General features: G+C 37.2%; 3 protein-coding genes across 5 annotated transcripts in view; 1 reads left to right on the forward strand and 2 right to left on the reverse strand.

Moving 5' to 3' along the window:
• Nucleotides 1-380: 380 nt before the first annotated feature.
• On the reverse strand, nt 381-99364 carry LOC150087311 (casein kinase II subunit beta-like). 2 transcript variants are annotated; one of them, XM_090371979.1, is made up of 7 exons: nt 99274-99364; nt 72902-72978; nt 45223-45325; nt 39220-39335; nt 34636-34711; nt 24469-24658; nt 381-582 (listed from the first exon to the last, which is right to left on the reverse strand). In XM_090371979.1, exons 2-7 carry the CDS (start codon nt 72971-72973, stop codon nt 498-500), a joined length of 642 nt encoding a protein of 213 aa, XP_090228105.1. In that variant the 5' UTR covers nt 72974-72978; nt 99274-99364; the 3' UTR covers nt 381-497. The 2 variants fall into 2 exon arrangements, with proteins under 2 accessions (XP_090228105.1, XP_090228106.1); XM_090371980.1 differs by lacking the exon at nt 24469-24658 and having other exon boundaries at nt 409-582.
• A 277-nt stretch (nt 99365-99641) lies between these two features.
• Nucleotides 99642-152736, forward strand: LOC150087312 (DNA polymerase epsilon subunit 3-like). Of its 2 annotated transcripts, none has more exons than XM_090371981.1 (5): nt 99642-99842; nt 109592-109704; nt 138650-138735; nt 144536-144654; nt 151488-152736. In XM_090371981.1, the coding sequence occupies exons 2-5, from the start codon at nt 109639-109641 to the stop codon at nt 151661-151663; spliced, it is 447 nt and encodes a 148-aa protein (XP_090228107.1). In that variant the 5' UTR covers nt 99642-99842; nt 109592-109638; the 3' UTR covers nt 151664-152736. The 2 variants fall into 2 exon arrangements, with proteins under 2 accessions (XP_090228107.1, XP_090228108.1); XM_090371982.1 differs by lacking the exon at nt 99642-99842 and adding an exon at nt 100278-100357.
• Nucleotides 152737-206457: 53721 nt separating this feature from the next.
• The window catches only part of LOC150087313 (E3 ubiquitin-protein ligase LRSAM1-like), a 533929-nt gene continuing 452028 nt past the window's right edge, over nt 206458-288358 (reverse strand). Inside the window, exons 16-20 of the mRNA XM_090372443.1 lie at nt 288319-288358; nt 270810-270941; nt 244054-244160; nt 221831-222011; nt 206458-206683 (exon numbers count right to left, since the gene is read on the reverse strand). The exon at nt 288319-288358 is cut by the window's right edge and continues 59 nt beyond it. Coding sequence (XP_090228569.1) covers nt 206561-206683; nt 221831-222011; nt 244054-244160; nt 270810-270941; nt 288319-288358 — 583 coding nt within the window. The 3' untranslated portion in view covers nt 206458-206560. The remainder of the gene's footprint in view (nt 206684-221830; nt 222012-244053; nt 244161-270809; nt 270942-288318) is intronic.

Genomic DNA, 288358 nt, shown 5'->3' on the forward strand with positions numbered 1-288358 from the left:
ATCATTGAGGTGAGTGCTGTTTTTATTAAGCCATGACTAAGTGCATACTTTCTGATATCTTTTACTTAAACAAATAAAACACATGGATAGTTTTTAGTTTCCAATATTGTATTTTTGCTACATTCATAACCTCAGTTTAATCCAAGTTCAACTTTGAAACATTTTCAATGTGTCTGCAGAAATATCTTTAATAAATTCTAAGAGAATTATAAAAATTTGTAGTACAAAAATAACAAATAACCAAAAATAATCAAAATTTATGTATCCATATTTTATTTTTACATATGTAGTACATTGCTGTATGTAACTGTGAGCTCTACAGTATATATACACAGGTATGTATTATAAAAAAAAAAAAATTCAAAGTGCCACTGCAATGAAAATTTCAGTGTCAGCAACTGACACTGCAATGAAATTCCGAGGGTTGAGCCTGGTGGCAAAAATGGCAGTGAAGTCATATATACACATAAGATGAGTATATTTATTCAAGTCCATTATTAAACTTTTGATGATATTTTTAAATTATGTCCAGCCTTTTGCTGCAACTGGTAGGCTTTTGGATGAATTTGGAATCCATATAATCTGAAAAATGAAAATAAGAAAAATTTTCATCAGAAAGACTTAAATTTGCATAATAGCATGGATATACAAAAACTCTTAGCAGCTGCTTGAATCTGGGTTTTAAATGCGAGTAAAACAGTTTAGCCAATTTAGCATTAACTGCTATTTAATACAAATAATACATCAAAATAATTACCTTTATTAACCTTATGCTGCTAGTATGACATCTGACAGATGCCAGATCTGTACATTTTTCTGTTGTTTTTTTAAGTTTGTAAATGAAATCAAATACTACCATGTGTCTTTGCCTACCAATATTCTCTAAGTAATGATATAGTAATTTCTGCTTTCATTTCAATATACTAAGAATTATGAGACATTAATTTTTTGTTTGGCATTTAACAGATGCCAGCGACAGGTGTCGTATCTTGTCATAGAGCTATGGTTTCGACAGCTAAACACAAACAACTGTTAAAAGCACTGCCATTCACGTTGCTTCTATGTTTCAACCCAGAGAATGAGTGACATTGAAAATTCTAAAAAATATGATAAAAACTTTCTTTATTATTATTATTATTAGACTCAGTTTATTTTCATTTGATATTTTAACCGAATTTCATAAATCATAAGTAATTATATTAAGCAAATAATAATAAACAGTAATTATAATAATAAATTCAGGGTGCAGTAGCAGAAGGTCAACAATGTATAATGTTAAGAAACCTCTGCTAGGAGGTTTAATGTTAAGAAACCTCTGCTGAAACATACATAACTAAACACAATGAAGTGGATACTGAGTTTAAACTGAATAGAATTCAATTTAAACTCAGGCATGCAGAAAAAGGTGTACTTAGGGTATTAAATTAATTATGATTCTAATTATATGATACATATATCAAACAAAGGCATCCTCAAAATATCAATATTAGTATTAGTGGCAGATGATGAAGGAAAGCAAGCTTATACAGCATCAGCCAAAGAATCCTTTGATTTAAGCTATCCATCTCCTCCAACAGTTTGTCTAAGTTCTTCCTTAAATTTATTCAAGCTATCCATTTCCACAACATCAGATGGAAGTTTCTTCTAGCAATCAACCATTGTTGGCAAAAGGCAAACTTCTGCACATCCATTCTGCAACCATCCTTCATCAATTTAAATTTATGCCCTGTCATCTGCATTGTCTGAGCAAGAGGAAGAATCCCATCAGCACTGAACTTGCTCAATCCATTCAAAGCCTTAAACACCTCAATCAGATCACCTCGCAGGTGCCTAGTCTCCATACACTGGAATCTGCAGAACTGAAGCCTTTCCTGGTAAAAGCATCCCTTGTCTATAAACTATTAATTATTAATTTATAATAAAACAAATGTGATTTTATAACACCTGTATCACACAGTACATATTTAACTCCAGGGGCTCACATCTGGTGAGTATGGGCTTGGCACATCCAGGGCCCTGAGCTGGATATCATCATTCTTCTCTTTCTTGGTGATTCTCTTTTAATTCTTATTCTCTCTCTCTCTCAGGGTAATTAATTTTTTTTTTTGGCTGATGCAGCATAAGCCTCAGGCTTCCTTGCACCATATGCTAGTAATAATAATAATAATAATAATAATAATAATAATAATAATAAAATAATAATAATAACATAATTCTACTGCCACTGTTCTGAATCAATATACAAACACTATATATGCTTAGTATACTTGTGTGTAATTCTATTGGAGTATAATTAAACAGTGGTGTTTTTATTAAGTCGATAAACTAAACTTATAACATTACAAACATGACTTTTGTAATATAACTGTATAATATTACATAATGTAAGTTAAAACAGCAAAATACATAGCCATAACTTGGGAATAGTCTACTATTACAGGAATTTACTGACTTACGTAAGGGTTGCATTTCGCAGAACGCTATGCATTGGAATTTCCCCCATAATTGTGCAGCACTCGCAACTGTGCTTGCTGAATTGATTGAATCCAAAAAGAAATGTTCGACGAACATGTAAATCGAATTATTTATTGTATTTATTCAATTTTTATCTCATGTGCAGGAAAAATTACAAAAGCGTGAATTTAAAAATATTTCAAAATTATAAAATTACAAAAAAGGAGAGGAGACAGGCATAATGTCAGTAAGTTTTATCTCTCGAGCATCATTGCCAGAATTGATGTCTTCAGCTGATAAGTACACCGCTGTGGGCTTAAGGGCTGTGGAGATTTAGAAAGGGTCGGCCGCTCAACCTTACGAAAGAACATATTAATGGATGACCGGTGGCTTTTTTCTTTTCATCATAGATTTCTTAATAAAGAAATCTATGATGAAAAGAAAAAAAGCATAACACCTGATGTTGAGAAAAGGGTGTTAGAAAGAATAGAACAAAATCCAGGAATTTTGACAAGGAGGGTTGCTCTGCAAGAGTGTGTACTGAGTCATAGCAGTGTGTGGCGAATTTTACATAGCCAATTACTGTACCCCTACCATATCTAGTGTGGACAAGGTCTCAGTAATACAGACTACCCTCCCAGAGTGCTCCCATAGTCAGTAGCAGATCTTAACAGAAAATGTGCATTATCTCCAAAACGGTTCATTTGTGGCCCGATGTTCACTGGGACTTTTTTGCTTATTTTAGTTTGTACATTTCACCTTTAAATTACTGACCATCATTTTTGAAACACCCCATATAATTATGCTTTCTTTATAGTTTACTATGCAGAGTAATAATATGTCACTATGTAAACTCTTAAAAGAAAGAATAGAAATAACTGAATTAAAAAGTATAGCAATCCTTAATGTTTCATTCTTTCATGTTGAAAGATGACTAAAAAATGGAGTGGACTTATATGCCAGAGTTCTGGCAAGGATGAAGGTGCAACAGTTATGTCTCTTTTTATAGAGGATTCCTTTATTTTCACTGAAAATCCCAGTAGTTGCCTTGTAAGGAGAAATAAGAGTCGCCAATCCTCTCTTAGATTTTAGACTACATTCCATCAATGTTCATTTCAAAATCCTTATTAGCAGACCCTTAAACATGTCCAAAATCTCCATTAGTGTCACTCAGTGATAGGTGAGATTTTTGAAACATAATAAGCCCGATGTAGCCAAGTGGTCATGAGCAAGAGTGCCGTAGCACGCTCCCTTTGAGTGGACTAGGGTTTCAAGCCTGTGACTGCTAAATACGATTAATGTTTGTATTTATGATTTTTTTGTGAACTCCACTGACCTGGTAGTCATGCCGAAGTATAAACAAGGGTTTAGGCCTCACGTAGTTGAATGCTCAAGAGTGAGAGTGCAGTAGTACAGGCTCTTTGAGTGGACTGGGGTTCAAGCTTGTGGCTGTTAGATAAGATTAACGTTTGTATTGATGATTTATTGTAAACTCTACTGAACTGGTGATTGTGCTGAAGTATAAACAAGAACAAAATTCTCTTCTTCTTTGCTGCTTTCACCTCACTTTTTTTTTTTTTATGATCATTGAAACCCTCTCATCATCAAACTCACAATTCTCCACAGTTCTTCTACTGGCTAGATGTCTTCCGGGATTAATATTGTCTTATTAGTGCAAAAAAGCCATAAGTTTTTACTTTGCTAAACAAAAATATATAAAAATAAACAATGAAAATAAATATATAAAAAACAAAAACAAAAATAAACAACCTATGTGTTTCCATCCTTACACAGCTGGTCTTTGAATTTCCCCAAGCTGTTAGCCTAAATTACTCACAGAGGTAATTTATTCCAGTAATTAACAACTTGCTGGTTAAAAGAAAACTTACAACAATCCAGTCTAAATCATTTTCCTGCAATTTGAATTTAATGCCTTAGTTCTGGAATTATTTATAACAGTGAAAATTTTACCATTATACATTTTACTATCCTCTTTCAGAGCTCTGTAGTCCACATAAACATATGAATGCCCTATTGCTGACTTCACCAAGTGGGTTGCTTTTCTTTGGACCCTTTCAAGCTTAATGTGTTTTTTTTTTTTTTATGTAGTCTTCATTCTTAGACAAGGTAGAACACATGGATTACCACGTCTAGGTATGGTGACTGCATATTCCATCATATAATTGCCTAATGAACTCCCTGTATCTAAAAACAAATATTCAATAAATCATTGATATTGAACCCTACAGGCCTTCCTTATCATCTGAGAGAACTGCTAATGGCAGTTCTCTCAGATGATAAGGAAGGCTTGTAGATGTCTTCCAGGATTAATAGAGAACTTCATGTCTGATCATATTGTAACTCGCAAATTTCTTTCTTCTCCTTTGTTTTTAATTCAAGCCTACTAAGTATATATGTTATTTTGCTGTTGTTGTTGTTCACCAATGCTAGGAATTTGGTAAATAAATTTGATGAATTTGAGGTATTGCTCAAAAAATCAAAGGCAGATATTGTTGGGATATCAGAGAATATCAGGAATTTGGGGAGTCCAATGTGTACAAAAAAGATAGAAGGATAGGAAGGGAGGAGGGGTTATGCTATTAGTTAAGAAACACATAAAATCCAAGGAAGTGAAGCCAGTCGACATCGCTGGACAGTGCAGTGTCAAGTCAGTTTGGTGTGACATAAGCATTGGGAGATCAAAATTGAGAGTAGGAGTGTGCTATAGGCCTAATGACTCTGATTAGTATAATAAGAAACTGTACAGGGAAATAGAGTGGACCAGTAAATCAGAGAGTCTTATAATGGGGGATTTTAATTTCCCAGATATTGACTGGAATATGTGGGTTGGTCACTCACACACTACTAAGGCTTTTGTGGATTTATTGGATGATGTTTTCTACATTAGCATGTTCGGGAGGCAACTAGAGGGAGTAATACTCTTGATTTGATTATTAGTAGTGATTCTTCATGCATTAAGAATCTGCTGATAAAGGAACCACTAGGTGGCAGTGATCACAGTGTGCTGAAGTGGGATTTACTCAAAGAGGTAAATACCATCAAGGGTAAAGGGAAGGGTTTTTGCTTTCATAAAGGTGATTACGGTGGTCTGAGACAGTATTTAAATTCTATACGGTGGAACCAACTAATGATGTTACCAACAACAAATTCAAAATGGGAAGCATTCAAAGAATTAATCTTGGAAGCTACTAGGCTTTTCGTACCAACAAAGAAATATTGTTCAAGATTTAGGCCTAAATGGATGTCAGATGAACTAATTAGACATGTGACAGAGAAGAAAAATGCATGGGATTATAAATTAACATGTGACACAGAAACCTATGATAGATATAAGCTGGTCTGTAATCAAGTTACACAGGAGGTTAGGCAGGCGAAGGCAGATTATGACAAATCTTTGGCAAAGGATGCAAAGAAAAACAGCAAAGAGTTCTTTCTTATGTAAACTCTAGAAGGAAGGGGATGAATGAATCAGATTGGTCCACTTGATATCGATGGTTCAACTGTTGATGATCCTGCTCAGGTAGCTAACAAACTAAATGAATATTTTGCATCGACATTCACACATGAGGCGATATTCAGAGAGGGGAATGCCAGAGGTGAGTTAAACTCTTGCAATGAGCTGGATGATTTTGTAATAACTGAGAGTAAAGTGGAGGAGAAATTTTTGAAGAAAAAATAAGAAAGGCACCCGGGGTGGACAGAATCTATCCAGTTATATTAAAGGAGGCAGCAAAGGAAGTAAGCAAACCCTTAGCCATAATTATGAGAGCTTCCTTGGACTCAGGGGAGGTACCCACTGACTGGAGATATGCAAATGTGACCCCAATTCACAAAGGAGGATCAAAGGCTGACACAAGTAATTATAGACCTGTGAGTTTAACTTCTGTTCCAGGAAAATTAATGGAGCCACTGGTTAAAGAAGCACTGCAGGATAATCTAGACAAGACTTCAATTATAGCTCAAACACAGCATGGTTTTGTTAAAGGGAAGTCATGCCTGACCAATTTGATTGGTTACTATGATGCAGTCACAAAAGAACTGGATGCAGGGAATAACTTTGATATTATATATTTGGATCTTAGAAAGGCTTTTGATACTGTTGCACATGGAAGACTGCTGCACAAATTGGAGCAGTATGGCATTGGAGGCAAATTGCTACTATGGATAAAGGGATGGTTGAGGGGAGAAGACAGAGTGGTAATTAATGGACACTGCTCATCATGGACTAATGTTATTAGTGGAGCCCCTCAGGGTTCAGTGTTGGGTCCATTATTGTTTTCTGTATTTATAAATGATATTGATGATGGTATATCAAGCTTAATGTTCAAGTTTGCAAACGATACAAAGGTTGGCAGGGTTGTTAGGGACACTACTGATGCTCTGCTGCTGCAACAGGATCTGGAAAGGTTGAGCAGATGGGCTGAGAGGTGACAAATGAAGTTTAACATTGACAAATGTAAAGTACTACATATAGGAAACAGCAACCCCAGAGCAACGTATCAACTCTGTGGTACTACACTGACAGTGGTAGAGAATGAAAAGGACCTGGGAGTAATTGTGCAGGAGCAGATATGAAGTTCTCTGAGCAGTGCAGAGGGGTTGCAAGAGTAGTTCATGGTGTCTTGACAATGATATACAGGAATTTTTCTAGCAGGGATAAGGAGGTGATTATTCCCTTGTATAAGGCAATGGTCAGGCCACACCTTGAGTACTGTATACAGGTCTGGAGGCCTCATTTCAAAAAGGATGTAGAGCTGCTGGAACAAGCACAGAGAAGGGCAAACAAGATTAGTGAATGGAACAAAGGGTTGCTCTTACAAAGAAAGGCTTAAGTTTTGCAAATTTCAGTGTCTGGAGACTAGGCTCTGGCGAGGTGATCTGATAGAGGTGTATAAAGGCTTGAATGGTTTGATCATGCTCAATGCTGATGGGATTCTTCCTCTTGCTCAGAATAATCACCCGAGAGGACATAAATTCAAATCGAGGAAAGACAGATGTAGGATAGATGTGCGGAAGTTTGCCTTTAGCCAGCAGGTAGTTGATTGGTGGAACAGACTTTCATCTCTCGTTGTGGAAGTTGATAGCCTAAATAAATTTAAGGCTGAGCTGGACAGGTATTTCGAACGAACAGAGGGGTGAAATGGAATTGTTTTTTTTTTTTTTTTTTGTCTGATGCTGCATAAGCTTGCTTTCTTGCATCATATGCCTCTACTAATGCTAATGTGTCAGAATTGCATTTTGTTGTATTAAAATGTAGCTGCTACTTTTCTGACCATCATTGAAGCCTATCCAGGTCATTCTGATGGAGTGCTGCTTTGTGCTGATCATTAACCATGCTCTCAGTTTTCACATCTACTGAACAAATTTTGACATCACATCCTCTATCCCTTCACTGATGATCTTTATGAAAATTAGAACGTGCAGTAGCCCCAGAATTGATCTTTGGTGGACCCCCACTTGTACCAGTGAATCAATCTGAAGAATAACCATTAATCGCAGGCTGCTGTCTTACAACCATCTTACAGTTTAATCCATGATCCCAACATATTCCAGCTTAAAGAGTAACTTTCATGAGAGATTGGATAAAATACTTTGCTAAAATTGAAACAATGCTGAAATTATTTACTGCATCCAGCTTGTCAGTAGCCACATCAAAATAACTGAACCGGTTAGTCAAACATGATTTTCCCTTAACAAGCCATGTTGCGCATTCTTCAATTCCATTTCTATCTAAATATCCCTGTATTGTACTCTTTATCACTGACCCCATGATTTTCCCTACCACTGAAGTCATAACGAGTAGTTATCCCCCTTCAATCTCAGACCTGCTTTTATGTATTGGTGATACAGTGGCATTTCTCCAATGTAGAACAATCTCTTCCTCGTTCAATGATGTGCTCATAATTAATTTGAATGGTTCAGTGCATTCTCTCAGCACCTCCTGCAAAATTACTAGGTATCATCTGCAGGATCCTTACTTGCCTCTAGGCATGAAAGTTTTTGGAATAAACAATCATCTGTAAATTCAATATTGCTAATTTTACTGCTCAGCCTCGCTCATTATGAATGGTCTGTAAAGGTCGGTGCAAATTACCTTCACTTTACCAGCAACATCAGCCGGATTAAGTAAAACTTTTCCATACTCATTAAGCAAGCATCTGATGCAATTAATTTTACTCTTCTTTGTATTGGCGCCTCCGTAGCCAGGTGGGAAGGAGCAGCATGCGTAGTACATGATTAGACCGGGGTTCGAGCCCGTCACGACCAAATACGGAGGATGCAGAAAGGTCAGGGAATGACCACTGCATATCCTGGAGCAATATGGCCTTAGTTGCTAATGCTCCTAAAAACCAAATAACAAACGAACAATCTTTTTTGTATTCATATAAATGAAAAATTCCTTGTTCCTGGTATTTGCTCTCTTAGTGATTTCTGATACTCAGCATTCACCAACCCACTCTTTTCTGTGGTACTATTAATTTGTAGCCCTCAGAGGGATTAGTATTTTTCATCGCTCTGGATCTGTCCTTTGCTATCATTTTCTGCTGTATTAATCATCTCAGGATACTATATATTCTTAAACAGTATATATACATTCATTGCTTCTGTAATTATTCTTTTAAAGATAATCCGTAATTCTAATGTATCAACCCTCCTTCTGCTATTTGCCCAGTTCATAATGGTCATGTAACATCTTAAACTGTCAGTCCCCTTTCCTGAAATTAAATCATACATCTTTACCATTAATAACTGTGACCTCTTCCTTCAGCTTCAAATTAACACTGTGTGATCACTTCCTGCTAATGGTTCCTATACTGTGAGCTCTATGATGTCAAAAGGTTTTTGGGTAATGATCAGGTCAAAAATACTCTTAACCATAATATTTTCTCTAACACGCTGATGCAAATAATAATCTAGTTTATAAATAGAATAAATAGCAAAGAACAAATTGTACTCACCTCAAATAATCCACTTAGTTGTATGGTGTTTAAGGCAAAGTTATGGAAATTCAATTAAGTTGCATAGAAATGGAATTTAAAATAAATAGATTTATTATTAGTTCTTCATTGTTTCAACAATTTATATAGGACAACCAGGGGATGAAGTGGTGCACTTTTCCCTTTGGTCAAATTTTAATTACAGGTTTTTAATAATCTCTACTCAATTTATTTTTAAATTCCTTTTCTATGCAACTTAATTGAATTTCCATAACTTTGCCTTAAACACCATACAACTAAGTGGACCATTTGATGTGAGTACCGTCAGTTAAGCTTTGCTATTATTCTCTTTAAGTCAAATTTCAAAATAATGGTACATTAAGAAGCTCTATTAATTAACTAAGTAATCTAGTTTATTTAAAAATTTTGTCCCCAAAGTGAGTTTCCCCCCACTTGCTCCAATTAATACAAGTACAGTAAACCCCCGCTATTCGCGGGGGTTATGTTCCTCAGAAGTGTCGCCTAAATAAGTTTAAGGCTCAGCTGGACAGGTATTTCGAACGAACAGAGGGGTGAAGTGGTTATTTTTTATTTATTTATTTTACTTTATTTTTATTTTTTTTTTTTGGCTGATGCTGCATAAGCTTGCTTTCTTGCATCAAATGCCTCTACTAATGCTAATGCTAAGAATACTGAAAACGCGAATACTGAGTTATGGCTCCCATAGTAATAAAGGGGTTCCGTTCCAAAATATGAAATATATAAGAAAAACTAGTCTAAAATTTTGTCTACGTAAGTATTATATGTACCTTCATAATATGACTATGTACATAAACAGTACATAGTGAAATGCAAGCATATGGCATCGAAATGAAAATAAGAAACAATTTAATATTAAATTTAATATTTATTAGAAATTTCAAACCAGCGCCTTTGCTAGCAAAAAACCTTATCCCGCCAGTGCTATCACCAGTTTCGCTGAAGTGTTGATAAAGGAGTTTTGCCTTTTCACGAATGATGAGGGAACTTAACGGAATTTTAACATTAGCATTAGCATTAGTAGAGGCATTTGATGCAAGAAAGCAAGCTTATGCAGCATCAGCCAAAAAAAAAAAAAAAAAACCCACTTCCACTTCACCCCTCTGTTCGTTCAAAATACCTGTCCAGCTGAGCCTTAAACTTATTTAGGCTATCAACCTCCACCACAAGGGATGGCAGTCTGTTCCACCAACCAACCACCCGCTGGCTAAAGGCAAATTTCCGCACGTCTATCCTACATCTGTCTTTCCTCAATTTGAATTTATGCCCTCTCAGGTGATTTTTCTGAGCTAGAGGAAGAATCCCATCAGCATTGAGCATGCTTAAACCATTCAAGGCTTTATACACCTCTATCAGATCACCTCGCTGGTGCCTAGTCTCCAGACACTGTAATTTGCAAAACTTAAGCCTTTCTTCGTAAGAGCACCCCTTTGTTCCATTCACTAATCTTGTTGCCCTTCTCTGTACTCGTTCCAGCAGCTCTACATCCTTCTTGAAATGAGGCCTCCAGACCTGTACACAGTACTCTAGGTGTGGCCTGACCATTGCCTTATACAATGGAATAATCACCTCCTTATTTTATTTTGAGTTCAGTCTTCTATCCACAGATTTAAAGCTCTTTCCATTTTTTTCTAATTTAACATCACGAGTTACAGAGCAAATTTTTGAAGCAATTAGTGCATTTTCACAGACACTACGGCGGATTTTTTCTTCCGATTTTTTGATTGATTGTACCGTTGACTCATTGATTTTATAATGTTTTGCCACTGAAGAGACACTTTCACCATTAGAAATTTTGTCTAATAACTCAATTTTATTCGCTAATGTCATCACCTTCTTTGTGATTTTCACATTTCCCTTGTTATTCGTAGCCATATTTTTGTACGTGTAAAAAAGAACTTGTCTACAATAAAGGCACTTTCTTCTGTTAACACACTCGAAAAAGTCTGTTTTACACTGCAAAACGGTAGATTTATCACTTTTGTAAGCATATCAATTTATAAGCATATAAATTAAAAGCAAACGACCAAACCTTCCATGACAAGCGCATAACACATACTGAACAAGGATTAGTGAGAAACATCCACGATTGCGATTTTGTCACCCCTCCCCCCCCACCCACTGAACGCTGTTTTGACCGGGAAAGATAATTTTAGCCACGCCCATGTTTTTTTATTGCGGAAAATATTCACGGCGCTTTAAAATTTACATTTTTTTTAGGTTTCATTTTATATTAAATCAGCGATTGCGAATATGTGAAACCGCGAATACGGATACTGCGAATAGCGGGGGTTTACTGTAAATTGAAATCATCCATAATAACACACTAGCAAGGCTTTTATGGATTTACCGGATGATTGTTTTTTACATCAGCATGTTCGGGAGGCAACTAGAGGGGGCAATACTCTTGATCTGATTATCAGTAGTGATTCTTCTGCAGATTGCATTAAGAATTTGCAGATAAAGGAACCACTAGGTGGAAGTGATCACAGTGTGCTAAAGTGGGATTTACTCAAAGAGGTAACTACCATCAGGGGTAAAGGGAAGAGTTTTTGATTTTGTAAAGGCAACTATGGTGGTCTGAGAGAGTATTTAAATTCCATACGGTGGGACCAACTGATGATGTTACCAACAGCAAATTCAATATGGGAAGCATTCAAAGAATTTATCTTGGAAGCTACTAGGCTTTACATACCAACTAAGAAATATTGTTCAAGGTTTAGGCCAAAATGGATGTCAGATGAACTAATTAGACATATGGCAGAGAAGAAAAATGCATGGGATACATATAAATTAAGTGACATGGAAGCCTATGATAGATTTAAGCTGGTCTGTAACCAAGTCACAAAGAAGATTAGGCAGACAAACGCAGATTATGAGAAATCTTTGGCAAAGGACGCAAAGAAAAACAACGAGTTCTTTACCTATGTAAACTCTAGAAGGAAAGGGATGAATCAGATTGGTCCACTGGATACTGATGGTTCAACAGTTGAGGATCCTGCTCAGGTGGCTAACAAACTAAATGAGTATTTTGCATCTACATTCACACATGAGGAGTTATTCAGGAAGGGGAATGCCAGAGGTGACGTAAACTCTGGCAGTGAGCTAGATGATGAAGAGGTTGAAGAAATGTATACCGAAATCAAGAGTCTTCTAGATGAGCAGAAAACCGACTACACTATTATTATGGGGGACTTCAATGCTAAGGTTGGAAAAGGGCAAAACAGCACAGAAAGAGGAACTATAGGAAATTTTGGAATTGGTGAAAGAAATAAAAGAGGTGAAAGACTTGTGGAATTTGCAGCATCTCAAGGACTGTCAGTAATGAACACTTTTTTCAAGAAAAGGGTGAACAAAAAGTGGACATGGAAGAGTCCAAATGGATTAACAACTAATGAAATCTACTTCATCCTCAGTAACAGAAGATATATTGTGAATGATGTTACCGTCCTGAATAAGGTAAATGTTGGAAGTGATCACAGAATGGTAAGATGTACACTTGATATAGATGTAGGAAAGGAAAGGAAAAAACTGACTCGAGTAAATAATACAAAGGTCTTTGAAATAACAGAGGAGGAGAAAAAGTAGTATGTACTGGAACTTAAGAACAAGTTTGAGCTTCTGCAGACTGCTCAGGACCAAGATATCGACGAGGAATATTACAACTTTCGGAAAGTGATAAAGCCCAAGAAACCTATAGGGAAACAGAAATCCAAAGAAGAAAAAATTAGTCAAGAAACACTTGTCATGATGAACCAAAGACGACAAATGAAGAGCAAGAAAAACACTGACAGGGAGAAAATTGAGTATACTGAGTTATGCAAAGCCATTAGAAAGAGACTCAGAGAGGACATAAGAAGATTTAACACAAGAAAAGTAGAACAAGCATTAAGGGAAAACAAAGGATTTAAATCAGCAGCCATGAGCAGTAATACAGAAAGACAAATGATACTGAAACTGAAGAATAGCAATGGTGTACTTATAAACAGCAGAGAAGGCATAATTCAAATAGCAGAAGACTACTATAGAGAATTATACAAGGAGCGAAGGAATGATACCAGCAGTGGGGAACATGGATTGCAAAGTAGCAACACACACGACATACCCGATAGAACATGCATTGAAGAAAATGAAGAATCGGAAAGCGCCGGGGGAAGATGAAGTTACTGTAGAGTTGTTAAAATTGGGAGGAAGAGACATAACACAAAAACTGGCAAGGCTCTTCACAAAGTGCATTAGAAAAGGTGTGATGCCTAAGCAGTGGAATAATGCAATCATAGTTTTGCTGCATAAGAAAGGAGATAAATCAGAAATTGGAAATTATAGACCAATTAGCTTGTTATCCCATATCTACAAGTTGTTCACAAGGGTCATTACTAACAGATTAGAAAGAATACTTGATGAGAATCAACCGAAAGAGCAAGCTGGCTTTAGGACAGGATTCTCAACTATGGATCACCTTCACGTAATATCACAGCTAATGGAGAAAGCAAATGAATATAAAACACCATTATGCCTGGCATTTGTGGATTATGAAAAGGCATTTGACTCCATACAGCATAAGGCAATGTTTTGGGCACTGGAAAGACAAGGCATTGATACTCCATATATTATGATTTTGGAGAAAATATATGAGAGTGCTACATCCTTTACTAGACTAGACAAAGACAGTAGCAAATTTAAAATCGAGAAAGGAGTTCGCCAAGGAGACACAATATCTCCGAAGCTGTTTACGCCCTTGAGGAAGCTTTCAGAAGGTTAGACTGGTCGCAAAAAGGAGTCAATGTGAACGGAGAGTACCTAAACCATTTACGATTTGCAGATGACATTGTGGTCATAAGCCATAATCCCAAAGAATTAGAGGAAAATCTTAATCAGTTATGCACAGTTAGTAAGGATTTTGGACTAAAGATGAATATGGCTAAAACAAAAGTAATGATGAACAAGTATGCCACGGAAAGGGAAATAATGATTGAAGGAGCAGTAATTGAAAAGGTGGAGTCATACACTTATCTGGGACAAGTTATTAGCTGTAATAATGATAAATGGCTGGAAGTCAAGAGAAGAATAAATTTATTTATTCTTCTCTTGACTTCCATTTATTTATTATAAAGTTATTATAATATAATATTGCTGAAGAGCAATATCCCAGTTTGTCTGAAACGTAAAATAATGAATCAATGTATACTCCCCACCATGACTTATGGAAGTGAAACTTGGGCACTCACCAAAAGAATGGAAGAGAAGCTCAGAACTACACAGCGAAGAATGGAACGAATTATATTGGGAATCAGACTGTTAGATAAGAAGAGAAACACATGGATTAGGCAGCAAACTCAAATAAAGGACATTCTTATCAAAACTAAAGAACTAAAATGGTCTTGGGCAGGACACATAGCTCGAAGACATGATGACAGATGGACTAAGAAAATAACAGAATGGTACCCAAGAGGAGCTAGAAGAAAAACCTGGAAGATAAAGGCGGAGATGGATAGATGAAATTCATGAGTTTTTGGGTAGTAAATGGATGGCCAGTGCTCAAAACAGAAGGAACTGGAAAGTTGCTGGAGAGGCCTTCATCCTGCAGTGGATTGAAAATGGCTGATGATGATGAGTGAGCTAGATGATTTTGTAATAACTGAGAGGAAAGTGGAGGAGAAATTGTTGAAGATAAACATAAAAAAGGCACCTGGGGCGGATGGGATCTATCCAGTTATATTAAAGGAAGCAGCAAAGGAAGTAAGCAAACCCTTAGTCATAATTATGAGAGCTTCTTTGGACTCAGGGAAGGTACCCATGGACTGGAGATGTGCACATGTGACCCCAATTCATAAAGGAGGATCAAAGGGCGACAAAAGTAATTAATTATAGACGTGTTAGTTTAACTTCTGTTCCAGAAAAATTAATGGAGGCACTGGTTAAAGAAGCACTGCAGGATCATCTAGACAAGACTTCAGTTATAGCTCAGACACAGCATGGTTTTGTTAAGGGAAAGTCTTGCCTGACCAATTTGATTGGACACTATGATGTGGTCACAAAAGAACTGGATGAAGGGAATAACTTTGATATCATATATTTGGATCTTAAAGGCATTTGATACTGTTGCACAAGGAAGACTGCTGAACTTGGAGCAGTGTGGCATTGGAGGCAAATTGCTGCTATAGATAAAGGGATGGTTGAGTGTGAGATGACAGAGAGTGATAATCAATGGTTGTTTTTTTTTTTTTTTTTTTTTTTTATGAGCATTAGCAACTAAGGCCATATTGTTCCGGAGATATGCGGTGGTTATTCCCTGACCTTTCCGCATCCTCCGTATTTGGTGGTCATGGGCTCGAACCCCGGTCTAATCAAGAAGCGTGTGCTATGCACTGCCGCTTCCTGCCCACCTTGCTAAGGAAGTACCGGTAATCAATGGACACTGCTCATCGTGGACTAATGTTTTTAGTGGAGTCCCTAATAACAGGAGCTAGAAAAGTTGAGCAGATGGGCTGAGAGGTGGCAAATGAAGTTTAACATTGAAAAATGTAAAGTACTACATATGGGAAGCAGCAACCCCAGAGTAACATATCAACTCTGTGGCACTACGCTGACAGTGGTAGAGAACTAAAAGGACCTGGGAGTAATTGTGCAGGCAGATATGAAGTTTTCTGTGTAGTGCAGACGAAGAAAAGCTTAAGTTTTGCAAATTAGAGTGTCTGGAGACTAGGCACTTGCAATGTGATCTGATTGAGGTGTATAAAGCCTTGAATGGTTTGAGCATGCTCAATGCTGATGGGATTCTTCCTCTTGCTCAGAATAATTCCCTGAGAGGGCATAAATTCAAATTGCGGAATGACAGATAAGATAGATGTGCGGAAGTTTGCCTTTAGCAAGCGGGTAGTTGGTTGGTGGAACAGACTTCCATTCTTTATTGTGGAAGTTGATAGCCTAAATAAATTTAAGGTTGAGCTGTACAGGTATTTGGAAAGAACAGAGGGGTGAAATGGGAGCTTTTTTTTTTTTTTTTTTGGCTAATTCTGCATAATCTTGCTTTCTTGCATCATATGCTTCTACTAATGCTAATGCTAATAATCATCCACATTTGGCTTGTGCAGGCAAAGTTTTTATGGCTCCGGCTAATTGAGAAGTTTTCTTAAATTTTTCCTGTTTTATTGATTAAATTAGCATATTAATTTATTTTCTAGAAGTAGCTTTATATTCCTAGTTACGATACTTAGTAACTAGGAATATATTCCTAGTTACGACTCTCTTTAAAAGCTGTGAATTACAGGCTCCGAAAAAGCGATAAGTGTTTGCCTTTTTATTTACATAATTGTTATTTTATATTGTACTTTATACGTAGTCTTATAGTTATAGTTATGCTGGTTATTTTTATGTAATTTAGATAAAGAGATTTTGTGGATTACTACTTAATATTCGTAAAACCGTTATTTCGTTCGAATCTTGAATCCATTGTTTTTGTATATAGTGATAGGGAATTCAAATTTTTAAATGAGGTAACTAGGTAGCTCTAACGTATAATTATATAGCGTAATACGCTTCACTGTTTCTATTAGATAGCGTAGTATTGACATTTAGTTAATTTAATTTATCGATCTTATTAATTTAAAATATCATGCCCCAAACTAGAGCAGCAAAGCAACGGGCACAAAGTGGCAGGTGTGCTGTGACTCGGGGTAGAACTGAGGAGGGCAATTCTCCAATGCATCGCAGCCTAAAAAAATGTGCAACATGTGAAATGTTTGCCGAACTCTCTGGAATGGAACATGGTATTGCCATGGGGGATGTCTTTGTGTGTGCGCGATGTAAGGAGTGTAAGGAAATCAGGTGACAACTCAGCGTTGTTATGGGCCTATATGAGAGCTTGAAGGACAAGGTGCATGCCCTCAAAGGATCTAAATTGAGGGGCCCATCAAGCTCTCAGCTGCCCACATCAATGTCAGAGCTTGCACTTGGTCATCACGCAACACAGCAGCAACCCCCAAGGCAGAATGCGCTGGTCTCACAGGAACTAGTAGTTGTTGGTGACTCTATTGTCAGGGAAACAAGGAACATGCTTTGTAAAAAGGATAGGTGGAACAGGACCAGGGTATGTCTGCCAGGGGCAAAGGTTGATGACGTTGTAGAGCGGATATCATCTTTTAAGGGCACAAAAGGTGATATAGTTGTACACGTTGGCACTAATGATATTAAGAGTAGGAGACCGGCAGAATTACTTAACAAGTACAGGTCACTGTTGAAATAAAGCCGGGAATTAGGGTTGAATTTGAAAGTGTCTGCAATTCTGCCCAGACACGATAGGAGGGAGTATATGATGAGAGCCTTGTCGATCAATTCGGCCCTGGAAAGATTGTGCAAGGCTCAAGGGGTAGAATTTTTTTCAGCCTGGACTGTACTTGTTAACAGGAGAGACTGCTTCTACAGGGATGGGATACACTTAAATAGAAAGGGTGCAAGAATATTTGCTGATGCTATCGAGGCAGTGTTAGGTGGGTCGGAAAACTGCTAGCTTGGGGGGAGACAAAGACTAATAGATTAACAGTAGCCACTGGCAGAGGTGAAAGAGATTCTTGCACTGCTTCTATTGGAATGAGCCACAGCCTGGAAAATAAGATGCAGGATATTTCAGAGACTGCTGTCACTGCAGTACAAGTAAACACATGGGTTGTCTTAGGGTAGCTAAGAATAGAAATAGGTGCATGTATACTTGCGTGTACACCAATGCTAGGAGTTTAGTAAATAAATATGATGAATTTGAGGTATTGCTCAAAACATCAAAGGCAAATATTGTTGGGATATCAGAGACATGGTGTCACACAGATATAAGGAATGCAGAACTGGAATTTGGGAAGTACAACGTCTACAGAAAGGATAGACAGGATAGGAAGGGAGGAGGGGTTATGCTATTAGTTAAGAAACACATAAAATCTAAGGAAGTGAAACCAGTCAACATTGCTGGGCAGTGCAGTGTCGAGTCAGTTTGGTGTGACAAAAGCATTGGGAGATCAAAATTGAGAGTAGGAGTGTGCTATAGGCCTATGATGAGTATAATAAGAAACTGTACAGGGAAATAGAGTGGGCCAGTAAATCAGAGAGTCTTATAATGGGGGATTTTAATTTCTCAGATATTGACTGGAATTTGGGGACTGGTCACTCACACATTAGCAAGGCTTTTGTGGATTTATTGGATGATTGTTTTCTACATCAGCATGTTCGGGAGGCAACTAGAGGGAGTAATACTCTTGATTTGATTATCAGTAGTGATTCTTCATGCATTAAGAATCTGCAGATAAATGAACCACTAGATGGAAGTGATCATAGTGTGCTGAAGTGGGATTTACTCAAAGAGTAAATCCCACTTCCCTTTACCCCTAACTACCATTAGGGGTAAAGGGAAGAGTTATTGCTTTCGTAAAGGCGACTACAATGGACTGAGACAGTATTTAAATTCTTTACAGTGCGACCAACTGATGATGTTACCAACAGCAAATTCAAAATGGGATGCATTCAAAGAACTTATCTTGGAAGCTACTAGGCTTTACATACCAACTAAGAAATATTGTTGAAGGTTTAGGCCTAAATGGATGTCAGATGAATTAATGAGACACATGGCAGAGAAGAAAAATGAATGGGATACATAAATTAATGGGACACATGGACGCCTATGATAGATACAAGTTGATCTGTAACCATGTTACAAATGAGGTTAGGCAGGCGCAGGCAGATTACGAGAAATCTTTGGCAAGGGATGCAAAGAAAAACAGCAAAGAGTTCTTTACTTATGTAAACTCTGGAAGGAAGGGGATGAATGAATCAGATTGGTCCACTTGATATCGATGTTTCAACTGTTGATGATCCTGCTCATGTAGCTAACAAACTAAATGAATATTTTGCATCGACATTCACACATGAGGAGATATTCAGGGAGGGGAATGCCAGAGGTGAGTTCAACTCTTGCAATGAGCTGGATGATTTTGTAATAACTGAGAGTAAAGTGGAGGAGAAATTTTTGAAGATAAAAATAAGAAAGGCACCTGGGGTGGACGGGATCTATCCAGTTATATTAAAGGAGGCAGCAAAGGAAGTAAGCAAACCCTTAGCCATAATTATGAGAGCTTCCTTGGAGTCAGGGGAGGTACCCACAGACTGGAGATGAGCAAATGTGACCGCAATTCATAAAGGAGGATCAAAGGCTGACATAAGTATAATTATAGACCTGTGAGTTTAACTTCTGTTCCAAGAAAATTAATAGAGGTACTGGTTAAAGAAGCATTGCAGGATCATCTAGACAAGACTTCAGTTATAGCTCTGACACAGCATGGTTTTGTTAAGGGGAAGTCTTGCCTGACTAATTTGATTGGATACTATGATGCAGTCACAAAAGAACTGGATGCAGGGAATATCTTTGATATTATGTACTTGGATCTTAGAAAGGCTTTTGATACTGTTGCACATGAAAAACTGCTGCACAAATTGGAACAATGTGCCATTGCAGGCAAACTGCTGCTATGGATAAAGGGATGGGTGAGTGGGAGAGACAGAGTGGTAATCAATGGACACTGCTCTTCGTGGACTTATGTTATTAGTGGAGTCCCCCAGGGTTCAGTGTTGGGTCCATTGTTGTTTTCTGTATTTATTAATGATATTGATGATGGTATATCAGGCTTAATGTCTAGGTTTGCAGACGGTACAAAGGTTGGTAAGGTTACTAATGACAGTACGCTGCTGCAACAGGATCTAGAAAAGTTGAGCAGATGGGTTGAGAGGTGGCAACTGAAGTTTAACATTGACAAATGTAAAGTACTGAATATGGGAAGCAGTAACCCAGAGTAACATATCAACTGTGTGGTACTACACTCACAGTGGTAGATAATGATAAGGACCTGATGGTAATTGTGTAGGCAGATATGAAGTTTTCTGAGCAGTGCCGATGGTCTGCAAGAGTAGCTCATGGTGTCTTGTCAATGATATACAGTAATTTTTCTAGCAGGGATATGGAGGTGATTATCCCCTTGTATAAGGCAATGGTCAGACCACACCTTGAGCACTGTATACAGGTCTGGAGGCCTCATTTTTGGAAGGATGAAGAGCTGCTGGAGCTAGTGAAAGAAGGGCAACAAGATTAGTGAATGAAACAAAGGGTTGCTCTTACGAAGAAAAGGCTTAAGTTTTGCAAATTACAGTGTCTGGAGACTAGGCACCTGCGAGGTGTTTACTATTAAAAATATGCTGATACAGTAAATCCTTGGTTTTACAGACTATTAGGGGGAAGGACAGAGGTATCCATTATTGCTGAATGTCTGCAATATCAAATGTTATTTTTCAAAACCATCTGTAGTCCACAAAATTAAAAATTTAGAGTTACTCTGTATATACGGTAGAACCTTGATTATCCAGGGTGGATTATCTTGTCTCTACGACTCACGGAACTCTTAGTTGGATAATAAATGAAATACATGTAATCTGTTACAAGTGTTGCTTGTTTACATTTGGTAATGGTCCTTTACCTCCTATACAATTAATTTTAACACTCTTCTCTGTTTTTTTTTCTTCTTCTTTTTTTTAATTGCATCCATGTGCATTCATCACCTTTAAATGGAAAAAAGTTGTTCTTTAGAAGAAAAATTCCACTTCATCAATAAATGTGAAAAAGGTGCTAAGTGCAGACTTTAATATGTTGTCACTTTAGCTCCTCTACTCAGGGTTAGACTGGCTGGTTTGTCAAGGTGATGAGCACAGCCCGGATGCCTTGGCCATCCTGTTCCTATCCTACTTGACTACCTGGAACAGCAAGGAGACAATGCTTTTGCTGACATGATTGTGCTTTTAAATTTACATAATACCAGCTGCAGGAAGGCAAGTCAAAAGTAAACTTCACTGCTTTCCATTAAAAAAAAAAATTGACACTGACTCCATGGAGCCGAAGGTGGATCTGTGAATAATGTCACGTGAAATGAAAAAATACAATTTAAGCTTAATAAAATCAGTTTTATTTTATTTGGTATTTTCATTCACAATCAACAATAAAGATTTGTGGAAACTAAAGTAGGATACATAGTTGAAACAATTCAAACTATTAACACTGCGATTGAAGACCAAGTCGATACATGATTGATCACACATAGTAGATATTGTAGGATCTGATGCGAGTTTAAGATTGAATGTTCATTCCATGAAGTCGAGGAATGCAGCATTTTCAGGTTGCTTAACGTCAATGTTGAAATCACCTTTAACAAGTTGTTCAACTCTCGAAAACTAAAAACCCGATTTGAAATCTAGTTATATATCCTTGTAGAGCTCTCAAAGGGCAACAATTTTGTTGCTCAATTGTATGCCACTTGTTGTGTCACTGCACTTGTTGCATACAATTGAGTTTTTTTGGGCGCATGAGTTGTACTTGATGTGTCACTGCATGCAACAAGTACAATGCATGCCAAAATCTACAGCCCAGCGTAGATTCACAGAAATGTGAATCTAGATGACTCTCTCTCTCTCTTGCATTCCGCCGCTGACTTTGGTGCTTGCTTTTCAACATTAGATTTGATTTTGTCGAAATCTTTGAACACATTTAGTTGATGTAACTTTCAGCATCGTCACAACTTAACTAAATGAAACACAACCACACTGCTCGACAAATGCGAAGTAACTGAACAAAGTAGTTACTTTAACGAGTTGTTCAACTCTCGAAAACTAAAAACACGATTTGAAATCTAGTTATATATCCTTGTAGAGCTCTCAAAGGGCAACAATTTTGTTGCTTACTGTTCTTGTCTAACACTTAGAGTTTTCAAGATATTGAAAAAACAAACTTTAAAATGCTAGAATTTTTCAACTCTTTCAACTTTGCATTGCTATTACTTGGAGACCATAAGAACTACATCAAAACTATTTATAGATGTAAAAAACTAAGTTTCCTAATGAACAATTTTGTTGCTTACTGTTTATGTCTATCTATTATAGTTTAGAAGTTATTGAGAGTGAAAGTAACCAAGGCACAACAGCAAATGACCAAAATGTGAACTTTTTAGTTGTTCCGAAAAAAATTATATTAAATATTAAAATTTCTAATTTTTTATTGTGCATTCGTCGACGGCATTATATACTCGAAAAAATAAGTATAAATTGTTTATACTACTGTCTATTAGTTTCGGAGATATAACAGTGGTTAGATGTTTCACTTTTCGTGACAGCCTGAATGCCAGAGGGTACCCCCAGCATAGACGTTATTCATGTATATCTTCACATTAAATTTTTTGTTAAATCTTCTCATGTTTAGTATACGTTTATAAATATGAATACTATTTTTAGTACAGCCACTCTCCGGCTTATGTAATATTCAACTTAGGGAAATTCTACTTTACGTAAGTTTTTGCCAGCTGGTGCAAACTTAAAAAAATCGTGGAAACGTATTTTGCATCCAATAGGAATAAATGGAGGTATCGTGAAAATATCATAAAGCGAACCCAATAAAACATTGTTTTTTTTTGGTAATTTGTTCCAAGACATCAGAAGTTAAAATTTTCGCTATATAACTAAGCTATTTATCTCTCTAAAAGGTTTTTTAAAATGATAAATTGCAATATACTTTCATCATTATCATATGTTCCATTATAATAATCAATTTTGAACGCCTTTGTGATATTTTTCTAAAACACATTTCTGGAGGTCACAACCATAAAACAATAAAAACAATTTGCACTTTCTAGTTTATTGGGCTTTTCTGTTAGAACAATCTATTATAAACGGTTAGTAAACTCGATCTTATTTCATTTGCGATAATACCGATAATTGGAATTCTGTGGGTTTTTACTTTACAGTATTATGGTGAAATGAGTTCCCCTTCACTGAAATCTTCAATCATATAAAAAATATAAATAATTTTCAGAATCTTCTCTTCATTCCTATTTACTTATTACAATGGTGAAGGGAAAGGGACCAACGGGAAGTGCAAGTGCTGGAAGTGCTAGGAAACAAAACAAATTGATTTAGAAATGAAGATGATTAATTAAGAAGTACGAAGCAGGACAAAGTTTGTCATCTCTTGCACGGAATTAGGTCTTTCTGCTTCAACAGTGAATACTATTTAAGGGACAGTGCGCATATAAAAGAACATGTTAAAGGATCAATGCATTTAAGATCAACAAGTATTTATGAAGATATTAAGGATAAGTATGGCGAACCCCAAGCAATGTTCGTGGCAAGCAACGGGTGGTTGTTTTTATAGGTTCAAGCATCGCGCTGGTTTCCAAAACATTAAAGTATGTTGTGAAGTTGCCAGTGTCAATTGTGCAGCTGCAGAGAAATTTCGTGATGTATTGGAAAAAACTTCTTCTAAATCTTCATAGCCCTCAATTTCTGCAGCAGCATGCTTATCAGCTGGAGAGTTAATTCTGGCAACGACGCTCAAATGGTAAAACTTGCTGACATTATGCCTGTCTCCTCTCTATTTTTGTAATTTTGTACACTTTCGCAATTTTTCCTGCACAAGATAAAAAAATTTAATAAATAATTCTATTTACATGTTCATCAAACATTTATTTTTTGCTTCAATCAAACTCAGCGCGCATAGTTGCAAGTGCTGCATAAGCATTTAGGGAAATTCCGACTCACGTAGAGTTTTACGAAATGCAACCCTTATGTAAGTCAGGGAGTGGTTGTATTTATGAAAATAAATTTACACTTTTCTCACATTTATCAGTTTTTTTTTTCATTTTGTGGATTATCAGATGTCTTGATTACCAGGCAAATTTTTTCCATTCTACCCAGATAATTGGGAGTCTACTGTATTAGAAACACTGAATTAAAGTTAAACAATAAAAAACATACTTTTATTCACTTCGACTTTATATGTAGTAAATAATTAGCAGAAGATAATTTGCCACGACCATAAAGTGGTGCTCTGGTGCCAAGTAAAATTTATTTTTCATCTGTTAAATCAAAGTCTAAAATCGAGGATTTACTGTACTGAAAATGAAAAGTATTATTAATATAATATAGAGAACACCAAAATATTTACCTAGGTATGAAATGAGTATGTGGCCTTCTAGGTCTTGCTTCTGGGTGTATCATAAACAGCATGTGGGGAAATCCTGTACCAAAATAAGCACCATCTGTAGTCTGAAAGCGAGCGTACTGTGGATGGTAAACATCTGTACATTTAGGGCAATATAATTTCACTAGGCCTTGTCCTGGGACATCAGATAACCCTGTTCAGGGAGAGGGGAAAGAGACAGAGATTCAGTTTGTAAATAAATATATCTTAGCACATATGCCTATATTTCACAATTCACATTTTGATTATTTCCAGAAAATGTTTTGTAGACTACACGTTACCTACAGTGAGTCAGCACTTTATCATTTGATGAACCTAGCCCTGCTTTTCACATTGGTTCTAAACCTTGCTGCCCAGAAATGCACAGTTGGCTTTTTTTTTCCTTTTTTTTTTGGTAATCTCACATAGGAACAGTTACTTGAACTTGTAGTACTTTAGTACTGTCTATGGATTGAGAATACACAGGTATCTGATGACATTGGACTCGAATTCTTGTAGATTGTAAATTGAAGGAGACACGTAACAGAACATATAGAAGGGATAAATGAAGTAAAAGAAAATTTAGTTCAATGAATTTAGAGATGAACTATAAATGGATGTTGTGGCTAAGTAATGGATGTATTCAAAAGTGATTAGGAAAAAAAAGGCAGAATTACAGATGCAAATTCAGTAGAACAATGCCTACTGAATTTGCATGGAAATAGCAAAGAAAAAGGCATGCAGCAGAAATCGAATGAAACTGATGTGATTTTTAAAATTGAAGTGAATTTGCGAGAGAGACATTATTAACTAACCTGACTGCTCTCTTCTGGAAAAAGTATCATTTTAAGGGGACATAATTTGAGGGGACCATCCAAGATGTTGAAAACAATATTCCATGGTAAATTAGATTTGTAATTTTTACACAGTTAGCAGCTGTCTGGAAGAAAGTAATGTCAACAGTGACAGAGAAAGGCCAGTTCAATACCATAATATTGAAAGGATATATTTCAAATGCAGTAGTTGAAATTATAAACTTTGCATGTTTTAGTGTCTTCAATTTTTAATCATGTGGATCACTCTATTCCCAGTCTGGCAGAGTACTTGAAATTTAAGGCTTGGCTTTTTGTTCAACTTACAGACAAATAGCATTAGCCATGGCTTTGCTTAAGTTGTTAATATCTTTTTAAATTGTACAGCATCACTTGAAAAAGTGGATCTGCAATACATTTAAAAATCTGAAATGCAGCAAGGGTAACTGTTTTAAAGCTTACTGGCTTCTCATTATCTGGTGGGTGATCGTTATTAGTAAGCTTATTCCAAATTATGAATAGCCAGGTAGGTATGGAAGTAAAACTTCCATTTAAATACTATTATATGCACTGTTAATTCCTAGAACTTTTTTATGAAAACCCCAAACATGAAAGGTATCAAAACCTATAGTACTTAGTACCGTGCATGGGTTGAAAGAGAAGTAGGGGGGGGGGGATGCCAGAAACTTTGCTCTAGAGACTAAACATGGGTTTCACCACTTCAAGCCTCCAATAAGCAAAGTGGTGGTATTGCACCGGTTGATGAGAGTCATCTACCACCTTGTACTGGCTGCATTTGAACGCAGCAGTAGAACTGTAGAACTGGCTGCATTTGCTGTATGCCGTACAATACTGCAGGACTGTTAAAGGTGGGTGTTGTTCTGGGTGATACTATAAAATTTAAGAGATAATTATCAACTTAGGCAGAATTGTGCATAATGATAATTGTCTCCAAGTTGAACACAGATCCAAGCCTTAATACTGTGTACTCAGCCTTGATCTCCAGCGAGAACAAAATAATTCCACGATTGAAAATCAAATGCAGTAAAGCACCCAAATTTTAAAGAGGCCTAGGTTTTAATTGATGCAGGGGAAGTAATACAGCCACTCCCTGACTTATGCAAGGTTGCGTTCCGCAGAACTCTATGTATCTCATGCGCAGGAAATATAACAAAAGTGTACAAAATTACAAAAATTTCGAAATTATAAAATTACAAAAAGAGAAAGGAGGCAGGCATAACACATCAGCAAGTTTTACCTTTTGAGCATCGTTGCCAGAATTAACTCTCCAGGTGATAAGCATGCCACTGCAGAAGTTGAGGGCTGTGGAGATTTAGAAGGGGTTTTTTCCAACACATCACAAAATTTCTCTGCAGTTGCAGGTACTGGTGACTTCACCACAAAAACTTTGATGTTTTGAAAACCAGCATGATGCTTGAACCTATTAAACCACTCATTGCTGGCCATGAACTTGGCTTGGGATTCACCATACTTATCCTTAATATCAACATAAATACTTCTGTTTTCGCTTGAATGGCCATTGGACGCAGGACACTTGCTTCTGAATCTGATTTTTCATCCATATTATTAATAGCTTTTCTGTCTTCGATATAGCACCTGAACGTTGTTTTGTGATCAGTGTTGATCTTAAATTCTTTGATCCTTTAACATGTTCTTTTATACGTGCACTCTCCCTTAAAATAGTATTCACTGTTGAAGCAGCGAGACCTAATTCCATGCAATAGATGACAAACTTTGTCCTGCTTTGTACTTCTTAATTAATCATCTTCATTTCTAAATCGATTTTGTTTTGTTTCCTAGCACTGCCAGCACTTGTACATTCTGTTGGTCCCTTTCCCTTCCCCATTGTAATAAGTAAATAGGAATGTAAAGAAGATTCTGAAAATTAATTTGTTTTTTTATATGATTGAAGGTTTCAGTGAAAGGGGAACTCATTTCACCATAATACTGTAAAGTAAAAACCCACAGAATTCCAGTTATCGGTATTATATCACAAATGCAATAAGATTGAGTTTACTACCCATTTATAATAGATTGTGCTAACAGAAAAGCCCAATAAACTGGAAAGTGCAAATTGGTTTTATTGTTTTTTCGTCATTGTTGTTGTTATGCAAATTTCACGGCACAAGGGCAACTATGGCCAATATGTGTCTGTCAGAGTCACTATGTTCATTTTAATGATTTATGGATATATCAAAGTGTATTTATTATTCCAAGATGTTTAATATATATAAAGTGCTTACTTAGGTTTTCTTTGTCACCAAGTATATGAAAGAGGGTTAGAGGAGCTTGCAAGTTTGCTAATGATTGGAAGGATGTGGTTTGAATGGCTGAATAGGATGGACAATCAATCAGGATGTGCCTTACTGTAAGTTGTATCTGACAGACAGAGCAGAGTGGGGGATCTTCTCTTAGAAGTAAATGTTTGTGAGTGAGGAAGGTATACCCAATGTGCAGTCTTGTCAATATAACTTCCTCCTGTCTATTTGTTTGTTTGTTTGTTTGTTATTTGGTTTTTAGGAGCATTAGCAACTAAGGCCATATTGCTCCGGGGATATGCGGTGGTCATTCCCTGATCTTTCCGCATCCTCTGTATTTGGTGGTCACGGGCTCGAACCCCGGTCTAATCAAGAAGCGTGTGTTATGCACTGCTGCTCCTGCCCACCTGGCTACGGAGGCACCATGTCTATTTGTACGTGAGCTAGAATGCCAAGAACATAGATCTTTTTTTATTCTGCAGAGTTTATTGCATGGTTGGTCCCTCCAAAGTTGTTTCCAAATGGAAGTATATTTGGTACTAAATACATCCCTATAATCTGTAAATGGTACAAACTGAAAGTTATCTTGTATATTAAGATCTGGATTTTTTGCAGCTTGGTCTGCATGATTATTTTCTGGGATTCCAACATGGCTGGGAATCCAACAGATAGACATTTGTTTTCTTGCTTTATGCAAAACTCTGAGTTGTTTTTTTAAGATGCTAAATCAAGGAATTTGAGGAATATTTGCTATTCTGTAGAGCTGCTACTGCACTAAGGAAGTCAGTATAGATTAGAGCAGGTAGAAGTTGGTGCTTGGTAATATCATCCAGTGCTAGTTTAATAGCATATAATTCTGCTGTGAAAATACTGCAAACATGAGGCAAGCAGACAGATATAGTATATTCCGGTAAAACTACTGCGGCACCTACTGAGTTGTTCGATCCATGTAAATCTGATTGTTTCTATTTTCAAAAGTGTGCAGTGCAGTGCGTGGAGCTTCTGTATGACAATTGGAGAGATCTCTTTTTTATTCCTGTTTGTAAAATGTGATATGGACAAAGGCACAGTCGGCATTCAAGGAGGTTCTGAGTTTATATCTACTGCAGAAATGTGCTGAAAATGTATTTCCCAAATGCGAGCTAAGTGTCTGAGATGCAGACCTACTGGTTTATTTTCATTTGGCTTGCAATTATAATTACTCGTCCATAGTGGATCATGAATAATGGACCAATTTGGATGTGATGGCTGTATATTTTTGCCGCATACATGCACAGTAGATAATTGAGTCAAAGGTGCAGCGGGGGTTCCAATGCATATGCATACAGGCTGTAAATTGGTGAAGTTCTAAATGCTCCTGGAGCTATATGGAGAGCATTACGGTGAACGATATCTAGGCGATGTAACATGCTCCTTCTTGCTGAAGCATATACAGGAGATCCATAATCCAAACGAGATCTAATCAAAGTTTTATATAATTGTAGTAATGTGTACCTGTCGACTCCCCAGGATATTGAAGATACTGTGCACAAGATGTTAAGTTTTGAGAGGCAACTAGTTCAAAGTCTTAGTATATGTTCATGAAAGTTTAGTTTTCTATCTAATGTTAAGCCTAAGAAGGAGAAATTTTGAACAACAGGTAGAGCAATTTTATTTAAGTATAAGTCCGGTTCATGATGAAGACCACACATTTTACAGAAGTGTATAAGCTGATTTTTTCTCAGATATTCTATATCCACTATTTTTAGTCCATGCTTCTATTTTGTTTATGGATAATTGGAGCTTTCGTTCAATCGTGTTCATGGTTTGTGATTGAAATGAAATGGAAAGATCATCTGTGTACGTATATATTTCCAGTGAAGGAAGTATAACCTTTGTGATATTGTTCACCTGCAGTGCAAACAGGGTTGCACTTAATACTGAGCCCTGGGGAACCCCTTCCTGTTGTATATATATTGTAGATAAACAGCCTTTATATCGTACCTGAAATCTTCTGTCAGTAAGGAATTTTTCTATAAATTGTGTAAGTTGTCCTCTGTATTCTAACTGAAATAGACCTCGTAGGATTCTGAATCTCCATGTTGTGTCAAAAGCTTTTTCAAGATCTAGATTTACCATCACCATATGCTGCTTTCTTATAAATGAGTTTCTATTATTTGTTTCAACTTTGACATATGGATCAAGTGTTGATCTATTTTTCCTAAATCCAAATTGGTGGGGTGATAAAACATTCTCTTTTTCCAGCAACCATGTAAGTCTATTGTGCACCATTCATTCAAGGATTTTCCCTAAGCAGCTGGCTGGTCAGTGAAATAGGGCGATAATTATATGTATAGGAAGGATCTTTTCTGGGTTTGGGAAATGCAAGGAAAACTGCATGCCGCCACATGGATGGATACAGGTTGTTCCGAAAAATTCTATTATATAGAGCTAGTAGGATATCCAGACAATCAGAGTTTAGGTGTTGTATCATAAATGCCATCAGGACCTGGTGCGCTATTAGGCAATTTTGTAATGGTTTTAAGTAATTCCTCTTTTAGGAATGGTAGATTATAGGAATAAGATGTCTTGGTAGAGAAATTCAGCTTGCTCTTTATATTTTTGAAAGTCAGTGCTGTAGCTTGTAACAGCTGATGTAGAAGCAAAAGATTCAGCCAGAATTTCTGATATCTCGTCTGTTGTAGAAACGTCCTGCCCTTTCCAATGGAAGATTGGAGATTGTATGCTTGGATATCTTCCACTTAAAATCCGAATTTTTTTCCACACCAAACTGGGACTCAAGTTCCTAGTAAGTGTGGAAGCAAACATGATCCAAGAATTTTTCTTTTCCTTTTTCTGAATTCTCCTCGCTTCGGCTTTGGCTTTTTTATATGCAATCAAATTGAGGGTAGTTGGATATTTTCGGAATCTATTCCATGCAGATTTTGTTTTGTTTTTGCCATCACACATTCTGCATTCCAATAAGAGTTGTACCGTGCCTGCCTTGCCCTACTTATTTGAGGTATTGTAGCTTTTGAAGCTTCTAGCAGTTGATCATTGATATATATGACAGCATCATCTATTGGCAAGGTTTCTATTAATTGCTTATCCAGCTTGACTAAAAAATGAATAGCAAATGCTTAGAAAACGGTACTCACCTTGTATAAATCGGCAATAAAATTTTTTGATAGATGGTGGTTAAATTTAGGTTGAAAGAAGCATTAAATAGAACTAAGGCGGGGAATGGGATGAAAATATTTTAAACAGATTTTAAAATGAGCGCAAGGAAGTAGAAATGCAGATCTCCAATCCTTGGTTGTCATAAAGAGGTTAAAAGACGTAAATGAAAAATGAAAAAAAGAGAGAAGACACCGGTGGTGCCAATATAGTAGTTACGATGGACTTTCGTGAGTAAACCGTCATCAGTTGGCAAATGGAAGAGAAGTGAGCGCGTGTTGTATTTTAAAGTTTATCTAAACTCCCATGATGCTCTTTTTGACACGTGGGAACTTTAACCGCGAGAGGTTCCAAGCCGGTGAAAGGTTGAAGGGAAGTTTAGCGTTAATAATGTTGAGATCAGAATGGTGTCGGTACCATTCGATGGTGAGGGCTTCATATTGAAGAATACTGTAGCTCGATCTAAGTTTAATAATAGTGATGGCAGAGTCAACAAGGAGGGTGTGGTTGTGGGTTTGAGCATGGGTTGTTAACTCAGTGCAGGATTGACTTGTCTTGAAACTGTTGAAGTGGTAGTATGCGCGGGTATTGGAAGTTGTGGAGGAACCGAATTTGGTGGTTGTGCTGCCGATGTAACAGGTGTCGCAGTTCGGTTGGCATTTTATGAGATATATTAAGTTATTGAGATCATTGATGGGATTGAATGGTACTGACACCATTCTGATCTCAACATTATTAACGCTAAACTTCCCTTCAACCTTTCACCGGCTTGGAACCTCTCGCGGCTAAAGTTCCCACGTGTCAAAAAGAGCATCATGGGAGTTTAGATAAACTTTAAAATACAACATGCGCTCACTTCTCTTCCATTTGCCAACTGATGACGGTTTACTCACGAAAGTCCATCGTAACGACTATATTGGCACCACCGGTCTTCTCTCTTTTTTTCATTTTTCATTTACGTCTTTTAACCTCTTTATGACAACCAAGGATTGGAGATCTGCATTTCTACTTACTTGCGCTCATTTTAAAATCTGTTTAAAATATTTTCATCCCATTCCCCGCCTTAGTTCTATTTAATGCTTCTTTCAACCTAAATTTAACCACCATCTACCAAAAAATTTTATTGCAGATTTATACAAGGTGAGTACCGTTTTCTAAGCATTTGCTATTCATTTTTTAGTCAGATTTATCACGGTATTATAAGGATACTATAATTTCACTATTATCCAGCTTGATTAATTGCATATATTTACTCCAATTAGCTTTTTTAAAATTCCATACTGTTCTAGTTTCTTTTGTAAGAGTTGATTGTGTCTGTATGGAACATACTATTGGAAAATGATCACTGTTGTAAGGATCATCTAATACGAACCATTCTATACTGGAATAAAGATCTCAGTATAGAATGGTTGATGGAGAACATATTGTTAAGTCTATTGCAGAAGTGATACTTGTAGCAAAACTAATATAAGTGCAAAATCTGGTATTCAGTAAATTCAGTTGTTGATCATCTAGGAAAGTTTCGATTAAGTTACCTCTACTGTCCATGTGAGATTCCCACAGATGATGATGAGCATTCATATCTCCCATAAGGCAATAGGGAGGTTGAAGCTGCATAGTAAGATCGTTTAATTCCGATCTGGAGAGAGGAATATTTGGTGGAAGATAAAGGGATGAGATTGTGATAGAAATTCTGATGGCTATTCTCACTGCCACTGCTTCTAAGTTGGTTTTTAATGTTGTTTGCTTGGTTGGTATATTAGTATTCACCAAAATTGCCACTCCTCCTTTGGCAGCTCTGTTATCATTTCTGTCTCCCAGGAAAAGTGTATAGTTTTGAAATGTGGGTGAAGATTGAGGTGTTAGATGGGTCTCCTGAAGGCAAATGCAGACCGATTTTTACTGCTGAAGTCTTACTAGTGTGCAACGGTTTACTAGATGCTGTTTGCTTTGTTTTTGAAGATGTTACTTCAATATCTGGGAAGTTAAAATCCCCCATTATAAGACATTCTGATTTACTAGCCCACTCTATTTCTCTGTACAATTGTTCATTGTACTTATTCGAGTCATTAGACCTATAACACACTTCTACTCTTATTTTTACTTTCACAGTGCTTATGTCACACCAAACTGACTCAACAGTGCACTGTCCATCTATATCAACTGGATGTATGTTCAGAAAAGAGATATTAAAAGCATTTAAAACAAAGTGTATTATTAAATATACCCAAATTACTTCCTGTTTGTGAATATACGAGTTTAATAGTGATTGTAAGGTGTGAATATATGAGTTTGTGAATATATGAGTTTAGTAGTGACTGTAATGTGTAGTGTGCCACAAAATTTTGGAGTCTTTATAAAGTGTGCTCTGCAAAATTTTAGCATCATTAAAAGTGCTGCAGAAATGAAAAGGTTGAGAAACATTGTTCTATAAAATTGTCCAACTGTCATTCTTGTAGTTTAGTGCATTAGAATTATTTTAGCATTAATACGGAAAATGATATAAGGAAGAGAACTTTTTCTGCATCAGTCAAAAATAAATAAATAAATAAAATAAAATAAAAAAAAATTCTAAAGACTAGACAGTCATGTAGCTGACGTTGCTCATGAATAATCTTCTTAAAATCAGTTACCAGGTTCAATAGGTTCAATAAATTTGAAATGGCAACATTGTAGAACTGAAGTGATACTAAGCAATAATGAAGTTACCCATGTATGTGGCACTTGTTTTGAGGTTACCTACATGGTGCACTTTGAATAAGTAACACTTCTAAAAAAGAACTACAGTAAACCCTTGATTTTATGGACTAATGGGAGGGTGGGGGCGTCTGTTATAGCTGAATGACTGCTAAATCAAAAAATTCTTTTTTAAAGACCACTTGTACTACTCCACATAAGTAACAATTTAAACAGTTACTCTGCATAGTATGCATCGCAAACACTGAAATAAAGTAAAACAATAGAAAAACAAGCCTATCATCATTTGTTGTAACACTTCCATCAACATAATACACTAGCAAAAACTCCTTAAGCTTAATATTTGACAGAGTATTTTTCATACCATATTCCTCACAGACATTGAGAAACAGACATACCAGAGTCTAACTTCTCTGACTGCTTTAGTGTAATCTATAATAGGTCAGATTTGCCCTATAATTTGCCCAAAAATAATTTTGTGTACAATAAAATCTTGTTTTTTTTTTTTCTTATTTTTCATGTGTCTCTAACCAAGAAAGGTTACAGATGCTTGAAGTAGAAAAACCTCATCAGAATGAATGTGATCTTGAAAATTGCATATTACTAAAGATAAGCAACAATAGGTGATATTCCTTTCTATAAGAAACAAGGTAACTGAATGTGATCTTGAAAATTGCATATTACTAAATATAAGCAACAATAGGTGATATTCCTTTCTGTAAGAAACAAGGTAACTGTTTTGTGAGCTTAAAAATTAACCAGGTAATCCAACTGAAAATGGAGAATAACCTGGAGATTGATATTATGAAGTGGAGGTGAATAATCAAGGTATATTAGTTAAAACACTGCAAGATTTTCAATTCAAGTTTGGTATACTGCACTGCCACCAGTGATTATAAACTAATGAACAATGTTCAGTATATACAAAAAGAAAAGACAGTGAAAGAGTAGATCAAAACTAAATCAAACTGAGTTATTCCAGAATTAATTATGAAGTTAGAGTAATCTAACATCAAAAGTGATCAAGGAGAGGAAACTGACCAACAAATTAAAAATGGAAGATAACAGATAATAAAACAAGAAAGTTTGTAAAAGGCTTTTGTGCAAAATAAAGTAGAGTTGCTCAATAATTCACTTAACAGTTCACTGTTATCATTAAAAATATTTTCAAACATATTTCACAATTATAATAGAAAACCATAAATTACCTAATGGTAACAGTGGTTGACTTTCACAGTAGACACGGGGACAATATCCAAAGTCCCCAGCTTGGTATTTTTCAAACTGAAAATAAAGAATAAGATAAATATTGTTTCCATAAATCATATAAGTTCAAGAAAATACACAAGTTCACAGCAATAAAGTCAAAAAGTATATACTGTATATATACACACTGATGAGGCAAAACATTATGACCAGCGAGTTGTTATGCAAATTGAAGCAACTGCAGGTGAACTACGGCATGTGAGTGGGTCAGGACATGGTATAAAAAACACCTGATATTGAGCTCCGTTAATCAGTATTACTCTTGTTCTTCAGATGGGAAAGGCAGCGGATTTAAGTGAGTTTGACAATGGCCAAATTGTAATGCCCAGATGACTAGGTCACAGCATATTCAAAATGGCATGGCTGGTGGGATGTTCACGGTCAGCCTTGGTTAGTACCTACCGAAAGTGGTCCGAGGAGGGGGAACCCACGAACTGCTGGCGAGGTGTTGGACAACTACGGCTCATCGATGCTTGAGGTAAGCGAAGGCTCTCCCAGATGGTATGTGACAACAGAAAGGTGACTGTGGTGCAACTTGCTGGTAACTGGATGCTGGTGATGGGAGTAATGTGTCACAACACACAGTACATCGAACCCTGCTGAAAATGGGGCTGCATAGCCGCAGGCCACTCCAATTTCCCATGGTCACCTGGTCTGATGAATTATGTGTCCTGTTGCACCATATGGATGGCTGGATACGTGTGCATCGTTTACCTGGGGAAGTGATGGTGCCTAGATGCACCGTGGGTGGGACAAAAAAAGCTGGTGGTGGCAATATGCTTTAGGCGACGTTTTGCTGGGATACCCTGGGTCCAGTCATCCATGTGCCAGGCACTCTGATGTCTACCACCTACCTAAACATCATTGCTGATGAGGTACAACCTTTCATAGCAACGGTCTTCCCCTCTGGCGGTGCTGGCTTTCAGCAGGATAATGAGCTCTGGCACACCACCCGGATTGTTCGAGACTAGTTCGCAGAACATGAGGAAGACTTCCAGGTATTGACCTGGCTTCCAAATTCCTCAGACATCAATTCCATCAAGCATATATGGTTTGTGTTGGAACAGCAACTGCGATGTCTCAATGGACCTTAGAGGAATTAAAGGATCTGCTGGTTACGTGATGGTACCAGATACCACAAGACGGATTTAGAAACCTTGTAGCGTCCAAGCCTCGCACTGGGTACGAGCTGTTTTGGCTGCATGTGGAGGACCAACATCATATTAGGTAGGTGGTCATAATGGTTTGGCTCGGCGGTGTATATATGCTAGGTTGAATTTAATAAGTCAGTTAAGTTTCAGGATAATAGATACACTATTATCCCTTCCCTATCTTCAATTCACTCTCGAGCCTTATACCACTTGCTTGCACAAATTCTATTTACATACTCCACTAAATTCTACTTTTTTTCCACATATTATACCAAATTTCTACTTACAAATTCTACCAAATTATATTCACGAAACTTCTATTTGCATTTTCTACACGAATTTTATTCTGTGTTAATTTATTGTATTTTTTTTTTTTTTTAATTTTTATTTCTACTTTAATTCACCTTAATTTATTTTATACACTGGTGTTCAAAGAAAGTGCATCACCCCTTAAAATTGTAATTGTCATCCGAATAACGTAAGTATATAGCAACATTTCTTACAGATTGCATCAGATAAGACTGACACTCGTAGGTGATGGCGAAATATTGCATCAGCTGTTACTTTTAACTATATAAGCACGCTCTGCAAGAGTTACAGTCATTCCTTGCTTGTGTCAGGATGGCCAGTTATGTGCAGTTGACGTCATGAAAAAAAGAATGCTATTGTTGCTTTACATGAGGAAGGATGTTCGTCCTATCATAATGCTTATAAAGTGTCTTTTAACCAGTTGACAGTGAGATTTCTTTCCAAACACAAGAATACTGGTTCTGCTGATAGGAAAAAAGGAACTGGAGGCAAACGAGTCTGTATGCAAAAACAGGACCGCTTTTTGAAGCACTTATGCCTTAAAAACTGTAAAGCTTTCGAATGAGCTGAAAAGAGAATGGGAAGAACATACAGGAGTGGTAGCAAGTGTAGTAACAGTCAGAAGATGCCTCTTCAAAAATGGACCTGTAGCCCATCATCCTAAGAAGAAGCCCCTCCTCACACAAAAAATGAAAAAGGCCCAATTAATTTGGTGTAAGAAGCATGCCAAATGGATACCTGAGCAGTGGAAGTCTGTCATTTTCTTGAATGAGAAGAAATTCAACCTGCATGGCTGTGATGGGAGACAAACGATTCGCCATAGACGTGGTGAAGAATACCATCCACAGTGAAATTCCCTACCAGCCAAATGATATGGGGTGCATTTCGTATCACGGAGTAGGTCACCTGCAGTTTATAAAAGGTTCCATAAATGCCAATGGATACCTGGCTATATTGGAAGGCAAATTGCTGCCAACCATTAGAGACCACTTCAACCTGCCAACTAATTGCATATTTCAGGACAACTTTGCTTCTTGTCATCGAGCAAAAAGTGTAAGTAGGCACTTCTGTAGTTACTGTAGCTTCATTTCTGCAATGTGTTTACATTTGTTACAGGTGAAAAAATGGTTGGGAGAATGGTCCATTACTACTCTTAACTGGCCAGGAAACAGCCTGGACCTGAATCCTAGAGAGAACTGTTGGCATCGTGTGGAATCTGCAGTTGCCAGAAAGAAACCAAAGACCCTTCGTGAACTTCAGGAAGCCATAATTTGTGTTTGGAACCACAAACTATCAGTTGATCACCTTCAGAAATTGATCTTGTCAATGCCCTGATGGTGTGCTGCTGTTGTCAGCGCCAGAGGTAGTTGAACTAAATATTAGTTTGCACCTGGTGAACTTTTCATTTTGTTTTCCATTTACAATGATAAAACTGAAGCAAATTGAGGACTTCTGATAAAATTTCAGCCATAATTGTTGTGTTTATCACTACTGTTGCATAAAGTTTGCAAATGCTCATTTTGGAATATTTTGGGAGCACTTGTCAAATATTACTAGGGTTGTTAATGACAGTATGCTACAACAACAGGATCTAGAAAAGTTGGGCAGATGGGCTGAGAAGTGGCAACTTAAGTTTAACATTGACAAATGCAAAGTACTGCACATGGGTAGAAGTAACTCCAGAGAAATGTACCAGCTGTGTGGTACTACACTCAGAGTGGTAGAGAATGAAAAAGACTTGGGGTAATTGTGCAGTCAGATATGAAGTTTTCTGAACAGTGTAGACAAGCTGACAGAGTAGGTCATGGGGTCTTGTCAATGATATGCAGGAATTTTGCAAGTAGGGATAAGGAGGAATTATGGTCTTGTTTTTTTATACTCCATCATGACCAACAGGTCAGTGGAGTTTACAATAAATCAATCAATACAAATGTTAATCATATTTAGCAGTCACAGGCTGAAACCCCAGTCCATTCAAAGAGCGTGTGCTACTGCACTCGTGCTCCTGATCACTCGGTGATGTTATCCCTTTGTATAAGGCAATGGTGGGTCCACGCTTTGAGTACTGTGTACAGGTCTGTATGCAGTATTCATTTTAGGAAGGATGTTGAGTTGCTAGAACGAGTGCAGAGAAGGACAACAAGATTGGTGAGGGGAATGAAGTGATCCTCTTACCAATAAAGGCTTAAGTTCTGCAAATTGCAGCGTTTGGAGACTAGGCACCTGCGAAGTGATCTGAATGAAGTGTATACAGCCTTGAATGGGTTGAGCAGGCTCAATGCTGATGGGATTCTTCTTGCTCAGAATTACGAACATGAGGAGTCATATTCAAATTGAGGAAAGACAGTTGTAGAATAGATATGCAGAAATTTGCCTTTAGCTAGCATGTATTTGATTGTTGGGAAAAACTTGCATCTGTCGTGAAAGTTGATAGCTTAAATAAATCCAAGGAAAAACTGGACAAACTTTTAGAGTAAATGGATATGCGAAATGGGATTTTTTTTTTTTTGGCTGATGTTATATATGCTTGCTTTCTTGCACCATATGCCTTTACTAATGCACATTTCATATAAACAGAAATGAAATCTGCGAATCTCTGTTCACATGAAACTTTCAATTGAAAAGTGAATTTCTGTAATACTGTTGCAAAAGCCTAGAAATGTACAATTTTTTTTAGTCTCAATGGCTTCAAAATAAGATTACAAGAAAAGGTTACTTAAACAAAGAATTAAAAAAAAAAAATAATACTGCTTAAGCTGTACTTATAAAATGGAGGTCAAACTTTATAATTTTAATAGGTTTTGTGCTTGATAATATGCTACTACTGTCTAATAGGTATTTATACAACAGAGAATACAGAATATATTAATGAAAAAATGGGAACTGTGCTTTCTGTAAACTTAATGATTTTTAATTATTAAGTTTACAGAAATTTAATAATTTTATTTAATAACTGTATGTAATAATTACTCAGTAGTTTCAGCATATACAAAATTGGTTCCTAAACTTTTTGATCACAACACATACAAAGAAATCATTAGCACACAAAAAAAAAGGAAAACTTACCATCTGTTCAATACCTCTGGTAGTCAGAATATACCTTGCATGGATGAGACCATATAACATTTCAGCTGACTGTTCAATAAGATTGTTTTGAGTTGGATCCTCACATAGGTCATCATCTATTTAAAATTACATTTAAATATGAGAAAAATATTATTAAAAAATATTACTTCTCTACTGATAATATGAGAGTTGAAAGGAAGTAAAAATGCCAGTACTAGAGAGTTAGTGAGACACTTCACTATGTCAAGATAATAATTTTTTTTTTAAATTTGTAATTTAGGTAACATTAAATTAAATTACATTAAAAGCTCAATACATTTCAAAATAAATGCTGTCCACTAATTCCATGGTGACCACTAATTCCATCCACCACTAATACAGAGTAATTTTTAAAATCACATTAATGGCACTTACATTCTGGAAACCTGGGGACAAAGTTTGGATTATGTACTGAAAAATGGAAACAATGTTCAAATGTGCCAATGATTGTTGTCGGTTGTTAGCTAGTCCTGGATTGTTGATTTTAAAAGAAAACAGTACTAGGTAATTTAATTATGTTAGAATTTCTTCACTACAAGCTACGAGCTTTCTGAAATGAAGTTCTGCTTAAAGTTCACACACTGCAATTGAATAATGCCAAAATTTTAATAAATTTAACAGAGCATAACAAACTATGGTTTATTATAAAATAATTAAAACATTAAGTGTATTAGCCATATTTTTTTATTTCAGACATAAGATTTTGGGTCTAATGTACAGAGTAAAAATATTATTCCTCAGGTCTATCCATGAAATTTTTATTATCAGAGACAGATAATTACCAGAGACAAACTATATTCATCCAGAACAAATGTGGAATTAGTAGTAATAGTGGAAAATGATGCAAGAATGCAAGCTTATATAGCATTAGTCAAAAAAACCCAAAAAAACACTACACACGTCTCCCATCCATACCATCCAAGAATTTGTCTAGTTCTTCTTTAAATTTATGCAAACCAAATGGAAGCAGGCTTCCATTTATGCAACAAATGGAAGCCTGTTCCAACAATCAAACATCTGTTGGCTGAAGGCAAACTCCCACACAGCTATCCTGCAACCATTCTTCCACAACTTACATTTGTGCCTCCTCATGTGTGTTGTACCAGCAAGAGGAAAAATGACATTTAATCAGCTTACTCAATCCATTCCAAGCCATAAATGCCTCAATCATATTACCCCATAGGTACCTAGTCTACAGAAGGTTCAATTTGCAGAACTGAAGCCTTGCTAGATAAGAGCACCCTTCTTGTTCCCTTCACTAATCTGGTTGCCACTCTCTGCACCTGGTCCAGCAGATCTAAATCCTTCATAAGGTGAGACCTCGAGATCTATATACAATACTTAAGATGTGGCCTAACTGTGGCCTTGTAAAAAGGGATAATTACCTCCTTATTCCTGCTAGCAAAGCTTCTATATATCATTGAAAAAACCCCATGAGCTGTTCTGGCAGCATGTTGGCACTGTTCAGAGAATTTCATATTTGACTGCACAATTACCTCTAAGTCTATTTCATTTCCCACTACCCTGAGTGTAGTACCACAAGTTGAAAATTTACTCTGGGATCACTGTTACCCATATTCAGTACCTTGCATTTGTCAATGTATATTTCACTGTATATTTGTCAATGTATATTTCATTGTATATTTGTCAATGTATACTTCAACTGTCATTTCTTAGCCCATTGTCCCAACTTTCCTAGAACCCTGATTACTGTCGTTAACCACCCTGCCAACCTTTGTATCATCTGCAAACTTTCACATTAAGCCTGATTTATATTCATCAATATCATTAATAAATATTGAAAACAAGATATATCTTGTTTTCAATATTTATTAATGTTGAAATTTCAATAATTATTAATTAATTTATTAAAACCTGATGTATCTTCATCAATATCATTAATAAATATTGAAAACAAGAATGGGCACAGCACTGAAAACATTAGTCCATGAATAGCAGTGCCCATTGATAAACACTCTCTGTCATCTTCCACTTAACCACCCATTTATCCATAGCAGTATCATGCCATATTTCTCCAGTTTATACAGCAGTCTTTTATGTGCAACAGCATCAAAAGCCTTTCTGAAATACAAGTATATGATATCAAAATTATTTTTTGCCTCCAGTTGCTTGTCACTGCATCATACTAACCTATCAGATTGGTTAGACAAGATCGCCTCTTACAAATCTGCTGTACTGCACTATAATTGCATTCCTGTCCAGATGATCCTGCATTTCTTTTTTAACCAGTGACTCCATTATTTTCCCTGGAATAGATATAGATGTTAAGTGAACAAGTCTGTAATTACCAATCTTTTTACCAGGTCTTTTTCATTACCAATGTAATGAAAAAGACCTGGTAGTAATTGTGCAGTCAGATATGAATTTTTCTGAGCAATGCAGACAGGCTGCCAGAGCAGGTCATGGGGTTTTTCTCAATGATATACAGGAATTTTGCTAGCAGGGAAAAGGAGGTGATTGTCCCTCTGTATAAGGCAATGGTCAGGCCACACCTTTAGTACTGTGTACAGGTCTGGAGGCCTCATTTTAGGAAGAATATAGATTTTCTTGAGCGTGTACAGAGAAGGGCAACAAGATAGGTGAGGGGAATGAAGATGTGCTCTTACCAAGAGAGGTTTAAGTTTTGCAAATTGCAGCGGCTGGACACTAGGCACCCCGCGAGGTGATCTGATTGAGGTGTATAAGGCCTTGAATAGGTTGAGCACACTGAATTCTGATGGGATTCTTCCACTTGTTCAGATTACGAACCTAAGGGGGCATAAATTCAAATTGAGGAAAGACAGATGTAGAATAGATGTGCAGAAATTTGCCTTTAGCCAGCGGATGGTTAAATGAAGGAACAAACTTCCATCTGTCATTGTGGAAGTTTAAGTTAAATAAATTTAAGGAGGAACTGGACAAACATTTAGAGGGAACTGTTTTGTAAATTTTTTTTTTTTTTTTTTTGCATCACATGTCATTACTACTACTCATGTCACCTTTCGTTGCTTTCTTGAGTCACATGCCATTACTACTACTCATGTCACCTTTTGTTGCCTGTTTATGAATTGAAGATATATCCACACATCTCCGGACCTTCCTTGAATCCAAGGATGCTCTCATAATTATGGCTAAAGGCTTGCTTACCTCTTTTGCCACCTTTCTTAATATGACTGGATAGATCCCATCCACCACAAGTGCCTTTGTTAAGTTCAGCTCCAACAATTCCTCTTCCACTTTCCTTCAAGTTATCACAGTCAATTAGCTCTTCAATGGAGTTTGATAAACTTCTGGTATCCCCTTCCCTAAAAAAATTCCTCATGTGTGAAGGTAGATGCAAAATACTTATTCAATTTGTCAGCAACCTGGGCAGGGACCTCAACAGTTAACTCATTGACATCAAGTGGCCCAAAGTGATTCAAACCCTTCGTTCTACTATTAATAGAAGCATAGAAGTCTTTGTTGCTTTTCTTTGCATTCTTTGCCAGACTGCTCATAATCTACACCTAAGCTTGCCTAACCTCCTTTGCAACTTGATTACAGACTAATTTATATCTACCATAGGCTTCTGAATCACCTAATAATTTATATGCGACCCATGCACTTTTCTTCTCTGCAACTTGTCTCAGTAGTTCATCTGACATTCATTTAGGTCTGACCCTTGAATAGTATTTCTTCAATGGTATGAAAAGCTAACAGCTTCTATGATTACTTCTCCAAATGCTTCCTATTTAGATTTTGCTGTTGGTAACATTATCAATTGGTCCCACTGCATAGAATTTAAAAACGGTCTGTCAGTCACCCTTAAGAAAGCAAAAGCTTTTCACTTTACCATTGACAGTAGTTATGTCTTTAATTAAATTCCACATTAGTACACTGTGATCACTGCCACCCAGTGGGTCTTTTACCTGCAGATTCTGAATGCATGTAGAATCACTGGTGATAACCAGGGAAAGAGTATTGCTTCCTCTTGTTACTTTTCTAACATACTGCTGTAGAAAACTGTCTTCCAAAAAATCTACAAAATTCTTGCTAGTGTGCAAGAATTTTGTAGATTTCTTCCAACCACAAATTCCAGTCAACTGGAAAGTTAAAATTCCCCATTAAAAGACATTGATTTAAAAAGGGATAATTACCTTTATCCCTTTTTTGGGTATACCAAACAGCTATTTCTCTAAATAGCTGTTTGGTATACTCATCACAGTCATTAGGCCTATAAAAAGGTAAAGTGCAGCCATTATCAACCCACTGCAGGATGGAAGCCTCCTCAACAATTCATGCTGAGGGAAATGGACCATAATCTGCCACGCTGGTCCAGTGGGGGTTGGCAGATCGACTGTATTCAGCAGTCAGGGGCTTGAATCCCAGTCTACTCAAAAAGCGTGTGCTACTGCACTCCCGCTCCTGACCACTCGGCTATGGAGGCCTTTAACACACTGCTACTATAAATTTTGTTTTTCCAGTGCTTATATCACACCGAACTGAATTAACATTGCACTAGTCACCCACGTTGACTAGAAGCATGAATGCCTTTGAATTAATATGCTTCTTAACTAGGAGAATAACCCCCCCCATCCTATCTGTCTTTCCTATTTATTTGTATATCTATTCCCATTCCTACAGAAATTCGCCGATAACTGGAATGCTGGTGACGAGAGTAATGTGTCACAACACACATTACATCGAACCCTGCTGAAAATGGGGCTGCCTAGCCGCAGGCCACTCCGAGTGCCCATTCTAACCACAGTTCACCTGCGACAGCACCTAAAATGGATAAACGAGCATCGAAACTGGACCTTGAGTGATTGGAAGAAGGTCGTCTGGTCCGATGAATCAAATTCTCCAAATTCCCTAGACATCAATACCATCAAGCATCTGTGGTTTGTGTTGGAACAGAAACTCTGATCTGCAGCATCTCAACCACGGACCTTACAGGAGTGAAAGGATCTGTTGGTTACGTGTTGGTACCAGACACCACAAGACACATTTAGAAATCTTGTAGCGTCCCTGTCTCGCCGGGTTCAAGCTGTTTTGGTGCATGTGGAGGACCAACGTCATATTAGATAGTTGGTCATAATGTTTTGGATCAATGGTGTACAATATATCCTTCAAAGCAGCAATGCAAGGTGTTAAATGCCTCTTAACATTTTTTTTTCGCAATTGCAATAATATAGTTGTATAAAACAAAGACATATTCCTTTTATGTTGATAAAGAAGTATTCTTCTTTCCATATGTTTTGGAATTTGTAAGACTGTTGTTTCTTAACTAGATGGTGCCATTAACTTAAATAGATTTTTGCTCTACAAACAATTTGAAATATATATATTTCTAAAATAGTATTAAAGAGCATCTTTATCAATCTGTCTGTAAACAGATATTTACAAATCCCTACTAAATAAATACTAAAAGCAGACTTGCTTGGAAGTATCAACATGCATGCAACAGATTGGCTCTCAACAATTAAGTCTTCAGTTCTTATGTTTCTTTTTGGTTATTTCAGTTATATGCTTGTGACTGATACATTAATATGTATTAGTCACATACATATGCACAAGAGACATTCAAAATTTCATTAGCAAGCACTGTGTTGGTAACTGTCTACACTATGAAATAGAACAAGAAGAAAAGAAAAATATGTCTAGGGTAAGTAATACTAATTAATGGGAATTTATACTACTAATAAGATTACACAAATCTAAATTTTTATTTTATGCTGTGTCAAGCTACATGATTTCATTTGATAATTGATTCTTGGTTAAACTATGAAATTAGTTTAACCAAGAAAATTATTTTTAAATACTGGAAAAAAACAGAAAAATCCACACTACAGCAATCTTTGAATCTTAAGGCTACTGAGTCACAAAACTAGCAGCTTTGAGTCTTGTAAAAAATTTTTTATTTATCTGTTTGAAGTTTTTAAACTTTAAACAATACATAAATAATTAAAAATAATATATAATTACCTGCTTCCATATCCAAAATTAAATCCAAAGCTTGTCTAAAGTGAGGAATGAGTTCACAAAGACCTGTGAGATTAAATTTATCCTGAATATAATCTTCATCAATCTGAAATCAAACTTAGAATGAGGAAACATTTTTATTTACATATAACATCAAATAAAGAAAATATCATTTATTAAATGTCAGTAATGCACAAGGTCCAATCACAAAATTATACAACTGAATTTGTTTAAAAAAATACATTATATACATAAATTAATTGAATACATCACCCCCTGAGTCAGCAACTAAACTCTTGAATGAATCTATCCTCTTGAATGGATACAGTGATCTCAGTGTCCCTGCCATTTTCAGAAGCACATCTGAAACTTTTCCTTTGGATAAGAGTTTAGTTGCTGACTCAGTTTTCTATAATATTTCAGTGGACCTCACCCTCCCTATTTAGGGAGAGTGAGGTATCACTTCATCTTTCTGAATGATCCTTCACCCTCCTATGAAGTGATCCCTCATCCTCACTCTCTGAATAGGTAGAGTGAGGTATCACTGAAGCTATTGGAATTTTCTGGGTCAAACTTCTGAATCAAGAGGGTGACAGAGTAATGGCCTGTTCATTCAGCCCTCTCAATTTGCAAGTTTTTGATCCAGAGGAATATTTCAGCAATATCTGTTATGTAGTCCTTACAGTCCATCTTTATTTATGAGTTTTTGACTCACAGGAACAGTTTCACGGCCACCATCGCTATTCATCTTGCCTGTAGTTCTACCATAAACTTGGAAAACCCCCTTAAGGAATAAAGATAAAGAGTACTTCCAAAAGTGGCAGGGATGCTGAATCACTATTTTCATTCAGGATGAGGATGATCTATTTCATTAATTTATATGTAGGATATTATTTTTTAGATAAATTCAACCCTGATGTTTCTGATCAGACAATTTAATTGCTTTAAATTTAATAATTAATGAAACAATAATTCTATAAAATTTATGATTCCATATAGTACAGGAATCAAAAATTCATTTATATTTTTACACAAGTCCTGTTGTATGAAGAATGGTTATTTTTCCTCATGTTCATGCTATTGCTACAATGAGTTATCTAATGTTAGTTATGTTTTTGAATCATTTGAATCCAAAGGAAACTTTAGGTAATTACTTGGTGAATAATATATAAAATATGTTACAATACGTAGATACATATATATATATACATACTTAACTTATATATTATTACTTTTTATGATTAATTTTGGTACTACTTAGGAGCATCAGATTTGTAATGACCCAACCAACCCGTAGTTATATATAAATCTAGTATGGATTAGGTATGGATAGCCTAATATACCATAGATACGTATAAATATAAAAACAACAAAATTAATGTAAAATTTAAAGAAGATTAGAGACATTTAGAGAAAATTGGAGAAATTGGAGAATAATGGAAAAAATTGTTGAAAATTAAAGAATACTGGAGAAATTGGAGAAAATTAGTGAAAATTAATATTCTCCCTCATGGTCATACATCTGCTACTGCCTAAGGGGCTTTGAGCAGACATATAGCCATACTAGAAGAATGTATTATACATACCCGTTTCTGTAATCTCTATACCAGTTTTGCTAGGTTAACTTTAGGTAATTACTTGGTGAATAATTTGGAATAAAAAGAGTAATTTTTTGAATATACGTACAGTCAGTCCTCGTATATCACGTGTTTACACTACATGAATTCGATCATACACGATTTATAAATAGGAGAACAATATTGTATATAACACTAACTGAATTCGCTTATGCACGATTCGCCTTTCTGTTTACAAGAAATGGCAGTTGAACACAGAATCACCCCAACTGAACGATACACGATAGGAATGAAGAGAAGATTCTGAAAATGTATTTATGTTTTTTATATCAGTGAAGAGGAAACACATAATAACGTAAAAACCGACAAAATTACAGCTAACAGTATTATCACAAATGCAATTAGATCGAGTTTACTACCCGTTTATAACAGATTCCGCTAACAAAAACGCAACTGGAAATAGTTTTTATTGTTTTATGGTAGTAACCTCCAGAAATGTGCTTTAGTAAAATGTGAGTTAGTGAGGTGTTATGGTGCTCTGCCTTTATGGTGTTGTTTATTCAGGTGCTACACGTGCGCAGTTTTGTTTATGTGTATCAAACATGCCTCCTCATTTTGTAATTGTGCTTTATTCCCTAAAAATGAGTAAAATACTTAAAAGATGTGAAAAGGAAGCATCCTGGTGAAGACTACAGATTCAGAGAGAAAAAGAAAAGCAATATCGACAGACAGAGGAGGACTAGGTCAAAAATTCTTACCCGGGAAAATTAGTAGCGGCCTCATACTAGGGCCTCATTTATGGCCAAAATCACACTGGCCTTCATCACATTCTGGCCTCCGGCACACCGGGGTTTTCCCCGATAAGGTTTATAGCCAGTCCGCCTCTGTCGATAGAGAAAAAAATATGAAATTTTGAAACATTTTGAGCGAAATGAAAGACCATGTGATATTGTACGTGCTACAGGCCTAAATGAGGCAACTCCAAGAATTAGAAAGAATGCAGAGAAAATAAAAACAACTTTCAGAGCAGGAACAACTCAAAGAGTAACAAAATCCATTAGATCAAGACACAAAGAATTGGAAGAGCTGGAAAGGCTGTCATCTATTTGGATAGTAGTAGTGGCATGTGATGCAAGAAAGCATGTGTATGAGCTTATGCAGCATCAGCCAAAAAAAAAAAAAAATCACACCATTTCCTCCAAATGCCTGTCCAGTTCCTCCTTAAATTTATTCAACCTATCAACTTCCACAACGACAGATGGAAGTTTGTTCCAGCAATTAACCACCCACTGGCTAAAGGCAAATTTCCGCACATCTATTCTACATCTGTCTTTTCTTAATTTGAATTTATGCCCCCTTAGGTTCGTAATCTGAACAAGTGGAAGGATCCCATCAGAATTCAGCATGCTCAACCCATTCAAGGCCATAGAAGATCAAACAAAGAACAAATTTGCTTACGATAGAAGCAAAAGCATTATCAATATTTTATTACGTAATAGTCGTAATAAAATACATAACTATTTTATTATGATTATTTATTGTGTTTTGGTTGCAAATATGTGTTCAATCTTAGGTGATCAGCACCTAACCCTATTTTTCCCATTGGGCCTGTTATTTATATTGCACGATTTTGCATTGCACGAGGGTTTCCAGGAACACAACTATCGTGTTATATGAGGACTGACTGTACTTAATTTTTAAATAAACAGGGTGGTTCAAGTATATGTCAGCAAACTATGACAGGAGATTCAAAGCCCTACAGTTATGTATCAGATTAAAACATCATTGTACCTCACCTCCACATCCTGGGTGGTCAGACTGAAAATGTTCAATTTTCCCACCTTCTTTAGGTTTTATGTGTATAGTACTATGTATTGTGCAGATGTACCAGGTTTTATCCGTGGCGCGACCTTGCCTATGGCAAGGTCCTGCCAGGGATAAAATCTAATGCTCTGCACTCCTGAGAGTGGACTGGATGTTAAATTATAATTTAAAGCTTGGGACAATTGTATATTTTGCTTGTTTTATTGCAGGAAGCAGATACAATATGATTTTAATTTTTATATTTATGTTTAATGGATTAAATTAAACTAAAAATGAGAAATAATAGAAATAAATGGAAATAAATTAACATGATAGATATTAAAATTAATCATGTTATCCGTAGGGCGTGGGGACCGACAACGCTTTTCTAAGGCATGACGGCCCTGTATGTGCCCTTGGGGATAACTATTTACAAATATATACAGCCTCCTTCATTGTGAATCTGTAAATCTTAACCCTGTAGTCTCTTCCGTGTTTGTAAATAAATCTCGTTTTTGCATTGATGCTGTAATAATTAATTCTAAATGTTAGCTTTTGTGGAATGCAATATACCTGCATAGTGATGATGACCAGTGTATTTACATTCATGGTGTTAATAACTCTGCTAGTGGGAATTTGATTTTGGACATCCAGGTACCATGTCAACAGTTGACGAGCCTCACCTATGTGCAATTAACCTGGGGTTCAAATAGGGGTCGATTTTCAGCTCTAATCAGAGCATTTATTTTCCATTGAAAAGATTTTTTCTATGATTCTATTAGGATTAATATTAGTTGGTTGCTGTTTGAGTTTCGCTTGTGCGGCTGCATTTATATGGTGTCTGATGTAGTTTTCAGGTATTTTGTTACTGATGAGGGTATTTTACAGATTTTTTAGAGCTTCCTTCATGTTTTCTTCGTATGATTCTGTTGGTTTGGTTTCTCATCACGTTTCCATGTATATTCTTGGCTAAATTAGTTTCCCAGTTTGTTAGTTTAATAGCTGGGAAGCTAAACTAGTCTCTTTTATCATAGTTGCTGATGTATACTAAGTCATTTGCTATTGTGATTTGACTATCTATGTAGGTTGCTTTCTGCGTTGGTTCTTTCTATAGTCAGTTCTTCGGGATAAATTTTCTTAGCCGTGAAATCTGCATAGTTGATGACAAGTACATTGTCAATGTACCTGTAGCACGTGATGTCTTCTTTAATCTTATTTTCATAAAAGTGCAAATAGAGGTTGGCTATGGAGCAAGAACTACCTACTTGCACCCATAGCCATGCCTCTTATTTGCACATAGATTATATTACCCATCTGTATGTAGTTATTTTTCACACTAAGGTTGATAAGGTCTAGCCAGTACTGTTTTTTACATCCTAATTTATTTTGATATTCTTTGTAATATTCAGATAGTAATTTTATCAAATTGTTATGTGATATGCTGGTGAACAAGTTTTTGAAGTCATATGTGTACAATTTGTTAATATGGTTGTTTCTAATATATTCAATGTACTGCCTGTTATTGGAGATGAATTCTGTGTTTGTGAGAATGCTAGCTGTTAAATTTAATTTGGTTTCCATTATTTTGTTAGATGTTTTGTTGTAGCTGTTACTGCATGTGGTGATGAACCTTTTCTTTGTTGGGTCTTTGTGGAACTTGGGATTCAGTAAACGTATGGATATTGGGTGTTATCTATTTTTAATTTAATTTTCTTGTGTAATGCTATTAGTTTTCTAGTAATTGTGTTAGGGGTGGAGTTGATGAACTTATGTCAACTGTGGTCCAATTCCTGTTTTAGGGTGTCTATATAGAATCTCTTACAAATGACGCTGAAGTTGTTATTAGCTTTGTCTGTATTGGTGATAACGAACTTATTTTGTAGGTTTTTGATTTTTTGTTTAATACTTTTTAAACTTTTAATTTTGTGATCATATTGGTGTATCACGATGTCTCTGAATCTAGTTAAGATAAGCTTTGTGGTAATATTAATCCATCTTTGAAACGTTTCCACTGGGGTGTTGTGTTTGTATGCTGTTTTGTAAGCGAATTGCAACAGATCCGTATTAATGGAGTTGTGCATGCTTTTTAAGCAAATTTTGGAGTTGGGTGATGAGCAAAGGAACAAATTTTGTTCCTTTGCTCATCACTTCTTGTAGGGTATTGTCTTCAATAATTTTAAGGTTGCTGGCAAGTATGTGGATCTATATAATTTTTGTATTTTTCTTCATGACAGAAACAGGGTTCATATTGGCTACTGTGTTTTTATAGTTATAGATAGTCATCCCTATGGGTCTGTCATATCTATATCTGATTTATATACTGATACTATTTATTGGAAAGTATGTTTTAGTTTTATGCATGATATTTCTGAGATTAATGTAGTCGTAGACCAAATTTAGAAATTTTATTATGCAATACTCTTTGGTTGTATTTTCAGGGTAAAAAAAAATGAGGGAAATGGACCATAATCTGCTACGCTGGTCCAGTGCGGGTTGGCAGATCGACCGCATTCAGCAGTCAGGGGCTTGAATCCCGGTCTACTCAAAGAGCGTGTACTGTGTTTTTATAGTTATAGATAGTCATCCCTATGGGTCTGTCATATCTATATCTGATTTATATACTGATACTATTTATTGGAAAGTATGTTTTAGTTTTATGCATGATATTTCTGAGATTAATGTAGTCGTAGACCAAATTTAGAAATTTTATTATGCAATACTCTTTGGTTGTATTTTCAGGGTAAAAAAAAATGAGGGAAATGGACCATGCTGAGGGAAATGGACCATAATCTGCTACGCTGGTCCAGTGCGGGTTGGCAGATCGACCGCATTCAGCAGTCAGGGGCTTGAATCCCGGTCTACTCAAAGAGCGTGTGCTACTGCACTCCCGCTCCTGACCTACGGAGGCCGTATACTAATCCTAATCAGAATTTAATGATATCTTCTAAAGTGTGTTTAAGATGTATACTTTTAATAGAAATTTTATGGTAGAACTTGTTTAGGGCTTTTAGCTTAAAATGTTTTAGTGGAAACAGGGTGTTATGTATGCTTTTTATGTTAATGGGATCTGTATCCCATTCTGTGAGGAGTTTTTCAAAATTGTTAATATCTTGGGGTTTTTGTCCTATTGTAGCTACTGTATTCTTGTTTAATTTTATAATTTCTCAATCCGTTACAGTGCACATATGCAATTGAAAAATTGCATATGTGCATTGTTTATAACTGGAGTAGGTGAAGTTCCTTCCATTGAACCTATTGTTCAAACCATGAGGGTAGAGGGATTTGTATTGAAGAATAAAAAGTTATTTTTACCCTTTTGTTGGTGTTTTCCATGATGGCTAATATGGCTATGGCGGTACTGGTAAAATTGTGCTTTTGGAAGTGTCTTAGCTCTATTTCATTGGTGTATTTGTCTGTATCTGTACTACTTCTGTCTTTGGGGGGATTTCTCCCCAATGTGTAGTTCAGTACTGGTTTGTCCTATGTATTGGATGCCACATTTTTTACATGTGATCAGGTATATTACTCCTTTTGTGTGGCAAAATATCAGTGAATTTTCTGTGTTATGGCTGTGCTGGCTATGCATATATGGACACCTTTGCATAATTTACTGTTACATGTATTAAATTTTAGTAGACTTTGTAGGTGTAGACTGTCTATGTAGTCTTCAATGTACGGAATGTGTTATGTCTTATGTTTCCTTGGTGTTTCAATGTATTCACATGAGGTGTGGCGGCATTGCATGCTATTCGACTGTTTTCAGGAAAATTCGGGTCCTGCGTGGTCATTAGCATTAGCAAAGGCACATGATGCATTGAAGAATTTGCAGCATCAGCCAAAAAAAAAAAAAAAAATCCCTTATTTCACCCATCCACTTGCTCCAAATGTTTGTCAAGTTCTGCCTTGAATCTATTTAAGTTATCAACTTCTACAACGACAGATGGAAGTTTGTTCCACCAATCAACCACCCACTGGCTAAAGGCAAACTTCCGCACATCAATCCTACAACCGTCTTTCCTCAATTTGAATTTATGCCCTCTCTGGTGATTATTCTGAGCAAGAGGAAGAATCGCATCTGCATTGAGCATGCTCAAACCATTCAAGGCTTTATACACCTCAATCAGATCACCTCGCAGGTGCCTAGTCTCCAGACACTGTAATTTGCAAAACTTAAGCCTTTCTTTGTAAGAGAAACCCTTTGTTGTTGTTTTTTGGTGCAAGGGTGACTTTGGCCATATTGCACTAATCAACGTTATGAATGTTAAACGTGCATGGTGACTGTTATGACATCAATCAAAAACGGTGATATAATTTTATCAGTTTAATAAAATGGAAAAATTCCGGCAGATTAGCATAGTTACCTATCATGCGGTAAAGTGTTAGTGGTTCTTTAAGATTTGGAAGAAAGCTAAATGAGACTTGGCGGGCAGTGGTGTATAAAGTATACTCAACAAGAATATGTTTCATTGTAAAAAGAGAGTTGCACTGTGTGCATTGTGGAGGATCATTACCTGTGAGGAGATAAAGGTGGGAAAGATGACTGTGGCCAATTCGTGCTCTGGTTAAGATTACTTCCTCCCTTCTGTTTACATAGAAGCTGGAGGACCATAGTTGCGGTTCAGGTTTTATTTGGAGGAGTTTATTATGTGTTTGGGTTTGCCATTGAATTGTCCACTGTTCCCTACATATTCTTCTTATGTTACTTTTGTAGTCAAGATATGGAACATAATATTGTGATGATTCTCTGTTGGATGGATGCTTAGCGGCATAGCCCGCACATTCATTTTCTGGAATCCAGCAGAAAATGACCACTCGCTGGAGTTTTTGGATATGCATCAGTTTGGATTTCATGAATTTTATTAAAGGATATGTTTGAGAAGAATTGTTCTGTAAAGCTGTAATTGCACTCTGGGAGTCCGTATATATCATGCTTTTATGGATGGACAGATGGAGGATATTTTCTATTGCAAGTTTCATGGTGTATAATTCAGCTGTATAGCTGTTGCATAATTGGGAAACGAGATGGCTGCGGCACCAATTCTACTCTCAGATTTTGACCCATGTATATATTTTTGTAAAATGCAGATGATTTTGTGTGTGGGCAATGTGGAGTTGTTGTATGTTGACATTTGCAAGAGAGTGTTTTTGCCAGTTTAGGAAATAGTTGTCACAGGATGGTTTAATATAATACCATGGGGGATCCGGACTGTTTGGATCTTGAAGAATTTTATCAAAATCTATATTCCAAGTTTGTAATAATGCCTGAAATCTGAGAACAGTAGGGGCTGAACTGCTCTGGGTTTATTTCTATAGTACATTGTGAGCTGGAGTCATTAATTATCGGTCTAATTAGATGGGTAGGTAAACTTTGGACTTTAGTTGTATAGTTGAGTAGCAACATCTTTCTCCTGAGGTTTAGGGGAAGTTCATGAGCTTCAATGAAAAGACTTTGAATTTGGCAAAGTTCTATAAGCGCCTATAGCTATCCTCAGGGCAGAATGTTGGATAGGGGAAAGCTGTGCTAGCATGCTCTCCCTAGCAGAATCATATACTGGTGCACCATAATCAAGGCGAGATCTGATTAGGGCTCTATACAAGTGAAGTAACGTGTATCAATCTACACTCCATGATGTTGAAGAAATAATTCTGAGTATGTTCATTTTTTTCTGGCAAGATGTACATAGATATTTAATGTATTCCATAAAGTTCAATTTGCTATCGAAAATCAGACCAAGAAGCCGAATGCTGTTCACAACTGAGACAGGCTGATTTGTTAACTGTAGCTGTGGATCTAGATGCATCTTTCTTTTGTTACAAAAGTGAATTACTTTAGATTTTGAGCAAGAGAGTCAATACCCATTCTGTGCCACCCACATCTGAATGTTATTAATTGAAATTTGGAGCTGCCGCTCAATGAAGGCCATGTTTTGCGAATTGCAAGAAATATTGAGATCATCGGCATAGAGGTATGAATTCACAGTGTTGGGAATAATTTTGATCATGTGATTTATTCTTGTAACGAATAAGGTGGCACTGAGCACAGAGCCTTGTGGGACCCCTTTTTCTTGTATATATGTTTGGGAGAGGACTTGTCGGTATCGAACTTGAAATGACCTGTGCTGAAGGAAGTTCTGTATGAAATATGGTAAGTGGCCTCTCAAGTCAAGGGAATGCAGATCTCTCAGGATACCAAAATGCCATGTGGTGTCAAAGGCTTTCTCTACATCAAGGCATACCATGACTAGATGCTCATTACGGATGAATGCATTCCTGATGTTTGTTTTGGCTTTGACCATGAGAATCAAATTGATTGTCAGAAATTATATTTTTAGAGTCGAGATACCATGTGAGTCGATGGTGAATTATTTTTTCCAAGGTTTTATTTAAGCAACTGGTGAGAGAAATGGGTCTATAGTTTTGAGGAATAGAGTGATCTTTCCCTGGTTTGGAAATTGCTATTATATAGGAGTGATGCCAGGAACTGGGGAACGAATGTTCAAGGAAGATGCGAATGAAAAAGGTCAGCAGTAAAGAGACAGATTTTTTATCCAAGTGTTGGAGCATTATATAATATATTCCGTCGGGGCCTGCAGCACTGTTTTTTGAGGTAGATATGGCTCCTTGAATTTCAACCATTGTAAGCGGTTGATTATAGGGTAAAGAACATATACTCGTAGGTCTGAAGTTCAGTGTGTACTTTTCAGCTAATACTTTGATCTTCTGGAATGATGGGTTGTATGCTGTTGAGGTAGATAACTGTGAAAAAACAGTCCCTAAGGCATTTGCTATACCTATGGGAGAAGAAAGCTCTTGCCCATTCCAATTTGGGGAGGATAATGGGTGAAATTTACCATTTAGCTGTTTTATTTTTCTCCATATTATTCTTGTATCACTATTTTTATTAAATGAGCTTGCAAATCGAATCCAAGATTCTTTTTTAGCTTTTTTCCTAATGTGACGGGACTTGGCTCTGAGTTTCTTGTAGTTTATAAGATTGGCGGTGGTAGGATATTTTCAAAACGTATTCTATGCTCGGTTTTTTCTTTTTTGCACCCTTGCACTCTTTGTTCCACCAATTTATGGTTCTATGGGTGGTTGATTGCAGTACATGCAGCAGCCAGTATTTGTCTCGTAATATGATCGGTAACTGTGTCAATAGGACAGGTTTCAATGATCTGTTCATCAAAGAACACTCGGGAGGTGAATTTTGCCCAATCTGCTTTTGAAAATTTCCATTTTACGTAGTTTTCTGAAATTATGGAATGTGCTGCCTTACATATTAACGGGAAGTGATCACTGTTGAGCAGGTTGAGGTTTGATGAGTTGTCCTCGTCCATCTGCATTGGGAGAACCCCATAATGGATGGTATCCGTTGAAGTCCCCCAATAAAAAGATAGGGGTTGGTAACTGCAGAATAAGATCTTCGAGTTCATGAATAGTATAGGGGTGATTTGGCAACAGATAAATAGAGACAAGTGTCAAATTAATACCGATCACTATACATGTTGCAACAGCTTCTATGGAGGTTTGTTATTTGGTTTTTAGGAGCATTAGCAACTAAGGCCATATTGCTCCGGGATATGCGGTGGTCATTCCTTGACTTTTCCGCATCCTCCGTATTTGGTGGTGACGGGCTCGAACCCCGGTCTAATCAAGAAGCGTGTGCTTCGCACTACTGCTCCTTCCCACCTGGCTACGGAGGCCCCTGTGGAGGTTTGTAAAGGAATGTGTCTGTAAGGTACTCTTGAATCTGGGAGTATGGCTGCCCCTCCATGAGAATTATTTGTACCAGCTCTGTCTTTCCTAAAAAGGTTATAATTTCTAATTGAGAGAGAGAGAGAGAGAGAGAGAGACTTGTGATGTTAAATTTGTCTCTTGTAAGCAGATGTCTATAGGATGATAATGATCTATTAGCTCATGGATATCATCAATGTTACTGCGAAATCCTCTACAGTTCCATTGTATGATATGATGCATTATTTGGTTTTGTTACATGAAGATGGTTCTGATTCTTTTTTATTTCCAGTCTGTTTGTGGCGATCGAGCTTCACTTTCTTTCTTCTTGGAAAGGTTGGGCGTCCAGTGTCCACGTCATCCTCTGCATGAAGATCTAGGATAGGTTCTTCTGGGTCACCATTATTATCGGTATCCATATTTACTGCTAGGCGCCTACGTAGCCAGGTGGGAAGGAGCAGCAGTGCGTAGCACACGCTTCTTGATTAGACCGGGGTTCGAGCCCGTCACCACCAAATACGGAGGATGCGGAAAGGTCATTCAGGGAATGACCACCGCATATCCCGGAGCAATATGGCCTTAGTTGCTAATGCTCCTAAAAACCAAATAACAACAACAACAACTGCTATGGGATTATTTGTCTTCTTAGTGGGAGCTGAATCGGTTTTCAGTTTTTTAGTATCTGATAACCTGTGTGGTGCAGTTAGTGGAACTGTGACTGGAGAGTTGTTGGCTCTGTCCACTACCTTTTGCTCCTTAGGAGACTGTTTCATTGATGATGACAGCATAGATCGGGTCCAATCTGCAGTGGATATGGTTGGGGGGAACAGAAACTTCTGTTTGTGTTGCCGAAGATTGATATTTTTTCACTGCTGTTGCATATGTGTTCTTGGGTACATTGAGCATAATTTGTTTCTTTGCCTCCTGATACATAACTTTTTGTTCTACCCTGTACTTTTGGATTTGTTTCCCTGTTTTCCAGAGATCACATTATTTTGAATAAGCTGGATGTGTGCCTTTGCAATTAGGACAGCGTGAGGTCTTAGCATCACAGTCTGTTTGTGAGTGTTCTTTGGAATGGCAATTTGGACAGACTGGATCTCCTCTACAAGCAATTTGTGAGTGGGCAAATTTTTGGCACTTTTAGCATATTATAGGATTTGGAATGAAAGGCCGTACTCAGCAATTGAGATACCCGGCTTTGACAACAGACGGTAATATTGGTGTTCTGAATGTTAGAATGATGTTGCGGATGGGAATTAGATCTCCATCTCTCCTGATTGTGAAGCGTTTGGTTTGTATAACTTTTTGATGTTTAAGTTCCTGGACCAGTTCAGCTTCTGTTACGTTCATCAGATCCCATTCTGTAATTACTCCCTTGGAAGTATTTAAGGTTGCATGTGGGGCGACCTGTACGGGTAGTCCTCCAAATGTTGTTAATTTCAGCAAAGTCTCAGAATGTGTACGACTTGCAGTTTCCACCAATAGGTCACTGGATCTGAGTCTTCTCACCATTTTGAGTGTGGCGCCTCTGTAGCCAGGTGGGCAGGAGCAGCAGTGCGTAGCATACGTTTCTTGATTAGACTGGGGTTCGAGCCCGTGACCACCAAATACAGAAAGGTCAGGGAATAACCACCGCATATCCCCAGAGCAATATGGCCTTAGTTGTTAATGCTCCTACTAAAAAGGGCGACAAATCCCTCCCATCCAATTATCGTCCCATTGCAATTACTTCTACTCTTTCTAAAGTAATGGAGAAATCAATTAACCGCCAACTCTTAAACTACCTAGAAACCTTCCGTCTGATCAACGATCACCAGTATGGATTCCGTCAGTGTCGATCCACTGGAGATATTCTGGCTTGTGTTACCCATTTATGGACTAATTCAATGGAAACTCACTATTATCAGTCCACGCAAGTTCACATTTTACTGAAGCACATTTCTGGAGGTCATCGCCATAAAACGATAAAAACGATTTACACTTTCTGGGTTATTGGGCTTTTCTCTTAGTGCAATTAATTATAAACGGGTAGTAAACTCAATCTCATTGCATTTGCAATAATACCGATAGCTGGAATTCTGTGAGTTGTTACATTATGGTGAAATGTGTGTCCCCTTCACTTGAAATCTTGTCATATAAAAAAATTATAAATAATGTAATGTAAGTCTGAATCTATATAAATCGGGGATTTCCTTATCGAAAAATGTTCAGCAACCTATGTAAAAAGTATGGAGATAGATAAAGAACTTGCCACGCACTACTCGCGTGTCCAATATGATGCTTCCCTTTATTTTTTACAATGTTGATTTTAAATCTAATAGCTTCCCTTTATTTTTTACGATGTCGCGTATGGTTTGGTCACCAACATTATAATGGTTCTTTAGAGATTTAACGGATGTACCGTTTTCAAACATTTGAATAATTTCAAGTTTTTGTTTAATTGAAAGCACAACTCTTGCGTTTGCCCAATTTTGCAATTTCTAAACAAAAAAAAAAAAAAAAAAATTCCGACATCCCTGAAATGCATAATGAAACAAAATTTGTCCTTTTGCGGTGCGATGGAACACAACAATTGACGTAACGCACTAAAAAAAACTAAATATTTGGGATTTTTTTTTTTTTTTGAGCAGGGGGTGAAGACAGCGGGGGTTGCAAGATAATAGGCACACTAATCTCCTAATCACGACTTATAATGCTGCTTCTTGTTGCTTATTTATGACTTGCTAAACATCTGTTTATACCTATTCTAGTTATTACTTGAATTTTATGATTTCTGGTTGATTTTTTTTTTTTTTTTAAGTGTCCCAGTTAATCCAATCCCTGTAAATCAAGAGTCTGCTGTATATATAAATAAAATGGTTAACTAAGAAATATACACTGAGTTGGCTTTGCATTAGCAACCCCCCCTTCCCTTGTATAGGAATGGACTGGTCTGAAATGCTCCTGAAGGCTCAATGTTGGGAATGGCTGATATGAGATTGCAGTTTGCACATATGGTGATCAGTGTCGGAGTGTGTGAGGAAAGTGATTGAGGGGGCAAGACATGCAGGTCACAGTATCTTGACAACAGCTAACACAGTTAAGTACTCCCAATTCTGTGGTGTCACAAGCCTGTAACTAGCTCAACATCAGTCGAACAACCAGCTAAAGGTCACATGTGGCACGGCCACGTGGTTGAAGTCCATGATTAGTATTGTGTCTCTTCTCGTTACACAGCAGCAACACACCAGAGTGGCCTCAGACGTTAGCTCATATAAACTATAGCTGTTGATGGCTGCCATATATATCCATGCTGATTGCAAGACACAAGAAACTGTGTACAAGAAACTCCAGTGTTGGGCACATCAGTCCCAACACTGGATCACTGACATGTGGAAATTTGTTGCATGGTCTGATGAATCCCATTTCCAGTTCTATCATGCTAATGAGCATATTCACATTTGGAGAAAGCAACATGAGGCCATGGCACCTTGATGCACTGTAGGTGTTCAGTATGGTCTAGGTGGTGGTGGTATGATTTGGAGACTGTCACCATGGTATACCCTGGGACCTCTGATCACCATTAATCAATAGCTCAATGAAAATACCTACCTATCTATCATCACTGACCCTGTAAGCCCATTCATGATGATACTGTATCGAGACAACTCTGGCATCTATCAACAGGACAATGCACCATGCCACAAAGCTCAGCATTTTGCTAACTAGTTTCAAGAACGTGACAAATTCTCTGTTCAGCTCACTCAATCTCGACCCAACTGGGTATGTTCGAGACCTCCTGGAAAAGGATGTTCAATGCTATGGCCATCCACCTGACAATGTGTGGGCATTACTGGACACATTGTGCAGGCATAGGTAGCACTACCTCAGAACACCCTGCAATACTATGTGGAGTCCATGCCATTATGTGTATGGACTGTATTAGAGGCAAAAGGTGGCCCCCATGAGATATTAGGTAGGTGTTGCTAATGCAAAGCCAACTCAGTGATAACATATATTTCTTTATTTATTTAAAGACTAATACATCAGATCATGCCAATCATCTACATGTAAAAAATCGGTATTTCTATACTATTCGAGGCGCCTCCGTAGCCAGGTGGGCAGGAGCAGCAGTGCATAGCACACGCTTCTTGATTAGACTGGGATTCGAACCTGTGACCACCAAATACGGAGGATGCGGAAAGGTCAGGGAATGATCACCGCATATCCCCGGAGCAATATGGCCTTAGTTGTTAATGCTCCAAATAACAAACAAACAAACAACAAACAACTATACTATTCGAGGACTTGAGGAGGATAAAATAACGAAACTACACTTCAACTACCAAAACCAAGAACACCTCACCTCACCTTACAGAACGAAGAAACTTACCGAGCCCTCACTCAATTTGCAATGGACCTATTCACCAGGCAGAAAACGCTACCACCACCATAGTATCCGAATCAATAGGTCAAAACAACCATGGTTGCCAGCTGTTGCTGTGCATTGCCGAGTCTTGGATGCTAACGCCTTGGACCAAACTTACACAAGCTTGACCAACAAACCATCCGGAGTGCAGAACCCAACTTGACTCCTCACATTTAGAGCAGTCGACTGGTCTCCCCACTTGAATGGGACAACACAAGCGGTGAAATCAAAGACAGGGTCCTCACATACATTGACAAATTCCTCATTGTTGACTCCTGGACTAACTTCTCCCACTGGATGTGACACATCTCATCAAGAAGAGGCCTAACATCGGTCCCTGGACATGACCATCTTATTTTGGACTCCTTGTTTTGACCTCCCCACTATTCATTATCATGGACTACTGGACCAGCCTTCAATCTGGATGCGACAAGATTCACCGAATGTAGTCCCAATGATGACACCTGGACTAGACCTTCCCAAACATGACCCATCCACCATAGCAGTACTCGTGCCGCTGGAGCCTCCACTCTGATTTCCACCAAGCTGTCAGTTTCTACTGACTGGCTGTACCTAATCTGAACTTGCGGGGTATTTCACTCTTTTTGTGTGGGAGGTGTGTTTCATCCCCTCTTCCCTCTGGTGAGGCATTGGCATGCCACACTGTCTGCAGGGTCCATCTTCCCTGTTGGCCCCTTCCTCTGTTTCCTACCCTCCAGTCTTCTGCTGTCCCCCTCACTTTTCTCTTACACAACGGTTTTTTTGTGTGGGGGTGGTGAGACATTGGGCATGCCACACTGAATGCAGGGGCCATCTTCCTTCTGTTTCCTACACTCCAGTTTTCTGCCTCCCTCCCTTACTTTTCTCTTACACAACTTTTTTTTTTTCCCTCATGCCCCACAGGTCTAAATCTAAATACATCAAATTATTGCCCGACCTATTAGGTCCTAGAACAAGTTATCAGCGAACAACCCTACACTCTGTTAAAATTACAACCATTGCTCAAGAATCTCATTCTCAAATCTGGTCCTAGCCACTGAAATCCCAGGAAAGTAGGTGGCAGGACCCACCAGAGTACTCTAGCATCAGTGGTACACCTGGTCAGTGTCCCCGTGGCACGGTGTGGTAACGACGGGTCCCACTAGGGTCTTGGTGGCTAATAGACTGGAAGAACAAAGGGCACAACAAAATATAATGCACATGACCCCACACACCTTCAAATCTCTGGCCTGATACAATGTACATCCGTGGAGATGGGAGAAATTCCAGGAACCGCTAGACACGAACATACCTTACACCATCCACAGACAATGATGTGTACAACAAAATGGATGCTTTTAATTTTACAAGTGGTGTGCTTTATTTACTGGTCATCTAGCATTTCAAAATTGGTACATGGCAATCTTATTCTTTAACAGCATCTCAGGATTGCTTTGATCTATAATAAAAATTTGACTTGTATATCCAACACAGACCCTCTACAATAAACTAGCATCCAATAAATTTCCAACTTCATATCAGAAATACTTGAACAAACTGGGTTAATATTATAAAAATCTATATAAATATTAATTATAAAAAAATCTTCTCATGCAACTATAAAAGTCTCTCCCAGTTTATAAATTAGACCCTGTTTAAGGGCTGAGATTACATATATGGTGTGTATACAGTGAATAATGTATAGCAGAAAGGATTAGAATAATAAGCTATGTATTGTGAAGAAAGAAAGAAAGAAAGAAAGAGGGTCTAATTTATAAACTGGGAGAGACTTTTATAGTTGCATGAGAAGAAGGCCACCACAAAGAAAACCCACTCCATGTTTGTAATTAATATATAAAGCAAAAAGCTTTAAAAGAAAGCTGTGTAACTGTGGTAAGGAAGAAGGGAATTTATGGTACCCACACACACACACACACACACACACACACACACACACACACACACACACACACACACACACACACACACACACACACACACACACACACACACACACAATATTGCTGTATAATGCACAACCACTGAAACTGTGAGAAAAGTTGGCAATTTTATATCCATGCATTTCATTCTTTGCTATTTTTTGCTCCTATTATATTTACCCTTAAGGATCTACCTATAATAAATTTAGCACCTTCAGCTCAAGGTCCTTTTAAAAGGAATGGGAAAGCGATCCCAAGCTTATCTGAGCTAAATCTCATATCTCAGCTCCTACTTTTGCCAGTGTTAAATTCTTCATTTTCATTTCTCTGAAATTATTAGGTTTACCCAAGGATATAAGAGAAACTATTCCTAAATGAGCTACTCTTCTTTCTATTTTATGGAGTTTAGATTCATTCTTTCCTAATCCATTAGCTATTTTATACCTATACTACCACTAATTTTCATTATGCTTGAAAAAAATTCATTTAAAAAAGTCACCTAAATTGTGACAAGTACAGAACAATACATAATTTGTATATAGTTTTCACATTTAAGACATACTTTGTGTGAATTTTATATGAGTATTCCACAGTTCTGCTTGAGTATTTCAAATGCTTATTTCTTTCAGATTTTCTTTATCCTTTATTAATTTTCATATATATATTCTTCTAACTATGCCTATCTTATATCTTTTACCTAATATCATACAAGCTTTCTAACATATTTCGTATATTGGGTGTTCATTTTAATAGTAAACCCATGTTATTTTTATTAAGTACAATGCTATCAATCAACGATTGTTGGTGTAATTGTGTGAGGGTCCTAGTGGAGGATGTTACATTGCCAGAGAAAGTAAAAATTTAGTGTTCAGTTTGTTACAATCTGTTTGAAGTTGCACACATCATTACTGGCAAAAAAAAAATGTTATACATACACCACCAAGCAACATGTTGGTCCAGCTCACTTCACTGTAAGAAAACAGCTAAAACTTTTTCCATAGCAAATCCACAGTACTGGTTTCTGAAGTCACTGTGGATATGAATTCCACAGAACATCTCTGGAATTATGTTTGGATCCTCAACCACAGATCTATGGGTTACAATCCTGGTGATATGGTACAACATACCTCCCACAATGTTCAGAAGCCTTACAGAGTCCATATCTTTTGGTAGCAGTACTAGCAGCAAGAGGAGGACATGCTCATATTGTTTGGAATGAACAGTGCATCTAATATATATATATATATATATATATATATATATATATATATATATATATATATAATATGTAAGTGGAAATGTGTGCATACACATAATGCTGAATTTTCAAACATTTAATGGTTAATAAAACTATTAAGCATATACAAAAATTTGGCATAACCACACATTTATATTTTACATTTATTTATAATTTTTCTCCCACAGAAATAATACAATTTTTTTTTTTCACTGATAAGTGCTGATCACTGCAAAAGAGAAATCAAATATTAATTTCAATAACTGCATAGATTCCACATCATGAGATCTATGCAGTTATATTAAAAGAAGAAGCAAAAGAGATAAACAAACCTTGGTTATAATGATGACAACATCCTTAGATTCATGTGAAGGTCCTATAGATTAGAGGTGTGAATGTCTCTCCTTTTTACAAAAGGGGGATCAAAGGGTAATGTGACCAATTATAGACCTGTAAGCTTGATTTCTGTTCCAGGGAAAATAATGGAGTTAGCAGATAAAGAAATATTGCAGGGTTATCTTACAGGAATGGGATTATACAGAAATCATAGCATGGATTTGTTAAGGGGGAAGAGCCTTTATGACCACTTTGATTAACAACAACTGTAAGAAAACAGAATAATTTTTACATTATATATTTAGGTTTCAGCAAAGCTTTTGACACTGTTCAACATGAAAGACTGCTGTACAAATTGGAGCAGTGTGGCATGGAGCAAGTTGCCGCTATGGATAAAAGGATGGTTGAGTGGCAGAAGACAGAGGGCGATTATAAAAGGGCACTGCTCTGCTTGGACTAATGTTATTAGTCTAGTTCCTCAGGGTTCAGTATTGGATCCCTTACTGTTAAAAATATTTATTAATAATATTAATGAAGGCATAGCAAGCTTACTCTCTAATTTTACGGATGATATAATGGTTGGCAGGGTGGTTAATGACAAGAATCAAAGCACATTACTGTAGCAAGACCCAAAAAAATTAGGCAGGTAGGTTGAGATGTGACAATTGAGGTTTAACATTGGTAAATGCAAGGTACTACATATGGGCAGCAGTAATTCCAGAATAATATACTGATTAGGTGATACTGCACTCAGATGGTAGAGAATGAAAACTGATTGGACAGTACCACACTCAGATGGTGAAGAATGAAAGAGACTAGGGTAATTGTAGTCTGACACAAAGTTCTCTGAGCAGTGCAGACAGGCATGGGGGTACAGTCAATAATATATAGCAACTTTGCCAGCAGTAACAAGGAGGCAATTATCCCATTATATAAGACAATGGTTGTGCCACATCTTGAGTACTGCATAAAGGTCTGGAAGCCACATTTTAATAAAGATGTCTACTTCTATAAATGGATGCAGAGAAGATAGCCAGATTAGTCAAGAACACAAAGGGGTACGCTTATCATAAAAGACTTTGGTTCTACAAATTGCAATGCTTGTAAACTGGGCACTTGCAAGGAGAAAATGAAGTTTTCAGGCTTTAAATGGATTGGATAAACTTAATGATGGTGGTATTCTTTCTTGGAACATACATGAGGGGACATAAACTGATAAAGGATGGCTGTAAATTTGCTTTCAGCCAGAGAGTATTTGATCACTGGAACAAACTACCATCTGGTGTTGTGGAAGTGGGTACTTTGAATAAATTTAAGGAAGAAGTAGACATATTATTATTTTTTTTTTTATGGCTGATTCTATAAAGCTTGCTTCCTTTGGTCATTTGCCAGTACTAATAAAAATAAACATCAATTGTACAACTGATCAAGTAAATAAAACTTTATGGTGCTGCATCACATCAATAAATCCTTTTCTTGTTGGAATGTTAAATCACAATTTCAAATTGTTTAGATTGTTCAACAGCCTATATTATTAATTGGGTTAATAGAGTATTAGAGCAACCATAATGGGTAGCTTATGTCTACTATATATAATTAGAATTACAAATAAATTTAATTTATTCAATCCACATATAGTTCAAAATGTCTATTGCGTATAAGCTATTTTAACTGTTTCATGGGCTTAAAAACTCAAAATAACTCAAGAGAGGAAACATATTCCCTCTGCTTTAGGCTAGCTAACTCAACTGAAAGGCATTTAACAATTTCTCTAAATGGATGATAATCAGTTTAACATTTTTATTATTTTTGCTAATTGTTTTCATTTTGCATTCAATTCTAGATTTGAAATTTTCATTTAATAAAATACATTTTAAATTGTAGCGACTTAGTAATTTTTTTTGAAAAAGTTCAGTATACATAGGTAAATTTTTGTAATGTGACTCAAAACAAAATGAAACAATCATATAAAAATATACTGGTGGGCAAAACTTAAGGATCAACACTATTTCTAAAGGTTACAACCACAAAATCTTTACTTAAGGTATTCTTTACTGATGAGAGTAGATTCAGTCTCAGCAGCAATTCTGGACGTCAGCTAATCTGGCGAGAGGTTGACGCACGGTATCACCCCGCAAACATCACTGAAAGGGACTGATATGGTGGTCGAGGTGTTCTCGCCTGGGGAGGCATTATCTTGGATGGACATACACAACTCCAGATACTGGAAGGCGGTACTGTAACCAGTGCACGCCACTGTACTGAGGTAATCCTTCCCCGTGTGCGTCTGTTCCGAGGTGCCATTGACCCCGAGTTCGTGTTTAAGGATGATAACGTCACACCCCATCGCACTGAAGCTGTTAACATGCTTTTAGAAAGTAAGGAAATTGTTCATATGGATTAGCCTGCCCATTTCACTGAATCTAAATCCCATCGAACACATATGGGATGCTCTGGGGAGATGCCTAGCGGTACGTCCACACCCACCAGAAAATGGCGCTGACAGAGGAATGGATGATGTTACCACAAGAACTTATCAACAACATTGTTCTAAGTATGGACAGGTGGTGCAAAGCCTGCATCAACATTAGGGGTGGCCATATCTCCTACTGATGACCACCTCTTCCCTTTGTTCCATCTTTGGTAGTGATGCATCTGTATCATGGCAGCCAGTGCTATGTTGCCATTTTTGAATAAAGTCCCTCTGTACAGTTTTGTTTCCATTGTTGTGTCGGTGTTGTTTCCTTCATCATTTCTGTACCTCACGAGGTTCCTTTGGTATGCTTTTCCCATGTACAGGCCACTCCTATGAAAAGCTACAGGTGAAAACCTGACTGGTCCTTAAGTTTTGCACACCAGTGTATGTATGCGAAAGATAATTAAAAGTTAAAAAGGAAATAAAAAAAAAAAAGAAAAAATAAACCATCATAAAAATATATACAAATGACACCCCCCATTTCATGGGTGATGCCATGATGAAAAAAATAAATAATAAATAAAAATAAATAATAATAAAAAACCATCATAAATATATACACTGCCTGCACAGTCAAAATATCTACCTAATAGTGGGTATGTCCTCTTGCCACCAGTACTTCCACTACACAGTGAAGTATGGACTCTATAAAGCCTCTGAACACTGCAGAAGGTACGTTGTATTGTAGTACCTTGCTGCCAGAACTATCCTAGTAGATCTGCAATATTCTTCGGCAGAGAATCCAAATACTGGATCTGTTGACCCATGTAATTCCAGAGATGTTCTTTGGGAAGAACATCTCTTGGCTGCAGAATGATATTCTGCAGCCAAGGTAGCACCCGAAAGTTACTTTCATCTTCTGCAAACCACTCTTGAACAACACTGACAATGTGGCAGGGCACATTCTCCTGCCAGAACACACCTGTGCTATCTGGAAACATATTCACTATGAAGAAGTGTACCTGATCATCCACAATGGATAGGTAGCTTTTAGCTTTCATTGTGGGCTAGGATATGAGTGCTCCAAAAGGTTCTCATAAAAACACCCCCCCCCATACCAAAAAATGACCCATTTCTGTTAGACCAGGACATCAGAGAAATTCTCTCTTCAGTTTGTCACTGTACCCTCCATTTACTATTCACATGTAATAGAAGAAAATATCATTCAACTTTTTTTCCAGTTGTCAATGGTTCCATGATGCCTTTCAGATGGAAACCTTAGGCATCGTTGGCAATGGGTGGCTGCAAAAATATGTACCTTGACTGGGTGGTATGGAGAAGGGTTCCTCAGATTGTGGCCTTGGAAACATTGCTGATCATTTCTCGGTTAAAACCCATGGTCAGGTGTTCCACCATTTTCTGTCTACTGTCTCACACATGGCAGGACAGCCTATATTTTCCAAGACAACTGATGAGTTGTGGGTGCCTGGCATTGGCCCAGTGACCATTGCTCTATCTGCTATCCACCCTCCTTGGAATACCTTAACTACAGCACTTTGTAAACAACCCATAAGATTTGATTTGTAGTTTCCATAATACTTTCACTTTTCAACTGATACCCAACAATCATCCCTTTTTCGAAGTCCATCAGATCACCCTTGCCTGTGTCGAACAAGTCTTTGTGTGAACTGCATGCCATAAATCTATAGTATCACATTTACTGGTTCTCACTTAGTAACTGGCCATTCCTCCTCACTGGTGGCACACATGTCACTGGTGGGAAGGAATGGCCAATTACTAAAACACAGAGGTGGTCATAATGTTTTGAGTGGACTGTGCGTATATATATGAAAAAAAAAACAGTAAGTGAAAAAAAAAACAAAACAAAACATAAAAATGCATACAATCAAAATAAAATCAAATCACATGGGTGATACCAGTAAAAAGGCTATGTAATATGACTGAATTTACAAGCTAACATCACTGAGCAGACAGTACTAACAAGTGACTGTCAGTGGGCTGACTACTGACATTCCACACATAGCCACTCCAGCAAAGTTTGTTTCCCCATCTTCTATTTTAGCTGAAGTTTCAAACTAAGATTTAAAGTGCTCATTAAAATTTAGAGCTTTGAATATAGTGCATTCATGTTTTCACATCTGAGTTACATCAAAATACATTTGAAGTTTGAAAACTGTTTTATCACTCCTGTCAAATGCAGTTCTTTGCAATAAGATCTGTATTGGATGTATAATCAAAATGCTGATATTCTCACATTTCACATTTGTTGGAGTTGCAAAGGCAATTTTCATGTGGTGACACTTACACTGTAAAATAGGAGTCTTAGATCTGGAAACTATAATATGTCCTTTCCTCAGCAGTGTAAGAATATTCAATGGATCAAACAAAAATTTGAGTCTCTTGACCTGTTATATCTTTGGCATCCAGTTTATGTTTGGACAGACAATCCTGTTATATAATATGCTCAATAAAATCTGTCTATGTATTTCACAAAAGACTATTCAAGATCAGCATTATGCTTATATTATGTCTTAACCATACTGAGGGCACTGGGTGAAAACATTAAATCTATTAGAACAGTGGCACCAAGCTTCTATTCGCACAAAATCTATCTGCTGTAACATGAATTTTGTATTTTAATGTGGCTTAGCAGGTTTCTGATTGTAAAGCCCTCCTTTGTGTCTGTTTAGCATTAGCATTAGCATTAGTAGAGGCATTTGATGCAAGAAAGCAAGCTTATGCAGCATCAGCCAAAAAAAAAAAAAAAAAAAAAACCACTTCCACTTCACCCCTCTGTTCGTTCAAAATACCTGTCCAGCTGAGCCTTAAACTTATTTAGGCTATCAACCTCCACCACAAGGGATGGAAGTCTGTTCCACCAACCAACCACCCGCTGGCTAAAGGCAAATTTCCGCACGTCTATCCTACATCTGTCTTTCCTCAATTTGAATTTATGCCCTCTCAGGTGATTATTCTGAGCTAGAGGAAGAATCCCATCAGCATTGAGCATGCTTAAACCATTCAAGGCTTTATACACCTCTATCAGATCACCTCGCTGGTGCCTAGTCTCCAGACACTGTAATTTGCAAAACTTAAGCCTTTCTTCATAAGAGCACCCCTTTGTTCCATTCACTAATCTTGTTGCCCTTCTCTGTACTCGTTCCAGCAGCTCTACATCCTTCTTGAAATGAGGCCTCCAGACCTGTATACAGTACTCTAGGTGTGGCCTGACCATCGCCTTATACAATGGAATAATCACCTCCTTATCCCTGCTGGAGAAAATTCCTGTATATCATTGACAATACTCCATGAGCTACTCTTGCAGCCCGTCTGCACTGCTCAGAGAACTTCATATCTGCCTGCACAACCACCCCCAAGTCCCTTTCATTCTCTACCACTGTCAGTGTTGTACCATAGAGTTGATACGTTGCTCTGGGGTTGCTGTTTCCCATGTGTAGTACTTTACATTTGTCAATGTTAAACTTCATTTGCCACCTCTCAGCCCATCTGCTCAACCTTTCCAGATCCTGTTGCAGAAGCATAGTGTCAGTAGTGTCCTTGACAACCCTGCCAACCTTTGTATCGTCTGCAAACTTGGACATTAATCCCGATATACCATCATCAATATCATTTATAAATACAGAAAACAATAATGGACCCAACACTGAGCCCTGAGGGACTCCACTAATAACATCAGTCCACGATGAGCAGTGTCCATTGATTACCACTCTCTGTCTTCTCCCCCTCAACCACCCCTTTATCCATAGCAGCAATTTGCCTCCAATGTCACACTGCTCCAATTTGTGTAGCAGTCTTCCATGTGCAACAGTATCAAAAGCTTTTCTAAGATCCAAGTATATAATATCAAAGTTATTCCCTGCATCCAGTTCTTTTGTGACTGCATCATAGTATCCAATCAAGTTGGTCAGGCAAGACTTCCCCTTAACAAAACCATGCTGTGTCTGAGCTATAACTGAAGTCTTGTCTAAATGATCCTGCAGTGCGTCTTTAACCAGTGCCTCCATTAATTTTCTTGGAACAGAAGTCAAGCTCACAGGTCTATAATTACTTGTGTCAGCCTTTGATCCTCCTTTGTGAATTGGGGTCACATTTGCACATTTCCAGTCTATGGGTACCTCCCCTGAGTCCAAGGAAGCTCTCATAATTATGGCTAAGGGTTTGCTTACTTCCTTTGCTGCCTCCTTTAATATAACTGGTTAGATCCCATCCACCCCGGGTGCCTTTCTTGTGTTTATCTTCAACAGTTTCTCCTCCACTTTACTCCCAGTTATTTCAAGATTCTGTAACTTACTGCTAGAGTTGAATACACCTCTGGCATTCCCCTCGCTGAATAACTCCTCATGTGTGAATGTCGATGCAAAATATTCATTTAGTTTGTTAGCCACCTGAGCAGGATCATCAACACTTGACCCATCAATATCAAGTGGACCAATCTGATTCATCCCTTTCCTTCTAGAGTTTACATAAGTAAAGAACTCTTTGCTGTTTTTCTTTGCATCCCTTGCCAAGGATTTCTCGTAATCTGCCTTCGCCTGCCTAACCTCCTTTGTAACTTGGTTGCATATCAACTTGTATCTATCATAGGCTTCTGTGTCATGTGTTAATTTGTAAGTATCCCATGCATTTTTCTTCTCTGCCATATGCCTCATTAGTTCATCTGACATCCATTTTGGCCTAAACCTTGAACAATATTTCTTAGTTGGTATGTAAAGCCTAGTAGCTTCCAAGATAAGTTCTTTGAATGTTTCCCATTTTGAATTTGCTGTTGGTAACATCATCAGTTGGTCCCACTGTATAGAATTTAAATACTGTCTCAGTCCATCGTAGTCGCCTTTACGGAAGCAATAACCCTTCCCTTTACCCCTAATGGTAGTTACCTCTTTGAGTAAATCCCACTTCAGCACACTGTGATCACTGCCACCTAGTGGTTCGTTTATCTGCAGATTCTTAATGCATGAAGAATCACTGCTGATAATCAAATCAAGAGTATTACTCCCTCTAGTTGCCTCCCGAACATGCTGATGTAGAAAACAATCATCCAATAAATCCACAAAAGCCCTGCTAGTGTGTGAGTATCCAGCCCCCAAATTCCAGTCAATATCTGGGAAATTAAAATCTCCCATTATAAGACACTCTGATTTACTGGCCCACTCTATTTCCCTGTACAGTTCCTTATTATACTCATCAGAGTCATTAGGCCTATAGCACACTCCTACTCTCAATTTTGATCTCCCAATGCTTATGTCACACCAAACTGACTCCACACTGCACTGTCCAGCGATGTCGACTGGCTTCACTTCCTTGGTTTTTATGTGTTTCTTAACTAATAGCATAACACCTCCCCCCTTTCTATCCTGTCTATCCTTTCTGTAGACGTTGTACTCCCCAAATTGCAGTTCCGCATCCCTTATATCTGTGTGACACCACGTCTCTGATATCCCAACAATATCTGCCTTCGATGTTTTGAGCAATACCTCAAATTCATCAAATTTATTTACTAAACTCCTAGCATTGGTGTACACGCAAGTATACCTGCACCTGTTTCTATTCTTAGCTACCCTAACACAACCCATGTGTTTACTTGTACCACAATGGCTCCCAAGCAGTCTCTGAAATACCATGCATCTTGTTTTTCAGGCTTCTGCTCATTCTAATAGAAGCAGTGCAAGAATCTCTTTCACCTGTGCCAGTGGCTACTGTCAATCTATTGGTCTTTGTCTCCCCCCAAGCTAGCAGTTTTCCGACCCACCTAACACTGCCTCGATAGCATCAGCAAATATTCTTGCACCCTTTCTATTTAAGTGTATCCCATCCCTGTAGAAGCAATCTCTCCTGTTAACAAGTACAGTCCAGGCTGAAAAAAATTCTACCCCTTGAGCCTTGCACAATCTTTCCAGGGCCGAATTGATCGACAAGGCTCTCATCATATACTCCCTCCTATCGTGTCTGGGCAGAATTGCAGACACTTTCAAATTCAACCCTAATTCTCGGCTTTTGTTCAACAGTGACCTGTACTTGTTAAGTAATTCTGCCGGTCTCCTACTCTTAATATTATTAGTGCCAACGTGTACAACTATATCACCTTTTGTGCCCTTAAAAGATGATATTCGCTCTACAACGTCATCAACCTTTGCCCCTGGCAGACATACCCTGGTCCTGTTCCACCTATCTTTAGTTTAAGAAAAAGAATAATATTTTATAATATACCTTACAAAAGTATTCATTTCCTCGAACACTACAGTACCAAGAAATCCAGGAAGCTTCATCAGAAGAACTCATTGTATCTATATAAAAAAAATAATAATAACAATAACAATAAAAAATAAATAAATAAGAAACAGCAAAAATTTATGAAATTGGAATGTGGATATTATTTCAAAACATTTTCAAATTTAATATTCTTTTTCCAAATTTGGAATATTATAAAATAAACTTGATGAAAATATAGTCAGATAGAAGTTGTTAAAACAAATTCAATAATTTAAGTAACTATTATAAATCCTATACAGGTAGCCCTCGGTTTATGATAGGATTCTGTTCCTGAAAGAACTGTCGCAAAAAAATAGGGTATAAAACAAACCTAATTATATAATGTAAGTTAATGAGTTATGTTACAGGCTCTTCTCAAAATTGACATAAGTAATATAATATTATTATATTTAAAGCTCTGAAATGAATGTTATGAATGTAAAAACAGCATTTTTATGAATATAAATTAATTAAATGTTACACAGTATAAAATAACCAAACTAAATTTAATTAAATAAAAAAATAAAATTTTGAACATTTACTTTGATATGTTTGAAGACCAGACTGAAAGTTTTTGTACTTGCCATTGTAAGGCCCCTGCATTGATCTTTTTTGATTGGGAGTAATGCAGAGATTTTACTTCTTTGCTGAAGTTCCTGGTTGAGGATCTTCCCTTTTTTTTTGAAGAAAGAATGCAGTGTTGTTTGTGGAGATTTCCTTTTTCTTTCTTTGAGAATCTCAGAATAAGTGCCAACGGATACAATTATGCTCCTTTCACTTTTGCACTTCATTCCCAGCCATGGTCAATCTCACAGAGCTCATTAGTGAGGGTAGTAGTAGTAGTAGTGGCATGCGATGCAAGAAAGCAAGTGTATGAGTTATGCAGCAGCATCAGCCAAAAAAAAAAAAAAAAAAAAATTTACAAAACAATTCCCTCTAAATCTTTGTCCAGTTCCTCCTTAAATTTATTTAACCTATCAACTTCCACAAGGAGAGATGGAAGTTTGTTCCAGCAATTAACCACCCGCTGGCTAAAGGTAAATTTCCGCACATCTATTCTACATCTGTCTTTCCTCAATTTGAATTTATGCTCCCTTAGGTTCATAATCTGAACAAGTGGAAGAATCCCATCAGATTTCAGCGTGCTCAACCCATTCAAGGCCTTGTGCACCTCAATCAGATCACCTCGCAGGTGCCTAGTCTCCAGCTATTGCAATTTGCAGAACTTAAGCCTCTGTTGATAAGAGCACACCTTCATTCCCCCTCACTGCAGAATTGCAGACACAGAAGTGTCTGCAATTCTGCCCAGAAACAATAGAAGGGAGTATACGATGAGAGCCTTGTCGATCAATACGGCCCTGGAAAGAATGTGCAAGGCTCAAGGGGTAGAATTTTTTTCAGCCTGGACTGTACTTGTCAACAGGAGAGACTGCTTCTATAGGGATGGGATACACTTAAATAGAAAGGGTGCAAGAATATTTGCTGATTCTATCGAGGGTCGGAAAACTGCTAGATTGGGGGGATACAAGGACTAATAGTTTAACAGTAGCCGTAGGCAGAGGTGAAGGTGATTCTTGCACAACTTCTATTACAATAAGTAGTGACCTGGAGCGTGGGCTGTTGGGGGTTTCAGGGACGGATGGCAGTCATCCTGAAATAGGTGGGTATATGGGATGTGTTAGGGTAACTAAGAATAGAAGTAGGAGCATGTATGCTTGCATGTATACCAATGCTAGAAGTATAGTTAATAAATTTGATGAATTTGAAGTGTTGGTCAAGACATCAAAGGCGGATATTGTTGGGATAGCAGAGACGTGGTGTCACACAGATATAAGGAATGCTGAACTGGAATTTGGGGAGTACAATGTGTACAAAAAGGATAGACAGGATAGAAAGGGAGGAAGTGTTATGCTGTTAATTAAGAAAAACATAAAATCAAAAGAAGTGCATCCAGTTGATATAGATGAACAGTGCACTGTTGAGTCAGTTTGGGGTGACATAAGCACTGCGAAAGCAAAAATAAGAGTAGGAGTGTGTTATAGGCTTAATGACTCGAATGAGTACAATGAACAATTGTACAGAGAAATAGAGTGGGCTAGTAAATCGGAATGTCTTATAATGGGGGATTTTAACTTCCTAGATATTGACTGGAACTTGTGGGTTGGTCACACACTAGTCAGATTTTTGTGGATTTATTGGATGATTGCTTTCTGTCGCAGCATGTTCGAGAGGTAACCAGAGAAAGTAATACTCTTGATCTGGTTATCAACAGTGATCATTCGTGTATTAAGAATTTGCAGATAAAGGAACCACTAGGTGGCAGTGATCACAGTGTACTGATGTGGGATTTACTTAAAGATTTAATTACCATCAGGGGTAAAGGAAAGGGTTTTTGCTTCAGTAAAGGTGAGTACAGTGGTCTCCGACAGTTTTTAAATTCTGTATAGTGGGATAAACTGACGATGTTACCAATAGTAAATTCTAAGTGGGAAGCATTCAAGGAATTAATCGTGGAAGCTACTAAAAGTTTCATACCTATTAAGAAATATTGTTCAAGGTTTAGACCTAAATGGTTATCTAAGGAACTAATGAGACTCGTAATAGACAAGAAAAATGCATCGGATGCATATAAATTATCAAGCGACTCAGAAGCCTAGGGCAGATATAAGCTAGTCTGTAATCAGGTGACAAAGGAGGTTAGGGAGGCGAAGGCAGATTACGAGAAATCCTTGGCAAAAGATGCTAAGAAAAACAGCAAGGATTTCTTTACTTATATAATAAACTCTAAAAGGAAGGGGATGAATCTGATTGGTCCACTTGACATCGATGGTTCGACTGTTGATGATCCTGCTCAGATAGCAAACAAACTGAATGAGTATTTTGCATCTACATTCACACGTGAGGAATTATTAAGGTTTGAAAATGGCAGAAGGTTAGCATTAGCATTAGCATTAGTAGAGGCATTTGATGCAATAAAGCAAGCTTATGCAGCATCAGCCAAAAAAAAAAAAAAAAAAAAAAACCCACTTCCACTTCACCCCTCTGTTCGTTCAAAATACCTGTCCAGCTGAGCCTTAAACTTATTTAGGCTGGACAGGTATTTTGAACGAACAGAGGGGTGAAGTGGAAGTGGGTTTTTTTTTTTTTTTTTTTTTATTAGGTTATCAAACTATAGCAGGATACTTAATGATTTTGTAATAACTGAAAGCAAAGTGGAGGAGATATTGTTGAAGTTAAACATAAGAAAAGCACCTGGGGTGGATGGGATCTATCCAGTTATATTAAAGGAGGCAGCAAAGCAACTAAGCAAACCCTTAGCCATAATTATGAGAGCATCCTTGGATTCAGGGGAGGTTCACACGGACTGGAGATGTGCAAATGTATCCCCAATTCACAAAGGGGGATCAAAGGGTGACACGAGTAATTACAGATCAGTTAGTTTAACTTCTGTTCGGGTAAAATAATGGAGTCACTTGTTAAAGATGCATTTCAGGATCATCTAGACAAGACTGCAGCAATAATTCAAACACAGCATGAGTTTGTTAAGGGAAAATCTTGTCTGACAAATTTGATAGGATATTATGATGTGGTTACAAAGGAACTGGATGCAAAAACTAATTTTGATATCACATATTTGGATTTCAGGAAAGCTTTTGACACTGTTGCGCATGGAAGACTACTGTACAAATTGGAGCAGAATGGTATTAAGGGTAAGTTGCTACAATGGATAAAAGGATGGTTAAGTGGGAGAAGACAGAGGGTGGTAATCAATGGGTGCTGCTCTTCTTTGACTAATGTTATTAGTGGAGTCCCACAGGGTTCGGTGTTAGGTCCACTGTTGTTTTGTATATTTATCAATGATATTGATGAAGGTATATCAGGCTTAATGTCGAAGTTTGCAGATGATACAAAGGTTGGCAGGGTTGTTAATGACAGTAATGGCAGTGTGCTACTGCAACAGGATCTAGATAAGTTGGGCAGATGGGCTAAGAAGTGGCAACTGAAGTTTAACCTTGACAAATGCAAAGTACTGCATATGGGTAGAAGTAACCCCAGAGAAACGTACCAACTGTGTGGTACTACACTTAAGGTAGTAGAAAATGAAAAAGACCTGGGAGTAATTGTGCAGTCAGATATGAAGTTTTCTGAGCAATGCAGACAGGCTGCCAGTACAGGTCATGGGGTTTTGTCAATGATATATAGGAATTTTGCTAGCAGGGAAAAGGAGGTGGTTATCCCTCTGTATAAGGCAATGGTCAAGCCACGCCTTGAGTACTGCGTACAGGTCTGGAGGCCTCATTTTAGGAAGGATGTAGATTTACTTGAGTGTGTACAGAGAAGGGCAACAAGATTGGTGAGGGGAATGAAGGGATCCTCTTACCAAGAGAGGCTTAAGTTCTGCAAATTGCAGTGGCTGGAGACTAGGTTCCTGTGCAGAGATCTGATTGAGGTATATAAGGCCTTGAATGGGTTGAGCACGCTGAATTCTGATGGGATCCTTCCACTTGTTCAGATTACGAACCTAAGGGGGCATTAATTCAAATTAAGAAAAGACAGATATAGAATAGATGTGCGGAAATTTGCCTTTAGCCAGCGGGTCGTTAATTGCTGGAACAAACTTACATCTGTCGTTGTGGAAGTTGATAGGTTGAATAAATTTAAGGAGGAACTGGACAGGCATTTGGAGGGAATGGTGTGATTTTTTTTTTTTTTTGGCTGATGCTGCATAAGCTTATACACTTGCTTTCTTGCATCACATGCCACTGCTACTACTACTCACCAATCTTGTTGCCCTTCTCTGTACACACTCAAGCAAATCTACATCCTTCCTAAAATGAGGCCTCTAGACCTTTATGCAGTACTCAAAGTGTGGCCTGACCATTGCCTTACACAGAGGGACAATCACCTCCTTTTTCCTGCTAGTAAAATTCCTTTATATCATTGACAAAACCCCAAGACCTACACTGGCAGCCTGTCTGCATTGCTCAGAAAACTTCTCTGTGTTCTCCCACTCAACCATCCTTTTATCCATTGTAGCAACTTACCCTTAATACTATTCTGCTCCAATTTGTACAGTAGTCTTCCATGCAGTGTCAAAAGCTTTCCTGTAATCCAAGTATATGATATCAAAATTATTTTTTGCATCCAGTTCCTCTGTAACCACATCATAATATCCAATCAAATTTGTCAGAGAAGACTTTCCCTTAACAAACCCATGCTGTGTCTGAATTATTGCTGCAGTCTTGTCTAGATGATCCTGCAATGCATCTTTAATCAGTGACTCCGTTATTTTACCCAGAAAAGAAGTTAAACTAACTGGTCTGTAATTACTCGTGTCACCCTTCATTCCCCCTTTGTGAATTGGGGATACATTTGCACATCTCCAGTCCATGGGGACCTCCTCTGAATGCAAGGATTCTTTCATAATTATGGCTAAGGGTTTGCTTACTGTCTTTGCCGCCTCCTTTAATATAACTGGATAGATCCCTGGTGCCTTTATTTTTAATTTCAACAATTTCTCCTCCACTTTGCTCTCAGTTATTACAAAATTATTAAGCACCCTGCTACAATTTGATTACTTTCTGGCATTTTCCTTCCTTAATAACTCCTCATGTGTGAATGTAGATGTAAAATACTCATTCAGTTTGTTTGCTATCTGAGTGGGATCATCAACAGTCAAACCATCGATATCAAGTGGACCAATCGGATTCGTCCCCTTCTTTTTAGAGTTTATATAAGTAAAGGAATTCTTGCTGTTTTTCTTAGCATTCTTTGCCAAAGATTTCTCGTATCTGCCTTCCCCTGCCTAACCTCCTTTGTGACTTGATTACAGACTAGCTTATATCTGCCATAATCTTCTGTGTCGCCTGATAATTTATATGCATCCCATGCATTTTTCTTCTCTGCCACGAGTCTCGATCGTTCATTTGACAACCATTTAGGCCTAAACCCTGAACAATATTTCTTAATAGGTATGAAACTTTTAGTAGCTTTCATGATTAATTCCTTGAATGCTTCCCACTTAGAATTTGCTGTTGGTAACGTCATCAGTTGAGTCCACTGTACAGAATTTAAAAACTGTCTGAGACCACTGTAGTCACCTTTACGGAAGTAAAAACGTAAAGATAGTAGTTACATCTTTAAGTAAATCCCACATCAGTACACTGTGATTACTGCCACCTAGTGGTTCCTTTATCTGCAAATTCTTAATACCAAAATGAACACTGCTGATAACCAGATCAAGAGTATTACTCTCTCTGGTTGCCTCTTGAACATGCTGCTGCAGAAAACAATCATCGAATAAATCCACAAAAGTCTTACTAGTGTGCGAGTGATCAACACAAGTTCCAGTCAATATCTGAGAAGTTAAAATCCCCCATTATAAGACATTCTGATTTACTAGCCCACTCTATTTCTCTGTACAATTGTTCATTGTACTCATTCAAGTCATTAGTCCTAAGACACACTCCTACTCTTATTTTTGCTTTAGTAGTGCTTATGTCACACCAAACTGACTCAACAGTGCACTGTTCATCTATATCATAGGTTCCCAAACTTTTTCGGGCCACCGCCCACTTTGCAAGACATAAATTTTGTAGCGCCCCCCATTATAACAGTTTTCCGCGTTCAAGCCGTTTGATATTTTCAATATAAATACCAACTAATGATACATTACTGCTTATGCCGTTAAATTATTGAAAAAGTAGTGGACAATATGTGCTTCATCTTGAACACAGTTATTGCTATTCCGATTTTGATGAAACATAGCCCATATGTAAAGTGTATGCTCAAATAACATTATGCACAGTTTCATACAACGGTTTAAATATGAAAATTTAGAATACATATTAAGAGATTGCAAATGCATTAGTAAGAATCTTATTGTAATAATTAAAGCACCATAAATGTATTAGAAAATTATTTATTTCGAACTTACAAAGTGAAAATACAAAGAAAAAATAACAAATTAACGTGAAGGATAAGCCTGATGCATTTTTAAAAGTTTGTTAATATGGGTTCAACTTTCGTTAAAAACAGTCGTAAATCGCCATGCTCAGTTATATGCTATCGGTTCCTTTTATTAAAAAGTAAATTCGCTACAGCACTAAACCCATGCTCAGCCAAATAAGAAGATGTAAATGCAATTAAAAATGTCTGCACTATTTCCCATAATCCAGAGTACAGTGTCGGTATTGATTTCTGAAGCCAGAACTCTTGGTATCCACTTTTGAATTTTATTTTTAGTTCTTCATTTGTTGTGAGTTCTATGAGTTCCTCTTCTAAATTTGATGATCCTGCTGTGTTTACATTTGAGAAAGGATCTAGAACCCAATTTGGTATATTCATGTTTAGAATATCCTTGATCGCTCATTAAAATCAGCATGGAGAACCTCCAAGTGTTGGCAGTATGTAAGTAAATCTTCCTTTTTGAGAGACACTGCTGATAAATTTGAAAAGTGGCTATATTCCCCTCGGCCTAGATTCCGCTTGAACAGAAGAAGTTTCCCCACAAAAGCGGCAATGACGTTTTTTGTTTTAATTAAATTCCATTCATCACCTTGTAATTGTAGATTGATTTCATTAAATATTTTATAGAGGTCTATCAAATAAGCAATGTCATTTTTGGTTGTAATCAGGTTGGCCCGCAATCCGTTGTCTCTGTTTTCTAGGAACTCTAGTACTGAATCAAACAAATTTTAAAACCGATTCAGACAAATACCTTTTGAAAGCCAACGAACTTCTGTGTGAAGCAGCAAATGATTGAAATCTTCATCGTTTTCACTACAAAGTTAGCTAAACAATCTGTCACTCAATGAATTGCTTCTAATCTTGTTGACTGCTCTAATAACGTAATGGAATGACGTATGCAAGCGTTCACTTAAATTCTTCGCAACCAAATGTTGACGATGAAGAACACAATGTGTATTAGGTATGTTCGGGGTCTGACGGCACCTGGGATTTCTCCCATCTCTGCGTATGCTCTCATCGGACAAGCCAGAGATTTAAAAGTGTGTGGGATATGCACTATGTAGTTTGTTGTGCCCATTGTACTCACTATACACAATGTATAGTGAGTACATTTGGTATTACTTGTTTCAAATGCACTATGAAACCCTTGTCGCACCCTGTCATTGCTAGAGCACCATCAGTAGCAGCAGACAAAATATTACGAATAGGAATGTCTCTCTCTCTTGAAAAAACTTATTCATGGTATTAAATATATATTCTCCTTTTGTATCCGCTTCCAAATTTTTAGCAAATAATAATTCTTGACAAACTTTTTCTTCTTTTATGAATTGTACGTATGATAAGAGTAGTGCTTCATTATTTGGGAGAGTTGATTCATTGAGTTGAATGGAAAATTGGCATGTCTTCAAATAATCGCACAATGATTTTTCAAAGTCTTCCGCCATTTCATCGATTCTTCTTTGCACTGAATTATTGCTCAAACGAATTTTCCTGATGATATCTGATGCTGGCTTATGAAGCACAGTGTTTATTACTTCTTTTACTGCCGGCAAGATTAATTCCTCACCAATTGTGTGTGGTTTTCCCGCTTTTGCAATTAATAATGAAATATTATAAGAAGCTTGTAATCCGTCATTATCTTGTTTAATGGACGATGCAAAAAGTTTTGATATAGTTGGACGTTTAAAATATTTTTATTCTAGTACTTGAAAATAGGACAAATCTTTATCCTTTTCGTCAGCATGCATTTTAGTCAAATGCTCCTGTAGCCTAGAATGCTTCATTGCTTCATTTGAAAATACTTTTTGGCAAATCAAGCACATAGGTAATAAATGGTTCATAGGAGACTGAATAAAGCCGTATTTCAAATACTCAATACTGTACTGCCGACATTTCTTCTTAGATTCAGACATAATGAAGTAATAAAATTTGCAACAATATTCACAAAATAAAAGATTTAATTTACACTTTGTATGACTCCACTTATCTACACACTTTTGACTGATGATTGTAATGAAACTTATTCCTAAACAGCAAAAATGTACACCTTTCAAAAACATTTGTTGCTACTGTTTCGCTTTATTGCTTCTTATGTCAGCTTACAGTAGCTCGCGTTGTCGCGTTTCAAAGGCCCTAGGCTAATTAGGGTGGGTTTAGAAAAATAACAGAAAAAATACACATGATGTCACATTTTTGTCATTTGCGTGAAATTCAATAGAAGGCTTTGAAAATTGAAGTGGGAAAATCGAAGAAAACAGTTCTGGCTTCACCTATAGTGAATTTCAGCTGTGTCCATAGAGTAAAAATTATAGAATTTATTAGTTGACCTTTGAACTGGGTCCACTGGACCCTGAGGAGATAAAAATATGGATAAGGAGCCACCGACCCCTAGACCGCCTGAACACCCCCCAATTGCTTCTGAACCCACTATTGCCCCCCCTAGAAGGCTTCAGCGCCCACTGGGGGGCAGTACCGCCCACTTTGGGAACCTATGATCTATATCAACTGGATGCACCTCTTTTGATTTTATGTTTTTCTTAATTAACAGCATAACCCCTCCTCCCTTCCTATCCTGTCTATCTTTCTGTACAAATTGTACTCACCAAATTCCAATTCTGCATTCCTAATATCAGACACCACGTCTCTGATATCCCAACAATATCTGCCTTTGATGTCTTGACCAACAATTCAAATTCATCAAATTTATTTACTATACTTCTAGCATTGGTATACATGCAAGTACACATGCACCTATTCTTATTCTTAGTTACCCTAATGCATCCCATATACCATGGGATGTGTTAGGATGGGTCTCCATGGCTGAAAGGATGCTGTAGATTGCTTGTATTCATAGATTTTAGAGGAGGCTCTTCATCATCTTCTTTCTTCCCTCCTTCTGTTGGTTTAGTTCTTTAGCTACTTCTTCCAAGTCTTCATTGGAAAGCTGCTGTCCATAGCTATCCAACATCTCTGTTACATCTCATCCAACTCTGTCTCTTGCACCAGCCTGCTAACGTCTCCAACAATGTTCTCCACTGGCTCTAAATCTGTGAAGTCATGAATAAATTCTGGGAGAAGCTTACACCACACTCCATTCAAACAGGTCACTGACATTTCCTCTCAAGCTGCATTGATGTTATTAATGCTCTTCAAAATGTTAAATGAATGCCAATAATCCTTGTTAGTTTTGTCTGACATGTCCAAAACTCTCACCATTTCCATGAAGGTTTGGTGGCAGTAACACGATTTAAAGGTTGCTATTACCCCTTGGTCAATTGGTTGCAAAATTTAAGTGGTGTTTGGTGGCATTGATGTCCAGAAATGTTCTGACTTCAGCAAGGTTTGCAGGATGGCCAAGGGTATTGTCTAAGAGAAGAAGAGCCTTGGCTGGTAACTCATTCTCTTGACAAAAATGAAGCACAGTAGGGCAAAAATACTTTGTATACCAATCCATCATTTCTTGTGTCACCCAAGCCCTCCTGTTCCATTTCCAGCAGACTGGCAACAACACCAACACTGGTTTTAATTTTGAAGTGCCGGAGACATTTTGCACCCAGAAGAAGCATTAGCCTGTCTTTTGCAGCCTTGAAACCAGGTGCAGACTGCACTTCAAGGGCAGTGAAGGTTCATGATTGCAATTTCTTCCAACAAAGCCCAGTCTCGTCAACATTAAAAATGAGATCAGAAGGATAATTACCCTCCTCTACAATGTCTTGAAACTCTGCAGCTGCCTCAGCATCTGCACTTGATGCCTTGCCACTTAATTTCACACAGTATCACTTACTTCGAGATTTAAATCACATGAACCATCCCTTGCTACCTGAAAATGTCTCATCACCACCCTCTGTTTTTTTAAGATCTTCAAAAATTGACTTGACCTTACCAGTAATAATAGCTTGAGTCAATGGAATGTTTTTTTTTTTGATTTAAGTCATCCACCCACAATGACAATAATTTCTCCTTTTTTTCTAAAAGTTTACTCCTGCTATAACTTACTAGCGTAGTGCTTACTGTCATAGCAAGTTGTATTGATTGTTTTATTTTATCTGCATTTTTTATTAGGGTACTTAGAGTTGATGGAGGCACACTTTTTAAATCTCTGGCCTCCACAGAGTTCTGTGTCATTTACAAAGAATATAATGCAGAGATGGGGGAACCCCTAGTGCCATCAGACAACTAACACACTCAATCATAAGTTGATAGAGGCAATTTCATACTTCTACACACATTAGGACACATCTGACCACCTTCCATTCTACAAATTACCTCCATCTTTTTTCACAAAGTGATAGTTCTACATGACATTTTGGTGACATTTTCACATTCACTTGGCTTTACTGCACTTCTCTTAGACATGGCGGCTCTTATTTTCTTAATTTAATCAACAATTTTTAATTAAAACTCACAAATCGACACTGTAGAATAGTGGCTCAACAATAGTACACCAACAAGCAAACTGAGTGTTCCTCTCCTTATCTCTGGTCGCCTCATCCTTAATTGACTTAGATGGTATTTCAGGATATCTTTCATCTCTGATTGGCTGTGCTTTTTTTTTACATCATATCTAGTATTTATAGTTATGCATTTTTGAAAATTTTTAAAGTTTTTTGATATTTTTGATCTTCTGGTTTCAAAACTGTTGTTATTGTGAATCATCACAAAACAAACAGTCATAAAGAGAGGGCTATCTGTATATAAATCTCTTTTTCCATTTAAAATGCACATAAACAATCCTCCCAAAAGTACCCAGATGCCTCTATTTTCATAGTCCACTGGATCTTCCTGGATAAACAAGCATTTACACTTAGGTGCTCCTGTAAGACTAATTTTCTCATCAATAACTTGTGAATAGGTTGGAAGTTTCTGAATGATACAGATGATTCTGTTTGCTCATTTTATTTGAAACTACGTTTCAAATAAAATGAGCAAACAGAATCATTGAAAATTTGAAACAGAATCATTTGAAAATTTGTTTGGCAGAAGACAGAGAGTGGTAATTAATGGACACTGCTCATCGTGGACTAATGTTATTAGTGGAGTCCCTCAGGGTTCAGTGTTGGGTCCATTGTTGTTTTCTGTATTTATAAATAATATTGATCATGGTATATCAAGCTTAATGTCCAAGTCTGCAGACGATACAAAGGTTGGCAGGGTTGTTAAGGATGCTACTGACGCTATGCTGCTTCAACAGGATCCGGAAAGGTTGAGCAGATGGGCTGAGAGGTGGCAAATGAAGTTTAACATTGACAAATGTAAAGTACTACATATGGGGAACAGCAACCCCAGAGCAACATATAAACTCTGTGGTACTACACTGACAGTGGTAGAGAATGGAAAGGACCTGGGGGTAATTATGCAGGCAGATATGAAGTTCTGAGCAGTGCAGATGGTCTGCAAGAGTAGCTCATGGTGTCTTATCAATGATATACAGGAATATTTCTAGCAGGGATAGGGAGGTGATTATTCCCTTGTATAAGGCAATGGTCAGGCCGCACCTTGAGTACTGTATACAGGTCTGGAGGCCTCATTTCAAGAAGGATGTAGAGCTGCTGGAATGAGTGCAGAGAAGGGCAACAAGGTTGGTGAACGGAACGAAGGGTTGCTCTTACGAAGAAAGGCTTAAGTTTTGCAAATTACAGTGTCTGGAGACTAGGCACCGGTGAGGTGATCTGATAGAGGTGTACAAAGCCTTGAATGGTTTGAGCATGCTCAATGCTGATGGGATACTTCCGCTTGCTCAGAATAATCACCTGAGAGGGCATAAATTCAAATTGAGGAAAGACAGGTGTAGGATAGATGTGCGGAAATTTGCCTTTAGCCAGCGGGTGATTGGTTGGTGGAACAGACTTCCATCCCTTGTTGTGGAAGTTGATAGCCTAAATAAATTTAAGGCTCAGCTGGACAGGTATTTCGAAAGAACGGAGGGGTGAAGTGGAAGGTTTTTTTTTTTTTTTTGGCTGATGCTGCATAAGCTTGCTTTCTTGCATCATATGCCTCTACTAATGCTAATGCTAACATGAAATCAGATTTCATCGATTTGTGACAGAATTCCTTTAGTTCTTTTTCCACGAGTTGGAGCACTTATGTATGAAATATGGCAGTTGGCATCCATATTTTAAAAAGATTATTTAAAATATACATTTTTGATATAAAAAATGCATTATTCATTGCTAGTCTCCAACAGTGTTAAAAACAAAAGATGGCATCAAGATGTTAATAGTTTAAATTATTTCTTGCCTATTTTTAGGTAATAAAATGGCATAATTTATACAAGGACATGCCAGCTTAAAGGCATGAGATGGCACAGTTGTCTACAGGTTATATTTACTCAAAATACCTAAACTACCCACTCCCATAACACTAGGTGAAGTTTTTCCCAATAATCAATTATTCTTTGGCTGAAGGGAAATTTTTGCACATCTATTCTGCAACCTATGAAAGAGTTAAGATACCATTAATATTTAGTTTATCCAACCTCTTTAAAAACTTCAATCAGTCATATGCAGATACTTAGTTTCCAGAGTTGTGATATCTTTTGTTACAGTACAGTGGTTTTGCTACTTGTCACTTGTTTAGAGACATTTGGGTTCAAGTCCCTTTGGCAACTGGAGAAATTTCTAAAGGCTTCTACAATTGGGGCTACAGTTAGCTAATCTCAGGTGGAAGGTGTAGGATTCTTTTCTATGCATGTTGTGTGTTTTTCAGCCAACACAAAACACAAATTGCCCTTGAACATACACTTGTACAGATTTAATACACAATGGCACAATATGGTCTAAGTCATTCCAATAACAATGAACAGCAACGTTGGGTCATATCTGTTACAGGAGGCATGAAAGTAAGTTTACTTTATAGATTTTGGTGTACAAAACACAGAAATAGTGCTTAAAATGGCAGATTGGCTCTTCTTTTCGAAAAAAGTGGTTTTTCTAATTTATCAAAGGTATTTTGGCTAAGGTAAAGAAAGCCAACATGAGGACCACGGAAAACTTCGGGTAACTTACCAGGAAAATTTGTTTGCTGCTACCACACTCTAGTGCTGCTTGGTTGGTAAACAGATGGTAGGTGTTATTGGTGTAGAGCAGAAGTGGAGAACGATATAGTGATTGACATGTAGGCGCGACATGCGATGAAATGATTGGTGGTGGGCATGACAGATGACAAGATACTGTGTAGTCATTATGATGTGTATTTATGAGTAAAGAATGGTGCATAATTAGTTTTGTAATGAACTGTAAACAGGTAATAGAAGTAATGAATCTTTTAAAGTTGGAAGAAATTTGTAGTGAAAATAAAATGTTGCTTGATTTTTTGATGAAAATTAAATTAAGAACCAAAATTGTACTGTTTTAAGTATAATGATTATTTTAAACTAAATTGAATCACACACAAACATAGTCATGTGGAACGTTCTGGCATTGTAAAATATGTTCTGTGCAAGTTTCTTTATTAAAACATAGTTTTATGGAAAATACAAAACTTCCATTAAAAAAGGTAATGTATATTATGTATTTTTGGTAAATGTGCATGCCAGTAACTATGACGGCATTCCATCTGGAGATTTCGAAAGTAACAGCAATTAAGTTTTAAAAGAAACTAAGAGATATTTGTAAATTGCAGTTGTTAAAAAAACCCATAAGTTGCGTGGACCGGGGGAAACTGTAGAAGCATATGAAACTGTATTGGTAAAACCAAAACATCACAAAGAACAAAATTTAACTGCTAAGAAGAAATAGGTGTTTGGAGTATTTGAAAGAGAATCAAAATTTGTGTTCGTGAAATTCATAAAAAATCAGAAAGAAAAAACTCTTTTGTGCATTATTAGAAAAGTGGTGAAGAAAAACATTACCATCATAACAGATGAATGGAGTAGATATAGGCATATGGCGGTGCTAGAAAAAAATAATTACAAACATTTAACAGTGAAACATAAGGAACATTTTGTAGATCCACATACAGGAACATATACAAATAACATCAAAGCCCAGTGGAAGAGACTAAAAAGTGTGATTAAAGACTACATGGCAGCTGTAAAGATATGTTGAGAGGTCACATGAATGAATATATATGTTGTCAAATTTATGGGAAAAATCATGAAGATACTTCTCAGAATATTATTAATCAAATTGTGAATCGCTATTGAGGTCTAGCTATATGATCTGTATTCATGAAATTGATTTTTTTTTTCTGAAAAAGCACTGTTCTGTTCATGTTCTTCATTGTTTTTTTTCTCATTATTAAAGGTAGATTTTTGGAGTTCATGAGTGTTTTCACTATATTACTGATTTAGGTTTGGTTATGAAAAAAAAAAAAAGGAAAAGGTTTCTTTATTTTTCGTTATATTTCATAACCTGACCTTAAATGTTGGGTTAGGAAATAATAGAATAAAAAAAAGTTTCCTTATATTTAGTGACATAACCTAAAGTGACATAAGGGTAGGAAATAATAGGAAAAAAAAAAGACGGTTTCTTTATATATATTGTAAATAGCTGTTGAGGTATTGATTGATGTTACGATACATTGATGTGTATCAGCGAGTGTCTTTAAAATAAACAAAAATAACAACAAAATAAAAATACAGTAATAAAAAATTAATATTTTGTTAATAAACAATTTATCAACCAGTCCACCCATGATTCCAAAGAAAAAAGGTCAGGTTAACACTCCACTTCGGGAGGGGTTCAAGCTCCCATAGGAGTGGGGTAACCTGATCTTTTTTCACCATTATGGAAAGCGTTCATTAGGGTATGTGTAATTAGAGCAAGTGATCATTGTACTTCTGAGATTAGGGTAAGTGAGACTAAACTGATGTTACTGCCTGTTGTGTTCACTCACCAATCAGTACATTGTTTACCAAACCTACCTGTCAATCAATATACCATCGTCGACTTCTGCTCCACACCAATAACACCTACGTTCTGTTTACCAAGCGAGCAGCACTAGAGTGCGGTAGGGGCAAACCAATTTTCCTGGTAAGTTACCCGAAATTTCCTGTGGTTCTCGTGTTGGCATTCTTTACCTTAGCTGGTATTTTTTATTTATATGGCAGTGAGATGTAGCTATGAACATACTTGTATCAAACATGGGACCTTTATGCCTTTTGCTTGTATTCAGCTTCAGGAGCATTCCTTTTCACCATTCAACAATAATCAGCTAATATGGCAGCACTCTGTTCACTTTTGTATCTTTGGTCCATTACTGCAATGTCTTGATGGAAGCGCTCACCATTATTATCGCTGACGGAATCCACAGTTTGGTGGGAAGAAATCCAGGTGTGAGTGCAAGAAATGCATCTTCAGCAACATGTTGTATCCCAGTTTTTCGTAAGAAGTAATGAGATTTTCCACAAGCTGTCTGCAGTTGATGGCTTTAACATTTCCTAGAAAACCAGTTGAAACATTTTGAAAGGCTTTCCACGGTGATTTCTTGATATCACTAAGGACACATTTGAACTGTTCATCTTTGAAAAATTGCCTTATTTGTGGACCACTGAAAATGACTACCTTAATCGTCTCTGTACCTAAGTCTTGGGAATTTCACATGCTAGTATGTGAATGCAGGACTGTTCACTTCCAAAGCTTTCACAAAATTTTTCATGAGCCCCAGTTCGATGTGGCGTGGTGGAAGCAAAATTTTATTTGGATCTACCAGAGGTTCAAATGCTATGTTTGTTCCAGGTGTTAATGATTTTGGTTGGGGCCAACTCCTCTTCTCATAGTGCATACCTTGGCATAACTATCCCACTCGCAGAGAAGGCAACAATACTTAGTGTAACCCTTTTGTAGTCCTAATAAAATTGTGATTACCACTAATACTTCACCTAAGTGTACATCTAAGAGAATGTTTTCGATGTTTGTGTATGTTTCTTTTTTGTAAATTACTAAATAAAATAAATGCACAATACATTATGAACTTAAAATTTACTATAGAACTTCGGTGAAAATATACTATTCTTTGTTTACAACAGTAGTGGATTAACATTAGTTGAGGCATATGATGCAAGAAAGCAAGCTTATATAGCATCAGCCAAAAAAAAAAAAAAAACCTTCCCATTTCATCCACCTGGTCACTTCAAATGTTTGTCTAGTTCAGCCTTACAGCTATCAACTTCCACAACAACAGATGGAAGTCTGTTCCAGCAATCAACTACCCACTCGCTAAAGGTAAACATCTGTACATCTATTCTACAACTGTCTTTCCTCAATTTGAATCTATGCCCCCTAAGGTTCTTAGTCTGAGCAAGTGGAAAAATCCCATTAGCATTGAGTCTGCTCAAACCATTCAAGTCCTCGTACACCTCAATCAGATCACCTCACAGGTGCCTAGTCTCCAGATGCTGCAACTTGAAAAACTTAAGCTTCTCTTGGTAAGGGCACCCCTTTATTTCTCTCACCAATCTTGTTGCCCTTCTCTGCACTCGTTCTAGCAACTCTACATTCTTCCTAAAATTAGGCCTTCAGACCTATATATACAGTAGTCGAGGTGTGGCTGGACCATTGCCTTATACAAAGGGATAATCAGCTCCTTGTCACTGCCAGCAAAATTCCTATATATCATAGACAAAACTCCATGACCTGCTCTGGAAACCTGCCTGCACTGTCAGAGAACTTCATATCTGACTGCACAATTACCCTCAGTTCTTTTTCATTCTCCACCACCTTAATGTAGTACCACAGAGTTGGTATGTTTATCTTGGATTATTGATATCCATATGCAATGTTTTGCATTTGTCAATGTTAAACTTCAGTTGCTACTTCTCAGCCCATCTACCTAACTTTTCTAGATCCTCTTGCAGTAGCATACTGTCTTTACTGTCATTAACAACCCTGCCAACCTTTGTATCATCTGCAAACTTGGACATTAAGCCTGATATACCTTCATCGATATCATTGATAAATACAAAAAACAACAATGGGCCCAGCACAGAACTCTGTGGAACTCTGCTAATAACATTAGTACATGTAGAGCAGTGTCCATTTATTACTACTCTCTGCTGTCTCCCACTCAACCATCCCTTTATCCATTACAGTAACTTGCCCTTAATGCCATACCGTTCCAATTTGTACAGCAGTCTTCCACATGCAACAGTGTTAAAAGCTTTCCTGAAATCCAAGTATATGATATCAAAATTATTTTTAGCATCCAGTTCCTTTGTGACCACATCATAGTATCCAATCAAATTGGTCAGACAAGACTTCTCCTTAACAAACCCATGCTGTGTCTGAACTATTGCTGCTATCTTATCTAGGTGATCCTGTATCACTTCTTTAATCAGTGACTCCATTATTTTCTCCGGAACAGAAGTTAAACGACAGGTCTATAATTATTTGTGTCACCCTTTGATACATTTTAACATCTCCAGTCCATGGGAACCTCCCCTGACTCTAAGGATGCTCTCATAATTATGTCTAAGGGTTTGCTTATATCCCTTGCTGCTTCCTTCATTATAACTGGATACATTCCATCTACCCCAGGTGCCTTTTTTATGTTTAACTTCAACAATTTCTCTTCTACTTTGCTCTCAGTTATCACGAAATCACTTAGCTCCTTGTTAGAGTTCGATAAACTTCTGGCATTCCCCTCACGTGCGAATGTAGATGCAAAATATTCATTCAGTTTTTTATCAGCTACTTGAGCAGGACCATCAACAGTCGAACCATCTATATTAAGCGGACCAATCTGATTCATCCCCTTCCTTCTAGGGTTTATAAAAGTAAAGAACTCTTTGCTGTTTTTCTGTACATCCTTTGCCAAAGATTTCTTGTAATCTGCCTTGGCCTGCCTAACCTCCTTTGTGACTTGATTACAGACTACCTTATATCTGTCATAGGCTTCTGTGTTGCCTGATAATTTATATGCATTCCATGCATTTTTATTCCCTGCCATGAGCCCCATTAATTCAGCCGATATCCATTTAGGCCTGAACTTTGAACAGTATTTCTTAGTTGGTATGAAAAGCCTAGTCGTATCCAAGATTAAGTTCCTGAAGGCATTTAGAATTCAAAATTGGTAACATCATCAGTTACGATTATTATTATTATTACTAGCCATATAGTGCAAGGAAGCTTGAGGCTTACAATGCACCACCTAAAAAAAAAATTCTGAGTTACTCTGAGAGAGAGAAGTAGAAGGGAATCACCAAGAAAGAGAAGAATGAGGATATCCAGCTCAGGACTCTGGGTGTGCCAAGCCCATACTCACCAGGTGTGAGCCCCTAGGGTTGATCACTCTCTACAGAATTTAAAAACTGTCTTTTAATTATTTTTTAATGAAACCCCAAACACGAGAGGTATTAGAAAATATAGTACTTAGTACCGTGCTTGGGTTGGAGATTGAGAAGATGAAAGAAGATATCTGTTGACATTAGACTTGAACTTCTGTAGACTGTACTTTTCAGGAAATACGTATGAAGGAAGGTTGAAGATGAAAAGTTGGTTCTGTGAGTTTGAAGTTGGACAGTAAATAGATGTTGGGAGCACGTGTTTGAACTGTTTTTAAAGAGAGAGTGAGAATTATAGAAGCCAAATGGCATGCAGCAGAAACAATACGTCTATGAGACAGCGAAGAGACTCTGTTAGAGGGGAGTCATTAATTAACCGAAATGCCCTCTTCTGAATGGAATCTAGAAGCCTCAGAGAGGTTTTGCAGGCCCTGCCCCAGATGTTGGAACAATATTCCATGGTAGGGTTGATTTGTGATTTGTGCAGACTGAACAGTTGTTTGGAAGAAAAATAATGCCGAGAGCGAAAGAGAAAACCAAATTTTTAGATGCAAGGAAGCAATATATGTAATTTGCTTGTGCAAAGAGAGAGATTAGAAGTCAGGGTAAACCTCAAAAAAGATATATTATTTTGCTAGAAATTGGAGTGTCACCAAAGATAAGCATAGGAGCAGAAGAATTCTTATTGCAAGATATAAGACAAGACTGAGTTTTAGAAGGAATGAAATTAACTAAGTTGTCTTTGCCCCACTGGAGAATTACATGGAGATCGGCATTGAAGGAATTGGTCGCGGATATTCGACAAGTTGAAGTTGATTGAGCAGGGCAAGTGGAATGCAAGGTGCTATCATCGGCTAAATGATGGATAGGATTTCCAATCAATGGAAGAAGGTCATTAATATACAAGAGGTAAAGAGTGGGGGAAAAGAACTGAACCTTGGGGATACCAGCATTAGTGCAGAAGTTAGAAGTCAGAGAGAGCCATCTACCATCACCCTCAGTAAGCGATCAGAAAGAAAACTGGATAACCAATTACAAAAAACATTTGGCAAACCATAAGATGGAAGCTTATTTAGAAGACCTTTATGCCAAACATGATTGAAAGCCTTTGAGATGTCAAGAGCAAATGCTTGTGTTTCACCGAACCTTTCCATTCAATTTGTCCATAAATGGGTAACATAAGCCAGAATATCACCAGTGGATCGACACTGACGGAATCCATACTGGCGATCGTTGATCAGACGGAAGGTTTCTAGGTAGTTTAAGAGTTGGCAGTTAATTGATTTTGCCATTACTTTAGAAAGAGTAGAAGTAATTGCAATGGGATATAATTGGATGGAAGGGATTTGTCACCTTTTTTTGGGAACTGGCTGGATATGGGTAAATTTCCATGCAGAAGGAAAAACACCTTTGGAATAAGAAAGTGAAAAAGGCACAAAGAACAGGAGTATGTAAGTTCAGGAACACAGGTTTTGAGAACAAGTGTAGAAATACCTGAAGATTTCTTAGCATCAAGATTCGTCTAAATCCTTCTCACATCCTTTTGAGGGAAGACCACAGGAGACATTAAATGGAGTGTGTTGGGAATGGTGGGAGGTGTTTTAACAAGATCATTAATACATGAGTTGGAAGAAAAATGGGATGCTAGCAGGTCAGCTTTATCCTTGGCTGAAGTGACAACAGAACCATCTTGTTTTGACATGTATTAATGATCTTGAGGTGAGGTGGGAAAAAGTTGTGGCCAATAGCTTTGGCAAGAGACCAGAACTCTAGGCTACCATTAGGTCAGGAAGCAAGTTTTCTACTCTTAGCCTGTACAAAATCTAGTTTGGACTGATTAATAACTGCTTTAGAATTGTTGCGATCTTTGGTGTAGGCAGAAAATGAAACTGAAAAATTGGAAACAAGCCAATTACAATATGCAACATTCTTCTTTTGAACAGCCTTAGCACATTTATTGGAAAACTGAGGTGTTAGATCAGGGGTCGTCAACCTTTTAATTCCAACCGCCCACTTTTGTATCTTTGTTGATGGTAAAATTTCCTTACCGCCCACTGGTGCCACAGTAATTCAATTTAGCCCCTCGCCCACGAGTATACTTTGACGAGTGTCCGGTGAATTGTTATCTATATTCAAAGTTTAGAGATGGAATTCAAAAGTAAATTGCAAAAGCATATTTTAAAACGTCAAACTCGCAAAGTTGTTAGCAATGTATTTGTTATATGGAGGAAGAACAAAATTTGTAACAACGGACAAAAACCCCCACCACCCACCATGAAAGCTTGAATTGCCCACTAGTGGGTGGTAGTGACCAGGTTGACGACCACTGGTTTAGATAAAGGACGAGATTTTCAAGTGGAATGTGGAATAAAGGATTCCATTCCTTCAAGAATAATTTCACTGACACGATCTGAGTAAATGTTAACATCAGAAGTTTTGAAACAGTAATCCGACCAAGGAAAAGAAGAAAAGAAATTGTGCAGGTCATCCCATTTTGTATCCTTGTAATAACAAACAATACGACGTTGGGAATAGCATGAAATAAAGGCTCCATTGGAGAAGAGACACTCACCAAGTTGTGATCTGAGGTGCCTAAAGGAACTCTCACTTCGACCGTATACTTAGAAGGGTTGTTTGTAACAAAAAGATCAAGCATGTTGGCTGTATGGTTAGGATTGTCTGGTATTCTTGTAGGTAAATGAACAATCCATGCAAAGTCATTAGTAATTGCAAAAGGCTCAGCATCTCGACCAGCTGGGTAGGTGTAACTAGAAAACAGAAGCCAGCTGGAGTTGTGAACATTAAAATCACCAAGGAAAATTACCTCACTGTTAGGAAAGTTGGACTGGAGAAAATCAAGTTGCAAAGAGAGGAAGTTAAAGAGCTCCAAGTGATTAGTAGAATTGGGAGAAGGGTAGAGACAACAGATGAATTTGACAGAATGAGGTAGAGAGAGAGAGAGAGAGAGAGAGAGAGAGAGAGAGAGAGAGAGAGAGAGAGAGAGAGAGAAAATCAAAAGGAGGAGATTCCATATTACCAAGTCTCTGACAGGGAATATCGAAATGGACATATGCACAAGTACCACCTTTGAGGCGAAAGGAATCATACAGCGAATACTGATAACTGAAATTCTGTCAGAAAAAGTACATAGGGTTTGGCAGACTGCAAGTGGAAATGGACATCGTTGAGATTAGAATTGAGACCACGTATATTTGTGAAATGAACTAGGAAATGTCTGGGAGGTTTAGATCTTTTTTGCAGATAAGCTTACCCTATTAGTTTGACAATTCATGGTGTATTCAATAGTAAGAAAAAGTGGGGAGGGGGTTATTCTGCACGAAGTAATAAAATTTTTGGATATAGATGACTTTCATTAACCGGTGAAATACCGGTGGGGAGGGGGGGGGATGCAAAAAGACATTCTTTCAAGAATAGACAAAGTTTAGAACCTAGGAATTTGAATGGGGTTTGGGTTGTTAAGGACATATTTCTCTTTCTAGGATAACACAAACTATGGGGCACCAATTCAAAATAACGACTCGTAGTCTGTATATGCAGGTAAGAAAATTTTCCTATAATCAAAGTCAATCACTCTTTTCTTAACCAACTTCAATTAGATCAAAGTTTTGAGTAATCAACTACTGGAAAACAACTCGTCATGTGGCCTTATATATATATATATATATAGAGTTAGAGCTTATATATATATATTTAAAGGGGAATCAGATAAACTATATTTTATATATATATATATATATATATATTTTTTTTTTTTTTTTTAAAAATATATTTTCATATAAGTTAAGAAGTAGATAAAATATAAAATTAGAGAGGATTTTTATAAGCTTTGCTCCCTGTCCTAATATTTTAATACTAATACAGTATGAAATTAGAATTTTACAATAACTAGAACATCAGATTTCTAATTTTTGTTTATTTATTAGCATAATAATTTGTTTAATTGTTAACAATGCTGGAGAGATGTACTTAAATTAAGGAAGGACAGTTATAAAATGGATATAAGAAAATTTTCTTTCAGTCAAAGGGTAACTAACTGTTAGAACGACTTGCCATGTAATCTTGTAGAACTATTTTTGTTTATTTATTAGCATAATAATTTGTTTAATTGTTAACAATGCTGGAGAGATGTACTTAAATTAAGGAAGGACAGTTATAAAATGGATATAAGAAAATTTTCTTTCAGTCAAAGGGTAACTAACTGTTAGAACGACTTGCCATGTAATCTTGTAGAACTATATTTGGCAGACTGCAAGTGGAAATGGACATCGTTGAGATTAGAATTGAGACCACGTATATTTGTGAAATGAACTAGGAAATGTCTGGGAGGTTTAGATCTTTTTTGCAGATAAGCTTACCCTATTAAGCTTACCCTATAAGCTTACCCTATAGCCTGTGTAAATTCAAGGAAGAGATGAACAGATACTTGGATGAAATCAAGTGACAGGTATTAATGCCAGTGCTAAATAAACCTGGCTTCCTCACACTGTTTTACCTTTATTAATGCAAATATATAATCTTATTTTATCTTTCATAAATTGTGCCTAGAGTCAATAATGTAAGAAAGCAAGCTTATCGGCATCAGTCGAAAAAAAAAAAAAAAAAAAAAAAAGAAAAAAAAAAAAAAGCATTATTCTATAACTATCTATTCTTTTGAAAAATACATATATGAAGTTCTCATTCAAACTGCAAAATGCTTTGCCAACTTTTATTTGGAATAATTATAAGACTCAAAAATGGAATGTAAAGCAATTTGTCATCTACCATAATAAATTAAAAGTGCAAATCAAACGCACAAGGAAATTAGGCTCGTTATAAACAATATGAGATTCAGAGATTTTGGTTCAAATGGGGATTGCCATGAAGTAGAATGAAGGTACTGTACTAAACGACCATCATTTGTAGCATCTGTTAGACACAATTTATTATGAAAAATAAATTAGTTTGTTAATCTGAAAATGGTCTTTCATTAATTATGATTTACATAATTCATACAATTTTTCATTAAAACTTTGTGTATCGTGCATTTTTCACTCATTTTCCATTAGAAAGATGGTTAAGCAGAAGGCATTGTTATCAACAGGCACTGTTCATTGACAAATGTTATTAGTGGAGTCCCCCCCCGGGTTTGCTGCTGGGCCTGTTGTTTTCAATAATTATAAATGATACTGATGAAGACATATCAGGCCTAACGTCTAAGTTTGCAGATGATATGAAGGTCAGTAGAGTGGTTAATGACAGTAATCAGGGTATGCTACAGCAATAAGATCTAGATAAACTAGGCAGATGGGATGAGAAGTGGCAATTGAAGTTTACTTCATATGGGTAGTAGTAGTAATTCCAGATTAACATACAAGCTGTGTGGTACCACACTCAGGGTAGTGGCAAATAAAAAAGATCTGGGGTTAATTCTGCAGTTAGATATGAAGTTCTCTGAGCAGTGCAGCCAGTGCCAGGATAGCCCATGTGGTTTTGTCAATGATATAGAGGAATGTTTCCAGTATGGATAGGGAGGTCATTATCCTATTGTATAAGGCAATGGTTAGGCCACATCTTGATTGTTTTCAATAATTACTTAGAGGTCCGAAAGTGTCATTTTAGGAAGGACATGGATCCGTTGGAACAGGTGCAGGGAAGAGCAACAAGATTATTGAGGAGCACAAAAGGGTGCTCTTAACAGGAAAGGATTTAGTTTTGAAAACCGCAGAACTGAAGTTCTGTTCTGTTTTCTGTAGACTAGATACTTGTAAGGAGATCTGACTGGGGTGTTTAAGGCTTTGAATGGATTGAGTAAGCTCAATGCTGACTGTAACCTTTCCCTTGCTCAGACTACACATGCCGGATATAAATTGAAACCAAGGCATGATGGTTGTGGGATAGATGTATGTATGGAAATTTGTCCACACCCATTGATTATGGGCAGGTAACTGGGGATGTACTGTTTTTTTTTTGGCTGATGCTCTATAAGCTTGTTTTCTTGTATCACTTGCCACTGTTAATGTTATTCCTAATACTATAAGCCCACATTATCCTCAATTTCTGGCTTTTCAAACTCTTGGTCAATTTTTCTTAAAATTGATGAAGAGCCAATTTTAAGAAAAAGAGATATAACAGGTACAAATAAACAAATTATAAAATGCTTCTGATGTAGATATGTTACCATAACTTATACCTCCCTGACCCTGAATGGTGGGCTGAGAGTGTAAACTCTGAGAGTCTAATCAGTTGGTACACTCCAACTGTTCCAAGAAAGTCGGACAGTTGTTCACATAGTGCCTATCAGCCTCTGGTAAATCAAAATGTAAGGGGGGGGGGGGAAATACTGCATCATCATTTAGAGAAAATTGGTAGGTGTTACAATTATATTCACAAATTCCATTTCTTTTTTTTCTAATTTACACAAGGGAAAAAAGTGGCATCTATCAGACACTGTGACCAATGAAGGTAAAACAAATTAACTTATATTCTGAAAAATAGTTATATATATATATATATTTTTAGTCAAGTATACAGTTTTTGTTGCAATACATTTTACTGTCAAAATAAAAGGCAAATTTATTTTGCGATTAATTGGCGATTTACTTGTTTATATACTGTTTATGTTTTGTTCTTTTTACTAGACAAGAAAGAGTCCACTATCCGGCGTGCAGCACACATTTCATGGGTTGTCTGGGGTGGATGCTGCTCACTGGAGCGCTCATTCTCCAGGATTTTGACCTACCATCCGCCCATATCATTTTACAATACCAGAACTCCTGATTTAACGGTGTACTTTCAACAAATAAATAAAAATCTCAATTTAAAGCAAACGTAATTCTGATGACGAGTTTTGTTTTTAGTGAAATTCGATAAGAAATGAAATCAGCTATTTAAAAGAATGGAATTCCTCTCACTATAAAAATGCCTGAAAAGCTGAAAGTAAGGTAACTCAAACGAACGACAAACAAATAAAGATACCCTTATTCACCTCGGCGCTGAATAACATATCCCAAACCAAGTACAGTATCACCTAAACCTTATTCGTAATTATTGCTATACCATTTTCCGACGTAAGCATGAAGTTTTTACATTTTTTTTAATTAACCACCTATTTTATACTACAGAAGATAATACGAAATTTTACCTTCAGTGAGTAACTATAGATATTCTTTATATAAATTTGATACATATAAATTTGTTACTATGTCGAAATCTGTATACAAACAAGTAATGCTTGTCCCATCGAATAACAGCTCTGTCTGCAACTCTCATATGCTCAAAATATCGCAACTTCACCCTACCCAGAAACAAACTTTTTCGCTTCGTGAATGAACAAAACTTTCAACTAATCTTTGAGTGGGATGAAAAGGAAACAAGATCATATGAACTTTTCTTTTTTTAAAGAGTATAAAAATTCTGCTATGGTATTTAACCCTACTTTCTCGGATGAAATTTTTGAATAAAAATAGCTTGCGCGCAATACAAATATTTTTCCGCTAGGAAAATATCATCTTCAACGATGTAGTGAGTGAGATTTGCTTCGGCCTAAAATTGCTTATACTGTAACCAGTGCTTGAGTTGGGACACATAATCGGAAAGTTAATATTTAGTACCAAAAACAAGATTATATATATTATTTATTAAAAGTGTGGTTAAAGTGTATTTATCACATTCAAAGTTTGTACAGTGGATTGCCGCTCTCCCGGACTATAGGCAAGCCTCTTTCATAATTGCTGTTAAATAAGGGATCATTATTGTTAAACGTAGAATAGATTAAGAATTAAATTCTTAATGGTATTGTTATGTTTTAATCAATCGTTTCATTGTTCACACTAGTGTATGTACGTGTGAGATTTTTCTTCCAACTAAGAAAAATCTGCGGGAAGTAGCTATCCATGTGGTAGTTCTAATTACACACCCATTCTGATTTTGATATTTGGGTGCTCGAACTTGTACTTAGCAATGTTCAATCTTCACATTTAATTAAAAAACATTTTTTTTAGAAGCTTAATAACCCGATTGCTTAAAATTTATCAAAAGAAACGGCGTTTCGGCCCATTTCGAGTGCTGCTTATAACAAAGGTAATACATAATTTTGCGATTTATTCTGAACAGACGCTCCTCTGCTTTCGAGCGGGTGTGGGGGATTAATTTTTAATTTGTGGAGCCTAAACAAAATAGATATACATAGACTGGCGCTTAGGCAGATTTCAAAACACGAATTTGAGGTAATAACAGAGTACAGTATATTGACTTTAGCTGTCAGATTAACCCCTAGCGTGGGGCCCGTGAAAGGCAATATTGCAATCTATCAATTTGTGTTGTATTATTATTGCAATAATAAAGATTTCTAATATATTGTGCGTTGTAAATTAAAAGGTGCTAGCACTCCTGAAAATGGGGAAAAAGCTACTCAGCGGTCAGTTTGATGTGTGCCACTTTTATGGGGGTGGGGACGACAAAATAATATAAAACCGATTATAAGATGAAATTGTTTACATATATGTGAGTAAAATTATTACAGTACAGTGTTAGCGGATCCTGCACCCCCCCCATTGTTGACGGCAATTTTGAGGGATAAAAAGCTGTGAGTTGGGATTAAATTTGAGATTTTGCCATGATAGGAGGAGTACATTACGAAAGTCTTTCTTGTCGATAAAAAAAAAAAAAAAAAAGGGTAAACTGCAGCCATTATCAACCCACTGCAGGATGGAAGCCTCCTCAACAATTCATCTGGAGGAAAATGGACCATAATCTGCCAAGCTAATCCAATGTGGGTTGGCAGATTGACCGTATTTAGCAGTCAGGGGTTTGAACCCCGGTCTAGCATTAGCATTAGTAGAGGCATATGATGCAAGAAAGCAAGCTTATTCAGCATCAGCCAAAAAAAAAAAAAAAAAAACAACCACTACTCCCCCATTTCACCCCTCAATTCGTTCGAAATACCTGTCCAGCTGAGCCTTAAACTTATTTAGGCTATCAACTTCAACAACAAGCGATGGAAGTCTATTCCATAAACCAACTGCACGCTGGCTAAAGGCGAATTTCCGCACATCTATCCGACATCCGTCCTTCCTCAATTTGAATTTATGCCCTCTCAGGTGATTATTCTGAGCAAGAGGAAGAATCCCATCGGCATTGAGCATGCTCAAGCCATTCAAAGCCTTGTATGGCTTGAGCATTCCCCTTCCTGAATAACTCCTCATGTGTGAATGTAGATGCAAAATACTCATTTAGATTGTTAGCCACCTGAGCTGGATCCTCAACTGTTGAACCATCAACATCCAGTGGACCAATCTGATTCATCCTACTCAAAGATCATGTGCTATACCTCTATCAGATCACCTCGGCGATGCCTAGTCTCCAGGCTCTGTAATTTGCAAAACTTAAGCCTTTCTTCGTAAGAGCAACCCTTTGTTCCATTCACTAATCTTGTTGCCCTTCTCTGTACTCGTTCCAGCAGCTCTACATCCTTCTTGAAATGAGGCCTCCAGACCTGTATACAGTACTCTAGGTGTGGCCTGACCAATGCCTTATACAAGGGAATAATCACATCCCTGTCCCTGCTAGAAAAATTCCTGTATATCATTGACAAGACACCATGAGCTACTCTTGCAGCTCGTCTGCACTGCTCAGAGAACTTCATATCTGCCTGCACAATTAACCCCAGGTCCTTTTCATTCTCTACCACTGTCAGCGTAGTACCACAGAGTTGATACGTTGATCTGGGGTTACTGTTTCCCATATGTAGTACTTTACATTTGTCAATGTTAAACTTCATTTGCCACCTCTCAGCCCATCTGCTCAACCTTTCCAGATCCTGTTGCAGCAGCATAGTATCAGTAGTGTCCTTAACAACCCTGCCAACCTTTGTATCGTCTGCAAACTTGGACATTAAGCCTGATACACCATCATCAATATCATTTATAAATACAGAAAACAACAATGGACCCAACACTGAACCCTGAGGAACTCCACTAATAACATTAGTCCACGTTGAGCAGTGTCCATTGATTACCACTCTCTGTCTTCTGCCACTCAACCATCCCTTTATCCATAGCAGCAATTTGCCTCGAATGCCACACTTCTCCAATTTGTGCAGCAGTCTTCCATGCACAACAGTATCAAAAGCCTTTCTAAGATCCAAATATATAATATCAAAGTTATTCCCTGCATCCAGTTCTTTTGTGACTACATCATAGTATCCAATCAAATTGGTCAGACAAGACCTGCCCTTAACAAACCCATGCTGTGTCTGAGCTATAACTGAATTCTTGTCCAGATGATCCTGCAGTGCTTCTTTAACCAGTGCCTCCATTAATTTTCCTGGAACCGAAGTTAAACTAACAGGTCTATAATTACTTGTGTCAGCCTTTGATCCTCCTTTGTGAATTGGGGTTACATTTGCACATCTCCAGTCCATGGGTACCTCCCCTGAGTCCAAAGAAGCTCTCATAATTATGGCTAGGGGTTTGCTTACTTCCTTTGCTGCCTCCTTTAATATAACTGGATAGATCCCATCCACCCCGGGTGCCTTTTTTATGTTTATCCTCAACAATTTCTCCTCCACTTTCCTCTCAGTTATTAGAAAATCATCTAGCTCACTGCCAATGTTTACTTCACCTACGACATTCCCCTTCCTGAATAACTCCTCATGTGTGAATGTAGATGCAAAATACTCATTTAGATTGTTAGCCACCTGAGCTGGATCCTCAACTGTTGAACCATCAACATCCAGTGGACCAATCTGATTCATCCTACTCAAAGATCATGTGCTACTACACTCCTGCTCCTGACCACTTGACTACGGAGGCCAACACTTGTCGATCATGGTGTAAAATTTTCCCCAGCATGATCTGTACTTGTTGACAAGAGAGACTGTTTTTACAGGAATGGGATACACCTAAAAAGAAGGAGATGAAAGAATAATTATTGATGCTATCAAGGCACTATACACGTTGAAAAACAGGAATTCTTTATTAAGGGGGAGATGCCAGAATTTTATCAAACACCAAGGTTACGTTGGTAGTGTGGCAAAGGTACTGCTATGGATAAAGGGATGGTTGAGTGGGAGAAGATAGAGTAGTTATCAGTGGACACTGCTCTTTGTAGACTAATGTTATTAGTAGAGTCCCACAGGGTTTGATGCTGGGGCCCATTATTGTTTTGTGTTTATTAATGATATTGATGAGGATATATCAGGTTAATGTCTAAATTTGCAAATAATACAAAGTTTGGCAGGGTTTTTAATGACAGTAATGAAGGTATGCCACTGAAACAAGACAGGCAGATGGGACTGAGAAATAGCAGTTTAAGTTTAACATTGACTGATGCATATGGGTAGCAGTAATCCCAGATTAATGTACCAACTGTGTGGTTCTACACTTGGGGTAGTGTAAAATTAAAAAGATGTAGGGGTAATTGTGCAGTCATATATGAAGTTCTTGGAGTAGTGCAGACAGGCTGTGAGGACAGCTCAAGGGGTTTTGTCAATGATATTACAGAAATTTTGCTAGAAGGGATGAGGGGGTGATTATCCCATTTACAAGGCAATGGTCAGACCACATCGTGAATACTGTATACAGTTTAGAGGCCTCATTTTAGGAAGGATGTAGTGCTCTGAAATGGGTATTGAGAAGGGCACGAGATTGGTGAGGGAACAAAGCAGTGCTCTTACAAAGAAAGGCTTCAGTTCTGCAAATTGCAGCATCCGGAGACTAGGCATCTGTGAGGTGATCTGACTGAGGTGTTTAACGCTTTGAATGGCTTTAATAAACTCACTGTTGATGGGATTCTCCCACTTGCTCAGATTATACAGGTGATATAAATTTAAATTGAAGGATGGTTGCAGAATAATGTGCAGCTTGCTTTCAGCCAATGGGTGATTGATTGCTGCAACAAGCTTGCATCCATTATTGTGGAAGTGAATAGTTTAAATGATTTCAAGGAAGAACTAGACAAAACTATTTGAAGGGATTTTTTTTTTTTTTGGTCAATGCAGTATAATCTTGCTTTTTACATTGTTAATACTAATACTAACTTCTATTTTTGGGGGGGGGGACTAATAGTTTAACAGCAGCTGCAATTGCAGGCAAGACTGATTATTGCAATGCTTTAATTGGGAAATGCAGCAACCTGGAGAGCAAGGTGTGGGAGTGTTTCTAGGCCTACTGGGGATTTTCATGAGACAAGTGGTTACTAATGTTAAGGTTACTAAGAGCAAAAATGGGCACACATATATCTGCATTTACACTAATGCTAGGAGCATAGTAAATGAATTTGAGGTATTGGTTAAGTCATAAAATGCACACATTATAGGTGTAAGAGAAACTCTGATATTGAGGATGTGGATTTTTAGTATGGTGATTATAATGCATATAGAAAGGACAGACATGACAGGGGATGGAAAGTTACAATTTTGGTTAAGAAATACTGAGTCCAAAGCAATTCAATCAGTAGGCACTGTCCAGTGTAACATTAAGTCAGTTGAGTGTAACATAAACACTGGAAAACAAAGATGAGAATATGAGTCTCTTATGGGCCAAATGACTGTGAAGAGTATAATGAACACCTGTATAGACAAATAGTGGGCCAGCAAATCAGAATGTCTTATCATGGGTGATTTTAATTATCCATCGATTGGAACTCGTGTTAGGACCATAGTAAATAAATCATGAATTTGTATCTTGCTCAGTATCAGAACATTTCTAGATCTGCTAAATGACATCCCTTTGTTAGGACGAGAGAAAGCCGCATCCTTGGTCTGGTTTATCAGCAGTGATTCCTCATGTATTAAGAACCTTTAGGTAGCTGTAAATGTAGTATATCGATAGGGGGTTTATTCAGAAAAAATAACAACTTTAAAGGGCAAAGGGGGATTTTTTTTTTTTTTTTTTGTAAAGGTCATTTTAATGGGATCGGGCATTTTCTTTTCAGTAGAGCCAACTGATGTTTATTAAAAGTGTAAATGGCAAATGGGAAGTGTTCAAGAAGATAATCATGGAGGCCACTAAGCATTTTATATGAGAGATATTGTTCAGGGTTTAGACCAAAATGGATGTTAGATGAACTTATGAGCTTGGTAGCAGGGAAGAAAAATGCATGGGATGATAAGCCTTTGGCTAACTAAAAGTGGAAAGAAAAACAGCACTAAATTCTTTGCATATGTTAACACTAGAAGGAATGATTTAAGCCACTGGTTATAAGCGGCAAAACTGCTGAGTATCCTATACAGATTGCTGATAAACTGAATAAATATTTTGCATCTACATTCACACATGAAGTTTCTAGAGACAGGGTTAGCAGAAATCTATCTACTATGGACTCAGAGTTAAGTAGTTCTATAATAATGGAAAGGAAGCTCGAAGAGGAACTGCTGCAGCTGAAGCTAAACAAAGTACCTGGATTGTGAAAATTTACAAGTTTTTTTATGATTGGATTGGAATCTATCCAATCATATTTCAAAAAAAAAAAAGAAGCTGCAAAAAGAGGTAGTTAAATCCCTGGTCATTATAATCAGAACAATCCTAGATTCAGACATGCAAATATATCTCATATTCATTGTTTGAAGGATAAAGTGGAAATTACGGATCTGCAAGTTTGCCCTCTGTAAAATAATGGAACTAATATTTAAAGAAGTAATGCAAAATCATCTCGATAGGCAAAAAAAAAAAAAAAGCAATCACAGCATTGGCTTGTTAAAGGAAAATCATGCCTGACTGATCTGATCAGTTAGTATGAGATTGTCAAAAATGAACGGGATGCAGAGAATACTGTACCACATGTGATTCAATTTGTACAAATGGGAACGCTGTTGCATTGGAGAAACATTACTAACGGATACTATTATGGATAAAGGAATAATCAAGTAGTATGAGACAGAGTGGTTATAAATGGCTACTGCTTTTCTTGGACTAAAGTGATGAGTAGGGTACCACAAGGGTCAGTGTTTTGGTCCTTACTGTTTTCAGTATTTATTAATGATGTTGATGTAGATCAGCGTTCCTCAACCTTTTTTAATTATTGCCCCTTAAAAGGCTTTTTTTAGACAATTTTTTTTTCCTAATTGGCCCCATGAAATTTTAAACAAGAAAATACTCTATACTTACTCTTTTTATTCAATGGGATCTCTGAGCCTGATGCTTCTTAGCTAAAAGGTCATTGTTTGGTATGATATTAGTAAGTTTAATTCTAATGTCTCCTCTTGAACATATATCAATTCTGTTTCTTTCCTTTAATATTTTATTTACTGAACTAAAACCACTTTCAATCATATAAGACATTGGAAAACAAAGAAGTACTTTGGCCATTTCAGACCACATTGTTGGATAAAATTTAGTTGTTATTGATCCCCACAACTCAACCATTCCACCTTTTTCAAATTTACATTTGCATTCTCTATTACATTTTAATTCAATGAGTTCTTGAATTTCTTCACTAGTAGACCCAGGCATCACATCCAATTGGATCTAACATCCATGGCTTCACTTCAAAAGAAAATAAATCTGAAAATCTATTTTTCATTTCACCTTTTAAAGAACACAAATGATCTGAATAATTCTTAAGACCATTCTTGGTGAGAGACTCATTGATTTCAGCTAACTCCTGCATACCACGAAATTGTTTTTTCATTAAATTGCTTTCAAATATTACAATTATTTCAGTGAAGGCTTTTAATACGCATTTGCAGTTTATCATCATAATTAATTTCTCTTGAAGCTGAAGTGATACTTCATTAAGTTTTCAAAAAATTCAAGCCATATAGTATATGTTGTTTTTGTGTTTGCTGATCTCCTTTGCCAAATCTCTGTCCTTTTTTTTTCTAAAAAACTAATTATCATATCAAAACAGGTTTTACAAACCTTGGTAGACAGTTTCCTTTAGAAAGCCATCTGACTTTTATATGTAAAAGCCTTTTCAAAATTATCTGAAAAGGCAAAATTATCTGAAAAGGCAATCATGTTTCCTATGTGACTTTATTTTATTGAGGGTTTTAATAAATATACAGAGAGATTGATAAAGAACAGGACTAATATTTTTTGCAACCATATGATTTTGGTTCACAATGCAGTGTATTGCAAGAACTTTGGAATATATTTCCTTTAGGTGGGCTATAAAACCTTTGTCTTCCAACCATGGAGGTAGCACCATCAGTGGTGCAGGACACCAATTTTTCCACTGGTATTTGTTTTTTATCAAACCATGTTTTTACAGCAGCAAAAATGGATGCTCCAGAACAGTCAGTTTCTATAGATTTTACAAACAACATCTCTTCTTGCAATTTACAATCATAGTCGAAATAATGAACGTATAACATTAGAAGGGCTTTATTGTCAGTATCAGTGGATTTATCAATCTGAATAGAAAATTTTCTTGTTTTTAGTTTGTCAATTAGCTGCTCTGCAGTGCAAGGTTGACTTCAGGGGAAATTGAGCAATGCTGCTGCACAGGGCACCAAAATTTACAGGGCCCAAAATGCCACACAAATTCAACGATTTTTCTGTAAATCTCGTGTCACGATATGAAGTCAATCTTATGTTCCGATTCCAATTTCAGTTATTGTGCATTCGAATGAATAATTTTATTTGAATGCATGATAACTCAAAATTTGAACGATAGGCTCCGAAGTTGGAGAGGGCACACCAAAAAATCTTGCACAGGGTGCTGATAAACCTGGTGCTGGTTCTGCTTCAATGTTAACTGACATCTCATCGATTTGAATCATAGCTCAATGGCAATGCTTTTAAAATACTGGAAGGGTTTAGATGCATTACTTTTCAAATTACAGTGTCTAATGTGGGTCGTATAACATTCTCAGCAACTGTATGATCACTACCAGTTTTTGCGATGATTTCTGCAATTTTATAAGATGCAGTCATTCCATCATCATTTGTATGTGTGTTGTTCTTAAATAAGGAAGCAACAATACTGGGTTGACATGTGTGGATGATTACGAGACAACAGTCTTGTGACTGCCGAAATGCCAATAGATGAAATTTATTGAAGCTGTTGGAGACAGACAGGCTTTCGAAGATGAGACCGAGGAACAAGACTGTGGTGAGTGTCCATTTAATATAGTGTTAAGTGCAGAGGTGCAAACTTCTTTAAAAACTCTTTCTTTGTTTTATAAAACCAGTGACATCGATTACGAAATTCTTATTTTCAGTAAAATGAGAATTTTACTGAAAAACATCTAAATTTATGAGCTTTTCACCTTAAATGTGAAAAGCTCATAAATTTCACCTTAAAAGAAATTTGAAAAAATAAAAAAATATATCAAGAATTTTTAATAATGATGTTGTTGTTGTTATTTGGTTTTTAGAAGCATTAGCAACTAAGGCCATATTGCTCCGGGGATATGCGGTGATCATTCCCTGACCTTTCAGCATCCTTCGTATTTGGTGGTCACGGGCTTGAACCCCAGTCTAATCAAGAAGTGTGTGCTACGCACTGCTGCTCCTGACACCTAGCTATGGAGACACCAATGCATATATTTTCATTAAAAATGAACTGTTGCTGTTTTTATTAGAAAATTAGCTTAGATAATGCAGAGAAGATATTATTCCTGTTGAAGAATTTCTGCATTATAATAAATTTTCTTTTTCAAGTTGATACAGAATTGGCATATACAGGGTGATTCACTACCAGTGTGACAAACTTGCAGGAGGTGTAGGGGGCACAAAGACGAATCGGAATCACCTAGCATTGCAGGATCCGAAATGCCTTCGTCATGTGGTAGAGGACGTTGAACGGGAGATCGCATGAACAGCGATCCCGCTGGAAGTCAGCATTTGCAAACCGTTTCTGTTGAAGAAACCAAGTAGCAAAAGTCCTCCGGAGTGGATAATCCGCAGGCTCCAATGATTGGACGTGTTGCAGATGGTATGAACTCATTTGGTTTGTTGACAGTATCCTCCATACGGTGGATTGGGAAATACCCAATCGTTGGCCTATCGCTTGAGTACTCGTACTCGGATTGCCTTCTGCAAGACGTAGGACATTCTCCTCATTGTCTGGCGTTCTCGTCGTTCGCTCTCGATTCATGGTACCTCTCATGAAAAAACCAGTCTCACGTAACCTTCTGTGCACACGTGCGAAAATCGTATGATGCGGAGCACGCCTGTGCTGGAAACGTTCCTGGTACAAGCGCAGAGCGGCACACCCATTACAGTCTTCAGCTCCATACGTATGGTGCATGTCGGCCAGTTCAACGTTTGAATACTCATCCATCCTACTGCCTCGGGAACCAGTTTGCAAATGCTGACTTCCAGCGGGATCGCTGTTCACGCGACCTCCCGTTCAACGTCCTCTACCGCATGACGAAGGCATTTCGGACCCTGCAATGCTATGTGATTCCGATTCGTCTTTGTGTCCCCTACACCTCCTGCAAGGTTGTCGCACTGGTAGTGAATCACCCTATATATGAGAAATGATATTAAACGATCTGTTTTATTTTATTATAGGTGCTTCAGAATTTTCTTTTAAATGAAACTTCTGGAAAATTAAAGGCATGGCAAAACGACCTGAGGATTTTAACTTTCCAAACACGTCGATTGAAAGGATTTTAAAAGAGGCTGTAAGTTGCTTTTTTCATTAAGCATGTACAAAAATAGCATTTCTGCTTTTCATTGACAAAAATTAGAAATAATTTTTTATATGTTCTTGAAAATAGCAGAAGGTATATTTAATCGATGATAACATTATGATCTCTTTGAAGTTTTATGATAGTTTATAATAGCTAGCTTCCATTTTTTGAGGTGGAGCAGTCCCCAAAGCAATTAATAGTACAGTCTGTTCTTGTATAGCACGAGTTTACACTAAATTAATTCGCTTATCCATCATTCGCCTGTGTTTGCAAGAAATGGCAGTCGAAAGTGCCAGAATCACTCCAACTGAATGCAATACAATAGGAATGAAGAGAAGATTCTGAAAATTTATTTGTTTTTTATAGGATTGAAGATTTCATGAAGGGGAAACACATTTCACCATAATAACGTAAAAACCCACAGAATTCCAGCTATCAGTATTATCACATTATGCAATTAGATTGAGTTTACTACCCGTTTATGGCAGATTCCACTAGCAGGAAACCCCAGTACACTGGGAACTGCAAATTGTTTTTATTGTTTTATGTTAGTAACCTCCAGAAATGTGCTTTAGTAAAATCTGAGCTCATGTGGTGATAGTGTGTTTCCTCCTTTACTGCATTGTTTATTTAGTTGCTACATGGGCACTGTGCTGTTTATGTATCTAGCTTGCCTCCTCATTTTTGTTCTTTTTATACTTTTGTTCTATTCCCTAAAATGAGTAAAATACTTGAAAAAAGTGTGAAAAGGAAGCATCCTGGTGAAGGTACAGTCAGTTCTGTTATAATGTGCATTTTGGCAATGCGAATTTGCTCCAACATGACTGATATATTAGGGAACAATGCAGGTATAACGCGATTTTGTCATCAAGTAACTTCAGGTGAATGCAAAACTCGGCGCCAAGCTGAACATAGCGACCTGCGCAGCAATACATACAAGTTTACGAAGCTTAAAAAATGTGAAATGTATGAGAGCTATATTTCCCATTTACTGTAGTTAAATTGGTTGAAGACACACTGTTGTCATACCCTGTATTCACAAGATATTGTAAGCCGACTCATGTTTTCAGGAGCTCACATTTTTCAGTTTGAACAGAAATTTTGTGAAGCGTGATAGTGTGAGCAGAGGATACATTTCTGGAGGTCATTATTTTAAAACAATAAAAACAATTTGCAGTTAGTGCAATCTAATTATAAACAGGTAGTAAACTCGATCTTATTACATTTGCGATAATATCAATAGCTGGAATTGTGTGGGTTTTTACGTTATTATGGTTGAAATGTGTGTCCCCTTCACTGAAATCTTCAATCATATATGAAAAAAAAAAAAAAAAAAAAAAAAAGTTTTCAGAATCTTCTCTTCATTCCTGTTTTTAAAGCTTCCTATTTTTAATGTGCGAAATTGTTTCTGCATATCTCACTTGTGCAATTTTTGCGTGTCATGTTTGTCATTGATTGCTTTTCTTTTTTATTGTTTTAAATTTTGCAATCCAAAAAAAAAAAAAAAAAGATTTACTATGGTGCTATTTTTACTGTAATATTTATTTATTTATTTATTTATTAGAAATTTAATATGCTTAAACCTTTGTTAGCAATTGTATTGGATTTCTAACTTTTTTTTAGTGTTTTACTTACCATACTGAACATTTTTTTTTTTTTGAGTGCTCTGCCCCTATCTCCATTTTTCTCATAAGCCTTGTTATTTTTAATGTGCGAAACCATAACGTGGAGATTTTTATGAACATATGTACCATATTACAGCAGAAGTGACTGTACTACAGATTCAGAGAGGGAGAAAGAAAAGCAATATCGGTAGAGGAGAAATACGAAATTGTGAAACACTTTGAGCAGAATGAAAGAACATGTGATATTGTGCATGCTACAGGCCTAAATGAGGCAACGCCGAGAACAATTAGAAGGAATGCAGAAAAATTAAAAGCAACTTTCATAGCAGGAACAACTCAAAGTGTAACAAAATCCATTAGACCAAGAGATTAGGATTTTTTAGGGCATTAGCATTAGTTGAGGCATATGATGTAAGAAAGCAAGCTTATACAGCATCGGCCAACAAAAAACTTCCCATTTCACCCATCCGGTCACTCCAAATGTTTCTCTAGTTCAGCCTTAAATTTATTTAAGCTATCAACTTCCACAACAACAACAACAACAACAACAACAACAAAAGATGAAAATCTGTTCTAGCAATCAACCACTTACTGGCTAAAGACAAATTTCTGCACATCTATTATTTACTTTCTTTCCTCAATTTGAATCTATGCCCCTTCAGGTTCTTAATCTGAGCAAGTGGATGTATCCCATCAGCAATGATCCTGCTCAAACCATTCAAGGCCTTATACACCTCAATCAGATCACCTTGCAGGTGTCTAGTCTCCAGATGCTGCAACTTGCAGAACTTAAGCTTCTCTTGTCCTCTCACCAATCTTGTTGCCTTTCTCTGTATTCATTCTAGCAACTCTACATCTTTCTAAAATGAGGCCTCCAGACCTGTATACAGTACTCTAGGTGTGGCCTCACCATTGCCTTATACAAAGGGATAATCACCTCCTTGTCTCTGCTGGCAAAATTCCTATATGTCATTGATAAAACTCCATGACTTGCTCTAGCAGCTCAGCTGCACTACTCAGAGAACTTCATATCTGACAGCACAATTACCCCCAGCTCTTTTTCATTCTCCATCACCCTGAGTGTAGTACCACACAGTTGGTACACTTCTCTTGCGTTACTGCTCCCCATAACAGTATTTTGAATTTGTCAATGTTAAACTTCAGTTGCCACTTCTCAGCCCACCTGCCTAACTTTTCTAGATCCTGTTGCAGTAGCATACTGTCTTTACTGTCATTAACAACTCTGCCAACCTTTGTATCATCTGCAAACGTGGACATTAAGCCTGATATACTTTCATCGATATCATTGATAAATACACAAAACAACAATAGGCCAAGCACCGAACCCTGGAGGACTCCACCAATATGAAGTCTAACATTGACAAATGTAAAGTACTACATATGGGAAGAAGTAACCCCCGAGTACTGTATCAACTCTGTGGTACTTCACTGACATTGGTAGAGAATGAAAAGGACCTAGGAGTAATTGTGCAGGAGCAGATATGAAGTTCTCTGAGCAGTGCAGAGGGGCTGCAAGAGTAGTTCATGGTGTCTTGTCAATGATATACAGGATTTTTTCTAGCAGGTATAAGGAAGTGATTATCCCCTTGTATAAGGCAATGGTCAAGCCACACCTTGAGTACTCTATACAGGTCTGGAGGCCTCATTTTAAGAAGCATGTAGAGCTGTTGGAATGAGTACAGAGAAGGGCAACAAGATTAGTGAATGGAACAAAGGGTTGCTCTTACAAAGAAAGGCTTAAGTTTTGCAAATTACAGTGTCTGTAGAGTAGGCACCTATGAGGTGATTAAAGAGGTGTATAAAGCCTTGAATGGTTTGAGCATGCTCAATGTTGATGGGATTCGTCCTCTTGCTCAGAATTAATAAACTGAGAGGGCATAAATTCCAATTGAGGAAAGACAGTTGTAGGATAGATGTGCGGAAGTCTGCCTTTAGCCAGCGAGTGGTTGATTGCTGGAACAAACTTCCATCTGTCGTAGAAGTTGATAGCTTAAATCGATTCAAGGCAGAACTTGACAAACATCTGGAGCGAGTGAAGGGGTGAAATAAGGATTTTTTTTTTCCCCCTTTGGCTGATGCCATATAAGCTTGCTTTCTTGCATCATGTGCCTTTGATAATGCTAATAAGATTAGTCCACATATAGCAGTGTCCATTTATTACCACTCTCTGCCATCTCTTATCCATTTATCCATTGCAGCAACTTGCCCTTAATGCCATAATGCTCCAATTTGCACAGCAGTCTTTGTGTGCAATGGTATCAAAAGCTTTCCTGAAATCCAAGTATATGATATCAAAATTATTTTTTGCATCCAGTTCCTTTGTGACCACATCGTTGTATCCAATCAGATTGGTCAGACAAGAGTTCACCTTAACAAACCCATGTTAAGGTTTTAAACTCTTGTCTAGGTGAACCTTGCATCACTTCTTTAACCAGTGACTCTATTATTTTCCCCAGAACAGAAGTTACACTAACTGGTCTATAATTACTTGTGTCACCCTTTGAACCACCCCCTTTGTGAATTGGGGATCCTTTTTCACATCTCCAGCGCTCATAATTATGACTAAGGGTTTGCTAATTCCCTCGCTGCCTCCTTCAATATAACTGGATAGATTCCATCCACCCCAGGTGCCTTTTTTATGTTTAAATTCAATAATTTCTCCTCCTCTTTACTCTCCATTACAAAATCGCAGCTCCCTGTTAAGAGTTTAGTAAACCTTACAGAATTCCTCACATTTGGATGTAGATGCAAAATACTCATTGTTTGTCAGCTATCTGATGAGGATCATCAACAGTCTAACCACCAATCAAGTGGACCATCAAGTGGACCAATCTAATTCATCCCTTCCATCTAGAATTTACATAAGTAAAGAAATCTTTGTTCTTTTTCTTTGCGTCCTTTGTCAAGGATTTCTCATAATCAGCCTTTGTGATTTGATTACAGACTAGCTTATATTTGCCTTAGGCTTCTGTGTTACCTAATAATCTATATGCATCCCATGCATTTTTCTTCTCTGCCACGAGCCTTAGTTAACCTGACATCCATTTAGGTCTAAATCTTGAACAATATTGATTAGTTGGTATGAAAAGCCTAGTAGCTTCTAATATTAATTCCTTGAAGGCTTCCCATTTAGAATTCACTGTTTTTAACATCATCACTTGATCCCACTGTATTGAATTTAAAAACTGCTTGAGACCACTATAGTCACTACGAAAACAAAAACCCTTCCCTTTACCCTTGATAGCAGTTACATCTTTAAGTAAATCCGACATCAGTACACTGTGATCTCTGTCACCTAGTGGTTCCTTTATCTGCAAATTCTTAATGCATGAATAATCACTGCTGACAATCAGATCAGTAGTATTACCCCCTCTGGTTGCCCCTCAAACATGTTGCTGTAGAAAACTATCCTTAAATAAATCCACAAAATCTTGCTATCGTCCGAGTGACCAATCCACAAGTTCCAGTCAATATCTGGAAGGTTAAAATCCCCCATTACAAAACATTCTGATTACTGGCCCACTCTATTTCTCTTCACAATTGTTCGTTGTACTCATCAGAGTCATTAGGCCTTTAACACACTCCTACTCTCATTTTCCCTTTCCCAGTGTTTATGTCACACCAAACTGACTTAACATTGCATTATCCACCCATGTCAACTGGATGCACTTCCTTAGATTTTGTTTCTTGACTAACATCATAACCCCTCTTCCCTTCCTACCTTGTCTATCCTTTCTGTACACATTATACTCCCCAAATTCCAATTCTGCACTGGTTATACCTGTGTGACACCATGTCTCTGATATCCCAACAATATCTCTCTTTGATGTCTTGATTAGCACTCAAATTCATCAAATTTATTTGCTATACTTTTAGCATTGGTGTACATGCAAGTATACGTGCACCTGTTCTTACTCTTAATACCTTAACATAGCCCATGTATTTACTTGGAACGTAACTTAGATGGGACTTGTGTTGTCTGTTTGGATAGAAGATCAAACAAAGAAGAGATAAGGAACAAGTTTGCTTAAGTAAAAAACAAAAGCATTAGCAATACTTGAAGACCTCAGAAATAAAGCTGAAACCCTCAAGAAGTGCCTCTCCTTACTGCCAGTAGTAGTTGGTTTTATAATTTCAAGAAACATCATGCTTACCATTATGAGAAATTATCAAGTGGAGCTGTGAGTGCAGATGAAGAAGGAGCAAAGGCATTTCCTCCAATACTGAAAAATCTAGTTGAGGAAGAGGGCTATGCACTGGACCAAATTGTCAACTTTGAAGAAACTGGACTATATTGGAAAAAATTGTCATCACGAACATACATCTCAAGAGAGGAAGCACCGGCTCCAGGCTTGAAGGCTGCTAAGGATAGATTGACTGTTATGTCAGGAGCAAATGCAAGTAGTGACTTGAAACTGAAGCCTGTTGTTGTTTATCATGCAGCCAATCCATGAGCATTAAAATGGATCGTAAGGTCTACCCTGGGTGTTTACTTTAGGAGCAGCAGAAGAGGGTGGATTACAAGGCAGATCGTCACTGATCTTCTACTAGATGTGTTTGAGGATGTGTTTCAAACATACTTCAAAAAGAAAAATTTGGATTTTAAGATTTTAATTGTTTTGGACAATGCACCAAGTCACCCTCTTACTGAACTGTCACGAAACATCAAAATCCTGTTTTTGTCCCCTAACGCATCTCTTATCCAGCCACTTGACCAAGGAGTAAATGCTGCTTTTAAGCACTATTACACAAGATCACATTTAAGATGTTGATAGCAGCAACAGAGGGCAAAAATGCACCAACAATTATGGAGGCATAAAGAATGCATTCAATGTAAGGAATGCAATTTACATAATTGTGTGGAGGCTTGGAACGAAGTTACCGAAGAATGCTTACATGGTATTTGGCAGCCAGCCTCTTTTACCAGATTTTATTCATGATTTTAAAGACTTTGATCCTGTAAAGGAGCTTCCTAAATTAAAAGCACATTGTGTTGTTCTCACAAAGCAGGTTGGCATTGAGGAATTGGAGGAAGAAGACTTAGAAGAGTTGCTTCAGTCCCATTAAGGAGAACTTACAACTGAAGAACTGCAACAGTTCTTCTTGTTGCTGGAGGGCAGATGGAAGGTGGGGAAGAAGATGAAGGTGAATTCCTGCAAGCTACCATAAAACAGCTTTCTACTTCAGAGTTATATTAAGTTTTGAATTCATTTGAGAAAAGTATGCAATGGCTAGAAGATAACAATTACACAGGCAAATTACAATGCAGAAAGAAGCAGAAGAGCACTTCATAGAATTCGATCTGCTTTGGAGCCATATAAGCAGCTGCTTTGTGAAAGAAGGAAGATAGCAAAACAACAGAAACTAGTTCTTTTTTTTTTTATGAAACACCCAAGAAAGAGACAGAAAATGAGCCACAGCCCTGTGGTTCTGGTGTGACCCCATTTCGTCCAAAGTCATCATCTGCATCTCCTCCACCTCCCAGTTCTGATAATGATGACACCACTTTCCCCATAATTCCGCTGCTTCAGCCCTTTCTCATGCCCTTTCCCTCTAGCTGTCTTCATTTATTTTTAAGGTAGGAATCTAAATTCAAATGATTAAATTATTAATTTTGTATTTTTCAACTGTGTAAGTGTTTTATTACGATTATCTGTTGTGTTTGGTAATGTTTTGGTTATAAATGTGTTCAATCTTGGGTGGTCAGCACCTAACCTTGTTTTTCCCATAAGGCCTGTTATTTACATTGCATGATTTTACATTGTACGAGGAGTTTCTTGAACACAACTATCATGTTATATTATATAATATAACATGCCTGACTGTATTTCAAAGCTTGGGATAAAATCCATTACAATTAGCATTTATAGGTTAGTTTTTTACATGGTTTAAATTTTATGCAGTTGGCTAATTGTGAATTTTTTTTTTTTAAACACCTACTAATTTACTTACACAATACAGTGTTGCAGCCACATGGACTAAATCATCTCTGATATAAAGCACTTAAGACTGTACCCAGATCAGTTATGACTTTAAACAATGATGCATATGCATGTTTCTGAAATAAGTTAAATTCTCTTTAGGTTGAGGACCACTGGTTTGAAGAGTCACTTTCATTGTACTGTACTCTGGTCATCACTTCAGTAACATAAACTGCCTTCCTGGTGGGACTGTTTATTTGTTGTGTAAACACTTCTCTTCCCTGGTGCACAAAGCTGTTAATTTTATAAATGCATGAACAAAATTATTAGTGATGCCTGTCATGTGACATCTAGAACTAGTCTGAGTGAGAACATGATTTTGGAAGTATATTTTATTTAGGTCATGAGACGTGTCAATATTTCAATGAACAGGCAAATAGCAACCTAAACTATTCAGAAAGAAAGACAAAATTCTTTTCAAATGGTATTAATCTCATGTTGTAAGACTATAGCAAGAGAATTTCATGTCTGACTGCACAATTACCCCCAGGTCTTTTTCATTCTCAACTGTACTGAGTGTAGCACCACACTGTTGGTACGTTACTCTGTGGTTACTGCTATCCATATACAGCACTTTGCATTTGTCGATGTTAAACTTCAGTTCTTAGCCCATATACCCTATTTTCCTAGATCTTGTTGTAGTAGTTTACTCTGATGACCAGTGTTCCCTCTAATTTTTCTTATAGCTGTGTGGTGCAGAAATGCACCCGAGTAAAAAAATTTCAGACAAGATTAAATATGTGCAATATTTTTACAAATTGTTTTAATTATAAGTAGGGACATACATAATAATAAAAAAAATGTTAACAAGAAATTTACACTTTACAGTTAGTTTATTTTTCTTGGAATTTTTTTCTTCTGTTCTTTGTAGAAGTCCATACTTTGTAGACATCATCTACATTTATTGTTGCACCATTAGCTAAATGCAGTTTTATTCTCATAAGGTCACTTATACAATCTTCATGTATTCTATTTCGATTTTTTGTTTTAATTGAATTCATTGAGGCCCCGGAGAGGGCGCTGATTCTCTTTAAAAATTACAGCTGTGAGTTGCAGGCTCCGAAAAAATGATAAAGTGTTTGCCTTTTTATTTACATAATTGTTATTTTATACTGCAATTAATACGTAGTCTTATAGTTATAGTTACGCTGGTTATTTTTATTTTAATTTAGATAAACAGTTTTTGTAGATATACGTAATACTTAATATATGTAAAACCGTTACTTCGTTCGAATCTTGCATCCATTCTTTTTGTATATAGTGGTAGGGAATTCAAATTTTTAATTGAGGTAGTTAAGTAGCTCTAACGTATAATTTATAGAGTAATACGCTTCACTGTTTCTATTAGATAGCGTAGTATTGACATTTAATTAATTTAATTTATTGATTTTATTAATTTAAAGTATCATGCCCCAAACTAGAGCAGCAAAGCAACGGGCACAAAGTGGCAGGAGTGCTGTGACTCGGGGGAGAACTGAGGGGGGTGATTCTCCAACGGATCAGAGCCTAAAAAATGTGCAACTTGTGAAATGTTTGCCGAACTCTCTGGAATGGAACATGATATTGCCATGGGGGATGTCTTTGTGTGTGCGCAGTGTAAGGAGTGTAAGGAAATCAGGCGACAACTCAGCTATGGGCCTATATGAGATTTGAAGGACAGGGTGGATGCCCTCGAAAGATCTAAATTGAGGGGCCCATCAGGCTCTCAGCTGCCCACATCAACGCCACAGCTTGCACTTGGTCATCACGCAACACAGTGGCAATCCCCAAAGCAGAATGCGCTGGTCCCACAGAAACTAGTAGTGATTGGTGACTCTATTGTCAGGGAAACGGGAAACATGCTTTGTAAAAAGGATAGGTGGAACACGACCAGGGTATGCCTGCCAGGGGCAAAGGTTGATGACGTTGTAGAGTGGATATCATCTTTTAAGGGCACAAAAGGTGATATAGTTGTACACGTTGGCACTAATGATATTAGGAGTAGGAGACCGGCAGAATTACTTAACAAGTACAGGTCACTGTTGAACAAAAGCTGAGAATTAGGGTTGAATTTGAAAGTGTCTGCAATTCTGCCCAGACACGATAGAAGGGATTATATGATGAGAGCCTTGTCGATCAGTTTTGGCCCTGAAAAGAATGTGCAAGGCTCAAGGGGTAGAATTTTTTTCAGCCTGGACTGTACTTGTTAACAGGAGAGACTGCTTCTATAGGGATGGAATACACTTAAATAGAAAGAGTGCAAGAATATTTGCTGAAGATATCGAGGCAGAGTTAGGTGGGTCGGAAAACTGATAGCTTGGGGGATACAAGGACTAATAGTTTAACAGTAGCCGTAGGCAGAGGTGAAGGTAATTCTTGCACAACTTATATTAGAATAAGTAGCGACCTGGACCGTGGGGTGTTGGGGGTTTCAGGGGCGAATGGCAGTCATCCTGAAATAGGTGTGTATATGGGATGTGTTAGGGTAACTAGGAATAGGAGTAGGAGCATGTATGCTTGCATGTATACCAATGCTAGAAGTATAGTAAATAAATTTGATGAATTTGAAGTGCTGGTCAAGACATCAAAGGTGGATATTGTTGGGATAGCAGAGACGTGGTGTCACACAGATATAAGGAATCCTGAACTGGAATTTGGGGAGTACAATGTGTACAGAAAGGATAGACAGGATAGAAAGGGAGGAAGTGTTATGCTGTTAATTAAGAAAAACATAAAATCAAAAGAAGTACATCCAGTTGATATAGATGAACAGTGCACTGTTGAGTCAGTTTGGTGTGACATAAGCACTGCGAAAGCAAAAATAAGAGTAGGAGTGTGTCATAGGCCAAATGACTCGAATGAGTACAATGAACAATTGTACAGAGAAATAGAGTGGGCTAGTAAATCGGAATGTCTTATAATGGGAGATTTTAACTTCCCAGATATTTACTGGAACTTGTGGGTTGGTCACTCACACACTAGTCAGACTTTTGTGGATTTATTGGATGATTGTTTTCTGCAGCAGCATGTTCGAGAGGCAACTAGAGAAAGTAATACTCTTGATCTGGTTATCAGCAGTGATCATTCGTGTAATAAGAATTTGCAGGTGGCAGAACTAGGTGGCAGTGATCACATGTACTGATGTGGAATTTACTTAAAGATTTAATTACCATCAGGGGTAAAGGAAAGGGTTTTTGCTTCCGTAAAGGTGAGCACAGTGGTCTCCGACAGTTTTTAAATTCTGTACAGTGGAATAAACTGACGATGTTACCAACAGTAAATTCTAAGTGGGAAGCATTCAAGGAATTAATCGTGAATGCTACTAAAAGTTTCATACCTATTAAGAAATATTGTTCAAGGTTTAGGCCTAAATGGTTATCTAATGAACTAATGAGACTCGTAACAGAGAAGAAAAATGCATCGGATGCATAAAATTATAAATCGACTCAGAAGCTTATGGCAGATATAAGCTAGTCTGTAATCAGGTCACAAAGGAGGTTAGGCAGGCAAAGGAAGATTACGAGAAATCCTTGGCAAAAGATGCTAAGAAAAACAGCAAGGATTTCTTTACTTAAATAAACTCTAAAAGAAAGGGGATGAATCTGATTGGTCCACTTGACATCGATGGTTCGACTGTTGATGATCCTGCTCAGATAGCAAACAAACTGAATGAGTATTTTGCCTCTACATTCACACATGAGGAATTATTAAGGTTTGAAAATGGCAGAAGGTTATCAAATTGTAGCAAGGATACTTAATGATTTTGTAATAACTGAAAGCAAAGTGGAGGAGAAATTGTTGAAGTTAAACATAAGAAAAGCACCTGGGGTGGATGGGATCTATCCAGTAATAATAAAGGAGGTGGCAAAGCAACTAAGAACACCCTTAGCCATAATTATGAGAGCATCCTTGGACTCAGGGGAGGTTCCCACGGACTGGAGATGTGCAAATGTATCCCCAATTCACAAAGGGGGAACGAAGGGTGACACAAGTAATTACAGACCAGTTAGTTTAACGTCTGTTCCGGGTAAAATAATGGAGTCACTGGTTAAAGATGCATTGCAGGATCATCTAGACAAGACTGCAGCAATAATTCAGACACAGCATGGGTTTGTTAAGGGAAAGTCTTGTCTGACAAATTTGATAGGATATTATGATGTGGTTACAAAGGAACTGAATGCAAAAAATAATTTTGATATCATATATTTGGATTTCAGGAAAGCTTTTGACACTGTTGCACATGGAAGACTATTTTACAAATTGGAGCAGAATGGTATTAAGGGTAAGTTGCTACAATGGATAAAAGCGTGTTTGAGTGGGAGAAGACAGAGGGTGGTAATCAATGGGTGCTGCTCTTCATGGACTAATGTTATTAATGGAGTCCCACAGGGTTCGGTGTTAGGTCCACTGTTGTTTTGTATATTTATCAGTGATATTGATGAAGGTATATCAGGCTTAATGTCGAAGTTTGCAGATGATACATAGGTTGGCACGGTTGTTAATGACAGTGTGCTACTGCAACAGGATCTAGATAATTTGGGCAGATGGGCTAAGAAGTGGCAACTGAAGTTTAACCTTGAAAAATGCAAAGTACTGCATATGGGTAGAAGTAACCCCAAAGAAACATACCAACTGTGTGTTACTACACTTAAGGTGGTAGAAAATGAAAAAGACTGGGAGTAATTGTGCAGTCAGATATGAAGTTTTCTGAGCAATGCAGACAGGCTGCAAGGGCAGGTCATGGGGTTTTGTCAATGATATATAGGAATTTTGCTAGCAGGGAGAAGGAGGTGATTGTCCCTCTGTATAAGGCAATGGTCAGGCCACACCTTGAGTACTGCGTACAGGTCTGGAGGCCTCATTTTAGGAAGGATGTAGATTTACTTGAGCTTGTACAGAGAAGGGCAACAAGATTGGTGAGGGGAATGAAGGGATCCTCTTACCAAGATAGGCTTAAGTTCTGCAAATTGCAGTGGCTGGAGACTAGGCACCTGCGCGGTGATCTGATTGAGGTGTATAAGGCCTTGAATGGGTTGAGCATGCTGAATTCTGATGGGATCCTTCCACTTGTTCAGATTACGAACCTAAGGGGGCATAAATTCAAATTAAGAAAAGACAGATGTAGAATAGATGTGCGGAAATTTGCCTTTTGCCAGCGGGTGATTAATTGCTGGAACAAACTTCCATCTGTCGTTGTGGAAGTTGACAGGTTAAATAAATTTAAGGAGGAACTGGACAGGCATTTGGAGGGAATGGTGTAAATTTTTTTTTTTTTTTTTTTGCTGATGCTGCATATGCTCATACACTTGCTTTCTTGCATCACATGCCACTACTACTATTGTTGTGCTAAATCCTTGCTCGCAGTCTGCACTTTATGTTTGAAATGTTCCCAAATATCATAGAAAATGGATATGTTACAAAACTCTAAATTTGTAAGTAAGAAATTTAAAGTGTCACTGAAAGTTTTAAATGTTCCAGTTTTAGTATTTTTGGCAATTATAAATTTTTCTTCTGTTATTCAATTCCTACTATTAGTTCACACTCTCCCTATATATATTTATATATCTTGTTCAAATTTTCAATCGTTAATAAAATACTTTTTATTCATCCACTCAAGTTCAAATAAATTTTTTTAAACTTGTAGTGGATGACACTTGATGTTAATACAGTTTTTTCAAATATTAATTCATTAATTAAATTTAATTAATTAATTTTAGTTTTATATGGGAGAAAAAAATTTGTCTTATATTAGATATTTAGCAGGATATAAATTTAGGAATAAAATTGAAATCAACAGGCAGTAGCTCAATCGGTAAAATGCAAGGATTTCAGTATTTTTCACGTGAAGGTGAAGAATGTGAGTTCAATTCTTGCGAAAATCAATAATTTTTTGATAAATTTTTGTTATTCATCCACTCAAGTTCAAATACATTTTTTTAAACTTGTAGCGGATGACACTTGATGTTAATACAGTTTTTTCAAATATTAATTCATTAATTAAATTTAATTAATTAATTTTAGTTTTATATGGGAGGAAAAAATTTCTCTTATATAAGATATTTAGCAGGATATAAATTTAGGAATAAATACCGTCAGTGGCGAAGCGTGTAGATCGCTGGAAAAAAATTTCTTTTTCAGATTCTTTTTTTCATTCTGGGTTCTAATCTGAGTCAAGGAGGGAACAAAATGGAAAATGAAACATGTGAATAAAAATAATAGTCCAACACCATATATAGAAAGGAAAATGGAAAATTGCAAGGAAATTTGCTTTCTATTTTGCCACTTAATATTGTGATTCTGTCATATGTACATACATATTTATATTAATTGTGATTATTTAATAAAAAGTAACTAAAATAAAATTTTTCTTTGTTGACCTAAGTAGGAATTGACTTTAAAAATTTTTTTTTTTTTTATTACTTGTTTTAGAAATAACATCACTTTCATCATTTGTAATAAATCGTGAATATTTTTTGCAAAGCGTATCACATTATTTCCCAAAGGTCAAAATTATTGCTTTCATTTGTGATAGCATTAATATCAAATACTTTCCAATCGTTTAATTCATCATCAGGAAATCTGGTATCTAAGTGATCACATACACATTTGATAAAGCAAATTATAGGGGCTCAAGTCTGGTGAGTAGGCTTGGCACACCCAGGATCCTGAGCTGGATATCATCATTCTTCTCTTTCTTGGTGATTTCCTTCTCTCTCTCTCTCTCTCTCTTCTCTCTTCTCTCTCTCTCTCTCTCTCTCTCTCTCTCTTCTCTCTTCTCTCTCTCTCTCTCTCTCTCTCTCTTCTCTCTTCTCTCTCTCTCTCTCTCTCTCTCTCTCTCTCTCAGGGTAATTCAGATTTTTTTTTTTTTTTGGCTGGTGCAGCATAAGCCTCAGGCTTCCTTGCACCATATGGCTAATAATATAGCTACAGTGTCAACATCACTTTGAATTTTTGATAATATTTTCACTCCAGAAAATATTTTTTCCAAGATATTGGCTTCTTAATTTGTTTATTTTAGCTTGAACATATCGATGTGCATCAATAATTTTTAAACAACTTTTTTGTAGATATTTGCAAAGCAATGCAAGCTCTCCTAATACATCATTGAGTGCAATTAATGCCACATGATATTGTGAATTTGTCAAAATTTGTAAACAGTATTTACTAATAGGATCATTACATTTGTTAACCTGCTCATTGTAATATTCGATTAATATTTCATAATTTTTTACTACTAGCATCAACTGCAAAATGTCTGGATAACCATCTGACTTCATTTAATGGTCTAAAAGATACAACATCATGTTCTGTAACCTGTATTAGTTCTTCTTAATTTCCTTTTTTATGCTAGACCTGGTAAACATTGTGTATACAGTTCTAAGCAGCGTCTCTATATCTTGCATAATAGATACATTTTTCCATGCGTCGTCCAGTCCTAAATCTTCTCGGTGTGCAACACAATATTGTTCAGATAGATGTAATATTTCTTTTTTGAAAATTGCTGCTACTTCATTTTTCCTTCCAAGCGTAACACTTGCCCATCTGATGTGAACATTGATATTCAAAAGATTACCATCTTTTGAATATCAAGATTATATTCGTCGTAAAATTTTTTTATTTTTTCTAAAATGGACGTACTGTCACAGTTTAAGCTTTAAAATACCTTCAAATACTGTTTTTAATATTTCATTTTTCACTCAATTTAAAATACAAAATTAATACTTTTTGTACTGAAATATCAGTGCTTTCATCTACAATTAAAGTGTGGAAAGTAGATTCTCTTATTTCGTTCAGGATATTTTTTATGAGAACAGAATTTATACATTCAAAAAATTCAAATGAATAATTTTTGCTTCTCCAATTTTTAAGTATATCTATAAATTTTTCCATGTGTTCATGAATGTCTTGTACAGAGTTCATTGATGCATTAATTTTTATGCCTAATGTCACATCATTAATTAAAACTTTAACTGTATCAAAGAAGTGAACGATTTCAATCGTTCACTTCTTTCCTTTTTTTTATGTTATGTACTTCCACAGTTTCCATCAAAATAGTTAAAATTCGACCTTTTTTCAGATTACGTAACTTGGTAACTGCATCTATCTTCTGACTTAGATGTCGTTTTAAATAATCTAGTTTCCATTCTTCCCATTTTCTTCTTGTACAAACTTCTCCTGCGACTTTTGCTTCTGCACAAAAAGTACACAAGACGACACCATTTTCTTCATTGTATTGAAAAATATCTCCTAGTTTTAGGCTTTGCTTTTTGTTTAATGATGGAATTTCAGCATCAATTTGTTTTAAAAGCCAATCTGTTTTAAATGTTTTGCAAGTTTTTTTATTTACAGTATTTACGTTTTTTTCAGTTTTTTTTTGGACATTTTTTATCTGAAAAATTTTAAAATTAAAGAATTTTATTAATTCTCTGTATTTTGTAAATGAAGTTATTATAAAATATTAGGAAAAATCAGAAATTTTTAATGCATTATTAAAATAGTTTATAAAAATATAAAAAAGTTTAATTTTTCATATTTTACTTTAATAAAATATTAAGTAATACTAAACGTTTTTGGTTATACATAAAAAAAATCAGAATGGTGGATCCTCTGACATTCCGCCTACATATTTGTAAAAATTAATATGTAAAAAACTCAACTTCGAAAAATTTTCACGATCACAATACATTCCTTATACACCTACCCCCACACATACTGTGTGTATGTGTGTTGTTGAGTGGACGGAATGTAAAAATGCTGACCTTCCCTATTATATGGTATTTATATTATTTTTATAACAATAAACTCACCTTAAAAACATACAATATAAACTACAACTGCTACAGTCCTTTATATATTTGTAATGTAATAATTTTTTTCATATAAATAAAAATCAACACATATAACTTTTCACTATGCACTATGTATTTGCAGTGCACTATGTATTTGTAAATAAAAGATGTGGGAACATGTCATGCAGTAGCGAATCTTATGGCATGAGCTATCCCCCCCCCCTTCCTATATCCATTCTTCCACTAATACTCCTGTCGCATCTAGTATGTCGGCAGTGTGCACAGGAAGTAAAAGCAGCTGTGCAACTGCATAGAAATCAGTCCATGGCTGCACACACGCGCAGCTTAGAGGGAACCGTGATGATTAAATTTTGTTAACCACCTGCTAACCTTTGTATCATCTGCAAACTTAGACATTAAGCCTGATATACCTTTATCAATATCATTGATAAATATTGAAAACAAAAGTGGGCCAAAAGTGAAAACAGCACTGAAACCTGGGAAACTCCACTAATAACATTAGTCCACGAAGAGCAGTGCCCGTAGCCAAGCGGTCAGGAGCGGGAGTGCAGTAGCACACGCTCTTTGAGTAGACCGTGGTTCAAGCCCCTGACTGCTAAATATGGTCAATCTGCCAACCTGCACTAGACCAGCGTGGCAGATTATGGTCCATTTCCCTCAGCATGAATTGTTGAGGAGGCTTCCATCCTGCAGTGGGTTGATAATGGCTGCAATACCTTTTTATATTAATTACCTTTTTATCCTTAGCAGTAACCTGCCCATAATGCCACATTTCTCCAGTTTGTACAGCTTACTCTGTACAAACTCTGTACAAGCTTTTTTGTGAAACAGTATCAAAAGCCTTCCTGAAATCCAAGTATATGATATCAAAATTATCGTTTGCATCCAGTTCCTTGGTCACTTATCATACATAACCTATCAGATTGAGTAGACAGTACCGCCCCATAACAGATCCATGCTGTGATTGCATTGTAACTGCATTCCTGTTCAGATAGTCCTGCATTACTTCTTTAACCAGTGATTCCATTATTTTCCCCTGGAATAGACATTAAGCTAACAGGTCTGTAATTAGTCATGTTGCCTTTTGTGATCTCCCTTTATAAATTCTAGATACATTTGCACATCTCCAGTCCATAGAGTCCTCTCCTGAATCCAAGGATTCTCTCATAGTTATGGCTAAGGGTTTGCTTAGCTCCCTTGCTGCCTCCCTTAATATAATTGGATAGATTCCATCCAGGTGCTTTTTTATGTTTATCTTCAACAGTTTCTTCTCCACTTTCCTTTCAGTTATCACAAAGTTATTTAGTTCCTTGTTAGAGTTTGATAAACTTCTGGTATCCCCTCCCTAAAAAATTCCCTATGTGTGAATGTAGATGGAAAATACATATTCAGTTTGTCCTTAACCTGAGTAGGGTCATCAATAGTTAACTCATTGACATCCAGTGGCCCAATGTGATTCTACTGTTAATAGAAGTATAAAAGTCTTTGCTGTTTTTCTTTGCTTTCTGTGCCATAGACGTCTTATAATCTGCTTAGTTTGCTTAACCTCCTTTGTGACTTGATTACAGACTAATTTATATGTACTATAGGCTTCTGTATAATCTCATAATGTATATGTCACTTTCCTTCGCTTCCACGTGTCTCACTAGGTTATCTAACATCCATTTATGTCTAAGCTTTGAACAGAATTTCTTTGTTGGTAAGAAAACCTAGTAGCTTCTTTGATTACTAAGTTTGCAGATAATAAAAGCTGGCATGGTGATTAATGAGTAATCAGAGTAAGCTACTGCAACAAGATCTAAAAAAATTAGGCAGATGGGCCGAGAAATGGCAGTTGAAGTTTATGATTGACAGGTGCAAGGTACTACATATGGGTAGCTGTAATAATATTTCAAATGTGTGGTACTACATTCAAGATAGTGGAAAATGAAAAAGACCTGAGGGTATTTGTACATCTTTTAGTTAAGATGTAGATCTGCTGGAATGGGTGCGGAAAAGGGCAATGAGATTGGTGAAGGGAATGAATGAGTGGTCTTACCAAGACAGGCTTCAGTTCTGCAAATTGTAGCATCTAGAGACTAGGGGCACCTGCGAGGTGATCTAAATGAGGTGTATAAGGCCTCGAATGGGTTGTGCAGGCTCAGTGCTGAAGGGATTCTTCTTCTTGCTCAGAATTATGAACCTGAGGGGTCATAAATTCAAATTCAGGAAAGACAGTTGTAGAATAGATGCGGAAACTAAGCACCTGCGACGAGATCTGATTGAGGTGTTTAACCTTTTATTGGATTGAGCAAGCTTAGTGCTAATGGCATTCTTCCTCTTGCTCATATTGCACACATGAATGGTTATAAATTGAAATCGAGGAAGGATGGTTGCAGTATAGATGTGCAGAAGTTGAATTTAAGGCAGTCAGCTTGTTCCAACAATCAACAAAGTGGTTGATTGTTGGAACAAATTTCCATTGTGTAAGTGGGCACTTTGAATAAATTCAAGGAACAATTAGGCAAATTCTTGGAGGGATCAACAGGTGAGGTGGGATGTTTTTTTTGGCTGATGCTTGTATAAGTTTGCTTTCTTGCATCATATGCCAGTAATAATAATAATAATAATAATATGAAGAAGAAGGTCAAGTCCATCAGCTCCACTAACTGGAAATGCTTCCTATGCAACTGCACTAGTGACCACCCAAGGAAGGAAGAAAATGCCAAAGCATGAAGTGGAGCATCGAAATGAATACCTGCATCATGCAAGCATACCACGAAATAATGAAGCTAGAGAACGATATGACAATGTACAGGTTGAGACTACATACCAAGTGGTTGGAACAATTCCCGGATATTCAGGTCGCTGAACTGCAAATAGCAGACCAGAGAAGGACCACTGTCACAAAGAACCTGATTGCTCCTGCAATCTTGGAAAAAAACAAGCAGGATGTGTGTGATCAACTACAAAGAAAGAAGAATATGGTCAATACAGAACCAGAGGAGGAAGAACATACTACTACTACCGAACCAGAGGAGGAAGAGCAAGAAGAAATACAACACACAGCAGCTGAAATGGAAAGAGATGAGGTCATGATATCCAGAAGAGAAGATGAGTGGAAGAAGGCCCTAACAGAATTTAAAGGAATGGACCCCACAAAGACCCATGTGATACAAAAGCAGAGGTCCAACAGAACCCTGTGGAGAGTCACAGACCACTTCAATCGGCAAATAACACACCACATTACCTTGACAACAATGGTGCAACACTGGAAGTCATCCACACAGCCATATACTGCACTTTCATAGCACTAGGATGAAAGTGAGATCAGCAGAAGAGAAATGAGAGATCAGCAGAAGAAGAACTGAAAACAGAAGGAACTGCTAGCTTGGTAAAGAAGACTTCAGCAGAAGATATAAGAATTAAGAGTCAAGGTAGGTCAATTGACCCAGTAGCAACGGGGTAATAGGAGTAAGAAATTGGTCGGAAAAGTGAAGAGCATCCTCAAGAGAGACAGCAGACATGAGACTAAAAATCAGAGAATAGGAGAATACTTGGACACACTGAAGCAGAACCTCCTCACACTCAGCAAGAGACTATGCCAATATGAAGAGAGCTCGCAGAGGAAAATAAACAACCGAATCTTCAATGAGGACCAAAGCGCCTTCTACAGGAGACTCGTAGAAGGTGGAAAAAGAAGGAAATGGACCATCCAAGCAGATGATTGAGGAGTTCTGGGGCACATATAGAGCAGGGAATTAAGACATAACAGCCGAGCCCCCTGGATAGAACTAGAATGGAAGAGAACCAAGGACGTACAAGAGATGAGAGAGTGGGAAATTCAGGAGGAAGTAAAGCAGTCTCAAGAACTCCCACAACTGTCTAAACCCCAGGAATAGATAACATCCACCACTACTGGTACAGGAAGCTCACTTGCACACACAAGCACCTGGCAGAGCAGTTCACCCGAATGATAAAGCACCCAGAGACAATCCTGAAGTTTCTCATTCAAGGAATTGCATATCTGAAGCCTAAAGATGAAGATACCCAGCAAAATACAGGCCTCACCTGCCTCCCAACAATGTACAAGATCTTGACCAGCTGCATAACCAAGAAGGTATCAGACTACTTGGAGAGCCAGAACATAATGGCCGAACTGCAGAAAGGAATCAAGTGGATGAGCACAGGATGCAAGGAACAATTAACCATAGATACCGTGGCTATAGAGCAAGCCTACAAGAAGTGCCGCAACCTGTACATGGCCTACACGAACTACTGCAAGGCCTTCGACTCTGTGCCTCATAGCTGGCTAACAGAGATGCTGAAGATCTACAAAGTCAATCTGATAGTGACAAACTTCCTAGGAGCAACGATGGCGAAATGGAGTACCACCATTTAAGGTTGCAGACCAATCCCCATCAGGAGAGGAATATTCCAGGGAGATGCCCTGAGCCCACTATCCACCATGCTCAACAGCAGCAGCAAGTATTGGATATAGCCTCAAAGAAGGAAGGAAGAACCTGTACACCCTCACTCACCTGATTTACATGGATGACCAAGCGCTGCAACTGAGAAGCAACTCCAGCAAATACTCCAGATCGGTGAAGAATTCCAGCAATGATATCAGGATGGAATTTTGTTCTAAACAAATGCAAGACCTACAGGTTGCATCAAGGAAAATTAGTCATCTGAAACTACCAGCAGCAGACTGGTAAACAGATCAAAGCCATAACAGAGGGAGAGACCTACAAATATCTGGGAATGATGCAGGCTCTGCAGTTAGAGCACAAGGAAATCAAGGTCTGCCTGACCGAAAAATGCCATTAGAGACTCAGAAGCCTGCTGAAAGCAAAGCTGAACAGAGGGAAGATAAAGCCATAAACACATATGCAGTCCCAGTGCTAACATACTCCTTCGGGGTCATAGATTGGACTAACACCAAGCTGGAGGATGTTATGAGAAAGACAGGGACAATGATGACCAAGAGCTGTCAACACCGCCTGAAGTCGGCCGTGGAGAGACTGGAAAGGAGGAAGAGGCCTGATAGAGCATCGAGCAACAGAAAACAGCTATTGCTAACCTAAATGATTGTTTCCAGAAACACACAGTAGCACTCTACCAGGCCATAAGGAAGATAGACAAGCAGTATACCCCCACTCAACCTAAGTTAGGAGTCCCCTCCCACCCAGACAGAAAAAACGAAGCTAGAAAAATGGGCAAAGAAGATGCTCCATGGCAGACACTACAACGATCTCCATTTTATCTATATCAAGATCATATAGATAAAATGGCTTAGAGATCATATAGATGAAATTAGTTGCATGTAAGCAGTTTTTCTGTAATAAGATTTATTTATTTTTATTTTTTTTGGTACTCCATAGTTCATTTGATTATTTTCACATAATTTAGTTATAGATCATGTTACCGGGTCTCAAAATTATTGTCAACAGATTTTTAAATTTGGTACTGATGTCATTTGTTATGTTTAACAAATATATATTTAATATACTTTTAATTAATATATATATTTGCTATTCACCCATTTCTATTATCTGATGCCTTTGTAATTCATCCTTAATCATTCTCTGATTTGCTGAAAGTCCACATTTGGGACCAGCTGCAATCTGAAGCAGTGGCTCAGTTAGATCAAAGTTCGTTCAATTTATTCTCCTTGTCATTGTGCTATTTTTAATTGAAAATAGATAAATCTTGTTTGCTGTTTTGGTTTTCATTATTCAAAAAATTTCCCATGTGCACCTATTTTGGGGAACCTCTTACAAATATTTTGTCTAAATTCTACAAATTTATACATCCACATTATTCCATACACAACAGTGGAATTAAATACAGTATTAACTTGGCAGACCCAAACTCCTTGAACATATGAGGGGCCCACCTATTTCTTTTTTATTTCTGAAAAAAAAGTTTTTGGGTTTTTAAAATTCTCCTTATGCTATACCAATGTTACCTTTTCTTAATGAATTGGAGATTATAAGTAGTAAAAAGTCAAATGTTGGTTATATCCTTTTAGGATGCCTTTTATGTTATGATGGTCACTCAAAAAGTTATCTACCTTGGTAATCAAGAAACAATATAGTTGAATCTTTTTTTGTATATATTTTTTATTTTTTTCCATTATATATATATATATATATTTCCCTTTAAGTCCAGTGCCTTCCTGCATTTTGAGGGCAAAGAGGAAATACCCAAAGAAATGAAGTCTTTTGCTCTGGTCTCTGAAAAAGTCATATAGAGCTTCCTTAAGATCATCATTATCACTTGAAAATCAGTGCCTATACCAGAGTTTCTTCAGATTTCAATTAATAATCACCAGGTCTGGACTGTAGGGAGGTGCAATCACTCAGAGCAGTAATTGCTTTGTGGGACTTGTGTATAGGAGCATTGTCATCATGAAGCAGGATATCTTATGTCAGTTTCCCTTTTCTCTATTCCTTTATGCCCCCCCCCCACAAATTTATAGAACTCAAGTCTTTCTTAGTAAGAGGACCATTACACTCCTGACTAATCTTTTTGCTTTTCCATTCATAGCTTCCTTAAGATAACCATTTTCATTTGAAAGTCAGTGTCTACTCAGGAGTTTCTTCAGATTTATAAGGAGAAAATAATCACGGGGGGGGGCAGGTCTCGACTGTAAGGTGCTGCAGTGAGACTTGTGTATAGGAGAATTGTCAAGAAGCAAGACATGGTCCTGAGTAGGCACTGACATAACCCCCTGAGGTGTCTTAACAGCCCAACTGTGCTGCTCAGAGAACTTTGTCTTGGACTGTACAATTATTCCTAGTTTTTTTTTTTTTTTTTTGTTGTTCTCTATTACTTGAATGTTATTCTAGAATTGCTGCTGCTCAGATGCAATACCTTACATTTATCAATTTTAAGTCTCACTAAATTTCACTGTATTATTGTAGTAGCCTCCTATGATTCATTAATCACTCTATCAACCATTGCATTGCATTGCAGCAAACTTACACATTAAACTTGATATTCCACTTCACTATTGTTAAGAAATATTGAAAACAGTAAGGGGCCCAGCATCGAACTCTAAGGGACTCCACTGATAACATTGTTCCTTTAAGAACAGTGGCCATTAATAACTACCTTCTCTTACAAGCCAACCAATTTTTTGTCCTTTACCTTCTCTTACAACCCAACCAATTTTTTGTCCATAGCAGTAATTTACCCTCTAATGCCACACTGCTTCAATTTTTACAGCAGGCTTTTTCATGTGGAACAGTTTCAAAAGCATTGCTGAAATCTAAGTATAATGTAAAAATTGTGAAAAAGTATATAATGTAAAAATCTGAGTATTCAGTATTACTGAATACTCTACATCTGTCTTTGGAGTATTTGGGTCCTAGGTAAAATATTTTCTGAGGGCCCACACCCTACTTTAATAATAATAAAAAAAAGTAAATAAATAAAAAATAACATTATAATCTGAAATTACAACTGCAGTCAATATAAAAATGTAAAGCAAATAAATTTACATATAAGAGGTGGAGTGCCTCTTTTGTGAGATGTATGATACTGCCATTGGTATTTTACTAATATACTGTGGTGCTGACAATTTAACATCATTATTATCAGCATAAAAGCAGCTGCCACTTTTGAAGATATCAGCGGCATGTTCCTTTTTGACCAGAAGTTACAATTTGAAAGTATATTTTATTTGCATATTTTATAAGGAACACCAGCACTTATTCTCATTGTTACACTATTGGATATCATTGATTTTGGCTGTGTCCATTGCTATTTATAGACCCCTTCCTCAAAGTACAGGCTGTAGACATGCCGAATTTGTCTAGGCCTAAGACATGCCCTGACTACATTACTTGTTAACAATGACTCCATTATTTTCTCCTTGCATAGAAGTCAAGCCTGCAGGTTTGTAATTACCTTGTCCTTTGATCCCCTTTATGAAGGATGCTCTCATAATTATGACTAAGAGTTTGCTTACCTCTTTTGCTACTTCTTTTAATATAACTGGATAGTCTCCATCAGCCCCAGATGTCTTATTTACTTTTAGCTCAAACAGTTTCTTTTCTACTTTTCCTCTCAGTTATATTGAAATCACCAGATTTTATTATAACCGAAATAGTTCAATTCCCAGTTAGAATTAGATATACTCTTGGTATCCCCATTCCTAAAAACTTCTTCATGCTTGAATTAGATGCAAAAAAATTATTTTGTCAGCTACTTGGACTGGATCATCAGTAGTTATGCTATTCATATCCAGCAGGCCAATGGTTTGTCCCTTTCCTTTCAGTCTTAACATAATAAAAGAATACTTTGCTACTTTTCTATGCCAAAATCTACCTTAGCCTGTCTGACCCTTTAGTCACTTTATTGTAGACTTCATACTTATAGCTTTTGTGTTCCCTGATGATTTATGATCATCCCATGCTTTTTTCTTCATTGCTACTAATCTCATTAATTCACATGACATTCATATAAGTCTAAACCTTGAATAATATCTCTAAGTTGGTATATAAAGCTAAGTAGTTTCTATGATTACTTCCTTAAACACTTTGCATGTAGAATCTGCAACTGTTATCATCAGTTGATCTCCTTGATAAGAATTTAAAAACTGTAACAGTATTATAGTCACCTTTTCGAAAGTAATTAAAAGCAAAATCCCTTCCCTTGACAGTATTTATATATTTTAAATAAATTCCACATCAGTACACTATGACCATCACCATCTAGTTCCTTTATCTAGGGATTCCAAATGCACGAAGCATCACCGCTGATATTCAGTTAATGGGTATTGGTTTCTCTTGTTGCCTTTTTAACAAGTTGATGTAGAAACAGTCATCCAATAAATCTAGAAAGTTCTGATACTTTGAGTACCCAAGCCATAAATTCCAGTCATTATCTGGAAAGTTAAAAATACCCCATTTATAAGACATTCTGATTTAATGACCCACTCTGTTTGTCTAGGAAGGGTACTCATTTAATTCACGGACTGGTGCAAGATCATATCTTAATTGTCATCATCTGAATCTTCTGTGGATTTATCCTTGAAATACTCTCCCTTGAACTTTACACACTTTCACTACTGTCATACCCATGCATTAAATGCTTCTTGCAAGCAATTTTTTGAAAGACTGCGAAGTGTTTCCATTATGGCTCTGCAAGCATTGTTGTCAGACGTGAAACATTTTGCTTTAGACATGGAATAAATCATGGGACTAAGTCTGGTGAATAGGAGGATATGGCAGAACCTCGGCACCTATGGCAATGATCACTGTCTGCACAATAGCCATATGGTGCCTGGCATTGTTTTGATGGAGAAACCACTTCACACCAGGAAGTTCTTGACATTTCTCATGAATGGTATGGTAAAGTTTGACTCTGAGAACCTGAGTATGCTTCTTTATTCATAGTGTTCCAAGAGCCACAAAATGTGTAACAAGAATGCCTTTTTTATCAAAAACACAAGCACCATTTGTTTATCAGCGAAACGAGAAGCTCAAAATTCCAAATGCTTCGGAATGCTTCCACTCACTTGACTGTTGTTTTGTCTCTGGATCATAGTGAAAAATCCAGGTTTCATCACAAGTCACTTCAATTTAAGAAGTTTTGACCCTGTGTTTCAAAAGGATCAAGCATTTCTTTGCACAAGTCTGCTATTTGCTGTTTTTGTTCTGGAGTCTAATTGTGAGGAATCCAGCAGGCACAGATTTGTTACATTTTCACGTAATCTTTCACAATATTGTGAGCACTACCATATGAAATGGACATTCTAACAGCTAATTTACAAGGTGTAATTTACCTGTTTTTATCCAAGATTTCCTGGGTGTTTGTGATTTGCTTAAGAGTTGAGGAGGAAGGCTGACCAGGTCTTGGGTCATCTGCAATAGACTCATGGCCTTTACTTGCTTGTGCCATTTAAATATGGCCATCCTACTAAGACACTCAATACCATATGCTTCATTCAACTGTTTCCGGTGAATTTAACCCCTGTCTGACACAATAATTAATCGCACATCGCTGTTCAATCTCTGTCTGACATGATACTTGCTTCAGAACGATTGTCAGTGACACGTGCTAAAAAAACTCTCTTTACACAACACTAGCTCAACAAGTGTTGCGTAAAGAGAGCTAGTGTTGTGTAAAGAGAGCAACATTACCTCGACAAGTACTGGCATGCACGCACAGTCTGCTCAGTAGAGATCAGGGAGAGCGCCTCTAGTGGCACTTACAGAAAGTTTGCATGGTAGGCATAAAATCTTGCACCAGTCTGCAAATTAAATGATCACCCCTTGTATATAGCTATTCATTATACTCACCACATAACACACTTATTCTCATTTTTATTTTCCTAGTACTTATGTTACTCTAACCTGACTCATCATTACATTGGCAATCCATGTCAATTAGGCACACTGCCTTAGATTCCACAAGCGCCTCCGTAGCCAGGTGGCCAGGAGTAGCAGTGCGTAGCACACGCTTCTTGATTAGACCGGGGTTCGAACCCGTGACCACCAAATACAGAGGATGCGGAAAGGTCAGGGAATGACCACCGCATATCCCCGGAGCAATATGGCCTTACTCAGGTTAAGAACCTGAGGGCACATAGATTGAGGAAAGAAAGTTGTAGAATAGATGTGCAGAAGTTTGTTTAGCAAGTGGGTAGTTGATTGCTGGAACAGACTTCCATCTGTTGTTGTGGAAATTAATAGCTTAAATAAATTTAAGGTGAACCAGACAAACATTTGGAGTGACTGGATAGATGAAATGGGAAGGTGTTTTTTTTTTTTTTTTTTTGGCTTGCTTTCTTGCAACATATGCTTCAACTAATGCTAAAAAAAAAGCAAGAATGTAAAAATCAAAAAGGAAAACCATGCTTCTTGTTTTCTTCGATATTAAAGGAATTATTATGGCTGAATATTATATTAACATACTACATTGAAGTTCTGACAAGGCTGCATGAAAACATTTGAAGGAAGAGACGAATTGTGGAAGGATGGTTGCATGCTCCCTCCAAACAATTCACTCTGTTCAGTTTATGGCCAAAAAACAAATCCCTGTGTGTGAACATGCACCGTACTTGCCAGACCTATCCCTCTGACTTTTTTTTTTTCTCTTTCATAAATTGAAAACTGTGCTTATGGGAACCTGTTTTCAATCCATCCATTGAAGAAGTATTGAAAGGGCTTACAGAAGACTTCCAGAAGTGTTTCCCTGCTTGCAAGAAATATATGGAACAGTGCCTTCCATATATTTTGAAGGGGATAACTTGTAACATATGAAATATTTCATCATATTTATTTTATTGCAATGATCTCATTATTTAAAAGGAATATTATAAAAAGGAATATACCTTGTTTTGTTTGTTATTTAGGAGCATTAGCAACTAAGGCCATATTGCTCCGGGGATATGCGGTGGTCATTCCCTGACCTTTCCACGCCCTCCGTATTTGGGCTCAAACCCCGGGCCTAATCAAGAAGCGTGTGCTACGCACTGCTGCTCCTGTCCACCTGGCTATGAATGTGCCTAATATAACTTGTATAACTGCACTACTAATTTGAAACAAAAATAATAAGCAAAAACCAATTATTTTTAAGTAATTAAGGAGTCTACTTAGCAAAGTTCAAAAATGGTTCTCATACAGTATCTAGCACATGTGCTCTTTCCTCCTTCATATCCCAAAAAAATGGTGGCCATGAGCTTACTGATGAAGGGTTGAGTCTGAATTTTTTGGACATTGGTGATTTCTCTGCTTGGACTCCTGTTTTTCTTTCTGGATTCCAGTGAAGAATTCATATTTCATCACCAGTTTCAATTCTTGAAAGGAGCCCTTATAGATCTGAATTGTGTAAAGTTTCCTCACAAATTTTAGCTTTGCACTGTTCCTAGTTGAGGTGTGAGCATTCTAGCAAGAACTGTCCTTTGATCTGGCAAGCATTCATGGAGGATGGCCAGTTCTAATTCCTCAGAAATATTACATTCTGGAAATTATAGACACTTCAATATGTTTATTACATAACCAGTTGTTCAATTATTTGGTGTGTCAGTTATGTTGTTTGTTCCAAAGAGGGATCATTTTCTGTGGATTCTTGATCCCATTTAAACTGCTTAGACAAAAATTTTGTTTGATATGAGAAGGGGCAACATCACCATATATAGCTTTCATGCATTTAGCGAATTACTTTTGGTTCATTCCTGTGTTTTTTCAAAAATTTGATGCTGGCCTTATGCTCAGATTGCCTCTCCTTAATAACATTAGTACCATCTTAAGAAATATTATCACCTTAGCTCCAGTTTCTTGACATCTTTGTATTTCTTGGGATGGTTACTTTAAATCTCTGTTCTTAATAGTGTACTGTATTGAGCAGGACCTGTGTAAATATAAGATACATTTATATGAGAGTACAATAAAACTACAGTTTTTTTCATATATTAAGCATATTTTTGGTAAAGGTAGATAACTTGTTGAATACCCCTCATAGCAGCTTCTTTGGGTATATTTAGTGTAGTATTTTATTTTCAGTGTAATTATATTATTTATTTCAGTTACCTGATGGTGTCAAAGTGTCTAGTGGTGCCAAAACTGCATTGTCTAAAGCAGCAAGTGTTTTTGTACTGTATGCTACCTCATGGTAAGATTTGAATTATTAGAAACTTGAAAAATATTTATTTCTGATTTATTCAGGTCTCATTTATTTGGGTATATATTAATAATGATTAGTGTACTTAAATAGGAGAGAAACTGTTTGTGACTTTGTACCTTTATTCTGTTTATTCTGAAGTCTGTATTTAAAAAAAAAAAAAAACCTTTTCAAATTGGATTTTATTTTATATACTGAACAAAAATTTTATTCGGATAATTGGAAAAAATATCTTAAGGAAAGGATATAGCTAGCAAAGTTATATGTAAAAATTGTAATTTAAGATGTCAGTGGTGGCACCCAAAATGTAACAAAAACAGTGGAGGGTTACCTGATGTGATGAGTATCCTAATTTTCTTTTTTATTTTTGGAAAATCTTTTGGTTTTTTTCGAATTCTGCCTAATTGATGCTAATATTTCATCTATTCTTAATGGATTGCAGCATTTATTGTATGTACTTTTTGAAGTTTTAATAAAAAATTTAAAAATTTTAAAACATGCTATGCGTTTTTTGCATCTTTGATGATATTAAAAAACAAAAAAAAATTAATTCTGATGAAAATTGGGGGAAAAAAGTTTCAGACATAATAGTAACATCAATCTCTTATTCTCTTCAATTTTTCAGTTTAAAAGGCTAAGTGTGCAAAATTTCAAACATGCGCATGCAGATATATTTCTGCTTATTATGTATATAAATTTTATTAAAATAAATAAAAAACAAAAAGCATATACAGAGTCCAGTCACATTATTATGACCACCTACCTAGTATCCAGAATATGCACCTTTTGCAGCATGCACTGCAGCCAGCCGCCATGGGAGGGACTCAATAAGTCCATGGAAGGTTGCTATGGGTATCTGTGACCATGCAGACTTGGAGTTCTTGTAGGTTCTTTAGTGGAGGATCCATCCATTTGATGTGTCGATCAAGGTGGTCCCATACATTTTCAGTTTGGTTAAGATCCAGGGAATTCAGGGGCAAGGGAGTAGCTTGAAGTCTTCGTCATGCTCCTCAAACCACTCACGGACAATTCTGGCAACATGGCATGGCGCATTGTCTTGCTGATAGATACCATCGACCCCAGGGAACACGGTCAACATGTATGGGTGTACCTGATCAGTGACGATCAATAGGTAACCATTTACATTTAGGGTGCCCTCCAGAGGTATCAGTGGACCCAAGCTATGCCATGAAAACATTTCCCAGACCATAATGCCTCCCCCACCAGCCTGCCTTTGACCAACAATTATGTCCGGGTGTCTGTTCTCGGAGGTTTCACGCCTAATACGCCACTGTCTATCCACTCGGTGGAGCAGAAACCATGACTCATCGGAGAAGGCCACTCGGCCAGGGTCCAGTGTCAGTATTGCTGTGCAAACTGATGGCATTGTTTGCGATGAATGGCTGTCAGCATGGGTGCTGTCACCAAGCGTCTGCTCAAACATGACAGTGCAGTGAACAGGGTTCGCTGCACTGTCATGTTGGAGACCTTTCTGGTGTCCCCACGGTTCATTTGGATGGCCGGTTGAGCAACAGTAGTCCGTTGATCGGTCCTGACCAACCGTTTCAGCCAACATTCACCTCTGGGATCAATGGCACATGGGGCTCCACATTTGTCACGTCGAGTCTTTAAAACTGTCTCATTCATCCAGTCTTGATACACTTTTACCACTACAGCACGTGAGCATTTCACAAAGTCCCTGTTTCAGACATGCTGGCACCCCTGGCATGATAGCCGATGATCGTGCCTTTTTCTAGGTCTGATATAGGTCGCGTGCTTTGCCCATGACAGCGGCTGTTACTGTGTTCACGGATGTCGAACATCAAGCCTTATATGCTTGCGGTGTGTGAACTTGACACTTGCACTGTATAATTCGCTAGGCATGTGTGATGTCTGCATTGGGGGGTGGTCATAATATTGTGATTGGACTCTTATATTCAATACTATTAATTGCTTTGCTTTCAGGTTTATTTTAAAATTTATTTCAAATTTGGTGTGCTTCACAGCATGCATAGTTTGAAACTATGTACTTTACTTTAGGCAGTGTAGCGGCCATCTGGAGAAATTTTGGGACATAATTATTGTCTTTATTTTGTGTAAACAATAATAAACCTTTCAAAAAAACTAGGGTAAGATTGCAGATGCTTGTGAAACTAGTGGGCGGAGGGAAAAAAAAAGTGACTGGAAACTTTAAACAAACTCAGCATTGGCACTTGTCAGTTGTGCTATTCTTCAAGAAAAAAACCAAATAGTTACAAAGACAGTGGCAGTTCACTGTACTGGTTCTTGTGTGCAGTTTCTGTGCAAAAACTCACAAAAAAAATCATTTCAGAAACAATTTCAGCAAAGGCTTGACTATATTTATAAAAGTAGAAAAAAATTTAAGATTTTTAATCATTGATTAACAGTTAATGTGCGAATGTTATTTTTGATGGTCATTTATCAGGTTACCCTCCACTACTTGTTAAGTTTAGAAGAAACGTAACACTTAATCTATATTAAGAAAACCAGTAGTTTACTGCTAAAAAATGATAAAGCTTGTCCTTCGTGAACTGCATTTTGTTTTGAACCTTATATGACAATGCTGTTCGTCATTCATTATTTAAAAACTTTTTCTCCCCTTTTAAACATTAAATCATAGAAACTTCTTTTTTTGTACTCTTCCTACTTGCTTTATCTGTTCTTCTCAGCCTATTATACTCTCTATATTTCCTTTTTTTTCCCCTCTATGTTGTATTCACATTCTTCCATCTCCTTTTATCTGTTTTCCTTCTTTCACCATAACTCAGCTTAGCTTATAAACTTTAGCTTCTTATAAACTGTAATAAATTGGGTGGCACAAGCTTCTTATAAGCTCAGATTGGATGGATCAGACTTATAGAGGGTCTACACTAAAATTCACTATGCATACATTACATGGGAATGTTGAGAGCAGGGAAGGTACTGGTGTTCAGTACCTCCATACAAGCTTCAGATGGTGGAGCTTGTAAGCCAGAGCAATTACAAGCAACAGGTATGGAATATATTCAGGAAATAGTTGTATAGAAAGATTATTCAGAAAGGCAAAAGGGTGGCATTGTTGTCACAGACTACTACTACTGCAGTATGGCCCAGAATAAAGTATACTGAAATGAAAAGAGAAGAATTACTTATTTACTTCTGAATTATTTGAATCAGCACACATCACATTAAAAATTTCTAACAAATATATGTTAGCAAAAAGGCCTTGTGCGTTGGGAATCGGCATACTGAAACAAATCTTGTCACTACAGTGAAATGCAAAAGCATAAATAAAACTTTATTAAAAATGTAGTAAAAATAAAAATAAAATGCAATATATGGAAGATAATTAAACATAGAAATAAAATATATATACAGATAAATGATAAAAGTGATAAAAGTACTAATTGCATTCCTCTCTAGATTCTCCTGCACTGTATTGTCCTTGTGACTCTGTTATTGTCCTTGAAACAAAAGTCAAGCTTGCAGGTCTGTGATTATTCACTTTACCCTTTGATCATCCTTTCTGAATTCGGGATACATTTGCACATCTCCATTCCATAGGGAACTCCTCTGAATCCAAGGCTACTCTAATAATTAAGAGATCATCCTTGGATTCAGAGGAGATAGAGGTTTGCATACCGCTTTTGTTTCCTGTTTTGATTGGATTGATCCCATCTGCTGCAGGTGCCTTATTCACATTTAGTCTCAGCATCTTCTCTTTTACCTTCTGCCTAGTTATCACAAAATTATTTAGCTCTCTGTTAGAATTTGATGCACTTATGGCATCCCCACCCTTAAATTTCCTTGTGTGTGAATATGTAGATACACAATATCTATTGTTTGCCAACAGTGAGCAGGATCATCAACAGTTACACCACTGATATCCAGTGGACTAGTGTAATTCATTCCTTTCTTTCTGGTGTTTACATAAGTAAAGGTTTTTGCTACTTTTCTTTCTGAGAGACAGACTTCTTGTAATCTGCCTATGCTTGCCTATCTCCTTTGTAACATGATTTCAGTCTAGTTTATACCTGTTGTAGGTTCCTGTATCCCCTGATAATTTATATGCACACCTCATGTATTTTTCTTTATTGCCACTTGTCTCATTTGTTCATCTGACATCCATTTAAATCTAATCCTGGAACAGGATATCTTGGTATAAAAATCCTAGTAGCTTCTATGATTATTTACATGAATGCTTCCTATTTAGAATTTACTGTTGATAATCTTATCAATTTAAAAACTGTCTGAGACCACTGTAGACATCTTTACAAAAGCTCTTCCTTTTGCCATTAACAGTAGGATACATCTTTGAGTAAATCTCACATCAGTACATATAAAATAGTATTGCAATTCCATTAAGAAATGATGAAATATTGGTATTGTCCAAGCACAATTCAAAAATAATGAAAAATTTTCCAGAAATTAAAAAGTAAACTGGCATCTGTCAGATACCATTACTCATCGAATTTGAAATAGTAATCTAAATGATTATTCAATTTTCCAGACTTCGTAAAGTAAGGATAACAGGAAATAAGATCTGTATTCTTAACCATTCATATCAAAATACATTATAAAACACAAAGCAGATGAAAGGTGAAAATTTAACTTTGAATTAAAAGAACTTGAATTTTTATTCAGCTCTTTACTTTATAATAAAACACTTAATTAAAATGTTTAAATGAAGACCTATATTGGTTCCAAATATTTAAGAGTTGGGGAAAAAATGGAGGAATTAATACATTACTAGATGGGACTTTTTTTTCATATACATATTTATATATTGTCAACTTCTCTGTAGACTGTTGTTTTTTTCTCTTCCTTGCCCCTTTGTCTTGCTGCATAATAGCCACTGCCGTTAATGCACCAGTAAAATCCAGTACCTACCTACTTATCTTCCTTGCCCAATACTTTTGGTAACACACACACACACACAAAATTTTTATATTTATTCATTTTATATATAAAAATATATACTGTGTTACAAAAAGTATTGGGACAGGAAGAAAAAAAAAACAATAGTGGTTTGTAGATCAGAGTTTAATGCTGTCTGGGGGTACTCTGTAGTACATGATCTTTGTGGAAACAATTTTTGACATGTATCCATAGATCTAATTTTTTTCAAAATGTTCTCTAGGTTGTCACCATTACTTCTTCCATCTAATGCAATCATGTATCAAGATTTGTCATTCCAGAAATCCTTTCCTCTTCATTGAAGGCCATGGTACTATTACCCATCATCCTGCATTAACTTTCCTGATTAAAGTTTGAACAATGGCTTATCTGTGTAGCCCCTATTCATACCATGTTCTGTGTGTATATGTACACTGACCATTGCTTATGTGCATTCTCAGACCTCTTGGAATTCCTTGGAATGACCGGCTGCCTTCCACTTATGCATATAGTGCTATATGAAGGTGTCTAGAATACCAAGAAACTCTTAAGTTCTCTCCTGCGGCATGTGACATTCCACCATCTGTCTTGACTCAGATTTGTTGAGCCTGTTTCCATATGAAATTTAAATGATATCTCTGCTTTTTCTGTAGTTGTATTTATGCTTTAAGTTATTTTACTACCTCTACACTATTTACATAATCAAACAAAATACTTTAAAATAGTGCAATGGTTTTTCATCTCATGCTTAGCCTAGACTAAAAATTTTACATGCTTAACTGCTAACATTAGCATGAGTGAGAGAGATGAGGGGGGAGACACAAGCTTTATCCAGTCATCATGGTATGAAATATGATGTTTAAGATTTAAAAACACACCTTATTTCTTTTTTCAGTGCCAATAACTTTGCTATTAACAATCACAGAAGGACCTTAAAAGGCATAGATGTTTTAGAAGCAGTAGAAGATTTAGAATTTCCAGAATTAGCTAAAGCATTAATGCATATATTATCTGGTATGTAAACTCATTACTATATTTTCTTTTTGAGTGTGATATTTTAAAATATTGATGTTTCCTGCAAAAAAAATTATTTTCTTTAACTTCTGTTTTGTGTTTACATTTTTCTTATTTATTTTTGGAGGGTATTTATGTATTATCTGTTTTCTATGACATTAAAAAAAATTCTGTGTAACACTGTTTACTGTATTCTGAAGTCTAATCCTAAAAGTTTTTTTTTTTTTTTTTTTGTTATAACGTGATGTGATTTTTACAAAAATACTGACAGTTAGATCAAAAATGACAACTGTGTACAAGAAAGCACAGTTTTATCTATCTTTGCAAGATGAAATCGTTTGTTGCTGTACAACATAATCAAACTGAAAAGGGAAGGCTGTAACATTCTGGAATTAGATGGAGATGAAACATTTTTTTTCCCTACATGTCAGTTTTCAGAAAATGTCATTACAACATTTATCATAGTGCATTCATTTGATATAGAATATATCTCTAATTGTATTTGATATTAATGAGGAAAGTTTTGTAGGCTTTTAATTATAATTTATTATTAGTATGCATTTTTATAATTAATGTAGCTTTTTTTTTATTTCTTTTTTAACTAGATAGTGTCATGTCATCAGTGTGCCAACAATTCTGATTCCTTCTGTTATACATGTGGAAATTTTATAAAGAATCACTAACTTTTTCAAGAAAGCATATTGTGCTTATTTTGGTTTTAGAATTAGAGACAAAAGCAAATCATAGAGGCCATGTTATCCATATACAGGAACTCCCCGACTTACGTAATACTCGACTCATAATTCAACTTTACATAAGTTTTTGCCGGCCGGTGCAAACTGCAAAAATTATGGAAACATATTTTGCATCTGTAGGGATAAATGGAGGTATTGTGAAAATATCGTAATGTGAACCCAATAACACTTTTTTTTTTTTTTTTGTAATTCATTCCAAGTCCTTGGAAGTTGAAAATTTCGCTATATTACTAAGCTATTTATCTCTCTAAAAGGTCATATTTATAATGGAAATTGCACTACCCTTTCATTGTTATCATATGATCCCATTATAAGAATCAATTTTGAGTGCCTTTGTGATATTTTTCTAAAGCATGTTTCTGGAGGTCACAACCATAAAACAATAAAAACAATTTGCACTTTCTGGTTTATTGGGCTTTTCTGTTAGTGCAATCTATTATAAATGGGTAGTAAACTCGATCTTATTGCATTTGCGATAATACCAATAACTGGAATTGTGTGGTATTTTATGGTATTATGGTGAAATGAATTCCTCCTTGACTGAAATCTTCAATCAATCGTATAAAAAACAAATAAATTTTCAGAGTCTTCTCTTCTTTCCTATTTACTTATTACAATGGCGAATGAAAAGGAACCAACAGCAAGTGCAAGTGTTGGAAACGAAACAAAATTGATTTAGAAATGAAGATGATTAATTAAGAATTACAAAGCAGAACAAAGTTTGTCATCTATTACATGGAATTAGGTCTTGCTGCTTCAACAGTGAATACTATTTTAAGGGACAGTGTGCATATAAAAGAACATGTTAAAGGATCAGTGCATTTAAGATCAACATTGATCACAAAACAGCGTTCAGATGCTATATCGAAGATGGAAAAGCTATTAATAATATGGATGGAAAATCAGATTCAGAAGCAAGTGCCCCTGAGTCTAATGACCATTCAAGCAAAAGTATTTATGAAGATATTAAGGATAAGTACAGCACACCCCAACCCAAGTTCGTGGCAAGCAATGGGTGGTTTAATAGGTTCAATTATTGTGCTGATTCCCACAACGTTAAAGCATGCGGTGAAATCACCAGTGCCGATTCTGCAGCTGCAGAGAAATTTTGTGATGTGTTGGAAAAAATTATTGATGAAGGCAGCTGTTCAACACAGCAAATTTTTAACATTGATGAGACTGCTCTGTATTGGAAAAAAATGCCGGATTGAACATTTGTTGCCAAAGAGGAAAAGACAATGCCAGGTTTCAAGGCTTCAAAAGATAGGGCCACGCTCTTGCTTGGGGTTAATGCAGCAGGAAATTACAGATTAAAACCACTGCTTGTGTACCATTCTGGAAATCCTCGTGCATTTAAGGGCATCAATAAAGCCACCCTACCTGTGCATTTCCAATCGAACCAGAGAGCGTGAATAAGAGTATCTCTCTTTGAGGATTGGTTTAAATGCTGCTTCATTTCCGAGGTTCAAAAATATTGTAAAGACAACTATGTTCTTTTCAAGATTTTGCTTCTATTAGATAATGCTCCTGGACATCCTACCCATCTAGATGATTTCAATTCGAACGTGAGTCATATTTCTACTGCCAAACATGACTTCACTTCTCCAATCTATGGATCAGGGTGTTATTTTGAATTTAAAAGCATACTGTTTATGCACGTTTTCTCAGGCATTATCTGCAGTATATGGTGAGAAAAATTTTATGTTAAGAGACTTTTGGAAACCTTACAGTATTTACCATGGCATCTTAAATATTAATAAGGCCTGGGCAGAAATTACTAAAAGTTGTTTAAATGATGCATGGAAGAAAATATGCCGAGAGCATGTAAGAGGCTTCGAAGGATTTGAAAAAGACGAATCATATGAAGAGGTTACAGATAAGATTGTAAAGGTTGCAGAGCTATTTCAGTTGGAGGTTGGTGCCAAAGACATGGAGGAGTTAATAGAGGAAGAAGAGGAGGAATTATCTAACAAAGAACTTACTGACTTGCAGGCAGTGACAGAGAAAGAAGAAAATGCTGACGAAGCTCATAAAACCAAATAAGGAGCCAAGATGCTTCATCACTAAAGAGATGGCAGTGGCATTTTGTGAAATTGCATCGACAATGGCGAGGTTTGAGAGGATTGATCCTGACAACGAACAATTCTTAAAAGTTAACAGAGGGGTGGATGATATGCTTGCTTGCTGCAAAGAAATCTACAATGAAAAGAAAAAACGCACCGTCCAGTCATACATTAATATGTTCTTTCGTAAGGTTGAGTGGCCGACCCCTTCTAAATCTCCACAGCCCTCAACCTCCGTAGTGGTGTGCTTATCAGCTGAAGACGTTGATTCTGGCAACAGTGCTCGAGAGGTAAAACTTACTGATGTTATGCCTGTCTCCTCCCTTTTTTTGTAATTTTATAATTTTTAAATTTTTTAAATTGCATGCTTTTGTAATTTTTCCTGTGCATGAGATTAAAAAATTGAATAAGTACAATAAATAATTCTATTTACATGTTCATGAAACATTTCTTTTTTGATTCAATCAATTCAGCAAGCACAGTTGCGAGTGCTGCACAAGCATGGGGGAAATTTCAACTTATGTAAAATCCAACTTGTGTAGTGTTCCACGGAACGCAACCCTTATGTAAGTCGGGGAGTTGCTGTATTGAAAATATCTGTCTGTATTGAAAATGTGAGATGATGGTTAATGGAAGATTAAATCCTATAGTGTAGTGTGAGCCTAAATATTACAGGATACAGCACTGGGAACAAAGTTCCAATACAATGTCAAAAGCTGCTATCAGCTCCTACAATGAGTATGACAATAATACTGGGAACCATAAATGGTGGTATTAGTGGGTCACAGATATCCTACAAATGATAATAATTCAAATACAAAATAACTTCTGTGTCATTTATTTTTCATTAATGTTTTCTTTAATATAATGAATTTAATTAATGAAAATTGAAATATAAAACATATTATATATATATTATGTATATATTGTTCAAAATTTCAACTTTCATGGTTATTCATACATCATATTAAACAAGTCATATGGAAATAAATTTCACAGCTAGTATTTAGCTGCCAAATTTTTGATATGCAGCCATTTTTGCACACTTAAGTCAGTTTGGTGTCAAATTTTACTTTTGAAAAATTTTCCCTCAATGTTATTCCATTCTTCTTTCTTTAATTTTTATTTTAAATATTGTGTTTATGGGTTTCATGTTATCTAGCTAGTGTGATAAATTTTGGTTGGGTTAATATCTGGTAATTGCTGAGCGGCCAATATTTTAGAGCAGGGGTCACCCTATGGCCTCTGGGCCATGTATATAAGGGCTGTGTCATCCATGTTATGATTTCACATGGCCCACCAGTCCCTTTAAAAAAAAAACAATAAACGGCAATTTAGCAATTTTTCCATACTGCATGCAACCTTGCAAAGAATTACCATCTTTCTAGCTAACATTACATTCAAAGTAATTTTTGACCTAACATCATGCCAAACAGGCTTAACGACTTTCTGCTGTGAGTGATGAAATGTAAAGAAAAAATTCTGCCCTCCCAACTATGTAAAAAATGCCTCAGTGGTACTGTTTTCATTTTGTCACTACTCCACTATACGAAAAGATTTCATTGCTACTACAGTAAACCCTCAATTTATGGACTTCAGAAATAAATGGACACTGTACACTGAATCAGACTTTTCATCCTGGATTTAGTGATGTAACTGCTTACTGGTATTTATCATAATCAGTTAAAATATTTTCAGAATAAAGCAGAGGTGCCAGGCATTACCTCACCTTCCATCAGCCTCCTGATGGAAGGTGAGGAAACTTTGGTGGAGAGTCATTGAACCTCCAGCAAGCATACATGGGAATTTCTCAGGTCTGCATAAGTTTTTAGAGTTTACACTGCTGCTAAGTGACACAGCACAATCAATTTCAAGCTGTTCTACTCTATACAATAAGTGCAGTAAATACAGTATTATAACATTTAATATATATATACTTTTTAAATTTCATATTACGGCACTTTTTCATAATGTCCTTGTAACTTTGGAGACCATGTGTATTTCTTTCAGGTTTAATGGGTAATCAGATTTAGTGGACAGGTCTTTATCCCCACATAGTCCATTAAATTGAAATTTTAATGTATTAGTTTTGCTGCCTCTGATTCAGTGCATTCACTGTATCATAATCCTCCAGGCATTACCTTTGGTGCCACTGGAAGGATGCTGTATGCCACAGAAGGTCAATGAACTTAGACATGTGGCAGCACAACTCTGGGATAACTAGAATTGGTGGAGAATTCTTTTTTGCAAATATCAGTTTTCCATGCATAGCAATAGTGTGTACTGAACATTTTAACATCTTTTGTCAAGATCAAAAATGCAAATACATTCCCAGGCCATGATGACATTGGACAAGGTTATGGAAATGCAGAAGAGGTTGTCTGTTGCATGTTTTCCACATGCCATCAAGTTTATCCTAATGGAACCTGGCACACAAATATTATACTGCTCGAAAACAAAATAACATAATTTAATGCAGATACTGACATGGCACAATGCATTGCTGTGATGTATTTACAAGATGAAAAAAGAAAAAAAAAATGAAAATAGCAATAATTTTACTAAATGAGAATCCAGTTAAATGCTAAAAAACCTCTTACTCCTTATAGTGGTTATATTGTTCAGGGGCTCCTTGTTACCTTGGGTCCTGGAGCCAGTATGTCCCAGTAAATCTGGCCTTGTTTAAGATCAGTCCCAAAGAAAATATATTCTCTTATATATACATATATATATATATATATATACACACCGATGAGCCAACACATTATGACTAGCGAGTCGTTATGCAAATCAAAGAAACCGCAGGTGAACTACAGCGCTGGTCGGAACTTCGTATAAAAAAACACCTGATACTGAGCTCTGTTAATCAGGTTACTCTTGATCTACAGATGGGAAAGGCAGCAGACTTAAGCGAGTTTGACAAAGGCCAAATTGTAATGGCCAGACGACTGGGTCGGAGCATATCCGAAATGGCACGGCTGGTGGGGTACCCATGGTCAGCCCTGGTTAGTACCTACTGAAAGTGGTCCGAGGAGGGGAAATCCATGAACCCATGACGACCATGGCTCATCGATGCTGAAGGTGAGTGAAGGCTCTCACGGATCATGCGTGGCGACTGTGGTGCAACTCGCCGGTAATTGGAATGCTGGTGACGGAAGTAATGTGTCGTAACACACAGTACACCGAACCCTGCTGAAAATGGGGCTGTGTGGCCGCAGGCCGCTCTGAGTGCCCATGCTAACCATGGTTCACCAGAGACACTGCCTAGAATGGGCACGCGAGCATTGAAACTGGACCCTTTAGTGATTGGAAGAAGGTCGTCTGGTCCAATGAATCACATTTCCTGTTGCACCATGTGAATGGCTGGATACGTGTGCGTTGTTTACCTGGGGAAGTGATGCCACCAAGATGCACCGTGGGATTAAAACAAGCCGGTGACGGCGGTGTCATGCTTTGGGCGATGTTCTCCTGGGATGCCCTGGGTCCAAAGCATGACACCATCACCACTGGCTTATTTTCGTCCATGTGCCGGGCACTCTGATGTCTACTCCCTACTTAAACATCATTGCTGACCAGTTACACCCTTTTGTGGCAACTGTCATCCCCTCTGGCGGTGCTGTCTTTCGGCAGAATAATGCACCATGCAAAATCGCCCGGATTGTTTGAGACTGGTTCGCGGAACATGAGGAAGACTTCAGGTATTGCCTTGGACTCCAAATTCCTCAGACATCAATCTCATCGAGCATCTGTGGTTTGTGTTGGAACAGCAACTCCAATCTGCAGCGTCTTAGCCATGGACCTTACAGGAGTTAAATGATCTGCTGTTATGTGTTGGTACCAGATATCACAAGACACATTTAGAAATCTTGTAACATCCATGGCTCGCCGGGTACGAGCTGTTTTGGCTGTACATGGAAGACCAACATATTAGATAGGTGGTCATAATGTTTTGGCTCGTCGGTGTATATAAAATACAGTTTGTGAATCTGTATACATATTTTGTTGTTTACTTAAGAATACAATGAAGAAAAGTCACAAAAGAATGCTAAAAAGAAAGCCAAAAAAGAAGAACCAGAAGTTATTGTGATTGATGATGAGGAAGAAGAAGAAAAGGATAATGATGAAGAGGAATCCCCAGTAATAGAAGTGGATGAAGACAGCAGCAGCAGTGATAGCAGTTCCATGGAATAATTATTTGATATGCAAGATTCGTGAACAGAGTTGTTTCAATCTCATTTTTTCTTGTAGCAGTATACAATAAGGACTCTGATTTTATTCTGAGCATTTTTCTTAATATCAGTATTTTACTGTAATACTGATTGGCCACTTTATTAAGTACACCTTATAGTGAGCAGCCTCTGACAGACCTCCTTTAGCCCTTAGAGCAGCCTGGATTTGTCATAGTATGGACTCAACAAGGTGTTGAAAGCATCCCACAGTGATTTTAGTCTGTACTGAATTGATTGCTTCCCACAATTGTTGCAAATTAAATGGTTGCTGATATCCACTTCAGAGTTCATTTAATCTTATCCCACAGGTGTTTAATTTTATTTAGATCCAGTAACTGGGGAGGCTACCTTACTAAGCTGAATTTGCCCTCACATTCCTGGAACCAGTTCTGTACAATTCTGGTCTTGGGACATAACATGTTATCCTTTTGGAAGGATCCATTCACAGATATGTATATATTGCAGCCATGAAGGGACATGCCTGTTTGGAAACAATTTCCAGATGACTGTGGCATCCAAACATTGCTCCACTGGTATCAAGGGGGCCAATATGTACCACCATCAGCCTGCACCATTCATACCTGACAGGATGGGTCCATGTAGTTCTGTTTTCATCATATTCTGGTCCTCTCATTAGCATAAACTGTTATTCGTCAGACTAGGCAATGTTTTTTCAATTCTCCACTCTCCCAATGTTGGTGTTTCTGAGCTTATCATGATCATACTTTGTATTTTGCTGACAGAGAGGAACCTGCTGAGGAAAATATCTCTTTGGTTATCATTGTACTTGATTTGTTATTTGACTAACTGTAGCTTTTTTGTTATCCTGCACAAGGGGACCATTTTTTCAGCCTCTGTTGGCCTCTCGCATCAGCAAGCTGTTTCTGACCATAGGATTGCCATTGGTGGAATGTTTGAATCAATCTTAATACACCCAAGATGTATCCCATATGGAATATGAAAATTTCAGCAGCATTGCATTTTCTGAGATACTCATACCATCATGCCTTGTCAATTCTTGAACTAAATTGCATATATATAGTATGAAGGAGCACTCCATTTCATGAAAAGGGTAGGTGTACCTAATAAAGTAGCCATTCGGTTTATTTTGCTCTCAATTTACTGTTGTTATGATTACATTCTGTTAGATTTGGTGGTGTGCTGTTTTTGTAATTTATATAAAATACTGTATTTTTTAAAATTTTAGGTTTTTTTAAATTTTAGTTTATTTTTTGATTTATTCATCATATTTACTATTTTTTTAGCAATTTAGATTATTTTTTAATAATCTAATAATGAGATTAGTAACTTGGAGATGTATAAGAATGAAATGGACAATAGTAATGATAATAATAATAATGATAAAACAGTTTAAATAATATATCAATGTTAGTAACTAGTACATAGAATAAACCTCGACAGTAGAGAAATGAAGGGAAATCTTTATTCTAAGAATTAAGAAAATTGATATGATTATGGTTACTTATACAGTAGTGCATTCTAAATCTGGCATTTAGAATGCACTACTCAGATTAATCTGACTCAGATAATGTTGAATAAAATTGAATTAGATTTTCATTTTTAAATATCGTCTTCAGAGCATCATTAGAATGAAGATCTATCAACTCCAATCGTAAATTCTCCGTTGTCAAACAGATTTTGAAAATTTTCAAACACCTTTGAATTATTTTTAAAATCAGAAAATCTAGCTGCAAAATCTTCCTGCAACAAACTAACATTTTGAACAAAACTTTTGTTGGAAAAATTACAACTTGGCATATTTTTAGATAAATTATCGCAACATGGAAAATGTGAAAAATTATTCCGAAGTAGTTGACTTTTAAATAACTCCATTTTTGTTTCAAATGCTTTGACATTATAATACAATTCATTGACAAGTTTGTTTTGTCCTTGTAGTTTCATATTAAGAAAATTCAGGTGTTCACATACATCTGTTAAAAAGGCAAGGTTCCACTACCATTTGAAGACTGACAGTTCCAGAACAAGTTTCAATTTTTCATTCATAAATAAATCTATTTCGATCCTGAGTTCAAAAAATTGCTTCAACACGTTACTGCGACTCAACCATTGTACTCCAGTGCAGTACAACAAATCACTGTATTCAGCCTCAGTAGTTCCGAGAAAATTTTTGAATTGCCGATAATTCAGACCAGTCTTGCGAATAAAATTTACTGCTGATATTACAAGAAATTTCCTGCATGAAGACTCTGCTGGTGAATTATACAGTGAAATTGCATTGTTTTTTTAATATTTTTACTTCCAAGATATTTATGAAGCTGACCCATGAATAGGGTTGCCAGGTTTTAAAAAGCCCAAAGTGGGACAGCACCCTGGTGGGAAGGGGTCCCCGGAAGCTTTTCCTGCTGGGGAAAGTTTTTAAAATTAGTAAAGGAATATGGAAATAACAACACGTTTTATGATGATTTTGATACATTTTGCTTTAATGAAAAACAAAGAAATATTTTTATTAACTATAATAATACTGATTCTGATAATATAATATAACATACTAGTTACAAATTAGTGTCCAAACTTATCAAACTTATTTTTGATTACTTTTTTGTGCATTTTAACAAGGGCACATTACTTTTTATATTTTAAAAAATTGTTGAACAATCTTTTTGGGAATTCACAGTTATTAATAATAATGCTTTAATTAGTTCTACAGAACATCTATTCCTATCTTCATTCCATTTGTTGTTCATCATGGAAAAGATGCGTTCTACAAATGAAAGTTGGAATACTTAAAATATATGATTAAATTTTATATATATTGTCAGTCTTTTCAGGTGGTAAATTTTTTAAAATTTACCACCTGAAAAGCTCACCTAATCTAAAATTAGGTGAGCTTGCCAAAAATTTTAAATTGACGTTGACAAAAACAATTTCTTCGAAAAGTTTGTCCATGTTTCAATTGGGAATGTTCAATAGTTCTGCAACTTCTATAAAATAGGCAAAACTTGGTAGCTCTGTTAAAGTTTCGTCTATTTTCAATTTTGATATTAACGATTCGTCATTAAATTTGAATCTCTTTTTGACATACAATATAGATTTTTGATAAAATTTTAAAAATTCCTGTTCTATTTTCTGATTTTCATAGTCATTTAACTGCTTCATCTTTTTCATAACCTCGAATCCAAAAAAAAGTTGCTCAATTCTAGATGTAATCTACAGTTTAAACTCTTTAAGTATATGGTATAAATCGATAATAGTAGTGCTGTTTTTTTCTAACATCTTTATCAGTTTTTCAAACATTGAGTGAATGTGATTGGCAAATAATAAATATATCCAATCTTGACAGGTATTTCTTCTTCCTTTATATGTAATACCTTTTTTTAAAGTGGCAGACAAATCAGTTACATTACTAAGAAAATAGGATTGTAAACTTGGCCATTCTCGTAAAAGTCTCTCTATCCATGGTTGTAATGATAACCAGCGAGTTACAACATGTCTTGAAAAATCGGTAAACTTAATGTTCACGAAGTTGCAAAAATCTTTAAAAGTCTTTCATCATTTGAATGACAAACTAAAGTGGGAATTTATTTTTAATACAATATTATCTATATCTACTTCCAATTCTTCTAATGCAAATCTTAAACAATTGTGCAAAATATGTGCGTAACAGTTAGATTTTATGATCCTTTGCTTCATAGACTTTAAATTTGTATATAAAGAATGATGGTAGCCAAAATTTGCATTAGTATTGTCAGCACTTAATGCTGAAATGTTTGTAAAGTTGAGACCTAAAAATTTCATAGATTCACAGATACTTTTATAGATTTCATAGATTCACAGATACTTTTATAGATTTCATAGATTCAGATTCATTGGCATTTTCATAAAAATCAATTAACTTGCTTTCTAAGCCAAGATCTCTAGAGAAATATTGAATAGTTAATGGAAAGAACTTCCTATTCTTTTTATTGAATGCATCGCTCATTATTGAAAAATATAGATTTTATTTTGGACTTTGTAATAATGTCATCTAATATCTTTAGTGCCAATACATTCATAATTATTGCTTCTGCTTTAGTTCTCCCACACGATAATTTATAAGAATTGTTATCATTTGGTTTTGGGAACAAGCTTTAACATGCAGTCTAATGAGTTATAAGATAGGTTATGTTGTACGGTATGATAAACATGTGCCATTTCAATTGCAATTACTTGTAATTCTTCTGGTGTATCTTTCTTAATCATAATTTTTTTAATTAAAGAACTTGCAGATGCTCGTACCTTCAGCATGTGACTTTCACTAAGTTCATGCTGTTTTACAGCATGAACTTAGTGAAAGTCGCATGCTAAAGGTACGAGATTCCACAGCAGAGATTCCTTTAAGAGCTATTGAAAATGTTTTGATGCGGTGCTTACATCTACCTTCAAATTCGTTTTCTTTCTGCAGCCATGTGCTGCAGAAAGCCATGTGCTTTTAACCAATTTTCATTAAAATGACACTTTCTTTTTTTACTACTTAAACTGCTTTGTTCCATTCTTGGGGCTCACTATTGTAAAATAAACTACAAAGCTTAAACAATTTTACATGTGATTTTAACAATACATGTTACATGTGCCGCCTTCAAGATCTGAAATGCGAATGAAATACTGCAGCCAACAAAACGCTTCCCTTCCCCTTTTCCTTCACGAAAGCGCCACTCAATGGGGCACGACGCTGGTGTGTGCTTTGCTCTCGTAACCACATTTTAGTGACATGTAATCTAATGAGTTATTTTAATTACTATCACAATAATTAAAATAATTGCATAGACTGCACACTTTCATTTTTTATAATTTCAATATGTAAATGTAGGGCATTTAAGCACCAATGTAGGATGTAGGACACATACTTGCAGTTGTAGGACTGTCCTACCAAAAGTAGGACACCTGGCAACCCTACCCATGAACCCAATTTTAGTACCAACCATATTTTTAGCACCATCCATTGTAACCTCTGATAGCAAATTTCAATTCAGTTTGAGGCCGTCAATTGCTTCTAACATACTCAAAAATATATTTTCACCTGTTATTTTTTTTCAAGCTTTTTAATGCAACTAGCTCTTCAGGTACTTCGAAACTTTGATTTACACTCAAATATAAATTAGTAATTGAGCTGTATGGCTTGTATCTTCACTCTCATCAATTGCTATTGAAAAATGCATGAATTCACAAACTTTTTCTACAATTTGATTTTGAACGTTGCCTCCTAAATCTTCAATTCTTCTCATTACAGTTGATATAGATAAACTTACAGATGCAAAATTCTTTACTTTCTCAGGACATACTTTTGCAATTGCCAAAAATTCGTTTTACAAATTCTCTATCCATAAAAGCTCTTCCTTCTTCATCAATGATTTGGAAGGCTTGAAAACTACCTCTAACTGCAGATAAATTTTGATGAGTAAAAGTTCTAATTTTCTGTTGTTAACTTTGAAAAGTTAGGGTTAGTTCTTGGAGTTTTTTCTTCTGCAAAGCTCGTTGAAATTTATTATAATTTGAGGCATGTTTTGTGATGTAGTGACGTTTCACATTATATTCCTTGAACACCAACAAAACTTCATTTCAAATAAGACAAGTACCAGTATCATTAATCAGTACAAAAAAGTAATTAATTGGCCACTACTTATTAAAAATGTGAAACTCAGCATCAACTTTTCTTTTTCGACATCAACTTCAACATGATTTTTATGGGGTCACTGGAATCAAAAAAAATATTCGTAAATATTGAAGTAAGACACTGACGTGTCTTAAAATTTTATGAAATATTTTAACATAAATTTATTTACAGATTTGAAATAAATTTGGTTTATTACAAAAAAAATTTAAACCGCTGATTTTTAGTAAATTGTTTCCATGGCTTTTCGTACGACGGAATGCGATTTTAATTACTACCAAAAATGTAACATCAGATAAAAACAGTACCTATTTACCTGACTAAAAAACACGACACTAACTTGTTATTTTCACCCAAATTTTCATAAAACTATTTGTTGAGGCTACCAAAGTTGGTTGTGCTCACAAAGCATTCACTCAATACAACACTTCCATATTTTCTCTTAATGGTTTGTTAAACGAAACTTATATACAAGACTTTTTGTATATACGTTTATATTTAACTCTAAGTTAAATATTTAACTTCGTATATATATTTAACTTAGAACTTAACAAGTGAATTGCTAACTTAGTATTACAGAAAAATATTTACAACATGATCGGCAGAAGGTAACCCCAATATGACAGGGGTAGGTCTCTGTGGAGGGGACACAAGTGTCACCCAAGCCAAGATAAGGAACTCCATAATTGTTGTCTCTAATGACTATTGCTATTTAATGACAGGGTCAAGATTAATGGATTATTTTAACGTTTCAAAGGATAGTTTTGAGTGAAAATAACAGAATTAATATTTAACAAGATTAAGCTGATGGTATTTGGAATGAACGGAGGGGTGAAATGGGAACGGTTTTTTTTTTTTTTTTTTTTTTTTTTTGGCTGATGCTGCATAAGCTTGCTTTCTTGCATTATATGCCTCTATTAATGCTAATGACACAGAGGCGTAAACTATCAATAAACCAATGAATGTTAAAATAATCTGTAAAATGTGTTTTTTATAAATTTTATTGTGATCTAATCTAAACATTAATTTTTACAATCTAGTTGAAATATCTGCAGACCTGATAAAATTCTTTTGCAGGCTGGTTCTGGCCCGCAAAAAATTTCTGTAGTTTGGGGACCCTAGCAATATTATATGCAGCATCTTTGAGTGTTAATGTTTTCAGAAATTCTAGAACTTGAATTTCTGAGTTCACAATACCAGCAAATAGCTGACCACAATAGTAGGCTTTGAAAGCTCAAATAATACCCTGATCAATGGGCCGAATTAGTGCAGTTGTGTTAGTTGGCAGAAATGAGACTGAGCATGCCATCATTCAATTTCAGGATGTCTGCTGAAGGATGAGATGGGCAATGATCCAACAGTAACAGCTTTTTCTTTAAGTTTTATAGAAAGCAAGAGGTATCTCACCAATGGTACAAACTTCCTTTCAAACCATGAAGCAAAAATATCACTCATCATCTAACCATTGGAGCTATTTTTATAAATCACAGATAAAGATTTTGTGTTGTCATGGTCAAAACGCTGGGGAATTCAAATTTTACCAATGTTGCAATGGCTTTAGCTTGTGATTTCCAGTTTTGGTTGTGCACAGTAACATAATTTTCTCTTTGTTAGTTTTCATGCTCTCTTTGTAATATCCAGTGGCTCGGCCAGGAGAAGTTTATAATACAGTACTGTTTTGTCACAATTATACAACTGTTCATATGCGAATTCATCATCTTGAATCACATTACGCAGAAATTCAGGAAACTCTTCTGCTCATATAATATCAGAAAATGCAGATTTGCCTACAAGATTAATGTGGGGATCCTATGACAAGCCTTTCCATATCCAGAAACCACCCTTCAGAAGGTTTAATTGTGTCATCATCACCAAGTAGCTTATGAAATTTAAGTGCCTGTGCTTTCAAAATTACTCCATTTTATTGGTACTCCTTCACTATGCTTCTGTAGAAACCACTTGTATAAGCACTTGTCCACATCACTATTTTTCACAAAGTATAGTTTTCTTTCTTTGGAGGCCTACTTCTTCTAAGGAGTCTTTGAATGAACACAATTTTTCTTTCTCTTTCATCCAACTGCAGATAGTTCCTTCTGGAATTCGACACTTGTGAAATATACTGCATTTTGTTTTTCCACTGTTAACTCTTTTGACAATCTAACTTTTCTTCAACTATATAGTTTTTTTTCTTTTGGTGGTCATCATTTCAATCCTACTAATTTTGCTGTGAATTTATTTCTAATGCCCTAGAATTTATCACATTTTGAGAAAACTAAATCAAGAGCAAACTGTCTGGTTTATCATAGTTCTGAAGTTAAGTCACATGATTTCTCCATAAATCACTTGTCAGTTCATGTATGTTATACGTAGGATAGAAAAAAACTGCTAAGGGCTAAACTAAACAAAAAAAATACATAAACTGACAAGTGATTTATGGAGAAATGCTGTGATTTATGCTGTGAAGTAAAGTGATTTATGCTGTCGTTTGGAAAAATTTACTCTGTAACTAATGTAATGCACTTTATGAACTGTAGCCATATTTCCCTTCAGAGTAGCTGTTTGTAATTAGCGTTCCACTGATGCTCTTTTATTGCATCTCTAGCTGAGACTAGAAACTGAGTGGCTACAGTAATTAGTCTCTGATGAGCCCTGTTGTTTACAAAAATTTCTCTGCAACTGAATAAATCGAACCAAATATACAGCCAATTTTTAGCTGTTTCCCTCTCTTAGAAATACGAAATAGATGAGTATATACAGTATTCACTTTTTCCAGTTTCCAATATGAAATTGCTAGTTCTTTGAACACACTCCTTTTTTTTTTTTTAAAAAACTTTGTCTTGGGGGACATGATCACATCTGCAGTATAACTGGTACGAAGAGGCACATTATATTGAGGTCTCACCGTATATAAAAAATTCTCTCTGAACTTATGAATATATGAGGAGTGATCATTTAATTTGCAAACTGCCGCAAGATCTTGTCTTAATTGTCATCTGAATATTCTGTGGATTTCTCATTCTTGAACTATATACACTTTCACCATCGTACCCATGCATCTTGCAAGCCATTTTTTGAAAGACAGCAAAGCGTTTCTGTTGTGGCTCTGTGAGCATCATTATGTTGAATGTTGAACCCTTGCCTCTCAGAGATTTCTTCAGATGTGGAAACAGGAAGAAATCGCATGGTGCTAAGTCTGGTGAACAAGGGGGATGTGGCAGAACCTCGGCACCTATGGCTCGGACCACACTGCCTGTGCAATATTAGCTGTATGGGGCCTGGCATTGTCTTGATGGAGAAACCACTTCACTTCGGAACGTTCGGTCACACTAGAATATGTTTGCTAAGGGGATGCCTCAGCTGGTTGCGGCTACCATTTTGTCGCTCGGGAGACTTTTCCCTTTGGGTAGGGCAGAAAGCCCTGTACCTGGGGGTGTACCTTGAAGAGTGCTGATGTTCTTGGTGCATGCCGATTACTTGCAGGAGATGGTAAAGCGAACATATGCCAACTTCAGCAAATCACCCACGTGGATTGGGGCATTAAGGGAGGACCCCTCCATCTCCTTTATGATAATATCTTTGTTCCGATCCTGACATACATGGCTGGAGCTTGGGGAGGGAAATTTGGAAACTCATGTTCGTCGGATCCTTCTCTCTGCATAGAGGCCTGCTCTTCTCCTGTAGAACAATTGCTACTGATGCATTATGTGTATTGGCTGGAAAGCTTCTAGCTGATCTGCAAGTAGCCAAGGCCCACCTAAGGCACTGCCAAAAGTCATTCTGATTTTTGGCAGTGCCTTAGGTGAATGGCTGACTGGACGCTGAAAGTCAGAATGACTTTCGTCGTCCGGTCGTGCTTCTGGTTGGGCTGGCGGACAATGCCTTTAACATAACATCTGAATGGAGGATCAATGATGAGTTGGAGGCCATTTGGCAAAATCAGTGGACCAATTCTAAGAAAGAATTGGTCCATTGATCTTTCCTTCTTTCAATTGATCAATCCTTCTGTTCACACCATGAACTGGTGAAGGCCTTGGCTCCGGTTCGGACTGGTTGTCTGTTCGGTCTTGACTGGGCATGGCTTGAGGTAGAGGTTGCACTAGCTGGGTCTCGTAACCTCAGAATTATGCTCATGTGGTGAGCCGGAGACTGGCCTCCACATCATGCTATCCTGTCCATGCTACTCTGATCTCCGAGCGAGGTTGGAGGGAGGGACGCTTGTCCTTACACAGCCCACAATGGTGGAGCTAATGTTAAAGACGTATTTGTACATTGAAATGTTCACTAGATAGGACACCTTACCTCCTCGTGGTGGTGGCGGAGATGCCATCCCTGCCGCGAGGCCAAATTGTCATTTTGTTATCATTTGATATTGACTTATGTGTTTTGTTTTGTAAATTATTGATGATAATTTTACTAACCATAGAAATTGGTTCAAAAACAAGTCACTGCCAAAAAAAATTGATCAGAAATAAGTCACTGCCAAGAAAGAATTCCATATGGGTGGGAGCCAAGATGGCAACTAGGATGGAGGTTCCTTCAAATGAGAAAATGACACCAGAATATGGTCACCCTATGAAGACACTCATTACTATATGCCTCATTCATCTTTAACTGTTTCCAATGCATTTAAGCCCCATCTTACACAAGAACGAATACATATTGCTGTTCAATCTGTATGTCCAACATTTGCTTCAAAATGATCATTAGTGACATGCAGCTAAAAAAAACTCTCTTCATGCAACCCTAGCTCGACAAGTATTGGCATGTGCACACAGAATCTGCTCTGATCGGTAGCAATCAGAGCAGATTCTCCCTGATCGCTACCGATCAGGGAGAATTCTTCTAGCAGCAGTTATAGAAAGTTTGTGTGGTAAACATAAAATCTTATACCAGTCCATGATAAAATGATAATCCCTTGTATTTATTCAGGGAATTCCCATTTGCTGCATTTTAATCCTTCAAGTTGTAAAAATGAAAAACCTGTTGTATGTAGTAATAGTTGTATTGATGATATTTGCCTATGAAAATTAACAATGTAAATAACTACAGAAACTTACTTGTATCTTTGTATATAACTGAATGATTCATTGATAAACAGATTCCTTCACAATGTATGATTCATTGCCTGCTGTGAATTGCAACTGACAGTTATCATTTAAATTGTACATCACATAAATGTTTAACTTATTCATGACTGAGTTCCTAGAATGAACATGCATGAGCTTATGTAGTTGTTCCTTTATGGAATTTTAAAGTTTTGTTAAGATGAACACTTTCTACAAAAAAACTTTAAATGTTAATGCATTCTTATTTTGACCCTATTGTCCAACATTAAAGTGAAATTATTGTCAAAAATTATATCAGAATTTCAAAAATAATTCTCGGCAAAAAATTATGAAAACAAATCATTAAATAATTTCATTGCTTCAATTATTGTTGTTCAATGCAGTAATATCCTGTACCTCTGTTTATAATCATGTCATTTAATTTCATATACTTTTAGGTGAGAATCCTAGAAAATTTGTTAAATTTCAGCTTTTGTATGCCCAGTCGGACAGCTGCTGCCTAGTTACAAAATTTTTTCCCATTTTCAAAGGGTTTTTTTTTTTTTTTTTTTTTACCTTCATCTGTTAGAAACCATTTACTTGGAAACAATAATATAATTAGATGTGCCAACAGCAGTTTGTAGGTTTCTTGACAATTTCTAGAATATAAACAAGTACATATATCAATATGCACTTGAAAAAGGATTTAAGCAAGCTTTAATTTGGTCCCAATTTAAGGCTTAGAATGCAATTCTTGAAAAAAAAAACTCCCCTGCAGCTATGGGAATGTGTACCAAAGAGAGCATTACCCAAAATTTTCAAGCCTGCAGTTGAGAAAGTAACCCTCAATGTAGTGATTTCTGGAATACAATTTTTAAACAAAATAATAAAAGTACACACAGTTTGAATAACTATAGCTGTCAGTTAATTAGGAGCAGCCAACGAGTCATCACAATATTTGATTCACATCGGGGAATATACCACTTTGGGATTCTACATCAGAATTTCCTGTATCTAATTACAATAACTGAAGCAACAGCATTTGGAGTGTGGGACTTTGGAGTGATTTGTATATTTTTTAATTTTTATATTAAAATATTTGCAGAAAGCATCAGATTTATTGGGATTTTATCTGTAATTATTTATTTAAAATATAGTGAATCATTTTTGCTATATATTAATAATAGCAATCATTTAGTATAGAATAATTTATTTATACAGCATTGAGTATCTCAAATTTGTATATTTATTAAATCACACTTTATTTTTCTGGCACTTATTTTTGTACACAGCTTATTTTATTAAAAACTATTATTGCTTTTGTTTCTTTATCTTTTCAAGTTCTTCATTACCTTTTTCTCTACTAGGAAAATGTTCCCCATGAAATTTGTTTTGTATATTTTTTTTATTAAATTACATACATGTTTTGAAAGACATTTAATGGTTGTTTAAGCATTCACTCTCTCTCTCTCAATCCAACATAGAGCTTTAAAATTTCTGGTGACAGTCCAGGAAAATTCCCTGTATCTAGCATACTATAATTAAAACAGTTCCATTAATGTTACTCATGCATTTCTGAAAATAAGACACAACTAAATTTTATACTACTAAGCAAACTCTGTTTCCACTTCTGATAACAGTAGTGTTCAGCTTACAAAGCTGGCAGTGACTAGATTTTCATCAAGATGCAAATGTTTGGCTGACAGCATATAAAGTTTACATTGTTATGTTTTTGTAATTTACACATTCACCCTCTATTTCAAACCAAATCTTTTTGTGAAATTTGCATTCATAGAAAGCAATGAATGCAAATTATATGTCAGTGGTTGTGGTCACCTTTCAGATGGGGGGGGGGAAGAGTAATTATCAGTCAATAGTTACAACTATTGTGGCATCTTAGTCGTGCCTGATGGATTTCATATTTTCTTATTTTTATTTTTTTTGCTTAAAATGAATCTTATTAGATTTATGGGGCAAAAGTCAGTGCCTGTCAATGTCCATATTGAAAATGGGGGAATGTATTAATTCTTTCCAAAGAATTTGTTAATATTGACTTTGTCCCCCCAGTAATATGCTGCATTGTCAAAGGTTCTTTTGAATGTGTAATAGCAAGTTCATATGCTTGCTTTCTTGTGATACAAGAAAGCAAGCGTATGAGCTTATGTAGCATCAGCCAAAACAAAAAAAAAAAAAAAAAAAATTCACACAACCATTCCCTCTAAATGTTTGTCCAGTTCCTCCTTAAATTTATTTAACCTATCAACTTCCACGGCAGATGGAAGTTTGTTCCAGCAATAAACCACCCGCTAGCTAAAGGCAAATTTCCACACATCTATTCTACATCTGTCTTTCCTCAGTTTGAATTTATGCCCCCTTAGGTTCGTAATCTGAACAAGTGGAAGAATCCCATCAGAATTCAGCATGCTCAACCCATTCAAAGCCTTATACACCTCAATCAGATCACCTCGCAGATGCCTAGTCACCAGCTGCTGCAATCTGCAGAACTTAAGCCTCTCTTGGTAAGAGAGGCTTAAGTTCCCTTCATTCCCCTCACCAATCTTGTTGCCCTTCCCCGTACATGCTCAATAAAATCAATATCCTTCCTAAAATTAGGTCTCCAGACCTGTAAGTAGTACTCAAGGCGTGGCCTGATCATTGCCTTATACAAAGGGACAATTACTTCCTTTTCCCTGCTAGCAAAATTCCTGCATATCATTGACAAAACCCCATGACCTGCTATGGCAGCCTGTCTGCATTGCTCAGAAAACTTCATATCTGACTGCACAATTCTGGGGTTATTTCTACCCATATGCAGTACTTTGCATTTTCAATGTTAAACTTCAGTTGCCACTTTTCGACCCCTTTTGCCCAGATATTCTAGGTCCTGTTGCAGTAGCACTCTACCATTACCAACCCTGCCAACCTTTGTATCATCTGCAAGCTTCAACACTAAGCCTGGTATACCTTCATCAATATCATTGATAAATGTACAAAACAACAGAGGACCCAACACCGAACCCTGTGGGACTCCACTAATAACATTAGTCCACGAAGAGCAGTGCCATTGATTACCACCCTCTGTCTTCTCCCACTCAACCATCCTTTTATCCATTGTAGCAACTTATCCTTAATACCATTCTGCTCCAATTTGTACAGTAGTCTTCCATGCGCAACAGTGTCAAAAGCTTTCCTGAAATCCAAGTATATGATATCAAAATTATTTTTTGTATCCGTTTCCTTTGTAACCACATCATGATAACCAATCAAATTTGTCAGACAAGACTTTGCCTTAACGATCCTATGCTGTGTCTGAATTATTGCTGCAGTCTTGTCTAGATGATCCTGCAATGCATCTTTAACCAGTGACTCTATTATTTTACCCGGAACAAAAGTTAAACTAATTGGTCTGTAATTAACAGATATTTATTTAAAGTATACCCAGTAAAATAAAATAAAATAAAATATTTCCAGAAGCTTTCGGAAATCGTGTCCCTTTCTCAACTGACAGAATTTTTGAATACATTACAAGCAAAGTGTGGCACGTTACTCATTCGTCATTGTTGTAGCACGGACGTGTGCTGCCTTGCGCCAGTGATCATCCATCAATAAAACGGTTGTCTCCAGGATTGGATGTATACGCATGCCTTTCTGGCGATTTAATGCCTTAGGGTTGTTCATTATGTTTAGTGACTCTAGCCATAGGCGGTGGCGAAAGTGTCGCGCGTGGTCCACTATCTCAAAGTCGCGCTTGGGGTCAAGATCGTGGTTGGTAGCCCAAAAATGTTCTGCAAGCGCGGACTGGTCAGTTTCGGCAAGCCGGATTGCTCTGTCGTGTTCCGTGAGGCGATCCTGGAGACGTCTCGATGTCTCACCTACGTAGCAACTGTTACAGGCCCTACAGGTGATACGGTACACTACATTGCTGCGTAAGACAGGTGTGACAGGGGTCTTCACACTGGAGACAAGTGAACGTAGGTTCCTACCTGGTAATTGTACACATTTTATGTTGTAACTTCTCAGGATCTTCGAGATACGTCCTGACACTCCTGGATAGTACGGAATGTAGGCGGATGATATGCCGACTTGCTTCGGAGGTCTTGGGTTGGAAGTAAGTTCTTGTGCCTGTAACAAGCATCTGTTTAGTACATGGGATGGATAACCGCATCTGGTTAAGTCCGCCTTCACACGGGAGATCTCGTTACGTCTAATTGTGTCGGTGCTGGAATGGCTCCAGGCCCTGGAGAACAGGGTGCGGGCAGTGCTATTGAGATGGCTTGGAGCGTGGCCGGACCCGTAGTTGGTGAATTGACCGCACCACATGGGTTTGCGGTATACTGAGGTCTCTAGATGTGGGCCTACGCGATGCACTAGCACGTCCAGAAACGGGAGCGAACCGTCCACCTCTGATTCTACGGTAAACTTGATGAAATTGGATAGAGAGTTGAGGTATTCTAGTAGTACCGTTTCAGAACCACGTGGTATTATGGTAAAAATATCGTCGACATATCTACACCACGTTGTAATAGGTGTAGGTGGGTTCTGGTGTATCTGCTTCTCCAGATCTTCCATGGCGATGTTAGCTACTACGGAACTGACAGGGGCACCCATAGCAGTGCCATGTACTTGTTTGTAGAGTGAGTCTTCAAAGGTGAAGATGCTGCTAGAGAGGCATAGGTTGAGGGCGGTACAGATGTCATCAGTGGATAGTGACGTCCTGGATTGGAGGCTTAAGTCGCTCTCAAGGAGCCTTCTGGCGCAGTGCACGGCCTGTTGGACGGGAATCGAGGTGAATAAAGAAACCACGTCAAATGATGCCATGACAGAGTTATCAGGGATTGAAATGTCCTTAATGGTGTTAATGAATTCACTGCTGTTTTTAACGGTGTGAGATGTATTACCTATAAGAGGCGAGAGGAGGCTCGCGATGTGTTTGGACAGTTCATACGTTGGGGCACTGCAGCAAGACACTATAGGTCTGAGAGGAATACCCGGTTTATGGATCTTTGGTAATCCGTAGAATTGTGGTAGTTGGCAGCCAGTAGCACGCAGAAGATGGTGAGTCGCGGTCGGGATCCTCTTATCTTTAAGCCATGCGTGGACAAGTTTATTAACATTTGCTTCCAGACGTTTCAAGACTTTAACGGGAGGATCAGGTAGAGGTTCATATACGTTAGGATCGAGTAATAGGGCCAAGGCTTTCTCTCGGTAGGCTGATCGGTCCAGCACAACAGTCCGGCGCCCTTTATCCGCAGGAAGTACAACGATGGAGTTGTCTTTTCTTATAGATGACAGGGCGGCACGTTGGCGGTGGTTGAGAAAAGACATAAGAAAATGGAGACATAAGAAGATGGAGTTGTCTTTTCTATAAGAAAAGACAACTCCATCGTTGTACTTCCTGCGGATAAAGGGCGCCGGACTGTTGTGCTGGACCGATCAGCCTACCGAGAGAAAGCCTTGGCCCTATTACTCGATCCTAACGTATATGAACCTCTACCTGATCCTCCCGTTAAAGTCTTGAAACGTCTGGAAGCAAATGTTAATAAACTTGTCCACGCATGGCTTAAAGATAAGAAGATCCCGACCGCGACTCACCATCTTCTGCGTGCTACTGGCTGCCAACTACCACAATTCTACGGATTACCAAAGATCCATAAACCGGGTATTCCTCTCAGACCTATAGTGTCTTGCTGCAGTGCCCCAACGTATGAACTGTCCAAACACATCGCGAGCCTCCTCTCGCCTCTTATAGGTAATACATCTCACACCGTTAAAAACAGCAGTGAATTCATTAACACCATTAAGGACATTTCAATCCCTGATAACTCTGTCATGGCATCATTTGACGTGGTTTCTTTATTCACCTCGATTCCCGTCCAACAGGCCGTGCACTGCGCCAGAAGGCTCCTTGAGAGCGACTTAAGCCTCCAATCCAGGACGTCACTATCCACTGATGACATCTGTACCGCCCTCAACCTATGCCTCTCTAGCAGCATCTTCACCTTTGAAGACTCACTCTACAAACAAGTACATGGCACTGCTATGGGTGCCCCTGTCAGTTCCGTAGTAGCTAACATCGCCATGGAAGATCTGGAGAAGCAGATACACCAGAACCCACCTACACCTATTACAACGTGGTGTAGATATGTCGACGATATTTTTACCATAATACCACGTGGTTCTGAAACGGTACTACTAGAATACCTCAACTCTCTATCCAATTTCATCAAGTTTACCGTAGAATCAGAGGTGGACGGTTCGCTCCCGTTTCTGGACGTGCTAGTGCATCGCGTAGGCCCACATCTAGAGACCTCAGTATACCGCAAACCCATGTGGTGCGGTCAATTCACCAACTACGGGTCCGGCCACGCTCCAAGCCATCTCAATAGCACTGCCCGCACCCTGTTCTCCAGGGCCTGGAGCCATTCCAGCACCGACACAATTAGACGTAACGAGATCTCCCGTGTGAAGGCGGACTTAACCAGATGCGGTTATCCATCCCATGTACTAAACAGATGCTTGTTACAGGCACAAGAACTTACTTCCAACCCAAGACCTCCGAAGCAAGTCGGCATATCATCCGCCTACATTCCGTACTATCCAGGAGTGTCAGGACGTATCTCGAAGATCCTGAGAAGTTACAACATAAAATGTGTACAATTACCAGGTAGGAACCTACGTTCACTTGTCTCCAGTGTGAAGACCCCTGTCACACCTGTCTTACGCAGCAATGTAGTGTACCGTATCACCTGTAGGGCCTGTAACAGTTGCTACGTAGGTGAGACATCGAGACGTCTCCAGGATCGCCTCACGGAACACGACAGAGCAATCCGGCTTGCCGAAACTGACCAGTCCGCGCTTGCAGAACATTTTTGGGCTACCAACCACGATCTTGACCCCAAGCGCGACTTTGAGATAGTGGACCACGCGCGACACTTTCGCCACCGCCTATGGCTAGAGTCACTAAACATAATGAACAACCCTAAGGCATTAAATCGCCAGAAAGGCATGCGTATACATCCAATCCTGGAGACAACCGTTTTATTGATGGATGATCACTGGCGCAAGGCAGCACACGTCCGTGCTACAACAATGACGAATGAGTAACGTGCCACACTTTGCTTGTAATGTATTCAAAAATTCTGTCAGTTGAGAAAGGGACACGAGTTCCGAAAGCTTCTGGAAATATTTTATTTTATTTTATTTTACTGGGTATACTTTAAACAAATATCTGTTAAACTATGGACCCCAGTACTCCAGGCCCATTTGTCACTATGGTCTGTAATTACTCGTGTCACCCTTTGAATTCCCCCTTTGTGAATTGGGGATACATTTGCACTTCTGCAGTCTGTGGGGACCTCCCCTGAGTCCAATGATGATCTCATAATTATGTCTAAGGGGTTTGCTTAGTTCCTTTACCACCTCCTTTAATATAACTGGATAGATCCCATCCACCCCAAGTGCCTTTCTTATATTTAACTTCAACAATTTCTATTCCACTTTGCTCTCAGTTATTACAAATCATTAAGCACCCTGCTATAATTTGATAACCTTCTGGCATTTTCAATCCTTAATAACTCCTCATGTGTGAATGTAGATGTAAAATACTCATTCAGTTTGTTTGCTATCTGAGCAGGATCATCAACAGTCGAACCATCGATATCAAGTGGACCAATCTGATTCATCCCTTTCCTTTTAGAGATTATTTAGTAAAGAAATCCTTGCTGTTTTTCTTAGCATCCTTTGCCAAATATTTCTCATAATCTGCCTTTGTATATTATATCTTACTGATGTAAACCTGCAGGTAATCATATGCTGTACCTGAATGCTGATATTCAATAAGCACATGCTTGACTGTTGATGGTGGTGTTGCAGTGAATACATTGAGGGAGTCCATTTTAGGTCAGCAGGTAGTGATGTGTAAATTAAGTATGTCCAGTATTTGCTTTCACAAGGAATTCTTATCAGTTTGGGCATGAACTGGTTATCCAAAAAGGTTGTGGCTCTTGTTTAATCTGCATGAATAATTTGATGGAGGTGATAGCTTGAAAATGAATACCAAAACAGCATTAAAATGTTTCCCACGCCGACTTCAGAAATTTTCCCACGCTAATTTAATTTCAGTACAGTGACTTGTTACGTAGTTCCGAGATCAACATTTTAATAAATGATCAAGTATGTTGCTTGTAATATTTGCGTTATATGCATTTATCCGAAGTCTAGTCATCACTCAGTACAGTATTAGACATTGTGCGTAACGGACAGTTTACTCGAACATTGTATCGTAATTAATGCAGCCAATGCAATTACATTTTCGAAGAGTTAATAATGGCTGATAAGAATGAAAAAGGAACGTCCGGTCACAGAACAAAGACTATAAATGTAAGAAAAATACTGAATTTGAAAATTAAATTAGACGTTTTGAAGCGAATCAATTCTGGTCAATGACAAGCGGATGTGTGCCATAATTTAGGACTTGCAAGTTAACTGTAAGAACAATTATAAAAACAAAGAATTAATTTTAGCAGTGGGAAAGATAGCTGTTCCACTGCAAGCAACTAGGGCTAAGCTGGCTATTAGGATTGAAATGGAAAGACTAACTAATTTTATTGAAGATAATATCCAATGCAGAATTTAGTTAAGTTAAATGTTATAAAAAAAAAAGAGAGAGAGAGAAAGAGATTAGCCAATATGATTATCTGAAGAAAACTCACCTAAAAAAAAAAAAAATGTGGAACCATTTAAAACTGGTAACAGCTGGTTGAATAGATTTAAAATCTAGGGAGAAGCCGCAAATGCAGATCAAGGAACCGAAACTTTCAAAAAAGAACTTGTTAAAATTATTGAAGAGGGGTATTATGTGTTATACTTCTCAACCAGTTTTTAATATAGATGAAGCAGGACTTTTGTGGAAACGAATGCCTAAAAGAAGTTTCATATTGAAAGAAGAAAAAAACATGCCAGGTTTCAAAGCGGCGAAGGATCAGTTGACTTTATTGTTGGGTGGTAACGCTGCAGGGGATTTAAAATTAATACCCCTTTTAGTTTATTTGGAAGAGGGCCAAAGTTCAACCCAAAATCGACACATTTTTCATGATTAAATTCATCAATTAAATTAAATCAATTTAGATCAATTAAATGCATGATTTTAATTGGAATTTTAAGTTTAATTTTGACACGTAAGTAGTTACCACATAATTATATACGTATGTAATGCAGAATATTTTATATGTACAAATATTTGAATATTAAATATTTTGACTGACATTTGTACATCTTTTCACTACCGTTTATTATTGATTAGGAAATATCCTATGGCACTGACCGCAACTCACAAATACATATGTTACCTTATGGGAATGTGGCGCTCGCTTAGCGTGGATTTACTTAGGACTCTGTTTTTCTGGAATGAATTATGAGCGTTAAGCGGGGGTCACCTGTATTGAAAAATACCTCATATATCTTATTTGCCAGCTTACACTATTGCATTTTTTATTTTAAAATTGAATGACTGGATTTCTGTGTACTCAATTCATAATCCCCGTCTTTTTACCATCTTTCCTAAATTTGTGGCACTTCCATTAAATATTTTGTTGGCTAAGGTAAAGAAAGGCAACACGAGAACCACAGGTTTACCGAAACTTTTACCGGTCAAAAGCATTTCCTGGTACCACAGCCTCTCCCTGCATTCTCGGTAAACAGATGGTGCATGTTATCTGTAGTGGCAGTAGAAGTCGATAATGATGTATTGATTAGTTTTTTCTTATTATTAAAAGCAGATTATCGGAGTTCATGAGTGGGCTGAAATTTTATTATGGGTACACCCTCCAGACTGCCTCAGTCTTAGGGTGTTTATCTCTTCTCCTGTTGTTGTTTGTTGGATTTATTGGTGCAAGAGCTACTAAGGCCATAATGCACCTATTACAATCTTATTTGGTACATGATTGCTATATTAAATAAAAGGATTCAGATCAGATGATATTTGTTTATCATTTTGAGGAAGGTAAAAACATCATTAATATCTTGTCAGTTCCCAAGAATCTAGTGTAAGGTAAGCTTATTAGAGGAATATAGATGTGAAGAGAAAGCTGTTTGTTGTTCTCTCAAATATAATGGGCATTCAATGATCAAGTGGTTTACGAGTTGAGTTTAACAGTTGCTGCATAGTGGAGGGTTATCCTGAGTGAGTAAATAACTATGAGTTAGGTGGGTATGTCCTATTCCCATTCTGGCAAGTAAAACTTCCTTTCTATTACCTCTTCGGCTTGATAGCCATTGTTTAGATTAAAAACGCCGCTGATTGTTTTTAATCTGAAAGAGCTTGTTGCTTTTTTGTTCCTGCCAAATGGATAGCCATTTTTTTCTAACAGTGCTATGTATGATGTGTTTGAAATCTGTGTAAGGTATCTGCATGTCTGATTTTATGTGACTGACATTTTTGACGTTTATCTCCCCCTTTCCACTGTTTTAACCCGATACGAAAATGACTTCTACAGATGTTGTGTGTTATTGGTAGTTGCAGTAGAAGTCGTTTTCCTATCGGGTTAAAACAGCGGGAAGGGAGGGAATAAGCACACTAAGACTGAGGTGGTCTAGAGGGTGTATCCATAAGTAAATTTCAGCCGTGAAGACATTACAGTCATTAACTCCAATAATCTGCTTTTAATAATGAGAAAAAAACTAATCAATACATCATTACCGACTTCTATTGCCATTACCAATAACATGCACCACCTGTTTACAGAAATCAGGGAGAAGCTGTGGTACCGGGAAACGTGTTTGACCACTAAAAGTTTTCCGTAGTTCTCATGTTGGCTTTCTTTATCTTCGTCATTTTGTCTTCTTTCAATTTTTGAAGAACTGCTGTGATTGTCATATGAAATGAGATTATAGTTCTATGTATGACGAATATGATGATGCATTTTAGGAGATTTAAAAGACTTACTGGTTTCACCAAACTTCAAATTCTCATCTCTTATATTTTAACATTTGACAATCACTTTTTTTGCCAATTTTACTTCATAAACAAATAAGTTACAGTTTCAGCTAACAATGGACATTCTGTATTATATGTCATCCCTCTCAGGATCAGTAGACTGGATTATAGACATAATTCTGACTGGATGAACTTATGTGCACGTTTTTTTTTTCTGTGCTAGCAAACTTGACAAGGAAATACACTTGTTTTATTTGTATATTCCATTTAAATTATCTACATATTAATTACAGTACGCTGGCTATGTCAAAATAAATATATACATTCTGGCCAGAATGTCAGAGGGGGCATATGTTAACTTGTTTTCAAAACTTTTTGTGAAAATTTAAACTAATGTAAAAATTTGGCTTCAGTTAAATAAATGCAAATAAGTCAACATGCGTTTCTTCTTAACATTCTAGCCAGAATGCACATAGTTTTTTTTTTTTTTTTTTTTTTTACATAGTCAGTGTATTTCTAATTATGTTAGATCCTTTCTACGTGCTATACAAAAATTTCTTTTCACAAAATGTAATTTATGATTAATGTTAAAAGAAGATTTAAAATGAACATTAATATTCTAAACAAATAAAAATTACCAGTTTTAAATTACCATTCTAAAAATTCACATGAATTTTTAGAATTAGTTAAAATTATTTAATTTGAAGTGACTCTGCTCAACAGATGTTCAGTGATCATTACAGAATGCAGTCACATTTATTACCAGGAAGAATAATGATTATTTGCGTAACTCTAGCCTTCAGAGCAATAAAAGTAGTTTGCATGATTTTAATTAAATCTCCCTTCTTTGACCTTTCAGACTTATAAGAGATGTATGCTATACTAAGAGTTACAGTAAGCAAGGATATGGTACAACTAAAGATATCCTTAAAATGTATTAAATAAATAAAACGTTGTTGTTGTTTGGTTTTTAGGAGCATTAGCAACTAAGGCCATATTGCTCCAGGATATGCGGTGGTCATTCCTTAACCTTTCCGCATCCTCCGTATTTGGTGGTGACGGGCTCGAACCCCGGTCTAATCAAGAAGCGTGTGCTACGCACTGCTGCTCCTTCCCACCTGGCTACGGAGGCGCCTAATAAATAAAACATTTAATATATTTTTCACTTCTGTTTTGATGCACAGATGCCCTGTAAGTTATTAACTGACAAGCAGTTACAGAAATAAAGATTCCACTCGCCATAACAAAGTTATTTCACCATAGCAGACCAGACCAGAGGTTCACAAACTTTTATACTCTACACTTTCCCTTAAAACATTTCATAAGTTTCATGTCCCCCAAAAAATATCATAAAGTTCATGCCTGTTGTCATGTGGGATGGTGTGACCATGTTTCATTAAAAAAATGCTTCATCAAAACAACTGTGCTCCCCCACCACCAAAGAGCCCACCAAGTGTGCCCTCAAGGCGACACCCCACACTTTGGTAACCTCTGGACTATAAGAAAACTTGGCATATATAAATATTATAAAACTGACTTTTTTTTTTCAGAACTAAGCTAAGAAAAAGGCAGAAATATTATTTTATCACAAGAAAGAGCCAAGGGGATATACAAGGGTTAGACATAGATCCTTAATTAATATGATTTTATGATATTTTTATCATTTTTGTTTAAGGCTTTGCCAGATGGACAAAAAAATGCTACATTGTAAAAGCAGCAGAGGCTTCAATCAGCTTTTTTATGAGACCTTCAAGAAAATAAAATACTATTTATTCAGCCACAGGCAACAAGCATGTAGTCTGTGTCCCAACTACACTTTTTTGTGGCTATTTACAGTCTTTAAATATTTTCAAGAGCTTCCACTTGTTTAACTATCCTCAGCCACTTTTCATTTTTCTATATTCAATGACAATTGTTATCTGACATCTGAAATTATGCCTCTTCTAACTGAAAAATAGGCAGTGCAGTAAAATCTGACTGAAGCATTCTTTTTTAGACCTCTAACTGAATAACTGAGTTCAAAACATCAGGCAACACAGCGGCAGTCCCCAAAGTTGTTGTTGGTGGCTCTATTGTTAGGGAAACTGGGAATATATTGTGCAAAAAAGATAGGTGGAACAGGATCAGGATATGCCTGCCTGGGGTGAAAGTTGATGTTGTAGAGCAGATATCATCTTTTAAGGGCACAAAAGGCAATTATATAGTTGTACAAGTTGGCACCAATGATATTAAGAGTGGGAGAATGGCAGAATTACTTAACAAGTACAGGTCAATGTTGAAAAAAAGCCGCGAGTTAGGGTTGAATTTGAAAGTGTTGCCAATTCTGCCCAGACATGATAGGAGGGAGTATATGATGAGAGACTTGTAATCAATTTGGCCTTGGAGAGATTGTGCAAGGCTCATGGGGTAGAATTTTTCTCAGCCTGGTCTGTGCTTGTTAACAGGAGAGACTGCTTCTACAGGGATGGGATCCACTTAAAATGAAAGGGTGCAAGAATATTTGCTGATGCTATCGACGCACCATTTAGTGGGTTGAAAAACTGCTAGTGTCGGAGGGGTGTACATGGAATAATAGATTAACAGTAACTGCTAGCAGAGGTGAAAGTGATTCTTACACTGCTTCTATCAGAATGAGCAGCAGCAGCAGCAGCCTGGAAAACAAGATGCAGGGGATTTCAGAGACTGCTGGGAGTCACCGCGGTACAAGTAAACATATGGGCTGTGTTAGGGTAGCTAAGAATAGGAACAGGTGCATGTATACTTGTATGGCTTAAGTTTTGCAGATTACAGTGTCTGGAGACTAGGCACCTGCGAGGTGATCTGATTGAGGTGTATAAAGTCTTGAATGGTTTGAGCATTCTCAATGCTGATGGGATTCTTCCTCTAGCTCAGAATAATCACCTGAGAGGGCATAAATTCAAATTGAGGAAAGACAGTTGTAGGATAGATGTGCGGAAGTTTGCCTTTAGCCAGCGGGTAGTTGATTGCTGGAACAGACTTATCTTTTGTTGTGGAAGTTGATAGCCTATGAGTGTGGCATACCCAGGGTCTTGAGCTGCATATATTCATTCTTCCCTTTCTTTCTTGGTGATTCCTTTCTATTTCTCTCTCTCTCTCTCTCTCACACCACACACACACACACAACAGGGTAACTTGGGAATTTTTTTTGGCTGGTGCAGCATAAGCCTCAGGCTTCCTTGCACTATATGGCTAATAATAATAATAATAAATTTAAGGCTGAGCTGGATAGGTATTTGGAATGAACCGAGGGGTGAAATGGGAGCGGTTTTTTTTTGGCTGATGCTGCATAAGCTTGCTTTCTTGCATCGTATGCCTCTACTAATGCTAATGTACACCAATGCTAGGAGTTTAGTAAATAAATTTGATGAATTTGAGGTGTTGGTCAAAACATCAAAGGCAGATATTGTTGGGATATTAGAGATGTGGTGTCACACAGCTATAAAGAATGCAGAAATGTAATTTGCGGAGTACAATGTGTACAGGAAGGAGAGCCAGGATAGAAGGGGGGGAAAGGGTTATGCTATTAGTTAAGAACACAAAAAATCCAAGGAAGTCCAGCCAGTCGACATGGCTGGCCAGTGCAGTGTCGTGTCAGTTTGGTTTGATAAAAGCACTAGAAAAGCAAAATTGAGAGTAGGAGTTGTTATGGGCCTAATGACTCTGATGAGTACAACAAACAATTGTGCAGAGAAATAAGAGTGGGCCAGTAAATCAGACTGTCTTGTAATGGGGAATTTTAACTTTCCAGATATTGATTGGAACTTGTGGGTTAGTCTCTTGCATACTAGCAAGGCTTTTGTGGATTTATTGGATGATTGTTTTCTACAGCAGCATGTTTGGGAGGCAGCCAGAGGGAGTAGTACCCTTAATTTGATTATCAGTAGTGATTCTTCATGCATTAAGAATCTGAAGGTAAAGGACCTCTAAGTGAGTGATCACAGTGTGCTGATGTGGGATTTACTCACAGAGGGAACTATCATTAGGGGGTAAAGGTGACTACGGTGGTCTGAGACAGTTTTTAAATTCTATACAGCGGGACCAACTGATGTTACCAACAAGAAATTCTAAATGTGAGGCATTCAAAGAATTAATCTTGGAAGCTACTAGGCTTTTCATTTCAATTAAGAAATACTATCCAGGGTTTAGGCCTAAATGGATGTCAGATGAACTAAAGAGACATGTGGCAGAGAAGAAAAATGCATGGGATGGATATAAATTATCAGGTGACATTGGAAGCCTATGGCCGATATTAGCTAATCTGTAATCAAGTCACAAAGGAGATTAGGCAAGCAAAGGCAGATTATGAGAAATATTTGGCAGAGGATGCTATGAAAAATAGGAAAGACTTTATTTATATAAACTATAAAAGGATAGGGATGAACCAGATTAGTCCACTTGATATCAATGGTTCAACTTGATAATCCTGCTCAGGTAGCTAACAAATTGAATGAGTATATTGCATCTACATTTATACATGAGGAGTTATTTGGGGAGGGAAATGCCAGAGGTGTATTAAACTCTGGCAGTGAGCTAAATGATTTTATAATAACTGAGAGGAAAGTGGAGCAGAAATTGTTGAAGATAAACATAAGAAAGGCATTGGAGTGGATGGGATCTATCCAGTTATATTAAAGGAGGCAGCAAGGGAAGTAAGCAAATTCTTAGCCATAATTATGAGCGCTTCCTACTCGACTGAGGGGAGGTACCCATGAACTGGAGATGTGCAAATGTGACTCCAATTCACAAACGAGCATCAAAGGGTGACACAAGTAATTACAGACCTGTTAGTTTACCTTCTGTTCCAGGGAAATTAATGGAGGCACTGGTTAAAGAAGAGCTGCAGGATCATCTAGACAACACTTCGGTTATAGTTCAAAGACAGCATGGGTTTGTCAAGGGGAAGTCTTGTTTGGCCCATTTGATTGGATACTATGATGTTTTCGCAAAGGAACTGGATGCAATAAATAAGTTTGATATTATTTACTTGAATCTTAGGAAAGCTGTTGCACATGGAAGACTATTGTATAAATTGGAGCAGTATGGCATTAAGGGCAAATTGCTCCTATGGGATGATTGAGTGGGAGAAGACAGAGTGGTAATCAAAGGACACTGCTTTTCATGGACTAATGTTATTAGTGGGTTTGTTTGTTATTTGGTTTTTAGGAGCATTAGCAACTAAGGCCATATTGCTCCGGGAATATGCGGTGGTCATTCCCTTGACCTTTCCGCATCCTCCGTATTTGGTGGTGACGGGCTCGAACCCCCGGTCTAATCAAGAAGCGTGTGCTACGCACGTTATTAGTGGGATCCTGCAAGGTTTAATGTCTTATAGTATTTAGTGTTGAGACAATTGTTGTTTTCTGTATTTATTAATGATAATGAAGGGATATCAGGCTTAATGTCTAAGTTTGCAAACGATATGAAGGTTGGCAGGGTTGTTAATGACATATGCTACTGCAACAGGATCTAGAAAAGTTGAGTAGATGGGTTGAGAGGTGGCAACTGAAGTTTAATATTGACAAATGTAAAGTACTGCATAGGGGTAGCAGTCACTCCAGATTAACGTATCAACTGTGTGATCCTACACTCAGGGCAGTAGAGAATGAAAAGGACCTGGCAGTAATTGTGCAGTCAGATATAAAGTTTTCTGAGCAGAGCAGACAGTCTGCAAAAAGTAGCTTATGGTGTGTTGTTAATGATGTACAATTTTTCTAGCAGGGATATGGAGGTGATTATCCCCTTGTATAATGCAATGGTTAGGCCACACCTTGAGTATTGTTTACAGGTCTGGAGGCCTCATTTTAGGAAAGATGTAGCACTCCTGGAACAGGTACAGAGAAGGGCAATGAGATTGGTGAGTGGAACAAAGGAACTTTGTTACCAAGAAAGGTTTAAGTTCTGCAAATTACAGTGTCTGGAGTGACACTGTAATTTGCAGAACCCTTGCTCAGAATAATTGCATGAGAAGGCATAGATTCAAATTGAGAAAGACAGTTGTAGGATAGATGTGCAGAATTTTGCCTTTAGCCAGCGGGTGGTTGATTGCTGGAACAAACTTCCATCTGTCGTAGAAATTGACAGCTTAAATTAGCTCCTCAAATGGGTAACCTACAAGCACAGGTTACTGCCCCAAGTTCATACAACTGAAATGGCACAGGCCCTGGGAATCCCCAGGCTGCCCTCTCTGTCACTGATGAAAAAAGACTGATAATCACAGTAAAGTTATTGACCAGTCTGATCACATCTTCATTCTGGGATCTCTGTAGCTGGAGGATTCCACCTGCCCAGCTCAAAGCCACCCGAACTGTTTGTCCCCTTTGTGCATGCCTCCGCCTATCAGATCGTTTCCTACCATACCAGATGCTCGGATGAATATAGGACATTGACGCCGACCTTAAGAAATTTGCCATCAGCCGATGATATGGACGTAGGATACTCGACCCAACACACTCCATAGATTGTGAACTGTCAGCTACATCTGCCAATCTCCTTAACTAATACAAGGAATGGTGACCACAGGGAACGTAGAGCCACCATCTTTTGATAAAGCATTACAACTCATCGAAAGAAGTGAAACTGCCATGGTTGGAGACCCCTGTGAATTAATTAGTGAGCATAATGGGAAACGAGCCTGACAGTGCTCTTGCTGCACTCTCTCGAACTATGAGGTCAATAGTTACTACTGTAAATTGTATGTGTATTTTTCATTTTGTTTTATCCCTATATCATTTAATGTCATCTTTTTGTTTCTTTAATGTTTTTGTAACACCTCTTATATCTAAACTTTTGGCAGTGAAGGGAAAGTTCCAATACTTAACCTTGTAACCAGTTACAATCAAATGTTGCAATAAAGATTCTCTCTCTCTCTAAATTCAAGGCAGAACTATACAAACATTTGGAGCAAATGGGAAAGTTTTTTTTTTTTTTGGCTGATGCTGTATAAGCTTGCTTTCCTGCATCATATGCCTCTAGTAATGCTATACACATTTTCTTTTAACTTCCTATGAAAAACAAAGTGGCAACTTATAAGCCTTTGTCAAGTTTCTTTATTGATGCTACTTGTTTTCTGAAGGAATAGTATTTGTTATGCATTAAAAATCATCATATGAATCCCCAGAAAATGTTCATTCTATTCATACATTTTTTTTTTTTTTTTTGTTGTTTGGTTGCAGTTTTACAAACAGCAAAAAAAAAACAAAAAAAAAAAAAACAACAAAATGTTTTTTAATTTTATAAACAAATGGAGCGATTAATTCTTTTTCTTTTTTTTTGCTGCCCTCTATAAATTTGCATATATTTAAATTATTGCACTAAAGCTGAGAATTTGTGTGGAAATTATGGTGTGATGACACCATAATACAGTATTCTGACTATGTGATTTCAAAGCTAAATTTTAAAGTTGGGAATTTAAGTTCTTATAAATTTTTTAACAATCAGATAAATGGTGAATAACAGTAGTTCTGTTTGTTCACTATTAATCTTTACTAATTATTCATTTATTAAAGTATTAAAGTCATAGCTGAGTAGTAAAATTTTTCTATAATTTTCTTTCGTTAAAATCTTGACAAAGGCAATCTAATAAGCCTTTGTCAAGGCTTATTAGACGACAAAGTCAACAAATATCTTCTTCCGTCTTTCAACCTCCAACCCAAGCACGGTGCTAAGTACTATAGGTTCTAATACCTCTCGTGTTTGGGGTTTTCATTAAAAAAAAAAAAGTTTGGTAATTTATTCTGGCATTAATTACTGATAGCTCACCACTGCATGGTTTTCGATAAAACTAATAGCGGTTTTTAACTCAGTGTTTTACACTGATTTCAGAAATGTTATTTGTTTTTTTCTGTCACATATCATTTTTTCACAAATCACTAACTTGATGTCATGAGTTGTATTATTGAATGTAGAGTAAATGCTGGGAATTTGTAAACTAAATCTTCATATGTTGGCAATACTGCCTTCATTTTAAAAAAAAAAATTTTTTTATTCATTTGCAGTTATTCGTTTCTTGACCCTGAAAGTTTCATGCAGCAGTGTTTATCAGTGTGAGCTCAGTTTATTTTTGAGGTTATCATGTCAAACTTGTGCTGAAAAGTGAGTAAAATGTCTTCACATGAGTGTTTGAACAATCTGAACTTATTTTGTTTTATTTGTGGAAGTTATGTTGTTCTCAAGCAAAGACAAGATAGCACAGAATTAGTGAAAAATGTGTATTGTGTTTATTTTAGACTAAAACTCTGTGACCAAGATAAACAGTAGGTTCCACAAAGTTTTTTGAATCTGTGTTGAAGCATTGAGATTGTGGAAAAATAAGTAAAAAGAAGGCTGTACCATTTCATTTCCCATGATTGGGGTTTTACAAACTACTCTGATGCCTATTACTTTTGCTTAGTTAATGTAGAGTGATACAATGCAAAGAGTAAGAAGAGCATTGTGTATCCTAATATTTCATCTGCCATTACACTAGTCCCACATGGAGATAACGTGCCGATTCCATGCCCTACAATTATATTTTGGCGTCTCCGTAGCCAGGTGGACAGGAGCAGCAGTGCGTAGCACACGCTTCTTGATTAGATTGGGGTTCGAGCCTGTGACCTTAGTTACTAATGCTCCTAAAAACCAAATAACAACAATTATATTGGAGAATGTAGCAACAGAGTGCTGAAAGTGAAGATTAGCATTATCATTAGTAGAGGCATTTGGTGCAAGAAAGCAAGCTTATGCAGCATCAGCCAAAAAAAAAAAAAACCACTTCCACTTCACCCCTCTGTTCGTTCAAAATACCTGTCCAGCTGAGCCTTAAACTTATTTAGGCTATCAACTTCCACGACAAGGGATGGATGTCTGTTCCACCAACCAACCACCCACTGGCTAAAGGCAAATTTCCGTATGTCTATCCTACATCTGTCTTTCCTCAATTTGAATTTATGCCCTCTCAGGTGATTAGTCTGAGCGAGAGGAAGAATCCCATCAGCATTGAGCATGCTCAAACCATTCAAGGCTTTATACACCTCTATCAGATCACCTCGCTGGTGCCTAGTCTCAAGACACTGTAATTTGCAAAACTTAGGCCTTTCTTTGTAAGAGCACCCCTTTGTTCCATTCACTAATCTTGTTGCCCTTCTCTGTACTCTTTCCAGCAGCTCTATCCTTCTTGAAATGAGGCCTCCAGACCTGTATACAGTACTCTAGGTGTGGCCTGACCATTGCCTTATACAAGAGAATAATCACCTCCTTATCCCTGCTTGAAAAATTCCTATATATCATTGACAATACACCATGAGCTACTCTTGCAGCCCGCCTGCACTGCTCAGAGAACTTCATATCTGCCTGCACAACCACCCCCAGGTCCCTTTCATTCTCTACCACTGTCAGTGTAGTACCACAGAGTTGATACGTTGCTGTCTCTCATGTGTAGTACTTTACATTTGTCAATGTCAAACTTCATTTGCCACCTCTCAGCCCATCTGCTCAACCTTTCCAGATCCTGTTGCAGCAGCATAGTGTCAGTAGTGTCCTTGACAACCCTGCCTACCTTTGTATCGTCCGCAAACTTCGACATTAAGCTTGATATACCATCATCAATATCATTTGTCAATGATATATAGGAATTTTGCTAGCAGGGAAAAGGAGGTGATTATCCCTCTGTATAAGGCAATGGTCAGGCCACGCCTTGAGTACTGCGTACAGGTCTGGAGGCCTCATTTTAGGAAGGATGTAGATTTACTTGAGCGTGTACAGAGAAGGGCAACAAGATTGGTGAGGGGAATGAAGGGATCCTCTTACCAAGAGAGGCTTAAGTTCTGCAAATTGCAGTGGCTGGAGACTAGGCACCTGCGCGGTGATCTGATTGAGGTATATAAGGCCTTCAATGGGTTGAGCACGCTGAATTCTGATGGGATCCTTCCACTTGTTCGGATTACGAACCTAAGGGGGCATAAATTCAAATTAAGAAAAGACAGATGTAGAATAGATGTGCGGAAATTTGACTTTAGCCACCGGGTGGTTAATTGCTGGAACAAACTTCCATCTGTCGTTGTGGAAGTTGATAGGTTGAATAAATTTAAGAAGGAACGGGACAGGCATTTGGAGGGAATAGTGTGATTTTTTATTATTTTTTTTATTTTTTTTTTTTTGGCTGATGCTGCATAAGCTCATACATTTGCTTTCTTGCGTCACATGCCACTACTACTACTATTTATGAATACGGAAAACAATAATGGACCCAACACTGAGCCGTGAGGGACTCCACTAATAACAATAGTCCACGATGAGCAGTGTCCATTGATTACAACTCTCTGTCTTCTCCCCCTCAGCCACCCCTTTATCCACAGCAGCAATTTGCCTCCAATGTCGCACTGCTCCAGTTTGTGCAGCAGTCTTCCATGTGCAACAGTATCAAAAGCCTTTCTAAGATCCAAGTATATAATATCAAAGTTATTCCCTGCATCAAGTTCCTTTGTGACTGCATCATAGTATCCAATCAAATTGGTCAGGCAAGACTTTCCCTTAACAAAACCATGCTGTGTCCGAGCTATAACTGAAGTCTTGTCTAAATGATCCTGCAGTATTTCTTTAACTAGTGCCTCCATTAATTTTCCTGGAACAGAAGTTAAACTCACTGGTCTATAATTACTTGTGTCAGCCTTTGATCCTCCTTTGTGAATTGGGGTCACATTTGCACATCTCCAGTCTGTGGGTACCTCCCCTGAGTCCAAGGAAGCTCTCATAATTATGGCTTACTTCCTCTGCTGCCTCCTTTAATATAACTGGATAGATCCCATCCACCCCGGGTGCCTTTCTTGTGTTTATCTTCAACAATTTCTCATCCACTTTACTCTCAGTTATTACAAGATTCTCTAGCTTACTGCTAGAGTTGAATACACCTCTGGCTTTCCCCTCGCTAAATAACTCCTCATGTGGGAATGTCGGTGCAAAATATTCATTTAGTTTGTTAGCTACCTGAGCAGGATCATCAACAGTTGACCCATCGATATCAAGTGGACCAATCTGATTCATCCCCTTCCTTCTAGAGTTTACATAAGTAAAGAACTCTTTGCTGTTTTTCTTTGGCATCCCTTGCCAAAGATTTCTCGTAATCTGCCTTCACCTGCCTAACCTCCTTTGTAACTTGGTTACAGATCAACTTGTATCTATCATAGGCTTCTGTGTCATGTGTTAATTTGTATGTATCCCATGCATGTTTCTTCTCTGCCATATGCCTCATCAGTTCATCTGACATCCATTTAGGCCTAAACCTTGAACAATATTTCTTAGTTGGATGTAAAGCCTAGTAGCTTCCAAGATAAGTTCTTTGAATGCTTCCCATTTTGCATTTGCTGTTGGTAACATCATCAGTTGGTCCCACTGTATAGAATTTAAATACTGTCTCAGTCCATCGTAGTCGCCTTTACGAAAGCAATAACCCTTCCCTTTACCCCTAATGGTAGTTACCTCTTTGAGTAAATCCCACTTCAGCACACTGTGATCACTGCCACCTAGTGGTTCATTTATCTGCAGATTCTTAATGCATGAAGAATCAATGCTGATAATCAAATCAAGAGTATTCCTCCCTGTAGTTGCCTCCCGAACATGCTGATGTAGAAAACAATCATCCAATAAATCCACAAAAGCCTTGCTAGTGTGTGAGTGACCAGCCCCCAAATTCCAGTCAATATCTGGGAAATTAAAATCTCCCATTATAAGACTCTCTGATTTACTGGTCCACTCTATTTCCCTGTACAGTTTCTTACTATACTCATCAGAGTCATTAGGCCTATAGCACACTCCTACTCTCAATTTTGATCTCCCAATGCTTATGTCACACCAAACTGACTCGACACTGCACTGTCCAGCGATGTCCACTGGCTTCACTTCCTTGGATTTTATGTATTTCTTAACTAATAGCATAACCCCTCCTCCCTTCCTATCCAGTCTATCCTTTCTGTAGACATTGTACTCCCCAAATTCCAGTTCTGCATTCCTTATATCTGTGTGACACCACGTCTTTGATATCCCAACAATATCTGCCTTTGATGTTTTGAGCAATACCTCAAATTCATCAAATTTATTTACTTAACTCCTAGCATTGGTGTACACGCAAGTATACATGCACCTATTTCTATTCTTAGCTACCCTAACACAACCCATGTGTTTACTTGTACCGCAATGACTCCCAGCAGTTTCTGAAATATCCTGCAACTTGTTTTTCAGGCTTCTGCTCATTCCAATAGAAGCAGTACAAGAATCTCTTTCACCTCTGCCAGTGGCTACTGTTAATCTATTCGTCTTTGTCTCCCCCCCCCAAGCTAGCAGTTTTCCGACCCACCTAACACTGCCTCGATAGCATCAGCAAATATTCTTGCACCCTTTCTATATAAGTGTATCCCATCCCTGTAGAAGCAATCTCTCCTGTTAACAAGTACAGTCCAGGCTGAAAAAATTCTACCCCTTGAGCCTTGCACAATCTTTCCAGGGCCGAATTGATCGACAAGGCTCTCGTCATATACTCCCTCCTATTGTGTCTGGGCAGAATTGCAGGCACTTTCAAATACAACCCTATTTCACAGCTTTTTTTCAACAGTGACCTATACTTGTTAAGCAATTCTGCCGGTCTCCTACTCTTGATATCATTAGTACCAACGTGTACAACTATATCACCTTTTGTGCCCTTAAAAGATGATATCTGCTCTACAACGTCATCAACCTTTGCCCCTGGCAGACATACCCTGGTTCTGTTCCACCTATCCTTTTTACAAAAAGGATAGGTGGAACAGAACCAGACAATAGAGTCACCAACAACTACTAGTTCTTTTGGGACCAGCGCATTCTGCCTTGGGGGTTGCCGCTGTGTTGCGCGATGACCAAGTGGGCAGCTGAGAGCTTGATGGGCCCCTCAATTTAGTTCCTTCGAGGGCATCCACCCTGTCCTTCAAGCTCTCATATTAAACTGAAGTCTACACACCTGGAGACATTGAGTCGAGCCCTTAACTGTTTTTACAGCATGAACTCAATGATGTGGTAGTAGATTTAAATTTAACAAAGCAATCTGTAGAATTCCTTGGTTGTAGACTTAAGTTAAAAAATCTTCTAATGCATGAGATGTTTTTCTAGAAGTAGTTTCCCCTACTTTTCTGAGGACGATTCTAGGTTTTTTTTTGCAGCAATACAAATGACTTAATGAACTATTTAGGAATTAGTTACAATCCTACACAGTGGAAATTTTTTATTGACTCATCAGAGAGGAGTCTCAAAGGTGTTACTCCAGAATGGAAATAAATATGGGTCAATTACAGTAGCTCACTCTGTGCATTTGAAAGAAACATATGAGAACTTGAAGTTGTTGACAAATAAAATACGAAGAACTTGTTGGGTTGTGCTGACTTCAAAGTGATAGGTATGTTACTTTACAGCAATTTGGCTACACAAAAATGTTTTGCTTTTTTAGTGAGTGGGATGTCAAAGTCTGGCCAAAGAGGGGCAGTTTGTTACCTGGATCAGAGAACATAGTTCATAAACTAGCAGTAGACCCCAAAACTGTCCTCTTTCTGCCCTTGCACATCAGACTGGGTTTGATGAAACGGTTTGTGATTATCTCAGGAAGGTCCCTGCTTCAACTACCTTTGTACTAAATTCATCGATCACCCAACAGAAGCTAAAACAAGGTATTTTTGTTGCACTTCAAATTTGCAAATTGAGAGACAGATTTTGAGGTAACTATGAATAAAAGAGAAAAACAGGCATGAATTAGCTTCAGGTCTGTTGTTGAGAATTTCTCAGGGAACAACAAGGATCCAAACTATAAGAATATAGTTGAAAATGTTGGCAAACTTCAAGACTGCAACACGAATGTCAAGGTAAATTTTTTACGCTCTCACATCGACTACTTCCCAGAAAATCTAGGAAGTGTTAGTGAAGAACAGGGTGAAAGGTTTCACCGAGACATGGAGATGAGGTAGCAGGAATGTGGAATGTCAAAATGATGACTGACTATTGCTAAGGAGGGACTGTTAAGTAGAAGGATCTGCAAGAAAATCAAAGAAATGAAAATTTGACCCATTGTAGATCAGTTTTTAAAATGAAAGGTGGGTGAGTGTTTGATGAATCTTTCACCACACTGTCCTTTTTTAATAGTGTTTTCAACATGTATTTAAATATAAACATCTGGCAAAAGTAGCATTTTCTAATAATTTCAATGCACAAATTCTGCCAAAAATTAATAAAAACTTGTGAAAAATCAAATTTTCTTTCATGATTTTTGAAGAAACCATGTGCTGGAAACAAATGGAAGTCGTTTTTGAAATTGGCATTAGAAAACGATTCAGAAATAACCTTTTTTGAGAAAATATCAGCAAATTTTTTTCAAAATGCAGAGTAGTGTGTTTATTAGTTTATTCCAAATTTTATAAAATTTCGGTTATGATCCATAAATTATATCGATATTGTACATTCCTGTGTAAGGGCCAATTTGCATAAGGCACTGATATGAATACATATTTCCTTCAACCATTTCATGTTGCTGTACACTGAATATATACTAGCACAATTCACATTGCTCAATGAATTCAAAATAATCTGAACTTCTTTCAAAGAAATTTTCTTAAAAAATGACATAACTATGTATTTAGATAACAATACAGAACAAACTACAACAGTAACAACAATGGGGTGGTTAGTTTTGTAAGCAGCATTAACAACTCCAGTTCAGTTGTTAATGCTACTTATAAAAAGACAGGCATTAGTTAAGATATTAAAAGTTAAATCTTTTTTAAAAAATCAAATATTAGTCTATTATTTTTAGCAAAATGATGCAAAGCGTATACAGAATAAAAAAAAAAAAAAAATGCATATGTATATGTTAAAATGTACACTCAGTGATTGCTGAATTATGACCACTCCATCCATAATGGACTATACTGCAAAGCTCACAGTATAAAAGGCCAAATAACTTCATACACTAGAGCAATGGTAATTTTCATCTAGTAAAGCTAGTCAAAATGATTTTTTGTCTTTAGTCAAAGTTAATTTTCATCTAATAGAGCTAGTCAAGTAGCAGTTATGGGATGTAGTAAAGATATCACAGATTTTCCAAAGGGCACGGATGTGGGAGCTCATGCATCGGCTGCTCTTGGCCTACTCAGGTTAAAGTATACAAAGAATAGTGCCAAACAAGTCAAATCACCTCCAACTAATAGAACTGTAGAGGATTACGTGAGGTGGATGTCCGTGGTGACGCAGAGGGTGTTGTTTGGGCTGAATGGCAGGTCACTGTGCAACAGTTCCCATTGCAATAGAATATATATATATATATAAGGAATGCAAGAACGATATCCCAAATGACGATGCGCTGCACATTGACATATGGGGTTTCCACAGCAGATGACCCAAGAAACACAGTCTCCTCAACGCTGATCGAATACTCATGCACAGTGTGGGCCTGATGACAGTGTATTTTTGTCTTGGAGATCCTGTTTCAAATGCTGTGGTGTCAATAACATGTTGGTTGGACACTGGATGTATGCCTTTGTGTGTGGTGTAAGCACCACGAAGCCCATGGACCCATTGTGCGTGGTGCCCACTATCCAGATTGGTAATGGTTGCTTAATATGGGGCAAGTATTGCTGGCAAAAAACTAGGACCCCTTCGTGTGTATGGAACATTTCACTATTAGGAGATCACGTTCACTCTGCCGTGTTGAATTTTTTCCCAGACAGAAACAGGATCTCACTGTGTCATAAGGCCCACACTGTGCATGAGTATTTGAGGAGCATAGTGAAGATATCACTCATCTTGACTGGCCTCCAAATTCACCTGCCTCAATCCAATTGAACACCTATGGGATATTTTGGAATTAGAAGTGTGGTATATGGACATACAACCATCATCTATTCTGACAACCGTGGAAAGCCTTGCAGGCAGCATGGCTGTAGACCCCAACAGACATCTAGTGGAGTCAATGCATAGGTAAATAGTGGCTGTTATCCATGAAAATGATGGCCTAACAAGGTATTAGGTAAGTGGGCACAATTCATATAATATACACTGGGTTTATAATATGTGAAATCCAGAAAAAAAAAAAAAAACACACACACAATTTTTTTTTTTTTTTTTTTTTGTTCTTAATACTTGGTGTCATAAATGTGTTTTACACATTTGTTCAAACTTTTGCATGCAATGTATTCAAACATTTTACAATCAATGTTCAAATTGTTTTGGTTATGTACTTCTCAGTAAATTAACGTATGGCTCACCCTGTATTATGAATTAACTACAGATTACAAACAAAGACCAAATTTTGTATGATATTAATTTAAACAGCAAGCAATGCATTGATAAAGTGTTTATTCATATAAATAACATAATTACAGTGTATAACAATTAATTTTGCAGTAGTGTATAAAATATGTAAATACAACAAGAAGGAAAAATTTTTTCTAAGTGGAGTAGAAAGACAAATGTACATGCAGTATGAAATACAGAATATAAATCCATGTACAATCAGCATTTTTTGAAGAGAACAGGAAAAGCTGCTTTATTTCCATAAAAGCCACAAACTACAAGATGATCTATGTACCAAAAAAAGTTCACTTTTTCAGCTTTATCTCCTCCATACATCCTCTGCTTTAATTAATCTTAAAAGCACCAACATTTTTCCAAATTCCTGAAATTTTATTCTAAATAGTGATTCTAATGTAAAACAGTCAACTACTTTTATTTTCATGTACTTAACAAATAACTCATCTTATAAAATATGTGATCTTATGTAGAGATCGATTCAAACTGATATCAGTGACTATAACATCACTAACAAATTTATATGTGATATATGCATCAAAACTGGCATTACCTGGGGTTTCAACATTTCAGTTCACATCAATAACGCAATAACTGAATTATCAATACCTTGTCGATAATTATTAATATTTTGTATATAAACATTCTTTTCAGAGTTATTTTGTAAATATTAATAATTTAAGAAAATGACACTTAAAATGGAAAAGGATTACAAAAGTTAATGTAATACAGTAGATTCCCAATTATCCAAGGGTTGCAGATTAACTGGGATCTCTGTTAGCCCTGTTTAATCCTGCTTTGTCTAATGTGGAGTCATTACTTGACTATATTGAACAACAAGGAGATTTTCACTCTTTTTCTTCGAAAGAGGGCCAATCAAGAAAAACAGTAAACTTTATTTATTTACTTTTTCAGAAAATAATATCTAAATAAATTAAATTTTATGCAAAATCTTCTCGTGCTGTAGTATATTTTTTTATAAGTATGAATATGTATGCAAATAAATTTACACTGCATTATATTTAAAAGTTTTTCTTTCCTTTTGTGGATTATATGGGAAAATTTATTTTCCAAACACTGGATAATCAGGAGTCTGCTGTATGTATATGTAATCATACAAAGAAGGTATTATTGGTAAACAGCTAAATATACACTGGTCTTCAAAGAAAGTGCATCACCCCTTAAAATTGTAATTGTTGTCCATATAACGTAAGTATATGGCAATATTTCTTACAGATTGCATCAGATAAGATTGACATGTGTAGGTAATGATGTAATATTGCATCAGCTGTTAGTTTCAGCTATATAAGCATGCTCTGCAAGAGTTGCAGTCAGTTATGTGCAGTTGACACCATGAAGAAAGAGTGGTATTGTTGCTTTAGTTAGTTAGTTATTTTGGTTTTTAGGAGCATTAGCAACTAAGGCCATATTGCTCTGGGATATGCGGTGGTCATTCCCTGACTTTCCACATCCTCCGTATTTGGTGGTGACGGGCTCGAACCCCAGTCTAATAAAGAAGCGTGTGCTATGAACTGCTGCTCCTTCCCACCTGGCTATGGGGGCGCCTATTGTTGCTTTACGTGAGGAAGGACGTTCTCCCCATCTTATTGTTTATAGTGTCTTGTAATCAGTCGACAGTGAGTAGATTTCTTTCTAAACTCAAGAATATTGGTTCTGCTGATGGGAAAAAAAGGAACTTGACGTAAATGAGTCTCTACGCAAAAACAGGACTGCATTTTGAAAAGCTTATGACGTAAAGCTTCTTTGACTGAGCTGAAAAGAGAATGGGAAGAACATACAGGAGTGGTAGCAAGTGCAGTAACAGTCAGAAGATGCCTCTTCAAAAATGACTTGTAGCTTGTTGTAGTAAGAAGAAGCCCCCTCCTCACACAAAAAATGAAAAAGACCCAATTAATTTGGTGTAAGGAGCATGCCAAATGGACCGCTGAGCAGTGGAAGTTCAGTTATTTTCTCAGATAAGAAGAAATTCAACCTGCATGCTCTGATGGGAGACAAACAATTTGCTGTAGACATGGTGAAGAATACCATCCAGACTGTATTATTATTATTATTAAGCTTGATTTCACCCCCTGTACAGCTAGTTGGCTAGAAGGATGTACATAGAATTATAAGCGAAAAAGACATACATACATATAAAAGGACAATAGATAATGTTTGATAACCTGAAGTTGGGATAGTATTTAAGTTTTCTCCCTCTTGTAAATATGTATATATATTTACTTAGATTTGAACATATATACTGAGAATTAAGTTTACAATATAAATCAATTTACAGTCTATTAAAAGACAGCCAAAGTCTTGAACTTCAGAGAATTATATGCATCTGTTGATGGCATGCGATGGACTGGTAGATGGAGTGATTCACTGGAGGTCAGTGCTTCGATGTAAGTCTTCCAGGATATTCTTCCTGAAATTCTTGTCATCCAATAGTTTGGGGTTAATTTGCAGATTGTTGAAATGTTCCATAATGATTGTTTGGAACATATCTCTAAGGCAGACAAAGTTGGTAAGAGTCGACCTATACCATTGTTTATGTCACTCTCTTGGATGGGTACTTGAAGCTAAGATTATTTCTTGCAAGTTAGCATTAGCATTAGTAGAGGCATTTGATGCAAGAAAGCAAGCTTATGCAGCATCAGCCAAAAAAAAAAAAAAAAAAACCCCACTTCACCCTTCTGTTTGTTCAAAATACCTGTCCAGCTGAGCCTTAAACTTATTTAGGCCATCAACCTCCACTACAAGGGATGGAAGTCTGTTCCACCAACCAACCACCCGCTGGCTAAAGGCAAATTTCCGCACGTCTATCCTACATCTGTCTTTCCTCAATTTGAATTTATGCCCTCTCAGGTGATTATTCTGAGCTAGAGGAAGAATCCCATCAGCATTGAGCATGCTCAAACCATTCAAGGCTTTATACACCTCTATCAGATCACCTCGCTGGTGCCTAGTCTCCAGACAAGTTGGGAGAATCAATCTTATTAGTTAACGGTTTGGCAAGAGTTATACAGTTCTTTTCCAGAATTTTGATCTTCCATGGTGTCATGTTCCCATGGATCCTGTTCAACCACCTCAGAACCCAATATTCAATTGCCAGGTATTTTTTTACAATACTTGATGGGGCTGAGGACTATAACTCAGATGCATATAAAGCGATGGGCATGAGACACCTTTCAATATATTTGCATATTAGGGATGTATTTTGGCAACCAACAAGCTCTTGCCGGATCACACAGAAGGCTGCATATGTTTTCCTTTTTGTGTATATGAAAGGGTCCTGGAAAATAAGGTTTTCATCCCAGGTGAGACCAAGATCCGTATGGTGTCTGCAATGAAATTCCCTACCAGCCAAATGATATGGGAGCGAATTTCGTATCGTGGAATAGGTCACCTGCAGTTTATAAAACGTTCCGTAAATGGATACCTGGCTATATTGGAAGGTAAATTGCTTCCAACCATTAGAGACCGTTTCAACCTGCTAAGTAACTGCATCTTTCAGGATGACTCTGCTCCTTGTCATTTGGCGAAAAGTGTAAGTAGGCACTTTTGTAGTTACTTTAGCTTCATTTCTGCATTAGAGGTATGACAATAATGTGTTTACATGTTACAGGTAAAAAAAATGGCTGGAAGAACTGTCCATTACAACTGTTAGCTGGCCAGGAAACAGCCAGGACCTGAATCCTATAGAGAACTGTTGGCATCATGTGGAATCTGCAGTTGCCAGAAAGAAACCAAAGACCCTTCATGAACTTCAGGAAGCCATAATTCGTGTTTGGAACCATAAACTATCAGTTGATCTTGTCAATGCCTCGACGGTGTGCTGCAGCCATCAGGGCCAGAGGCGGTTCAACTAAATAGTTTGCACCTGGTGAACTTGTAATTATTAGTTTGCACCTGGTAATTATTAATAAATATGTTTTGTTTATATTTTTATTTGTGTTGCTAGTCATTAATGTAACATACCATTGTGAAAAAAGGTTAGAAATGTGAAATTCCTAGGTGATGCACTTTCTTTTAACACCAGTGTATATTCTAATAACTTCATTGCTTTCTTTTCTAAGAAAAGGAAGCAATGAAGTTTGGAAATTGAAATTATCAGAATATGTATTTAGTACATATTCTGATAATTAGTACATATTCCAATAATCATCTCACAGGATCAAATTTTAAAATTATTCCTGCTTTGTTAAATTTTAGGATGATTTTCATTAAGAAAATTTATTTTCTTAATGAAAATTAAGAAAATAAAAGATGAATAAAATAAAAGAGAAATAAAATAAAAAAATTAAGAAAATAAAAGAAAATATGCATGAAAGATGGCCCATAGTGCTATGGGCCATCTTTCATGCATATCACCAATAACATGAATTTTATGCATATCACCAATATCTTCAAAATATTTTGATTTTTATTAAAATAATAAAAATTATCTTAATTTACTATTATGGAACTATTCTTAGCATGAATTTGAACAGGTGTTAAACATGCCTGTTATATAAGTTATGAGAAAAGCTACACTAAAAAACTACAACGATGAATAAAATAAGTTACAAATGACAATACTTTTGTTATATTTAAAAAAATGGGGGGGGGGGATACTACTAAACCGTCATAGAATTATTAGTATTTTTTCTTAATTCAACTTCAATGACTGTTTGGTATACATAAGTGGCTAATTATTTCCATTATTTTTATTATTGTCGATGAGAAATGCTGAGGCTACAAAAATATACAAAAAATGTAATACCATGAATTATTTTACAGAAATTTATGACAAGAGTTTACATTGGAGGCAAAAATAAAGTTTATCAATTTCAAATAAATGTTAATTATAATAAAAAAAAATATAAGGAAACAGTGCAACATTTAATCCCTTTAAAAAAATCTGTTTAACTCCATTTACAGTTTGCAGAACAGTTTGGAATTGCTTTTGGGAAAGGGAGGTGCTTTACAGCACCTCCCTTTTTCAAAATAAGTTCTAATGCACAATTTGTGGATGCAATTAAGATTGCATCCACAAATGTGCATAAGATTAATTCAGGATAAGTGGCATTGTGATCATACTTGACCTTGATTTTTTTTTAAACATGTTTTTCTGACAACATTAACACAAGTAATGAGTTCAAGATACATGTTTTTGATCATAATATATATATATATATATATTTTTAATATAGATCAAAGTTTAACTGCAGCTTCTGAAAATTGATTTCAATATATATATCAAGTGCATCTGTGACACATTCTTGCCAACTTATTTAACTCAAAATAAAATATACAGAATCTGTCCCTTTTATAAAAAGCACAAGAAATGGCACATAAATGCTGAACTACAGAACAGTTTCCTAGTGATTTTATAATATAAAAAAAAAAAATCTCTGTGTTATACAATCCACATTGTGCATTGTATAGGTTAATATAAGAGAGTTTTTAGTTTTGATAAAGGCAAGAACTAGAAATAGGGAATAAAGCTATTCTAATTTTTATAGCAGTACAGTTAGTAAGAAACATTTAAGTTTCTTACTTAACTGTACTGCAACTGCCTACCTACCTTTCAGCTGGAATGAACCCCTTGAAGTTTGTTACTGCATAATATATTTGAGAAGGAATACACAAAACAAAGCAAAGGCAACAAAATGGCAAACACCTATTTTTTGGATTAAGTAGAAGCCTTCAAAATTTTATTTGTTCAAGATCACAGTGCTACTTCTATGGTAGTTGAGTGCAGTATACTGAAACATGTGATAGGGTTCGGAGTAGTCATGAAAATAATTTTAATGACTAATAAAATTAAATTAATTTAAAAATATATAATAAAATATTATTATTACATTTTAAAATTATACTGGACTATAGCAGTGATAATCCCTGCTACAGGTATGAGAACTTGTATGGGATGTAAAGTTGTTTATGAATACTCTGACTCAAGAATGTTAGCATTTTTAGTTTTGTGAGGAGTGATAATTAGTACATAGTAAGAACTCCAGTCTTACAAGTTATTGTTATTTTTGGTTTTTAGGAGCTCAGGCCATATTGCTCCAGGGATATGCGGTGGTCATTCCCTGACCTTTCCGCATCCTCCGTATTTGGTGGTCACGGGCTTGAACCCCGGTCTAATCGAGAAGTGTGTGCTATGCACTGCTGCTCCTGCCCACCAGTCTTACAAGTAGTTTTATGACTATTAATATGGAAGAATTAATGAAAATTAATAAAAAGTTCACTTTACACTCATATTCTGTGTATTCTGTATTACTGTGTGTATATTACTTTGAGCAACAAATAATTTAAAAATATTGAAGTGTAAAAATAAACTGACAAAGAGTAACTAAATATTATATTCAATAAAGTATTGTGCCACAGAGCAAAATGGAAAGAAAAGTAAATAACAGGTAAAAATACATTTAATGGTACTATGAACAAAAACACAGGTAAAAATACATTAAAGTAATACAAAGCTTTTGGATGGCGGGGGGGGGGGATTCCTTCATCAGTTAGTTGTGACTGTTAATGCAAAAAACACAGAACATCATGTGCATGCCATCGTAGTCATGTATGGAGAACGTGTGCTACAGGTGCAGATAACAATTAGCTGTTAGAAGGGGAATGCTTGCATTTGTAGATGTAATGTCTGAGAATGTAAATGGCAACATTTGTCAACCAAGAGGATGGTTGTCTCAGTAATGGGATGGACATGACATCCTCTGTTCCGGTTAACCTCCATCAGTGCTTTTTTTTTTTTTTTTGGGACGGTACGGCGTACCGGCACCTTTATTAACAGTGACGTGTGACATTTGGATGCAGTGCACTTTGAAATTTGTAATATTCTGTAAATTTTTTTCACATGTTTACCTACTATTTAAATAAGCTTAAAATTATTTAACTAAATTTGCATTTTTTACTGTCTATTTTTAAGATATTTTCTATATAAAACTGTATAACCATTTTTATAATTCTAAATTACTCAGGCTTCTGTTTAATGAAGTCCTTTTATAGTGAATTATTTTGAATTCCCCTTGGAAGTTGCATTTAAAATAGTTTCCGTTGAGCAAAGAAAATTTTCATATAGCAAATGGATTAGGAGAGAATTAACTTGGTACGCACTGTTCGCATTTCTGGCCTTCAAGCAATTTAGGCAATTAGTGCTGCTGCATGAATTAAGAGAGCTAAAGCATTCTACAACTTAGTGGTACCTGGTAAAACCTATCCGACCACCTGTCCCACATATGGAGGAGTCGTGCTAGGCAAGAGTGAGCAAATCAAGATGTATTCCCAATGGGCTCTGGCCCACCTTCTGCTGCAGTGTCCAACCTTTTCCCGTACAGGGGCCAAATTCAAAGTTAGATTTCTTTAGTGTGTTACATTTTCCTTATCTTATTGCATGTAAAAGTAAATTTGAAAATATTCGAAAATTTTATTAAGTACAATACACAATTATGTTTACTGAACAAAACATTTAATGAGAAAATTTTTTGATAATTAACAAAATTTAAAATGCTGTTTTAGTTCTTTCCTCACGGGCCGTAGGTTGGACACCTTTGTGAATCAACCGTAAGCGCCCCGTTTGAGAATTAGAAAAGTGATTTTCTTTTACCCCAACAAATAATCTGTTGTTTTGCGGAAGTGTGTTATCCACATTTTCCATAAATTTTCCCCATCTTTGTTTACATGGTCACAGTAACTGAATATCTGAATGACACCAACATTTTGGACAGTTTCAAAAAAAAAAGAAAAGAAAAAAATTCAAATTTTTTTCTTTTCAATACCGACAATACAGATGACAAGAGAAGGAAAATGAGGACAATGAAGGTATTAATTCTTCTAAACATGAATTGTTGGTATTTGGTGAAAGTGAAGTTACAAAATTGTCAAATTAGGTTACAGTTAAATGAAAGAGATGCAATTCGTGGATACCTAATTGATAAGAAGGTTTCAGAAGAATTGAAGCATTTGATGAATGCTCTGAGTACGATACCAATGTCATCAAGTGAATGTGAATGAGGATTTTCACAAATGAATCTGATCGCTAGTCCAACCAGTGCTTCGTTGATGACAAAAACAGTTTCTTCACTACTGTTTCTTAAAATAGTAGGCCGATCGCTGACCTGCTTCGATCCAGCAATATATGTCAATTCGTGGCTGCTTTGGAAATGTCATTCAGCAACCAACACACAAAGAGGAAGAAAAGAAGTCTGCATAGGACAGGGATCGGCAACCTGTGCGAGCCGCAGGTTGCTGACCTTTTAACATGTAACTGTGGCTCTTTAACTTTACAGCTCACATGAAGCGGAATTTGTAATGGAGTTTGACTTAAAAATCAAGGACATGTGGAGTGCAAGATTAAAATGCCTTAAAACTGAAATTGAGGATTTGGAGAGGCAAAAGGCTGCTCTTGCAATTCTAAACAAATGGACGGCGATAGATGACTTTAAAATGCAGACCAAATTGTGTTCGATGCCTGGAGTAGCTTACCGGACCTATACGTCAATTTGAAAATATTCTGCGGGCAAATATTTTCGAACATGAACTGTATTAAAAATAAATCAAGAAACCGTCATCTGAACAATGTGAGCATGTTTAAAGCTCAGCATGTTTAATTACGACATACTCACATGATGTTGAGAGACACTTTCTCAAGAAGTTTTTCAGCAGAAGTCAAATTAATTTTTACCTAATTGGATGTTTTTTACATTTTTCAGTATTAATAAATAATATTTTAAAAAAAATATATATTTTAATAAACACCTTCCCACTCTATTCCATTTCTTAAAAAACTTCCCCCCCCTCCCAGCTTGAGCTGAGGTATGGCTCTTCACTCAAAAAAGGTTGCCGACCGACCCTTGGCATGGGGTGTCGGATGAGAACTTAATAAAAATTTGGAATATTCTACAAAACTTTATTATAAAATTATTTTTACTTATGTTATTATTTTTTACTTATTTTTTTATATACTTGAATAATAAATTTATACTTAATAAACTGTGTGTTAATACACTTAATTTTGTTGTTCTTATTCTGAAAACATTACTACTAAAATAACAATATCAGGGGAAAAAAAATTTCCAAGTACTTTTCATAACCTTTTTAATTTTCAATTTTTCCTGATAGCAAAGAATGAGTACTGGCACCTATTTTTTTACGAAAAAAGCACTGATCTCCATCCCATTACTGAGATGACCATCCTCTTGGCTGACAAACATTGGCATTTACAAAGTTCCCAGGCATTACAACTGCAAGCATTCCCTTCTAACACCTAATTGCTACCTGCACCTGTAGCATGCATTCACCATATCATGGCACCCACATGATGTTCTGTATTTTTGCATTAACGGTCACAAACAATGAAGGATGCCCCCCCCATCCAAAAGCTTTGTATTACTTTCCTGTGTTTTTGTTCATAGTAGCATTAAACGTATTTTTACCTGCAACCTGTTATTTTCTTTTCTTTCCATTTTGCTCTGTGGCACAATACTTTATTGAATATGAATCCAGAGCACATAGGCCTTTTTGCTTATAAATATTATATATTTTAAAATTCAAGTGGTGAAAATGAAGCACATGGGAAATATTTCAAAGTGCAAGAAATAAATAAATTGCTCAGAGTAATGCATTATGGAACTACATATTCAGCATTTTGGAATAGATTGCAAATAAAAAAAAAAAAAAAAAAGGCTAAATAGCTGAGAGCTATCATATAACTGTCAAACTGCCTAAACAAAAATGGATGATTAAAATATCATCCCCTCCTATGTTAAAAGGGGAGGCAAAAACAACACTACATAAAGCAGACATTTGAAAGGGGTGGATTAAGGTACAGATGAAATTAGATCTTATAACTAAAAAATTCACCACATACTCGCACACAACAAAATTAAATGGACTAATGGAACTGGGTATTAAACGAGAAACAAAGATGTGCACATGGAAAGCAATGATTTGTGAAAGAGGTGGAATGAAAGTTTTCTTTCCAAAAATTGTGATATTGATTAGGACCACCATAAAAAATGAGGACAGAATCATGGAATATCAAAAAAAGATGTTAAAATTTTCTTAAAGTGCAGGATGGTTGTTTGCTGTTAATGACATATCATCAGCTCAGAATATAAATGTGCCAATGTACTTCAAAAATGGATTAAAAATGGAAATATATCCATATTTTTATAAATATATTTTATGAGTTTAATCTATTTTATAGATTTTTCAGATTACCACTAAGCAATATAATTCAATATATACAATATAATCAATATATACAAGATGAAGGAATTTTTTTTTTAATGAGATAACCTTGATTGAGCAAAATAAAGCCTTACTTATTATTGAACATGCAAACAGACTGGGTAGGTTCTGTTTAAAAAGTCTACTGAAACAGAATTTTTTTAAAGAAAGCTCAGATTGCATCAATATAAACATGCTTCATAAAACTCAACGTAATAATCAATGACATACAGGAGTTATAACTTATACAGGGCATTTGTTACAAGATGCAACCTACACATCATCTAAAATTTCATTTTCCAGATAAATCTGCTAGCTGATGAGCTTCCCTCATTTAATGGAACGTCCATAGCTCAAATAATAGTTAACCTTCAGAAGAAAGCAATCTTTGATATCAGATGCACATGATTTTAATCAAAGGTTAGTTTGCTGTTTTTAAAATAGCAGCATGGTTCTTTCACAGTTGAGCAATGTTGTTTGTTACTGAGAATTATTTATACCAAAAATCATTCATTGAATGCCAAGAAGCTTTACAAGAAGTGTTTCCTGAGGAAATAGTACTAAACAAAACAATGTGCTGCTTAATGAAAAAAATTTCATTCATAAAAAATTTCAATAATTTCATTTCATGTCACTAACTGACAACATAAATGAAAATGTTCTGTTCTGAATGAGGATACTATGGGAGTATCAGATTTGACTTGTTACAATCTCCAGTTAATCATTAGTATAAACTTGTTCAATGTAGAAATACTTCTGTAGGCACTGTTGAACAAGGCAAATAAATTAAACTAAAAAAAGCTTAATTTGTAACTGAATTCAAGTCATGCCTGATTTGCAGCCAACATGTAATGCTGCAAGACTGTTACTGTAACTGGTTGAAAATTTTGTCCGTGTCTGTTATATATCATCTTTTTTCTCAGATGATGCTTGGTTCCATTTCAATGGGTGAGTGAACAGTTGGAATAGCTGAACCTAAGGGCTCACATCTGGTGAGTATAGGCTTGGCACACCCAGGGTCCTGAGCTGGATATCATCATTCTTCTCTTTTCTTGGTGATTCCTTTCTACTTCTCTCTCTCTCTCTCAGGGTAATTTCGCGGGAATTTTTTTTTGGCTGATGCAGTAATGTTATTTGGTTTTTAGGAGCATTAGCAACTAAGGCCATATTGCTCGGGGATATATGGTGGTCATTCCCCGACCTTTCCGCATCCTCCGTATTTGGTGGTCACGGGCTTGAACCCCGGTCTAATCAAGAAGCGTGTGCTATGCACTGCCACTCCTGCCCACCTGGCTACGGAGGTGCCGGGCTGGTGCAGCGTAAGCCTCAGGCTTCCTTGCAGCATATGGCTAATAATAATAATAAGTACTGACATCCCACATGTTTACTGTGAAAGTCAAATTGCACCATGAGTGCAACAGACAGTAAGCCAAGAAGTGGATGATAGTTTTCTTTCCAAATATTGTAACTTTGATTGGAACTGGACAGTAAATTTGGTGTTATGCATAATATCAAGCCATTATTCTTTATTATTCTTCAAAGATATGGTTAACGTAGAATTTCACTAGGACATAATTTTGATAGTGTTCTTATTCTTAATTTTAAATATTCTTATTCTACAAACTAGGAATAATTCAATTAGAACTTTCTTCAACTTGCTGGAGAAAAATGAGAATTTATGATTTCAAAAAGATGGGACCTGTCAAACTATCCATACAAGAATGGCATTACTGTATAATTGTTTCAGAGAATGAATAATTTCAGCAAGACTCTTACCCTCTATGATCTCTAGTTCTTACTCCTCTGGATTTTTTTCTGTGGAATATTTGAAGGGATGAATATAAAAAGATAACTCTGTCACTTCAGAGGAATTAAGAATAACCACTGAAAGTTGCATTTCTGTTGTTGATCAAATCGCACTTCATCAGGTGGCACATGATGTGATAAAATGGATAATTCCTATATAATACAATAAGGTGGGTAGACATTTTTAACATTTATCATAAACTTCTCTGTGAGTAGATATATGTTACTTTTAAACAATTTTTTTATGTCTAAAATAAATTTATTGCATTTTATAATGAACATCCAGTACGATATACATTGCAAGAGTGTAGTATTTGTTTAAGTATAAGGTTTATGAAATTTAAAGAAAAGTTTTTTCATTTCCCACAATAAATTTAAGTGATCATGAAAAGGACTGAGTTAAGAAAGGTCATAAGTGTTCCTTGTGATGAAGTAGGAGTTATATAATCAATGCAGGAAAAAGTCTATTTATATATTTTATCCTGAAAGGAAATTAAATGAAATGTCAAAATAATTTTGATGATATCATTTGATCATAACTGTCAAACAGTATTTATTTGGCAAGATTCTTCTTACAAAATATTGTATTCAAAGAAATATTGTTTCTCAAAGAAGTTTAAGAATGATTATGGAAAAAAAAATTGCCTCTTCAAAGTAGTATTGATCTCTCGTATTGTGCAGCTATTGCTAGAAGTTGTCTCAGTGTTCCAGTGCAATGAAATAGCACTTCTCATAGAAAAGTATAATGATATTTATGAGAAATATAGCACCACTCTCTCTATCTACCAGGGAAGTAACAAATGACCCCGAGACAACAATTTATAAGGTGTGAGAAATGGTGTGTAAAATTTACTTCCGTAAAACAGTGCTTAAAACTTCACGTTTAGATAAATAATACGTTCATTACAACTTATGTCAATTTTTACATCATTAGGTAAGGAAACAGTAGGAAGCTGAATAGTAGGGTGTTGGTTTTCCTATTGACGAGATGAAATAACCATCAAGATGACTGTGTGTGTGTATATTGTGGGGGAGTGGGCAGAACTGCATTGTCAACAAATAACGTACTCTGTTTTTGAGAAGTGCTGGTTCTTCACAATGTGGAGAAACAGAACCAAGGTAAATTGTAGTGACAGCCTCAATTCCACAGCAAAAAGATGATTTCTCTTTTCCTTAGCCTATAATATAAAAATTTAATGCATCCTCCTGTTCATTATAGCTTATTATTGCTTATGCAGAAAAGCTTCTTCAAGCTCTCTTTTACTGAATCATTTAACCATACTTTGAAACCTAAAGATATGCTTCAGCATTAATTCATCATATTCACAGGAATTCATTACCTTGATTTTTCTTTCAAAAAGCTTTAAGTATCTGAAACCATAACAATAATATCATCTGATGATGGAATTCAGTGTTTTTTTTCTGATATCTGTGACTTTTAGAAATTAAAACATCTTTTGGATGGTGTTATTTAACATATAGCCATGATAGATTTATTCACAGGCATATAATGTATGGCTTCCTTCATACTCCCTACCATTTTCCCTGATAGTGACTTCCAGAAGTCATTGTTCATATCAGAAGCTGAAGGTGCATGTCTCAATTCCATTGTTTTATTGCAATAATGTTTAATTTTAATGCTTCTTGGACTTTTGAACAGATTTTAGAATTTATAATTAGTTATTCAGTTTTCCCAGGAAAGCTATATAATAAAAAAAAAAAAAAAAAATCACAAATTTAATTCTAAATGTTAAAAAATATTGTGCTAAAAGCTGTTGGATTAAATATCATCACAGAGGAAATGGTATACACTGAAAAGTTAAGCCTTTTGCATTAATGGGAAGTTACTACATATTCTTGCTATTTATCAATGCTGGCTGAGAGGTGATCATAAAATCGGTTACTAAAATTGACATCTTAGCTTTAGCACATTACTGTTCAAAGATTATACACTGCTTTTGGATGTTCAGGATTATGATAATCTAAGTATCTAGAAACATCTATCACAAATAGCAGCAATTCACTGGAGTGAAACCTCCCAAATCTGGCATCCTGGTGCTGATCCTTCCTGGATCGAGGAATTTTTTGGATTTTGGGTCATATTACAGTCATAAAATGAGCAACAAAATATATTTCAATTCTATATTGCAAATGATTATGTACAGGTGCAATAAGATGCAATATAAACTTAGTGTATAATACTTTTTTTTTCTGAGAGAAGTATATTAAATAAACATGTACAGTACAGAAAAATTTCACATAACTGCTTCATTGAAGACTCAATATAACAGAGGCATGTGAAGCAAGAAAGCAAACGTATGAACTTATGTAGCATCAGCCAAATAAAAAAAAAAAATTCACACAACCGTTCCCTCTAAAAGTTTGTCCAATTCCTCCTTGAATTTATTTAAGCTAATTTAGCATAAATGAATATTTATTTATTATTATTATTAGCCATATGGTGCAAGGAAGCCTGAGGCTTATGCTGCACTAGCCAAAAAAAATTCCCAAGTTACCTTTAGAGAGAGAGAGAGAGAGAGAGAGAGAGAGAGAGAAACCACCAAGAAAGAGAAGAATGATATGTTGAGCACCTTTGTCAATAACATATAATACAACAGATAATGATTTGTGTATGCATTCTAAAACAATCCTTTGGGTTACTTAATTTTCTTTTAGGCAGCATATGGACAAATAAAAAGGGATGAGAGTTGTTGTTGATTTTTTTTATAAATGACAAGCCAAAAGTTCTAAAAACAATCAGTTAACAGTAAATTAGTCTTCATAATTTATGATCTTTATGATCTGAACTTCGTAATTTGTCATGTACAAATTATGAAGTTCAGAAACTCTGAGTAAGCCAAGAATTATTCAGATATAATAAATATGATATACTCTGAGTAATTCATTCTTATTATCAAAGAGCCACTAATCTTATTCACAAATGGCAATTAGACAATTCTATGATCTAACAAATTTGCCATTGTTGGAATGCTGTAAAAACTTTGAGGTGAAATCTGTATAATGAGTTCTAATCTGGTAAATAGCCATTACAAAAATAAATTTTCAGTCTCAGGTGGTTTGTTCGATTTGCCTGTTTCCCTAAACACAGCTGTAAAATAGGTAGTGTTAGTTAATGGAATGCCAGATTTGGTAGGTTCAACTGTACATAGATTAAAGAAAAGCACACCACCATTTTAGAGGTTATTAATATACTTCACTCAACATTAGTGGCACTGTATTGTTCAAAGAGAATATCATCTGCTAGGAGTACCCCGGCCCATCCACCAACTCAGAATCAGTGTGAGGAGAGTACCACCCAAACACCTTCCACTTGGCAATGGACCAAGCTGGATTATCTTGGAGGTGTTTTAATAAAACCAGACTAGAGCTCTAAAACTATCAACTGAAGTGGAAATATATCATACTTCTGACATGCATAAATGTGGAACTTCACAGGACCTTCTACTAATCTGCTCTACTTTGAAGATTCCACATACAATATATGACTTATCAAATAGTAATAACATTGCAATTAAGTGCACTTAGTACTAGAAGTTTGTATGCTGTTTAATAATTATAGATCTTGTTTGAACACAAAATAACACTAGATAAAAAATGCATTTTTTTGATTATATAAAAATATTTAAAGTATTAAAATTTCAGAATTTCTATATTATAATGCAATGTATTTAAGTGAAAACTTGACTTAACTCAGCTTGACTCAACTTAACTTGATTTAACTCAAAACTTGGTAATCATAACAGAAGTTCACCAAGTTTGAAGACCATTATTATAGATAAATATGAAAGATTTAATATTAAAAATTAACTAATAGTTCTTTTTGAAGGTTGCATTTGAAATCAAAATATATTTTAAAAAAACAGTGTGATTACAAAGCCTATGATTAAAATGTTAGGATTATAATGTAAAAAATCATAGTGGTATCATGATTCTTTTATTCACAATAGAACATTGCGGAGAAAAATGCTCTGATATAAAAATTATAAGATAAAATAATCAAGTCCATTTTTAAGTTCACCGAATATTACGAATGTAATATGAAATGTGTTAAATGTGCATTCAAATTACATTAAATTCAAATAGTATAAAATGAAAATTTTCTTGTAAAGGCAACAAGCAGCGGTAGATATAAATCTATTCAAGGAAAGCTTTGCTAATCAAATCTTTTCAGTTATTTTATTTTTAAAGATTCAAGGTTAATTTAATTTATTATTCTTCAGAAAGCAAATTAATTCTGTTAAACTCTGCAAACTGATAAAGGGCCTTCTAAATAAGCATATATAACTTATAACTTAAACAAAAAAAAAAAAAAAAACAAGTTCTTTTGACAATTAAATACTTAAGGTGGGGGGGAACGGCAGGCAGGTAAAAATTGAAGGCTGTTACTACTGAATGTAATATCATACTTTTATTTATTTCATTCAAACAGTTAAAGAAGAAACCTATAGTTCTGTTTATTATTATTAAAAATTGCCATAAAATATTTTTAACACTTATAGAAAACAATTTGTAACAAAGCTTTAATCATCACATGATATAAGTCACATTTTTTTAGAAAAATGAAACAAAACATGCTGTTATTTCTTAATAAAGAATTTTTTTCCTTCTTAATAAAGAATTATTTGCTTTTTAACACTGTTTATAAATAACTCCTTTCATGTATGAATGTTTTTTGCTTGCTCATGTTTTTTCAAAAATTTGTTCAAGCAAAGGGTATCATTATTGTGTTTTAATAAAGAAAAGTCATAATATATGATAAAAATCACAGCATAGGCAGAAACTTTTAAGAAAATGTTGCTAAGGCAACCAATGCATAGGCATTAGTGCATGGACTTAGTGGAATTGGCAGAATGACTAGTATTTCCAGAACACTGCAAATCACTAGGACATTGCAAGGATGAATTTCGTTGAAACTGCAGTTCGGCACATTGGACAAGAAGTTAGATTTTGTCCACAAGACCAACAGCAACATATATGTCCACAAGGCAGGAATACAGCACAGCTCTGTTAAAAAAAATAACAAAATCAAAAATACAAGTTGTTTTGTTATCAAGAGTATGTATGCTATACATACTGTTATTCATTAGATTTTTAAGCAAATTTTCTTTATATATTTTTAATAGTTTAATTGTAAATTTCTCATTAGTTAGCTCTGTAAACAGCTCAGGAATCAGGAACCTCCCCTAAACGTTTGTCTCAAAAATATTGGTACAAACGTTTAGGGGAGATAGGTAACATCTAAAGGAATGTGAATTGCATAGGAACCCATAACCGGAAACGTCATGGGAAAGTAGTAGCAGAGGCACAAGAAGCAGAAATGACACAAGACAGTAATTAGTGGCAAACATTTATTTGATATAATATTAACAATGGAGTACGAGATGGATGCATTTCATGATGTTACAACAGCTGCTCGAAGGTTTCACCATGAGACGCAATGCATGCGTGACACCAACACAGCATGGATTGGCGGACACGGTCAAACACCTGGAGTTTCTTTGACAGTAGCAGCAGCGCAGACGAGTCTTGCCACGAGATCCATTTCCATCTCTACAGGTGATTCATACACGATAGATCTGAGGACCCCCCACAGAAAGAAATCAAGGCTTGATAAATCAGGTGAGCATGGGGGCCAGGCAATGGATCCACCACGGCCAATCCATTAACGCCCAAAACGCCTGTTCAAATGGTCACGAACACACCTTCCATAATGGGCAGGCGCCCCGTCATGTTGAAACCAAATGTTGCATCTCACATTTGCTTGAACATTGTCAAGCAACCCTGGTAGAACTTGTTCAAGAAAGATCCAATATTTAGCGGAGTTCATGCGGGATGGTAACAGGTATGGGCCGACTAAGCAGTCACCGACCATACCTGCCCACACATTTATTGTGAAGCGATGTTGTGCCGCATGGGGACGCATGCTGTGTGGGTTGCCATGAGCCCACACATGAGCATTGTGCTGATTGAATAAGCCTTCCGAGTGAAATAAGTCTCATCCGTTAACAAAACATAGGCTGGAAAATTCAAGTCTTGAACACTTTCTTGGAGAAATCACTGCGCAAAAGCCACACGTGCAGGATGATCTTGGGGGAGCAGTAACTGAACTCTTTGGAGATGAAAGGGGTGTAAGGAATCGCTGTGCCAGACACGCTGTACACTGCAACGAGAAGAGACAACGGCATGTGTGCTGGTAGCAGGATTATTCTGGAGGGCATTCAACACACTTTCTTCCATGGCGGGAGTTCGCGTCGAATGTGGTCAGCCCGCACTACTGTTACCTCTAAATGACCCATAATCGCACAAATTTTGATGCAAACGCGCAAACAAACAAACGGTCCGGTACATGTCTGTCTGGGAAGCGTTCTCCATAAATTCATTGAGCGGCTCATCCATTGCCCTCTGCTAATCCATACACTAGGTGCATGTCTGCCAGCTCACAGTTCATATATCGATGCATGCTCTTCATGCGGTGACTACTGCTTGAATGAGTAAACCAGAAATTTTCTCTCTCGCGAACTGATGAACAGCGCCATCTACCAACTTACGGTGATGTTTCCGGTTATGAGTTCCTATGCGATTCACATTCCTTTAGATGTTACCTACCTCCCCTAAACGTTTGTACCAATATTTTTGAGACACCCTGTATTTTGAATTGGCATACATGCTCACTCAGTGATCACCGAATTGTGACCACTTATCTAATACTGTGTTGGGCCACCATTCACACAGATAATAGTCGCTTTTAGCCTAGGCCATGACTTCACTTGTCTGAAGAAATCTATAGGAATTTGTAGCTATGCTTTGGAGGCCAATCAAGATGGGTGATATCTTCACCGTGTCCCTCGACCAACTGGTGCATAGTGTGGGCCCGATGACAAACAGTGCATTATCATCTTGGAAGATCCTGTTTCTATCTGTGAAAAAATGCAACATGGCAGGATGCATGTGGTCTCCCAAGAGCTGCTGACAGACCTCATCAGTGAAATGTTAGTCCATTTCACCAGGGGTCCTAGTCCTTGCCAGCAAAACATGCCCCGTATTAAGCAACCACTGCCACCTGCCTGAATAGTAGGCACAATGGGTCCATGGAGTTGTGTTGCTTGCATTACACTTGAAGGCATCTGTTGGTGCAATTGCACCAGATATTTGGACTCAACTGACCAGCACACTCATTTCCACTCCTCCAGTGTTCAGTCAGCATGTTGCTGACACCACAGTATTTGCTGTCTATGACGATCAGCAGTGAGGAGTGGTTGTTTCTTGTGTTGTCTGCTGTGAAACCCCATGCATCTGAGTGTGCAGTGCATCGTCATTTGGGATATTGTTCTTGGATTTCCCATATTCTATTGTGATGTTGACTATCACACAGTAACCTGCTGTTGAGCCTGTACAATGTGCTGTACCCTTTGCTCACTACAAACATCCACCTTGAATCCTTTACAGTTCTGTTGGCGGGAGGTGGTTTGACCTGTTCCACACCATTCTTTATAATCTTAACCACAGTGGGCCATGAGCAACTGACAAGACATGCTGTTTCCAATATTCTGATGCACAAGCTTCCACAATCACGCCCTTATGAAACTCTGTGATACCTTCACCACATCCCACAACTGCTACTTTATCACTTTGACTTGCACAACCAGATGCAAATTAGCACTGCTCTAGTGTATGAAGCTGTTTGGCTTTTTATACTGCAAGCTATAAAAAGTCACAGTCCATTATTGATGGGGTAGTCATCCATCAAAAATGTTTGTAATGGTGGGTATTAATTCAACTTTAGTTTGTAAACTCTGAATGTTTGAGTGAACTAGAGAAAAGCTATGGATTATTATTTCAATTGGCATCCATATCAATGACAATATTTTTGATTCATCTGTTTTTAGTTATTTCATGTTTACTCAATTTTGCTATTTTAAAAAAAAAATGTCTTATGTGGAGTTCAGCATCTCTCTCTCTCTCTCTCTCTCTCTCTCTCTCTCTCTCTCTCTCTCTCTCTCTCTCTCTCTCTATCCATGATCTAGTATCAGCATTTAAGCAATCTGAACAATTTCAGTGAAATTCAGCTTAAAAGATTTTCATATAAAATTACTGAGCAACTACAAGTTTTGTAAAAATCATGTTACTGCAACTACGACTTTACAGGAAGATCTAAACCAACTGTAATAAATATCTTCTATATCTCTGGATGGATCAAATTATGTTTTAAATAAGAGCTGTGAAGCAAATTAAAACTAAGTAAGCACATTTTGAACATTTTGTAATAAACACTTTTTTTTTTTTTAATGGCTAGAGCTCCTCAGAATAAATACCAGAAAGCTGCTACAGTCTTTCACACACATCAGTAATGTCAGGTATACACAATAACTGCCCTTTTCATATACAGGGTGAGTCGGTAAATAGCACAAAAGAAAAAGGCGATGGTCAGAACTGACACATGGCTACACAAAATTTATTTATGGCTGTCAGATTTACATAAATCCATGTCTATGTCTTGAATATAACATCTAGCAAATGATCTTCATCGGCGTAGATGCATTTCTGCAAGTGGAAGCTCCTCATGACGTCCTGATTCATTTTCTGGGGAATGGTCTCAATCTCTTCTCGGATTGCCATCTTCAAATCCCCAATACTGTGTACCTGCTGGGAGAAAACTTTGTCTTTGAGATATCCACCAAAGGGAAAAAAAAAGTCTGGGGCTGCCAGGTCTGGAGATCTATCCAGCCACGGCACATCCCCAAATCACAAGATCAGTTGATGTGGAAAGAACTGCTTCAGCTTAGCCATCATGGTACGGGCTGTGTGGGCTGTAGCCCCATCTTGCTGGAACCATGTCGTGTAGAGAATATCTTTTCTCCATACTTCTGGAATGAAAAAGTTCTCAATCATGTTCACATACCACTCGGCATTGGCAGTCACTGTGTGTTCTTCATCATCTTCAAAAAAATACGGCCCTACAATGGCTGTGGAAATTCCGATAGCACACTACATGATGACCTTTGGGCTACTTTGAGATTTTTCATGAAGGTGCAGGTTGCAGTCTGCCCAGTAATGGAAGTTTTGCTTATTCACAAACCCGTTAAGATGAAAGTTCACTTCATCAGAAATAACCAGAGAAGCGAAAATTAACTCAACCTGCTCCAATATCTCAAGGAATTTTGTGCAGAAGTCTCGCCTGCTCACTTTATCTGCCGACCATAGCTCTTGAACAACTTGCAATTTGTACAGTTGGAACTTTAAATCAAATTACACAATCCGATGCAGGAAACTGTGTCACATGCAGTGTCCTTGCATAGCAATGAACTGATCGCTGGGGACTTTGCTGCAGAGCCTCATGGACTCAGTGGACATTGTCAGGTGTACATACTCTCTTTTGGGGCCCCTCATGTTTCTTATTGGTGACTGAACCCATTTGTCGCCACTCTTTAACCCACCTTGATATCGTTCTGTCAGGAACACGGAAACGGTGGTTGTTTCCACAGCGCAATTCACGCTGCACAGCTACAACACTCTTTTCACACATGTCGGCCTCCACAGCCTGAATACGCACCTGCACTGGCCAATGACTCATGGTGAACTAAATGGCATACTTTTGTGTTCTGGTTGGGCAATACAGGTGATGCCACCACACTTTCCTATCTGCAGGGTTTCCACTTGCTATTGTACTATTTACCGAGACCCACCCTGTGTTTTTCTGACAAGCATTCTGTTTCATAAAATTTTCCAATTCAAACCCTGGATACAACTAACAGTTTTCAAGATGTGTCAAGATTTGTTATTCACTATTATGCAAATGGCAGTAAATCAACACACAAAAAGGATTATATCTCACAAAAAGGAATCTACAGCTCCTATGCCTATCTTTGATGATAATCAGATTTCTAAACAAGATCAAATATCTCTATTAGGGATTACTCTTCTCTGTTGACATAAGTGCATCACAAAACTCGCTTTCTCTGCATATAAAAAAACTGGGTTTTCTCTTTTGCTCTCAGTGATAAATAACTACTCATCTGTACAAAATCTCAAATATGCATTAGCATCAGCATTAGTAGAGGCATACAATGCAAGAAAGCAAGCTTATGCAGCATCAGCCAAAAAAAAAAAAAAAAAAAAACTCTCCCATTTCACCCCTCCATTCGTTCTAAATGCCTGTCCAGCTCAGCCTTAAATTTATTTAGGCTATTAGCTTTCACAACAAAAGATGGAAGCCTGTTCCACCAATCAAATACCCGCTGGCTAAAGGCAAATTTCCGCACATATATTCTTCAACTATCTTTCCTCAATTTGAAACTGTGCCTCCTCAGGTTCTTAGTCTTAGCAAGAGGAAGAATCCCATCAGCATTCAGCTTGCTTAACCCATTCAAGGCCTTATACATCTCAATCAGATCACCTCGAAAGTGCCTACTCTCCAGGCGCTGCAGTTTGCAGAACTTAAGCCTTTCTTCGTAAGAGCATCCCTTTTTTCCCCCTCACCAATCTTGTTGCCCATCTTTGTACTAGTTCTAGCAACTCTACATCCTTCCTAAAATGAGGCCTCCAGACCTGTACACAGTACTCTAGATGTGGCCTGACCATTGCCTTGTATAACGGGATAATCACCTCCCTGTCCCTGCTAGAAAAATTCCTATATATCACTGACAAGACTCCATGACCTGCCCTGGCAGCTTGTCTGCACTGCTCAGCAAACTTCATATTTGACTGCACAATTACCCCCAATTACCATGGTATACTGTTCTTACATCTGGGTGGTGCCCCCAAAATAGGCTTCTAGATATTCAAAAAGGGCAGGCAGGTTAATTAATGACCTGTCTCATACAAAGTGTTTCTATTCTTTGTCTCACAGACATTCTGTTTCTGCTGCATGCCTTTTCTATACATATGGCCACGAGCACTGTTCTGTAATTCCACATTTTTCCAGACTAGTTCAAATGTCAACATCCATTTACTGTCGAACTTTAAACTCATAGACCAACTTTTCTTATTCCTCATCTATTTAACCCCAGGGGCTCACACATCTGGTGAGTACGGGCTTGGCACACCCAGGTTCCTGAGCTGGATTTCATCATTCTCTTCTGTGACTCCTTTCTACTCCTAACTCTGTCTGTCTCTCTCTCAGGGTAACTCAGAAATTTTTTTTTTGATGATTCAGCAGAAGCCTCAGGCTTCCTTGCACCATATGGCTGATAATAATAATATTATTATTAAAAAATTATGATAAAAAAAACGCAAAAGTTACCCCATCGGACTTACCTTCCCCAAGGTTGCAGTGACGTCTGAGGCAGAAAGTGGCACCATCTGGTGTCACTTGCGAGAACTAAATAAAAAATAAAAATAAACCACTTGACATAAGCCAATGCTAAACAAGTCCACCTCCATAGATGGATGATGTCGCAGAGAAATATTATTCATACTGCATTGAGTGTGGCGCAGGATAAAGTCACTCGCGTTCAGACCTTAGGCAGAGGGGTCGGTCGGTTCGAAAAGTTGGAGACAGTCTCCGGAGCAAGACAGTGGAGCAAGTGCCGTTGTCCCCCATAAGGCTACCACAAGAGAAGGGCAAGACCATTCAGCCCCACCAACTGGAAGTTTTTTCTGCACAACTGCACTACTAGTGACCACCCAGGAAGGAAGAAAATGCCAAAGCATGAAGTGGAGCATTGAAATGAATACCTACATCATTCGAGCATACTATAAAATTACCAGACTAGAGGCCGATATGACAATGTACAGTTCGCGACTACATACCAAGTGGTTGGAACAATACCCAGATATTCAGGTCACCGAACAGCAATTAGCAGACCAAAGAAGGACCATCGTCACGAAGAACCTAATAGCTCCTGCAATCTTGGAAAAAATCAAGCAGGATGTCAGCGATCAACTACAAAGCACAAAATATTGTCAACATGGAACTAGAGGAGCAGCAGCAAGAAGAAATACTACCCACAGTAACTGAAGTGGAAAGAGAAGATGTCATCCTATCCAGAACAAAAGATGAGTGGAAGAAGGCCCTAACAGAATCCGAAGAAATGGACTCCACAAGATCTCTAAGCAGAGGCCAAATAAAATCCTGTGGAGAGTAACAGATCACCTGAATCGGCAAATAAGGCCACATTACAAATATGGCCGAACAGAAGAAAGGATGCAAGTGGAGGAGCAAAGGATGCAAGGAGCAATTAACCATAGCTGCCGCAGTTATGGAGCAAGCCTTCAAGTAGCACCGTAACCTATACATGGCCTACATCGATTACCGCAAGACCTTTGACTCTGTACCTCATAGCTGGCTAATAGACCCTGAAGACCTACAAGGTCAATCCGATAGTGACAAACTTCCTAGGAGCAACAATGGCGAAATGGAGTACAACCATTAAGGTCGAGAACATCACAATCAGGCCAATCCCCCATTAGAAGAGGAATCTTTCAGGGAGATGCTCTGAGCCCACTATGGTTCTGTCTAGCACTCAACCCACTATTCACCATGCTCAACAGCAGCAAGTATGGATATAACCTCAAAGAAGGAAGGAAGAACCTGTACACCCTCATCCACCTGATATACATGGATGACATCAAGCTCTATGCGTCAACTGAGAAGCAACTCCAGCAACTACTCCGGATCACCGAAGAATTCAGCAAGGACATCAGGATGGAATTTGGTCTAGACAAATGCAAGACCCACACACTGCACCAGTGAAAATTAGATGGCTGAAACTACCAGCTGCTGACTGGTAAAGAGATCGAAGCTATGACAGAATGAAGGACCTACAAATACCTAGGGATGATGCAGGCTGAGCAGTTAGAACACAAGGAAATCAAGAATTGCCTGACTGAAAAATATCAACAAAGACTCAGAAGCCTGCTGAAATTAAAATTGAATGGGGGAACACAGTTAAAGCCATAAACACCTATGCAACTCCAGTACACATTCGAGGTCATAGATTGGACTAACACTGAGCTAGAAGATATCATGTGAAAGATAAGGACAATGATGACCAAAAGTCGCCAACACCACCCGAAGTCAGCAGTGGAGAGACTAACAATACCTCGGAAAGAGGGAGGAAGGGACCTGATAGAGCAACAGAAAACAGCGATAGTTAACCTGAAGGATTACTTCGAGAACTACACAGCACCACTCCGCAAGGCCTTAAGGAAGATAGATAAGTTGTATATCGCCGACTGGGCTAGCCGAGTAGGTAAAGTGCCTGCCCGGCAACCCAAAGGTCGCGGGTTCGATTCCCGCCTCGGGCTTGGATCAAAGTACCGCAAAAACCTTGGGAGGTGCATTATGGCCACAGAAGCCTACGTGCCAACAACTACCAAAAAAAAAAAAAAAAAAGTTGTATATCTATCTTCCTTAAGGCCCACTCAACCTAAGCAAGGAAACCCCTCCCGCCCAAATGGTACAAGAAACGAAGTTAGAAAGATGGGAAAAGAAGACACTCCATGGCAGACAATACAATGACAGCCATCAAGATCACATCGATAACACTGCTTCCAATGCATGGCTCACAAGCGAGATGCTGTTCCCCGAGACTAAAGGATTCATGCTGGCCATCCAAGACCAGGTAATCAACACCAGAAACTATAGAAAATACATCGCAAAGAAGCCCGGAATGTCAGATGACACATGTTGACGATGCCACCTGGCCTCAGAAATGATCCAACACATCACCATGGGGTGCAAGGTGATCACCCAGACTGAGTACACTCATAGACACGACCACCAGGTAGCAAGTATTATACATCAGAAGCTAGCGATGAAATACAAGTACGAACCCCAGGCAGCACTTGAGACCCGAACCCACAAGCTGTACTGGGACCGCACCATAATAACAGATAAGACCATCCTGCACAACAGACTGGACATAACCCTTGTGGACAAGATGGAAAAGGCTACCTATCTGATTGACATAGTGGAGCCCAACACTAGCAATGTCCAGAAAACCCATGAGGAAAAAATTAGGAAGTACATGAACCTGAGACACGAGGTCAAGGAGATGTGGCATATGCAAGATGTATTGACCATCCCGATCATCGTGTCAACTACCGGTATGGTACCAAAGACTACATAGCAGCCTACCAGCAACAGGTCTCCCAGAGAACACCTACAAGGAACTTCAGAAAGTCGCAATCCTGAACACCTGTAGGATAATCAGAGATTTCCTTGACCAACAGTAACACCAAACATTACAACCACCCTGTGTTCTTGGTAGCAGTATCCGTCACGGTGTGGAATCCCCCAAACAGGGAGAAATAATATAAGAGCAACAACAGTAATAATAATAATAATCCTTCAACTTCAGCTTTCTGGAGCAACCTTCCTTCCTATGTCCTGAAAATTACTGTACAGAAATTGAAGCCTACAAGTATCGTGTTTCTCCTCAGCCTTCACCTTTGCATATTACTAGAGTACTTAAGTAATAATAATAGGCCACCTCCATAGCCAGGTGGGCAGGAGCAGCAGTGCGTAGCACATGCTTCTTGATTAAACCGGGGTTCGAGCCAGTGACCACCAAATACGGAGGATGCGGAAAGGTCAGGGAATGACCACCGCATATCCCCGGAGCAATATGGCCTTAGTTGCTAATGCTCCTAAAAAACCAAATAAACAAACAACAAACTTAAGTAATACAGGTTCTAATACCTTTTGTGTTTGGGGATTTCATAAAAAAAAAAAAAAAAAAAACAAAACCGCACACTACTGCAGAGCCACTTTGAATCTTTGCTATTTACTCTTGTGTGTTTTAAAAAAAAAAGTAAAACTTTTCCATTATACCAATATGAATATCTAAAAATCGGTTTTACAATCATGAAATCTGTGAAACACAAGAATAAGAATTATACCAATAAGATTTTAAATAATTAATTTAAATTTAATATATTAGAATGTTATATGCTAAATTTTGAAAAATGTAATGAATTTTCTTTTGGGAAAAAGTTATTTACTTGATGCCATGTGATCAACTGAAACATTTAGTAATATTTATTAAGCATTTTTTTTTCCTAGTGTTTTTAGAAAGATTCACTGCCTTTTTTTTTAAAGAAGAAACATTAACATATATTTTGTTAAACCGAGTTGGTCAGCCACATGTAGCCTACAGGCTACCAGCTAGATGCCCAGCAACAGTTTACTTTTACTAAAAGCAAATTTCCTTACATCCAATCATCTATAGTTACCTTTGCATAATTTGTTTGGATCATTTATAAAGGGAAAATAGGCTTCCATTATTGGAAGCCTCAACTATTTTAAGACATTTTTATATTTGAGGTGTTTGATACTCATTGGCATGGGTATCAGACACCTTTTGCATCCATAATAGTTTTGTCCTTTTTATATCTTTTAAGTAAGTCAATATCTTGAATTGAATCATCCAGATCTATTTAAAATATTCAAAATGTAGTAGGACTATTGACAATACCTCTATCTATTTCTCTTGAGGTCTTCTTTTTGAGAAGACTTCATATTTACAACCCCAAGGGCTTTTCACCTAGAATAGTGTTGAGTTCCCCCCACCACTACCCACCAATTGTTAATATTGATTGTTTTTTTTTTTTTTTTTTTTTATCTTCTGCTTTTTAATAGTACAAGTTCATTTGTACAATTTTTGAGTACTGCTTCCCAATCTGCTATGTTAATCTTTTAAACAAAATGAAAAATAAAAAATGCAACTGGCAAAATTTATATGTATTTCAAACATTCAACAGAAAATTTTTAGTATAGAGCATTAAGAACAAGTGATAATGTACATGTACATAGCCACTGCATCAAGGGTCTATGGAAAGTATCTGAGGTGGCTACATAGAAAATTAAACTTTACACACACACACACACACACACACGCACACACACACACACACACACACACACACACACACACACACACACACACACACACACACACACACACACAAATCTAGTCTTTCTTTTTTTTTTAAATTAATAAGCATATTCTTGATATTCATGTTGATATTCTTCCCATAACCCTTTGATTTTACCATCTTGCAGCAACTCTGATTTGTGATCCAAACATCAGCATGGAATTTAACATTGCTCATCTCAAGTAATTTTTAAAAATTGTGTCAAAAACAACCTCCCTTCCCTGTTCAGAATATATGAAAGTGTAACTCGAAAAGTATCTATGGTCTTAACAAACTGCTTTCATTAGTCACAGTTTTATATGCAGTGATGGCAGAAGTACTTGGCAGTAGCCTGAAGATATGTATTTCAGTGATCAGTTTAGTGTAATTGTCTCGTGCATACAAGAAAGCAACTGTAACCCAACTGTTGTTCAAGAAGTATAGTTAGCACCTTTAAATCTCTATGAACTATCCTCTCACAGTCACAGTAGTTTACCTTTTCTAACAAGAATTTTAGACTATTGTAAGTTTCCTTTATGTGTATGGAATGGGTGATCAGAATTGAGGGTAACATGTTTCCATTGTGTAACTGAATTCTTTTTTAGCTTTTTATCAAACTGTCAATGAAGAATCCCCATCCAGATGAATCATATATAATGATCACTGCATGCATTTATTAAACCATTAACATCAGCACAGAAAACAACAGTCACTCCTTGGAGTAGAAGGGCATTCTCAATTTTTCAATAGATCGGAGTTCCATTCAGTTCAGCTTGTGTAAGCTGGCACAACTGTTGACCAAAATAAATCATAGCCCCACAATATATCTACCATTTGTGTGTTTAAAATGCAATATAATGTTTTAACGAAAGATGAAAATCCATTACGTTTGATGTATCCCTGGTTTTCTTTTGACATGTCATCCAAGAAATCAGGCATGTTGTTTTCCAGAAAGTTTCTGTTCGCCTGCCCTGTGAGTATGTTTGGAAGTACATGGGGCCCAAATAACTTATCACCAAAAACACCCGCCCAGATGTTGAGGCTGAATCGCTGTTGGTGATGTGATGGAAGAATTGCATGTGGGTTTTCCTCAGCCCATATATGCTGAATGTGAAAGTTTTGGATTCCATCTCATCTGAACTGTGCTTCATCTGTGAATATCATTAAGGCAGGAAAGTGAGGAGTTGTACTACACCGCTGCAAGAACCACTGGCAGAACATTATTCATGCAGGGTAATCTGCTGGTGACAAGGCCTGTGCCTGTTGCAGATGGTAAGGATACAGTTGGTGTTCTCGCAACACTCTCCAAATAGTTGAATGTTCAACAGACAGTTGCATTGCTATTCTGCCTGTGCTGATTCCATGAGTGGCATGCGCAACATCCAAACCACCTCCTCTACTTCAGGAGTCGTAGATCTTGGTCGTCCTCCGTTGGCAGCACAAGGTGTAAAGGTCCCATGTTCACAAAGGTGGTGATGGATACCTTCAAACGTTTTCCTGTCTGGACATCTTCATTCTGGGAACCTTTCGTGGTACAAACGACGAGCCTCCAGAGCATTGCTATCCACCAAACCGCACATAAAGTGCATATCGCTTGCTCCCGATTTGAGTACATGGTTGGAAGGGAAAACCACCAGATTCTGTCAGTACCTTGTGATGAAGGAAATCACCTGCGGGAGATAAGACATTCTGGTTAATAACTCGGGAACCAAGCATTTCTGGAACAATGTTGATGTAAAATATTTTTATTGTCTACATATGAGGAACTCATTCCTAAAGTTATGTCGTGTAATTTTGAGACACCCTGTATACACACACACAAATACAGAGTGATTCTAAATTATTGTTGGGGTTTCCGTGACCTATAATTTTCAAATTGGAAACAAATTAAAACTGCTTACAGAATATATGAAAGTGTAACTCAAAATGTTTTATTACCTATAAAATCAATACTGCAGAATGCTAAACAACTTAATGTGCGTGCCTTTCGTGGCACGTATGATGTCCAAGCGATATTCAATTTCCCTCCAAGTATTCTCCAGCATTTGCGGTGTAACTGTTTTCATTGCAGCAACAATTCTGAGCCTCAGTTCATCGAGGGAGGTCACAGGGGTCTTGTACACAATATCCTTCACATATCCCCACAGGAAGAAATCAAGTGGCGTAAGATCAGGTGAGCGCGGAGGCCACAGAATCAGTCCACCATGCCCAACCCAGCGCCCAGGAAAATGCATGTCAAGAAATTCTTGAACAATAAGCGCCCAATGTGGCAGTGCACTATCTTGCTGGAACACCACATGTGGCTGATGATTTTCCAACTGGGGTAACATACAGCTGTAGCATGTCCAGTAAGGTCACCGCTGTCACTGTTTTTTCCGCGAATAAAAAGGGCCCAAAACTTCCAAATACGACAAGTACACCAGACATTGACCTTTGGAATATCTCTTTCCAATTCTCGAATGGCATGAGGGGGTTTCTGATCTCCAGATTCTGCAGTTATGATGCTTTACCCTCCCTGATACATAAAACGTTGCTTCATTACTAAATCTCCATTTCTGAAGGTAATTTTCACCAGCTTCGACATTTGACAAAATGTCTTGGGCAAATTGGAAACGGTGGGGTTTATTGTTTGGCTTTAAAGCCTGGACAACTACAGTTTGTAGGCATGAAGGTGAAGGAGGTTATGAACCCTCCAAACAGTCATTTGTAGTATATCTATCTTCAAAGAAGCTCGTCTAGTTGATTTTTGTGGGCTTTGAGAAAACACTTTGTGGATTCGATCAACATCTTCCTGTGAAGTTCTCAGTAGTCCCGCTCCTTTTCGGTGCAGAACACTACAAGTTTCTTGAAATTGCTTTAACCAACGTCGGATAGCATTATTTGAAGGTGGATCTTTTCTATACTGTTCTGTAATGATGTTGCATTGTGATAATGGACTTTGTTTCGAAAAACCAAAGTACGCATGTTGCCTTCTCTTGAACAGTCAGCATTTTGAAGTAATGTCATCAATATCTCCCAGACATCAATGCAGTGAGTACAGCATTGCCAAATAAAACTTTCTAAGTTACACTTTAATATTCCGTAAGCAGTTTTATTTTGTTATTTCCAGTTTGAAAATTATAGGCCATGGAAATCCCAGCAATAATTTATTGCCTGTACATATAATATATGTTTATTAAGTCAAGAAGTAAACAATAAGATGAGCAAAAGTGCTTATTCAGGTATAGGACAAGATAAGGTAAACAAAAAATTGAACAGTTATTGTTAGAGCCATGAATACTTTTGGCAAGGACCATACCACTGAATAAATGGGTTATGATACAGAACTATCATGAGCTGAGAAATAAAAGAAGCCTGATTATAATGAGTTCAAGTTTTCTTTATGGTTGGATATGGTGCTATAGTAATACAGAATTTGAATTTTTGATTACAGACCATAAGAAAAAGGAGATGATTTTGTATTTTACATAGAATGTAAATTGAAAAAGATACCCTTAGAGTATGCAATTATAGATTGTGAAAAGTAAATTATTCAACCTGTTTTTTAAAGTTTTATTATTATTACTATTTGTCAGTGTCTGGCATTCTTTTCCCACACGTTTGTGTTACATTTATTAACACAGAATCTTTTTTCATGAGGAATCTTTGAAACATGTAAGCAGGTGGTATGTATGTGCAGCCTCTTGTTTGTTTGTGAGAAGGAGATTACAAAAACAGACAGCTTAATTTAACAAATAACTAAAGGGATCTCAAAAAACTGGGATGTACATTTCACAAATTATATCTGTAAATAGGCCTAAAGATAGCTCACTCTTAACACTTTGATGCTGGCTTTTCCAATGACCTTTTTTGACCCAGGACTGAAAACAATGGGATTGATTCAATCTGGACTGGAAAGGGCAGAAACACTTTTGGGCTTTCTTCTTGCTATGACTGAATTAATCAGCCTTCAATGAAGGTTGCTTACAAAAATATTTGGTTTTTCTTCTGTTAAATTGAAGAAAAAGTTCTAAAAGTATGATGGTTTTCCCTGATTAAAATCCACCACATATTTGCATTCAGGAAACAGTGAACGTGTTAGATCCCTCTGCAATTGCTGTTATTGTCCTCCTATGGACAAGAAAAGGATAATTAATATATATATTCTACTCTTAATTATATTCCTCTTGATACAAGTTAGCTTGGCTAGTTTCATCAATAATCTACAGAAAGAGCATTATGCTCTTTCGGTAGATTAATGCAATGCCGTTTAATTTTCTGTAGAAAATTAAATAAATTACACTGCATTAATTTTACCTGCTTGTCGAGGCAAACAACACATTCAATCTGACACCATAATTTGAACTCTGACTCTGGTGACATTAGTGGGGCAGAGGGACTCAATGATTCAACAAACTCTCCTTCTTCTTCCTCCTCTTCTGGTGATGGTGCTGATGGTGTAGGCAGATCTTCTGGTATTAGCACATCTTTCATTATGCTGTAAATGATACAAATTTTAAAAATTTATATCTTGTGACAAAATATATTATTAAAAGTGGACAATAAAATCACAAAAATAAACAAATCTATTACCTTTCCAGTTACAAAGCAATTTAATGCATATAATAATAATAATCACTATGATCAAAAACTAAGTTCTTTCATGCTAAATAACTAAAAAAAAAAAAAAAAAAAATGAGAATGATTAAATCTCCCAAAGCCCAATCCAGAAACAACTGGAGTTTTCCTGGATTGGGATTTATCATTCTCATTTTTTTATTTTAGCTCCTTAACTCCTATTTCTGTCCCTTGCTGCCCAGGATGATCCACAGCCTGAGTAGATATCCTGCCCTTGCTAGGGCTAGGAATAATCCCTTTCAATCTACAACAGCAACCACTTCCACTCAGAGGTTCTAAAAACATGGCAGAGCAAGCATCACTGACAAGATACCCACTCTAGTTCTCAGGGAAACAACATTCAACTTTGACACCAATTTGATGGGTTTTCAACAGATGTGAGCAGTCTTAACACTTCCCTGGAGGAAAGTATTTGACCACTGTCATTACTTGGAATGGTTCAGACTAACACCACCAGAGATTACTTCTTTCTGCAACTTTGCAACTCACCAAACATCAGAAGATGATGAGAGGTTCCCCCATATATGCTACAACCGGGTTTGACAGGTTGTGTCACCTTCCCACTAAACTGCGTGTGTGTGTGTGGAACTTCTGTCAGCACTAATTACCCTCTATTTCACAAGCCAACTGGCTAAGTTATTTAATTCTCAGTGAGTCATAATGAATTTTCATGCTTTGTAATGAATTGCTTTTAATGATCTATTTTGTAGTTATAATTCCTAGTTATACGGATATTTATTTTAAAGTGTGCCTAAAGGAAATGTAACATTTTAATTTTTCTTAAATTTCACCCTATATTACTTCAAATTCAATTTATTTAATATTTATTTTATTTAAATTTTCTATTTCATCTATAACTGTGTATGGGTTGAGATGATAAAGGATATGAGAAGAACAAAAGTGCTGCAACAGGTACAAGACAAGTTAAAGTAAATAATAAGTCACATAGTGTCATTGATTTTCTCTGAAACAAATCAATTTTATAGGCATAGAGAAATATTAAACTTGTAGAAAACAGTAAGGATACTTCAGTTTTTGAGTTCTTAATGTAGACTATACCCTTATTAACTCCGAAATGACCACTAAGTATTTCTAACAAAAGTTTATAAAAAAAGGGTTTATATTGTGTATTAATTTTAACAACCTTTACTGTTCTTCAGTGGACACCTTTGATGTTCCCATTTTCAACCACCAGCTGGCTGATGGCAAACTTCCACACACACCTATCCTGCAACCATCCTTAATCAATTTCAATTTATGCCCCCTCATGTGTGAAGTCTCAGCAAGTGGAAGAATAGTGGAGTATATTCCAGAAGATGAATATACATTCAGCATGATGGTTAAATAAACAAAAAAAAAATGAAACAATATTTTCAGATCCCTCACATGTAACAGACATTGTTAAGCCTGCCATTTGAGGTAATGCACCTCAATGTGCAATGCATTAAGATGCATATGATGGTGAAGTTTTGGTTGAAAGACAGCTCTTAAGTCTATACTCTGGTTAACAGTTTGAATCTACATACCTTAATGAGAAATCATAACAGCTGACTCCTTAGAGTGGTTGTTCAGATCAAAACCGGAAAGATAATTTGCAAGCTCAAAGTTTTTGGTTTAAAGCAAATGATACACTTGCTTTAAACCACAAACATAAGATTGAGGTCATGGAAGGTGTGATAAAATTCAAGATTTTTACATCAGTATAAGAGAATTTGAAATGTTTAACAACAGTAAAATGGACCATCAAACTGTAAATAGTAATCTAGAGAGGTACTGCTTTGGGGAAACATCAGTATTCAGTTGTCTAATGAAAATTTTCTTTTACATGAAGGTGAAGTCTCTTTGTGAGATATTTTTTCTTTTTATTTATGAAAAAAACCTAAACATGAATGGTATTAGAACCTACAGTACTTAGACTGTGTGTGTGGATTGAAAGTTGGGGGCAGAAGATATTTATTGACATTAGACTTGAATTCTGAAGATTGTAATTTTCAGGAAATACATGTGAAGGAAGGTTGTTTCAGAAAAAAAGTTGAAGGGATAAATGAGGAAGAAGAAAAGTTAGTTCTATGAGTTTAAAGTTGGATAATAAATGGATGCTGACTGTCTGCAGCATATGTTCAAGCTGGTTTTAAAGAGAGAGGGAGGATTATAGATGCCAATTCAGAAGAAGAGTTTCTGTAGAAATATCTATAGAAAAGGCACGTAGCAGAGACAGAAAGCGGAGAGACTTTGTAAGGGATGGATCATTAATTAACTTGACTTACCTCTTTTGAATGGTCTCTATTAGTCAGAAAGAGGTTTTGGGCACACAACCACAGACATGGGAACAATATACTGTAGATTTGAGATTTGTATAGAGTGAGTAGTTGTTTAGAAGAAAAGTAACAGTAAGACTGAAAGAGAAAACCCAGGTTTTTAGATTTAGAGGAAGGAATATTTGTGATGTGCTTCTGGAAAGCAAGATTCCAGAGATCAGCGTAATCCCTAATAGAGATGTGAACTTGTCTAGATATCTGAGTGTTATTGATGATAAGCACAGGAGTAATAAACAAGATATAAGATAGGATTGAGTTTAGAAGGACTGAAATTAATTAAGTTATCTTTGCCCCACTGGAGAATTACCTGGAGAGAAATTTGCATTCAAGAAATTACTAGTAATAGTAGTAGTAATGGAAATGATGCAAGAAAGCAAGATTAAAAAATCACAGTTCACCCATCCATACCCTACAAGAATTTCTCTAGTTCTCCCTTGAATTTATTCAACCCATCTGCTTCCACAACAACAGATGGAAGCCTGTTCCAAAAATCAACCACCTGGCTGGCTGAGGGAAAACTTCTGCACACTTCCACATATCTATCCTACAACCATCCTTCCTCAACTTGAATTTATGCCCCCTTATGTGTGTAGTGGCCTCCGTAGCCGAGTGGGCAGGAGCGGGAGTGCAGTAGCACACGCTCTTTGAGTAGACCGGGGTTCAAGCCCCTGACTGCTGAATACGGTCGATCTGCCAACCCGCACTGGACCAGCGTGGCAGATTATGGTCCATTTCCCTCAGCATGAATTGTTGAGGAGGCTTCCATCCTGCAGTGGGTTGATAATGGCTGCACTTTACTTTTTTTTTACTTTTATGTGTGTAGTCTCAGCAAGTGGAAGAATGGTGGAGTACATTCCAGAAGATGAAGCTGTTTCTTCAGGGCAAGGATTGTTAAACTGGAAGGTGAAATGCAATGTGCTATTATCAGCAAACTATGGACAGGATTTCTAGTCAGTGGAAGAAGATCATTAATATATAAGAGGAAAAGAGGAGGAGGAGAAAGAACTGAACATTGGGAACACCAGCATTAGTATAAAAGTTAGCAGACAGACAGCACCTGCAACTGGTGTTCAGAGAGAAAACTGGATATTCGGTTGCAAAAAGCAGTCAGCAATCCATAAGATGGAAGCTTGTTGACAAGACCTTTATGCCAAACAAATCAAAAGCCTTATAAATGTCAAGAGAAACTGCTTGGGTTTCATGAAACCTTTCCATTGAATTTGTCCATAGATGGGTAACATAAGCCAATATTAAAAGTGGATCAACATCGATAGAATCTATAATGGTGATCATTGATCAGATGGAAGATTTTGAGATAATTCAAGAATTGGTGGTTAATGGATTTTTCCATTATGGAAAGAGTAATTGGACACTAATTGGATTGAAGGGATTTATCACCCTTTTTAGGAACTGATTCGACATGAGCAAATTTTTGAGTAGAAGGAAAAACACCAGTGGATTAAGAAAGTGTGAGAAGGTGATACAGAACGGGAATAAGCTCGCAGGTATCTACTCTCCAGGCACTGCAATTTGCAGAACTTTCTTGGTAAGAGCACTCCTTTGTTCCCCTCACCAATCTTGTTGCCCTTCTTTGTATTCGTTCTAGCAACTCTACCTCCTTCCTAAAATGAGCCCTCCAGACCTGTACACAGTACTCTAGGTGTGAATCTGTGCACCCTCAGGTTCTTAATCTGAACAAGAGGAAGAACCCCATCAGCATTCAGCTTGCTAAACCCATTCAAGGCTTTATACACCTCAATTCAGATCACCTCGCAGGTGCCTACTCTCCAGGCACTGCAGAGTTTGCAGAACTTAAGCCTTTCTTGGTAAGAGCACCCCTTTGTTCCCTTCACCAATCTTGCCCTTCTTTGTACTCGTTCTACTAACTCTACATTCTTCCTAAAATGAGGCATCCAGACCTGTACACAGTGCTCTAGGTCTGGCCTGACCATTGCCTTGTATAACAAGACACTCCATGACCTGCCCTGGCAGCCCTCTTCACTGCTCAGCGAACTTCATAATAACTGCACAATTATTCTCATGTCTTTTTCGCTTTCCACTTCCCTGAGTGTAGTACCACACAGTTGGTACATTTCTTTTCGGTTATTGCTACCCATATGCAGTACTTTGCATTTGTCAATAATAAACTTCAGTTGCCACTTTTCAGCCCATTTGCCCAAGTTATCTAGATCTGGTTGGAATAGCATACTGCACCTTGCCAACCTTTGTATCATCTGCAAACCTGGACATTAAACCTGATATACCTTCATCAATATCATTGATAAATATACAAAACAACAACAGGCCCAACACCGAACCCTCGGGAACTCCACTAATAACATATGTCCACGAAGAGCCGTGTCCATTGATTATCACTCTCTGTCGTTTCTCACTCAACCATCCCTTTATCCATTGTAGCAACTTACTCATAATGCCATACCTCTCCAATTTGAACAGCAGTCTTCCACGTGCTTGTTGTTTTTAGGTTTTTTGGTTTTTAGGAGCATTAGCAACTAAGGCCATATTGCTCCGGGATATGCGGTGGTCATTCCCTGACCTTTCCGCATCCTCCGTATTTGGTGGTGATGGGCTCGATCCTCGGTCTAATCAAAAAGCGTGTGCTACGCATTACTGCTCCTTCCACCTGGCTACGGAGGCCCCCTCTTCTATGTGCAACAGTATCAAAAGCTTTCCTGAAATCTAAGTATATGATATCAAAATTATTTTTTGAATTCAGTTCCTCTGTGACCACATCATCTCACCAATCAAATTGGTGAGATTAACAAATCCATGCTGTGTCTTAACTATTACTGCAGTCTTAACTAGATGATCCTGCAATGCTTCTTTAGCCAGTTAAACTATGTCACCTGTGTCACCGGAACACAGGTGACACAGGTCTATAGTTTACCTGTGTCACCTTTTGAACCCCCTTTGTGAATTGATGATACATTTGCACACCTCCAGTCCATGGGGCCTTCCCCTGAGTCCAAGGAAGCTCTCATAATTATGGCTAAGGGTTTGCTTACTTCCTTTGCTGCTTCCTTTAATATAACTGGATAGATCCTGTCCACCCCAGGTGCCTTTTTAATGTTTAATTTCAACAATTTCTCCTCCACTTTGCTCTCAGTTATTACAAAATCACTTAGCTTCCTGTTAGAATTAGATAAACATCTGGCACTCCCCTCATTGATTAACTCTTCATGTGTGAATGTTGATGCAAAATACTCATTCAGTTTATCAGCTACCTGAGCATGATCATCAATAGTCAACCCATCTATGTTAAGTGGTCCAATCTGATTCATCCCTTTCCTCCTGGAGTTTACATAAGTAAAGAACTCTGTTGTTTTTCTTTGCATTCTTTGCCAGGATTTCTCCTAATTTGCATTTGCCTGCCTAACCTTCTTTGTGACTTGATTACAGACTAGTTTATATCTGGATAGGCTTCTGTGTCACCTGATACTTTATATGCATCCCATTCATTTTTCTTCTCTGCCACGAGCCCCATTAGTTCATGTGACATCCATTTAGGCCTAAACCTTGAACAGTATTTCTTAGTTGGAATGAAAAGCCTAGTAGCCTCCAAAATTAAGTCTCCATCAGCATTTAGAATTCAACGTGGGTACTATCATCAATTAATCCCACTGTACCAAATTTAAAAACTGTCTGAGACCCCTGTAGTCACCTTTACGAAACCAAAAGCCCTTCCCTTTAGCCTTGATGGTAGTTACATCTTTAAGTAATTCCCACTTCAGTATTTGCGATCACTGTCACCCAGTGGATTATTCCTTTATCTGCAAATTCTTAATGCATGAATAATCACTGCTGATAATCAGATCAAGAGTATTACTCCCTCTGGTTGCCTCTCGAACATGTTGTAGAAAACAGTCATCCAATAATTCCACAAAATTCCTGCTAGTGTGCGAGTGACCATTCCACAAGTCAATATCTGGAAAGTTAAAATCCTCCATTATAAGCCATTGTGATTTACTGGCCCACTCTATTTCTCTGCACAATTGTTCATTATACTCATCAGATTCATTAGGCCTATAATACACATCTACTCTCATTTTACAAACAGACTCAACATTGCACTGTCCACCCGTGTCAACTAGATGCACTTCCTTAGATTTTGTGTTTCTTAACTAACAGCATAACCTCTCCTCCCTTCCTACCCTGTCTGTCCTTTCTGTACACATTGTACTCCCCAAATTCCAATTCTGCACTGCTTATGTCTGTGTGACACCATGTCTCTGATGATAAGTTTTGCAAATTACAGTGTCTGGAGACTAGGCACCAGCGAGGTGATCTGATAGAGGTGTATAAAGCCTTGAATGGTTTGAGCATGCTCAATGCTGATGGGATTCTTCCTCTAGCTCAGAATAATCACCTGAGAAGGCATAAATTCAAATTGAGGAAAGACAGATGTAGGATAGACGTGCGGAAATTTGCCTTTAGCCAGCGGGTGGTTGGTTGGTGGAACAGACTTCCATCACTTGTCGTGGAGGTTGATAGCTTAAATAGGTTTAAGGCTCAGCTGGACAGGTATTTTGAACGAACAGAGGGGTGAAGTGGAAGTGGGTTTTTTTTTTTTTTTTTTTTGGCTGATGCTGCATAAGCTTGCTTTCTTGCATCAAATGCCTCTACTAATGCTAATGCTATCCTAACAATATCTGCCTTTGATGTCTTGACTAGCACTTCAATACTAGTGCTTCTGTTATAAGTGCTGGCATGACTAGCACTTTTAACGGAAGTGGAAATATAGATGGGCAAAAGTTGTAGCCAATAGTTTTGGCAAGAGATCAGAATGCTCAACAAGAAGAAAGTCTAAGAGCAGATAACATGTAAGCCTGTTCAGAATCTAGCTTGGATTAAGAATTGCCTTAAAATTGTTGCAAGCTTTACTGTAGGCAAAAAATTAACCTGGAGATTTGGATGTAAATAGTCTTAGCATGTTAATTTGAAATATCAAGGTTTGGATAGAGGACAATATTTTAATGTGGACTGTTGAATAAAGGATTTCATCCCTACAAGAATATTTTCACAGATATAATTTGGGCAAATATTGACAGCAGATTTAAAAAATTAATCCAACTAAGGTAAAAAAAAAAAAAAAAAAATAGAAATCTTGCAGATCATCCAATTTCATAAATGCCACACAACATGATGTTGAGAAAGGCTCCACTGGAGAAGAAACCATCAGAATGCTGTGATCTGAGGTGCCTAGAAGACCACTCACCGCAACCTCAATTATTGTTTTTGATCTTTTGGCAGGTGAGCAATCTATGTGATGGCATTATTTACTGCAAAGGCCCCCAATAACTCACCAGCTGGGTCCATATGACTAGAAAACTGAAGGCAGCTGGAGTTGCAAACTTTAAAATCACGAAGGAAAATTACTTCACTATTAGGAAAGTTGGACTGGAGAAAGTCGAGTTACAGAGAAAGGAAGTCAAAGAGTTCTAAGTGATTAGTGGAGTTAGAAGAACAATAGAGGGTGCAGATGAATTTGACAGAATGGACAGAGAGATTTTAAGCCACTGAAGATCAAAAGGAGAAGATTCCAAATTAAGTCTCTGACAGGAAATCTCAGCATGAACATATGCACAAATACCACCTTTGTAGTAAAATGATTCTTACAAAGAATAATCAGGACAGACAACTGAGGGGCGCCTCCGTAGCCAGGTGGGAAGGAGCAGCAGTGCGTAGCACATACTTCTTGATTAGACCGGGGTTCGAGCCTGTCACTACCAAATACGGAGGATGCGGAAAGGTCAGGGAATGACCACTGCATATCCCGGAGCAATATGGCCTTAGTTGCTAATGCTCCTAAAAACCAACAACAACAGACAACTGATATGAGCAGTGGTTGTGGCAACCAATAACCGGGATTCTGTCAAAAAAAGTAAGTGGGGCTTGACAGATTCTACATGGAAATGGTCATCACTAAGATCAGAAAATGAGATCAAAACCAAACCCAAGCATTTTGGTTTACTTTAGATCTTTTCACAGATAAGGTCTAAACTTTTGATTATTCATGATGCATTCAGTAATAAAGTAAAAATAGTGGAAAGGACATGTATGGTACAGTTATTCCCGACTTACATAAACCCGAGTTACGTAACTCTGGTTTACGTTAAATTTTTTGGTAAAATTGTAAAGATACTCTCTGTATAATTTTTAAGAGTGAAGTCGAATGAAGGAACAATAAGTATAAGTTTTTATATCTGCCCCCGTGAAAACTATGTTGGAAAATAACCTGTGGCGTAAGTAGAAGCTAGGTAAATAACTAGAGTTAACATTTCATTTTCTACTTTAAAAATTCCGAAGAAATATTCGACAACATGTGTTTGAGACAGGTGAACTAGGTGGAAGCACTTCGGAGAAACCTCCACAATGTTCATTCCGCATGGACTGTGTCCCATCGGCTATTTCTTTGGACAATTACACTCTAGCTCTTCATCTCTACATCCTTTCCTTCCTTCCTTTCTTTTTGGATTGTAGAGTCAGTGTCCAGTTTTGTTTGAGAGTGAAGTGGGAGCTTTTGTTTGTGTTTTGTATAATATCTGTTACACATGTCAGGTTATTGTGGTGATGTTAAAATTCACGTTGTCCTACCATTTTCAATGACTTTGCATCAAACTATCAATGTGTAGTGTGCGCTTCATTTGCATGTCATAAGGTGTGACAGCATCTCCTGTAACTTAACCTATGAAGTTCTTTACAGAAAGTTTCATTTTGACCATTATCATCAACTATCCAAAGGCAAAACAATCACCTGCCTAGACTACACACTCATCCGGCGAACGATCGTAAACTCGAGAAAAAACACCTTCTCATCCACCTACAGCAGGCCTAGCAAACCCGCTGGATGACTTCGACAAAAGGGGAAGTCACCCGAAGATTCATACCGGATAATCAACTAGTGTTTCCCAAAAGCCCAAACTGGTTTTCACCGGGACTGCTGATTCTTACCTACTCATGGGACACGGCACAATAAGAGAAAAACTCTCCAGTTTTGGTTTGAGTGACACCCCTGTCTGCCACTGTGGACAGCCAGAGACGTAGGAGCACCTCATGCACCACTGCCAACTATACGAAGACCTCCACTGCCTCTTAATAACTAGAATACGTTTCTCGCCAATAAACCAAGAACAATATCTCCTGGAGAGCGAGGACAATTATAAAGCCTTAATGCAGTTTGTGCAGGATCTTTTTACTAGAAGAACATACCCACAACCTTAGCAGGAATTTTCCCACAAACTAACCACTCGTCATCCATAATAAAGATCCTTAGCGAGGACAGTTATAAAGCCTTAATGCAGTTTGTGCAGGATCTTTTTACTAGAAGAACATACCCACAACCTTAGCAGGAATTTTCCCACAAACTAACCACTCGTCATCCATAATAAAGATCCTCAGATGTGTCAACCAAACAAAAACCTAACAGCGACAATCTGAAAAACTAATCATTAACTTAACCTGGATCTGACCACTGGCTTAAACTGGAGTCATTATCTGGACTTGACCACTCACACGGACGGGACAATATGTCCCAGGAATGGCATACGAAGACTTGACAAAGATATTATGCAGTTTGCTGCCGAAACATCATTAGGCGATCTGAACCGGGTACCCTCACTCGGTTCACTTTCTTTCCCTTCCCTTGGCAGGGGATGGTTACTCTGTACCCCCCCGCTATCCCCTATCTTCAGTTGGTGAGGCATGGGCCTGCCCCGCCAACTTTTCGGGTTATCTTCACTATTGACCCCATATTTCTGTCTTTCACCCCCTCCCCAGTCTTCAGTCTCCCTTCCCTCTCCAGCTATCTTGCGACTAGCGTTTGACCCTTGTCAAAACTACACAAGCCCCACACTAAAATAAAAAAAAAAAAAAAAAGAACTGTAACCTGTATAACTTATCTCTCTTTCGGCCTGACCCAATTTCTAGCATTTCTCCCCCCTCCACTTTTTTTTTTTTTTTTTTAAGGTCCTAGCCACTGAAATCTCAGGAAATTAGGTGGCAGGACCTGCCAGCGTAAATAGTAAATTTCTAAAATACTGGTGTACCTGGTCTGCCTCCACGAGGTATAGTGTGAGCAACGGTGGGTCTCATTTGAGACCCAACGGCTAAAAGACCAGATGAACAACGATACAAAATATTACACACCACAATATCTACACACTTTTAAACCTCTGGCCTCTACAGTGTTCTGTATCACACCACAATGTATATTACGCGGAGATGGGGGAAACCCCTGGTGCCGTTAGACCCTAAACACACTATACACTATACTATCATTGTGCCGCCTAAGAGAATAAGTGACAACAGTACTATTAAATCTTCCAAGAAAATGAAAGCAATTGATTTGGATCTTCTTCTTTTAATGCCGTCTCCTATTGGAGGTTAGCAATCACCACACTGTACTTCTCTCTGTCTTGGGTGAGATGAAAAAGATCCTCAGCTGATCTGCCAGTCCAATTGCAGACCTAGCCACATTTGCAGTTTCCCAGCTTTATATAAGGTTCTAATGTTCCATGTTCCTATTTTTCCTAATGAAAATTTTTGCCACCCAGGGATTCTTAGCACTCCTGTCCCATTTAAAGGATGCCAGGGACTCAACCATCTCTCTCATTGTACTAGTCATGGTGGTTATTCTTGGGAAGCACAGTGCAGTGCTTCCCTTGTCTTCTGCACCGCAGTACTTCAGCTGTATCCATTGGTTCAACTATGCCTGAATTAATCCGAAAATGAAGTCCGGAATATATATACATAAGTATTATTCAATTAGTTTTGCACTATTTAATTTTTTTAAAATGGATATGATCATTCTTCTCTTTCTTGGTGATTCCTTTCTACTTTTGACTCTCTCTATCTCAGGGTAACTCTGGAATTTTTTTTTTGGCTGGTGCAGCCAGTCCAATTGCAGACCTAGTGTGATATTTGCACCATATAGCTAATAATAATAATGTGAGAAATTGTAAGATGTTATCTTGGATACTGAATAATGTTTCCCAAAGTGGATTAGATATATAACAAAGGCTGCTTGAACAACTGAAAACAATGCTTTATCTGATGAAAAGCATTCAGAAATGTTTTCCATGGTGGATCTGCCAAGGATAAGTCTGGAAGTATGTAGTAATATAGTGACTAAGTAAGTACACTGACTAAGTGTACACTGAAAGGACATAATTCATGGGACGCCGGCAATGTGACACTGTCATCCATCCCACTAATGGATGAACTCACCGCCTGGCAGACATATAGGTTCACTGTATAACTGCATTCATGTAGACGGTAATTCGATGTCAGTATAGATAAATATTGTGAGCTAACTGACTTTGAGAGGGGATGATAGTGAGTACCCGACGCATGGGTCACTCTATCGTGGATGTGGTACAGAAATTGCACTATCCATGTTTGACAGTATCAAGAGTGTATTGGGAATACGCTACTTCCAGAATAACATCTCATCGTGGACAATGCTGTGGGCAGAGAAAGGAGGTGGATGAATGTTGTTGTTATTTGGTTTTTTTTTAGGAGCATTAGCAACTAAGGCCATATTGCTCCGGGGATATGCAGTGATCATTTCCTGACCTTTCCGCATCCTCCGTATTTGGTGGATGCGGGTTCGAACCCCGGTCTAATCAAGAAGCGTGTGCTATGCACTGCTGCTCCTCCTACGGAGGCGCCTGTGGATGAACACGGCCATCGACATCTGTCTCGCATTGATTCAGCCAACTGGAAAGCGACAGTGGCACAAATCACTACCAACTTCAGTGAGACAGGTGCCAGAAATGTCTCCACCAAGACCATCAGGTGACCATTAGCCGCAATAGGTTATGGGAGACGCTGACCCACCAGAGTCCCATTGCTAACACCATGACACAGGACTCTACGCCTCAACTAGGAGAAAGATCATTGGCATTGGACCTTGGATGATTGGAGACGGGTCCCCTGATCCGATGAGTCCAATTTTCAGTTTTATCAAGTGGATGAGAGGGTGCGTATCTGGCAGAAGCTATGCAGCTGTCATGTCAACAAGGAACTGTTCAGGCAGGTAGACAGTCGGTAATGGTTTGGAGCACGTTCAACTGGCACACGGGACCTCTTGTACATCTAGATACATCTCTGAATGGTCCAGGTTACGTGTCTATCCTTGCAGCCCAGCCATCTGCATCCCTCCATGGTCATCGTGCACCCACAGAGGGCAATGGACTCTTCCAGCAGGTCAGTGTGACTGCCCACAGAGCCGTGGCGACTTCTGCAGATTTTATCACCATGGAATTGCCTCCCCGTTAGCAGACATGAACCCGCCATGGAACATCTTTGGGATGCTGTGGAAATGTCCGTTCAAGCTTTAGATCCTCCACCCAGGAATGCGACATAATTATGAACAGCAGTGCAGCAAGCATGGATGGATGGAAATACTTGTGGAACACTTTCGTAAAGTAGTGGACTCAATGCTTTGCGACTGCCCTTATCCATGTGAAAGGTGGGCTTCTTACTTGTTACTATTTGGTATCCCATGATTTCTGCCCACTCAGTGTATACGCCACTGGTGAATAGTTTCTGCAGTTGAATACCAGCAGGACTATTTAATTTTTTTTTTTTTATTTCATTAAGATATCTTATCTCAATGCAGTTAAATAGTAGAATATCTCATCGAAGAATGAGTGAGGGATACAATAAACTCCTAATGCAATTCTGATGCCATTATGATGGATTGGATTAATCCATCACTCCTGGCCCTGGTGGGTAGAACAGTTGGTAGAGTTGCCATACTACTCTCACCACTCATCTACTTAGAGAGTAGATGACAGCACACCATAATCCTTTCTATGTGGCAAAATGTGAAAAGGTACATTGTATGTGTTACAGAAAGTTTAATTTGTTGTCTATAATAGGATATGATCAGGTCTCAACAGTACAGTTGACTGCAAAAAAGAGTACAATTAAAGAGTGGGCCTTGAAGCATTTCCTCTTCTTAGAAATGTCTGAGAGAAGCATATTACTAATGCAATGCCGTGGTATGGTAGGCATCCAGGCAAATGCCTAGGGTGCCATTTGGGTAGGGATGCTTCGCCGTCGTGTGGATTATTTAATTTTAATTTAAAACGGGCACCAAATGCTTGATTTGCCTAGGGTGCAAAAATGTGTCACGACGGCACTGTACTAATGCATACTTAAAGAGTTCTACAACTCTGCAAGGTTTAAATAAATTTTGGGAGATGATCTTGCAAACCAAATTCATGTAGATCATACAGAATGTTTTGTGTAAGTTCTCATTCCTAAGAAACACATTATGAACAAATATTTGTTTCAACTTATTACAATTAGGTTTAGAGAGAAAATTATTTCAGAAACCATAATGTGGATTTAGTAATTTATGGGTTTCCAAGAACTGAAAAATTCATTAAGTTCTGGCGTTAATTAATTTCTCCAGCATTTTGCTAAATGGCTTGCAAGTGCAATAGGTCTACAGTTACATGTATGGTTAAATGTATACTAGGTCTACGGTTAAATATACAGATCTGGCTTGGTTTTGGGAAAGCAAGGTCAGTGGAAATCCTCCTGTTGTCAGCATAACAATCCAAAAAATGTCTTAAAATGTTCTTTTAAGTACATTTTGTTGAGCAATTGTAAGAGACAGTGGCTGTCCATTCACAGAAATAGCAGAAGTGCTGCTTCTATAAAAAATTTTTAAATTTTGTATCTTGTTTTTCATGAGTAGTTAGGGCAATAAAGCTTCTATAAGAATGTAAAACTATCATTCTCATAGTAGGTGCCTCCGTAGCCGGGTGGGCAGGAGCAGCAGTGCGTAGCACACGCTTCTTGATTAGACCGGGGTTCGAGCCCATAACCATCAAATACGGAGGATGCGGAAAGGTCAGGGAATGACCACCACATTATCCCCGGAGCAATATGGCCTTAGTTGTTAATGCTCCTAAAAAAAAAAATAACAATAACATTCTCATAGTTTAGTGAATTAGAATTATTTTAGCATTGGTAAGGTAAATGATATAAGGAAGAGAACTTTTTGTGCATCAACCACAAATAAATAAATCAATCAAAATAAATAAATCTTCATATATTCTCAACAATTTTTGTGATGACTATTTGAAAGGACAAATGATTTTATAAACTTGGAAATGGAAGTGAATAATAGTTTCATGTTTGTATTTGATGTTTACATTTTTTTAAAGCATAGTTAATTAAAGCTTTGTTTCACAGAAAATAAATGCAAAAAACAATTTTACATTTTCAAAATTTTCATAATAAAAAATTGACATTTAATAAGTACTGAAATCAAAACAAAAACATTTTCAAGAAGTAAAAAGAAAGAAAAAAAAAATCTAAGGTCTGAGCATCACCATTTTTTAGCAACTGGGTTAATAATTATTGTTTCCCCACTTCAAAATCGTCACTGCATGTCTGTGATAGGAACTTCAACAGCATTTTATCTCATATGCTTAATCAATGTGTACAAATTTCATGAGATCCTGCTGCATTTTAACATGCTCACTGCCACATATATGTGAGAGAATTTTTGGAATGTCGAAAAAAAAATTCAACATTCTGACATTCTCAGCATTCTGAAAATTTGTACATAATGGTTGAAAATTAAAAGTTTTGAATTCATTGCTGAAAGCAAGCACTTACTTTTGTGCTGAGCTGTAAATCTGAATAAATCTTCAAATTTTATATAAAGTTTACTCATGTACATAAACTAACATCAACTTAGCTAATTACATAACAATTGATGCATAGTATTAAAATTTATCAAGTTATTTGAAAGTGGAATTTGTGGAAGGTGCTACCAAAAGTTTTAAAAGTACTTTTGCCAATGACATTAATGTTAATCAGCAATATCTTTTTCATTCCACTATGGTGGCAAAAGTATCTGTCCATGCCAGCTGCGATGGGGGAAAAATTAATCATACCCACTATTCACATATCAGGAATAGGTATAAATGCAACTGCATTCATGCTAGAAGCAAGCAAGCAGATCAATTATATACCATAGATGGCCTGAGGCACTGAGATCAGCAACTTCCAACAGGGAATCATCATAGGATGCCATATTAGTGATTAGTCTCTACCACTGCAAATCCCTTTGGAAGATAAGGAAATCCATGGATGCTTTCCTAACAAAGTGGAAATATCATGTGCAGCTACAGCCAGGTCACATTCAATTGGACTGCAGAAGGGGGGGGTCAAAGGGCAGTAATGGATGGAAACAAACCAGTGATCACTCAGATGAGTGCTAAAGAGATCGTCACATTATCAAATACTGTCAAACAATTCAGGATTGCCATGGAACTGATAGTGTATACTGTTTGTCACGCAGCACTGGGCCCCCCTTCAACTCTGCATTTGTATAGTGCATTGCAGTACAAACTCTGTTAATGCCAGAGATAGCATGGGCATTAGTGTTGAACTTAGCTAATTATACAACAATTTTGTGTTATTCCTCTGGCCAATTATTCAAAGGGCCCCGAGTGGGACCCCACATTGCCCATCTTCTGCCCCAGGGAAACAGGCTGGGTGTAGTAGGGAATGGAAAGATCTCTGGCAGAGACAACCATGGAACTGATATTGGTACAAGGATGATACAAAGAGAGCTGTATAGCATTGAATTTTATGTATTTGATTTTTGCATTCTGTGATGTGTTGTTTGTAAGCTGCAGCATACAAACCATTTTAAATGATCACTAGTGCATTGGAAAGCTGTATTATGGAGCAACAAATCATGGTACACAGATTTCCAACCTGACAGCTGTATTTGGGTCTGCTAGTTGTCCAAAGAACATTATTTACCAAAGTGTGTCATCCCAACCATAAAGTGTGCTAGAGGTATTCTCAATTGTCTGTTGTTTCTTGTGGTTTGTGCTTGGACTATTAGTTGTCATTCCTGCAATTGGCTCAGCAACAGTTGTTCAACTGTTGTTGAGCCAATTAGACTCACAACACCACAAAACAAAGGTCACAGATGAGACAGCCATGTGTAGTTGACACCCGTGGTAAGTGTTGTGCGTCTTTTCTCAAAACACAGTGACTCAACTAACCACCCAGCACAATGTAAAAACAGCAAGACCAATATGCACTATGCACTAGACATTATCTCATATAGGCTATGACAGTCGATGGCTGCCATAGGTACCATGCTCACTGCTACACAGAAAAAAAAAACCTTCCTGGAATCCAAGTAAATATCGAAATTATTTTTTGTATCTAGTTCCTTTGTGACCACATCATAGTATCCAATCAAATTGGTTAAACAAAATTTCCACTATAACAAACCCATGTTGTGTGTGAAGTATAAAAAATGCAGCCTTGCATAGATGATGCTGCAATACTTCTTTTACCAGTGACTCCATGACTTTCCCTGGAACAGAAGTTAAACTAACAGGTCTGAAATTACTCATGTCACCTTTTCATCCCCCTTTGTGAATTGGAGAAACATTTGCATATCTCCAGTCTGAGGGGACTTCTCCTGAATCCAAGGATGCTCTTATAATTACAGCTAAGGTTTCCTTATTTCCTTTGCTGCCTTCCTTAATATAATTGGATAGATCCAATCTGCCCCCAGGTGCCTTTCTTATGTTTAACTTCAACAATGCCTCATCCACTTTCCTATCAGTTATTACAAAATCATTCAGCTTCCTGTTAGAGTTTGATAAATGTCCAGCATCCTCTTCCTTAAAAAAATTCCCCATGTGTGAATGTAGATGCAGAATACTCATTCAGTTTGTCAGCAACCTGAGCAGGATCATCAACAGTCAAACCATCGATATCAAGTGGGCCAATCTGAATCCCCCTTCCTTCTAGTATTTACATAAGTAAAGAAGTTTGCTGTTTTTTCTTTGCATCCTTCACCAAAGATTTCTTGTAATCTGTCTTCGGTTGCCTAACTTCCTTTGTGAACTGATTACAGACTAGTTTATATCTACCACAGGCTTCTGTGTCACCCACAATTTATATGCATCCCATGCATTTTTCTTCTCTGCCACAAACTTCATCTGACATCCATTTAGGTCTAATCATTGAATGGTATTTCTTAGTTGGTGTGAAAAGCCTAGTACCTTTTATGATTATTTCATTGAATGCTTCCCAACTGATGCATCATCAGTTGGTCCTAGTGTATAGAATTTAAAAATTGTATGATATCACTGTAGTCACCTTCACGAAAAAAAAAAAAATCCCTCCCTTTGCTCATGATGGTAGTTACACCTTTAAGTAAATCCCAAATCAATACACTGTGATCACTGCCACCAACTGGTTCTTTTCTCTGCAGATTCAACTCAACTCAACACCAGAGCTCACTCTTTTGCATCAGGAAATGCAACAGAAATCTTCAAGGAAGAATGCACTGGTTGCACAGGAGCTAGTTATTGTCAGTGACTCAATTATCAGAGAGATGGTAAATATACTGTGAAAAAAAAAGGATATGCGGAATATTTTTAGGGCAGATATCATCTTTTAAGGGCACAAAAGGTGATACTGTTGTACACATTGGCAATAATCACATTAAGAGCAGGAGATCTAATGAACCTAATTAACAAGTACAGGTCAGTGTTGAAAAAAAGTTGCGAGTTCGAGTTAAATATTTATAATTTTGCAGATACGATAGGAGGGAGAATATAATGAGAGCCTTATCAACCAATTCGGCCCTGGAGAGATTTTGCAAGGCTTGTGGGGTAGAATTTTTCACAGCATGGTCTGTGCTTGTTAACAGGAAAGTTTGCTTCTACAGAGATAGAATACACATAAATACAAAGGGTGCAAGTATATTTGCTAATGCTATCAGGAAACTGCTAGCTTGGGGGGATTCGCAGACTAACATATTAACAATAGATGTAGGCAGAGAAAAAGGTAATTCTTGGACTGCTTCTATTGAAATGAGCAGCAGCTTGGAAAGCAATGTGCTATAGATTTCAAGGACTGCTAGGAGTCATCATGGAACAAGTAAATACATGGGCTGTGTTAGGGTAACTAAGAATAAGAACAGGTGCATGTACACCGATGCTAAGAGTATAGAAAATAAATTTGATGAATTTAAACTGCTGGTCAAGACATCAAAAGCAGATATTCTTGGGATGTCAGAGATGTGGTGTCACACACCACATCTCTGATATCCCAAAGAATGCAGAATTGGAATTTCAGGAGTACAATGCATACAAAAAGGATAGACAAGACAGAAATGTAGGAGGGGTTTATGCTGTTAGTTCAGATACATTTAAAATCTAAAGAAGTGCATCCAGTAGACACGGGTGGACAGTGCAATGTTGAGTCAGTTTGGTGTGAGATAAGCAATGGAAATGCAAAATTGAGAGTAGGATTGTGTTATAGGCCTAATGACTCTGTTGAGTACAACAAACAACTGTACAATGAACCCCATTAAAAATCAGATTGTCTCATAATGGGGCATTAATTTTAGCAAGCCTTTTTTGGATTCATTTGATGATTGTTTTCAACAGCAGCATGTTCGAGAGAAACCAGAGGGAGTAATGCTCTTTATCTGGTTATCGGCAGTGATTATTCATGCATTAAGAATCTATAGATAAAGAAACCGCTAGTGGAAGTGATCGTAATGTTCTGATGTGGGATTTACTCAAAGATGTAACTACCATCAGGAGTAAAGGTAAGGGATTTTGCTTCGTAAAGGTGACTATAGTTGTCTCAGACAGTTTTTAAATACTATGCAGTGGGACCAACTGATACTGTTATCAACAGAAAATTTTGTCATTCAAGGAATTAATCTTGGAAGCTACTAGGCTTTTCATACCAACTAAGAAATATTGTTCAAGGTTTATGCTTAAATGCATGTCAGTTGAACTAATGAGATCTGTGGTAGAGATGAAAAATGCATGGAATTCATATAAATTATCAGAAGACACAGAAGGCTATGGTAGATATAAGCTTGTCTGTAATCAAGTCACAAAGGATGTCAGGCAAGCAAAGGCAGATTACAGGAAATCTTTGGCAAAGGATGCGAAGAGGAACAGCAGCCTCCTTTACTTATATAAACTCTAGAAAGAAGGAAATGAATCACACTGGTCCACTTGATATCGATGATTTGACTTTTGATGATCAAACTGTAGCTTATTACAAATTGCATGAGTATTTTTTATCTCCATTTATGCATGAGGAGCTATTAGGGGAGGTGAATGCCAGAAGTTTATCAAAGTGTAACAGAGAGCTAAAGGATTCTGTAAGAACTGAGAGCAAAGTGCAAGAGAAATTGTTGTAGGCAAACATAAGACACCTGTGGTGAATGGGATCTATCCACTTATATTAAAGGAAGCGGCAAAGGAAGTAAGCAAAAAATTATCCATAATTATAAAAGCATCCTTGGACTCAGGGGAAGTCTCCAAGGACTGGAGATGTGCAAATGTATCCCCAATTCACAAAGGGGGGGGGGTGGAATCTAAGGGTGACACAAGTAATTACAGACCAGTTAGTTTAACTTCTGTTCTGGGGAAAATAATGGAGTAACTGGTTAAAGATGCACTGCAGGATCACCTAGACGAGGCTGCATTAATAATTCAGACACAGCATGGGTTTGTTAAGGGAAAATTTTTTCTGACCAATCTCATTGGATACTGTAATGTGGTCGTAAAAGAACTGGATGCAAAAAATAATTTTAATATCATATACTTAGATTTCTGGAAAGCTTTTGATATCATTGTACATGAAAGACTGCTGTACAATTTGGAGCAGTATGGCATTAAGGGCAAGTTTCTGCTATGGAGAAAGGGATGGTCGAGTGTGAGAAGACAGATAGTGGTAATCAATTGACACTGCTCTTCGTGGACTAATGTTATTAGTGGTGTCACCCAGGGGTCCGTTTTGGGCCCATTGCTATTTTCTGTATTTATCAATGATATTGATAAAGGTATATCAGGCTTAATGTCCAAGTTTGCAGATGATACAAAATTTGTTAGGGTTGTTAATGACAGTAAGAACAGTATGCTACTGAAACGGGATCTAGAAAAGTGGAACAGATTGGCGGAGAGATGGCAGCTGAAGTTTAACTTTACCAAATGGAAAGTACTGCATATAGGTAGCAATAACCACAAAGTAACATACCAATTATGCAGTACTACACTCAAGGAAGTGGAGAATAAAAGACCTGGAGGTAATTGTGCAGTTAGATATGAAGTTTTCTTAGTGCAGATAGGCTGCAAGAGTAACTCATGGGATCTTGTCAATGATATACAGGAATTTTGCTAGTAAAAATAAGGAGGTGATTATCCCCTTGTATAAGGCAATGGTCTGGCCACATTTTGAGTGCTGCATACAGGTCTGGAGGCCCCCATTTTAGGAAGGATATAGAGCTGCTCGAATGAGTAAAGAGAAATGCAACGAGATTGGTGAATGGAACAAAGGATTGCTCTTACAAAGAAAGGTTTAAGCTCAGCAAATTGCATTGTCTGGAGACTAGGCACGTGCGAGGGAATCTGATTGAGGTGTATAAGGTCTTGAGTGGTTTGAGCAAGCTCAATGCTGATGGGATTCTTCCTCTTGCCCAGATTAATCACCTGAGAGTATATAGATTCAAACTGAGGAAAGACAGTTGTAGAACAGATGTGCAGAAACTTGTCTTTAGCCAGTGGGTGGTTAATTGCTGGAACAAACTTCCACCTGTCTTTGCTGAAGTTGACAGCTTAAATAAATTCAAAGGTTTTTTTTTTTTTTTTTTTTTGTTAGTTGTTGCTGCACCGGCTTCTGTCGCCATAATGCACCTCCCAAAGTTTTGCATTTTACTCTGATCCAAGCCCGAGGAGGGATTGAAACCCGCGACCTTTGGATTGTAAATTCAAGGTAGAACTAGGCAAACATTCGGATTGAATAGGTCGATGAAATGGGAGGGTTCCCCATCCCCTTGGGCAATGACATATAAGCTTGCTTTCTTGCATCATATGTCTCTACTAATGCTAATGATTCTTAATGCATGAATAATCACTGCTGATAATCAGATCAATAACATTACTCTCACTTGTTGCCTCTCTAATATGCTGCTGCTATAGAAAACAGTCATGCAATATATCCACAAAAGTCTTGCTAGTCTGTGAGTGACCAAACCCACTAGTTCTAGTCAACATCTGGAAAGTTAAAATCTTCCCTTATAAGATATTCTGATTTTCTTGACCACTCTATTTCTCTGTACCGCTCTTTGTTATACTCATCAGAAATTAGGCCTAGTGTAATTCCTACTCTCATTTTTGCTTTTCTAGTGCTTATGTCACACCAAACTGACACAATATTGCACTGTCCACCCATGTCTACTGGATGCACTGTCTAAATTTTATGATTAGTAGACAAGACCTTTGGTTTTATTGGTATCACATGGTCTTTCTGCACTTTGGTTAATGATGAAAATAGCAACTATTTATCCCCTTGATCTTTCATATCTTCCTCAATGTCCTAAACTGCTTCTGCTGACCTCAGCATAGGCTACATTAACCAAGAAGGAGAGGGAATCAATAACATGTTAAATTTTAGTAATAAAATTTGAAAAGTAAGTGGGATCTTATGTTTGGATAAATATAGCAATACATTTGATTGTCAAATAATCCTCACCTTTCTTTAATGTCAAGTTCAAATGACCCTTTTTCATTCTGTGCAGCATAATAATCCTTTGTTTTTTCAAGGATGGAGATACATGCTTCATCACTAATGACACCAACCTATAAATAACAACACTAAGTATAAGTAAACATATCACACCATGCTTCTGTGTGAGGGTACATGTGTATCTGGGTAAGAAGCATGTTATGCTTATGGATTCTGTACTTATAGCAGAAGTGTACCCAACTATTTGACCAAGTGTGACCTCAGGAGCACCTTCCACATACCATTACTTGGGTTCTCTTCTCACGGCTGACAGAGCAGTGGCAGTGAGATAATTTACCAGACTATTCAGAAGTCATGTGAAATGTCACCAATATTTGCCAATGTACTATTCAAATGGTCAGTTAGTTTGAAAGCTATATCCTTAAAAGCAAGGTACACGCGATCTCAACATGAAGGCCACATAACTCAAAAGATATTTACATGGTAGAACGGGTTGATTAGGTTTCATTGATTTTTTATTAATCAATGTTATTATTATTATTAGCCATATGGTGCAAGGAAGCCTGAGGCTTATGCTGCACCAGCCAAAAAAAAATTCTGAGTTACCCCGAGAGAGAGAGAGAGAGAGAGAGAGAGAGAGAGAGAGAGAGAGAGAGAGAGAGAGAGAGAGAGAGAGAGAGAGACAGAAGGGAATCACTCAGGACCCTGGGTGTGCCAAGCCCGGGCTCACATCTGGTGAGTATGGGGTTGTATTGACATAATGGAAAAGAATATTTGGTTTCATTATTTTTGCAGTACATTTTGTATTTATTTTCAACAACAACATCAACAAATAATAATGATATCTTGAATTAAAAATATACCTTTTACATATCTAAGAACATGTTTTAAGAACATCAATAATCAGCTTTTAGTTAAAATCAATAAAAAAAAAAAAACGTTGGTTAATGTGCATAGTTTATTATTTTCAGGCGCATTCAGCTTTTATTTCTTTAATTAACTGCAGGTTTTGTTGGCTACAAGTTAATTTATTTTTTGGTGATTAACAGAAGTGAAAAGTAAATAAATAATTATCTTGTTACCAGTTAATTATTAATTAACAAAAATTAACTATTTTCACATTATTGCATATTAGCATTAGCAGAGGCATATGATGCAAGAAAGCAGAGGCGCCTCCGTAGCCAGGTGGGAAGGAGCAGCAGTGCGTAGCACACGCTCCTTGATTAGACCGGGGTTCGAGCCCATCACCACCAAATACGGAGGATGCGGAAAGGTTATGGAATGACCACCGCATATTCCCGGAGCAATATGGCCTTAGTTGCTAATGCTCCTAAAAAAAAAAAACCAAAACAAAAAAAAAACAGCAAGAAAGCAAGCATATAGAACGACAGCAAAAAAAAAAATTCATTCATTTCACCCATCCAGCTGCTACAACCAGGTCACATTCAACTGGGCAGAAGAAGGGGGATCAAAGGGTAAAAATGGATGAAAACAAACCGGAGATCACTCAGAAGAATGCTAAGCAGATCCTGACATCATAAAATATAGTCAACCAGGAGTTCAGGAATGCCAAAGGCTTGAACTTTTTCTAGTTCAAGCCTTAAATTTATTTAAACTATCAGCTTCCACAACAACAGATGGAAGTCTGTTCTAGCAATCACCTGCTAGAACAGACCTACCTGCTGGCTAAAGGCAAACTTCAGCACATCTATTCTAGAACTGTCTTTCCTCAATTTGAATCTATGCCCCCTCAGGTTCTTAATCTCAGCAAGTGGAAGTATACCATCAGCACTGAGCCTGCTCAAACCATTCAAGGAATTATACAACTCAATCAGCTCACTTCGCAGGTACCTAGTTTCCAGATGCTGCAACTGACAGAATTTAAGCCTCTCCTGGTAAAAGAACCCCTTTATTCCTCTTACCAATCTTGTTGCCCTTCTCTGTACTCATTCTAGCAACTCTACATCACTCCTAAAGTGAGGCTTCCAGAACTGTACACAGTACTTAAGGTGTGGCCTGACCATTGCCTTATACAATGGTATAATCACCTCTTTGGTCTGCTAACAAAATTTCTATATATCACTGACAAAACTCCACGACCTGCTCTAGCAGCCTGTCTGACTGTTCAGAGAACTTCATATCCGACTGCACAATTACTCCCCAGGTATTTTTTTTCTCTATCTCTCTGAGTGTAGTACCACACAGTTGGTACTTTTCTCTTCAATTTATTACCACTCTCTGCAATCTCCCACTCAACCTTCCTTTATCCACTGCAGTAACTGCCCCTTAATGCCATACCGCTCCAATTTGTACAGCAGTCTTCCATGTGCAACAGTATCAGAATCTTTCCTGAAATCCAAGTATAGGATATCAAAATTATTTTTAACATCCAGTTCCTTTGTGACCACATCATGGTATACAATCAAATTGATCAGACAAGACTTCCCCTTAACAAACCCATGCTGTGTTTGAAATATTGCTGCTGTCTTGGCCAGTATCACCTCTTTAACCAGTGACGCCATTATTTTCCCCGGAACAGAAGTTACACTATCAGGTCTATAATTACTAGTGTCACCCTATGAACCCCATTTGTGAATAGGGGATACATTAGCACATCTCCAGTTTGTGGGGACTTCCCCTGAATCTAATTATGGCTAAGGTTTGCTTACTTCCCTTGGTGCATCCTTCGGTATAACTGGATAGATTGCATCTGACCCAGGTGCCTTTTTTATATTTAACTTCAACAATTTCTCCTCCAATTTGCTCTCTGTTATTACAAAATCATTTAGCTCCATGTTAAAGTTCAGTAAACCTCTGTCCTCCCCTTCCTTACAGATTTACTCATGTGTAAAGGTAGATGAAAAATACTTATTCAGTTTGTCAGCTATCTGAGCAGGATCATCAACAGTTGAACCATCAACATCAAGTGGACCAATCTGATTCATTCGTTTCCTTCTAGAGTTTACATAAATAAAGAAGTCTTTATTTATTTATTTTTTTTTTTTTGCATTCTTTGCCAAGGATTTCTCATAATCAGCCTTTGCCTAACCTCCTTTGTGACTTGATTAGAGACTAGCTTATATCTGCCATAGTCTTCTGTGTCACCTGCTAATTTATATGAATCTCACGCATTTTTCTTCTCTGCCGCGGCCTCATTAGTTCTATTCATCTGACATCCATTTAGGCCTAAATCTTCAACAGTATTTCTTATTTGGTATGAAAAGCCTAGTAGCTTCCAAGATTAATTCCCCATAGGGCCTCCAATTTAGAATTGACTGTTTTTAACATCATCAGATGCTCCAACTGAATAGAATTCAAAAACTGCCTGAGACCAATGTAGTCACCTTTATGAAAACAAAAACTCTTCCCTTTACCCTTGATGGCACAGAGTTACATCTTTAAGTAAATCCCACATCAGTAGACTGTGATCACTGTCACCTAGTGGTTCCTTTATCTGAAAATTCCTAATGCACGCATCATCACTGCTACTAATGAGGTCAAAAATATTATCCACTCTAATTGCCTCTCGAACATGTTGCTGTAGAAAACAATCCTCCAATAAATCCACAAAAGTCTAGTATTAAGAATTTGCAGATAAAGGAACCACTAGGTGGCAGTGATCACAGTGCACTGATGTGGGATTTACTTAAAGATTTAATTACCATCAGGGATAAAGGAAAGGGTTTTTGCTTCCGTAAAGGTGAGTACAGTGCTCTCCGACAGTTTTTAAATTCTGTACGGTGGGATCAACTGGCGATGTTACCAACAGTAAATTCAAAGTGGGAAGCGTTAAGGAATTAATCGGGGAAGCTACTCAAAGTTTCATACCTATTAAGAAATATTGTTCAAGGTTTAGGCCTAAATGGTTATCTAATGAACTAATGAGACTCATAATAGAGAAGAAAAATGCATGGGATGCATATACATTATCAAGCGACTCAGAAGCCTTTGGCAGATATAAGCTAGTCTGTAATCAGGTGACAAAGGAGGTTAGGCAGGCGAAGGCAGATTACGAGAAATCCTTGGCAAAAGATGCTAAGAAAAACAGCAAGGATTTCTTTACTTAAATAAACTCTAAAAGGAAGGGGATAAATCTGATTGGTCCACTTGACATCGATGGTTCGACTGTTGATGATCCTGCTCAGATAGCAAACAAACTGAATGAGTATTTTGCATCTACATTCACACGTGAGGAATTATTAAGGTTTGAAAATGGCAGAAGGTTATCAAATTGTAGCAGGATACTTAATGATTTTGGAATAACTGAAAGCAAAGTGGAGGAGAAATTGTTGAAGTTAAACATAAGAAAAGCACCTGGGGTGGATGGGATCTATCCAGTTATATTAAAGAGGCGGCAAAGCAACTAAGCAAACCCTTAGCCATAATTATGAGAGCATCCTTGGACTCAAGGGAGGTTCCCATGGACTGGAGATGTGCAAATGTATCCCCAATCCACAAAGGGGGGGATCGAAGGGTGACACGAGTAATTACAGACCAGTTAGTTTAACTTCTGTTCCCGGTAAAATAATGGAGTTACTGGTTAAAGATGCATTGCAGGATCATCTAGACAAGACTGCAGCAATAATTCAGACACAGCATGGGTTTGTTAAGGGAAAGTCTTGTCTGACAAATCTGATAGGATATTATGATGTGGTTACAAAGGAACTGGATGCAAAAAATAATTTTGATATCATATATTTGGATTTCAGAAAAGCTTTTGACACTGTTGCGCATGGAAGACTATTGTACAAATTGGAGCAGAATGGTATTAAGGGTAAGTTGCTACAATGGATAAAAGGGTGGTTAAGTGGGAGAAGACAGAGGGTGGTAATCAATGGGTGCTGCTCTTCGTGGACTAATGTTATTAGTGGAGTCCCACAGGGTTCGGTGTTAGGTCCACTGTTGTTTTGTATATTTATCAGTGATATTGATGAAGGTATATCAGGCTTAGTGTCGAAGTTTGCAGATGATACAAAGGTTGGCAGGATTTGAAGATGATACAAAGGGTTGGCAGTGGCATCACATGCCACCACTACTACTACTACTACCAACCCGATAGACGTGCGGAAATTTGCCTTTAGCCAGCGGGTGGTTGGTTGGTGGAACAGACTTCCATCCCTTGTGGTGGAGGTTGATAGCCTAAATAAGTTTAAGGCTCAGCTGGACAGGTATTTTGAACGAACAGAGGGGTGAAGTGGAAGTGGGTTTTTTTTTTTTTTTTTTGGCTGATGCTGCATAAGCTTGCTTTCTTGCATCAAATGCCTCTACTAATGCTAATGCTAATCCCACAAGTTCCAGTCAATATCTGGAAAGTTAAAATCCCCCATTACAAAACATTCTGATTTACTGGCCCACTCTATTTCTCTTCACAATTGTTCGTTGTACTCATCAGAGTCATAAGGCCTGTAACACACTCCTAATCTCAATTTCCCTTTTCCAATGTTCATGTCACACCAAACTGACTCAACATTGCACTATCCACCCATGTCAACTGGATGCATTTTGTTAGATTTTATGTGTTTCTAAACTAACAGCATAAACCCTCCTCCCTTCTTACCCTGTCTATCCTTTCTGTACACACTCTGGTGAGTATGGGTTTGGCACACCCAGGGTCCTGAGCTGGATATCATCATTCTTCTCTTTCTTGGTGATTCCCTTCTCTCTCTCTATCTCTCTCTCTCTCTCTTAGGTTAACTTGGGAATTTTTTAGCTGGTGCAGCATAAGCCTCAGGCTTCCTTGCACCATATAGCTAATAATAATAATATCTGTGTGACACTATGTCTCTGATATCCCAATTATATCTGCCTTTGATGCCTTGATCAGCACTTCAAATTCATCAAATTTATTTTCTCCACTTCTAGCATTGGTGTACATGCAAGTATACATGCATCTGCACTTACTCTTAGTTACCCTAATACAGCCCATGTATTTATTTGTTCCATGATGACTCCCAGCAGCTCTTGAACTCTAGGCTGCTGCTGGTTACAATAGAAGCAGTGCAAGAATTGTTTTCACCTCTGTCAGTGGCTACTGTTCATCTTTTAGTCTGTGAATCCCTCCAAACTAGCAATTTTCCGACCCACCTAACACTACCTCGATAGCATCAGCAAATATATCTGCGCCCTTTCTATTTAAGTGTATCCCATCCCTGTAGAAGCAGTCTCTCCTGTCACCAAGCACAGACCACGCTGAAAAAAAATTCTACCCCTTGAGCCTTGCACAATATTTCCAGGGCCGAATTGATTGACAAGGCTCTCATCATATACTCCCTCCTATCGTGTCTGGGCAGAATTGCAGACACTTTCAAATTCAACCCTATTTCACAGCTTTTTTTCAACAGTGACCTGTACTTGTTAAGCAATTCTGCCGGTCTCCTACTCTTGATATCGTTAGTGCCCACGTGTACAACTATATCACCTTTTGTGCCCTTAAAAGATGATATCTGCTCTACAACGTCATCAACCTTTGCCCCTGGCAGACATACCCTGGTCCTGTTCCACCTATCCTTTTTACAAAGCATGTTCCTCGTTTCCCTGACAATAGAGTCACCAATATTATCCCGAGATATCTCGTTTTTAGTTTTAAAAGTTATTTGAACTACACAAAATATCTCGGGATACAATAATACCTCGAAATTTACGATAAATCCCGAGATTTCTCGGAATTTTCTTATGCCTGGCAGCAGATAACGGCTTTCATTTTACTTATTATACAGCAATGTCAGAACAGTAGCGTGCGTTCTTATGTGCCACCAGTAAGCAAAATAAAATTTGTCATCTTAAATGCTGAATACTGATCAGCATTAACCAATTAGAAAACAATATCAAAAAATATTTCGGCACCATCTTGAACTTCAGCCTGTAAGTGACGCTTACCTCGCATATCCACTTGTACCTGCCGTATGTCAGAATGTAGTTAGTTCACGATTATCGCTTGTGGCGGGAGGTTACTGAAAGCTTTTGACACTGTTGCGTGGACTAGCTGGGTGGGTAAAGTGCTTGCCTGGCAAACCAAAGGTCGCGGGTTCGAATCCCACCTCGGGTTTGGATCAGAGTAGTGCAAAAACCTTGGGAGGTGCATTATGGCCACAGAAGCCGATGCGCCAACAACAACAACAAAAAAACAAAAAAAACATGGAACACTACTGTACAAATTAAAGGTAAGTTACTACAATGGATAAAAGGATGGTTGAGTGGGAGAAGACAGAGGGTGGTAATCAATGGGTGCTGCTCTTCATGAACTAATGTTATCAGTGGAGTCCCACAGGGTTCGGCGTTGGGTCCACTGTTGTTTTCTTTATTTATCAGGCTTAGTGTCAAAGTTTGCAGTTGTTGTTGTTGTTGTTGTTGTTGTTTTGGTTTTTAGGAGCATTAGCAACTAAGGCCATATTGCTCCGGGGATATGCAGTGGTCATTCCCTGACCTTTCCGCATCCTCCGTATTTGGTGGCTCATGGGCTCGAACCCCGGTCTAATCAAGAAGCATGTGCTACTCACTGCTGCTCCTGCCCACCTGGATACGGAGGCGCCTAAGTTTGCAGATAATACAAAGGTTGGCTGGGTTGTTAACGACAGTAATGGGTAATGGCAGTGTGCTCAGAAGTGGCAACTGAAATTTAAAATTGACAAATGCAAAGTACTGCATATGGGTAGAAGTAACCCCAGAGAAACATACCAACTGTGTGGTACTACACTTAAGGTGGTAGTAATTGTGCAGTTAGATATGAAGTTTTTTGAGCAATGCAGACAGGCTGCCAGGGCAGGTCATGGGGTTTTGTCAATAATGATATACAGGAATTTTGCTAGCAGGGAAAAGGAGGTTTGGTTTGATTTGATTTGATTTGATTTAAGAATTCTTGGCGCAAGAGCTAATGCGGCTAAAATGCGCCTGTAAAATTTTATATTTTATATAATGGTTTTGTTTTGATTCGTATATTGCTGCTAATGATTTCCAAGAGTAACAGAGAATGACTATAGCTTGCTTTAGAGATAATATTTAGTTTTATATTTGATTGTAGTAATTTATTTTCTTGAGGAACTGAAAAACATCTGCTATATTTTTTCTATCTTCCAGTACGGTTTTGAGAGTGAGGGAGTGATGTTTGTTTAGCTCTTTGAAGGAGTTTCGGCGCTCATCTGCAAAAGCTGGACAAGTAATCAGTATATGTTCTACTGTTTGTTGTGTGTGACAGATAGGGCATAGAGGGGGATCCTCTCCTTGCAAAAGATAAGAGTGATTGAAATACGTGTGTCCTATCCTTAACCTAGCAAGTATCAATTCATCGCGTCTATTTTTCTGAATGCTGGATTTCCATGGTTGGAGTAATCTTTTAATCTGATGCAATTTGTTAGTGGTAAGTACTTGCCATTGCTGCTACCAGTGATGTATCCCACTGTGATCAATAACGTGTTTATAGTCTGAGAAAGGGATACATTCTGATGCAGAAATATTGTTGTTAGCTTCTTTGGCAGCTCTGTCTGCTTGCTCGTTACCACATATTCCGACATGACTTGGGATCCAGCAAAATCTAATGTTACGACTTTGTTCAAGGAGTTTTGATATTTTGTATTGAATCTGCTGTTGTAGAGGATGTTTATTAGAACTGATATTTTGTATTGCCATCATGGAACTACGGGAGTCAGTAAAAATTATGCTGTTTTGAAAACTTGAATGGTCGATTTCGTCTAGTGCTAACATAGCACTAGACTAGGCTTGCAGTTCTGCGGTATAAATGCTACAGTCTTTTGGGAGTTTTTGGGCCAATGTGATGTCAGAAAAGTAAACTGCCGCTCCCACATGAGAATCAGTTTTGGATCCATCTTTATATAGAAAGCAATGATCTGAAAATTGTGCCTTATAAGCAGCATGCAGCTGTTGATGGTTTATATGAGAAAGGATTTGTTTACTCGAAATGTGGAAGGAGTAATCACATAAAGGTTGTCTGATTATCCATGGTGGAGTAGACTGCTTCGTCAGCGAATTTATGTTATCTAGGTTAAGCTCTCTACTGAGAAGAAGGTTTTTTAATCTCACATTCGCAGGTTTATTGATTCTTTGTTGTTGCTGATAATGTTGTTCCCATTCAGAAGCAAAAAGAGTTTTCTGTAGAGGGTGGTCTGCTAAGGATTTTATTTTAGCTGCATAAGAGAGTAATTGATTTTGTCTTCTGATTTGCAGAGGAGGTACAGGCTCTGCACAGGTGAGGTGCGGAGAGCTCCAAAGGCTAAACGTAGTGCGCAGTGATGTACCGGGTCGAGCCATCTCAGGGCACTAGATCTTGTCGAGTCATAGACTGGGGCACCATAGTCTAGCTTGGACCGAATGAGAAGGCGATATAAACGTAGTGGGATTGTCCTGTCTGCTCCCCAGGAGCAGACAGGACAATCCTACTACGTTTATATGATGTTAATTTTCAAGATGTTCATTTTCTTCAAACAGTGGACTCTTATGTGACTGATATGCTCTAGGAAAGTCAGTTTTTTGTCAAAAACTAACCCTAAGAAACGGACACTATTTTTAACTGGGATGATCTGTTCTTTCAGCCTGAGTTCTGGGTCAGGATGGAGATTCCTTTTTCTGCAGAAATGTATACATGCAGTCTTTTGTACCGATATCCTATATCCATTTCTTTCTGTCCATTTTATGACTCTGTTAATGGCTACTTGCAATTGCCGTTCTATTGTCCTCATATGCTGCGCTTGATAAGAAATGCTGAAATCATCAGCATAAACTGTTGTAAAGATATTGTTTGGGATTTGTTCTATTATTGTACTGAAGTGGACTGCAAAAAGTGTGGCACTAAGTACAGATCCTTGAGGGATCCCTTCTTCTTGATAAAATATATTGGAAAGTGTATTGTTCATTCGAACTTGGAAGGTCCGATTCTTAAGGAAATTGTATATGTAGAGGGGTAGATGTCCTCTAAGGCCAAGTTGATGTAACCTTTTAAGTATACCATATCGCCATGTGGTATCATATGCCTTTTGGATATCAAAATTAACCATGACTTGGTGTTGTTTCCTGAGAAAAGCATTTCTTACTTGATTTTCCAGTTGTATAAGTACATCCAAGGTACAGCGATTTTTTCTAAAGCCAAATTGTTCTGGGTTGAGAAGATCATTATTTTCTAGATACCATGTTAGTCTATTGTTGACCATTTTCTCTAAGATCTTGCCTAAGCAGCTAGTCAAAGCTATGGGACGGTAGTTCTGTGGGTCTGAGAGATCTTTTCCCTGTTTTGGGAAAGCTAGTATTATTGAGTGGTGCCATTTGTTTGGGAAAGAATTTTCAAGGTATATTTTGTTGTATAGATCTAACAGGGCTAATTGGGACTGTTCATCTAATTGTTGTATCATTGCATAATGGATTTCATCAGGACCGATTGCGCTGTGTTTCACCTGTAGCAGAGTTTGTTTTAGTTCTGCTACCGTGAGTGGCAAGTTGTATTGTTCACACTGATTGGTAGAAAAGTTTAATTTTATTTTTTCGGCCTCTTTCTTGTACGTTTTGAAAGCTGTGGGGTATGCACAATTAGCAGATGTATTCGAAAAATTTTCAGCAAGCACGTTGACTATATCTAAGGTGTTTGTAACCAACTGTCCCTTCCAATTTAGCAATGGAGAGTGGTTTAATTGAGAATTGTTGGTCATCCTTCTGATCTTTTTCCAGATAAGTGTAGCTGGTGTGGAAATAGTTATAGTGGATGCAAATTTCATCCAAGCAGCTTTTTTGCTTATTTTTTGCACTTTCCTGACCTTGGCTCTGGCTCTCTTGAATTGTATCAGATTTTCTGTTGTTGGATTTTTGCGAAAAAGGTTCCAGGCTATATTTCTCTCTTTTTTAGCTTCCCGGCACTCTTTGTTCCACCATGGTTTTGGATATATTCTGATGTTAGAAGATGTTTTAGGTATTGTCTTTTCCGCAGCTTGAAGCATACTATCAGTAACATAGGCTACTGATGTTTATACTGATTCTCTTTTAATAATGTTGCGGTCTAGCTTGGCTAGTATCCTGAATGTTTCCCAATCTGCATCATATATTTTCCATCTGGGGTGCCTACTGGCTTGGCATGGCATTTTTTCCATGATTTTCAAAATAATGGGGTAGTGGTCACTGCTCAATGGAGTCTCGTGCACGCTCCATTTAGTCATAGGGAACAGTGTTGGGGAACAGATTGATAAGTCTATTGCAGAACTGCTTTTTTGATGGAAGGTGGAAATATGTGTGTGCCGTCATTTAAAATCATTAGGTTGTTCTCGACAATTAATTTTTCTATTTGCTTACCCTTCTGGTCTATTTTGTGATCACCCCATAGTGGGTGATGTCCATTTAGGTCACCTAAGATGCAGAATGGAGGTGGTAGTTGAGTGATCAGCTCTTCGAAATCCTTAAATCGGAATTCTTGATTAGGGGGTAGATATACTGAGGCTATGGTAATATTGAAGCCTATTGCTAGACGGGCTGCAACTGCTTCTAATAGTGTGTTCAATGGTATTGTTTGGGAAGGGACATGTCTGTTAACTAGTATTGCAACTCCTCCTCTCGCTGTTCCATTCGTTATGCGATCCTTTCTATATGTGATATAATTTTTGATTATACTATTGTCCTGTGGTTTTAAATAGGTTTCTTGTAGGCAGATACTTAGTGGGTGGTACTGGGTGATGAGATCTATAACATCATTAGTGTTTGAGCGAAAACCTCGACAGTTCCATTGGATAATCGTATCTGTCATTTGGGGTTAGGTGTTCCCTCGGATTGCTTCCTTGGGGCTGATTTATTTTTGTCTACCTTGGTTTTGTCTTTTTTTGAAAAATAGGGTCTACCCATATCCATTTCTTCTTCAGTAAAGATTTCGAGAACTGGTTCCTCTCCTTGGTTTCTTGCATCCGTGTCCATTTGTTCTGCACTCTTTTTTCCTATACTACCTATCTTTTCTTTGTTTGCTTTTCTTCTTACATTTTCTGAATTATCTGGTGGGAAAGATAAAGGAGTATTGATAATCTTTTCTTGTTTTTGTGATGGAGATGGTTTGTAAAACTCACGAACCCATTCTAAGATGGATTCTCCTGGGGGGATTGTAACATCGTTTGTGTGCCACAACATTTTGAATTGGGTAGTTTAATTTCCGGAGCCTTTTTGATTGTGGTAATCTGCGCATAAGAAGGTTTGTTTGCTATATTTATTGTAATTACCTTTTTAGCTTCCTGATATGAAACTCCATTTTCTGCTTTGTATTTTTGTATCATTTTTTCCTTCTTCCAAATTTCACACTCCCTTGAATACGCAGTATGATCTCCTTTACAATTTACACATTTATGGTTTCCATCCGTGCAAGTAGAAGTGGCACGTTCTTGCGAACCACAGTTTCCACATGTTAATTTTCCTCTACATACTGTCTGTGAGTGACCAAACTTCTGACAGTTGAAACAACGGAGAGGATTCGGGATGTACGGTCTTATATTGCAGTGTAGATATCCAGCTTTTACTGATCTGGGTGATTTAGGCGTGTTGAAAGTGAGTATCAGATTCCTGGTGGGGGTGATTATCCCTTCTTTTTTAATTGTAATTCTTTTAACACTGATGACTCCTTGTTCCTGAAGTTCCATTTGAATTTCCTCTTCGGGCACATTTAGAAGGTCCCATTCAGTAATGACACCTTTTGAAGTATTTAATGTATTGTGCGGGGATACTGTTACTGGTATTCCTGCAAAGGTTGTCATTTGTAATAATTTTTCTGAGTGTTTAGCATTGGCCGTTTCTACCAAAATGTCGCCTGATTTTAGTCTTTTAACTTGTTTTGGTGTGCCGACATAACTCTCAAGAGTCTTTTGTATGAGAAAGGGTGACAATTGTCCTACCGCTTTCTCAGTATTTGAGTGTACAATAATATATGTTGGAGAAATTAAAACTTGAGAGTCAGTTTTTAATCTCTTTGTGGAGACATTTTAATCTCTTTGTGGAGAGTCATTTCTATCGCCTTTTCTGATTGCCTTAGAAGTGTCCGAAAGAACTAGATTTCTCATATCTTGGATCAGTTCTCTTCGGGTCTGTTGACCCAGTGGATTCCTGGGTATTGGAGTCAGTTCGCTCCATTTCGCCCTGAAGGGGAGAGCTTTTCCCTTCCAGGTTACCGGCGCCGCCACGTGGAGGCAGGAGCAGTGCCGCCCTGTGACCAAGCACTAGGTTAGTAATTAAGATATAACAGAAAATAAAAGGGAAAGAGAAGGTTGCTTTCCTTCTTAATCTAGTAAAGTTGCTTTCTTTACTATGGATTATTATTTAATTGTGTGTTAATAAATGCTTTAAATAAGGAAACAATTTCTACTTCAAGAAAGCGCGCTAATTCAGAGCAAAAAGTCACTTGATCACAGAATCGCTTGGCACTCGGGGCCGGGAAAAGGAGGTGATTATCCCTCTGTATAAGGCAATGGTCAGGCCACGGGTTGAGTACTGCGTACAGGTCTAGAGGCCTCATTTTAGGAAGGATGTAGATTTGTTTGAGCATTTACAGAGAAGGGCAACAAGATTGGTGAGGGGAATGAAGAGGATGCTCTTACCATGAGAGGCTTAAGTTCTGCAAATCGCAGTGGCTGGAGATTAGACACCTGCGAGGTGATCTTGAATGGGTTGAGGACACTGAATTCTGATGAGATTCTTTCACTAGTTCAGATTACAAGTGGAAGAATCCCATCACAAGTACAAACCTAAGTGGGCATTAATTCATTTGAGGAAAGAAAGATGTAGAATAGATGTGTGGAAATTTGCCTTTAGCCAGCAGGTGGTTAATTGCTGGAACAAACTTCCATCTGTCATTGTGGAAGTTGGCAGGTTAAATAAATTTAAGGAGGAACTGGACAAACATTTAGAGGGAATTGGTTTGTAAATTTTTTTTTTGGCTGATGCTGCATAAGCTCATACACTTGCTTTCTTGCATCACGTTCCACTACTACTACTACTATTACTACTACTGCTGCTTGTGCATTCCACTTGATTTTTTAAAATTTATTTATATAATGAGTAGTGAACAGTGTTTTTCTGTTCCTTTCTTTTAGAACAAGCGCTAATTTATTAAAAAAATCTGTACAATTTGCACACTTTTTGGCCTACACGAGATAACTCGGGATAGCCCAAATGGGTTAATTACTTCCATGTATTTTCTACTAAAAAATTTATTAAAACTATACAATGAGTATTCACATGATGCATACTTTTAATCTGCAAAATAAAAAAAGTCGATTCGTTATGGCACATTTTCAGGAAAAAAATGTTCCGTGAAAGGGTTAATACTATTTCATTGGTAGAAGACTGGGAAAAGAACGTTTAATTGCTTCTGCTATACTTTTTGAAACTGTTTCACTTACTGATTATAAAACTAATATAATCATTTAATGGATTTTTTAAAAACTATCTTGCTTGTATGCAAGGGTACTGAGAAACTGCACGCATGCACACACGCACACATGCACACACACACCCCCCCCCCCCTTGCTTAAGGCGCCTCCGTAGCCAGGTGGGAAGGAGCAGCAGTGCGTAGCACACGCTTCTTGATTAGACCGGGGTTCGAGCCCGTCACCACCAAATACGAAGGATGCGGAAAGGTCAGGGAATGACCACCGCATATCCCGGAGCAATATGGCCTTAGTTGCTAATACTCATAAAAAACCAAACAAGCAAAAACAAGCAAAACCCCCCTTGCTTTGGCCATTACTACATACCAATCATTATGGATGTAAATACTTTTCTTCTTCACTTCCAAAATCCCTGTCATTAGGCAGAAATGAATGCCCAGGTGCTAGAAATTTCTGCTCAATTATTTAAATGTTATTATCATTCTTCTTTATTATCACTATAAAATATTTAAGGGCAAAGACATCATGCTACAAGGTAGAATGGCTAACATATAGGTTAGTGCAAAAGCATCATTTAATGTAGCCATCTACCAAAGTAGTTAAATTAATTAATTAAATTGGCATCATTTTGGTTATATCTCATATTGTGAATGCTACTGGCCTTAAATGATGCTTTTGCCCTTAAATATTTTATAGTCTATATCACTGCACACCATCAGGCATCTCTCATATTGTGAAGATATACTTCATAACTGGGTTGTCACTATTGCAACACCAGGGTACCTGCCCTCCTACCGAGGAGAAGCAAACAAGATTTGAAACCATGCTGTCTGGGTAGTGGTATCCGCTGAGAATAAGTAACAGTAGTCTTCTCCATTGGTGAAGTGTTACGTATTTGAGGTAGTACAATACCATGGCAACTCGTTGTGAAGGCATTCACAATATGAGATATAACCAAAACGATGCCAATTTAATTATTTAATTAAACTACTTTGGTAGATGGCTACATTAAATGATGCTTTTGCACTAATCTATATGTTAGTCTCTTTATTATCACTAATTTCATTAGTGATAATAAAGCTATTTTAATGTTTCGGTTTGACCAGATATACTGGAAGTGCTTTAGCAAGCAAGAGCATATTTCTTGTGATCCTCTTGCAGCATGTTTTAATCTCATACATAGAATTAACCTAGGTGATTTCTTAAATCATGGATTACAAAAGAAACACGTATGAATATACATGTTTCTTTTGTAATATGCATCAGAAACTGCAATACTAGAAAAAGAAGATCTAAATAGCACAAGAAAAGACCTTCACTAGCACTGGCTGAGTCTTCTTTCATACCCTGTCTTGTTTTCTCAGCTTTCCTTAAGCAAAGATCATGGAATGTCTCAAGCTTGTGCTTCTCTGCACTTCATAGTCTAGTATCAGTGACTTTAATTTTAAATTCGTCACATTTCTTTTTTTTTTTTTTTTTTTTTTTTATGAGAACCCCAAACACGAGAGGTATTATAACCTATAGTACTTAGTACCGTGCTTGGGTTGGAGGTTGAGAAGACGAAAGAAGATATTTGTTGATATTGGACTTGAACTTCTGTAGATTTTAATTTTCAGGAAATACGTATGAAGGAAGGTTGTTCCAGAAAACGGCAGTTGAATGAATAAATGAGGAAGATGAAAAGTTGGTTCTGTGGGCTTGAAGTTGGACAGTAAATGGATGTTGGCTGGTGGCGGCACGTGTTCGGACTGTTTTGAAAGAGAGAGCGGGAATTATAGAAGCCAATTCAGAAGAACAGTGTACTTTCTGAGCATGTGAAAGTGCTGACTGTATTGGGTGTTATGAGTCATAAAAACATGTCAGTAACAACTTTATTTTTCAGGAAGCAATTGTTTTTCTAGGCACTTTTCCTTGAACAAATTGTACATTTTGCACACATTCAAATTTTCAGTTAAATATTTTCTGTTCGAGTTGTGTGTCTGTGTGTAATAAGATTTTTCAGAAAGGAAGCTTTCAGTGTGCTCTCTAATCAACTTCACAGTCTCAGTAGGAGGTTTTCTGGCATTTTCTTTCTTCCCTCTTAAGTCCTCTCCTGGTGACCTGCCTTAGCATTAGTTAGCATTAGTAGAGGCATTTGATGCAAGAAAGCAAGCTTATGCAGCATCAGCCAAAAAAAAAAAAAAAAAAAAAAACCACTTCCACTTCACCCCTCTGTTCGTTCAAAATACCTGTCCAGCTGAGCCTTAAACTTATTTAGGCTATCAACCTCCACCACAAGGGATGGAAGTCTGTTCCACCAACCAACCACTCGCTGGCTAAAGGCAAATTTCCGCACGTCTATCCTACATCTGTCTTTCCTCAATTTGAATTTATGCCCTCTCAGGTGATTATTCTGAGCTAGAGGAAGAATCCCATCAGCATTGAGCATGCTTAAACCATTCAAGGCTTTATACACCTCTATCAGATCACCTCGCTGGTGCCTAGTCTCCAGACACTGTAATTTGCAAAACTTAAGCCTTTCTTCGTAAGAGCACCCCTTTGTTCCATTCACTAATCTTGTTGCCCTTCTCTGTACTCGTTCCAGCAGCTCTACATCCTTCTTGAAATGAGGCCTCCAGACCTGTATACAGTACTCTAGGTGTGGCCTGACCATCGCCTTATACAATGGAATAATCACCTCCTTATCCCTGCTGGAAAAATTCCTGTATATCATTGACAATACTCCATGAGCTACTCTTGCAGCCCGTCTGCACTGCTCAGGGAACTTCATATCTGCCTGCACAACCACCCCCAAGTCCCTTTCATTCTCTACCACTGTCAGTGTTGTACCATAGAGTTGATACGTTGCTCTGGGGTTGCTGTTTCCCATGTGTAGTACTTTACATTTGTCAATGTTAAACTTCATTTGCCACCTCTCAGCCCATCTGCTCAACCTTTCCAGATCCTGTTGCAGAAGCATAGTGTCAGTAGTGTCCTTGACAACCCTGCCAACCTTTGTATCGTCTGCAAACTTGGACATTAATCCCGATATACCATCATCAATATCATTTATAAATACAGAAAACAATAATGGACCCAACACTGAGCCCTGAGGGACTCCACTAATAACATCAGTCCACGATGAGCAGTGTCCATTGATTACCACTCTCTGTCTTCTCCCCCTCAACCACCCCTTTATCCATAGCAGCAATTTGCCTCCAATGTCACACTGCTCCAATTTGTGTAGCAGCCTTCCCAGAGTTAAGTGATGGGAGGCATGAGTAAGCCTCCCATCACTTACTGTAAAAAATTTAGAAAAATTTTATTTCTTACATACTTCAAAAGTTCCCTCAGAAATGGTCAAATTATATTTATTCACGTGTTCATGCAGGCCATGAACTCATGAGGATGAGATCTTATAACATGTACAAGGTGGAGCAGTCCACATAGAAAGGTATTTTGCCTGCAAAACTAACCAAATTCCCAAAACAGTTTGTGAAAAAGGGCCATCCATTCAACACTTATCTTATTCTGGCATTTTTTCTTGCACTCATTGCCATTTCTGTTGACATAACATTCACTACAGTTACATTTCTTCTCAACCATTGTTTTATGATAGATCTCAGGTTTCCTAACTTTTCCTCAATTTAATCACTATCTGGGCCACCTTCCATAATTAAATAACATTAAACTGTAACAGAACAGAGCAAGAGATCAAAATGAGAAGGGATTTAGCATTAGCATTAGTTGAGGCATATGATGCACGAAAGCAAGCTTATATAGCATCAGCCAAAAAAAAAAAACCCTTCCCATTTCAACCATCCAGTCACTCCAAATTTTTGTCTAGTTCAGCCTTAAATTTATTTAAGCTATCAACTTCCACAACAACAGATGGAAGTGTGTTCCAGCAATCAACTACCCGCTGGCTAAAGGCAAACTTCTGCACATCTATTCAACAACTGCCTTTCCTCAATTTGAATCTATGCCCCCTCAGGTTCTTAATCTCAGCAAGTGGAAGTATCCCATCAGTACTGAGCCTACTCAAACCATTCAAGGCCTTATACACCTCAATCAGATTACCTTGCAGGTGCCAAGTCCCCAGATGCTGCGACTTGCAGCCTCTCTTGGTAAGAGTACCTATTTGTTCCTCTTACCAATCTTGTTGCCCTTCTATGTACTTGTTCTAGCAACTCTACATCCTTCCTAAAATGAGGCCTCCAGACTTGTATGCGGTACTCAAGTTGTGGCTTGACCATTGCCTTATACAAAGGATTAATCACCTCCTTGTCAATGCTAGCAAAATTCCTAAATATCATCGAGAAAACTCCATAACTTGCTCTGGCAGCCCATCTGCACTGCTCAGAGAACTTCATATCTGGCTGCACAATTACCCACAGGACTTTTTCATTCAACACCTCCATGAGTGTAGTACCACACAGTTGGTACGTTTCTCTTGAGTTACTGCTACCCATCTGCAGTACTTTGCATTTGTCAATGTTAAACTTCAGCTGCCACTCCTCAGCCCATCTGCTTAACTTTTATAGATCCTGTTGCAGTAGCATACTGTCTTTACTGTCATTAACAACCCTGCCAACCTTTGTATCATCTGCAAACTTGGACATTAAGTCTGATATACCTTCATTGATATCATTGATAAATATACAAAAACAATGGGTCCAGGACCAAACCCTGGGGAACTCCACTAATAACATTAGTCCACGTAGAGCAGTGTCCATTTATTACCACTCTCTGCCGTCTCCCACTCAACCAAACCTTTATACATTGCAGCAACTTGTCCTTAATGCCATACCATTCCAATCTGGAACGCAGTCTTTCATGTGCAACAGTATCAAAGGCTTTCCTGAAATCCAAGTATATGATATCAAAATTATTTTTTTTCATCCAGTTCCATTGTGACCACATCGTAGTATTCAATCAAATTGGTCAGACAAGACTTCCCCTGAACAAACGCATGCTGTATCTGAACTATTACGGCAGTCAGTTTTATAATTATTTTGTTACCCTTTGAATCCCCTTTGTGAATTGGGGATACATTTGCATGTCTCCAGGGGAGATTCCACTCTGGAGTCCAGTCCAGAGTGGACCTCCCCTGAATTGAAGGATGCTCTCATAATTATGGCTAAGGGTTTGCTAACTTCCCTCGCTGCCTCCTAACTGTATATATTCCATCTGCCCCAGGTGCCTTTTTTTTATGTTTAACTTCAACATTTCAACTCCACTTTGCTCTATGTTATTACAAAATCATATAGCTCCCTGTTAGGGTTTAATAAACTTCTATCCTCCCCTTCTTTACCGAATTCCTCATGTGTGAACGTATATGCAAAATATTCATTCAGTTTGTCAGCTCTCTGAGCAGGATCATCAACAGTCGAAGAACCAACACCAAGTGGACCAAACTGATTCATCCTCTTCCTTCTGTTTACATAAGAAGTCTTTGTCATTTTTCTTTGCATCCTTTGCGAAATTTTTCTCGTTAAGCAGTCTTTTATCAGGCTTTGCTTGCCTAACTTTTGTGACTTGATTACAGACTAGCTTATATCTGCCACAGGCTTCTGAGTCACCTGATAATTTATATGCATCCCACACATTTTTCTTCTATGCCATGAGCCTCATGAGTTCATCTTGTTATAAAAAGCCTAGTGGCTTTTTATAACATGCACCTGTTCTTAATCTTAGTTACTCTAACACAGCCCATGTATTTCCTTGTTGCATGATGATTCTCAGCAGCTCTTGAAATCACAAGCAACCTGCTCCCTAACACTGCTGATTAGAATAGAAGCATTGCAAGAATCACTTTCACCTCTGCCTGTGGTTACTGTTAATCTTTTAATCTGTGAATCCCACATAAGTTAGCAGTTTTCCAACCCACCTAAAGCTGCCTTGATAGCATCAGCAAATATTCTTGCACCCTTTCTATTTAAGTGCATCCCATCCCTGTAGAAGCAGTCTCTTCTGTTAGCAAGCACAGTCCATACTGAAAAAAATTCTATCCCACGAGCCTTGCACAATCTCTCCAGGGCTGAATTGATTGACAAGGCTCTCATCATATACTCCCTCTTATCATGTCTAGGCAGAATTGCAGACACTTTCAAAAATTAACCCTAACTCACGACTTTTTTTTTTTTAAGATTGACCTGTGCTTTTTAAGTAAATCTGCAGGTCTCTTATTCTTAAGGTCATTAGTGACAATAATATCACCTTTTGTGCCCTTAAAAGATGATATCTGCTCTACGTCATCAACATTTGCCCCCTGGCAGACATACCTTGGTATCGTTCCACCTATCCTTTTTGCATAATATATTACAACAGGTCAAGTTGTTGTTGTTGTTTGTGGTTTTATGGCACAAAATCTGCTTTGGCTATATTGTGCCTGTTCAAGTTTTGCTTATACTGGTTAGGTTGTTACTTAGGGTGTTGGTGTCTTTTATTAGGATTGTCTTTTATTAGGAGGTAAGAGAGTTAAATGTGTGTGTGTGTGTGTGTGTGTGTGTGTGTGTGTGTGTGTGTGTGTGTGTGTGTGTGTGTGTGTGTGTGTGTGTGTGTGTGTGTGTGTGTGTGTGTGTGTGTGATACAAAGCTGGGTGATGATAATGTCTTTCATTAGGAGGTAAGAGTGTTAAATGTGTGTGTATCATACAAAACTGGGTGAGGATAATGTCTTCATGCCTGTTTGAACAAGAACTTGATTTCCAACATTTCAGCTGCTGTCTGATTTGATATAATTATGACAGTCACCATGCAGGGCTAGGTGGACCACTAGTTCCTCAATTGCCTGGAATTTTCATTTACAGTGCCAGCTTTGTGTTGGTCACAGTGTCATAAATTTTTAACTACGACTTACACCACTTGGTTTCCACACAGAATTTACTCTCTTCAAGTTAAAAATTATGGAAGTCCAAAATCAACAATTGGCTCATGTACAAGATACCTTCATTGTCCCTATCTCAATTCTCACAATAACTTTGAATGGTTCTTTTACTGAAAAAAAGCATAAGTATACTTAATGGTTTTATAAAACAGGAAACATTGTTTAACTTTTCCATTAAACCAATACCAATAAATTCTCTATTTCATAGGCAGTTTTTGTAATAAGAATTAGAAAAACATCATCCAAATTCATTTGAAAATAAAGTTAGATCTTATCACTTGCTATGTTTTCTTTAATACTGGTTAATTATGGAATAAGTAAACTTATACCATAATTAAATTATATAATTTAATAACATTAATGTAATTAAAATTTAAATTAAATTAAATAGCATAATTAAGCTTATACCACAAGAACTGTTACTATTGTCTATTTTTAAAAATTTTCTTAACGTTTCTGAAACTGTTTCTATTTTTTTTAAAACTTTCCTCTTTCTGTATTCAGTGATGAACAATCTTTTAGCTTTTTAGCTTATTTTTAAAGATATAAAAGTCAGAGTGCTCTATTAATAAAGAGTAGTTTTTGTGATTCAAAATGACTGGTCCTACTTTTAACACTTTTACAAATAGAAAATACCATTTACTGACAACAAAAATGTTGACAGTGTACTAAATACATGCACATTATCTATTACTGGACAGTTGTTTAATACTGGCACCAATTATTAACTAAATGATAGTAATTATTTTTATCTACCTCACGATTTTATAGTAAAACTGTATACCCTTAAACCAAATAACTTCAATACATAAGTAAATAACTATGAAGTTCTCCAAAACTTTGTTGCATGCACTGGTTCCCAATCTGCTGGTATGGCAGGTTATAAGCACAGAAAATCTGATCTTATTTGTGGAATTCTGACTTTTCAACAAACTGAAAAATACTTGATTATGGACAAAAAATAATAAACTATGTTAGTGAAAAACATTACAGTTACAATACAAACCAGTATTCCATTGCATTTTTGTAATACTGCTTTTTATTAAATGCAATTCTAGTACTATTTTTTAATGTGATTTTATATATCTGTTTTTCACTAAAGTAGTTTATGTGCAAGAATAACAAACTACTTTAGTGAAAAACATAAATACATACAGTTACAATAAAAAGCAGTATTGTGAAATATTTAAATTTTTTTTTTTTTTTTTTTTTTTTCATGTATACCCCAAACATGAGAGGTTTTAGAACCTTTGGTACTTAGTACCATGCCTGGGTTGGAGGTTGAGAAGATGAAAGAAGATATTTGTTGACATTGGACTTGAACTTCTGTAGACTGTAATTTTCAGGAAATATGTATGAAGGAAGGTTGTTCCAGAAAACGGCAGTTGAATGAATAAATGAAGCAGATGAAAAGTTGGTTCTGTGAGTTTCAAGTTGGACAGTAAATGGATATTGGTTGGTGGCGGCATGTGTTCGGACTGTTTTGGAAGAGAGAGCAGGAATTATAGAAGCCAATTCAGAAGAACAATGCCCATGGAAATCTCTGTAGAAGAGGCATGCAGCAGAAACAGTACGTCTATGAGACAGTGAGTGGAGAGACTCTGTTAGAGATGAATCATTAATTAACCTAACTGTCCTCTTCTGAATGGAATCAAGAAGCCTGAGAGAGGTTTTGGGGGCACCATCCCAGATGTGGGAACAGTATTCCATGGTAGGGCGGATTTGCGATTTGCACAGAGTGAACAGCTGTTTGGAAGAAAAGTAACGCCGTGAGTGAAAGAGAAAACCAAGTTTTTTAGATGCAGAGGAAGCAATGTTTGTAATGTGCTTGTGTCATGAGAGATTAGAAGTCAGGGTAATCCCCAAAAGAGATATATCATTTTGCCTAGAAATTGGAGTGTCACCAAAGATAAGCATAGGAGCAGAAGAATCCTTTTTGCAAGATATAAGACAAGACTGAGTTTTAGAAGGCCTCAAATATACTAAGTTGTCTTTGCCCCACTTGAGAATTACCTGGAGATCGGCATTTAAGGAATTGGTAGCAGATATTCGAGAAGTTGACACTGATTGAGCAGGGGCAAGGTTTCTCAAAATGGAAAGTGGAATGTAATGTGCTATCACTGGCAAAACTATGGATAGGATTTCAAGTCAATGGAAGAAGGTCATTAATATACAAGAGGAAAAGAGTGGGGGAAAGAACTGAACCTTGGGGAACACCGGCATTAGTGGAGAAGTTAGAAGACAGAGAGATGTCTACCATCACCCTCAGTGAGCGATCAGAGAGAACACTGGATAACCAATTACAAAAAACAGTTAGCAAACCATAAGATGGAAGCTTGTTGAGATGTCAGGCCTATGAGATGTGAAGAGCAACTGCTTGTGTTTCAACAAACTTTTCCATTGAATTAGTCCATAAATGGTTAACATAAGCCAGAATTATCACCAGTGGATCGACACTGATGGAATCCATACTGGAGGTCGTTGTTCAGACGGAAGGTTTCTAGGTAGTTTAAGAGTTGGCAGTTAATTAATTTCTCCATTACTTTCGAAAGAGTAGAAGTAATTGCAATGGGATGATAATTGGATGGGAGGGATTTGTCACCCTTTTTAGGAACTGGCTGGATATGAGCAAAATTTCCAAGTAGAAGGAAAAACACCTTTGGAATAAGAAAATGAAAAAAGGCGGCAAAGAACAGGAGTAAGTTCAGGAGCACAGGTTTTGAGAACAAGTAGAGAAATACCATCGGGACCTGAAGCTTTCTTAGCATCAAGATTTGCCAAAATCCTTCTGACATCCTTTTGACGGAAAAACCACAGGGGGCAATGAATGGAGCATGTTGGGAATGGTGGGAGGTGTTTTACCAAAATCATTAATACATGAGTTGGAAGGAAAATGGGATGCTAGCAGGTCAGCTTTATCCTTGGCTGAAGTGACAACAGAACCATCTGGTTTGGACAGAGATGGGCAAATGTTGCGGCCAATAGCTTTGGCAAGAGACCAGAATGCTTGGCTACCATTAGGGCAAGAAGCAAGTTTTTACCCTTAGCCTGTTCAAACTCTAGTTTGGACTGATTAATAACTGTTGCGAGCTTTGCAGTAGGCAGAAAATGAAACTGAAGAATTAGAAACAAGCTAATTACGAAATAGCAACATTATTCTCTTGAGCAGCCTTAGCACATTTATTGGAAAACCAAGGTTTAGATAAAGGACGAGATTTTAAAGTGGAGTGTGGAATAAAGGATTCCATTCCTACAAGAATAATTTCACTGACACAATCTGAGTAAACGCTGACATCAGAAGTTTTGAAACAGTAATCCGACCAAGAAAAGAAGAAAAGAAATCTCACAGGTCATCCCATTTTGCATTCTTGTAATGCCAAACAACATGAGATTGGGAATAGCTGGAGATAAAGGCTCCATAGGGGAAGAGACAATCACCAAGTTGTGATCTGAGGTTACTAAAGGACCTCTCACTTCGACCATGTACTTAGAAGGGTTGTTTGTGAGAAAAAGATCAAGCGTGTTGGCTGTATGATTAGGATTGTCCGGTATTGTTGTAGGTAAATGAACAATCTGTGCAAGGTCATTAGTAATTGCAAAACCCTCAGCATCTCGACCAGCTGGGTCGGTGTGAGTAGAAAACGGAAGCCAGCTGGAGTTGTGAACATTAAAATCACTAAGAAAAATTACATTGTTAGGAAAATTGGACTGGAGAAAGTCAAGTTGCAAAGAGAGGAAGTCAAAGAGCTCCAAGTGATTAGTGGAGTTGGGGAACGGTAGAGACAACAGATGAATTTGACACAATGAGGTAGAGAGATTTTAAGCTAGAGAAGATTGAAAAGAGATTCCAAATTACCAAGTCTCTGAGAGTGAATATTGGAACAGACATATGCACAAGTACCACCTTTGAGGCGAAAGGAATCATACAGCGAATAATTTGGGCAACTTAGATGAGCAGTAGTTGAATCAACCGATGACTGAGATTCTGTCAGAAAAAGTAAATGGGGTTTGGCAGACTGCAAGTGGAAATGGATGTCGTTGGGATTAGAATTGAGACCATGTATATTTGTGAAATGAATTAGGAAGTGTTTGGGAGGTTTTGATCTTTTCGCGGATAAGGTTATTTTATTAGTTTGACAATTCGTGGTGTACTCAATAGTAAGTTAACTAATAATCATTAGTTAACATATCTAGAAGAACTACATTAGAGTTCATTTAATAGAAGAATCATTCCATACTTTAGTCATGATTACTATCATCAGTAGAAACAAAGAAACTGATGCAAAAAATGGGAAAAAAAAATTCCGGAAACTTCATTATTGGTACACAGTTTTCAACAATCCTTTGGTATGACTAGCACTAATGCTATAACACTGCGCATGGCTGATCACTCATGGAACAGCTAATGATAGCATTCTGCCTGAGATGCTTGTTACCACAAATTAAAGAGCTTTCAAGTCCAATATAGATTTGGGGCCCTTCTACAAACTGAAAATTTCATTTATTTGAAAGAATCTTCCATACCATGGATATGGTATGGAAAGTCTTTTCAAATTAACAGAATCATATTTCAAACTGGGAACCTCAAATTAACAGGAACCTCTTTCAAATTGGAGAGGCTAATGCACATTCAAGTGCATTAGCCTCAAGCACTAATTTATTAAAAAAATCCGTATAATTTTCACACTTTTTGGCATACACAACATAATGTATAAAAAACACAAAAAACTATACAATGAGTATTCGCATGATGCATACTGTTAATCTGTAAAATTAAAAAAGTCGATCCATTATGGCACCTCAAATTAACAGAAAACAGTATCACACTAACGGAGACAGTTAGATTTATACTTTTCTGCTCCTCTAAAGCAGTAAAAACTTCAAGAACAGTTTCTGCACTCGTATAAGGTTATCTTTTGCATCATATATTATATGAATTCCAACCTCAAATTTCTTTATCAAATTGTTCATAGCTTCACAGAACATGGACCATGATGGAGAATTTGCATACGTCAAAAATGCTATAGTGCAGCTTTAGCATTGTGTCCTTGTCAGTGTGACTAAATGATTGCTTTACTCTTTGTAAATGTAAATAAACTATCATTCTACACTCAATGTATAAACTCGAACTATAAAGTCATGCAAATCTAATATCACATATATTAAAGGCATATGTAATATGGAATATTCTATAACTTTGAATATTTCCAGCAAGTATCTTGAGAGATATAAAGCCTCAGAATCCCAGAAATTATTTTATAATCACCATATGTACATGTGTGTGTAGATGTATATAATCATGTATAACATCCGAAATACAAAATATAACTAGTTTATAGCATTAAATAGATTAGTGTTTTCCTGCTAATAACTAAGTTAATAAACATAAGGCTAAAAGCCTCATAAAATTTATTTGTGCAGTATTAACATTAATTCTTATTATTCCTGTTAATGCACAGTTTGTGATAAAAACAACATGCAAAGATATTACAGCATGTTTTTTTAACCAACTGTTTCAATGGACCTAACAGACAACACAAGGTTCACCTTTTTCAAATCTTTCATTGTCATTGCTAATAACTGAGGTAGCATCACCATCTTGGTTGCAAATAATGGCAAATATTCATGCGCATTAGCCTCAAGAACAATGGATCTTACTACTGGATCCATGGAGAGTTCCTAAATAGGAAGAAAAGGTCCATCAATTTCACATATGGATCATTTGAAATAATAAACTAAAAAAGTTTAGTGTGTTAAATGGAACAGTTATAAAGCTAACATCACTCAGTTAATAAAGTATCAGTGTAAATTCTGAGCAATGTTAAATCAAATATTTCAAGCTATAGAAAAAGTATATAACTATTGTACCATAAATGCATAGAATCAGATTGTAAGTAGCTATAATGAAAGCAATGTTTGTATAAAACAACATCATAACATAACACAACAGAATTTTGAATCCCTTCACAATATGAGATGTTGTACAATAATGCCATTTTATGCAAACTTTGTTTGCTTTCATTATAGCTACATACAATCTGATGTTATGCACTAATTGCATGATAATATTAGAATACCTAATATTAGATTGGAAGATGATCTCAAGTGGAGAAGACAGAATTCCCCCACAAGTTTTTCAACATAACAACATGCAAGTAAGGCTGTAGATAGACTTGTGCACACACTTGTACAGTCATAATACAGATGGGGCAATATAGCTTTAGATGGCTAACGTGCTATAAAAATCATAACAATAACATTACTGATATAAATATTCTGAACCATATATAAAGAAACATTTGCTTTACACATTCTGCATTTGCAAAAGATTATTATTGCACTACATATGCATTAAATTATGACAGAATATATTAACAATGAAAATCACATTGACATTGCAACTCCTTACTTGATTTCTTCATCAATGCAAATAATACTTTAAGTGCCATATAACAAAAATACATACAACAAACACAAAGAAAGAAATATAAACTCTTCTTGCAATTATAATACAAATGCTCATGAAATCCATGTTGTTTCATTTAATAATTTCCTCATTAAGAAAACATTATCTCAATTATGTCACAAAAAAAATTATTAGCATTAATAGTGCATATGATTCAAGAAAGCAAGTTATATAGCATCAGTCAAAAAAAAAAAAAAAAAAAGAAAAAAAAAACATTCCTATTTCACCTATCCATTCTCTCTAATAGTTTGTCTAGTTCTTCCTTGAATTTATTTAAGCTATAAACTTCCACAACAACAGATGGAAGTTTGTTCCAGCAATCAACCACTAACTGGCTAAAAGTAAACTTCCACACATCTATTCTGCAACTGTCCTTCCTCAATTTAAATTTGTGCACCCTCATATTTGCGGCCTGAACAAGACAAAGAATCCTATCAGAAATAAGCTTGCTCAAACCATTAAAAGCCTTAAACACTTCAATGAGATCATCTTGCAGGTGACTGGTCTCTAGATGCTGCAATTTGTATAATTGAAGATTTTCTTGGCTTCAGTTCCCCCACCAATCCCGTTGCCCACCTCTGTAGTTGTTCCAGCAGCTCTACATCCTTCCTAAAATGAGACCCCCAAACCCATGCAGTGCTCAAGATGTGACCTGACCATTGCTTTGTATAGTGTTCATTCTAATGCAGCTTGGGGGATTTCCCGCAACTCCGCTGCCTTATATAATGGGATAATCACATTCTTATCCCTGCTAACAAAATTCCTGTATATAATTGGCAAAACCCCATAAGCTGTCCTGGCAGTCTGTCTGCAATGCTTAGAGAATTTCATATCTGACCTGCACAACTACTCCCAGGTCTTTTTCATCCTCCACTTTCCTGAGTGCCACTTTCCCGTAGTACCACACAGTTGGTATGTTACTCTGGGATTACTGCTACCCATATGCAGTACATTGCAACTGTCACTGTTAAACCTCAGTTGACATTTCTCAGCCCATCTGCCCAAATTTTCTAGATCCTGTTGCAGTAACATACTGTCATTAACCACCATGCCAAACTTTGTATCATCTGCAAACTTGGATATTAAGCCTGATATTCCTTCATCAATATCATTGATAAACATAGAAAACAACAATGGACCCAACACAGAGCCCTGGGGGAGTCCACTAATAACATTAGTTCATGAAGAGCAGTGTCCATTGATTACCACTCTCTGTTGTCTCCCACTCAACCATCCCTTTATCCATAGCTACAACGTGCCCTTAATGCTGTACTGCTCCAATTTGTACAGCAGTTTTTCATGTGCAACCGTATCAAAAGCTTTCCTGATATCCAAGTATATAATTAATCAAAATTATTTTTTTCATTTAGTTCCTTTGTGGCCACATAGTAGTATCCAATCAAATTTGTCAGACAAGACTTCCCCTTAACAAACACATGCCATGTCTAAACTATAACTGTAGTCTTGTCTAGATTATCCTGTAATGCTTCTATAACAAGTGTTGCCATTATTTCCCTTGGAACAGAAGTTAAACTAATAGGTCTGTAATTACTCCTGTCACCCTTTGATCCTCCTTTGTGAATGGGGATACATTTACAAATCTCCAGTCCATGGGAATCTCTCCTGAGTCCAAGGATGCTCTCATAATCATGGCTAAGGGTTTGCTTACTTCCTTTGCTGCTTGTTATTATCTAATATAACTGGATAGATCCCATCCACTCAAGGTGCCTTTTTCTGTTCGTTATACTATACCATAACAATCACAATGTTAAATAAGTTATATCCTTAGCTAGACACAAAAAAGATATATGCCCAACAAGTGATTAGAACCTTCGAGCTAGTTATTTATCACAACTAAAACCCTACTATTCTTCTACACTACTGGTTATGTGCTATGATATTCACATCAAAACGCGGATACAATAGCAGTACGAGCAGTGAGTCGTAACTTACAAAATCACTAGCTACATTTAAAAAATACACTAACAAATGTGACTAAGACTATTTATTCAATTTGTAAAACACAATTTAATATGTTAATTAATCAAGAAGACAGTAAAAATTTCCAAAAAAATTCTGCATTCTGGCACTTATAATTTTTGCAACACCTAACGGGCTTTATAATATATGGTATGACATAACAGTGAATAACCTATTTTGACTGATGTTAGTAAGCTTGCAGAGTTTAGTTTTACTTACAGAAAAATGCATGATATTTCGCCGTTAGTAACAATTTGGTAAAAAACAACAGGTGGCTATGACATTATGAAGGGTATGGCAGTTCAGTGTATCACATGCAGACTATAAATTAAGAAAATTAATGAAGTAAAAGAGTTGGGAAACCAAGAGCAAATTTGGGTCACTTCGAAAAGACAAGCATAATGCAGAAGTCTAGGCTATAACAGAAGAAAGAAAATATATTTTATAATCAATTTATTTTGTGAAAAGTATTCAACCTAATTCTACTCATAAGCAAGTGTGAAAGTTGCTATGTGCCTATTATCATCAGCATGATGGCCTGTCCATACTTGAACAACTATGGATGGAATCCATCCATAGTTGTTCAAGTTTCCATCCATATATAATATGGATGGAAAATCATGCTGAAGGAATAAAGTGCATACTCAACCTTTTTAATGCTGCTATTCCAGAATTGTGCAATGGTATTCGGAGACCTGGGAGCATGGATGGTTTTGAGGGTCCTGGATTGATCCTATTTTAATAAAATTTGGGAGCACTTGACAACTTTTTCTAAAATAAAAATAAAATAAAATAAAATAAAAATCCATCCAATGGAAGTTGCAATATTTTAGGTAGACAAACTGACAGAGAAATAATAATTGGCAGATTTTTTTGTTCTGATTTTAACAAACTTCATGAGGCCTCAACAAATCTTTTTGAAAGAGCCAAATATAAAATTTTATGCAAATCTATCCACTAGAAGTGAAGTTATTACATGTAGGCAGATGGACAGATGGGAAGACAAATAGGCACTTTATGCACACATAGCAAAAAATTTGAAAACAAAGGTGGTTAGTGCATTCTGTCAAAAATAAACCATGTGCCCACTATCAAAAATATGAACCATATCATGATTACTAAATTAACCGTTTAGAGCATGCCATATTAAAAGTTTGGACTTTTGGTCTTGCTTTGTCCATGCACTGAATTCTCTCACAGTAAACAATTTCACCAAATCATCTACTGTGTGAGAGAGACTCATCTACTCACCAAACTGCATACAGCATTTTGTCTCATATGCTGAACTGTCATGTACCATTTTGTCTCATACACTAAACTGCCATACAATGAATTAATGAGAACCCCTCCCTTGGACGTGTTTAGAGTGGTATGCTAAGTAATTTTCGTGTAACTTTTCAGAAAGTTTACGTTAAGTGGTCACGATCAGATGACCAGGATGGAGTTGCCTTATTGTTTTTGATGATCTTTTTCTCCCTTCCTAATGCACAAATGAATCCGGGAGGGAGACAAATTACGTGCAGTCTGATCTAATAGTGAGGCAACAGGAGGAAGGCTGTAATCATCTGTTGAAGTCTTGTTTTTAACCTCTTGGGTTATGAAAAATCATATTTGATTTCAGATGTCTCAGGTTGCAAACTTGTTGTCTCTACACGTTTGATGATTCATGAACGGTTTGAATCATCAAACCATTCATGACATTTTGTCCAAGGAATTGGGCATACGGAAAATTTGTGCAAAGCTGGTTCCAAAAAATCTCACCAACGAACAAAAGGAAAACCGAAGGAATGTGTGCCTGGACCTTCTTGAACGCATCGAAAATGACAAAAATTTTTTCAAACATGTCATAACAGGTGATGAAGTGTGGATTTTCGAGTATGATCCCGAAACCAAACAACAAAGTTCAGAGTGGCACACGAGCAATGCGCCGTGCCCAAAAAAACAAGAATGAGCAAATCAAAAATCAAATCCATGCTAATTTGTTTTTTCGACAGTCAAGGTGCTGTTCATAAGGAGAAACAGTTAATCAACAGTACAAAGAGAAACAGTAATCAACAGTGAGGCTTGAATGACTCAGAAAAAAGGGTTAATTGTGTTCGGCTGGTGATTGGGGATCTAGGATGCTGCATCACGACAATGCTCCCTGTCACACCACCATTTCCGTGACCAAATATTTGACCAAAAATGGTATTCCAGTGGTTCCGCACCTACATACTCACCTGATCTGAGTCCTTGTGACTTCTTCCTTTTCTCCAAGCTGAAATTCCAACTCAAAGATTGTCATTTTGGAACTGTGGACAACATCCAAAAGGTTGTGACAGACCAGCTGAAGGCACTTTCAGTTTAAAACTTCCAGCACTATTACTGGGAGTGGGAGCAACGTCTCTGGTGGTGTATGGCTTCCCAAGGGAACTATTTTGAAGGGGATAATGTTTATTTGTAGTTCAGTTGTTAATAAAAAAATTTACAGCACCAGTCTCATTACTTTTTAGACACCTCGTATGCTGGTCCTCGAGGTTGTCACAGACATTCTCTCAGATATGCCAGACAAACTGTGCTTGCTACCTGGGAGTCTAAAATGCTGATGAAACTGATATTCGTGTGACACACAAGTCAAGTAGACCCAATTTCGGCAAAGTCTGTATGGTCTGTGACAGCCAAATCCTCTGCTTGCACCTTCACGATGGTGGGACTGTTAGTAATTCTGGGTATAACTTCCATGAACAAGCACACTGTGGGTGACCACCCAGGTGTGAACAAACATTAAGCAGGTGTCAAAGTGTGGCATCCACACCACATGGAGGAATGCCACCCCTCTGTGTTACCAGGCAGTACTAGGTAGTACTGCCTGGTAACACAGAGGATTACTCTCATCAACCGGTGCAATAGCGCCACTTTGCTTATTGGAGGCTTGAAGTGGTGAAAACCGTGTTTAGTCTCCAGAGCTAAGTTCAGGTCAACCCTTCCCTGACTCTTCCATCATGCAGTCCGATTGATGACTTTTAAAGTTATGGTGAACATCGTGGCGAGATCCAATCTACCTTACATTTCGAGGGTACAGCTCTAAAACAGTGTTCGCAGGCTGGCTGCTAGTTAGTACACTGGGCTGAACCTATTGGCAACTCTCTAGGAGGCTTCTGGATCAGCTAGTGTATAATCTTGCTACCTCTACTCTGCCAGATAGTGACTGGAGGGAGTTCGAGTAGTGTGTATGTGGGGGGGGGCATTGTCGAGGCCACGTTATGTCAAGGATCCGGGTATATTCTTACCATGTGTACGCCATATCCAAAAATTTCATTACTTCATACAGCATGTCCCACTCACTTTTTCTTACAATTGAATACACCATGAATTGTCAAACTAATAGAGTAAGCTTATCTGCGAAAAGATCTAAACCTGCCAAACACTTCCTAATTCATTTCACAAATATACGTGGTCTCAATTCTAATCTCAACGATGTCCATTTCCACTTGCAGTCTGCCAAACCCCATGTACTTTTTCTGACAGAATCTCAGTTATCGGTTGATTCAACTACTGCTCATCTCAGTTGCCCAAATTATTCACTGTATGATTCCTTTCGCCTCAAAGGTGGTACTTGTGCATATGTCCATTCTGATATTTCCTGTCAGAGACTTGGTAATTTGGAATCTCCTCTTTTCGACCTTCTCTGGCTTAAAATCTTTCTACCTCATTTTGTCAAATTCATCTGTTGTCTCTACTGTTCCCCTAACTCCACTAATCACTTGGAGCTCATTGACTTCCTCTCTTTGCAACTTGACTTTCTCCTGTCCAACTTTCTTAACAGTGAGGTAATTTTCCCTGGTGATTTTAATGTTCACAACTCCAGCTGGCTTCCGTTTTATAGTCATACTGACCCAGCTGGTCGAGATGCCGAGGCTCTTGCAATTGCTATGACCTGGCTCAGACTATTCATTTACCTATAAGAATACCGGACAATCCTAATCATATAGTCAACACGCTTGATCTTTTTCTCACAAACAACCCTTCTAAGTACATGGTCGAAGTGAGAGGTCTTTTAGGCACCTCAGATCACAACTTGGTGATTGTCTCTTCCCCTATGGAGCCTTTATCTCATGGCTATTCCCAACCTCGTATTGTTTGGCATTACAAGAATGCAAAATGGGATGACCTGCAAGATTTCTTTTCTTCTTTTCTTGGTCGGATTACTGTTTCAAAACTTCTGATGTCAGCATTTACTCAGATCGTGTCAGTGAAATTATTGTAGGAATGGAATCCTTTCTCCCACACTCCACTTTAAAATCTTGCCCTTTATCTAAACCTTGGTTTTTCAATAAATGTGCTAAGGCTGTTTCAAGAGAAGAAAGTTGCATATCGTAATTGGCTTGTTTCTAATTCTTCAGTTTCATTTTCTGCGTACACCAAAGTCAACAATTGTAAAGCAGTTATTATTATTATTAGCCTTATGCTTTATTATAATATTATTATTATTAGCCTGAGGCTTATGCTACACTGGCCAAAAAAAAAAAAAAAAGAAAAAAAAAAAGTTAACCTGTGAGAGAGAGAGAGAGAGAGAGAGAGAACAAGAGTCAGAAATAGAAAGGAATCACCAAGAAAGAGAAAAATGATGATATCCAGCTGAGGACCCTGGGTGTGCGCCAAGCACATCTGCTAATCAGTCCAAACTAAAATTTAAACAGGCTAAGAGTAGAAAACTTGCTTCTTTCCTTAATGGTAGCCGAGCATTCTAGTCTCTTGCAAAAGCTGTTATATGCAACTTTTGCCCATCTCTGCTCCCACCTCTGTCCAAACCAGATGGTTCTGTTGTCACTTCAGCCACGGATAAAGCTGACCTGCTAGCATCCCATTTTTCTTCAAACTCATGTATTAATGATCTTTGTAAAACTCTTCCCAGCATTCCCAACACGCTCCATTTAATGCCTCCTGTAGTCTTCTGTCAAAAGGATATCAGAAGGATTTTTACAAAACTTGATGCTAAGAAAGCTCCAGGTCCCGATGGTATTTCTCTTCTTGTTCTCAAAACCTGTGGTCCTGAACTTACTCCTGTTGTTTTGCCGCCTTTTTTCACTTTCTTATTCCAAATGTGTTTTTCCTTCTGCTTGGAAATTTGCTCATATCTTGCCATTTCCTAAAAAGGGTGACAAATCCCTCCCATCCAATTATCGTCCCATTGCAATTACTTCTACTCTTTCTAAAGTAATGGAGAAATCAATTAACTGACAACCCTTAAACTACCTAGAAACCTTCCGTCTGATCAACGACCTCCAGTATGGATTCCATCAGTGTCGATCCACTGGTGATATTCTGGTTTATGTTACCTATTTATGGACTAATTCAATGGAAAAGTTTGGTGAAACACAAGCGGTTGCTCTTGACATCTCAAAGGCTTTCAATCATGTTTGGCATAAAAGTCTTCTAAACAAGCTTCCATCTTATGGTTTGCCAACTGTTTTTAGTAATTGGTTATCCAGTTTACTCTTTGATCGCTCACTGAGGGTGATGGTAGACGGCTCTCTGTCTTCTAACTTCTCCACTAATGCACGTGTCCCACAAGGTTCAGTTCTTTCCCCCACTCTTTTCCTCTTGTATATTAATGACCTTCTTCCATGGACTGGAAATCCTATCCATAGTTTTGCCGATGATAGCACATTGCATTCCATTTTCCATTTTGAGTAACCTTGTCCTGCTCAATCAGCTTCAACTTCTCGAAAATCTGCTACCAATTCCTTAAATGCCGATTTCCAAGTAATTCTCCAGTGGGGCAAAGACAACTTAGCAAATCCTTCTAAAACTCAGTCTTGTCTTATATCTTGCAAAAAAGGATTCTTCTGCTCCTATGCTTATCTTTGGTGACACTCCAATTTCTAGGCAAAATGATATATCTCTTTTGGGGATTACCCTGACTTCTAATCTCTCTTGACACAAGCACATTACAAATATTGCTTCCTCTACATCTAAAAAACTTGGTTTTCTCTTTTGCTCTCGGCTTTACTTTTCTTCCAAACAGCTGTTCACTGTTTACAAATTTCAAATCCGCCCTACAATGGAATATTGTTCCGAGATCTGGGGTGGTGACCCCAAAACCTCTCTCAGGTTTCTTGATTCCGTTCAGAAGAGGACAGTTAGGTTAATTAATGATTCATCTCTAACAGAGTCTCTCCACTCACTGTCTCATAGATGTACTGTTTCTGCTACATGCCTCTTCTACAGAGATTTCCATGGGCACTGTTCTTCTGAATTGGCTTTTATAATTCCCACTCTCTCTTCCAAAACAGTCCGAACACGTGCTGCCACCATCCAATTACTGTCCAACTTCAAACTCACAGAACCAACTTTTCATCTTCCTCATTCATTCATTCAACTGCCATTTTCTGCAGCAACCATCCTTCATACGTATTTCCTGAAAATTACAGTCTACAGAAGTTCAAGTCCAATGTCAACAAATATCTTCTTTCGTGTTCTCAACCTCACCAAGCACGGTACTAAGTACTATAAGTTCTAATATCTCTTGCATTTGGGGTTTACATTAAAAAAAAAAAAAAATCATCTTAAATACTACATTATTTCTTTGAGATGTTACTGATGGACACTGTTAAAATTTATTTTTACACCACACATACAAAGAAAATATAGTAAACTGTATTTTCTTTGTATGTGTACTGTAAAATATCTAATATTTTGTTTCACATACTCTATATATTTTATGCAATGCACCTTACCAAACAATGGAAAACTAGAAATGAGGAATATAATTTCATGTAAAAATTTGTGCAATTTAAAAAAAAAATTTGAATGGGGTAAAGTCATCCTTTCATAGTTTGTTTTTCCCTGTAAAAAAGATGCTAGGATGGAAAGCTGGTGAATGGGTAAATAGGATCCAAAGTATACTACTGCAGCGGGACAGCAAAATTTAAGCAGGTAGGTTGAGAAGTGGCAGTTGAGGCTTAACACTGATAAATGCCAGATATTGCTTATGAGTGACAGCATCAATCCCAGAATATGCCTTCATTCATAGTTCTGCACACTTAGCCGACTGGGCTAGCCGGGTGGGTAAAGTGCCTGGCAACCCAAAGGTCGCGGGTTCGATTCCCGCCTCGGGCTTGGATCAAAGTACTGCAAAAACCTTGGGAGGTGCAATATGGCCACAGAAGCCAATGCGCCAACAACTACCAAATCAAAAAAAAAAAAAAAAAAGTTCTGCACAGTTGCCAGCTCTCTAAATTTATGACAGATAATTGCCTTTTTATTGTTATTATTATTAGCCATATGGTGCAAGGAAGCCTGAGGCTTATGTTGCACCAGCCAAAAAAAAAAAAATTCTCGAATTACCCAGAGAGAGAGAGAGAGAGAGAGAGAGAGAGAGAGAGAGAGAGAGAGATTGATTTTGGTTTTTAGGAGCATTAGCAACTAAGGCCATATTGCGGATCCTCCGTATTTGGTGGTCACGGGCCCGAACCCCAGTCTAATCAAGAAGTGTGTGCTACGTCCTGCTGTTCCTGCCCACCTGGCTACGAAGGTGCCAGAGAGAGAGAGAGAGAGAGAGAGAGAGAGAGAGAGAGAGAGAGAGAGAGAGAGAGAGAGAGAGAGACGTAGAAGGGAAGTTTTCATACTGGCCTGGCCACAATTTTAAATTCGGTATCTTTAAAGAATCTTTAAATTGTGGTCAGGCCAATAAGGAAACTACACACTATACTGAAAAATCGCTCAGTCCTTTCCTCGTTTGCAATACAAATAAATGACCTGGTATAGAACATTTCTTGCGGGGATTGTAACTCATCGTACCAAGGTGCTATGCATTTTCCTCTGAATTTTTGTGTAAATCAACACGTGGCCTCAGTTCATGCTTCTCATTCAGCAGCGTCAGAATTAGCCTTTTATGCTGTTAACGAAAAACAGATTTTTTTTTTTTATTTAACAAGGCCAAAATACTTGTGTCCAACGTAATTATACCAGACTATTAATTGCAGAAACTGTTGAAATTAAATTACATGAGAATTCTGTTAATGTTAGCCGGCCATTTATAATCTCTGATTCGTGGGCATGCGCAAAGATTACGTGCATGCGCAAAGACAAATAATCCCTATTTAAGTTTCACGCTCACCCCTATTCGGTAATTTTCATTCCTGTGATCACAGCATATGGTTGAAATGCATTGTCAGCTTCAGGAAGGAAAATCGTTTTTGCAATTTTTTCGTTAAATTTATTTTAATTAATTTAATTTTTAATTGCATTAGATTGATTTTTAATTGTTTCAATTGTTTTTTAATTATTTTTAATTGTGTTCAATTGATTTTTAATTATTTTTTACTGTAATGTAAGATTTTCGATTTTTTGGTTTTAATTGCTGGAGATTATCATACGGAAGTGTTCTATGCATTATATTGAGGTAAACTTCTCTTATTATTTAAAAAAAAATAAAAAAAACAGAAATAAATTTTAAGAATCTTTTCTTCTTTCCTATGTTTTTTTGCTTCTTACTCCATATCTCACTTGTGCAATTTGATCATCATTATTGATAGCTTATTATTATTTTTTGTTTGTTTTAAATTTTGCAATCCTAAAAATAAAAAAAAAAATTGTTTGAAAAAGAATTTGCGTAAGTCAGGGACTAACTGTATCGAAAAATGTTCCGCAGCCTACGTAAAAAATATGGTGATAGTTAAGAAAAGAAAAAAACTTACCACGCACTACTCACATGTCCAATACGATGCTTCCCTTTATTTTCTATGATGTTCATTTTAAATCTAATAGATTCCCTTTATTTTTTAAAATGTTGCATATGGTTTGGTCACGAATGTTATAATGGTTCATTACAGATTTAAGGGATGCACCATTTTCAAACTTTTCAATAATTTCAAGTTTTTGTTTAACTGAAAACACACAATTCTTTTGCATTTACCCATCATTTTTGTGATTTCTAAACAAAAAAAAAAAAAAAAAAAGTTAATATTAAAAAAAAAATTCTAACATCCCTGACAACAAAACAAAGTCTTTTTGCAGTGCAACAGAACACAAGAATCGACGCAATGCACTAAAATAAACTAAACATTTCTTCTCTCTCTCTCTTTTTTTTTTTTTTTGAGCAGCGGGTGTGAAGACAGTGGTTGCAAGATAATAAGTACATTATATCCCAATGACGACTTATAATGCCACTTCTTGTTGCTTATTTATGACTTGCAAAACATCTGTTTATACTTATTTTAGTTATTATTTGAATTTTATGATTTCTGGTTTCATATTTTTATTATTATTATTTTTTTAATTTGGTGTCTTGAACTTTCCCCGTTAATCTGATCCTAGTAAAGTGAAAGCTGCTGTACAGTGTGGTTATAAAATAAGTTGTTCCCCTATTCAGAAGACCCTAGTGTCAAAACGGTTAGAGATAGAGCTGTCAAAAACATTGGGTATGTCATTTAGATTGGGTATGGGGAAGCGATTTGTAGAAGAAAAAATTTTAGTTCAAATTTCTGACACCAGGGGAGAAATTGGCACTGCAAACATAAGATGGAATATGTAACTTAGGATTAGATTTTAATATCAGAACTTAGAAACCCACAGATATTGTTACTATGTGCTTTCCTTCACTTGAGATGACATTCTGAAAACAGAGGACGGTGTGCGACACAGTTTTGCATAGCATCTCATTGGGGATGTTGTCTACATGCTGTTTAATGCTTGCTTTCAAATCAACAAGCATCTGTATGCCGCCATGGTAAACTCTGTCTTTCAGGTATCCCCATAGCCAGAAATCACAGGGATCGAGATATTGTGATTGGGCTGGCCAGAACTGTGGAAAGTCTCTAGAAATGATGTGATTGTTTCCGATTATTGAACGGAGCAGTTCCTTCACTTGTCGACCAATGTGGAGAGGGTTGTTGTTTGGTTTTTAGGAGCATTAGCAACTAAGGCCATATTGCTCCGGGAATATGCGGGGGTTATTCCCTGACCTTTCCGCATCCTCCGTATTTGGTGGTGATGGGCTCGAACCCCGGTCTAATCAAGAAGCTTGTGCTATGCACTGCTGCTCCTTCCCACCTGGCTACGGAGGTGCCTGTGTGTGGAGAGGGTTACCATCTTTCATGAACACTTTGGTTTCCAAGCACTGCCTTTCTTGAAGAGTGGGAATAATGCAATCTCTTAGAAGAGCACAGTACCGTGCACCTTACGGGACCATGGGGGTGTAGACTCTTCAAAGAAAAATGGTCCAATTATAAACTCTGCTGTGAATCCACACCATATTGTAACATATGGACTTTGTAGCAGTCTTTCATGCACAACAAATGGACAAAAAGTTCCCCATTTTCAGCAGTTTTGTGCATTTACAGCCCCATGAAGAGTGAAATGTGCCTCATCAGACCACAAGCTCATTTGAGCCTACGTATCGTCAAGTTCCATATGAGCCAGAAATCGTAGAAAGTAAGTCTATTCGTTGTTGCTGATCACAAGACTTTAGTTCTTGCATTACGTGAATCTTGCATGGGAACCAGTGTAAAAATTATTCGAAGCACTTTACGTGCACTAGACCAAGGAAAGTTCAAGTCTCTTGACACACCTCTGGCACTACTGATGTAGTGTTTTGCATTCTGACCATTGCAACCGCCACTTAATCCACTACCTCTGTTCCAATAAGTGGTGATCCCCTGCCGGAATTACACCTAACTCCCCGATCACTTCAAATTTCTTTATTAGTTTTCGAAGCCCCACTGAAATCAAAGGTCCTTTACACAAACCTTTAAGTTTCTGATATTCATGTAGTGCTGCATTAGCATTATTCTGCTAGAACAGGTTTACTAAAAGAGCACATTCCTTTTTTGTAAGAACCATAATGGTTATTGACGGTGGTATTGGCCTTTCTGCTTTTATCTAACAGGATGTCATTTGCGTAAGCAATGTGTCTTGGAATAAATGACAACTTTTACATATGTCAGTGACATTTTTCCCCATGGTGGCAGAAATTTGAACTAATTTTTTTTCTTCTACAAATCGTTTCCCCATATCCTAAATGACACACCCACCGATTTTCACAGCGCTAACTCTAACCGTTTTGACACTATGGTCTCCCTGATGAATATGGAAACTTATTTTATAACCACCCGGTATAAAGTAATCTCCAATAAATTCATGAAGGAGAAAGTGAGAGAAGTTAAGCAAGTTTATGAGAAGTTTATGGCAGAGAATGCAAAGAAAAGCAAAAATAATAATCTTTTGTTAATGCTAATTCTAGAAGGAAACAGACGTATCAAATTGGCCCACCAGATATGAATGGGATAACTATTGATGAGTCTGCTTAGGTTGCTGACAAGCTAAATAAATATTTGCATTTACATTAACCTGCAAAAATATTTATAAGGATGGGAATACCAGAAGTATACCAATTTATAACTAGGAGCTAAATAATTTTGAGATAATGCAAAAGAAATTGATGAAACTAAAAGAAAACAAGGCACCTGGAGCTGATAGAATCTAATCAACTATATTAAAATAATTAGCAAAAGATATAAGCACAGCTTCAGCTATAATTAAGAAAGTATCCTTGGATTCAGGGAAGAGCCATATGACTTAGAGATGTGCAAATGCTCTTCAATTCACAAAGGGTGGGGTGGGTCAAAGGATGAGGTGAATAATTAGAAACCTATAAGCTTGACTTATGTACCAGGGAAAATAAAAGTCACTGGTTAAAGAAGTAATGCAGGCTCATCTACACAGGAATACAGTTTTATGGCAATGATGTGATGGATTTGTTAAGTGACAATTCTTGCTGTTCAATATGATTGGATATTATGATGCAGTATCCAATCAGATTGAGAATGGAAAAATAATTCTGACATCATATATTCGGATTTCAGAAAAGTTTCTTAGATAGATGGACTGAGAAGTGGCAACTGAAGAAAGACCACTAGTTAATAAGTTGTCACTAACTTGTAAAAATTTATCAATGTTATCTGTATTAAAACCTACATTGTTACGTAGCAACCATTTGGATAATGGTAAGCTGTTTTCTTCATTTCCATCTTTTTCATCTACAACTGAAATTTCATTTGAATTTAATTTCAATTTCTTGAAGCAATACAATATGGTTGTCGAAGTAATGTTGTTCCACACATCATTCAATAAATTTAATTGGATGATGTGTGGTATGATATAGACTCGGTAAGTTTCTGTTCTCTTTGAATGATCAGATGTAGAACTACAAATCTTTTATAAAATCCTTTCAAACTCTTGATTACACCTGTCCATTGGTTGTAAAATTGTTGTCACATTGGGAGATAGAAACACTAGCTTAATGTTGGATAAATTTTGAATCTGGGGATGTACAGGACAGTTATCAACCAACAATAATATTTTTCTTCTTTTTGAATAGCTCCTTATTCCAATCATTTATGTATTCATGAAAAATATCCAAAGTCATCCAAGCTTTCTTGTTTCCAGTGTAATCCAAGGGAAGTTACCTTATGCTTTTGAAACACTGAGATTTTAACAATTTTCCGACGAAAGTTTTTTTTTAATCAGTTCCTATTTGTCATATTTGTGCATATGAGCACCGTCAAACGAGCCTTTGTTTTTTTCCACTAACACATTTCCCCCCTTTGAATTTAAATGTATCGTGAGCTTATGTAGCATCAGCCCAAAAAAAAAAACAACCACACAACCATTCCTTCTAAAAGTTTGTCCAGTTCCTCCTTGAATTTATTTAAATCATCAGCTTCCACAATGAGAGATGGAAGTTTGTTCCAGTAATTAACCACCTGCTGGCTAAAGGCAAATTTCTGGAAAGCTATTCTACAACTGTCTTTCCTCAATTTGAATTTATTTTTTATTTTTTTATGTAAACCCCAAACATGAGAGGAATCCCCCGCAGGTTCATAATCTGAGCAAGCAGAAGAATCCCATCAGAATTCAGCATGCTCAACCCATTCAAGGCCTTATACATCTCAATCAGATCACCTCACAGGTGCCTACTCTCCAGATGCTGCAATTTGCAGAACCTAAGCCTTTCTTGGTAAGAGAACCGCTTTGTTCTCCTCACCAATCTTGTTGCTCTTCTCTGTACATGCTCAAGCAACTCTATACCCTTCCAAAAATGAGGCCTCCAGACCTGTACGCAATACTCAAGGCCTGACCATTGCTTTATACAAAGGGACAACCACCTCCTTTTCCCTGCTAGCAAAATTCCTGTATATCATTGACAATACCCCATGACCTGCTCTGGCAGCCTGTCTGCATTGCTCAGAAAACTTCATATCTGATTGCACAATTACTCCCAAGTCTTTTTCATTTTCTACCACTGTAAGTGTAGTACCACACAGTTAGTACATTCCTTTGGGGTTACTTCTATCCATATGCAGTACTTTGCATTTGTCAATGTTAAACTTCAGTTGCCACTTCTGTTGTAGATGTCTTCGTCATTGAAATCTTTCCTGATTTCTGCCCAAACACGGTCAATCCATTCATTTGCCATTATTGGATCTGCAGATCAAGATTATCAACCAATTTTTGTATAAACAATGTTAAATCATAGTGTTCAGATGGTCTGACCACTACGATTCTGACAGTGGGGGAGATGTCCCACCTGCTTTACAAAATAGATATCGCCATTCTCAAGAATTATTAGCGAGTTGGACTAGAAGAGTTGGAAAAGAAGCTTCCTATATCTAAAATAAAGGTAATCCCTGTTGATTTATAATATATTTTTATATAAAAAATAAAAAAATATGTAACATATATATTATTTATTTATTTATTTCATTCATTGTATACAATGCAATAAAATATTTATGTTATTGATTGGTTGATTTTAAAGTTAATTATTACATTATTACACTGAATTAGAAAATTTAATACAAATTTTCTTAATACATTATTTTTTTTTTTTTTTGCGGGTACAAAAAATGCGGGTTGGGTTTGGGTGTAGTTCCAGTTACTGCAGGTATAAGCCTAATACAGAAGACCCATGCAGCATGGAACCTCCATTATGCCAGGTGCAGTTTCAGGCCTTTCACATGGGGGATATGTCTAGGAAGATTTAGATCTTTTTTTGCAGATCAGTTTGTTCTATTAGTTCCATTCCTTTTATTTATGATGCCTTTGGTGGATGAATTGATAAATTAATGAAATTTTTGGATATGGCATATACAGAGTAACAGTATGACCAACCATCTCCTTGACACAGCATGGCCTCATCAATACCTCCAACATGCACACTACCATTATACCAGGTGCAGTTTCAGACTTTGTATATGGGAGGAGTATATCCAGAGTTATTAACAATCCCACCACTGTGAAGGTGCAAGCACAGGATTTAGCTGTCTCAGGACAACTGGATTTCACCAAAATTTGATTCACTTCACTCACAAGTGGAAACTGTTTGTTCATTCTTTAAAAACTTATAGAGCATATTGATCATATGGCAATTATATTTTATGGGCACTATAACATGAATAACTACATTTCTATTCTATAATGAAAGCTAACATTAATTTAAATAAAAAACAATAAAAAGAATTTTAACTTTTAAGAAGTTAAATAAAAAAAAAAAAAAAAAAAAAACTGTATCTAATTGCTATTTTTATGCAGGAAAGAGGATTAAAACTCAACAATTCTGATATATACCATGTCTATCATTTCTTGAGGTTTTCGGTCCATTAATTTC

This window comes from Mastigoproctus giganteus, chromosome 4 (genome assembly GCF_048544385.1).
Source record: "Mastigoproctus giganteus isolate SK-2022 chromosome 4, ASM4854438v1, whole genome shotgun sequence".
NCBI lineage: Eukaryota > Metazoa > Arthropoda > Arachnida > Uropygi > Thelyphonidae > Mastigoproctus > Mastigoproctus giganteus.

Coding starts and splice junctions, on each gene's coding strand:
- LOC150087312 (XM_090371981.1), top strand. CDS start 109,639: ATGGCAAAACGACCTGAGGATTTTAACTTTCCAAACACGTCGATTGAA. Junction 138,736..144,535: donor GTACTGTATGCTACCTCATG/GTAAGATTTGAA, acceptor TTCTTTTTTCAG/TGCCAATAACTTTGCTATTA. Junction 144,655..151,487: donor ATTAATGCATATATTATCTG/GTATGTAAACTC, acceptor TGTTTACTTAAG/AATACAATGAAGAAAAGTCA.
- LOC150087311 (XM_090371979.1), bottom strand. CDS start 72,973: ATGAGTTCTTCTGATGAAGCTTCCTGGATTTCTTGGTACTGTAGTGTT. Junction 39,336..45,222: donor AATTTTGGATATGGAAGCAG/GTAATTATATAT, acceptor AATTTTAAATAG/ATGATGACCTATGTGAGGAT. Junction 24,659..34,635: donor TCAACCACTGTTACCATTAG/GTAATTTATGGT, acceptor CTCCCTGAACAG/GGTTATCTGATGTCCCAGGA.